The following is a 241173-nucleotide window of genomic DNA, read 5'->3' as shown; positions in this document are numbered from 1 at the left end:
TCTGCACATTCTGTGCAGGAGAGAGCTGGTTAGTCGTGACCATGTGACTTGGCATCTATGAAAATAGCATCTAAAATGTTCCTTATTTTTGTTTGAAAAGTGTGAAGTATGTCGTTTCTTAAAAATAAAGCATATTTTCAAAAGGCCCCTTCCCAAACTCTCGCTATACGTTGGGCTATAGTTATAAAAAAATCTTACATACTTCACCTTTAACTGTTTCTGTACAGAGCCTTTGCTTCGTGCGTGTTTATCAGTGTTTCAATATTATTCACTCACCTTCGGATAATGTGGAGTTATGGAATGTAATTTTGGCCTGTGTGATTTCTCTTCTACTGCGAAAAGGAAGACATCCGTTCACCATCTTATACAACAAGACTCCTAGGGCCCAGACATTTGTTGGGACGGCGTGGAAGCGAGGTTCGGTCAGGACTTCAGGTGGGCAGTAAAGCGGTGCTCCTGTAAGCAAGACATTTGCACATTTTAAAGCAACAAATAATTAGTAAGTCACTACATTCAGGTTTCCACACTCCCAAAAATGCTCACCGATGTATATTTTGCTCTCGTAGCCATCACTACTAAATAGCTGACCGCAGCCAAAGTCTATCAGCTTGAGACGAAACGTGTCTTTGTTCCACAGGAAATTCTGAGCATGGATGTCATGGTGAAAAACACCACGCTCGATGCAGTGTAGTAGCGCCATCATAGCCTGTAGCACGATGATCTGTGCGGCTGGTTCACACAGTCGAGGGTTACGGGTGATGAAGTCATGCAGGCTCTCGCAGGGTTCCGGGTACTCCATAACGAGAGTGAACGTTTGAGGATGTTCAAACCACTCGTATAGATGTATGACGTAGGGGCATATGGGTTCTCGCCTCATCAGCAGCAGCAGCGCCACTTCGGTAACGAGAGGTTTGGGGTGCCCAGGCTAGAGAAAAGCAGTAGACAGAAGGTTAGCTGGGTAAAAATCGGAAGAAAACATGTCATTTTTAAATGTACTTTTCTTTGATCTTTTTAGATACGTTCAAAAGAGGCTTTTCAGCTCAAAGTTATTTGGTGCCTCTAGGCTTATTTGTCAATCACATTCACACCTGATGCTTCCTACGGGTGTATCAACTACAGTAATCTGCACTTAAACAACTAAATACATATTCAGGCTTTGGCCAACTTACAATATGAAGATAACGATCGTTGTCAATCTTGAGCATCTGCTTGATGGCAACCTGCAAAAAACAAACAAACAGCAACAACAAAAAATCAAAACAGTAACAGTATTCAAGCACTTGATCTTGCACTAAGTATTAAACCATCGGTGTAAATTGTTTTAAATATGTTTTGATGCATGCAAGAGCAAAATTACGATTTACCTTTTTGCCATCAAATTTGCGCGTTCTCCCTCGTACACCCTGCCAAATGCTCCGGATCCAAGCATCTCTCCCACGTTATACAGAGACTCAAAGGACTCTGAAAAACAATATAAGGTATCAGGCTCTGGTGACGGTGGCTCGGGATCAGACTCTGGCTCCAGATCTGGAGCAGGTGACGGTGGCTCGGGATCAGGCTCTGGCTCCAGATCTGGAGCAGGTGACGGTGGCTCGGGATCAGGCTCTGGCTCCAGATCTGGAGCAGGTGACGGTGGCTCGGGATCAGGCTCTGGCTCCAGATCTGGAGCAGGTGACGGTGGCTCGGGATCAGGCTCTGGCTCCAGATCTGGTGGAGGGACAAAAGGCTCCACAACATCCACATCACTACAGGGGCAACAGCACCGGAAAGGACGCTTTCATCGCCTTCCACAGCCTGTTGAGGAAAGAACGAATTCTTTTCCTCTTCCTGCGTTCTGTAGGTTTTTCTGAAAGGAAGAAAAACAACTGTTTTATTTAAAAAATATCAGTGCTGGTTGTGTCGAAAAAATCATATTAAAATGGGGAAAATAAAACTGACAAAATAACGTTGGAGAAATAACCACTGCCGACTTACCATTAATTGGCTTGACGCCGGAGTGATCTGGAGCAGGTGACGGTGGCTCGGGATCAGACTCTGGCTCCAGATCTGGAGCAGGTGACGGTGGCTCGGGATCAGACTCTGGCTCCGGATCTGGTGGAGGTGACGGTGGCTCGGGATCAGACTCTGACTCCAGATCTGGTGGAGGTGACGGTGGCTCGGGATCAGACTCTGGCTCCAGATCTTCCACGGCCTTCCACGGCCTGTTGAGGAAAGAACGAATTTGTTTCCTCTTCCTGCGTTCTGTAGGTTTTTCTGAAATGAAGAAAACAATTGAAAACACAACTATTAGAAACATCTCTGACATCAAATTAAGCAACGATAGAATGACGTCTGAGAAGAAGATTTCTGTGTGCGTGTTTCAGGTGTGTGTCAGACAGTGCAATTACCATTGACCTGTCCACTTTACACCGCCCGGCCTTATTTCAATCTCACCTGTTGAGCTCTCGCTCACAGGAGAAGCCTCCGTGGCACCCTGGGCAGTTAGGCCACGTAACGTCTTCTTTGGCTCGACAGGAACTTGACCTGGCAGCGGAGGGCACAGCCATCCATCGAAGCTGTCGGCGGACCTGACAGCCTGACCTGCGGACATAGAAACAGCCGACTCAGAAGACAGAGGTGTTAAATATCCAGGAAGCTCCTGGCTCTGTGCCTGGGTCGGGTCTGGCAGCGGCTCCTGATCATCAGAACTGGGTCTCCAAACATCACATAGTTAGTTATGTTGTATCAATAATCAATGTCAGTGGGTCAATTACAAATTGTTACTTTAGTTACTCAGGATTGAAGCGTTTATTTCATATGCAAGGAATCAAATTCATCTGGTCACTTGGGGGATCAAATGGGTTACCTGGCACAATTTTTTTCACATTAATGTAGGCAATCATTGTACATCATACCATACCATAAACAAGTGAAAAACTAAAGCACTCGCCTCCTCTTTCACCCATCACGTGAGCCATCGACATCTTCCTGCAATCTGTAATAAAAACTATACAAAATACAATACAAAATGCAATACAGTAAAATACAAATCTCCTCAGAAATACTCCTCCACAGAAAATAAAAAAATAAAACAAAACAAAAATTAATAAAAAAAAAAAAATGAAATAAAAACAAGCTCCTTCTAAACTAAGAGAAGAACAATAAACTAAAAGTATCCTCAAAAATAATAGGAACTCTTTCAAAAATATAACTTTATATAAAAAGGATATATCCTGCGATGTCTTCTAGAATAAAAGTCTCTTCTCAGAAATCCTCCAACAGCTTCAAAGTCACAAGATTCGCACAGAAAATACTCTGCAAAAGTCTGTAAATTCGCCTCGTCTCTCAACCAACAGACAGTGATCGGTTCGAGTGTATATATTCAGTCAGAATTCATAACCATAACACGCGTCGCTATAGCAACTCATCGCATGCAAGCGCGTGCACATGAGAAGAGCGCGTGAGCGCACGTCGAATCGGAACACATTTATTGACAGTTTCAAACTTAATTTGGACGTTTTCTTTAATAAATATAATTTTTATTCTTTCTGAACAGTTATTGTTGTTGTTATTATTATTATTATTAAAATCCTGGGAAATATTCGTGTCCAGAATCTGCATTAGCCTATTCATAATTGAGCGAAAGCGTCCACTTCGCAATTAAGGCACTTACAGTCTAATGGATCGTGTAGCCATTGCTTCTGTCCAAAATGCGTGTAAAAAGGCACAAGGGAGGATACATCGGACATCTTATAAACTCTAGAGATTGATTAAATTGGCTCTTTTCCGCATATATAACCATCAAGCCAATCAGCTTTCAGTATCACTAATGCGTCATCAAAATAAAGCCCATTTATGGTTTTACTAATGAAGGAGTGGAGGATGACGTTCATCATGTATTTTACAATCATATCCATATCTTTTACGGAAGACGAAACCTGCAAAAACAATAAATATATAAATACCATAATAAATAAATCCACAAAATTGTACATAAATAAATAAATAAATGTGTAAATAATTCCACACATTCCTGCATAAATAAATACACGATGAATTAAATGTGCGAGGAAGATAAATAATTTAATAAATAAAACGAATGTTGGGGAAGTAACAAAAAATGTTCAAGGAAACAATCGCTAAACTGAAAGTTAACTTTTTTTTTCTTTTAACCGTTTATTCATTTTTTTTTTTTATGTATTTACTAGGTGAATTAAAAGGGTGATTGGGACAGTTTTTGAATTTGTCTTAAATGAAAAACATCAGCTCAACACATGATACATTTCTGTAATACTGAAGATGTTAACTATCCATTTGAGGAGGAAACGATGGTATATTATAATGAAAGGATGTGCGACATACACTTTTCTGCAAACTGAGCAAAACCATTTGTTTGGTAACGTTTGGGTGATTGGGACAGCACGTCTTTCCATTGATTTAGGGTAGTTTAAGCATATTTACTGTATTGCACAGTTCATACTTTGATATCATTTTATATGCAATATTTCCTTTTCTGTTCATCATCATTAAGAGTCCATGTTTATGTTTGTTCAACTTTATTTATTTGAAATCCATCAAAAGAAGGTTTGAAGTCCAAAAGTCAAACCTTTCATTACTGCAACAGTAAAATTATTACTGCAATCAGTAAAAAATAAAAATAAATAAAAAATAAAAATAAAAAGAGTTTAACTATAATGTTTCTATTTTCAGAATATAGAGCATATAGAGCATAAACAATGGTTCTCTATTGCAAGGCTAATAAGTTTCTTAATTAGCAAAGCATTTAAGCACTGTCCCAATCACCCAAAATTATACATTTTGTGTTTGGGTGGATGGGACAAAATAAAAACAACCTAATTCTGAAAATAGAAACATGATATTAACAATTGTTTTTACTGATTTTGTAGCAGTAGTGCATCATATTCATGTTTCTATCAAACGTTTGTAGTAGCTATGACAATTTTAAGACCTTATTATTATTAAAACTACCAAAAGCGTATGTCATTTTCCTCAGTTCATGCATTTCACGGTCAACTTCCTGTTTGATGCATATCCCGCCCACTTACATGATGTTAGACCAATGAGGGCATCCCATTTTAATTATGCGGTCTCACAGCTAGGCCTCAGCAAAAAAAGGCTTTTTTTTCACTCATCAGGTGAGAAAATAAATTCCCATCTGACCTTGTGTCCCAATCACCCTTCATTCACCCTACATTTGATGTGGTTTCTACCTCTGTAATATTTCAGTCCTGAATTGGCACATGACAGCGCAGAGTTAAACTGTTAATAACTTAAATATTGTTTGAGAAAGACAGGAGACAACTGAATTGCAATTAAATTGAGTGTTTTTGTGGAATGAAAATTAATAATAGGCCTATACATATTTGGATCAGATGGACAATGTAATGTTTCCTACTGAGAGCCCGAAAAACGAAAGGATGTTTGAATTTAGTATTTTTCATGTCATGACATTGTTCTGAGCGTGATAAACAAATGGGGATTTTTTTTTTTTAAATATATTTTATTCATATGTTATGCTACAGTAAGTCCTCTGTAGTGGACACCAGGACTCGGTTGTTTAAAAACAATAAAAAGACATGAAATGACATGTATAGGCAAAAACAATATACATGCCATTTACAAATCAATTTTTAGGGTTCAGGATTTTTTTTTAACCAAACTTTTATAAAGATGATTGTTACGTCCAAGGACGTATGTTTTTGTTTTGTTTGTTTTTTTCCCCTTTCTCCCTGTTTTCCCTCTCTCTCTCTACTTCCATAAGCAGGAAGTAAACGGCTGCCACCTGACTCCAGTGATTGGTGATCTGATGTGATTGGAGGAGGAGAGGAAGCTGTGGGGATTTAAGCAGCACCATTGCACAAAGAGAGCAGTGTGTGTGTGGAGGCTGCATTGCGAGGTTTCTTTTCCCGACTCAGGGTTTATGTTTGTTATTTTGGCCTTGCCCCCTCTTGAAGCCTTAATCCTCCCACATCTGTACAATAAATTAACATGTTTATTTTGATATTGAGTTGCCTTTGGTCTTTGTTAAAGCCCTGGTGTTGGGAATTGCACCTTGCTGCCTCCACACATCACACCATATTTATTCCGTTACCTGTTCCTTAAACCCTAGACTAGATGGGGACGTAACAATGATTCTCAACTAATCAAAGATATAACGGAATTGATTGATATGCCGTTTTACTTGATGCAATGTGTGGGTAAAATGGCCTTAAATGTGATACATTGTATCTATATACTGTATCAAATTTGCATATGAATGTGTTCTTGGGGCAACATGTAATGAAAAAGAAGTGTAATAATGGGAGCAATAATTGGCAACATTTTCATAATAATGTCTGATATTTCATGAGAATATTGATATTTAATTTCCCTATTCACTTGTTGTGTCTCCCAAAATGCCTGATGTTGGGTAAACACGATTGTACAAAATCAACGCCCTGTTTTGTTACAGAAAGTCATATTTCTATTAGAAACTCCATAACATTTTACGGAGATGTTGATTTATGACAATTTGAGGTTTAGTTATTATGATTACAACATTTTGATCATATTTAAGAGTGCTAAATTTGATCACTAAATTACTGTCAGAGTTCTTGTTGTCATGGTGAAACCTCCAAACATTTGATATCATGTAGAGTTTTATTTACATTTTTATTTAGTTTTATTTTGGGAAGCACAAAAAAGGTCTTTGCCTTTTCACTTCAAAGGTTCCTCCTAGGCCGAGACTGTTTAAAAAAAACATTTCTTTAATTCAAAAATGATATATACATATGTACAGATTGGTCATATACGAGGCGCTATATAAATAAAGATGAGGTGTCTTGACTTTTTAAAAAACAAAGCAAAAATTCATTTGAAAACAAAGCAAATGTGGCTGTGATGACTTGATGATTTGGTTCCAGTCTCGCAGTCTCTCGTGTTCTCGCTCAGACGTGGACGGGCTCCGAGTTCCCTGTCGGGTTGGGGTTGGACTTCAGGCCTCGGGTCAAGTCTTCCACCAAGGACAGCAAGTATGTCATTTCCTGTCCAATATACAAAGATCATATGAACAAGTCAACTCATGAACAATTTTATATTTTCTGTTTGCATCACTGATTCTGTTATTTTCCTGTTTATTAGCACAAAGCCGCTTTGAAACAATCTGTATTGTATAAAGCGCTATATAAATGAGCTTGACTTGACTGTAACAAGAACATTACAACGAACACCTCACTGCAAATGATCCAGAATTGAAGACACATGATAATAATCCTACTCTGTCTGTTACACTTCCTCACACCTGAAATCACAGATGGATTGAATCTCTTGAACTTCCCCAATCTAGATCACTTGTAATCCATTCATGCTGAAACATCTGCTCTAACGTCGGCCGTTTAGTGGGATCCCGGGCTAGGCACTGGCTAATCAGATCTGCACATTCTGTGCAGGAGAGAGCTGGTTAGTCGTGACCATGTGACTTGGCATCTATGAAAATAGCATCTAAAATGTTCCTTATTTTTACTTGAAAAGTGAAGTATGTCGTTTCTTAAAAATAAAGCATATTTTCAAAAGGCCCCTTCCCAAACTCTCGCTATACGTTGGGCTATAGTTATAAAAAAATCTTACATACTTCACCTTTAACTGTTTCTGTACAGAGCCTTTGCTTCGTGCGTGTTTATCAGTGTTCTCAATATTATTCACTCACCTTCGGATAATGTGGAGTTATGGAATGTAATTTTGGCCTGTGTGATTTCTCTTCTACTGCGAAAAGGAAGACATCCGTTCACCATCTTATACAACAAGACTCCTAGGGCCCAGACATTTGTTGGGACGGCGTGGAAGCGAGGTTCGGTCAGGACTTCAGGTGGGCAGTAAAGCGGTGCTCCTGTAAGCAAGACATTTGCACATTTTAAAGCAACAAATAATTAGTAAGTCACTACATTCAGGTTTCCACACTCCCAAAATACTCACCGATGTATATTTTGCTCTCGTAGCCATCACTACTAAATAGCTGACCGCAGCCAAAGTCTATCAGCTTGAGACGAAACGTGTCTTTGTTCCACAGGAAATTCTGAGCATGGATGTCATGGTGAAAAACACCACGCTCGATGCAGTGTAGTAGCGCCATCATAGCCTGTAGCACGATGATCTGTGCGGCTGGTTCACACAGTCGAGGGTTACGGGTGATGAAGTCATGCAGGCTCTCGCAGGGTTCCGGGTACTCCATAACGAGAGTGAACGTTTGAGGATGTTCAAACCACTCGTATAGATGTATGACGTAGGGGCATATGGGTTCTCGCCTCATCAGCAGCAGCAGCGCCACTTCGGTAACGAGAGGTTTGGGGTGCCCAGGCTAGAGAAAAGCAGTAGACAGAAGGTTAGCTGGGTAAAAATCGGAAGAAAACATGTCATTTTTAAATGTACTTTTCTTTGATCTTTTTAGATACGTTCAAAAGAGGCTTTTCAGCTCAAAGTTATTTGGTGCCTCTAGGCTTATTTGTCAATCACATTCACACCTGATGCTTCCTACGGGTGTATCAACTACAGTAATCTGCACTTAAACAACTAAATACATATTCAGGCTTTGGCCAACTTACAATATGAAGATAACGATCGTTGTCAATCTTGAGCATCTGCTTGATGGCAACCTGCAAAAAACAAACAAACAGCAACAACAAAAATCAAAACAGTAACAGTATTCAAGCACTTGATCTTGCACTAAGTATTAAACCATCGGTGTAAATTGTTTTAAATATGTTTTGATGCATGCAAGAGCAAAATTAAGATTTACCTTTTTGCCATCAAATTTGCGCGTTCCCTCGTACACCCTGCCAAATGCTCCGGATCCAAGCATCTCTCCCACGTTATACAGAGACTCAAAGGACTCTGAAAAACAATATAAGGTATCAGGCTCTGGTGACGGTGGCTCGGGATCAGACTCTGGCTCCAGATCTGGAGCAGGTGACGGTGGCTCGGGATCAGGCTCTGGCTCCAGATCTGGAGCAGGTGACGGTGGCTCGGGATCAGGCTCTGGCTCCAGATCTGGAGCAGGTGACGGTGGCTCGGGATCAGGCTCTGGCTCCAGATCTGGTGGAGGGACAAAAGGCTCCACAACATCCACATCACTACAGGGGCAACAGCACCGGAAAGGACTCTTCATCGCCTTCCACAGCCTGTTGAGGAAAGAACGAATTCTTTTCCTCTTCCTGCGTTCTGTAGGTTTTTCTGAAAGGAAGAAAAACAACTGTTTTATTTAAAAAATATCAGTGCTGGTTGTGTCGAAAAAATCATATTAAAATGGGGAAAATAAAACTGACAAAATAACGTTGGAGAAATAACCACTGCCGACTTACCATTAATTGGCTTGACGCCGGAGTGATCTGGAGCAGGTGACGGTGGCTCGGGATCAGACTCTGGCTCCAGATCTGGAGCAGGTGACGGTGGCTCGGGATCAGACTCTGGCTCCAGATCTTCCACGGCCTTCCACGGCCTGTTGAGGAAAGAACGAATTTGTTTCCTCTTCCTGCGTTCTGTAGGTTTTTCTGAAATGAAGAAAACAATTGAAAACACAACTATTAGAAACATCTCTGACATCAAATTAAGCAACGATAGAATGACGTCTGAGAAGAGGATTTCTGTGTGCGTGTTTCAGGTGTGTGTCAGACAGTGCAATTACCATTGACCTGTCCACTTTACACCGCCCGGCCTTATTTCAATCTCACCTGTTGAGCTCTCGCTCACAGGAGAAGCCTCCGTGGCACCCTGGGCAGTTAGGCCACGTAACGTCTTCTTTGGCTCGACAGGAACTTGACCTGGCAGCGGAGGGCACAGCCATCCATCGAAGCTGTCGGCGGACCTGACAGCCTGACCTGCGGACATAGAAACAGCCGACTCAGAAGACAGAGGTGTTAAATATCCAGGAAGCTCCTGGCTCTGTGCCTGGGTCGGGTCTGGCAGCGGCTCCTGATCATCAGAACTGGGTCTCCAAACATCACATAGTTAGTTATGTTGTATCAATAATCAATGTCAGTGGGTCAATTACAAATTGTTACTTTAGTTACTCAGATTGAAGCGTTTATTTCATATGCAAGGAATCAAATTCATCTGGTCACTTGGGGGATCAAATGGGTTACCTGGCACAATTTTTTTCACATTAATGTAGGCAATCATTGTACATCATACCATACCATAAACAAGTGAAAAACTAAAGCACTCGCCTCCTCTTTCACCCATCACGTGAGCCATCGACATCTTCCTGCAATCTGTAATAAAAACTATACAAAATACAATACAAAATGCAATACAGTAAAATACAAATCTCCTCAGAAATACTCCTCCACAGAAAATAAAAAAATAAAACAAAACAAAAATTAATAAAAAAAAAAAAATGAAATAAAAACAAGCTCCTTCTAAACTAAGAGAAGAACAATAAACTAAAAGTATCCTCAAAAATAATAGGAACTCTTTCAAAAATATAACTTTATATAAAAAGGATATATCCTGCGATGTCTTCTAGAATAAACGTCTCTTCTCAGAAATCCTCCAACAGCTTCAAAGTCACAAGATTCGCACAGAAAATACTCTGCAAAAGTCTGTAAATTCGCCTCGTCTCTCAACCAACAGACAGTGATCGGTTCGAGTGTATATATTCAGTCAGAATTCATAACCATAACACGCGTCGCTATAGCAACTCATCGCATGCAAGCGCGTGTACATGAGAAGAGCGCGTGAGCGCACGTCGAATCGGAACACATTTATTGACAGTTTCAAACTTAATTTGGACGTTTTCTTTAATAAATATAATTTTTATTCTTTCTGAACAGTTATTGTTGTTGTTATTATTATTCTTATTAAAATCCTGGGAAATATTCGTGTCCAGAATCTGCATTAGCCTATTCATAATTGAGCGAAAGCGTCCACTTCGCAATTAAGGCACTTACAGTCTAATGGATCGTGTAGCCATTGCTTCTGTCCAAAATGCGTGTAAAAAGGCACAAGGGAGGATACATCGGACATCTTATAAACTCTAGAGATTGATTAAATTGGCTCTTTTCCGCATATATAACCATCAAGCCAATCAGCTTTCAGTATCACTAATGCGTCATCAAAATAAAGCCCATTTATGGTTTTACCGGGTGTGTCTCATACGTTCTGAAAAGTGAAGCCACGGGCTCTTTGATCGCCCCCTGGAGGCTGGATGCAGTACAGGTCATAAACACCGCCCTCTCAATGCAGTCGAATGAGACTTCAGTGAAAACTTAAAAATAAATTCTGCTTCAAATAAAACTTTATGAAAAATGGTTTTGGTCATTTAAGGTAGTTGTTATCACACTGATATATATTCAATTGTTCGTTTTTGTGATGATTTAGATTTTAGCTAGCAATTTGATGCTATAAAAACGGGGCGTGTCGTCATGATTCGAACTTGATTGACAGCTCAGCTTGTCTGAGGACTGTCGGAGCTTCGAGGGGAGATTGAAGATGTATTAACTAACTGTTAATTTTCGATTTCTTTGTTATTTAACACCAACAAAATGAGTTGTTCAGCAGTAAACTGTACTAACCGACCTACAGGATCTGACGGATCACTGAACCTTTTTCTGTAACATTAAATATGGGTGTTATAAGCTAATTAATAAATGTTATTAGTTAAGATAACACACCTAATGTTAACAATGTCGGGAAAAAGCAGGTGATCGTTATCTGGCAGTTACTTATTATTTTTATGGGTATAAAATAATAATTAGCAGGACAAAACTAATGATAGCTTACTCTAATTACAGCAATCGATCTCCTGTAACATTAGTTGAACTTGATTTAAAATGGCAGGACCGTTTCTGACGATTTAGAGTTGTTTCTAGTGGCATATTATATTGATTTTATCTACTGAATTTGCTGTTTTAAAAGTATTATTGCTCTAGAAATAGAATAGCCTATTATTTTATAGGTAGAATTTTAAATTGTATATAATTTTTATAGTCTATTTAAAATACATGAATGATGACGCAGTCGTCTGGGCGGAAGTTTGATATCGCGACTCCGCCTCCGGCTCCACTGACGGTTCCTTCTGCGCATGCCCAGGCTCCAAACTTACGTATTGCGTAACATGTCAGCGCCCATTCGGTCGGCCATTTTGGCTTCAGTTCATTACAATGGAAGGAAGCGACGTCGCGTCGTCCATCTTTTTTTACAGTCTATGGGTTTTACTAATGAAGGAGTGGAGGATGACGTTCATCATGTATTTTACAATCATATCCATATCTTTTACGGAAGACGAAACCTGCAAAAACAATAAATATATAAATACCATAATAAATAAATCCACAAAATTGTACATAAATAAATAAATAAATGTGTAAATAATTCCACACATTCCTGCATAAATAAATACACGATGAATTAAATGTGCGAGGAAGATAAATAATTTAATAAATAAAACGAATGTTGGGGAAGTAACAAAAAATGTTCAAGGAAACAATCGCTAAACTGAAAGTTAACTTTTTTTTTTTCTTTTAACCGTTTATTCATTTTTTTTTTTTTTTATGTATTTACTAGGGTGAATTAAAAGGGTGATTGGGACAGTTTTTGAATTTGTCTTAAATGAAAAACATCAGCTCAACACATGATACATTTCTGTAATACTGAAGATGTTAACTATCCATTTGAGGAGGAAACGATGGTATATTATAATGAAAGGATGTGCGACATACACTTTTCTGCAAACTGAGCAAAACCATTTGTTTGGTAACGTTTGGGTGATTGGGACAGCACGTCTTTCCATTGATTTAGGGTAGTTTAAGCATATTTACTGTATTGCACAGTTCATACTTTGATATCATTTTATATGCAATATTTCCTTTTCTGTTCATCATCATTAAGAGTCCATGTTTATGTTTGTTCAACTTTATTTATTTGAAATCCATCAAAAGAAGGTTTGAAGTCCAAAAGTCAAACCTTTCATTACTGCAACAGTAAAATTATTACTGCAATCAGTAAAAAATAAAAATAAATAAAAAATAAAAATAAAAAGAGTTTAACTATAATGTTTCTATTTTCAGAATATAGAGCATATAGAGCATAAACAATGGTTCTCTATTGCAAGGCTAATAAGTTTCTTGATTAGCAAAGCATTTAAGCACTGTCCCAATCACCCAAAATTATACATTTTGTGTTTGGGTGGATGGGACAAAATAAAAACAACCTAATTCTGAAAATAGAAACATGATATTAACAATTGTTTTTACTGATTTTGTAGCAGTAGTGCATCATATTCATGTTTCTATCAAACGTTTGTAGTAGCTATGACAATTTTAAGACCTTATTATTATTAAAACTACCAAAAGCGTATGTCATTTTCCTCAGTTCATGCATTTCACGGTCAACTTCCTGTTTGATGCATATCCCGCCCACTTACATGATGTTAGACCAATGAGGGCATCCCATTTTAATTATGCGGTCTCACAGCTAGGCCTCATCAAAAAAAGGCTTTTTGTCACTCATCAGGTGAGAAAATAAATTCCCATCTGACCTTGTGTCCCAATCACCCTTCATTCACCCTACATTTGATGTGGTTTCTACCTCTGTAATATTTCAGTCCTGAATTGGCACATGACAGCGCAGAGTTAAACTGTTAATAACTTAAATATTGTTTGAGAAAGACAGGAGACAACTGAATTGCAATTAAATTGAGTGTTTTTGTGGAATGAAAATTAATAATAGGCCTATACATATTTGGATCAGATGGACAATGTAATGTTTCCTACTGAGAGCCCGAAAAAACGAAAGGTTGTTTGAATTTAGTATTTTTCATGTCATGACATTGTTCAGAGCGTGATAAACAAATGGGGATTTTTTTTTTTTAAATATATTTTATTCATATGTTATGCTACAGTAAGTCCTCTGTAGTGGACACCAGGACTCGGTTGTTTAAAAACAATAAAAAGACATGAAATGACATGTATAGGCAAAAACAATATACATGCCATTTACAAATCAATTTTTAGGGTTCAGGATTTTTTTTTTTTTAACCAAACTTTTATAAAGATGATTGTTACGTCCAAGGACGTATGTTTTTGTTTTGTTTGTTTTTTTCCCCTTTCTCCCTGTTTTCCCTCTCTCTCTACTTCCATAAGCAGGAAGTAAACGGCTGCCACCTGACTCCAGTGATTGGTGATCTGATGTGATTGGAGGAGGAGAGGAAGCTGTGGGGATTTAAGCAGCACCATTGCACAAAGAGAGCAGTGTGTGTGTGGAGGCTGCATTGCGAGGTTTCTTTTCCCGACTCAGGGTTTATGTTTGTTATTTTGGCCTTGCCCCCTCTTGAAGCCTTAATCCTCCCACATCTGTACAATAAATTAACATGTTTATTTTGATATTGAGTTGCCTTTGGTCTTTGTTAAAGCCCTGGTGTTGGGAATTGCACCTTGCTGCCTCCACACATCACACCATATTTATTCCGTTACCTGTTCCTTAAACCCTAGACTAGATGGGGACGTAACAATGATTCTCAACTAATCAAAGATATAACGGAATTGATTGATATGCCGTTTTACTTGATGCAATGTGTGGGTAAAATGGCCTTAAATGTGATACATTGTATCTATATACTGTATCAAATTTGCATATGAATGTGTTCTTGGGGCAACATGTAATGAAAAAAGAAGTGTAATAATGGGAGCAATAATTGGCAACATTTTCATAATAATGTCTGATATTTCATGAGAATATTGATATTTAATTTCCCTATTCACTTGTTGTGTCTCCCAAAATGCCTGATGTTGGGTAAACACGATTGTACAAAATCAACGCCCTGTTTTGTTACAGAAAGTCATATTTCTATTAGAAACTCCATAACATTTTACGGAGATGTTGATTTATGACAATTTGAGGTTTAGTTATTATGATTACAACATTTTGATCATATTTAAGAGTGCTAAATTTGATCACTAAATTACTGTCAGAGTTCTTGTTGTCATGGTGAAACCTCCAAACATTTGATATCATGTAGAGTTTTATTTACATTTTTATTTAGTTTTATTTTGGGAAGCACAAAAAAGGTCTTTGCCTTTTCACTTCAAAGGTTCCTCCTAGGCCGAGACTGTTTAAAAAAAACATTTCTTTAATTCAAAAATGATATATACATATGTACAGATTGGTCATATACGAGGCGCTATATAAATAAAGATGAGGTGTCTTGACTTTTTAAAAAACAAAGCAAAAATTCATTTGAAAACAAAGCAAATGTGGCTGTGATGACTTGATGATTTGGTTCCAGTCTCGCAGTCTCTCGTGTTCTCGCTCAGACGTGGACGGGCTCCGAGTTCCCTGTCGGGTTGGGGTTGGACTTCAGGCCTCGGGTCAAGTCTTCCACCAAGGACAGCAAGTATGTCATTTCCTGTCCAATATACAAAGATCATATGAACAAGTCAACTCATGAACAATTTTAGATTTTCTGTTTGCATCACTGATTCTGTTATTTTCCTGTTTATTAGCACAAAGCCGCTTTGAAACAATCTGTATTGTATAAAGCGCTATATAAATGAGCTTGACTTGACTGTAACAAGAACATTACAACGAACACCTCACTGCAAATGATCCAGAATTGAAGACACATGATAATAATCCTACTCTGTCTGTTACACTTCCTCACACCTGAAATCACAGATGGATTGAATCTCTTGAACTTCCCCAATCTAGATCACTTGTAATCCATTCATGCTGAAACATCTGCTCTAACGTCGGCCGTTTAGTGGGATCCCGGGCTAGGCACTGGCTAATCAGATCTGCACATTCTGTGCAGGAGAGAGCTGGTTAGTCGTGACCATGTGACTTGGCATCTATGAAAATAGCATCTAAAATGTTCCTTATTTTTACTTGAAAAGTGAAGTATGTCGTTTCTTAAAAATAAAGCATATTTTCAAAAGGCCCCTTCCCAAACTCTCGCTATACGTTGGGCTATAGTTATAAAAAAATCTTACATACTTCACCTTTAACTGTTTCTGTACAGAGCCTTTGCTTCGTGCGTGTTTATCAGTGTTCTCAATATTATTCACTCACCTTCGGATAATGTGGAGTTATGGAATGTAATTTTGGCCTGTGTGATTTCTCTTCTACTGCGAAAAGGAAGACATCCGTTCACCATCTTATACAACAAGACTCCTAGGGCCCAGACATTTGTTGGGACGGCGTGGAAGCGAGGTTCGGTCAGGACTTCAGGTGGGCAGTAAAGCGGTGCTCCTGTAAGCAAGACATTTGCACATTTTAAAGCAACAAATAATTAGTAAGTCACTACATTCAGGTTTCCACACTCCCAAAATACTCACCGATGTATATTTTGCTCTCGTAGCCATCACTACTAAATAGCTGACCGCAGCCAAAGTCTATCAGCTTGAGACGAAACGTGTCTTTGTTCCACAGGAAATTCTGAGCATGGATGTCATGGTGAAAAACACCACGCTCGATGCAGTGTAGTAGCGCCATCATAGCCTGTAGCACGATGATCTGTGCGGCTGGTTCACACAGTCGAGGGTTACGGGTGATGAAGTCATGCAGGCTCTCGCAGGGTTCCGGGTACTCCATAACGAGAGTGAACGTTTGAGGATGTTCAAACCACTCGTATAGATGTATGACGTAGGGGCATATGGGTTCTCGCCTCATCAGCAGCAGCAGCGCCACTTCGGTAACGAGAGGTTTGGGGTGCCCAGGCTAGAGAAAAGCAGTAGACAGAAGGTTAGCTGGGTAAAAATCGGAAGAAAACATGTCATTTTTAAATGTACTTTTCTTTGATCTTTTTAGATACGTTCAAAAGAGGCTTTTCAGCTCAAAGTTATTTGGTGCCTCTAGGCTTATTTGTCAATCACATTCACACCTGATGCTTCCTACGGGTGTATCAACTACAGTAATCTGCACTTAAACAACTAAATACATATTCAGGCTTTGGCCAACTTACAATATGAAGATAACGATCGTTGTCAATCTTGAGCATCTGCTTGATGGCAACCTGCAAAAAACAAACAAACAACAACAACAAAAATCAAAACAGTAACAGTATTCAAGCACTTGATCTTGCACTAAGTATTAAACCATCGGTGTAAATTGTTTTAAATATGTTTTGATGCATGCAAGAGCAAAATTACGATTTACCTTTTTGCCATCAAATTTGCGCGTTCCCTCGTACACCCTGCCAAATGCTCCGGATCCAAGCATCTCTCCCACGTTATACAGAGACTCAAAGGACTCTGAAAAACAATATAAGGTATCAGGCTCTGGTGACGGTGGCTCGGGATCAGACTCTGGCTCCAGATCTGGAGCAGGTGACGGTGGCTCGGGATCAGGCTCTGGCTCCAGATCTGGAGCAGGTGATGGTGGCTCGGGATCAGGCTCTGGCTCCAGATCTGGAGCAGGTGACGGTGGCTCGGGATCAGGCTCTGGCTCCAGATCTGGAGCAGGTGACGGTGGCTCGGGATCAGGCTCTGGCTCCAGATCTGGTGGAGGGACAAAAGGCTCCACAACATCCACATCACTACAGGGGCAACAGCACCGGAAAGGACGCTTCATCGCCTTCCACAGCCTGTTGAGGAAAGAACGAATTCTTTTCCTCTTCCTGCGTTCTGTAGGTTTTTCTGAAAGGAAGAAAAACAACTGTTTTATTTAAAAAATATCAGTGCTGGTTGTGTCGAAAAAATCATATTAAAATGGGGAAAATAAAACTGACAAAATAACGTTGGAGAAATAACCACTGCCGACTTACCATTAATTGGCTTGACGCCGGAGTGATCTGGAGCAGGTGACGGTGGCTCGGGATCAGACTCTGGCTCCAGATCTTCCACGGCCTTCCACGGCCTGTTGAGGAAAGAACGAATTTGTTTCCTCTTCCTGCGTTCTGTAGGTTTTTCTGAAATGAAGAAAACAATTGAAAACACAACTATTAGAAACATCTCTGACATCAAATTAAGCAACGATAGAATGACGTCTGAGAAGAGGATTTCTGTGTGCGTGTTTCAGGTGTGTGTCAGACAGTGCAATTACCATTGACCTGTCCACTTTACACCGCCCGGCCTTATTTCAATCTCACCTGTTGAGCTCTCGCTCACAGGAGAAGCCTCCGTGGCACCCTGGGCAGTTAGGCCACGTAACGTCTTCTTTGGCTCGACAGGAACTTGACCTGGCAGCGAAGGGCACAGCCATCCATCGAAGCTGTCGGCGGACCTGACAGCCTGACCTGCGGACATAGAAACAGCCGACTCAGAAGACAGAGGTGTTAAATATCCAGGAAGCTCCTGGCTCTGTGCCTGGGTCGGGTCTGGCAGCGGCTCCTGATCATCAGAACTGGGTCTCCAAACATCACATAGTTAGTTATGTTGTATCAATAATCAATGTCAGTGGGTCAATTACAAATTGTTACTTTAGTTACTCAGATTGAAGCGTTTATTTCATATGCAAGGAATCAAATTCATCTGGTCACTTGGGGGATCAAATGGGTTACCTGGCACAATTTTTTTCACATTAATGTAGGCAATCATTGTACATCATACCATACCATAAACAAGTGAAAAACTAAAGCACTCGCCTCCTCTTTCACCCATCACGTGAGCCATCGACATCTTCCTGCAATCTGTAATAAAAACTATACAAAATACAATACAAAATGCAATACAGTAAAATACAAATCTCCTCAGAAATACTCCTCCACAGAAAAAAAATAAAATAAAACAAAACAAAAATTAATAAAAAAAAAAAAAAATGAAATAAAAACAAGCTCCTTCTAAACTAAGAGAAGAACAATAAACTAAAAGTATCCTCAAAAATAATAGGAACTCTTTCAAAAATATAACTTTATATAAAAAGGATATATCCTGCGATGTCTTCTAGAATAAAAGTCTCTTCTCAGAAATCCTCCAACAGCTTCAAAGTCACAAGATTCGCACAGAAAATACTCTGCAAAAGTCTGTAAATTCGCCTCGTCTCTCAACCAACAGACAGTGATCGGTTCGAGTGTATATATTCAGTCAGAATTCATAACCATAACACGCGTCGCTATAGCAACTCATCGCATGCAAGCGCGTGCACATGAGAAGAGCGCGTGAGCGCACGTCGAATCGGAACACATTTATTGACAGTTTCAAACTTAATTTGGACGTTTTCTTTAATAAATATAATTTTTATTCTTTCTGAACAGTTATTGTTGTTGTTATTATTATTATTATTAAAATCCTGGGAAATATTCGTGTCCAGAATCTGCATTAGCCTATTCATAATTGAGCGAAAGCGTCCACTTCGCAATTAAGGCACTTACAGTCTAATGGATCGTGTAGCCATTGCTTCTGTCCAAAATGCGTGTAAAAAGGCACAAGGGAGGATACATCGGACATCTTATAAACTCTAGAGATTGATTAAATTGGCTCTTTTCCGCATATATAACCATCAAGCCAATCAGCTTTCAGTATCACTAATGCGTCATCAAAATAAAGCCCATTTATGGTTTTACTAATGAAGGAGTGGAGGATGACGTTCATCATGTATTTTACAATCATATCCATATCTTTTACGGAAGACGAAACCTGCAAAAACAATAAATATATAAATACCATAATAAATAAATCCACAAAATTGTACATAAATAAATAAATAAATGTGTAAATAATTCCACACATTCCTGCATAAATAAATACACGATGAATTAAATGTGCGAGGAAGATAAATAATTTAATAAATAAAACGAATGTTGGGGAAGTAACAAAAAATGTTCAAGGAAACAATCGCTAAACTGAAAGTTAACTTTTTTTTTCTTTTAACCGTTTATTCATTTTTTTTTTTTTTTATGTATTTACTAGGGTGAATTAAAAGGGTGATTGGGACAGTTTTTGAATTTGTCTTAAATGAAAAACATCAGCTCAACACATGATACATTTCTGTAATACTGAAGATGTTAACTATCCATTTGAGGAGGAAACGATGGTATATTATAATGAAAGGATGTGCGACATACACTTTTCTGCAAACTGAGCAAAACCATTTGTTTGGTAACGTTTGGGTGATTGGGACAGCACGTCTTTCCATTGATTTAGGGTAGTTTAAGCATATTTACTGTATTGCACAGTTCATACTTTGATATCATTTTATATGCAATATTTCCTTTTCTGTTCATCATCATTAAGAGTCCATGTTTATGTTTGTTCAACTTTATTTATTTGAAATCCATCAAAAGAAGGTTTGAAGTCCAAAAGTCAAACCTTTCATTACTGCAACAGTAAAATTATTACTGCAATCAGTAAAAAATAAAAATAAATAAAAAATAAAAATAAAAAGAGTTTAACTATAATGTTTCTATTTTCAGAATATAGAGCATATAGAGCATAAACAATGGTTCTCTATTGCAAGGCTAATAAGTTTCTTAATTAGCAAAGCATTTAAGCACTGTCCCAATCACCCAAAATTATACATTTTGTGTTTGGGTGGATGGGACAAAATAAAAACAACCTAATTCTGAAAATAGAAACATGATATTAACAATTGTTTTTACTGATTTTGTAGCAGTAGTGCATCATATTCATGTTTCTATCAAACGTTTGTAGTAGCTATGACAATTTTAAGACCTTATTATTATTAAAACTACCAAAAGCGTATGTCATTTTCCTCAGTTCATGCATTTCACGGTCAACTTCCTGTTTGATGCATATCCCGCCCACTTACATGATGTTAGACCAATGAGGGCATCCCATTTTAATTATGCGGTCTCACAGCTAGGCCTCAGCAAAAAAGGCTTTTTTTTCACTCATCAGGTGAGAAAATAAATTCCCATCTGACCTTGTGTCCCAATCACCCTTCATTCACCCTACATTTGATGTGGTTTCTACCTCTGTAATATTTCAGTCCTGAATTGGCACATGACAGCGCAGAGTTAAACTGTTAATAACTTAAATATTGTTTGAGAAAGACAGGAGACAACTGAATTGCAATTAAATTGAGTGTTTTTGTGGAATGAAAATTAATAATAGGCCTATACATATTTGGATCAGATGGACAATGTAATGTTTCCTACTGAGAGCCCGAAAAAACGAAAGGTTGTTTGAATTTAGTATTTTTCATGTCATGACATTGTTCAGAGCGTGATAAACAAATGGGGATTTTTTTTTTTTAAATATATTTTATTCATATGTTATGCTACAGTAAGTCCTCTGTAGTGGACACCAGGACTCGGTTGTTTAAAAACAATAAAAAGACATGAAATGAAATGTATAGGCAATATACATATACATATACAATATACATATACATATACAATAACAATATACATGCCATTTACAAATCAATTTTTAGGGTTCAGGATTTTTTTTTTTAACCAAACTTTTATAAAGATGATTGTTACGTCCAAGGACGTATGTTTTTGTTTTGTTTGTTTTTTTTCCCCTTTCTCCCTGTTTTCCCTCTCTCTCTACTTCCATAAGCAGGAAGTAAACGGCTGCCACCTGACTCCAGTGATTGGTGATCTGATGTGATTGGAGGAGGAGAGGAAGCTGTGGGGATTTAAGCAGCACCATTGCACAAAGAGAGCAGTGTGTGTGTGGAGGCTGCATTGCGAGGTTTCTTTTCCCGACTCAGGGTTTATGTTTGTTATTTTGGCCTTGCCCCCTCTTGAAGCCTTAATCCTCCCACATCTGTACAATAAATTAACATGTTTATTTTGATATTGAGTTGCCTTTGGTCTTTGTTAAAGCCCTGGTGTTGGGAATTGCACCTTGCTGCCTCCACACATCACACCATATTTATTCCGTTACCTGTTCCTTAAACCCTAGACTAGATGGGGACGTAACAATGATTCTCAACTAATCAAAGATATAACGGAATTGATTGATATGCCGTTTTACTTGATGCAATGTGTGGGTAAAATGGCCTTAAATGTGATACATTGTATCTATATACTGTATCAAATTTGCATATGAATGTGTTCTTGGGGCAACATGTAATGAAAAAAGAAGTGTAATAATGGGAGCAATAATTGGCAACATTTTCATAATAATGTCTGATATTTCATGAGAATATTGATATTTAATTTCCCTATTCACTTGTTGTGTCTCCCAAAATGCCTGATGTTGGGTAAACACGATTGTACAAAATCAACGCCCTGTTTTGTTACAGAAAGTCATATTTCTATTAGAAACTCCATAACATTTTACGGAGATGTTGATTTATGACAATTTGAGGTTTAGTTATTATGATTACAACATTTTGATCGTATTTAAGAGTGCTAAATTTGATCACTAAATTACTGTCAGAGTTCTTGTTGTCATGGTGAAACCTCCAATCATTTGATATCATGTAGAGTTTTATTTACATTTTTATTTAGTTTTATTTTGGGAAGCACAAAAAAGGTCTTTGCCTTTTCACTTCAAAGGTTCCTCCTAGGCCGAGACTGTTTAAAAAAAACATTTCTTTAATTCAAAAATGATATATACATATGTACAGATTGGTCATATACGAGGCGCTATATAAATAAAGATGAGGTGTCTTGACTTTTTAAAAAACAAAGCAAAAATTCATTTGAAAACAAAGCAAATGTGGCTGTGATGACTTGATGATTTGGTTCCAGTCTCGCAGTCTCTCGTGTTCTCGCTCAGACGTGGACGGGCTCCGAGTTCCCTGTCGGGTTGGGGTTGGACTTCAGGCCTCGGGTCAAGTCTTCCACCAAGGACAGCAAGTATGTCATTTCCTGTCCAATATACAAAGATCATATGAACAAGTCAACTCATGAACAATTTTAGATTTTCTGTTTGCATCACTGATTCTGTTATTTTCCTGTTTATTAGCACAAAGCCGCTTTGAAACAATCTGTATTGTATAAAGCGCTATATAAATGAGCTTGACTTGACTGTAACAAGAACATTACAACGAACACCTCACTGCAAATGATCCAGAATTGAAGACACATGATAATAATCCTACTCTGTCTGTTACACTTCCTCACACCTGAAATCACAGATGGATTGAATCTCTTGAACTTCCCCAATCTAGATCACTTGTAATCCATTCATGCTGAAACATCTGCTCTAACGTCGGCCGTTTAGTGGGATCCCGGGCTAGGCACTGGCTAATCAGATCTGCACATTCTGTGCAGGAGAGAGCTGGTTAGTCGTGACCATGTGACTTGGCATCTATGAAAATAGCATCTAAAATGTTCCTTATTTTTACTTGAAAAGTGAAGTATGTCGTTTCTTAAAAATAAAGCATATTTTCAAAAGGCCCCTTCCCAAACTCTCGCTATACGTTGGGCTATAGTTATAAAAAAATCTTACATACTTCACCTTTAACTGTTTCTGTACAGAGCCTTTGCTTCGTGCGTGTTTATCAGTGTTCTCAATATTATTCACTCACCTTCGGATAATGTGGAGTTATGGAATGTAATTTTGGCCTGTGTGATTTCTCTTCTACTGCGAAAAGGAAGACATCCGTTCACCATCTTATACAACAAGACTCCTAGGGCCCAGACATTTGTTGGGACGGCGTGGAAGCGAGGTTCGGTCAGGACTTCAGGTGGGCAGTAAAGCGGTGCTCCTGTAAGCAAGACATTTGCACATTTTAAAGCAACAAATAATTAGTAAGTCACTACATTCAGGTTTCCACACTCCCAAAATACTCACCGATGTATATTTTGCTCTCGTAGCCATCACTACTAAATAGCTGACCGCAGCCAAAGTCTATCAGCTTGAGACGAAACGTGTCTTTGTTCCACAGGAAATTCTGAGCATGGATGTCATGGTGAAAAACACCACGCTCGATGCAGTGTAGTAGCGCCATCATAGCCTGTAGCACGATGATCTGTGCGGCTGGTTCACACAGTCGAGGGTTACGGGTGATGAAGTCATGCAGGCTCTCGCAGGGTTCCGGGTACTCCATAACGAGAGTGAACGTTTGAGGATGTTCAAACCACTCGTATAGATGTATGACGTAGGGGCATATGGGTTCTCGCCTCATCAGCAGCAGCAGCGCCACTTCGGTAACGAGAGGTTTGGGGTGCCCAGGCTAGAGAAAAGCAGTAGACAGAAGGTTAGCTGGGTAAAAATCGGAAGAAAACATGTCATTTTTAAATGTACTTTTCTTTGATCTTTTTAGATACGTTCAAAAGAGGCTTTTCAGCTCAAAGTTATTTGGTGCCTCTAGGCTTATTTGTCAATCACATTCACACCTGATGCTTCCTACGGGTGTATCAACTACAGTAATCTGCACTTAAACAACTAAATACATATTCAGGCTTTGGCCAACTTACAATATGAAGATAACGATCGTTGTCAATCTTGAGCATCTGCTTGATGGCAACCTGTAAAAAAACAAACAAACAGCAACAACAAAAATCAAAACAGTAACAGTATTCAAGCACTTGATCTTGCACTAAGTATTAAACCATCGGTGTAAATTGTTTTAAATATGTTTTGATGCATGCAAGAGCAAAATTAAGATTTACCTTTTTGCCATCAAATTTGCGCGTTCCCTCGTACACCCTGCCAAATGCTCCGGATCCAAGCATCTCTCCCACGTTATACAGAGACTCAAAGGACTCTGAAAAACAATATAAGGTATCAGGCTCTGGTGACGGTGGCTCGGGATCAGACTCTGGCTCCAGATCTGGAGCAGGTGACGGTGGCTCGGGATCAGGCTCTGGCTCCAGATCTGGAGCAGGTGACGGTGGCTCGGGATCAGGCTCTGGCTCCAGATCTGGAGCAGGTGACGGTGGCTCGGGATCAGGCTCTGGCTCCAGATCTGGTGGAGGGACAAAAGGCTCCACAACATCCACATCACTACAGGGGCAACAGCACCGGAAAGGACTCTTCATCGCCTTCCACAGCCTGTTGAGGAAAGAACGAATTCTTTTCCTCTTCCTGCGTTCTGTAGGTTTTTCTGAAAGGAAGAAAAACAACTGTTTTATTTAAAAAATATCAGTGCTGGTTGTGTCGAAAAAATCATATTAAAATGGGGAAAATAAAACTGACAAAATAACGTTGGAGAAATAACCACTGCCGACTTACCATTAATTGGCTTGACGCCGGAGTGATCTGGAGCAGGTGACGGTGGCTCGGGATCAGACTCTGGCTCCGGATCTGGTGGAGGTGACGGTGGCTCGGGATCAGACTCTGGCTCCGGATCTGGTGGAGGTGACGGTGGCTCGGGATCAGACTCTGACTCCGGATCTGGTGGAGGTGACGGTGGCTCGGGATCAGACTCTGGCTCCAGATCTTCCACGGCCTTCCACGGCCTGTTGAGGAAAGAACGAATTTGTTTCCTCTTCCTGCGTTCTGTAGGTTTTTCTGAAATGAAGAAAACAATTGAAAACACAACTATTAGAAACATCTCTGACATCAAATTAAGCAACGATAGAATGACGTCTGAGAAGAGGATTTCTGTGTGCGTGTTTCAGGTGTGTGTCAGACAGTGCAATTACCATTGATCTGTCCACTTTACACCGCCCGGCCTTATTTCAATCTCACCTGTTGAGCTCTCGCTCACAGGAGAAGCCTCCGTGGCACCCTGGGCAGTTAGGCCACGTAACGTCTTCTTTGGCTCGACAGGAACTTGACCTGGCAGCGGAGGGCACAGCCATCCATCGAAGCTGTCGGCGGACCTGACAGCCTGACCTGCGGACATAGAAACAGCTGACTCAGAAGACAGAGGTGTTAAATATCCAGGAAGCTCCTGGCTCTGTGCCTGGGTCGGGTCTGGCAGCGGCTCCTGATCATCAGAACTGGGTCTCCAAACATCACATAGTTAGTTATGTTGTATCAATAATCAATGTCAGTGGGTCAATTACAAATTGTTACTTTAGTTACTCAGATTGAAGCGTTTATTTCATATGCAAGGAATCAAATTCATCTGGTCACTTGGGGGATCAAATGGGTTACCTGGCACAATTTTTTTCACATTAATGTAGGCAATCATTGTACATCATACCATACCATAAACAAGTGAAAAACTAAAGCACTCGCCTCCTCTTTCACCCATCACGTGAGCCATCGACATCTTCCTGCAATCTGTAATAAAAACTATACAAAATACAATACAAAATGCAATACAGTAAAATACAAATCTCCTCAGAAATACTCCTCCACAGAAAATAAAAAAATAAAACAAAACAAAAATTAATAAAAAAAAAAAAAAAAATGAAATAAAAACAAGCTCCTTCTAAACTAAGAGAAGAACAATAAACTAAAAGTATCCTCAAAAATAATAGGAACTCTTTCAAAAATATAACTTTATATAAAAAGGATATATCCTGCGATGTCTTCTAGAATAAAAGTCTCTTCTCAGAAATCCTCCAACAGCTTCAAAGTCACAAGATTCGCACAGAAAATACTCTGCAAAAGTCTGTAAATTCGCCTCGTCTCTCAACCAACAGACAGTGATCGGTTCGAGTGTATATATTCAGTCAGAATTCATAACCATAACACGCGTCGCTATAGCAACTCATCGCATGCAAGCGCGTGCACATGAGAAGAGCGCGTGAGCGCACGTCGAATCGGAACACATTTATTGACAGTTTCAAACTTAATTTGGACGTTTTCTTTAATAAATATAATTTTTATTCTTTCTGAACAGTTATTGTTGTTGTTATTATTATTATTATTAAAATCCTGGGAAATATTCGTGTCCAGAATCTGCATTAGCCTATTCATAATTGAGCGAAAGCGTCCACTTCGCAATTAAGGCACTTACAGTCTAATGGATCGTGTAGCCATTGCTTCTGTCCAAAATGCGTGTAAAAAGGCACAAGGGAGGATACATCGGACATCTTATAAACTCTAGAGATTGATTAAATTGGCTCTTTTCCGCATATATAACCATCAAGCCAATCAGCTTTCAGTATCACTAATGCGTCATCAAAATAAAGCCCATTTATGGTTTTACTAATGAAGGAGTGGAGGATGACGTTCATCATGTATTTTACAATCATATCCATATCTTTTACGGAAGACGAAACCTGCAAAAACAATAAATATATAAATACCATAATAAATAAATCCACAAAATTGTACATAAATAAATAAATAAATGTGTAAATAATTCCACACATTCCTGCATAAATAAATACACGATGAATTAAATGTGCGAGGAAGATAAATAATTTAATAAATAAAACGAATGTTGGGGAAGTAACAAAAAATGTTCAAGGAAACAATCGCTAAACTGAAAGTTAACTTTTTTTTTTTCTTTTAACCGTTTATTCATTTTTTTTTTTTTTATGTATTTACTAGGGTGAATTAAAAGGGTGATTGGGACAGTTTTTGAATTTGTCTTAAATGAAAAACATCAGCTCAACACATGATACATTTCTGTAATACTGAAGATGTTAACTATCCATTTGAGGAGGAAACGATGGTATATTATAATGAAAGGATGTGCGACATACACTTTTCTGCAAACTGAGCAAAACCATTTGTTTGGTAACGTTTGGGTGATTGGGACAGCACGTCTTTCCATTGATTTAGGGTAGTTTAAGCATATTTACTGTATTGCACAGTTCATACTTTGATATCATTTTATATGCAATATTTCCTTTTCTGTTCATCATCATTAAGAGTCCATGTTTATGTTTGTTCAACTTTATTTATTTGAAATCCATCAAAAGAAGGTTTGAAGTCCAAAAGTCAAACCTTTCATTACTGCAACAGTAAAATTATTACTGCAATCAGTAAAAAATAAAAATAAATAAAAAATAAAAATAAAAAGAGTTTAACTATAATGTTTCTATTTTCAGAATATAGAGCATATAGAGCATAAACAATGGTTCTCTATTGCAAGGCTAATAAGTTTCTTAATTAGCAAAGCATTTAAGCACTGTCCCAATCACCCAAAATTATACATTTTGTGTTTGGGTGGATGGGACAAAATAAAAACAACCTAATTCTGAAAATAGAAACATGATATTAACAATTGTTTTTACTGATTTTGTAGCAGTAGTGCATCATATTCATGTTTCTATCAAACGTTTGTAGTAGCTATGACAATTTTAAGACCTTATTATTATTAAAACTACCAAAAGCGTATGTCATTTTCCTCAGTTCATGCATTTCACGGTCAACTTCCTGTTTGATGCATATCCCGCCCACTTACATGATGTTAGACCAATGAGGGCATCCCATTTTAATTATGCGGTCTCACAGCTAGGCCTCAGCAAAAAAAGGCTTTTTTTTCACTCATCAGGTGAGAAAATAAATTCCCATCTGACCTTGTGTCCCAATCACCCTTCATTCACCCTACATTTGATGTGGTTTCTACCTCTGTAATATTTCAGTCCTGAATTGGCACATGACAGCGCAGAGTTAAACTGTTAATAACTTAAATATTGTTTGAGAAAGACAGGAGACAACTGAATTGCAATTAAATTGAGTGTTTTTGTGGAATGAAAATTAATAATAGGCCTATACATATTTGGATCAGATGGACAATGTAATGTTTCCTACTGAGAGCCCGAAAAAACGAAAGGATGTTTGAATTTAGTATTTTTCATGTCATGACATTGTTCAGAGCGTGATAAACAAATGGGGATTTTTTTTGTTTGTTTTTTTTTTTTAATATATTTTATTCATATGTTATGCTACAGTATGTACTCTGTAGTGGACACCAGGACTCGGTTGTTTAAAAACAATAAAAAGACATGAAATGACATGTATAGGCAAAAACAATATACATGCCATTTACAAATCAATTTTTAGGGTTCAGGATTTTTTTTTTAACCAAACTTTTATAAAGATGATTGTTACGTCCAAGGACGTATGTTTTTGTTTTGTTTGTTTTTTTCCCCTTTCTCCCTGTTTTCCCTCTCTCTCTACTTCCATAAGCAGGAAGTAAACGGCTGCCACCTGACTCCAGTGATTGGTGATCTGATGTGATTGGAGGAGGAGAGGAAGCTGTGGGGATTTAAGCAGCACCATTGCACAAAGAGAGCAGTGTGTGTGTGGAGGCTGCATTGCGAGGTTTCTTTTCCCGACTCAGGGTTTATGTTTGTTATTTTGGCCTTGCCCCCTCTTGAAGCCTTAATCCTCCCACATCTGTACAATAAATTAACATGTTTATTTTGATATTGAGTTGCCTTTGGTCTTTGTTAAAGCCCTGGTGTTGGGAATTGCACCTTGCTGCCTCCACACATCACACCATATTTATTCCGTTACCTGTTCCTTAAACCCTAGACTAGATGGGGACGTAACAATGATTCTCAACTAATCAAAGATATAACGGAATTGATTGATATGCCGTTTTACTTGATGCAATGTGTGGGTAAAATGGCCTTAAATGTGATACATTGTATCTATATACTGTATCAAATTTGCATATGAATGTGTTCTTGGGGCAACATGTAATGAAAAAAGAAGTGTAATAATGGGAGCAATAATTGGCAACATTTTCATAATAATGTCTGATATTTCATGAGAATATTGATATTTAATTTCCCTATTCACTTGTTGTGTCTCCCAAAATGCCTGATGTTGGGTAAACACGATTGTACAAAATCAACGCCCTGTTTTGTTACAGAAAGTCATATTTCTATTAGAAACTCCATAACATTTTACGGAGATGTTGATTTATGACAATTTGAGGTTTAGTTATTATGATTACAACATTTTGATCATATTTAAGAGTGCTAAATTTGATCACTAAATTACTGTCAGAGTTCTTGTTGTCATGGTGAAACCTCCAAACATTTGATATCATGTAGAGTTTTATTTACATTTTTATTTAGTTTTATTTTGGGAAGCACAAAAAAGGTCTTTGCCTTTTCACTTCAAAGGTTCCTCCTAGGCCGAGACTGTTTAAAAAAAACATTTCTTTAATTCAAAAATGATATATACATATGTACAGATTGGTCATATACGAGGCGCTATATAAATAAAGATGAGGTGTCTTGACTTTTTAAAAAACAAAGCAAAAATTCATTTGAAAACAAAGCAAATGTGGCTGTGATGACTTGATGATTTGGTTCCAGTCTCGCAGTCTCTCGTGTTCTCGCTCAGACGTGGACGGGCTCCGAGTTCCCTGTCGGGTTGGGGTTGGACTTCAGGCCTCGGGTCAAGTCTTCCACCAAGGACAGCAAGTATGTCATTTCCTGTCCAATATACAAAGATCATATGAACAAGTCAACTCATGAACAATTTTATATTTTCTGTTTGCATCACTGATTCTGTTATTTTCCTGTTTATTAGCACAAAGCCGCTTTGAAACAATCTGTATTGTATAAAGCGCTATATAAATGAGCTTGACTTGACTGTAACAAGAACATTACAACGAACACCTCACTGCAAATGATCCAGAATTGAAGACACATGATAATAATCCTACTCTGTCTGTTACACTTCCTCACACCTGAAATCACAGATGGATTGAATCTCTTGAACTTCCCCAATCTAGATCACTTGTAATCCATTCATGCTGAAACATCTGCTCTAACGTCGGCCGTTTAGTGGGATCCCGGGCTAGGCACTGGCTAATCAGATCTGCACATTCTGTGCAGGAGAGAGCTGGTTAGTCGTGACCATGTGACTTGGCATCTATGAAAATAGCATCTAAAATGTTCCTTATTTTTACTTGAAAAGTGAAGTATGTCGTTTCTTAAAAATAAAGCATATTTTCAAAAGGCCCCTTCCCAAACTCTCGCTATACGTTGGGCTATAGTTATAAAAAAATCTTACATACTTCACCTTTAACTGTTTCTGTACAGAGCCTTTGCTTCGTGCGTGTTTATCAGTGTTCTCAATATTATTCACTCACCTTCGGATAATGTGGAGTTATGGAATGTAATTTTGGCCTGTGTGATTTCTCTTCTACTGCGAAAAGGAAGACATCCGTTCACCATCTTATACAACAAGACTCCTAGGGCCCAGACATTTGTTGGGACGGCGTGGAAGCGAGGTTCGGTCAGGACTTCAGGTGGGCAGTAAAGCGGTGCTCCTGTAAGCAAGACATTTGCACATTTTAAAGCAACAAATAATTAGTAAGTCACTACATTCAGGTTTCCACACTCCCAAAATACTCACCGATGTATATTTTGCTCTCGTAGCCATCACTACTAAATAGCTGACCGCAGCCAAAGTCTATCAGCTTGAGACGAAACGTGTCTTTGTTCCACAGGAAATTCTGAGCATGGATGTCATGGTGAAAAACACCACGCTCGATGCAGTGTAGTAGCGCCATCATAGCCTGTAGCACGATGATCTGTGCGGCTGGTTCACACAGTCGAGGGTTACGGGTGATGAAGTCATGCAGGCTCTCGCAGGGTTCCGGGTACTCCATAACGAGAGTGAACGTTTGAGGATGTTCAAACCACTCGTATAGATGTATGACGTAGGGGCATATGGGTTCTCGCCTCATCAGCAGCAGCAGCGCCACTTCGGTAACGAGAGGTTTGGGGTGCCCAGGCTAGAGAAAAGCAGTAGACAGAAGGTTAGCTGGGTAAAAATCGGAAGAAAACATGTCATTTTTAAATGTACTTTTCTTTGATCTTTTTAGATACGTTCAAAAGAGGCTTTTCAGCTCAAAGTTATTTGGTGCCTCTAGGCTTATTTGTCAATCACATTCACACCTGATGCTTCCTACGGGTGTATCAACTACAGTAATCTGCACTTAAACAACTAAATACATATTCAGGCTTTGGCCAACTTACAATATGAAGATAACGATCGTTGTCAATCTTGAGCATCTGCTTGATGGCAACCTGCAAAAAACAAACAAACAACAACAACAAAAATCAAAACAGTAACAGTATTCAAGCACTTGATCTTGCACTAAGTATTAAACCATCGGTGTAAATTGTTTTAAATATGTTTTGATGCATGCAAGAGCAAAATTAAGATTTACCTTTTTGCCATCAAATTTGCGCGTTCCCTCGTACACCCTGCCAAATGCTCCGGATCCAAGCATCTCTCCCACGTTATACAGAGACTCAAAGGACTCTGAAAAACAATATAAGGTATCAGGCTCTGGTGACGGTGGCTCGGGATCAGACTCTGGCTCCAGATCTGGAGCAGGTGACGGTGGCTCGGGATCAGGCTCTGGCTCCAGATCTGGAGCAGGTGACGGTGGCTCGGGATCAGGCTCTGGCTCCAGATCTGGAGCAGGTGACGGTGGCTCGGGATCAGGCTCTGGCTCCAGATCTGGTGGAGGGACAAAAGGCTCCACAACATCCACATCACTACAGGGGCAACAGCACCGGAAAGGACTCTTCATCGCCTTCCACAGCCTGTTGAGGAAAGAACGAATTCTTTTCCTCTTCCTGCGTTCTGTAGGTTTTTCTGAAAGGAAGAAAAACAACTGTTTTATTTAAAAAATATCAGTGCTGGTTGTGTCGAAAAAATCATATTAAAATGGGGAAAATAAAACTGACAAAATAACGTTGGAGAAATAACCACTGCCGACTTACCATTAATTGGCTTGACGCCGGAGTGATCTGGAGCAGGTGACGGTGGCTCGGGATCAGACTCTGGCTCCGGATCTGGTGGAGGTGACGGTGGCTCGGGATCAGACTCTGGCTCCGGATCTGGTGGAGGTGACGGTGGCTCGGGATCAGACTCTGACTCCGGATCTGGTGGAGGTGACGGTGGCTCGGGATCAGACTCTGGCTCCAGATCTTCCACGGCCTTCCACGGCCTGTTGAGGAAAGAACGAATTTGTTTCCTCTTCCTGCGTTCTGTAGGTTTTTCTGAAATGAAGAAAACAATTGAAAACACAACTATTAGAAACATCTCTGACATCAAATTAAGCAACGATAGAATGACGTCTGAGAAGAGGATTTCTGTGTGCGTGTTTCAGGTGTGTGTCAGACAGTGCAATTACCATTGATCTGTCCACTTTACACCGCCCGGCCTTATTTCAATCTCACCTGTTGAGCTCTCGCTCACAGGAGAAGCCTCCGTGGCACCCTGGGCAGTTAGGCCACGTAACGTCTTCTTTGGCTCGACAGGAACTTGACCTGGCAGCGGAGGGCACAGCCATCCATCGAAGCTGTCGGCGGACCTGACAGCCTGACCTGCGGACATAGAAACAGCTGACTCAGAAGACAGAGGTGTTAAATATCCAGGAAGCTCCTGGCTCTGTGCCTGGGTCGGGTCTGGCAGCGGCTCCTGATCATCAGAACTGGGTCTCCAAACATCACATAGTTAGTTATGTTGTATCAATAATCAATGTCAGTGGGTCAATTACAAATTGTTACTTTAGTTACTCAGATTGAAGCGTTTATTTCATATGCAAGGAATCAAATTCATCTGGTCACTTGGGGGATCAAATGGGTTACCTGGCACAATTTTTTTCACATTAATGTAGGCAATCATTGTACATCATACCATACCATAAACAAGTGAAAAACTAAAGCACTCGCCTCCTCTTTCACCCATCACGTGAGCCATCGACATCTTCCTGCAATCTGTAATAAAAACTATACAAAATACAATACAAAATGCAATACAGTAAAATACAAATCTCCTCAGAAATACTCCTCCACAGAAAATAAAAAAATAAAACAAAACAAAAATTAATAAAAAAAAAAAAAAAAAATGAAATAAAAACAAGCTCCTTCTAAACTAAGAGAAGAACAATAAACTAAAAGTATCCTCAAAAATAATAGGAACTCTTTCAAAAATATAACTATATAAAAAGGATATATCCTGCGATGTCTTCTAGAATAAAAGTCTCTTCTCAGAAATCCTCCAACAGCTTCAAAGTCACAAGATTCGCACAGAAAATACTCTGCAAAAGTCTGTAAATTCGCCTCGTCTCTCAACCAACAGACAGTGATCGGTTCGAGTGTATATATTCAGTCAGAATTCATAACCATAACACGCGTCGCTATAGCAACTCATCGCATGCAAGCGCGTGCACATGAGAAGAGCGCGTGAGCGCACGTCGAATCGGAACACATTTATTGACAGTTTCAAACTTAATTTGGACGTTTTCTTTAATAAATATAATTTTTATTCTTTCTGAACAGTTATTGTTGTTGTTATTATTATTATTATTAAAATCCTGGGAAATATTCGTGTCCAGAATCTGCATTAGCCTATTCATAATTGAGCGAAAGCGTCCACTTCGCAATTAAGGCACTTACAGTCTAATGGATCGTGTAGCCATTGCTTCTGTCCAAAATGCGTGTAAAAAGGCACAAGGGAGGATACATCGGACATCTTATAAACTCTAGAGATTGATTAAATTGGCTCTTTTCCGCATATATAACCATCAAGCCAATCAGCTTTCAGTATCACTAATGCGTCATCAAAATAAAGCCCATTTATGGTTTTACTAATGAAGGAGTGGAGGATGACGTTCATCATGTATTTTACAATCATATCCATATCTTTTACGGAAGACGAAACCTGCAAAAACAATAAATATATAAATACCATAATAAATAAATCCACAAAATTGTACATAAATAAATAAATAAATGTGTAAATAATTCCACACATTCCTGCATAAATAAATACACGATGAATTAAATGTGCGAGGAAGATAAATAATTTAATAAATAAAACGAATGTTGGGGAAGTAACAAAAAATGTTCAAGGAAACAATCGCTAAACTGAAAGTTAACTTTTTTTTTTTTCTTTTAACCGTTTATTCATTTTTTTTTTTTATGTATTTACTAGGGTGAATTAAAAGGGTGATTGGGACAGTTTTTGAATTTGTCTTAAATGAAAAACATCAGCTCAACACATGATACATTTCTGTAATACTGAAGATGTTAACTATCCATTTGAGGAGGAAACGATGGTATATTATAATGAAAGGATGTGCGACATACACTTTTCTGCAAACTGAGCAAAACCATTTGTTTGGTAACGTTTGGGTGATTGGGACAGCACGTCTTTCCATTGATTTAGGGTAGTTTAAGCATATTTACTGTATTGCACAGTTCATACTTTGATATCATTTTATATGCAATATTTCCTTTTCTGTTCATCATCATTAAGAGTCCATGTTTATGTTTGTTCAACTTTATTTATTTGAAATCCATCAAAAGAAGGTTTGAAGTCCAAAAGTCAAACCTTTCATTACTGCAACAGTAAAATTATTACTGCAATCAGTAAAAAATAAAAATAAATAAAAAATAAAAATAAAAAGAGTTTAACTATAATGTTTCTATTTTCAGAATATAGAGCATATAGAGCATAAACAATGGTTCTCTATTGCAAGGCTAATAAGTTTCTTAATTAGCAAAGCATTTAAGCACTGTCCCAATCACCCAAAATTATACATTTTGTGTTTGGGTGGATGGGACAAAATAAAAACAACCTAATTCTGAAAATAGAAACATGATATTAACAATTGTTTTTACTGATTTTGTAGCAGTAGTGCATCATATTCATGTTTCTATCAAACGTTTGTAGTAGCTATGACAATTTTAAGACCTTATTATTATTAAAACTACCAAAAGCGTATGTCATTTTCCTCAGTTCATGCATTTCACGGTCAACTTCCTGTTTGATGCATATCCCGCCCACTTACATGATGTTAGACCAATGAGGGCATCCCATTTTAATTATGCGGTCTCACAGCTAGGCCTCAGCAAAAAAAGGCTTTTTTTCACTCATCAGGTGAGAAAATAAATTCCCATCTGACCTTGTGTCCCAATCACCCTTCATTCACCCTACATTTGATGTGGTTTCTACCTCTGTAATATTTCAGTCCTGAATTGGCACATGACAGCGCAGAGTTAAACTGTTAATAACTTAAATATTGTTTGAGAAAGACAGGAGACAACTGAATTGCAATTAAATTGAGTGTTTTTGTGGAATGAAAATTAATAATAGGCCTATACATATTTGGATCAGATGGACAATGTAATGTTTCCTACTGAGAGCCCGAAAAAACGAAAGGTTGTTTGAATTTAGTATTTTTCATGTCATGACATTGTTCAGAGCGTGATAAACAAATGGGGATTTTTTTTTCTTTTTTTTTTTTTAAATATATTTTATTCATATGTTATGCTACAGTATGTCCTCTGTAGTGGACACCAGGACTCGGTTGTTTAAAAACAATAAAAAGACATGAAATGACATGTATAGGCAAAAACAATATACATGCCATTTACAAATCAATTTTTAGGGTTCAGGATTTGTTTTTTTTAACCAAACTTTTATAAAGATGATTGTTACGTCCAAGGACGTATGTTTTTGTTTTGTTTGTTTTTTTCCCCTTTCTCCCTGTTTTCCCTCTCTCTCTACTTCCATAAGCAGGAAGTAAACGGCTGCCACCTGACTCCAGTGATTGGTGATCTGATGTGATTGGAGGAGGAGAGGAAGCTGTGGGGATTTAAGCAGCACCATTGCACAAAGAGAGCAGTGTGTGTGTGGAGGCTGCATTGCGAGGTTTCTTTTCCCGACTCAGGGTTTATGTTTGTTATTTTGGCCTTGCCCCCTCTTGAAGCCTTAATCCTCCCACATCTGTACAATAAATTAACATGTTTATTTTGATATTGAGTTGCCTTTGGTCTTTGTTAAAGCCCTGGTGTTGGGAATTGCACCTTGCTGCCTCCACACATCACACCATATTTATTCCGTTACCTGTTCCTTAAACCCTAGACTAGATGGGGACGTAACAATGATTCTCAACTAATCAAAGATATAACGGAATTGATTGATATGCCGTTTTACTTGATGCAATGTGTGGGTAAAATGGCCTTAAATGTGATACATTGTATCTATATACTGTATCAAATTTGCATATGAATGTGTTCTTGGGGCAACATGTAATGAAAAAAGAAGTGTAATAATGGGAGCAATAATTGGCAACATTTTCATAATAATGTCTGATATTTCATAAGAATATTGATATTTAATTTCCCTATTCACTTGTTGTGTCTCCCAAAATGCCTGATGTTGGGTAAACACGATTGTACAAAATCAACGCCCTGTTTTGTTACAGAAAGTCATATTTCTATTAGAAACTCCATAACATTTTACGGAGATGTTGATTTATGACAATTTGAGGTTTAGTTATTATGATTACAACATTTTGATCGTATTTAAGAGTGCTAAATTTGATCACTAAATTACTGTCAGAGTTCTTGTTGTCATGGTGAAACCTCCAAACATTTGATATCATGTAGAGTTTTATTTACATTTTTATTTAGTTTTATTTTGGGAAGCACAAAAAAGGTCTTTGCCTTTTCACTTCAAAGGTTCCTCCTAGGCCGAGACTGTTTAAAAAAAACATTTCTTTAATTCAAAAATGATATATACATATGTACAGATTGGTCATATACGAGGCGCTATATAAATAAAGATGAGGTGTCTTGACTTTTTAAAAAACAAAGCAAAAATTCATTTGAAAACAAAGCAAATGTGGCTGTGATGACTTGATGATTTGGTTCCAGTCTCGCAGTCTCTCGTGTTCTCGCTCAGACGTGGACGGGCTCCGAGTTCCCTGTCGGGTTGGGGTTGGACTTCAGGCCTCGGGTCAAGTCTTCCACCAAGGACAGCAAGTATGTCATTTCCTGTCCAATATACAAAGATCATATGAACAAGTCAACTCATGAACAATTTTATATTTTCTGTTTGCATCACTGATTCTGTTATTTTCCTGTTTATTAGCACAAAGCCGCTTTGAAACAATCTGTATTGTATAAAGCGCTATATAAATGAGCTTGACTTGACTGTAACAAGAACATTACAACGAACACCTCACTGCAAATGATCCAGAATTGAAGACACATGATAATAATCCTACTCTGTCTGTTACACTTCCTCACACCTGAAATCACAGATGGATTGAATCTCTTGAACTTCCCCAATCTAGATCACTTGTAATCCATTCATGCTGAAACATCTGCTCTAACGTCGGCCGTTTAGTGGGATCCCGGGCTAGGCACTGGCTAATCAGATCTGCACATTCTGTGCAGGAGAGAGCTGGTTAGTCGTGACCATGTGACTTGGCATCTATGAAAATAGCATCTAAAATGTTCCTTATTTTTACTTGAAAAGTGAAGTATGTCGTTTCTTAAAAATAAAGCATATTTTCAAAAGGCCCCTTCCCAAACTCTCGCTATACGTTGGGCTATAGTTATAAAAAAATCTTACATACTTCACCTTTAACTGTTTCTGTACAGAGCCTTTGCTTCGTGCGTGTTTATCAGTGTTCTCAATATTATTCACTCACCTTCGGATAATGTGGAGTTATGGAATGTAATTTTGGCCTGTGTGATTTCTCTTCTACTGCGAAAAGGAAGACATCCGTTCACCATCTTATACAACAAGACTCCTAGGGCCCAGACATTTGTTGGGACGGCGTGGAAGCGAGGTTCGGTCAGGACTTCAGGTGGGCAGTAAAGCGGTGCTCCTGTAAGCAAGACATTTGCACATTTTAAAGCAACAAATAATTAGTAAGTCACTACATTCAGGTTTCCACACTCCCAAAATACTCACCGATGTATATTTTGCTCTCGTAGCCATCACTACTAAATAGCTGACCGCAGCCAAAGTCTATCAGCTTGAGACGAAACGTGTCTTTGTTCCACAGGAAATTCTGAGCATGGATGTCATGGTGAAAAACACCACGCTCGATGCAGTGTAGTAGCGCCATCATAGCCTGTAGCACGATGATCTGTGCGGCTGGTTCACACAGTCGAGGGTTACGGGTGATGAAGTCATGCAGGCTCTCGCAGGGTTCCGGGTACTCCATAACGAGAGTGAACGTTTGAGGATGTTCAAACCACTCGTATAGATGTATGACGTAGGGGCATATGGGTTCTCGCCTCATCAGCAGCAGCAGCGCCACTTCGGTAACGAGAGGTTTGGGGTGCCCAGGCTAGAGAAAAGCAGTAGACAGAAGGTTAGCTGGGTAAAAATCGGAAGAAAACATGTCGATTTTAAATGTACTTTTCTTTGATCTTTTTAGATACGTTCAAAAGAGGCTTTTCAGCTCAAAGTTATTTGGTGCCTCTAGGCTTATTTGTCAATCACATTCACACCTGATGCTTCCTATTGGTGTATCAACTACAGTAATCTGCACTTAAACAACTAAATACATATTCAGGCTTTGGCCAACTTACAATATGAAGATAACGATCGTTGTCAATCTTGAGCATCTGCTTGATGGCAACCTGCAAAAAACAAACAAACAACAACAACAAAAATCAAAACAGTAACAGTATTCAAGCACTTGATCTTGCACTAAGTATTAAACCATCGGTGTAAATTGTTTTAAATATGTTTTGATGCATGCAAGAGCAAAATTAAGATTTACCTTTTTGCCATCAAATTTGCGCGTTCCCTCGTACACCCTGCCAAATGCTCCGGATCCAAGCATCTCTCCCACGTTATACAGAGACTCAAAGGACTCTGAAAAACAATATAAGGTATCAGGCTCTGGTGACGGTGGCTCGGGATCAGGCTCTGGCTCCAGATCTGGAGCAGGTGACGGTGGCTCGGGATCAGGCTCTGGCTCCAGATCTGGAGCAGGTGACGGTGGCTCGGGATCAGGCTCTGGCTCCAGATCTGGTGGAGGGACAAAAGGCTCCACAACATCCACATCACTACAGGGGCAACAGCACCGGAAAGGACGCTTCATCGCCTTCCACAGCCTGTTGAGGAAAGAACGAATTCTTTTCCTCTTCCTGCGTTCTGTAGGTTTTTCTGAAAGGAAGAAAAACAACTGTTTTATTTAAAAAATATCAGTGCTGGTTGTGTCGAAAAAATCCTATTAAAATGGGGAAAATAAAACTGACAAAATAACGTTGGAGAAATAACCACTGCCGACTTACCATTAATTGGCTTGACGCCGGAGTGATCTGGAGCAGGTGACGGTGGCTCGGGATCAGACTCTGGCTCCAGATCTGGAGCAGGTGACGGTGGCTCGGGATCAGACTCTGACTCCAGATCTGGTGGAGGTGACGGTGGCTCGGGATCAGGCTCTGGCTCCAGATCTTCCACGGCCTTCCACGGCCTGTTGAGGAAAGAACGAATTTGTTTCCTCTTCCTGCGTTCTGTAGGTTTTTCTGAAATGAAGAAAACAATTGAAAACACAACTATTAGAAACATCTCTGACATCAAATTAAGCAACGATAGAATGACGTCTGAGAAGAGGATTTCTGTGTGCGTGTTTCAGGTGTGTGTCAGACAGTGCAATTACCATTGATCTGTCCACTTTACACCGCCCGGCCTTATTTCAATCTCACCTGTTGAGCTCTCGCTCACAGGAGAAGCCTCCGTGGCACCCTGGGCAGTTAGGCCACGTAACGTCTTCTTTGGCTCGACAGGAACTTGACCTGGCAGCGGAGGGCACAGCCATCCATCGAAGCTGTCGGCGGACCTGACAGCCTGACCTGCGGACATAGAAACAGCCGACTCAGAAGACAGAGGTGTTAAATATCCAGGAAGCTCCTGGCTCTGTGCCTGGGTCGGGTCTGGCAGCGGCTCCTGATCATCAGAACTGGGTCTCCAAACATCACATAGTTAGTTATGTTGTATCAATAATCAATGTCAGTGGGTCAATTACAAATTGTTACTTTAGTTACTCAGATTGAAGCGTTTATTTCATATGCAAGGAATCAAATTCATCTGGTCACTTGGGGGATCAAATGGGTTACCTGGCACAATTTTTTTCACATTAATGTAGGCAATCATTGTACATCATACCATACCATAAACAAGTGAAAAACTAAAGCACTCGCCTCCTCTTTCACCCATCACGTGAGCCATCGACATCTTCCTGCAATCTGTAATAAAAACTATACAAAATACAATACAAAATGCAATACAGTAAAATACAACTCTCCTCAGAAATACTCCTCCACAGAAAATAAAAAAATAAAACAAAACAAAAATTAATAAAAAAAAAAAAATGAAATAAAAACAAGCTCCTTCTAAACTAAGAGAAGAACAATAAACTAAAAGTATCCTCAAAAATAATAGGAACTCTTTCAAAAATATAACTTTATATAAAAAGGATATATCCTGCGATGTCTTCTAGAATAAAAGTCTCTTCTCAGAAATCCTCCAACAGCTTCAAAGTCACAAGATTCGCACAGAAAATACTCTGCAAAAGTCTGTAAATTCGCCTCGTCTCTCAACCAACAGACAGTGATCGGTTCGAGTGTATATATTCAGTCAGAATTCATAACCATAACACGCGTCGCTATAGCAACTCATCGCATGCAAGCGCGTGCACGTGAGAAGAGCGCGTGAGTGCACGTCGAATCGGAACACATTTATTGACAGTTTCAAACTTAATTTGGACGTTTTCTTTAATAAATATAATTTTTATTCTTTCTGAACAGTTATTGTTGTTGTTATTATTATTATTATTATTAAAATCCTGGGAAATATTCGTGTCCAGAATCTGCATTAGCCTATTTATAATTGAGCAAAGCGTCCACTTCTCAATTAAGGCACTTACAGTCTAATGGATCGTGTATCCATTGCTTCTGTCCAAAATGCGTGTAAAAAGGCACAAGGGAGGATAAATCGGACATCTTATAAACTCTAGAGATTGATTAAATTGGCTCTTTTCCGCATAAATAACCATCAAGCCAATCAGCTTTCAGTATCACTAATGCGTCATCAAAATAAAGCCCATTTATGGTTTTACTAATGAAGGAGTGGAGGATGACGTTCATCATGTATTTTACAATCATATCCATATCTTTTACGGAGGACGAAACCTGCAAAAACAATAAATATATAGATACCAGAATAAATAAATCCACAAAATTGTACATAAATAAATAAATAAATGTGTAAATAATTCCACACATTCCTGCATAAATAAATACACGATGAATTAAATGTGCGAGGAAGATAAATAATTTAATAAATAAAACGAATGTTGGGGAAGTAACAAAAAATGTTCAAGGAAACAATCGCTAAACTGAAAGTTAACTTTTTTTTTTTCTTTTAACCGTTTATTCATTTTTTTTTTATGTATTTACTAGGGTGAATTAAAAGGGTGATTGGGACAGTTTTTGAATTTGTCTTAAATGAAAAACATCAGCTCAACACATGATACATTTCTGTAATACTGAAGATGTTAACTATCCATTTGAGGAGGAAACGATGGTATATTATAATGAAAGGATGTGCGACATACACTTTTCTGCAAACTGAGCAAAACCATTTGTTTGGTAACGTTTGGGTGATTGGGACAGCACGTCTTTCCATTGATTTAGGGTAGTTTAAATGGACAAAGTCCATACCCAAATGCACTGCTTGCACCGTGGCCCTGGAAAGACAATCTGCCACGACATTACTTATCCCTTCAATGTGCTGGATATCCGTTGTGAACTCGGATATGAAAACCAGGTTGCGTTGTTGTTGGGATGACCAAGGTTTAGAAACCTTAGACATGGTGTGAACCAAATGTTTATGATCTACAAATGCATTAACATCTAAAGACAGCACCTCAGCCGAAGGAGTGATGACAGATCCAGACTCAGAACAAGAAAAAGAGCAGGCAAATCGGCATATTAGAATGATTTCTGAAGGATCCTGTTTTTTTTTTTTTTTTGGTGACCCTCACCAACCCCACTGCTTTCTGGTGACCCTTACCAGCCCCAATATCTTTCGGTGACTCTCACCAGCCCTAGTGCTTTCTAGTGACCCTCACCAGCCCCAATGTTTTCCAGTGACCTTCCAGTTTTTATTCACATGAACCTGAGCCTTCGCCGCCTTCTTCCATGCCATCGTCTATTCTGGTTTGTCTGCAGGTATCACCTCAGAAAGTCCATAGACCTGAGCCTTCTACACAGGTCTGATCAACTCTCTATGCTGTTCCTAAGTGCTGAAACCTGACTAAGCCTGGTTTCTCCCAAGGTTTTTTCCTCCATTTAACACCTATCTGCCACTTGTTTGCCACCTGATGTCACCTGTTGGAGTTTGGGTTCCTTGCCGCTGTCGCCTTTGGCTTGCTTAGTTGGGGACACTTGTCATTTGACTTGACATTTGATAATCAACAGTGCTTTGATCTGCCTGCATTGACACTATTCTTTAAGAGCTGCTATGCAGCCAAAATTATATACCAATTATCAATGTAAAGCTGCTTTGACACAATCTGCATTGTAAAAAGCGCTATATAAATAAAGGTGACTTGACTTGAAGGGACATTTTTTTTTCTCTTAAAGTGTGTTCACCCAAAAATTAAAATTATCCCATAATTTACTCACCCTTAAGCCATCCTATAGGTGTATATGACTAACTCCTTTCAGCCAAGCACAATCAGAGTTATATTAAAAAAATATTCTGGCTCTTCCCAGGTTTTTAATGGGAGTGAATGGTATATTTTGAAGCCCAAATAAATGTATTCATCCATAATAAAAGTAATCCATACAGCTCCAGGAGGTTAATAAATACCTTCTGAAGTTATATGTTTTTATATATATTTACAATTTAATGACGTAGGATTAGCGTAAGCTTAGGTGAGAGTAGTCTTGCGGGTTCAAACTAATAGGGCTGAGCAACAACCTCAAGCTCCTCCTCTCTTATATAAAAATCCTTTGACATTTAAAATTCTAATTTTAGACTTCTAATTTGTGACCGGTGTTATATTTTGCTCTATCCTCCAAGCTTCCACTTTCATCAGTACATCATGCGTCGGGTCAGAGGTCACTCTTCATTTTCCTTCAAAAGTCTGAGAGGGTTTTTCACTCGTCCAAGTAGGCCAATTTGACACAGCTTCAAATACTTTGAGCTGAAAATTAATACACAGAAGAAGCATGAATATTAACTGTTGGATTGACAAGCAAGCTACAATATATTAATTAGAAAACTCAATACTCAACATCCTATGTGAGCATGTTTGTGAGTGGATGTGATCTGTGCATGCATTAGATTAATAACTGTTTGCAAACAGCACGGGTCTGTGTGTGATTGTGTGTTTGTGTGTGTGTGTGAGAGTGAGAGAGATTTCAGAGTATGTACCTGATTTATTTGAGTGGCAGCTGTTCAACAGTCTTCATTAGTCCCGTCCTAAATATGGGTTATCATTGAAATGACTCTCGGCAGCCACATGGGACAAGAAGCACAGGATGTTAATGCTCCTCAGGAAGACTGCTTAGGATATTCCATGTTGCCAGATATACTTCTCCCTCTTTTGAATGTGAGAGATAAAGAGATAAAATAAAGAATTAGTTATTACCACTCCAGCATTACCCCCGAACACCTTCATCAGCTGTGTCCTGTGTGGATCCTGAACCAGTCCATTGGGTAATTCCCTGAGGAAAAGTTTTAATAAGGAGGCCAGAGTAGAAATATTCCCACTGCCAAACCTCAGAAAGCCTCGATTGCAACTTTTCCTCAGATCCTGACAGCGTTTAACTGACCCGCTGACCAGGCCACTCTTAAACATAAACACATTTTAGAAATACAGTCTCTGCATAGAAGTGACAAACACTTACAGTATAAATGCAGTCAAACACACTTGCATTGCACTCACCATGCTTCTCCACAAAGTCCACTATGTGCATTAGCATACAGCCCATGCCTCATCTGTCGGCTTTCTGTGTTTCCACCTGCACAAGGTGAAATTCAGGGCAAAAAAACAAAAAACAACAACAACAACAAAAAAAAACACAGTCTATTACTTTTAAATTGTTTTATTTATTTATTTGACATAAAAATATTGCTAACATTATTAGTATAGAACATTATAAAATACAAAAAGCAGTTCATGACCCATTTAAAAAAAATGGTAGTTCTAAAGTATATTAAAATAAATCAGTTAGGTCTTGTTTTCTGGCAATGAATTTTGACTATTTTAATAAAAAAATATTTAGTGAACTTTTTTTAATATTAAACATTAATTCAGAAACAGCATTTAGATAACAATCCTTTATCCTTAGATATTACAAAAGTTCAAAGCAAGCACTGGCTCTGCATAATGTGACTTTATAAACACTGTATACAGTTATAAAAAATGTTAAATGAAGGATGTGTTGAAATGTTGTTTAAAAGAAATGTTTACATGTGAGTTTGGAGAACCTTTGCCATTGCTTTAATATTGTACATGGTTAATGCTGCATGTTTATGCCATGAAGTTAATGGTGACATCAACAATTCCTGTTCTTTTTCTTTCTTTACTTAAGACAACAGTCTGAAAAACACGGACTATAAAACCTAAATTTCTAATAGCGCAGCCCTATAATTAACTCACAGAAACAGATGCATGTCAGTACTGTCAGCAAAGCAGTGCTTTGTTTTTTCCTTCAAGTGTTGCATAACTGGAGTTTGAATAGCCAAATATTTTTAAATAAGATTAAATCAGTATATATTAAGGTGAGACACCCCAGGTGAATAATAAAAAAAAACTAATAGATATCACCATACTTCCCCAGCTGGTTGATTACATTAAAAACTGCAAACATTTTTTGTATTACAAGTTTTATAAAATGTTATGTTTGTAGGCATTATCTACTTAAATATGCGCTAATTTGCATACATTTCTAGAACAAAAATCTGAATATTGGATGAAGTCAGGTTCAAAATTCTTGTTGAATTTTTTGGACATATTAAATTAAAAGATTTTTACAGATGGAATTTTGGATATCTCATTTTATCACTCCATAAATCAGAAAATACTATCAGCAGCCAGAGAAAAAATAAATAAAAATAAAATAAAAAAATGTTATATAAAATACAGCAAATTATATATCAACAAATCCCTCTGTAAAAACCTTCATAATATAGATAGGAATAAAACTGGGAAATTTGGTGTATGTAAGTTCTGCTTAAGTGGAGATATCTGACTCAGAACAAGAAAAAAAATACTCATTTTGAGAAAACGGCCTTTAAAAGATATTTACTGTAACTGAAATCTATAGACACAAATAGATAAAGTGGTATAAAACATACACTTAAAAGTGTATTTTGGATGTTTTCTTTCCACCAGTCTGTAAAAAACACTTTATGAAAATCTCAAAATTGACAGGTGCCTGAAAAAAACAGTGTTTTTGCCTGTAGTGTTCCTCCTTACAAAGCTGCTGTCCGCGATTTTTGTCCCTCTAGCGGTTAATAGACAGAACTGCACGCGTCTTGCGGAGGAACATTCTAGCCGGAGCTACTTTTCTCCGTGTATGTCTATGGCGAGTCACGCAGTTACTGTGATACTCTGCGGCGGGTCCTACCAGTCGGGTCTGAAATAGTCCGAATATAAACACTTATTATAAGTGTACCATAATGATTCAGGATAAGACAAAAACACGGTTTGGAAAATGGATATTCTCATTATATAATTTTTGTACATTTTTAACACCAAAAAAGTTGCGGACTGCAGCTTTAATCATTTGTAATGAGAGAGAGGTAAATACAGAGAAATATTCTCAGTCAGATTCTCCAGCAATTCTTGCAGTTTAGCAGACAATGGGAGCAGGTGTTATTGAGGAACTTGACTAGTTGTTCTGTCAACCATAAGAGCCAATAATAAAACAACTGGTAACATTTTCCTCCTCTAACTTTCAAAAAGCTGAAACTTTGTAAGGAGTGTTGAAATTACAATTTAATATTACTTGAGTGACAGACAAAAGAAAATGTTGTTACTTTTCGCTTAGCTTCATACACTCACCGGCCACTTTATTAGGTACACTGTGGTAGTACCGGGTTGGACCCCCTTTTGCCTTGAGAACTGCCGTAATTCTTGTGGCACAGGGTTAACAAGGTTCTGGAAACAGTCATCCAAGATTTTGGTCCACACTGACATGATAGCATCACACAGATGCTGCAGATTTGCAAATCTCCCATTCCAGCACATCCCAAATTGTAATGAGATCTGGTGACTGTGGTGATGATGCTCAATTGGTACTAAAGGGCCCAAAGTGTGCAAATAAAATATCCCCCGCACCTTTCCACCAACAGCAGCAGCCTGAACCACTGATACAAGGCAGGATGATTCCATGCTTTCATGCTGTTTATGCCAAATCAAGAAATCAAAACTCATCAGACCAGGCAATGTTTTTCCAATCTTCTATTGAACTGTTTTGGTGAGCCTGTGTGAATTGTAGCCTCAGTTTTCTGTTCTTAGCTGATAGGAGTGGGACCGGATTGTCTTCTGCTGCTGTAGCCCATCTGCTTCAAGGTTTGACGTGTTGTGCATTAAGAGATGCTCTTCTCGTTATAACGATTGCTTAATAGAGTTACTGTTGCCTTTTTAGCAGCTGGAACAAGTCTGGCTATTCTCCTCTGACCTCTGGCAACAATAAGGCATTTTCACCCACAGAACTGCTGCTCACTGGATATTTTCTGTTTTTTTGGGCCATTCTCTGTAAACCCTAGAGATGATTGTGCATAAAAATCCCAGCAGATCAGCAGTTTCTGAAATACTCAGACCAGCCCGTCTGGCACCAACAACCATGCCACGTTCAAAGTTCTTCTCCATTTTTATGCTCAGTTTGAACTTCAGCAGATCGTCTTCACCATGTCTACATGCCTAAATGCACTGAGTTTCTGCCATGTGATATTTGCGTTAACGAGCCGCTGAACATGTGTACCTAATAAATGGCCCATGAATGTATAGATATACAATCCATCCACCTAATTATAAACTATAGTTATTCAATGGGATATATAAGAAAACAAACATAAATGAAAGACTATCTGCATATAAGACTATAGTGCTTGCAAAACTCTAACAAAAAAGTTTTATTTAAGTCACTTAAACATAACAGCACATTTTAATATATTATTTTTCACAAATGTGTGGCTTGGGTCATGTTGTCCAAAACATAAGTGTTATGTTTAACAATCATTTGCTTAAGCATTTAACCTTTTCTGGTAGCAAGGTAGCAAATTATCTGTGACTTTAGGGCAAAATGAATAAAAATGGCCCCAAAGTTAAATTATATATATATATCTATATAGTTTTTGTTTTTTGTTCATAGGTTTTTTCTAATTTCTTGTATTGCTACTAGATGGTGCTGTTCACCCACTTTACAACAAGACTGTTGCACCTGTAGCAAAGAAATGCTGCTCAAACAAAACTTGACTGAAGCTTGTTAAATCTGTTAAATCTTTTCATGTAAACACTGTAATGCATTAATATCTATTAATATGAGCACTACAGAAATTTGTTTACTGAATTACAATAATACAATAAGAAATTTCTTGGGCTCAACCAGAATAGACCTTCCATTATTACAGTGAAATTAGCTTTTTTTTTTTTTTCCAGAGACAATCCACTAATTATATTTATATAATTATGAGTTGGAGTAATTAATAAATATTTTAGGGCATAATAACTGAATATACATTTGAATATTCTATTTTTCAACACTGTAAGAAACAAAGAGTTCATAAGTGATTAAACTAATAACATAAATTAACTGAAGGCAATTAGGTGGAGAGTTTTGGTTATAATGTTGTTGAAAATATCAAAAACTGCATTAGTTCTACTGTACATCTTTTAGACAGTGATGTCCTATTACCTTTTCTAGTTGTTCATGCTCATGGTTATAAAAAATATATAATAATAGCATATAAAATACTTAAGAACTGAGCATAACTAAAAAATGATGCTATAATATATTAAAATACAGTTTAAATGTAATTCAATAACCTAACTTACTAGCGTAGTTAGGTTCATGAAAGGTCAAGGGCAAATTTCATATGGCATTTTGAAAGGCACTGCAGAAATTGGATGCCTTGTAGGGTCATTCTAAACAAATGTGAGGCACTAGACAAACAATATTGGATGCAGATTTTTTTTCCCTCAACATTATTAACAACTATAAAATTTTGCTGCTAGGCTGTCAAGTTTTTTTTTTGTTTTGTTCTATTTTAGAGGTTTGCAGGTCTCCTACAACATGTTTACAGGTATGTTTAATATACATTGCAGATTACCTCATTTCTCAAAGAGTCTGAAGATGGATAGTTCAAAGATTCAGTCTCTCTAAACCCCCTCTTTCCGCAAGCCTACTGCTCTGATGGCCCAGTCTGTTGTAATTGCAAAAGGGATTAGTAGTGCTGAAAACAGCGTCTTCTTAACATGTCAACAACACAAACCAAAGTCTTCCAGTCTCAGCTAAAACTAGTGTTTGAGGGCAGCTCTGAGTCAAAGTTGTTCACGGTGAGCCAATGAAGACCATATTTTGGCATTATTGTTGTGTAAGTATGTAAAAGAAAGTGAGACTGGAATTGCTGACTACTCGTTTCAGCAGCACAGAATCGATTCTTTCTTTTGAGAGATAATAACTCCATTTATTTGCACTTTGATCTTTAAAATTTTGCTGACATTTTACATTCACAAACAGATATATTACACACTGCATGAAAGGTAATATTCGAAAAAGTATAATGGGGCGCTTTGTTTTTCGCAGGTCATTCTAATCACAATTCACACTCTGCCATAATGATTGTATTTACATAAAATCATGCTTAAATGTTGGACTGCATCAGTCTGCAGTACTGAAACATTTCCCTCATATATTTCTTATGTGCTTGTTGTGTTCATAAGTGAATTGTATTGTGGACTACTATTTTGAAAAGGAAGTCTGAACTGTTGAAGTGTTGTGTAATGACATAACATATGAGAACAGAAGTGAAAGACTCCTGTCTTGTGTGGTTCATTGTTTAATATCTCCTGACAAATACCGCAAATTGGCAACGAGAATTAGGCATTTTTTCCACTATCGTTAGTCACAAAGATGGCTGTTGCTAACGTGCCTTTCCCAACTGTTGTCCTGCCTTTCCCCGGTGAGCCTGCTATGCCAAACAGCACATGGCTGCAGATATTTGAAATATACCTACGAGTTATTGATGCTACAGGGGATGCCTGGCTGGACAAAAGACGGAGAGCTGTTCTGCTTCACTGCCTCTGTACAAAGGGACAATATAGTAGCTGAATGCCATGCCTTCTGTGAACTAATATAGTATAAACGCAGCTAATATAGGAGCTGAATGCCATGCCTTCTGTAAACACTGTCAGGTACCTCAAGAGACAGTTATACAGTACCTTGTGCTTTAAGAGAGCTTGTTGTTTCATGCGAGTTCGGTGCCAGTACTGATGAAAGTCATGCTTTTGCTGTGGATCGGAGGCACACTTAGCTAACGCTGTGAACTGAATACAGAACCAGAATACAATGAAAACTAAATCAAAACAGAACGTACATTTTACAATAGCTCCTCCTCCTGAAAGGCGCATCCTCATGCCGCAAAGAGTCCATCTGAGGAGGGAGGGAGGGAGAGAGGGGGCTCTGGTGTAGGACAAGGAGCTGGAGAGGGGTGTAAACAAACAGAGACAGGCAAACTAGTCCATGGGGGAGTGGCAGGGACCCTGGACACAGCCAGAATGATGATCCAAGGCAGAGTTGATGGAGGAAGGAGCCATGGTGGAGTCCTTGGAGGAGGGACCAGGGATGGTATCTCCTGTGATGGACCCGGTCGTGTTGGAGACCAAGAAAGAGCCAAGGTGACACTGCAGTTCTGGACGGCTCTGGGAGCCGGAGCAACCAAAGACAACAGTGGAACACAGTGGAGCACGGTGGAGCCGAAGGGATGGAGGGCAGTGGTGCAGCCGGAAGTCAGGAATCCTGTGGTGGAAAAAGGGTGATGCCTGACCAAAGCGGAGATGGAGGGATGAAGGAGCCTGGTGGAGCTGGTGGAATGACGGGCCACGGTGGAGACAAAGGAGGCAGAGATGGTGGCAGGAGGCAGAGAAGGGGGATCCTCACAACGATTTAGACCTGGGGACTGGAAGGCCAGAGGTGAATCTGCTCCACTCTATGGAATCAACTTAGGATGTGCCAAGGGACTGACAGGAACCAGCGGTGACAGGGCTGGGGAACTGGCTGGCCTAGGCAGAGGAGATGGGAAAGGGAGGTTGGGAGGGAACTCTGGGGACACAGGAAATTCTAAGCTGTGCTGGACCAGCGGGGTCAGGAGAAAAGGGGGTATTACCTCCTCAAATACCTCCAATTCATAGAGGCCAGTGGCAGCTCACCATCATTGGTGGAAGTGTGGGTGGGGCTCCATTCCATGCCCTCATACTTCATGAGTACTGCCACTGGGACTGGCAAAGGTGTAGCTCATCTTGGTGTACTGGCTCGTTGTCCATGGCAGGCTCTGGCTTAGTGTCTGTGGTGGGCAGAGGCAGCCATTCTGTCCAGCGGAGGGCTGACTGGGCTCTGGGCCTGAAGTGGGTCTGGTGTCTACTGCCTGGCCAATGGTGAATGCTGAATTGTTGTTCACCAGCACCCATTCTACGAATGCAGTGAATTTCTCTCGAGGACCGTTCTCTGGTTCAGGGAACATGCAGGAGAAACAGAATCACAACTACACTTAAGCCTCAAGTTTTACAAACAATACCAGAAAGGGAACTAACTCAAACTGAGGGCTTATGCACAGAGAGAACAATGACATAATAAGAACCAATGACATAATTAGACAACAGGTGAACTTGATCATTAATTAAACACTCTAGGAAAGTAGGCCAAACAGGCAAACAGAACCAGAACACAATGAAAATTAAATCAAAACAGAACATACAACATTACATTTCTGTACTGTACATGGAATATTTAGCTCGTACTCCCAGCATTAAAAGCACAGTCTATATCTACTTCTCACTCAAAGGCTTGTGTGGAGGATTTGGTGGTTGACACTTGTTCTTCCATATCTGTCCTGCCTTACAGCACTTATGCATACCATTTCAGTGACGTCATGCTGTTGCAACCCACAACCAGGATGGTGACATAGGTGGTAGGATGTTTGTCAGCGAAAGTTTCTCTACATGACCACTTAGTGCCTGCTTAGTTGGGAGGGAAGCTGCTCATGGGGAGGGAACTAATGCCCTTCCTGTACCTGCTTCTCTTGTGCCAGTCTTTTGGTGCACTGTTGCTGTGTCAACTGAGTTTGGATGTGCTAAAAACTTTATACACCGCGTAAGCTGGATGAAACAGTCACATCTGTGTGCTAAAAACTTCAACATCTGGCTCTCTGTTCACAGTACTGTTTCAGAGGAATTATTTAATTGGGTTGCAAGCAGCTGGGGTGATAGAATGCATTGATGCCTCTGCATGACCAATTGTTGTTCCGCAGAAAATAGTCAGGAAAAATTAGGATGTGCATTGACCTCAGAGAGCCAAATAAAGCAGTGATTGTGGACTCTTTTCCATTGCCAACTATTCTGTCCAAAAGGTTCTTGACTACTTTAACTACCATCAAACTGATTAATGCTTACTAAGAAGTTCTGCTGAATTAGGACAGCCGTGACCTCACAGCCATTATTACTCACGACAGACTGTTCCATTTTTTGTCGTGTTCCTTGCAGATTGGCTTCAGTGCCTGAGGCATTTCCTGGCTGGTTTGTCAGGGGTTGAAAATTACCTGGACCACATTTTCATCGGACGTGACATGTCTATGCATGACAAAGCACTTCAAGCGGTCTTACAATGAATAGAAGGTGCTGGCTTGCAACTCAATAAAGACAAGTGTCGCTTCCAGAAAATCAACCTGCTGTTCTTAGTTCTTACTGTTCCTGCAGAGGGTCTACTTCATGATGAATCACGTGTACAGGCAATTCAAAATGTCCCTGCTGATTGTGTCATGTTTGCCCTTATCTGCTTCTCCTGCAGATAATGCTGCTGCTCCAGCTCCTGTTGACAATGTTGATGAGGAGTTTGTTGCTTTTCTATCTGCAGCCTGTAATTCTCTGTCTGCTGTTAATGATGATGCTGCATGTGCTTCTTGCCCTGCCTTAACCAAACTTCGTACACAGATTTCTAATGGATGGCCTTCACCTAAGGGACTGGACGTTAAGATGTTGCGATACTATAAACTGCGACTGGAACTGTCTGTTAAGGACAACTTAGTCTTCCGAGGCTTGCGGCTGATTGCACCTACTGCTCTTTGATCTGTTTTGGTCTCCATAGCGCACAAAGGACATCAAGGAGAGGTGAGAACCAAACAACACCTTCATGATCTCTATTAGTGGCCAGGGATGGATACTCATGTTCTTGCCATGTGTGTCAGCTCAATGACAAAACTGTCAAGTCACATCCTGCTCCTCTCCAGCCAGTGCTGTTGCCTGATGGACCATTGTAGAAAGTGGCTGTGGATATAGTCACGGCTGCATCTGCCTGCAGGTTTGCTATAACAATAACTGATTATTACAGCAAATGGCCTGAGGCCTCCTTTACTCACACTGTCACTACGGATTATGTGGTTTTGTTTCTGTTATCAGTCTTCAGCCGCCATGGAAATCCATTGAGTATAGTTACTTATAAGCTGTTTAGTTATATCTGTGGCTTTTCTGGAAGGATAAAATATTCGTCACCATTGTTCCTTTCTACTATCCTTCAGCTAATGGTGCTGCAGAGATTTTCAATCGTGTGCTCAAACACACTGTCCAAATGGTCATCCAGTAACATCAGCCATGGAAACCTGTGGTAACTGACTTCTTGCAGGTGTACAATGCCACTCCACATGCTGCAACTGGTATTTCACCCTTTCAGCTATTCTATGGCAGACAAATGCGCACAAGGCTGTCTATTTTGGCATCTGCTCCTATGCACCCACCAACTGACATGAATGTTTCACCAAAGGGTAACACGGCTGCAGCACAAAATGTTGATTCTAAGTAGGGTCACACTCCTTGTTTCCAGGAGGGGGTAAAGTGAGTGTACCCCTTGCATGTTTCTAAGGGATAGAAATTTTACTGATCCTCTCACAGTTGCCAAAAGCCTTAGGGTGGGTTCATGCATTCTTAATGATGGAAAGACATGGAATGCTTCCCTCCTCACTGCATTTTCATGCACACCAACTCCAGCTGAGATCACTGCTCACTACACACACAGTCATACCACTAGACCTAAATGTTACTTAAATCTGATGTTCTATTCTGTTCTTTAAAAAGGGGGAAATATTGTGTTCATAAGCAAATTGTATTGTGGACTATTTTGAAAAGGAAGTCTGAACTGTTGAAGTGTTGTGTAATGACATAACACGTGTGCGTAAGTGAATGGGTAAACAAGATGGATGAAGTTCGCTTCTCCTGTCTCGTGTGCTTTATTGTTTAATAACTCCTGACAGATACCACAGTGCTCCTGAGTTACTTTTACTTTTGGATGCAGGCCCAACAGAAGCTTTACATATATTCACCAGAGAAACTCACAGACACACACACAATCGCACCACAGAGAACACACGCATCCGGCCACATGCACACACTCGCTAGCCTTTCGATCAAGGGCCCTCGCACACACACAAACACATCTTTGTAGCAGTAATTTTGTAAGTGATGGGTTGATTATTGGATTTGAGAGGAAAGGTGCAAGTGTGCAAGGACCGGCTGCGGTTTTGAAGCATTATGACTAGCGGTATAGCACCCTGGATTCATTTATGTGTTTCTGTGGTTGGTTACAGCAGGAAAGAAGCTTTTTGTAATGAGAAAAGCGACCAACATAGAGATGGATCAGATAGGTAACACTAAGGCACAATAATGGCCATGTGATTCAGCCGGAATTGCTTGTTCTTGAGTAATTTTCTGGTAACTGATGGACAAAATTCATAAACCTTCAAGTCTAAGAAACAGAGTAGCTGATCTAAACTCCATTTAAAACAATTTCAAACTGCATTTTTCTAATTACTTGATTATTATTATAGAATAGAATTAAATACAATGCAGTACTTTTCCTAACCATATAAAGTGAGAATGGAGTAATTTTACTTTGATTAAATGAAAATGATTTTTTAAATTAATTTAAAAAGGATTTGTGAAGCTAAGAAGTGTTTAAAATGCAGAACAACATGACCAGTCTCAGCATCTAAAATATAGACATATCAATTTTAATCTAAAACCTAAAATGTGGACATATTATGAGTCACCATCTCAAAAAACAAGAAAAAACAAAAAAACAAGCAAAAAACAAAACAAAACAAAACAGAGAAACTAGTCCTCTATCATTAAACCCAGCCTGATCTGCCGGCGATTTGATTTCGCCCGGCAACTCAGTCTGGAAACCCGTACATTCATTTCTGCTGCATCTGTTACACTTTTGCGGGAACCAATCACAGACTGGCTTATCCACCTTGCTTCGCTATTGCAGGGTACAGAGCTCTTTCTATGGCTCTGGGCGGATATAACACGGTGACGTCTCTCGCACGACCGTCAATCCAATTCCTTTTAACCTCTCAACGATGCTAAATGGCTTCTTTAGTTTAGCAAACAAATCACTCGAGTGGGTGTAAATACCACTCACTTTCATGTTTTTTTGCACAAACTGCAAAAACTGCTCGATGCCATTGCTGCTTCTGCAAAACGCTGATCAATGCTACAAACCAATACAAACCAAGCCTGTCTGGAGTTTTCGCATCGCTCTGCCAAAAGTATGTCACCTGGATTGTTAATCTGATTGATTGAAGGACTATCCAATTGCGTGAATAATGCTCGTTGATCACGCCTCTTGTGCAGTAGGAAATACATAGCAAACTCCCCAGACCAATGTTCAGTTTTAAATTGAGCTGGTGATAGCCAGACAATTCTATCATTACACCTCTTGTGGAAAACTACTACAACACACACAGCTGGAGAATTGCAGCAATTAGTTGAGTCTTGAGTCTCAGAAAGCCTAAAAAGAATAATCAAACAGCACCTACATCCCCACAAGATGTTAGGGAGGGTTTCAAGAAAAATCCTCTGCTCTCATCCAGAAACAATCTCCAGCATATTCAGTTGTCAGACAAGACTGGAACTTCAAACAGGACCGGCTTCTATGGTTCTATGGTCAACTAAAAAAAGAGCTTTTTGGCAGCAAACCCACCAGATGGGTTTGGTGCACACAGGGGTAAAAACTACCCCATGCCCACGGTTACATATACTGCTGGATCTTTAATGTTGTGGGCCTATTTTTCTGCTGGAGGTCCTGGACATCTTGTTCAGATCCATGGTATCATGGATTCTATCAAATACCAACAGATAAAAAATCTAAACCTGACCGCTTCTGCTAGAAATAATGGGCTGTGGTTGGATCTTCCATCAGGACAATCATCCAAAACAAACATCAAATCCTAAACAAAAATGGGTCACTGAGCACAAAACAAAGCTTCTGCCATGGCCATCTCAGTCCTCTGATCTGAACCCTAAAGAAAATGAGTGGAGTGAACTGAAGAGAAGAAGCACCAGCACCAGATCTGGGAATCTGAAGGATCTGGAGAGATTCTGCATGAAGAAATGATCTCTGATCTCTTGTCAGGTGTTCTCCAAACTCATCAGGCATTATAGAAGAAGACTCAGAGCTGTTATCTTGGCAAAAGGAGGTTGCAAAAAGTTTTGAATAAAAGGGTGCCAATAATTGTGGCCAATGTGTTTTGGAGAAAAACATTTATTTCATAATGTGATTTTCCCCCCAATTTCAATTATTGAAAGGTTATAATTTTGTGAATTTTTTGAATGAAAGATCAAATGGATAAACAATGCAGATTTATTTTACAGCTGCTTTTGCTCATAATTACTAAGGGTGCCAATAATTGTGGAGGGCACTGTATAGAAGGTGCACAGAGTCATTCACGCAAATGCGAAACACCATCATGGTAGCCCACAACACTTACATAATGCTATAAACTTTCATTAAACAACAGAAAATGTAACATAAATCCCTAATGTACATAACTGATAACAAAAACTATTAAGAAACATGATTATTTAAACAAAATACTTTCAAATGTGGTGTGTCACATATGGAATTGTGTGAATATCAGTTTACAGTTTTTGAATGTAAATTATACATTGATTTGTTCATTTTACTTCTAAAAATTGTAAATTTTACAGCATTTTACTGTGAAAATTACATAAAATGTCTGGTAAGAGCTTTTCCCTGTATATAGAACGGGAACTTACTGTTAACTTATTTACAATTTTTTTTCCGTACTGTTTTTACTATATTTTACTGTTAAAATCACATTCACTTTTTACAGTGTAGGAGTGAAGACCACGTGATTTGCCTGTCCTACGTTGTCTTTCTCGATTTTTTGTGTTCAAACATAGGTAAGTTAAATGTTTGTTTTGTCCAGTTTAATTCCTTTTTTTTTGTTGTTGTTGTGTTTATGCTATCCCACGAGTCTGCACAGGGTGTTTATTTTGAAATTGACAGGATTTTGGACCTTTATTTTGTATACTGCGCGACTTCGACGCGGCATCCATTAAAAAAAGGTGAGGCGCCTAACTTTAGCGAAGCGATGGGGCAAACCGCTTCTGGGACACTTCTCAAATACTTCTGGTGTAAACACGAGCATTGACTAGAGTAGCCGCGGATCAGCTCCGGTAGCCGCTTCGTAGCCGTAATGTGCGTTACGGCTCCGGCAATGTTTTGTTCCGTCCTTTATGCTGTGTCAACTCACACCAGAAGCATTCAGAAGCAAAAAAGCTGGATTCACGAGACCACAACATTTGTCTGTCTGACATTGTTTTAATTGATTTTTTGCGTTTTAATGGCTAAATTGTTATATTTTGTCTGGTTTAATTATGTTTATTGTTATACCATACTTTATTTTGCTGTAGCCTACAGATGAAGTTAATACACTTAAAAAAGTCCAGTTATGGGCGACAAGGACAAACAATTTAAAACAAGTTTTTCAACGGCGAATCTCTTGTCGTCAATTTCTGGCCTCCTAGTGATGTGAAATGTGAGCAGGAGTCTTCACAGGGTGGTTATTTTTTGACTTTATTTTGTTTATGAGCTGCGTGGCTTGACGTCTATCTTTAGCGAAGTGGCACGATGAGCCACTTCTGGGCCGCTTCTGAAACGTGCGCCGTGGCGCAGATGGTGTAACCTTTAGCCAAAAAAGCGTAACGGCTAATGCTAACGCCCCGCCCCAGGTGGTACGCAGGGAAGGAGACCAGAGGCTGTTTTTTGAATGGATGTCAATGGATGAGAGGCTTCACTATGCTGATTAAACAGCTTTTGTGGGGAAATAGCTAATCATTTAATTAATCGACAGCCTGTTTGCCAATCTTCAGCATGTTTTACACTAAACAATACTTTCGTTGGGAACTAAATGTAGATTTTAGCTTGATAAAAATGTATTTTTTTAAGAGAAGGCAGACTAGGGAATTTTGCGACTAATGTCACTGCCATTACACGATAGGCTGAGAGGTGCAGCACGTGATTAAGTTAGCCGTTACGCTTTCTCCAATGGAAAGAGAAACAGACCCTCTTATATATCTCTGCACAAGCATCGATTAGAGTGGCCACAGATCAGCTCCGGTAGCCGTGTTGCAAAATAAACATTCATCATTCAGTACTTTTTACTTTTAATTAAAAATCAAGTCCTTTTTTTTTATTTTTACTGAAGTTTTATTTTAATAGTGTATCTGTACTTTTACTCAAGTACTTGATTTATGTACTTTGTCCACCACTGATTATAAACCTTAACAGAGAATATGATATTAATGAATTATTAGGCCACATAAGTGTATTTAAAAAGAGCACAGTTTTTTAATGACTAGGTTTCATAACACACTTCAGTACACTTTTAAAAAGTGTGCTTGTTATAATGCCAAATTAAATGTTTTACTTTAAAGTACATTTTAAATAATTAAGTTTTAGTAATCTTTAAAAATGTTGCCTAACATACTAAAGCATGTGTAAAGTGTTTATATTATAATTTTGTGCAATTTTTGTGCAATCAACTGTAGTGTTATTCGATAATACATTTAAAGTTAATGCTTTTACTAAAATGCAACTTCATTACAAATGCGTAATTACAAATATATTTAAATGCATGAGATACAAGTTTCAACAGAAATGACATTAAAATGTATTTTAGTTTATGTCAGTACATTCTACATAGAATTATGAAATTACATGTATAGATGTACTTAAGTACTATGGAATTAGGTCAAAAACACTCTAAACTGCAGTCAATTTAATATATATTTAAACTATAATACATTTTCATTCAGTTAACAAACAATTAAGTCTGAAAACATTACATTCAGTTTGCACTCAAGTATATACTTTACAAGTACATTCTTTCTGTAATAAGTTTGCTAAAGTGTACTTCTTTTTCTCGAGGGACATGTAACAGAGATTTGACTCTTGGCTAGTAAAAAATATATAATTTGTTCATGGATATTTTAGAAAAATACAGGAAAAAAGCAGCAACAATAAAAAAGTACCTAAAGTACTATATTTGACATGGTGGTTTGTTGCTATTGTGACTATACCAATCATTTGACCACCACATTTCACATATTTCAGCACAGAACGTCTTTCCATTACCAGAACAACAAAGGATACTGAACAATGAATATCCAAGGTCAGATTTTTTTTAAGGTGAAATAACCATAAAATCTGCAATACTAACATTCCCATTCAGTTTCATTCACCATTTTCAGGCAAACTGTTTAGTGATTATGTTGCATATCACTGGTTGCATCTAAAAAAGCTTGATAAATTCGCCATGGTTCAACAAGCTGCTATATTTGAGCCCCACATACGGAGATCTAAAGTGAAGGAATCCGCAACATACAACAAAAACCCACTACGGTTGCTGGTAAGAGCTGAGAGAGAAATGCAGGTCTCATCTGCAGTTGTTGGCACTCTGGCCAAACGGAAGCATCGGCCCTATACCTCAGAGCAAGAGGAGAACCATCTTTACGCAACCCCCACACCCTTCACCCCTTCCTCCTCATGTTTCTGTGGTGGAATCGTCCTCGGCCCTGCAACTGGGACATCTGCCGGAAGCAGGTCACCCACAGTGGGATGTGCGTTGCCTGACACAGGCCCCTGCAGCTCTGGGACTGAAGCCACAGCTCAGGCCTGCAGCAGGGTTCCTGGTCAAAGCAGATCGCCTGCAGGCGTCTGATAGCAGCCATCGGATCCTGTGCTGCAGACAGACAGAGTCTATCACCGCAGAGACGGTAAACCAGAGCCTATTTCTGTTGTGGCAGATGTGAGGATACTCCACCTGTGTTTCTGCAGAACGACAACCATTTGAATTCAGGTTCTTTCCACATCAGGTGCTTCAACAGTCACTCTCAAATCCTCAAAACATGGTTTATGGGAAATCAATGACCCGAACAACTGAAGCTTCGGTTAGCAGGTTCAAATCTTTCGGCTTTGGTGAAGGCCCTTTCCCCAGATGGATTAATACTTCAGAAGCAAACTTTAAAATGTAAACTTTAAACTATGAGATTCTTCTTTTTTCGCCAATTACGTCACAGTGCAGTGTATGCAATTATAGACAAAACTGACCTTTCGTGGAAACACATATCATTTAGAAATTTCTTGAGATCCAGGCTATTCAAATTCAATATCTGTACAGATTTAAATGTGCACACAGTAATTATTATTATTAAAACGACGTGCTCTGAACCAGGATTAAAATCAGGCTGTTGCCAGCAGCAGGCGGGGAGCTGTGAGGTGTGTGGTTCGATGTTTAATTTATTATGCAGTGGATGCCAATTCAGCTGCCAGTTCAAACCACTGGATATCCGCTGGAAGTCTATTCAATCTTCCCTAAGCCCTATGTGGTCGCCCTGCGGTCAAAACACAAAGGCCACCACTCAGTCTAGGACAGCCTATGCTTCATTTGTTGTGGGCAAAAAATGCTGTGGGCTTCAGTGTAGAACAGACAAGCACACCTAGGTTACTACTATGAGCAAATGAAATTTAGTAAATAAAAGTTCATCATATTCAGCAGGTGCCACTGAGCCTATATTCTCTCATGACGAACAGCTTGGTTTTTAGTAGGTCCTTGAACATGAGCAGAGGTTTGAGACCAAGAGAGAGAGGATTTAAGACTTAAAGCCAAGATCATACATGGTAGTAAGCAGAAACTCGCATGTTTTCTATTTAAAGCTCTTTACACTGTTGCTTATCAAGGGTTGACATAGATGAAATGGGTCACGAAACACCTTCACTGATAGATTGTTGCACTAATGATTTTTTTTTTTTTTTTTTTTTTTTTTTTTTACACAGCTATTTTTTCATACCATTGATTGAACTTTAGATACATTAAATCGTTTTTGTGGTTTTGCATTATCATATCCCCTTCGTTAGGTGCAGCTGAAATTTAACAGCTATGCATTTTTAAAATAATACCTTCAACAAGCTTGAGTATACAGTATACATGATTAAGCCACTAAAACTATGTAATAGCTCTGAAGAATGGGAATTATAATATATAGTCCAAACTATTTTTTATTTTATATTTCTTTCATTTCTTTAAAGGAGCCACCTTTTGCCATGATTCTTTGATACTTTTAACTGATCGCTTAATGGCCGGTTTTGGTCAAAAAATCATTTCAAGCATTTAAGCATGAACCCTTTAGAAACATACATTCAATGTGTCAAACTTTTCACCGCTTATATTGCAGTTTATTTTTTGTCTCATTGACCTTTAACCATTAACTTCTAAATTTGACGAAGAATTGGCAACTGTCATGGAATCTCTTATACATTCATATTAAAAGATATTTTATATTAGTATTCACACTTTCAGAACCAAGCACACAAGTGTGTACTCATTAGAACAAATTATAAACGCAGTTTGTGTCATAACCAGAAGTCTTTTGTTTCTAAATCATCAGTACCACTCTGTAGCACATGGGGGCGCACGTACACAACTTGGTCGTTCTACTCAAGTTCCTCTCTTAAGCAGTGACCTTCTTCTGAGAGCCCCACATTCTGATAGTTGTTGATTGTTTGTTTGTTTGTTTCACAATACAGTGTTTCAAAGCGTTTTGACTTAGAGCTTTATTAATTCAAGATTACTGATGATTTATACTAGAATATCATAAGACGTTTGAAAAAACAAACAAACAAAAAAAAACAGTTGATATGGTCATACCTCATGGCGTGATTCACAGGCTTGCTATGCAATTGCACTGGAACCCTTCCATATCACATTTTGCTTGATTACTGTAACACTTATGAAATATCCTCTTCAAACACTTAAAAAAGAAGACATGTTCAGACAGCTCTGTCAGCTTTACCTCAGTCGACCTTTATGATAAGAAATCAGACTTGATCAGAATCTGTAGATCACTCAGTGCTTTGCTGTTTGTTTTTTCACAATATTTATTTATATATTTTTAACAATTGGGAAAGAGAAAAATATGCTTTCTTCTTGGCTATTATTACCAATAAACAGGTCGGAGTAATGAAAATTTAGCCTACTTGTTTTATGACAACTCAGAGGTCCACTGTCTTCATCAAAGTTTATCTTCATCGATGTGTCAAGGTGGTTTGACATGCTATGGAAAGGCTACTACACAAGTATATGGCGACAAAGTGTATCAAACGCAATCAAATATGATTGTGAATGTAATACCCCAATGTTTACTGGTAACGGGGCAAGGCCAGAAATGTTCAAGTGTGTTGGCGTTCATAAAACAGGGTGGGCAAAGCTAGAGTGTGAAAACAGCACGCCAGATTACCAAAAAATAAATAAATAAATAAATAAAATGCAGCAGTTTCAAAACAACAAATAACAAATCCTTTAAAGGGGTGGTTCAGTGTTTTTTTCTAGGCTTGATTGTGTTTTGGGGGCACAGTTTAACATGTCTTAATGCTTCGTTTTTTGAAAACACTGTATTTCTTCCTGCTTCTATTAAGCCACTCCCAACGAAATACGCAATGTGCTCAGATTGGTTGGCAGGTTGGTAGATGGTCCAGCGTATCATGATTCGCTGAAGCGTCCGGAAACGCCACGCCCTTTACCATTCCTAGTTACACGCTAAACTAGAAATGTAAATAATGGCGTCTATATTGCTGTATCAAATTGAGCCGAATCAGACCCAGATGAAGAGGGTCAGTCGCAATCGCGGCTTTTAAAGGACGTTTATGAATTGTCTTTCATTTAGTATTTGTGTCAAAGTGTTTAGATATGCTGTCACTGCTGTTTGTTAACTTTCAATATACAGTTTTATCCTGATTAAAGCTTTACTGTAGCCGATTACATAACTGAGTAGTCGCATTTTTGTAAAGGTATCTTTTAATTTATAGCATGAACAACTGTTTGTCTATGAACAGAGAAGTTTGTTAGTGTTTGTTGCACTAGAACTTAGCTAACTGGCTAGCAGAAACAAGTTACTCTTTGTATATGTCCTTGATGCATTAAAAATAGCAAAAGAACTATAACATTACGTTTAAAAGACATGTACAACAATAAAACGTACTTAAAAGTTTGAAGCCAATAAACAGCAGCATCTGTTTTTAAAGTGGGAACTGCTTCAACTTTCAGTAATAGCCTTTGTGTAAATCCAGCATTGAACTCGTGTAGATTCTGGACGCTGTCTTCAGCGCCACATCCAGTGTAGAAAATATCACAGATTATAATGGGTTCTGTTATATTTTGATGCGTCGTGTCCGGTGTACACAACTCCACTTCCATTTTGCTGCACCACATGGCCTCGCCCACTTTGTTGCGTGTTCCCGGTGTTTATGTTAATAGTAAGGGTTTATGATGTCACCAACCCAGGAAGAAGCTTGTTGTAGTCCAAACCGGCCGTTTTTGTAGGCAATAAACTGCCATAACTTTAAAAGACAATATCTCAGTTTGCATTAAAAGTTCAGCGCTGTAACTTTGCAGATACTGTTTATGCTCAAGCAGCAACATTACACACTAACTAAAGTTAAAAAAGTGAAATTGCATGTAACCACCCCTTTAAACTACTAGGCCTATGACAACACACAAAAATGGCTATTACCCTGCTGAAAAATCCAGCTAAAACCAGCCTAAGCTGGTTGGCTGGTCTTAGCTGGTTTAAGCTGGAAGTAGCTGGTTTTAGCTGGTCTCCCACCCTCCCAGTCTCCTAGCTAACCAAAATTCCTCTAAACCAGCTATGACCAGGCTGGGAGACTTGATGATAAGACATACAGGGACAAAACCAGCCTAAGCTGGTAAGGTTGGTTTTAGCTGGATTTTCAGCATGGCTATTATTTTCTATCAAGTATACTGACAGCATAAATTGGCCCATGAATAAATAAACATTGCGAAATTGTTTGTACTTACTTTACATATCCTACAATTATGAGGCAGTTCTGGTTAAACACGGAGATCACCTCATTATCAAGTGTCTCTGTAAGTTCGCCATAAAGGAATTGCCTGGATTCATTGCTAGACAGCAGTATCATTTTGATATCCAGTTAAGGCTTTTTGAAGTATAGACTGGTTGATATTTGTTTAGCCATTTTCAAATTCATCTTTAAAAAAATCGTACTAATCCACTTAAGTCGTGGCGTAAGGAATAACATTACCGTTTCCGGGTCCACTTGTTTCAAGCGAAAATAATAGCCGTTTATTAGCACTTGTTTATTCACGTTGCAGGTTTAATTTGGGCTTTCGGCATTCCGGACACCAATATTTTAGCGATTCATAATTGCCATCTGGGATTTCGGTATAATGGAGGTTTTACAGCACACCGTGAGTATATGTAGCCTACCGTTTGTTTTGGCATCTGATAGAGTTTGGACCCCGGAACATGATGTCAGACTTAACGAACACGATGTTATGTGGTAAAGATAACATTGTGAGCGGGACTAACAGCAACTGACGAATCATACTAAGCTTTTCATTTTGACAAGCCTATGACATGCACATAGGAAGAGCGAAAGCTAGAAACTGCTTGTAAGTGTAATTGACCATGTCATTTAATCTTTCTTTAAACTAAATAGCCTATATAAAGTTATAGTGTGACAAGATGTTTATTATAATTTTGTTGTTTAGGTTGTTGTGTTGACTGAGTGGGCCACAATTCAAAGTGGGTGGGACCAGGTGGGCCTCACCACTGATTGGTAGTCTAATAACTGTTAATGCTCAAGAATACCAATATTTTTCATTTTGCCGACAAAATAAACATTTGCTGTAAAAACAAATACAAAGCAACAAGTAAAATAGTTCAAGTGTTCAACTTTTAGTTATAGTTAGTTATAGGCTACACATCCTATAAAAATAAAGACTCGCAATAAAAAACAAAACAAACAAAAAAACAGATTCCGGACTGAAGGCGTCACCTGAATTCACAAAATGTGATGAATGCAATTTGCTAAATGGTTAAGCGTTTTATTTATAATGTTTTTTTATTGAAAAAACGCTTAACGAGAAACCACATTTCATTTATATTCTGGCGTCATCTGCCCGCCTGTATGTTGTTTGCATCATCAATAAGGTTTATACTGAATTTGGCCCTTTAATATCACTGTCTTACTACATTACTTAGCACAAACCTGGTAAAAATGACTGGCGGTCAAAGGAGGAAGGCCTTGTTTTGCCCTCCAGGTGGGCGTTCCTATAAAGGTGTGATATCACATGAAAACTATGAATTCAATTACACGTGCATTTTATCAATTCCTAAATCTTCAGCACGTCCGTCGCTGTGTTGAGCCACCACCAAAGATCATTGGATTCAACTCAGGAGGGTTGGGCTCATTCTGTAGGATAAGGATTTCATCCCTGTACTGATTTCAAAGTGTTTAAACTGACGTTGTTACAACCATCCGCAGGCCTGCTCTGAATGTTTGTGATGATATTCTGCCCAATCCCATTTTTTTAGCACTCATTATACTATATAACCTTTTACAATCAAAGTTAAGTCTTATAAAGATGTTAAATCTTTTAAAAATCTTAAAACCATCTAATTGTACAATAGCCTTACTAAAAGGCCTAGTCCATATATCAGAACAAAACGTAACTAGGATCTGAACTGCGCAGCAGCTGCCGCAAGAAATGTGAGTGTGAGAATCAGTCAGTGGCACAGAAGCTAAGGATATGGGTGCATGAATGAACCTCATGGCCTCTCGTGGCAGTATAAACAGAACTTCAATAGGGCTCCACGTGAACGAGCAGATAAATGCAGGCAGAGGGCCGACTGGATTAGGTGTCGGCTCTTGGAAGGCGGCCAGAGGATCATCATTCGATTCCAGCTGCATTCAGCACAATAGCCAGCTAATGTGACGGCTCAATCTTACATCAGAGCGGCCAGCGCTCAGCCATCGACCCATGGCTAAAATTAGGCCAGCAGCTGCAGGCACAAAAACAACTGAAACTTTGAACCTGGGTGTGTGTAACGAATTAAAATGGCTACTTAATGTCTAGATGAATGATACTTTTACACAACGCAATCTGCAACACTGCATTCAATGTATACAGCACATATTTATCAGCATGCGTGTTTGCTGGGAATCGAACACATGACCTTGACATTGCTGGTGCTGTATTAAACTAACTGATCTATCATTAATCCACATTTCGACAAAATTATTCAAGGAAATTTGCAGCAAAATGTAACATCGAGAGCTAAATTCTCAAAGATGAACACTAAGTAAATTAAGATGCCAGATTTTACTTTACTCAGAGTTTCCAACAAGCTTGGATTTCCATGATTCATAAAGCAGAGTTTCTGGAAGAAATTAACCGCTCTATTAATTACCTTGTTTTTCAATGATTAAAGTTTTACCTTGGCAAATAGGAGGCAATTATCAGAGATGTGATTAAGTTTCAAAAGGTTGCTATGGCAACACTCATGTGTTACTTTATTCATGAATAGATGTATTTTTTTGTGCAGAACGAAACGTTTCGTTTTTTTTTCTTTGAACACTGTTACCGTGAAGAGGATAGAAGAAATATTGAACGTGCACTTGTATTGCCCCCTTCTTGTTTAGATCTGTGGCGTGATGATAAATGCTGTTTTGCGTCATTCAGCCCAGTCATGCCCACTCCCACTCCTCGCTTCTGCATACGGTTGCCGGGCAACACATCTTCACTGAGATCTGTTGCATATGAACATAAAGTAACTTAAGTTGAAAAAGATATCTCTTCAGATGACATCACTCTTCACAGCCAATGACAAAAAAACAAAAAAAACAACAAAGCATCCTCAAGAAGATTGCGAAGGCTAAAAGTTTTGAGTAAACAGATTAAGCATTGTAGATCAATATATATTGCAGCAGGGCCCTAACAAAAATATTGAAATATAAATAAGATACTTATAAAATCAATTAAAAAATGAATACAAATATAACATGTATAAAATCTGCCAGTTTTCCCTGCTCTCTTAAAATTTTTTTTAAATCTAAATAATTTTTTTAACCAACTGGTGATAAAGGATTAGTTCACTTTTAAATAAACTTTTCCTGATAATTTACTCACCCCCATGTCATCCAAGATTTTTTTTTTGATGAAAACATTCCAGGATTTTTCTCCATATAATGGACTTCAATGGCCTCCAGACGGTTGAAGGTCAAAATGACAGTTTCAGTGCAGCTTCAAAGGGCTTTAAACGATACTAGATGATGAATAAGGGTCTTATCTAGTGAAACGATCGGTCATTAAAAAAAAAAAAAAAAAACTGTTTATGCTTTATAAACACAAAATATCGCCTTGAAGGTACTTCCGGTTTCCGCATTCTTCAAAACGCTTACGCTGCATGTCCTACGCCTTTCCTATTCTACTTACGGAAACAAACGAAACTGGTGCCGCGTTCGTTCCGTAAGTATTTTGTGTTTATAAAGCATAAACAGTTGTATTTTTTTTCGAAAATGAACCAATCGTTTCACTAGATAAGACCCTTATTCATCATCTGGTATCGTTTAAAGCCCTTTGAAGCTGCACTGAAACTGTCATTTTGACCTTCAACCGTCTGGAGGCCATTGAAGTCCTTTAACATGATTAGGACAGTTTCTCTGTCTTAACAGTCACCACAGGCGTACTATTGACATTGTTCCACTAATGTTTGACAAAAGTGTCCAAATAATTTTGTCTTCTTTATGAACACTATATCTATTGTTTTGTTGTGGTAAACCCAACAACCCTGTGTTTCTGCTATCTTTCCTTCAATATATGCCCTCTTGGTGGATGTACAGTATTGTTTTTTAAATGCTACACCATTCAGATATGTTTAAATGTGACTCAGGGCTGCAAATTCTTGGGCCCCTGTATATCTAATAAAACGTGTTTCACCTTTGTCGCAGCTTTTGATTGTGATAAGTCATGATGGAAGCTTATCTAGCTATTCAAATGCAAGAAAATTCCTTAACAGAGCACTGTTCTGAGGGAATGTCACTTTTGTTCACTCACACAAACACAAATATGACCATAAATCCCATCTAAAAAACCAAAAGAATCACATGGTTCCAGTTACTCAACAGTTCCTTCCACTGATTGGTTCCTGGCTGACAGCACGTGTTCCAGCGAGTCTGCAAAGAAAGGCACCTATTTATAGCTCCTGGGTGCGGCTAGGAATAGCAACACGTGAGTCTAGAGCAGCTGTACTGGAGAGACAGGAAGAGAGAGAGAGAGAGAGAGAGTTGGATTGGGGTGGCGCAGATTCCCCATTCATTGTTATCCAGAACGACCTTTCTTAGAGTCGGCAGTCTAAACACTCAGGCTCTGTTTCAAAACCTAGTGAGCTGCCTTATCTGCTGAAGCTTTGGTGAAGAAGAATCCTAAATGAAATGGAACCTCATAATTGACTCATTTGGAATTTTTTGAATTGGTAGCAACACCATAAATAACACACATGACATCTTTATTAAAACATTTCTGTCACTACGGCCCCCATCTTAAATGAGTTTCTTCACCAAAATGCATGGGATTGCCTTCACCACAAAAGTTACAAGCAATTCTTCCTTAAAATGTGTCCAAAAGAAAGTATCTTACAAGGGAGCATAATTATGTGTCTGTATCAAATCAATTATGTCATAACATGTCATGCTCACCAGCTCACCAGATTTTGGAACAGATCCTGACAGCTATTGCACACTGTCTAAATGCACACAGACTATCGTTTAAAAGTTTTTGGTTAGTACAAATTGTAAATGTTTTCGAGGCATCGAAGCAGCATCTTTAAAAAAAAACAAAACAAAAAAAAAAAAAACAGTAATATAGCTGCAAACAGCAGTTATCGGGGCCAAACACAACAATGAACACAAACACAAACAAACAATGAAGCTAGCAGCAGACCAACTGCAAAAACGAGTAAATACTGTAATTGCTTATAAAATAATTTCATTACAATTTTTGACCACAAGGGGACGCTGCCCTGAAACTTTTTGACTATCTGTCCACCCACCATGTCCTGAACATACTTAGCTTCGTAACAATGCGCCAATGCGTTCGTAAAATATAGCAATATATGCAAAGCCATTGCAGTTACAGCTTTGGATATTTTTTGTCATATTGTAATTAAAATGACGGCCATGTTTTTCAAGGTGCACCAATCTCATAAAGGACTATGACTGCAAGTGAGACAAAGACACTGCATGTCAATTTTGAAGTCAACCAGACCAACGGTACTGTAGTTAGAGCCAATTTCATGTTTTGTTCAATTATAGCACCACCAACTGGCGCAGTCCCACCGTTTTTTTTTTGTGTGTCCTCAGAGTGCCCCATACATAAGCGTGTCAAATTTGGTGAAAATATCTCATTTCCTTCAGGAGTTATAGACATTTTTATTTATGAAATTATCCACACCTGACTTTAATTTAATTTTTTTTGCCACTTACCATCAAAATTTTGACATTCGCGAAAGATGTTTAAACGCTAAATCACATCATACACAAACCATACGAAGAAACCTAGCATGTTTGGTATTGTTGGGCTTGGCAAGGGTTCAGGAATCGAAGGAGATGACTCCTATGAAAATAAGCCAACCAAATCTAAAGTTATAAGCATTAGAATATTAGATTTTTACCACTAGGTGGCACTTGGATCGAAAACCCATACCGAGTTTAGTAACGATATGCTAATGCATTCATAAAATACAGCATTTTACTGCATATGGGAAAATTGGATAACATTCAACTCAGCATGCCTCCCTGAATCTAACAAGACCACTTTTATGATTTGGAAGATCTGTTCAGAAGTTATCAGCAAAAATAGCCACTTATCGTATCTCTGGACCAGTAGGTGGCGCAATGCCAATGCAATATAATAAGAAGAACGCCAACGATTAAAAGAGGTGCCTTCGGTGCTTGGCACCTAAATATTTTACAATGTAAAATAACGGTTTTCGATTTAATACACAATTTATTCTTTTGAGCAAAGCTGTATTTTCCAGTATTCAGCATCACATGATCCAATTCATTCTAATATGCTGATTTGCTGCTCAAGAAACATTCCTGATTAATATCAATGTTGAACACAGTTGTGCTGAATATATTTGTGTAAACCGTAAATACCGTAAAGGCTTTACATTAAGTCAATTTAATGAATCCATTAAAGTGTTTTCTTTTTTCAGAAACTTTTGAATGATATTGTATTTATTTAAACAACAAATTTACAATAACACTTAAGATGTACATTGTGTGATCAAAGTAGCAGAAGACATCATTTTTTGATATGTGTGAAATGTACATTAAAGCACATTTTGAGTAAAGGAAGGAAAAAGAATTAGGTACAATAAATAGTTTATTTGGGATATGGAAATATAAGTGGCATTCTCTCACAGAGATTAATTTTCTTTCTGGAATATTTACAAAAAGCTAAGATGAATCATGGAACAAGCTGAAATGCATATTATATATATATATATATATATATATATATATATATATATACACACACATACATACATATGTATGGCAAGGGTTATGTATGTATGTATGTATGTATGCATGTATATATATATTTATATTTATATATGTATATATATATATATATACACACACACACACATCTGCTTCTTTCCACTCCATTAATGCACACTGAGTTTGATTAGATGATTTTTAGTATGTGACCAACATTTACCACTAGGAAACGTCATCAAGTTCGGTCACTCCACAAGTTCTGGAAAATGAACGCAGGCTCGATTCCACATGTGCGATCTGGTTCGGTGACAGTCTGCATGACCATGGAATGAACTGCCAGCCACATGGTTAAATGATGGGGAAAGAAAGCAAACACATGACGCAAGGCTCCAAGCATCTCTCCCTGCAACAGCTGGGGGTTCAGACTCTATGAGCTCAAGAGATATACCATCTCCTAAACGTGTACATGGAAACAAAGCATGTAGACAAAGATGCACGAGCCACACAAAGATTATCACATCTTCAATCAAATTTTGGGTATGTTTGTGTGACTTACAGCACCTAGTGGTCAGACAGGGTGAGGTCATCAAATGTACAACTTATCCAAAAAGTAATTTTAATAGTTCCTTTCAGTTGGTGTATTTCTGAAAATGAGTACTGCAGTTTGCCACACTTTTCTCATCAGTGTGTACAAACGAATGCTCACACATGCAGCTGATGTGTGTAAATGAGCAAATGTTTATAGCCCTGTTTATATCCAGGAAGGAATATTAGCTGTGTTGTCGGCGTCAAGGGGGAGGTGTGCGGTCCAGCACGTAGGCTTGGACTCAGGCCCTTAAACCGGCACCTTCCCCCTTCTCCACAAGCCACCCATGTGTGAGGCAACTCTTAGCTTCCCCACGCAACTTCCAACGATTGTTCAACCATACAAAGATGAAGCCAAGAGTTCCCATTGCACTTTAGTAAATGGATGGGCAGCACATAAAAGCTCTGAAAAATTACTGTAGATAAGCAAGCCTGTATAGGGAAAAAACTGTCTGTGCATACACATAAACAAAACATACACAAATCTTAATCAGTCCCAGAATCAGTAATTTCAATGGTTATATCATAGTAGTCAAAAGATGATGAAAAAATAGGATAAGAGGAAAAAAATTATATTTCAATTCTTTTGCATTTAGTCACAAATCTTCAGTGTTCTCACAATTTTTTTCCATTCCTCCAAGAAACTTTACTGACAATCGAATTTCATCAAAAATATGTTAATCTGTGTTCCGAAGATGAATGAAGGTCTTATGGGTGTAGAACGACACGAGGGTGAGTAATTAATGACATTATTTTCATTTTTGGGTGAACTAACCCTTTTACGGAAGAGGATTAGGGCCAAGCAATAATAAAAAAATAAAGCCATCTCGAGATTAAAGTTGTTAAATTTCGATAAAAAATTCGTTAAATTTCGAGAAAAAAGTTGAGAATAAACTCGTTAAATTACAAGAAAAAACTCATTAAATTTCGAGAAAAAAGTCGAGATAAAATGTTGAGAATAAAGTCATTAAATTACGAGAAAAAAGTCGTTAAATTACGAGAACAAATTCGTTAAATTATGAGAAAAATGTTAAATTTAGAGAAAAAAGTTGAGATAAAATGTTGAGAATAAACTTATTAAATTATGAGAATAAACATAATTTAATGAATTTGTTCTCGTAATTTAACAACCTTTTTCTCATAATTGAGTTTATTCTCAACATTTTATTTAGACTTTTTTCTCGAAATTTAACACGTTTTTTCCTGAAATTTAACAACTTTAATCTCGAGATGGTTTTATTTTTTTTATTATTGCTTGGCCCTAATCCTCTTTTGTACCCTTTTTCAAGAAATTTTGTGTTCACTTGCAAAAGTTGTTCCTCTGAGAAATTTTGCAGCCGCTCAAAATATTATGTTCCTCCAAATAACGCTGTGTTCCTTTGCAAAACTTTTGTTTTGTGTTCCTCGATGAAACTGTTTGCTTGCAAAACTATTGCGTTTATCCAAGAAACTGTGCTCAATCACAAACTTCGCATGCAAAATTTTTGCGCTCCTCCAAGAAACGTAGTGTTTAGTTTCTCTGAGAAACTTTGTGCTCACTCACAAGTTTTGCGTTCCTCTGAGAAATTTTGCGTTTGCTCACAAAAGTATCGCGTTCCTCCGAAAAACGTTAAGTTTGCTTGCAAAATGTTTGCCTTCTCCAAGAAACTGCACACTTGCAAACGTATTACATTTCTCACATATCTTTACACTCATTCACAAAAGTTTTTCATTCCACTGAGAAACTTTGTTTATGAGCTAAAGTTTTGCTCCGCCAAAACTGTTTATGCTTGCAAAAGTATTGCTTTCCTCTGAGAAAAACTGCATTTGCATGCAAATTTTTTTGTTTCCCCAAAAGTTTTGGAAGTGAATGCAAAAGCATAGAAATGTAATTTTTCCTCCCAATTTTTCCTTTCCTCCCCATTGTGTCCCTTAATTGGCTCCATAACATAGTCAACTACTACAGTATAAGAGCCATTCTCATATAGATTAAAAATTTAATTATGAAAAAGTTTTTTTAAAGGATTAGTACTGAAATCATTTTTGCTCCTTAGGCCAAAATTACCAAAGCCATATGAGTCAACAAAGACAGACGCATCTGTCTGTAAACTATTATCCGATACTAAATATTAAATGTTATAAAACTGTAATCACTGTAATTTTAAAATGTTCTTATAATTTGTGCCTGAAGAAAAAATGCCAGGTCTGTTGCATAAAACAGTGCAAAGAAGACAGACAGCACTGAGCAAATGTCACTACATCACACTACATTATTTATAGTATACTTGTGCTTTGAGCCAAGAATATATAAAAAGTTATGGGACTACTGAGCTTGAACAAGCACATATGAGTTAATGAAATACTGTAAGACTAATATTTATGCTGTCATACAGATACACAAGTATAGCACACAAATGACACTGTCCTCTCATGCCGAGTCTGCTCTTATGCAAGACATATTACATATGTCTACATGCTGTAATACATAAAACTAATTGCCACAATAGCAGATGTTTAATTTTACAAATTTACAGTCTGGAATGAGATATAGATGTATTAAAATAACAATTATAATTTTCTTCTCAATCATATTTACATAACGTTTTTCACAGTACACATTGTGTCAAAACAGCTTTACAGGATACAAGCTGAGACAACAAGTACATCGCAAATGCTGCAAAGTATGTCTGAGATTATGTTTCCATATACAGACTATGTGTGCTCAAAATAAAATGTGTCAATGAGTTTTCAATTGACAGTTGAGATTAATAAATACAACTTTCACAGTACACTTACCAAACACCAAGTGGTTACAGAAAAAAATGGGTCACTGCATTTAGTAGTCTTAGATTCGAGAGCAAATCTGGGACACTAAAACAGACCAAACACTGCAGTCTGCAGCAGGACACCTTTAGCATGAAACAAACAAAGCAAAAAAAAAAAAAAAAAAACCTTCTGAAAGTGACTCCAACAATATAGTTTCACTGTGCCATTATTGCTATAGTTGTGGTGTGGTATCTGCTGTACTTTTATATTTACAACTATATCATTATAGTTATCGGTATACAGTTGTTATCGTCCTTGGAGTGAACGGGCCTTAATTGATTCAAGTGGTGGTATTTTTGCGAAAAATGCTTGATTTTGTAGTGGCTTTATTCAAGTTTTGGTATATTCATTTTTATTACTTTTCTGACATCAGGAACCATTGGTCTCTAATTTATAAAAAGATAATGCTGAAAATAATTTATTACAATAAAATGTCAACATTTCATTTCAAATTTAACAAAAAATAAAAGTCATTAAAAATTCATTAACCTTTAACTTACCTAGTTGTATGTTAATCTGTCTTTAGCAGTTATTTAATCAATTTTACAGCATGCAAACAACCTATTAAGAGAACGCCAACAATTTATCATATTAACAGGATTCTAACAATGCTTCTTTATGACTAAATGCACCCAAAATGCACCCAATCCATCAACTTATGCAAACACTTCATGTAAAAAATGAAACATTGTTTTGTACAGTTTTTTGCCGTGATGTTTCTTGGTAAATGAGACCTTTTAGCTGTACTTATATTCGACACACTTATTTTAAAGTGGGCTTTGGCTGACTGTGTGATGTGACGTCACACGACGCGTCTGTGGAAAATCTGCGGCAATTTCAAAAAATTGCTAGCTTCTGCAAATATTGTAGAAATTTTGCTTGATTTGTGTTATATTTTATGATCACAAAATCTTGGAGGGACTGAAATGGCATGAGCAAAACATTTAAAGGTGGGGTATGTAGTTTTTCAAAAACACTCTTTGTTATTCGGGCCAACACCAGCAACAAACTTATATAACCAATAAGCATTAGGGGGCGTATGACGGTCGTGGAGAGAGAACGAGCAATAGGGAGATTATAGACACAATACAAAAGAACAAAAAAGAATATCACTGGAATGAAGGTTTATGACTGGGCAAGCGCTTTAGGACCAGCGTTAATATTAGAAAAGCTTTCCAGCGCTGGAGAGAGCTAAGCAGGAAGGCCTGAAAACAGATGTGGAGGCTGCTTTGATTCCGCTTCACATGTGAGTAACACTGGGTTTGAGTGTCATTGATTGTCTGGAGCTGCTGTGCTGTTGAAGACTAATAACGAACACTTGTTTGTATTTACTTATTTGTGTAGTGTATGTTCACTTTTTGTGCTTCCTTGTCGTTCGTTCATCAACTGCGCTTTATTTTTCATGAAGCATTTTGTTGTGCGTCAGCTGTGATTAACAGACATCCACTCTCGCATTGCATGTGTAACCGTGGCCAGATAGTGAGAGTTGTGCAGGTAAACCACTGCGCATTGATGACCGCTAGGAATGAGGTGTTTAGCGCCATTGTTAGTACATTCGCCTCGCCTGCCAGCAGCGAATGGGCCGAGGTTATAATATATTATAATTTCAACCCTTGAGTAATATAATTGAATGTTTCTGGAAATACCCCATTTTGTGTGTGTATATGATACCATGTTTATGGGTAATTCATATTGAATTTTTTTTTTTTTTAATTTTAATTGTTCTTTCTTATATTTAAATTTGAATCTCTGTGCTAGCAGGAACTAAGCTGGTGTTTAAAAAGCATTTCACTGTTGTTGTGCCCAGCCTCTGCTGAAAGACACTTGAGAAAGTCTGTTGTGGGCCAAGTTAAGTTAAGTATGATCTGAGATCTATCATCAGCAGTGAGTCCACTGCACATTCTTGTGGCTGACACAGGTGTGGTGCTGCAGACCATTTCATGGGGGGTGAATATAATGATGAACTGATCGCTGGAGCGCATGTGAAGACATGCTACGTGTTAAACCATTGGAATAAAGGCTTCATTGAGCACACAGGAATGCAGCTGAAGATGTGGATGTGGTTCAAATTCCTGAGCCGCCACCACATGCTGCAATGCTGTCATCAAAGAGAAAACATGCTTGAAGAAGTAACACTAGAAAAGGAGACTTTGAGAAAAAAAATCCCAAAAGGTTTTTGAATACCCAAGTATGCATGTCATTTCCTGCTCAACATATCTGCTCTACCAATAAAATTAAAGAGGAAATAATTACAGGACTAATAATTTCCTACTTGGGCCTGTTCTTTCAGGATCCTATTCTGGTGTTTAAGTTTTTGATACATCAAGTTATTCTTGTTTGCTCAACCTAGGAGTGTAAAGGGAAAAAGGTAACACTTTAGTTTAAGTATATTAGTTAACATGAACTAACAATAAAAAGTACTTCTAAAGCACTTATTATTCTTGAAGTTCATTTCAGCATTTACTAATACATGACTAAAATCAAAAATTGCATTTGTTAATATTATTTAATGGACCTGCGCTAATGAACTAATAATTTATTAATTAGTTAAAGATGACAAATGCTGTAACAAATGCATTACTCCTTGTTAGTTAAGGCATTAACTAATGTTAACTAATGGAACTTTATTGTAAAGTGTTACTGGAAAATAATTTTAAGTGAAATATCTCAGAAATCAGTTTTTTTTTTTTAAATGACTGACACTTGTTGTCCAAAAAGTGATATGCAGTTCAAATCAATTTATTTCTACTTTGTAAAACGATTAAACAATCATTACACTGCAAAAATAAAAACACATGGATTATGAAAATGACTTGCGCATAGTTTTTTTTAAAGAGTTGCACATTTATTTGTATCTTTGTTTTGTGCTACATCTAACTGTTAAACCTAAAATTCTACATTTCTCAATTAAAAAACAAATTGTAATTCATGCAAACTACCTATATTAAAAAATGTTCAGTAGTTCAGGACAAATTAGTTTCCTGTGCCAGTCTTTAAAGACCCAACAAACAGTGCAACTTTTCGGTTGACCAGATATTGTTAAAGGGTTAGTTCACCCAAAAATGAAAATTCTGTCATTAATTACTCACCCACATGTCGTTCCACACCCGTAAGACCTTCATTCATCTTCGGAACACAATTAAGATATTTTTGATAAAATCCGATGGCTCAGTGTGACCTGCATTGACAGCAAGAAAATTAACACTTTCAAATGCCCAGAAAGTTACTAAAGACATATTTAAATTAGTTCATGTGACCACAGTGGTTCAACCTTAATGTTATGAAGTGAAGAGAATACTTTTTGTGCGCCAATAAAAAAAAAAAAACTTTATTCAACAATATGGGCAATTTCAAAACACTGCTACATGAAGCTTTGAAGCTTTAAGAATCTTTTAAATTCGAATAATCGAAGCTTCACAAAGCAGTGTTTTGAAATCCCTTTCTGGGCATCTGAAAGTGTTGCTGTCAATGCAGGCCTCACTGAGCCATCGGATTTTATCAAAAATATCTTAATTTGTGTTCTGAAGATGAATGAAGGTCTTACGGGTGTGGAACGAAATGACAGAATTATCATTTTTGGGTGAACTAACGCTTTTATATAAAACAGCAGCTCCAGCATGTAAAAAATGAATCAAAAGTACCTCTCTCAAAAATGATCAACTATAATATTGTGGTCAACAAAACAAAATGCATTTGAATTATAATTAATATGACAACTTGTACAAAACAGTACAAAATTGCTCAAAAGTCAAAATATTCCTGTTCATATTTAAAAAATAAATATGAATGCATTATAAATATTCATATTTACCAGTTGTAATGTGGCAAAACAAGTTCAAATTTCATTGGACAATGTGAAGCAGAGAGATAATTTCCTGGTCTTATTCATCAATTGGTTGAAAACTACACAGCCTCTGTCTGTTTTCAGTTTTTTAACAAAGGTGAAATAGCTAAAAGAAAAAAAAATATCATTCTTGACAGTCTGACTGGACAGAAAAATCTGCGGTTTGTCTCATTTTAAAAATCGGATGTGAACTGACTACAAAGCATGCCGCAAAAACAAGCAGCACCAGAAGAATATGTATTACAGCGATAGATGCCCCTTTGACATTTGAGCCTGCAGCAACTATACATCAAATAAAGTGAGAATAAAAGCTGACATGAGCAAACACATCCAAGGCTCATATGTATACCGGCAGTCATTTGCTTTCCTGAGGTGTGTATATTAGATAACCATTACATCACTGGGTTAATAATTCTCAGAATGCAGCAGTGGTGCTGCATGAAACAATCACCCATGAGCCCCTGGGGCAGCGTTCCTGTTGGCTGACACAGCAGCTCTTGCAACAGTCTGGGTTTTTTCCTCTTTTGCCACTGAAGCTCAAATAACAAAGACTGTAAAGGAAAAAACCCTCCTTTCACCCACAACTGTAATATTATGATAGCAATTAACATTTTTTGAGCAGTAAATGAAGCCCTGAAGCTAAGTAAGACTCGTTTCTGTTAAACGTGAATTTTGAAGTTTTTTTAACTGCTTTAGCACTTCCTGTGAAATGACTGCAGAGCTTCTGGGAATGGAGCTCTTCTTAAGCATGACTCACTTTCACCGTCTCAATGTGACAGAACAATTGTGGAATTTAAGTTGTAAATAATATTTATATTGTTTAATTATGTCTATCCAAAGTGACATGTATCACATGCTAATTCTTCAGTGTTTCTTTGTCCTTTTGGAGCATGATAGTCATGGTCACTGTTTTTTGGAAATCACATCCCTTTATTGTTACTACCACCAAAGACTATAGAATAACACAAGACGTGTCACTCATATTGTTTTGAATAGGAGAATGTGCAACGCGCAATATGGCGGAATAAGTCCCGCCTTTTAAATAAGAGACAATCCGGACTGGTAAAGTCATCGCATCACTGCAGCAGCCAACAGGAGCTCCGGTTCCTATAGAAACAGTCAGACCCGCACCTCCAAAATGGGACAAAATAGATGCGCGCTTTAGGACTGCGTATGCGCATTAGCTTGATACAGCCTGAAAAATATATTTTTTTTGTCATGAGCGTTTAGAAACAAAATTTATGAGAGAGTTGTTTGTCAGATTTCATTGGTGATTTCACATATGAAATTTAATCAAAATCTTGGCGAACAGCTTTGGAGAATTTGATGTTTCCCCATTCAAAGAGATAGGAGCTGCACATGTCCGAGAGGTATTTCAGTGAAATGACTTGTCTTAAAGGGACTTTGCTACCGTTTAAATTACAATTTTTGTCTTCAGTTACTTCTGCTCACCATTTATTTGATGAAAAATACATTAAAAACAGTAATATTGTGAAATATTATTATTACAATTTAAAATAACTTTTCTATTGTAATTTATTGTTCAATTTATTCCTGAGATCAAAGCTAGACTTTCAGCATCATTACTCCAGTCTTCAGTGTCACAAGATCCTTCAGAAATCATATAATCATATAGAAATCAGTGTTGAAAACAGTTGTGCTGATTCATATCTTTGTGGAAACTATGATACATTTTGTTCAGGTTTTTTTAATGAACAGAAGGTTCGAAAGAACAGCATGTATTTGAAATAGAAATCTTTTGTAAGATTATAAATGTCTCTACTGTCACTTTTGATCAATTTAATGCCTCCTTGATGAATAAAAGTATTCATTTCTTTAAAAAAAATCTCACTGGCCCCTTTTTGAACAGAAGTGCATAGATACTCTTTATAATTTTCTTGTTAGACAGTTCCTTGTTTGCTAAATTAGCATGAATAAAGCTGTTGTTGGCCAGTAATGGCACATTTATTGTTTACTGCCAGATTTCTAACCAATAAAGAGCAGGATGTAGCTGTAAGATAACATGAGTAAACACTAAGGGCATTAGGGCAATACTCACTGGAGGAAGTAAGATGATGTTTATAGAAGTACTTGTCAGCATTATCTTGTTTTTTAATCTTAAATAGTTGTGTTGTTGAATTAACCTGAGTATGGATGAGTTTTAAGGCTTTAATGCATATAGTAAATTACAAATTTCAGTACTTTTTCCTAATAGCTTTGCTTACAGTGGCCATTTCACTACAACATATACCTTGAAACTGAGAAAGTCTCAATATGCTTAGGGCAAAATCTGGGTAGTTGTTGACTGGACTAATTATATGCACATGTTTGAAGTGAAAGCAGGTTTAATGCTTAATATCAGTGCTGATTCCTGGAATCAACCTACCAAACCAGATTTTGTTTGGGTAGTACTGCAAGCTCCTTGAACTCTCTTGTTGCATATACAGTATATAATGGAATAGAATAGCTCATTTTCCATTTTGTGTTCATTTGAAGTGCATTGAAGTGTATTATTTTAACTGATGAGAATGAACAATGTCTCTTTTACATTAGGTAACAAACATACAACATAAAAAGGAAAACAGTTCAAAATAACAAAGGACATACCATGCAAAAAGAAGCTGTTCCACAGACAGAGCAATAGTTTTCATCTTTCAAACTTGCTCTTCAAACATTTCAGCTGAAATCCCTACAGGTTTGACCATCGGGCCCCTGGCAGAGCTCCAAATATTTCAGGTATGCAACATTCTTTACAACAACACTGAAAGGCAATTTGGAAGGCATCTGCTTGTAATTGGGTTTGTTAGGCCGGTGTTACTCGCCCTTATAGCAAGGAGGACGTTTTTCTTTGAACGCCAGCAAACCTTCCAGTCTGTCTTTGGTTGGGATCACCTAGGAGACAACAGAGTCGTATCAGTGGAACACTGAAGCTGTGCCGTCTTAAGAGCTAAATATAGTGGCTTTCTGAGTGATCTAGGCCAGCGTTCCCTCTCCGCATGAAGTGCATTATGTTAACACTTGAAATGTATGATACACAGACTGATTATATGAAATTACAGGCATTCTATATATTTATATAGCTACTTTTTTTATGTTTTGCCTTTATTTGACACTATGAGGATGTACGTGGGAGAGGAGAGAGAGGAACGGGATTGGGAAAGAACCTGGAGCTGGGATTCAAACTTGAGTTAATATGTCAGAGCCCCGTCCACAAGGACACGGCTCTTGAAAGGTTTATTTATCATCGTTAAAATATATTTCTCCATGCTGAAAACAAATAGGGACTTTGGAAAAAAACTGTTGTGCTTTATTGTAGAACAATATTTTGGCTCAACAAAAACAGAATAGTATTTTTGATTCTCAGAGAAATTTTGTGTAAACATACCTGAGCATAACATGCCTCTTCAATGGCTAATCCTGTCTTTAAATCCACCTGGAAAAAAAATAAAAAAATAATTAACAACATCACACTAGTTTTGCATCATCCCTTTTCATTTGCAGTCATGAACCACAGCTACTGTATTAGTTGTGAGAACACTTAAGTCTGAATAGATGTTGAGTGCCCACACAACACACTTTCTTTTCTCCTTGTAGCCGTAGGAACAAACCATCCAATAAACGTGCAAGAGCTCCTCATGACAACACAGAAGAACAGAGACCTAATTTTGTAGGTGACCTTGGCATTTTACAAAAACAGAAATATCTGAACTCCTTACTAGAAAAACAACCAAATTTTAAGTAAATGTCCTTTGGCATTAGAGGCTCAATAGAGCTCTTTCTCCGTTTCAACAACGACAGCTCTTCTAAAGAAGGTCAGATGAAAATGAGCTATTTCGCTTCCTAGTGAAGCATCTTCAAATGTAAGGAATTGCTTTTTTCATCACAGGCACATTGGAAAAAACGTGTCAGTGGCAACATTTCTGCAAAATGATATTGTGTTGCTTCTTGCATGTTTCGCAACACTTTCAAAGTGAAATGTCTGGTGAGTGACACCAGCACTTTTTTAAGAGCACTTTCAGTTTTCTCTGAAACATGAATTTGAATATGACAATGTTGTATTATGTGTACACTGAAAAAAAAAAAAAAAATCCCTGTAAAATTTACGGTTAAAGGTGCCCTAGATTCAAAAATTGAATTTAAGACCTCCGAAGAACAGGCGAATCTCAACATAACACCGACTGTTACGTAACAGTTGGGGTGTACGCCCCCGATATTTGCATATGCCAGCCCATGTTCAAGGAAATACACAAGGGCAGCCAGTATTAACGTCTGGATCTGTGCACAGCTGAATCATCAGACTAGGTAAACAAGCAAGAATAATAGCGAAAAATGGCAGATTATAATAACTGGCATGATCAATGATAACATATTTTTAGTGATGTTTGTGAATTGTCTTTCTAAATGTTTCGTTAGCATGTTGCTAATGTACTGTTAAATGTGGTTAAAGTTACCATTGTTTCTTACTGTATTCAAAGACAAGAGCCGTCGCTATTTTCATTTTTAAACACTTGCAGTCTGTATAATACATAAACCCAACTTCATTCTTTATAAATCACTCCAACAGTGTGTAATGCTAGCTTTAGCCACGGAGCACTATCAAACTCGTTCAGAATCAAATGTAAACATCCAAATAAACACTGTACTTACGCGATTAGACGTTGCATGATGAACAATTTGTAAAGATCCATTTTGAGGGTTGTAATAGGGTTATATTTATGGGGTTTAAGGCAAGCGCAAACTCTTGGGGTGTGGAGCACGAGATTTAAAGGGGGCGCGTACCCTGAATCGGCGCATTTATAATGATAGGCAGTTAAAAAAATTTATAAAAAAAAAAAAAATCTATGGGGTATTTTGAGCTGAAACTTCACAGACACATTCAGGGGACACTTAAGACTTATATTACATCTTTTGAAAACATGTTCTTTGGCACCTTAAAAAAAAATGGCAGCTGTGGTTTTCATAACTTTGCCTTAAAAAAAATACATTAGCAACGTTTTAGGTTTTACGGGACAGCACTTAGTTTACTGTCTATTTTACAGTTCAAAATAATTTAAAGGTTTATATTGTAATAATTACGGTTCATAACTGTTTATTTTACACACTGTAAAAAAAAAATTATATATATATATATATATATATATATATATATATATATATATACACATTTCATTAACTGATATAATGTTAATTTACCAACCTACTGAAGTACTAATATCTGTTTTGTACCTTTACACTGACAACGACCAAACACAGCAGTGATGAGATGTCACATGATGAATCAAAGCTCATCACAAGCAGTCATTCACACAAACACTAAACACCATCATGGTAACACACATGAAATTTTAAAAATGCAATAAACATTAATTTAAAAACATTAGATGTAACATAAATCCCTAATGTACATAACTGATTAGAAAAAAAAACTAAGAACAACTAAGAAGAAACCATTTATTTCAACGAAAATACATCAAATGTGAAGTGTCAAGCAGGGAATTGAGGGAATGTCAATTTATGTTTTTCCACTGTAAATTATACAATGACTTTCACTTCAAAAACTGTAAATTTAATGGTATTTTACCATAAAATTACATTAAATGTACTGTTAGATCACCGTATATAGTACGGAAACCTTTCTGTTAACCGTTTTTCACTGCAGCATTTTTTTTACAGTCTTTTACAGTTAAAAATCACGGGAATTTTTTTTACAGTGTATGAATTATTATGTAAATGAAATGTCTGGTGACTGGCACTAAAATGTTAATCCTCTATCACGTTTGAAAATAACGTACCACCTACTCTAAACCTGACTGATAGTGTTAAAAGCAAACGTGAGATAAAAACTTCAAGTCTTTGAGCTTTGTTGTCATGACTGGTGCTTCATGGGACTCGACATGAGCACATTGCAAGTGCAGTGCTATACCAGGTGAGCCACCAAGCAAGTTTAATATGTCAGAAAAGCCACACATATGGAGCTATGTGATACAAACATCAAAATATATTCGTTTACAAATGATGCACTATGATAAAAGGTCATATCATATTTCTGTGTGATTCCATGCACAATACTATGTCCTTATTAATTAATAATTTGCCCCTTTAATCATAATTTGTGTGAAAAGAATAGTTGTTGGTATTTTACTGCCTCTAGTGTTCATTTCAGCTGCACTGAATTGTATTGGTACATTTTAGGAGTTTTGTTAACATGTAGATAGAGGCACGTTTTTCCAATGAGCTTATGTTTGAGGAGGTCACTTCCTAAAGAACGCGTGGTGTTGACAGGCTGGCCTCTAGGGTCAAGGTAATGTCATAAAGCAGACTCTCTCTTTGGTATCTCAGATGACAGCTGCACGTACAACACACTTTTACTAGTAAGCACATACATGCTGAAAGATTGACGTAGGTAGTATAAAGCCCTAATCGAAAGGTAACTTTCTCACGTCTGTAAAATTAAATTTGCATGGCACCTCAGTGATAAAACTCATGCATTCAGATGGCGATTTATTCACGGTGGAGGAGTGAGTTTAGTGATCCTACGAACCCAGGAATGCGCTCACATGGTCGCATGATTGTCTTCTGTAAATAAAAGGTAATATGCTATGCTTGGAATAATACAAATAAATTCATACTTAACTTAATAATAGGAAAATAATATCACATTTATCAATAATATACCATTTTAAAATCGTATTGCTGTAATAGCCCATTTCAAATGTTTACATGCTTTTTTTCCTCTTTCTCCTTTCGCTGAGGTGGAGCAGTGATGAAATATTGTTCTTGTAAATACTTCACAGCATTTTAGTAATAAAAGTGTACATATTTAAAATGCATGCTAATAACAGTGAAGCGCCACTACATATGGTGTTCCACAGAGGTAAAAAAGGATAAAAGTGATACTGATAAAGGATTTAAACTGTGAAATTTAGAATTGATCTCCTCTTGTAAACTCAGAGATGTGCATTCGAATAGGGCTTAAAGGGTTAGTTCACCCAAAAATGAAAATTCTGTCATTTATTACTCACCCTCATGCCGTTACACACCCGTAAGACCTTCATTCATCTTCGGAACACAAATTAAGATATTTTTGTTAAAATCCGATGGCTCAGTGAGAACTCCATAGCCAGCAATGACATTTCCTCTCTCAAGATCCATTAAGGTACTAAAAACATATTTAAATTGGTTCTTGTGAGTACAGTGGTTCAATATTAATATTATAAAGCGACGAGAATACTTTTGGTGTGCCAAAATACGAAATAATTACTTATTTAGTGATGGCCGATTTCAGAACACTGCTTCAGGAAGCTTCGGAGTGTTATGATTCTTCTGTGTTGAATCATGATTCGGATCGCCTGTCAAACTGCTGAAATCATGTGACTTTGGCGCTCCGAACAGCTGATTCGACACACTGATTCCTGATGAAGCAGTGTTTTGAAATCGGCCATCACTATAAAAGTCATTTTGTTTTTTTTGGCGCACCAAAAATATTCTCGTCGCTTTATAATATTAATATTAAACCACTGTACTCACATGAACTGATTTAAATATGTTTTTAGTACCTTTATGGATCTTGAGAGAGGAAATGTCATTGCTCTCTATGGAGGCATCACTGAGCCATCGGATTTCAACTAAAATATCTTAATTTGAGTTCTGAAGATTAACAAAGGTCTTAAGGGTGTGGAATGGCATGAGGGTGAGTAATAGATGACAGAATTTTTGGGTGAACTAATCCTTTAACATTGGTATATCTGCTCAATCATTATGTTTGTTCTTTTATGTTCGCTCACGGACAGCAGAAAAACAACTAGATTATCTATTATACAACTATAATAATTATACTAACTTGTATCAAAATAAATATCAACTTTTTAAATGGAGGAGAAAATTTTTCCAGCCTTTTTTGGTTGATGTCAAAAGCAGTTTGTTCAATCAAACTCTACAGTATTTTGGCAAACATTCTAGTCACTTGGTAAAAGATGCAAACACAGATAGGTTGCCTCACTCTCAAGAAAACAACTCTTTATTTTTGATCAGAAAAGTCAGTACAATGTGCAATCTTACCTCCATTCCCTGGTTGATTGCTAACTTCGCCATTCTAATTGCAATTGGCCCCTGAGAGAGAACAATCATCAAACCTTCATTAGAACACTGGACATTAAGAAACTGTAGAAGCTAAATGAGCGAGCATCATACCTGAGGGATGAATTCACGGGCCAGATCCAGAGCTCGCAAATACGCAGCATCTCCACTCTGATTTTGCTCCACGGCATGATTGACTAGGCCAAGACTCTTGGCCTCATCACCACTCAGCACCCGTGCCGCGAATATCAGCTCTTTAGCTATGGACACTCCTACAGTTCGGGGCAGACGCTGAGTTCCCCCTACAGCCAGAATATGATGACAAATAATGTTATAGAAATATGTGACTTGGAATTACATTCAAAGCATGTATGATTACAGTTTAAAAGTCTGGGGCTAATAAATATTTTAGTTTTTGACAAAAGACATGTCTTCTGCTCACCAAGGCTTTGATTTTTTTTAATCAAAAATACAGAAAAAAAAAAGTAATATAGAGAAATATTACTATACCATTTAAAATAACTGTTTTCTATTGTTTTTAAATTTTAATTTATTCCTGTGATGCAAAGCTGAATTTTCAGCATCATTACACCAGGCTTCAGTGTCACATTATTATTATTATTATCAAAGCTGAAATCTTCATATTTTCGGCTTCTCTTCGAACCTTCGAATCTTCCAAAGACATACCGGCAAAACTCAATGCTCAAGTTATCTGATCGGCTAAACTATAGTGCCAGATGCTTCGTTTTATGTTTACGGTGTCTAAAGGCCTTTGCACACTAAATCCAAAATTCGCATGCAAAACTTTCACACCTTAAAAAATAAATTCGACCTCACGTTATCAATCACGTTTACACACTGCCTCCAAAACCTTCGTCCGTCATAAAAATATTCAGATTAGGTTTGATTTTCTGCATTTTTTTGCATCTGCTGCATGCATTTTGAGAGACATTTTGACAATTCAGAGCCACTGTTTCGCAAACGCAAAAATCCAGAATGCCATCTGACAAGTTGATCCACATTGTCTACAGCACAAAGCAGTAGCACTGTATGACACACACAGTACGGAATACAAAGAGACTATAAAGACAGATTGTGCCAGTAGCAAAGCATCAAACTGAGCCACTGACATCCTGAAGTAAACTTTGAAATGCCTGGGACAATCGCGCAGCTCCTTGATGAGGTGAACTCTCCTTTCTCTCTAATGCAATCTCAGGATTGGATGGACCCAATATTTCCTCTTTCTTTTCTCTTCTTATGAAGATAGAGGACAACTAAATCGTGCTCACTGCTTGAAGACGTCATTTTGTATTGTTTTGGGGTTTTTTTCGCAACGCATTCATTAAATACGCCATTAATATGAATTTTTAGGATTAAGGATGAATACGAAAAAAAGCATGCGAACATTTCTGACTCAGAGTGTGCAAAGGCCTTAAGGCTGTCAAAGAGAGAGATGTGACTTCTTAGGACACCTTTTGTCAATTCTCTTTAAAGTGTTAGAAAACTCTCCATTTGACCACAGGTTAGTTCTGAGTAGAATTTTGAAAATTGAGCAAAAAGTTGGTGTGGAGTAAGTTGTATTGTGCTTCAGTGGTCTTAACACTATCAAAAATACACACTGTAATTTGCAACTGCAACAAAAGGCTGCATCTTAGCAGTGACTCAGGCCACCTCTCCATACTCAGAAACACTCATGAGATAAATGTTTGTTGCACACAATCATTTGAAAGGTACTTGGGTCATTCATTGAAAGTGTTGTGGTGGAAGACAAAAATTCATGATCTGTGTTTCAGCATGGTATCGACTGTGCAGCCTGAGCTTTAGAAAATTGTACAAAAAGCAGTGTTTTACAATGAGTTTTGAAAATGACTGGCCCACTTGTTGCACCCATGTTCCTGGAAGCCTTATAATTTATTTCAATTTACATTTTCACTGCTTAAACTAATCTACACTTGCGCATTGCAATGGGCAGTTAAGGTCACAATCCACATGTACAAAAATGGAGGTAATTATGGTCACTACAACACAAAGTAGAAACAAGGAAAATTGTACAAACCATTTTGTATTCAATTCAAAACAGCAGAATAAACAGAAATTGCCAGCAAACAAATTAAGGTACAATAAGAGAGAGAGAGAGAGAGAGAGAGAGAGAGAGAGAGAGTGTTTGTGCATTTTTGTGACATATCAGGACACAAATTTGCATAATGACATGGGTATGACAAGGAGAGGGACTTGAGGACATCACCCCATGTCCCCATTTTTCAAAAGGCTTATAAGTCATACAGAATGAGTTTTCTAGAGAAAGTAAAAAAAGTACAAGTTTCCTGTGATAGGTAGGTTTAGGGGTAGGGGTAGTGTAGGCGGATAGAAAGTAAGGTTTCTACAGTATAAAAACCATTATGCCTATGGAATTTCCCCACAATTCACAAAAACAAACCTGTGTGTGTGTGTGTCTGTGCGCACCCATGTTTGAGAATCTGAAGCTGTGCATGCTTATGACAGGCTGTAATGTTTTTAAACAATAGCTAGAATTTTATCTATTTAACTGCAGGAAATGAACGTTTATCATTGATATCTAGGTAACGTATGTTGAAAACATTTTACTGGTTTTGCTAGACATGCCAAGTGATAAGGAAAATAGATATGTACTAGCATTCTAGTTAAGGGCAAACTGTATATTTTTCAATTCTATTCCAAACTTTTTACTGGTAGAGCTTGAATAATAACTACAGTAGAGTTCAAAATGACCAGGGTTATCAAGTTCTAGTACACAAAACAAATAAACAGCAACATAAAATCATATTAAAAGTAGGGCTGTCAAATGATTAATCGCATACTAAATAAAAGTTTGAGTTTGCCTAATATATGTGGGTGAACTGTGTGTAATTAATATGTATATACAAATACACACAAATTAATGTATATATTTAAGAGAAATATGGGATTTGTGTACAAAATATTTTTATTAATATATAAATTATATAAAAATATAAATACATATACTTGTAAATATTTCTCAAATATATACATGAATGTGTTTGTATTTATATATACATAATAATTACATACAGTTCACCCACATATATTATTAGACAAACTCAACCTTTTATTTTGTATGCGATTAATCGCGATTAATCGTTTAACAGCCCTAATTAAAAGTAAATCAATTGTCAGATAATTAGGATATTTTATGTGCGCTACATTTAAAGTCTTGTGATAAATTTCAGTTTGTTCTTCACACAAACATGCATCCGCATTCAGATTAAAAAATGCCATTGGTTCAAAATGCCAATGGTTTCGATGTACTAACTGAATGCAGTTGCACAAGTTTGATATACAGTGTGCAGCCGAAAGTTTCAGTGGATGGGAATGTCTCACTGTTCCCTGCATAAAGCTATCGGCTTCAGAAGACTTATAGAATATAATATATAGAGGAATATAGAGTACAAGTCGAATGGTCTAATGGTTCTTTCTGTGGTGTTTTTTGGAGTTAAGAGTCTGATTTATTGTTGTATGGAAAAGAGCCTTATAAATATTCCTAAATACTTGCGTTGCACAGAAAACAACAAAATACAGGTTTGGAAAAACATGAGGGGGAATACATTTTCATTTTTGGGAATTTTATTATGTGCAGATACTGTTGTAACCAAGCCATTTTTAGGTTGATTTCCCGAAGAGTGTAAACACTGTAGGGCTTTGGAAAACTTTCTTTATATTATTGAAATCAGTATTTATCATTTCTAAGACAACCTGAATTCATAATATTTGAAGCATGAATCTTTTCTTTAGAAATTTACTGTTGTGGCATGTAACCGCAACTTACAAGGACAGGTTCCTTTCACAGTTGTAATCAGGCCATCTTTTGACTCTGTTGCACAACTCTTACTCAAGATCTTGTGTGAAATATGTTTACACATGAAAGCACAAAGACGTGTTGCATAAGTGCTCACTAATAAAGCAGTTCACAACCCTCCATGGGCAACTGCCACTTCTCTCTGGCAAAAAGAGAAAAAGAAAACATGAATAAATCATAGTGTTTATAAATCTAGGACAAGGCCACACTGACTGACTGTCTTTCCTTCCAGTTTGACTATTTCTGATTAACGCTCTTGGACAGCAGTGCAAGTATTCGACCGTAGGACTTTTATACAGTACATGCAGACAACCACAATATATAATGAGCAATGACAAGATCTAATTTTTCATTAGCCTTCATTCAAATCTATATTTTTGGCTACCAAAGACCTTAAAATAGTTTATGATAATCACTGTTTTTAGAGAACTAGATGAAAAATAGTATATCAAATGTGTCATGTATTGGTGGATTTTTTTTTTAGACTAAACTCTACGACTTGAGCAGCATTTAGTAATAAACAACATTGTTACGCAGCTGAGATTTCGCAAGAAATTCAGGGAAATCCTTGCATCACATCAGTCCTGGCCAGTGAGAAAGTGGCCTTTGCCTTCATACAGTGCATTTAAAAACCCCCCCCCCCCCCCCCCCCCCAAACACACAAAAAAATAAAAAATAAAAAAAAGAACCATTACCATAAACGGTGTCAACATGTTGAAGAAAGACTAAGGGCAAAGACTGTGACGGAGGTTAGCTCAGGGTTGTTTTGAAATCGGCAGCAGAGGCTGGTAAATGTTACACATTGCATTCCAAGAAACCGGAGAGGCCGTCAAGAAAAAGCGTCATAGTCAAACATGTGCTTGAGTTCCTGGAAAGGCTACACAATCCCTGCAACATTTAATCTAATCTTGTCCAGTTTGACAGGGGTTAGAGATTGCAAATGCACGGACTAGGCATATATAGTGAAGTGATCACACATCTATACTTTCAAATAACATGTACATTTTAAAGGTCCCGTTTTTCGTGTTTTTTTGAAGCTTTGATTGTGTTTATAGTGTGCAATATAACATGTGTTCATGTTTCGCGTGTAAAAAAAACCACAGTATTTTTCACATAATTTACTTATCTGTATACCGCTGTTTCCACTGTCATAATAACGGGCTGATGACTTCCTTGTTCTATGAAGTCCCTCCTTCAGAAATACGTAACGAGAATGCCAGCGGTTCCTGTGTTGTGATTCAACAGCTCTGAGCCAAGTCACGCCTCTTACCATAACGTGGAGATGCACGCGCTCAGTGTTATTGTAAACATGTCTTTAATTTTACCCTATCAATTTGAGCCGGAATCAGACCCGGTGATTGGACTGCGGGATGAAAATAACAGCGTTTCAACGACATGGCGACAAACACACTCTACAAACGCAACTCTTGTGTATTCCTGTGGGCGGAGGTTAGTAAAAAAACTGTTTTAGTGACGTCATTAAAGAAGGAAGAAGAGGGATGTAGTCCAAACTGGCCGTTCGATGTAGACGACTTCTGTTAAATAAAATATCTCGCTTGGCACTGAACTTTGAGCTTTAAAATTTTACAGATTTTATTTATACTCTAACAACAACATTACACACTAACTAAAGTTTGAAACATGGGATCACGAAGAACGGGACCTTTAAGACTGATGATGGAAACGTACAACTTTTTGTTTTACTTTGGGTTTTTAAGAAACCACCCATAATTCTCGGAAAGAAACTAATTGTTTTTGTACATACAAATTATGGTTCCGTTTCATAAAACTCATGCAGAATGCACTTGTGCAATTGATTTGATTTAAATTGCTGCATTTAGTTCAATGTTACAATTTAAGAAACAAATTACTATTTAGATTACTATTCAAAAATTCATTCTGCTTTCCGATAAAAGAATGAGGCCCGACGTTGGCAAGAAAACCTGCAAATACCTATATTCTGAAAATGTGGTTAAAAGCACATTTTGACTGACAGATGTGCACACATTCTTATTTAACTACTTTAACTGAGTAATGCCACACAAACACTCTTTTAACGGTAAAGTCATGATGCAAGCTTGTCTTTCAACACCATTAGAAAATAAAACGTGAACAAGCACACACAAAACATTTACTGCAACACTCCACCCAATTTAGCTGGTATCACTGCTTTTCGCTGTATTTAAAAGGTGTGTCAGTGATGTCATATGTCTCGCACACAAAAACACACGTCTCACATGGCACTTCTATTAAGAAGGCCTATAGCCTATTCCACTGGCCATGGACTGACCTTCTGTTCCTCCTCATTACACACAAAACACCAATCATTCCCAGCACAGGACAGGAAGTATGAAGAACTATGAAAATATGTGATCTGCCCACATACAGTATTATAATTTAAAGGAACAGTTCATTGGAAAAGAAAAACTGTCATCAAAACATTTTACAATAAGGTTCTATTCATTAACAGGGTTTTGTGCATAATTGTACACATTCCCACAGGTATCGCGATTATAATGCTTTTATATTCCTGCAAACATTTATGCACTATATCAAGTAGGTTAGATGAGCAAATGAATCCAAACAGATTATCAGAGCAAATCAGTCATTTGAATATGGTTTGTGAAATTATGTCTCACAGAAAGTATTCAAATTACTGATTGCTCTGATAATTTGTTTGGATTCAGGTAGGTTAGATGAGCAAATGAATCCAAACCAAATATCAGAGCACTATGAATACTTTCTGTGAGACGTAATTTCAGAAACAGTGTGAGTGATTCAACTGTACCGCGTCTTCTCGCTCTCTCTCAAAATGCGCAAATGGCTTTACATCACTCTGCAAACAAGCTGCACACAGCGATACAAGACATTAGCTCCTGTTTCAGCAGGGACGTGCACAGACATTTTGGGGGGCAGGGGCTCAAGTGGAAAAAAGGGCACTTCTCATAATTATTTATTAAAAAAAATAAAAATAAACCCTTAAATATATTAAGACAACTCTGACTTCCTTACCAATTTATTTTAATTGCCTTACACTCATGCAATTGTTTTATACTCCACAGATTTCTACAAAATAATCAGTTCACACAGAGACCATGTTCTTCTTTAGCATTCACTAGGTTTATCACAAGAGAAGGCAACAGCAACTATTTTCAAGCGGCTATATTTAGAATAAATGACTACACCAAGGAGAGGGACTTTCACTGATAATTTGATTATTTTGCATAAAAATCAATAAATTGTTTTAATTCTTTTGGTGTTATTAGAATACTTCTTTCATGCAAGGGGCAATTTTAAGATTTTGGTTAATTTTTGCTGCCATGTCTTTTATTCTAATGGAAAGAAAACTTAACCCTAACTTTACACATTTAGATGGTGTTTGTTTTAAGCCTACTACCATCCATCTGTTTGCATCTGTAGATTTCTTCTAAATTAACCAAAACAAGCTAATCTGCATATTTAAACACATCAAGAGTTCTTTCCCCTGAAATGTTATAATTACATTATATATTAGAACAAATGCCTGCAGAGGGCGCCAAAAGCCTGCTGATTTTTGTTGTTACACAGCATGATCAAATCCACGATTAAAGCCAACCACCATAATTAAAAAATATATTAATAGTTAAATAATAATATTAGGTAACTTTTTTTTTTTTTGATAGAAATGAAAACTTCTATTAATGTATTATCCTGTGAACGCATGGATTTAAGAATAGCATTATGTAATGCTGTATTAAGATTTTTAAATAGTTTTAATAAATTGTGCATCCTTAGAAAACGAATAATTCGGTTCATGGATGCTCCTCTTCTGGTATTGACAGCCCTACAGATATCTTTAACATGCTTCAAAACGCAATGCATAGCACATTAAAATAAATGAAATTATAATATGACATAAATTACATTAGTATCAAATCAGGCAGATGCGTTGCTGGTGGTCAAACTATTAACGCAGCGTTAAACGTATAAATAATCTCACCCTTAAATAGTTTCACAAATTTCATATGTTTGTGAACATGCATAAGCTTCCTAAAAGAGATGCACGGGATGGACCCATCTAAGGCTTTTTTTCTTTTTTGCTTCTCATCGCCAGATAGCAATTGTCTTTTCCCAGTAATAGTTGTCACAAGTTTTCAGCCAACAGCAAACATGAGGAAGGGCGGGGCGCGCACGCGCGGGAATAAATGGCGTTTCGCAGAGAGAGGGCAGCTGAACTTGACAAAGCCGACCTGATATATAGTATTTAGTATTATTATTTTCATTATTATATTCAGTAAATATATTTTTGACATGGAAGCTGTGTGCAAATAGAAATATTTATTCATTTATTAAAACAAAAAAAAAAAGCACCCCAGAAAAAAGGGCACTTTCTCTCGAGGAAGAAAAAGGGCAGGTGCTCAAGCCCCCTTTTATGTCTATGTGTGCATGTGCCTGTGTTTCAGGACAGTTGACAGAATGTCACTTGCCAATTCAGGCCAGCGTTGCATCATCACAAAAGTTTTTCATTTGCACGTAATATTAAGTCTTAATAATTTAAACATTTAGATGATTTTAAACACACACATTCTCTGAGAGACAGTTTTCTGTGCGCTCTCAGCCAAAGTGTGCATATATAAAGTTGCCTATCAAACAGCTTGCGAGTATCAATTTAAGTATTCACGCAAACACAGCCAGTTATATCTTAAAGGTCCTCTAAGCGATGTCACGTGATTTTAGGCCTAAACATTTTTTGTCACATACAGCAAACATCTCCTCACTATCCGCTAGCTGCCTGTCCCCTGAACACACTGTAAAAAAATGTGGTCTCTGTAGTCGCCACAAGCTCCAAAAATGGCAACAAAAACAAACTGGTGCAGCCTGGACCACGAAACATAATAAACATGCTCCAGCCAATAACCGACAAGAATGATTTTAAATGCGCGTTCATGACTGTTTCAGGAAACACGGATGGAAGGGGAGGAGGAGGAGGAGGGAGGGTCTAGCTAGCCTGTTTTGTTTGACAACACTTTGAACGTCAACAGGAAGTCACTCCAAGGATCGCTTAGAGCACCTTTAAGTGAATGTAAGCAGTTGAGAAAGACAATGCATGTGCAACAGTATTTTGGATCCTTTCTTTTGATCTAAATGTGACAACAGCCTAGCATAACTGCTGCTCTCTGTCATCATGTTAATCAATCAATCAAAAAAAAAGAGAGAAATTTACTCACGGATCTTCACTGAATAACTTTTGTGGCATTAATCCAAAAAAAAAAAAAAAAAGGAATATTTGATTTATACAGTTAAGACTACGCAGTTATTTTATATTTGATTATTGAACTTCTGTGATATTTCTTACCTGAATACTACTGTTACCCCCCCTCCCAACTACAATTGTTTACATAAGCTAACAATTTTAAAAATAAATCAATGAATAAAGTATCTTAATGTTAATACAAATCAAAAGTTGTGTCTGTTAATATAATATGAACTTGAACTAAAATGTACTATCAATGAACAACTAACCAATATTCAGAAAGATTGTTAAATACTTTAACAAATGTATTGCTGATTGTTATTTAATGTTAAAGTAATTGTAACTAATTGTACCTCATTATAAAGTGCTACCTAAAACTTTGTGGAAAAAACAAAAAGGTGAATAAACTTAAGACAATTTTTTTCTTCTCTCTTAAAACAAAATTACAACTAATCTCAGTCTCATTAACCACCATATGTTTTAATATTTGTTATGATCATATGTGTAGACCAGCAATGAAAAGAGACAGATCAATCTGAAACCTGTGCAACAGTCCTTCTAAAGAATCTGGGCCAGGTTTACCAAGACATATTGAAGTACTGAAAAGTGCGTCAAGTTGATCTGTCATTAACTCACTCATACACGTTTATTATAAGGAATGACTTTGCTTACTGTAGAGTTAATCAATAAGGAGCTCACAATATTTCACTACTAGCTTAGCAGTGCCTGGAACTACTTAATATCAAATAAACATTGCTTGTAAGGATGTTAAAAACTGCACATTTCCAAAATAGACTAGTTGTTCAGGCAATACACCAAAAAATACACCATAACTGGCTTAAGGAAGCCCAGTATAATTAGGGTGGTTTCAGTCTTAAAAAGCAACCTTTGTTGAAATGAGGTCTACACAGAAACAAACAAATTAAAGCATTGCAGCTAAAAATATTAAAAAATAAAAATAATAGATTACGCCCTCTGGCCCCTCTCGAGTTATGTAGACACCTGGTCTTCTATTTCTGACCATCTAAATCATGTGATGGACAGTCTATTTTTGTATAATTTGACAGCAGTTCCAAAAGCTTTGATGACTCAAATGTGTTGTTCCACTAAATCTGGTTACAAAAATAAATATGCTTTTCAGAAAGCCATGGTCTAGAAAAGCCTTTGTATGGTTTATACAAATGGATATTGAAGATTTTGGTTTTATTCTTAATTTGGAAGTGGCAGAGGTGCCGATTCATTCTGCAATCACACAAATGGGATAGATTATGATTGAGATACTGTATATTCCATCTGTAGATGGACAAAAGTAACCTTGTCAGCAGTACTAAATGCAAATTGCACATGCAAAGAGTGTGTGGGGATGGGCAAAATAGTAGAAATTACAAATTTAGCACAGGCTCATTGGAAATATTTGCCACCACTCACTGGAAATTTCACTTTGAAAGTGTAGCAAAACGTGCAAGAAGCAATGTAATATTTTGCCACATGCACGCATTTCCAATGAACACAGGTTTTACAAATAACACACTTGTTCCCTTATAAGTCTTATATTCTATAAGATTTATAATATCAACACAATTCATGATTTTGTAGCTGTGGAAAACTGTTTGATGAACGATATACATTAATGTGTCCAACCCTATTCTTAAAAGACCATTATTGTAGAGTTACTTTCAACCTACTCCAACAGAACATGGATGTTTCTAGTAATACGAAACACCTTTAAACTCCGCAAGAAGATGGCTGTAGAGTTGATTGAAAATGCAGCAACTTTTGCCAAAACACATAAATGTCCTCAGCCATAAACAGGGGACACATGGAACATTTATGGACAAATCTTCATTAATTTTCATTGCATTCTTTATTCAAGATATTTAGAGGCTTAATATTTAGGGATTAATAACCATGAAGAGACAAAAGTTTTGTCTCTTATTTATTAACACTTTGTCTCATCACCTGGTTCTTGTGACCTGGTGTCTGTGAACTAAATTTGTGGGAAGAGCCTGTGGGATTAATTTTCTAAGGCCATTCTGTGATGTTTAACAGCCTTTTCTTCCAGTTTACATCTTTACTGTCAGCCCAGGAATTTGTACAGTTTTAGGGCTGACTTGGCTCCTACAATGTCCTACAACTTCTTTGTTCCCTTACATAATTCTTTTATAGGTCAACATAAATTCTTTCGCTGACTGGTCCCAACAGCATCTGTGTGTATAGCCCCTGATGCAACAACAGTAGACAATTTCCCAGACTTTGAGGTTTAATACCTTTAATACTTCATATTTCACTTTGTAAGGGCCAAACAGGTTGTGAACTTAAGCGGTGAAGCTGACTCTGTCCTCTCTAGTCTCGAGTGGAAGGTCACACCTGATCTTCCTCATTCTTAGAAGAGTTCCTTCATGACTGGCTTTGTGTGCTTCTTGGGCCAATAATGTTGACACTCATGCCTCATATGCTAAAATTCAAAATGCAGCATCCTCCTCATAAATGATTTTAATTCTTCTTCAAACTAAGAATTCAGAGTTCTTGTCCTTGAATTGTAATTGCAAACTTAGCGCTGAACAGGCATGGACTGAGTTGTTTTTGCAGCTGATCTTATTGCATATGTATTTGTAGGAGTTTCCCTTTCAGATGCAAAATTTATGGTAGTAGAGTATTTAAATGAATCATGCAACGCAATAAACTAATGCTTACGCTAGTCAATTTACTGGTATTTGTGCCATTATTTAACACCCCAAAAAAGCATTTCTTAAAAGCATGTCTTATATGTAACCCAACGCTAATTTGCACTGCTCTTGGAAGATTGCGTTAGTCATTATGTAAATGATTTGACTGTGTCTGCGATCTTTAAGCAGTAGATCACGCCCAAAACTTGCCACTCCCATCGGCGCATTTGCAGAATTGCGCTCTCATGCTAATTTGCCCTGTTTAGTAAATCTGGCCCTTATTGTCATACAGGGGAAGATCATGTCCTCTTGGTCTGTTAGAAAGAGACCTCTGAGAGCATCTAAGTGTTTTTTGTACAAATGGAAGTTAATGGTCACCAAAATTCTTCAACACTCTTCAAATTTATTTATGTTCTGCAGAAGAATTTATGTCATACAGGATGGGTGAGTAAATGATGACAGAATTTTCATTTTTTGGTGAAAAGTCCATGTATCTTAGTAGTTCTCATGTGTAAAGAAACAGTTGTGGCCACTGATAGCTGCATGGATATATGTACCGTGGTACAAACAGTATAAATGCTAGAAGCATTTGACTTCCTAAAGACTGAGGCTCTGTGCAGCTTTCGAAGCATTGAAAGTTTGTTATGACCTAGAAAATTTATAAAGAAAGACCCAAATCATGCTCAGCCCTCCCCGCTCCACTGGCATATTCATTTGTGCCGAAGGCATGTGGCCAAATGACTGGTCATCCAGGGTGTGAATATTCCTTAGCATAACAGTTGCTATTCTGACTCCACTATGTGCTGAGTCACTGGAAACCAGATTCATGCATGGAAAAGGCTTGCATGATTAAGCCAGACACAGGCTACGGTCCCAAATACTCTTAAGTCAATAGCCACCAACTGAAAATGTTCTGGGTTTAAAAGGTTTTTCAAACTCAGAGGCCTCCAGACTTTATGTGGAAGATTGCAATATCCTTTGCAATCTTGCAATTTTCCAAAAGCTACCAATCAAGCCCTATTTGGCAATCAGAGAGTCAAATAATTAACCTTGGAGAAGCAAGCCGTATACATTATTAACAGAGGCCTAAAAGGAACTTGCCCCAAGTCATTTAATTCTAAGTAATTAATCCAGAAATCAGAGTTCTGTTATCATTTATTAACTAGCTCTTTTCCATACAATGGTTGGTAGTAGTGACCACTGTTCCAAAACCTACACACATGCACATGAAATTTATCCATATGACTCACAAGCAATATTCAGAGTTTTTTTTTTAAAGGACCTATTATTATTATTATTTTTACATGTTCAACTTGCTTTAGTGTGTAATGGTGCTGTTTGAGCATGAAAAAGGTCTGCAAAGTTCCACAGCACAAAGTCACTCCAAAGGTAGTTAATCTGTATATCAGTGCACTTGTTTCTAAACTCCCTGAAATGCCTTGATTGTAGTCTTGAGTTTTCTCCTGGAAACTAACACTTTACAACATTCTTCATTTAAATCATTCCCACCCAAGGCATATGCAAAATAAAGGGACAGCCCCGGTTGAGTTAATTAGTAATGTGTTGAAACTCGCATTCATGGGGGGTGACATATCCCAAACACGCAATCACAACACAGTGGTCCAGGTGACCAATCAGAGCACATCGCACATTTTGGAAAGAGGGGCTTCATAGAGACAGGAACTAAACAGATTATTACTGACAGATTGGGAAGAGAGGAGCAACAACAATGTCAAATATGTTAAAAACAAAGTTTTTTGAACATTCAAGCATTAAAAAAAACTTAGTAGAGCCCCCAAAAAATCAATATGGCCTCTTTCAAGCCAGATTGAAATTTAAGTTATTAACTGAATGTCATCTCCTCCATTAAATAACTTCTCCTTCTGTGTTCCATCTTATGTAGATAACATTGTTTTTTTGTTTTTGTTTTTGGTGTACCATTCCTTATTTGGATGTAGTTGAGTTAAGTACAGAAATGGATGTCCACACAAATACAAAAATGAGAGGTTTAACTTTTCAGATAACAGGTCAAAGAGGAAATTGGATCAAGGGCACAAAACAGCATGACACCAAATGCCTTGTGCTGATGTCTTAGCCACTCTTTTTCCAGGGACTCTGACTGCTGAATAAAACTCTGACTGGTTGGGTGGGTGCCAAGGCTCTGGTGACCTATTTCCATCCTGAAGAGAGAAAACCTCTGGCTGCAAGTCAAGCTTTGAGTGATAACCATACTGGCTGTCTGGACTGAGATTATACTGAAACAAAAAGCTACTTTCCAACTCAACCACATGTACAGAGACCTAAGAAATCTGAAAAAACACTGCCACTGGTTCTCACCCAACAAACAATTTTTCCATATCAAATCTGTTTGCTGCAGATTAGTCCCACAAATTCATGAGCTACAGTGGCCCCAGAAGTTTTTGGAAACTTACTGTAAGGCACACTTGAACATGTCTAAATGTCATTGCATTAGATAAAATATCAAACCAGGTGGCATCAGCAAACAATGATAACACTTTACTTAAAAAGGCTTTAAGTAAAGTGTTAGCATTGTTTGCTGATGCCACCTGGTTTGATATTTTATACAAGTATTTTTAAATACATTAATTATGCCTTGTAATGCACTTTATTATGCGTTGTATGATCTCACTAATAAGCGAAACCGCAGTTATAATACATTATAATATTTATCTACTTTTGTTACACCTTTAGAAAGTATTATGCATTAAAACACATGACAAACAACCAATTTTAAATGCAACAAGGCATCAGCAAATACAATAATGCATTTTAACTTTGGTTACAATTATTTATTAAAAGATATAATGCATTATAACATACATTTTAAATACCTTATAATGCATTACACTATATAATACATAAAGGCTTCAAGTAAAGTATAACCCAACTAGCTTATGTCAAGATGATTTTAGTAAATAAATAAAGTCAGTTCAAGCTCAAGTTCAAGTTCACACAGGTGTAACCATAATGAGGTGTGGTTTGTCACATTAACTCTGTATATGCTCTACTAAAACAACCACAAAACGTTCACATTCTTTGTCTAAAATTGGTAATAGTATAATGCATTGTTGAATTGAAACCTAAAACTTATTGGGTTACTCTTTATTTTAAGGTTTCCTTGTTACAGTGTAACTATACATTTAAGTACTGTGTAAAATCAAGGAACAACATTACTATATTACTACATTACTATAACTAAGGTTAGTGTTTGGTTTAGGGTTAGTTGCATGTATTTATTAACAATTTATTTTATGTAACAAGGACACTAAAAGTGTTTACACTTATTTTTGTGAAATGTTTTGTTTGAAATTATATAAATTATGGAGCCATGAAGTCTCCAAATACTTTATGAGGCACTGCTCCAGCTCTATGTTGTATTCCAAGAGTTTGGAAATCTGTGACAATTGCTTAAAGGCACGTTGGAAAACTCATAACTTTAGATAAAAAGCAATTTTTTTAAACAAAACAGCAAGTCTAGGAAATCATGTACAGACGTTTTGAAGACAACATGTACCTTTGAATAATAATTTTTATTGCGTTCTGTTTTCCTCTTCCTGGCAGTTGGAAATATTTGGCCTAGTTTGTTATAACAAGATACAAGCTGTGATCCAAGCCTTATAGGTGTGTAAAATACACCAGTTCCTTGATATGATACATAATTTTTAAACACTTCCCAAATACTTTTAATTTATGTATACATGTACCAAATTATAGATGTAGTATGGAACAATATGATATTACTGCCTTGCTATCATGGAAAACTGCCTATAAAGCAGCATGCTAACTGAGATGCAAGCACACCAACTAAGATGTCACTTATGAATTCCCTCAATGAAATAACATAAAAGTGCCTCTATTATGCTTTTTTGAATATTACCTTTCTTTCATGTAGTGTTTAATACAGCGGTTTGTGAATTTGATGTTGTTTTGTGAAATGTCTCCTCATTTATCAATCTAACATAGAAACGAGAGCAGAATTCATCTTACAACAAAGTTCACATGTGATTCAAGAAACATTTGTATGCTGCCAATCCCATGACCAATCCCTCTGAATGGGATTAACCGAATAACTGACGGCAAGAATTCATTTAAAAGGTTGAAGTAATTTTAAAAAACACGCTACACATATCAATCCAAATTGTGTTTTTAAGAGAGAGAGAGAGAGAGAGAGAGAGAGAGAAAACAGATTAGATTCAGAAATAATGTGATTACACTATAAACATAGCTATAGGCTATTTTAGTTCTCTTCACTCCACAACAAATCCTTTCAATTTAACAGTATTTAGAACAGAACAAGAATGAAAAATAGGCCTATAGCTATAAAATGATAGTATAAAATTATATATTGAAATTATAAAATAAGACACAAGTTATAGTGGCAATCATTTTAAACAACATATAGCCAAAACATCAAGCCAAAATGAATTTATTAAAAGCAAAACTGAAATGGAATTGGGCTCACGTACCTCTCTCATTCGGCACAAATCCAAATGTTTCCATATTTGCGGTGTAACATTTGGTTGCTAAACCATTAGTTGCTAAGTAATCTAGGCTTTGTACTTCACTCGTGTTCCAATATCCATGTAAAACTTCATCCTTCACATGCACAAAAATGTGCTTGGCATAACATCACAGTGGGGTGGTGCTCAAGCTAAATGGCACAGACTGAACAGCTACAGCGGATCATTTACAATGAGCAGTGTAACTTTTTCTTTGCTTGGTTGACTGCATTTTAGTTTAATGATGAATAGGCTGCGATGTCAAGTTAGCAATGCTTGAACTGATATGCTGTGTGTGTGCACACATGAGGCACGGTTGGAGGCACCTGCGCAATCACTTGGATTTTTACTTACGACAGTTTTGTGTGCAACCACTGTACAGCCAGTTTTCTGTTGTACATTTTTTCGTAAACTAGACTCATTGTCTCCTAAAAGAAAGTATTGATTCTGAATTGAGACACCAGTAATTCTAGTCTTACTTCCATACCTATGTAGGTTTGTAACAAATTTGCATAATGCCAGCCTATACTCTTCATTGGCTGCCCACGAACAATGTCTATTTGACCCTCAAACACTGTAGTTGTAGCCGAGACTGGAACAGTTGGTTTGTGTTGTCCACATGATGCATTTCCAAAGGATAAGGACTCACACTGGAATATATACAGTAAAACCGACGCCATCGTTACTGTTCATATCACTGTGTATCAAGTGCTGATAAGATGGGGCCATCTGACCAATCAGCGCAGAGTAGACCAATCACAAAAGACTGGGCCATCTGACCAATCAGAGCAGAGTAGACCAATCATAACAGAATGGGCAAACTGACCAGTCAAAGCAAAGGAAGCTCTAAGAAAGGAGGGGTTTAGAGAGACTGAATACATTATCAAACTGTTTCAAACACTATGAGAAAATAAGTGATGCTGAAATGTATTTATGAGAAAATTAAAGTGTTTTTGACCTTGGATCTATGTAAATCTATTGGAGGAGACCTCCAAAACAAAATTTAAAATAGCATATTAGGGGCATGTTAAGGAAAATTGTAAATATACTCCTCAAAATGTATTATTTACATTTTTCAGCATTCATTTAGTTAGTCTCATGTATTTCATAGACATCCACATGCAATGGTCATGTCAGGCACTCAAGTACATAATAAATGAATCATTTGCAGCAAGGCCATAGTCATAGTTCTTGTTCATTGGATACTTAGTTTTGTGTCTTTTTTTGCAAAAGAAATATCCCCTTTATTTTAATCCTGTACCTAACAATCCAGAAGACAATTTATCACTCATTTGTTCAATTTCAGAAGTCAGAAGCAATTACAAAAACATTACAAATAAAAATACAGACAGAGGCACTTACCAGCACCTGGAATGATGGCTAATTTAGTTTCAACTAGTCCCATCTTAGCAGAGGTGGCTGTAAAATAGGTCAAAGTGTGGAGAATCAGTTAGCCTATGTTTTTTTCAAATGAGATAAAAATCTAGTGTAGCATCTCAAAAGACAGAAATATGAATGCCTTCAGAAAGCACACATTTGAAACCAAGCAAAGGGATAACTTTTAAAAAGTAAAGTTTATGTATTACATACAATATATCATAAAATAAGACAAATACTTACAGTACCAATTGAAAACATGACATTTTAATTTTGCTTTCTTCTTGGATAAAAAAATGCATTTTTATAGATAATACTGTAATAATAATTAGATGTTTTCTGTTTTGTAATATTGAATGCAATGGTTAAAAAAAAAAGTAAAAAAGGTTATTTGGCAAATAGCTTTAAATTTCCCAAAATGTTATGTTCCTGTAGATCCAACTGATAGAATGGTCATGGGAACACACATACTGTACTGAGAAATAAACTGATAAGTAAAAGTGAAAGCATAAATGCATTTTTTGTGTGCTTTAAATATTGTTATATTTAGTTCTTACACCAGTCAACATGCTCAAAGGCTGCAGGTTTATTTCAGTTTGAAACCATGACAACACAATGCTAGGGGCATATAAAAACAAAATGATAAAATGATATTCCAAATTCAGAGAATCTCAAAAGAAAATACAAAACACTTAAATGCATTCTATAATTTATTACATTTTTCTTTTACATGGCAACTTTGAGTCACATTACACCAATTACAGACCCAAAAATAGCTACAAATGAAAAAAAGGTGTCTTGTGTGAAAACATATGGTGTGAATTCTGAACATTGCAGGAGACCATCATGTGCAGATTTCTATCTAAATCTGGGTGTGTGAAGAGAACATATGAAAGAAGACATCTGCTAACTGACAGCGTAATGGAGAAATGTTAATACACTTACGAGATGCTCAGATAAAAGAAATTCCGATGAGCAAACCAAGATCAATTTATTCTTTCCAGTGGAGCTCTAAATATAACCAACGCAGTTTAGTCCAGTGGCTAATTGCATAAACTGTTTAGACTAGTCTTAAAAGTTAGTCATCTAATTTTTTTTCTTCAAGACTGTTACTAACTTTTACAGTCAGTCACATAAAAAGAAAAAAAGTCTAATTGGAACTGAAAAAGTAAGACTTGATTAACTGCTAGTTGGTCAAACTAGTTCTTAAAACACAGTCTTAGAGGTTTTTTTTTAAATTGCTTACATAAAGTTTCTGAAACTATGGCTCCATTTCTCTAAACTCTACACACGAAACCACAAAATAAACTGTGATGTTTTTGGTGTTTTTGCATAGTAACTCTGCACACAAGCTATCAAATGATCAGCCATAAACGTCAAACTACACGTGAATGTGAATAATGTAAAACACTACTATCTTATGTCTTGAAAAACCCATGAAAAAGAAATCAATTCACCACTTTTAAGCCCAATCCCACGGCAAAATTTAGATAACTTCAAGACAATGAACTTGACATTGGCCGGCAACAGCCTGTGACATCCCTATTGGTGCAACCGTGAGTATAAAAGGGCACCTGTGGAATATGCCATCCTCTTTCATGTCTTTAGGAGATCGTTTGTTTGAATGTGTGTTTAAATAAGGCGATTATGCCAAGCACTAGTACTAAGAACTTTAGGAGGTGTGTTCATCTGTTTCAGCAATATCTGACACCCGATGACACACAGTATGTGCGTTATTTGCCTGGACGAGGAGCATGCATGCTCAGTCCTTGAGGAGGCTGTATGCGTGCATTGTTAGCACTTCTTAATGAAGAAACTTTGCTCTCGTTTGTCTCTTTTCTCGAGGGAATTGGGACAACCATCTGTGGCTCATGGTTCAAGACCTGCTGCGGCTGGTAGGAGAGTAGGAGACTGAAAATGTCTGGAGCTTGCCGAAGATTTTGAAAAAGTTATGAATATCGTGCATTCATTGTGGCTGACAAGAGCGAGCTGCTGTATGATGATGTGTCATCTTTCACATCAGCGAGCTCCTGGCTTCAAGCAAAGATGAGCAGGACGAGGCTGTTGAGACCTAAGATGTTTCTGAGTGCTCTCAGCCCGCCTGCCCTGGAAGTGTGAGTTCACTCGCAGTCGCTTGGATGAACGCTTTTTGTCAAGACATAACCACCCAGCTCGTACAAGCCTTCCCTTTCTCGCAGATCTTCATGCTGAGGTGGAGAGATCTTGGGGAAAGCCATATTCAGGAATATGGTTATGCATTGATGCCTTCGATCGAAGTGACGCTGGCTAGCGGGGAGAAAGAGATGCACCTCTTTTGCCTTCCAAACTTTTTGGCACATCAGTTGAGATGGAAGTTTAGGGTCTGCGCCTTAAGCAGCAAAGGGGTCAGGCTCGTCCCAGTCTGAGGACCAGAGACAAGACCAAAAGGCAAGCACCGCCTCTCGTGCTCTCCCTCCTTCGAGGGGTAGAGCGTGGAGGAGTCGAGAAACCAAAGGGAGAAGAACCTTAAAAGTGAGTGATCCAGAATAAATGCACTCAGTGTTCTGGGGTCCTAAATAACACCTGCCTCCTTCCCCCTCTCTCCACCTTCCATCCCCTGACTAAGGTCAGGTGGGGCTCTCACACATGTTTACATCTGGCCCTGAAGCTGGACCTATGATGTTTTTGGCTGTATGCTCTAATACCAACATCTGCCTTATTGATTGTTCGGCACAGGAGGCTGGTTGTGAATACGATGTCTGATGGCTGACAGTTAGTTAACTGGTTGGGCTCTCCGTGAGCCTCCTTAGTTATGGCTTTTTTTTAAAGGAGCATGGTTAGGCCTCCTTTCACTATAGATAGTCATTCTACTAAGGCCTCCACTCCCCAGAGCTCTGCTTGGATAGCATCATCAAGTAGTTAGACTCTCTGTGAGCCTCCTTGATTGGTCTTTACAATGGGGCAATTGATGGGCCTTCTCTATAGAGAGTCTTTCTGCTGAGGCCCCTGCTTGGATAACGTCATCAAGTAGTTTGGCTCTCTGTGAGCCTTCTTGATTGCTGTCTTTGCAATGGAGCATTGGTGGGCCTCCTCTTGATATAGAGTTGTTCTGCTGAGGCCTCCGCTCCCTGGAGCTCCGCTCCAATAGCAACATCAGGTAGTTAGGCTCACTGTGAGCCTCTTGGTAAGCTGTTCTGAGTACAGGACACAGTTAGGGCTCCTTTTCCTTTAGAGAGTCATCATGCTGATGACCCCGTCCTCAAGAGCTCCACCAGGCAGTGGTGCTGAGTTGTTAGGCTCTTTGCGAGCCTCCTTGGTCATTGCTTTAGAAAGGAAGTGTAGGGGGCGCTCGCGGACGCTGGAGAAGATGGCCGCCTAATTTGTAGCTCCGCTCCTGATTGTTTAATAATTTGCTACCCTCTTTGATATAAGTTTAAGAATCTCCTAATTTAAAAGCTCAATACACTGCTAACATGTCCGAGACTCAAGATCCAAAGGACTTTCCACTTTTTGCAACTTCACGGTCACAGAAAAAGAAGAAACAAACTGCGTCAGCAGAAACATCCTCATCTTCAACGGAAACTGACCCAGTTTTGAACGAAATACGAGCCCTTAGCACCCGGTTGGGAAACATTGATGGTCGTTTCGATACTATCGAAAATCGTCTTGATGCAATATCGACCTCGATTTCTGCAATTCACGAGACTTTATCCAACTTATCACAAAGAGTGTCTTCGAGTGAAACCCGCTTAATGGAAGCTGAAAACAGAATCTCCACCACAGAAGACGCTCTGCGGGCCCGCGAGGGTGAACTCTCTGCTATGACGAAAACGGTGAATCAACTTCAAGCTAAAGTGGATGACCTAGAAAACCGAGGAAGACGTAAGAATCTGCGCATCGTCGGTTTACCCGAAAAAGCTGAGGGCTCAACTCCCCTTCCTCAATTCCTAAGGGAAATGATACCGAAATGGCTCGACCTCTCTTTTGATTTCAGGCTTGAAATTGAGAGAGCCCACCGATCGCTTGCACCTGCTCCAGGAGTTAATGATCCGCCACGAAGCGTACTCGTCAGATTTCTGCGCTACGCGGACAGAGAACGCATTCTACAGGCACCACTGAAAAAACGGCAAATTATTCACGAGAGCAAGCAGATACGCTTCTTTCAAGATCTCTCAGTGGATGTCATGAGGAAACGCAGGGAATTCGACGCTGTGAAGAAGATCTTAGTCGATCGCAAAATGTTCAGAGGATTCGCGTACCCGGCCAAGCTGCGTTGTCTTCATGATTCGGAGCTTCGCACGTTCAGTACTCCGGCCGCGGTGGAGGAGTTTATAGAGACTTTGCAAGATAAGTGATAAAGAGATTCTTATAATACTCTCATCTTTATCATATTCGGAGGGGTAGTGACTTTAATTTTCCCGGGTTCTCATATGCTATTTATTTGATTCTATTCTGTTTGGAATGACGGACTGTGCTAGTTCACTTGTTGGACTTTACGGACATATTTTTCCGTCATTTTTTTTCTTTCTCTTGTATGAGACCTCCGAGATGATGATGTTTAAACTGTTGATTTACTGGAGCGGTTTAACTTTGCGCTTCTCAATGGGTATGATTCTGAACCTTATGTTGGTAGCAGGTATAATTTTTTTTTACTTGAGTCCAACGGGGTACAGAGACCTGGGTTTAGGGGTACTTAGTTGGCCCTGTCAGTTGGGGACAGAGCCGAGGGTTGGAGAGAGGGAGGTGTTTTATTGTTATTTGTTCTTTGAGCTTAAAAATTTGCCCATCAGATACATTTGTTTCATCTTTTTGTTAAAAACTACATTAACAGTTTCTTACTTGGTCACACATTGTTATAATGCAGAGTTCAACTAGATTCATAACATGGAATGTTAAAGGATTAGGGCATGTGGTAAAAAGGAAAAAAATTCTGACTTCTCTAAAAAAGGAAAAAGTAACAGTTGCCATGCTTCAAGAAACTCATCTATCAGATAGCGAACATCTGAAATTAAACCGAGATTGGGTGGGTCAAGTGTATTATTCTTCATGCACAGTTAACCCTAGGAAAAGAGGAACAGTTATTTTAATCAGTAAACATTTGCCATTTATTTTTGAAAATGAAATCAGAGATCCAGAAGGTAGATTTATTTTGGTTACAGGCCACTTATTTGGTCAGCATATTACAATATTGAATGTTTACGCACCCAATGAAGATTCTCCCAAATTCATATCCAAAATAATTTTGTTATTCAATGAGCACTGCAAAGGTCTAGGAATCTGTGCTGGTGACTTTAACTGTGTGATGGATGAGAGATTGGACAAATCTTCATCTGGCACTATAGTCAATCCCAGATCCTCTTTGGTTCTTAAAAAACTATGCAAAGAGACTGGTTTAATTGATAGCTGGAGAGAAATGAACCCTCTTACAAGAGACTATACATTTTATTCCAATCCTCATGGTTCATATTCAAGAATTGATTATATCTTTATTCCAAATACCTTTTTTAATTTGATATCTTTTAGCAAAATTGGTTCAATTGCCATTTCAGATCATGCTCCGGTTCAGATAGATATTACATTAGGGACCCCACCAACAAGGAGTAAGATATGGAAACTAAATTCATCTTTCTTATCGGACCCAAAATTTTGCAATGTTGTAAAGGATTCAATACAAAATTATTGGTCAGATAATAAAAACTCGCCCGTCTCCCCTGCTGTAATGTGGGACGCAGCCAAAGCTACTATTCGGGGATACATTATCTCTTATGCTGCTGCACACAAGAAAGCCCTGATAGCTAAGCGGCAAGAATTAGAAAAGGCGGTTAAAAGACTAGAACGTCTGCATAATACAACTCCCACTCAAACTAATTGGTCTGCTTTATGCCATGCTAGGGCTAAACTCAATCTCGATCACACCAATCATATTAAAAAACTACTGTTTCTTTCTAAACAAAATTATTACGAGCATGCAAACAAATCTGGTAGACTGTTGGCATATCAGATTAAAAAAAAACAATCCGAGAAAACAATTAAGTCTCTAAAGATGCTAGATGATATCACAACATATGATCCTACAGTGATAAGCAATACATTTCGATCCTATTATGAATCACTATATTGTTCACAAAATAGTGCTTCACAATTAGAATTTCAAACTTTTTTTAATAATATTTCTCTCCCAATTATTTCGGATGAAGACAGAGATTACCTTAACTCGCCTATAACTTCAGAAGAGGTCCTGGCAGCAATACAGTTAATGCCATCTAATAAGTCGCCAGGACCTGACGGTTTTCCTCCGGAGTTTTACAAATCATTTTGGCCCGAGCTTTCTGATATTTTTATGCCTGCTTTACAAGCTATTTTAGACCGAGGTATAATTCCTGAAACATGGAAATCAGCAAATATCTGTGTAATACTTAAGAAAGATAAAAATCCAGAAGATTGCGCATCATACAGACCAATAAGTCTACTTAATACAGATTCTAAAATACTAGCAAAAGTTCTCGCACGTAGGTTAGAGAGCATATTACCTAAGTTAGTTAAACTAGACCAAACAGGGTTTGTAAAATTACGTTACGGTACCGATAACATACGCCGGCTTCTGAACGTTATAAATTCTGTTCAGAATGAGGGACGCCCTGCACTTGTTCTCTCCCTTGATGCAGAGAAAGCGTTCGACAGGGTCGAATGGGACTTTTTGTTTACTACTCTCAGAAAATTCAACCTAGGAGATAATTTCATCAGGTGGATCCAGCTGCTTTACTCTGATCCTAAGGCCACAGTGGTTACAAACGGTCTCATTTCGACTCCATTCTGCATAGGGAGGGGCACAAGGCAGGGTTGCCCTCTCTCACCTTTACTTTTCGCTTTAGTCATTGAACCTTTAGCAGAGCTCATTAGACAGAGCAAAAATTTCCATGGAATTACAGTGGGAGGAGAAGACCATCGAGCATCACTTTACGCCGATGATGTATTAATATTTATGTCTAAACCAGAACAATCTATTCCAGTATTACTGGAATGTATTTCTTATTACAGTAGTTTATCTGGCTATAAAATAAATCTTTCTAAGTCCACTGCATTACCTTTAAATATCCCTTCTTTAGAACATCTGAAGTTAATCTCCCCTTTCCAGATATCAGAGAAAGGCTTTAGATATCTTGGCATTTTTGTCACAGCTTCACTTAATGAACTTATAAACAACAACTACACTCCTCTTATAGAGAAAATTAAGGCTAATTTGAAAACATGGTCTTTACTCCCAATTTCATTTCTGGGGAGAATAAATGTAATAAAAATGAATGTCCTTCCCAAACTTTTGTATTTATTTCAGTCTATACCTAGTTATTTATCAAGTTCTTTTTTCAAAGACCTCAATAAACACCTTTCAAAGTTTATTTGGAATAATAAAATGCCACGAATTAAACTTTCCAAACTAATGAAACCAAAAGATAAGGGTGGGATAGACTTGCCAAATCTTCAGTTATATTATTGGGCAGCTCAGATAAAAAATATGACTAGTTGGTGCAGTGAGAGGACCAATTCTATCTGGTATAATATGGAAGCTTCAGTTTGCGCCCCACTATCAATCAGGCTTTTACCATTTGTTAAGAACTACACCAAGCTAAAAAACATTTCAGAACATTTTACCATATCAAACACTCTTCGAGCTTGGAGAGACATTAAGACATACTTAAAAAATTTTCCCTCTCTTTCCCTGTCCTCCCCACTTTGTTTTAACCCTGATTTTCCTTTAACATTCCAGAATATTGGTCTGTCGACATGGCTGAAACTCGGAATCTCTCAAATATCTTGTTTATTTTCGGAGGGTACTTTAAAATCTTTCCAGCAGATTATGGAGGAATATAAAGTTCCAAAGTCCAATTTTTACAAATATCTTCAATTAAGGCATTTCTTAAAAGCAAAAATAGATAAAGAAGAATTGAGAATGGAAACAACAGAGATTGAAGACCTTTTATTGAATTCAGTCAGTTTAAAGGGATTGATATCAAGGACATATAACATCTTGTCTAGTAATTGCACCTCTGCCTTATTGGGACTGAAGGGTGTCTGGGAAAAGGATATTGGTCAAACTATCGAAGAGAATGAATGGGTTGTTATATGCAATAATGTATACCCAAAATGTACTTCTCTGGGGATCCATGAGCTCAACTTTAAATTTTTTAATAGGATATATCTCACCCCGATGCGTATTAAGAGGATGTTTAGCAATGCTACAGGCCTATGTTTCAAATGTAAAAAAGATAAAGGTACATTCATTCATTGTTTTTGGTTCTGCGACAAAATTTTGCCATACTGGAAGAAAATACACAGCGTAATTAAAGATCTTCTCGGACTGAACTTTGATATGACCCCAGCTTTGTATTTATTGAATTTTAATGTGAATAATCTGTTTAAAAAAGATGCAATACAATTATTCATTGTCTTGGTATATTTAGCTAAAAAATGCATTTTGTTACTTTGGTCTGCATCACAAGCTCCTTCCTTTAAAATGTGGATATCACAGATTGCAACTTGGTTGCCACTTGAAAAACTCACCCACGATAAACACCAAAAATCAGAAAAATTCTGGCAGATATGGTCTCCCCTTTGGGAATACATAAAATAGCTCTCTTGATGAACATACAGAACTGTTTTTAACTTTCTTTAATTTTCTTTTTATTTCCTATGTAAAGACTGCTCTAAAATACTGTGACCTTTTTGTTTTGTTTTTTTGTGTTGTGTTTACATTTGAATACATCCTTTTTTCTTCTTTTTCTCCTTTTTTAACTTGTGACTCTTGATTTCGTACAATCTGTAACATGTTTATATATGTTGTGATACTGTTAATGTTATGTTGATAATATGGGCAAACAATAAAAAAAAGAAAAAAAAAAAAAAAAAAAAGAAAGGAAGTGTAGTGTAGGATGTGGTAAGTTTCTTCTCAATCTGGAGAAATATCATGTTGAGGGCTCTGACCTTAGAGCTTGATGGGGTAGTAGTGCTGAGTTGTTATGCTCCTTGGCTGCTGCTTTGATCTAGAGTGTTGCTAGGCCTTCTCTTTCCTAAGAGAATTGTACATTTAGACCTCTTCTCCCCAGAGCTCCACCTAAATAGCAGTTCTGACTTGTTAGGCTCTCTTTGAGCCACCTTGGAGGCTGCCTTGAACATAGAACTTAGTTAGGCCTCCTCTCGCTTTAGAGAGACGTCATACTGAGGCCTCTGTTCTCTGAGCCAAACTATGCAGTAGCACAGAGTTGTAGGCTCTCTGTCCGAGCCTCCTCTGGTGTCCCTGCGTTCAGAGTGTTTTTTAACCATCTGTGTCCGCTCCCCTGAGCTCCCATGTTATTAAAGGGGTGATGAACTGAGAAATCACATTTTCCTTGAGCTTTTAACTTATAAGAGGTCATCATAGTATAAGAATATCCTGTAAGTTTCAGAACTGAAAACTTCCTTGTTAGTCCAATAAAAGCTTTTATTGACACCAGGCCCAGCAAACTACAGGCTTTTCAAAGTGGGGATCTATGATGTCAAAGGGCAGCAAGCACCGCCTCCGTAGAAGATGATCAACGCCTACTTCATCACTGCCCGTTTAGCCCCACCCACTGATTCGCGCATAGGTAAATAACATATGCCTACGTGGTGCTAAACCAGATCGAGCTACCAAGCAATAAACATGCCATTTAGGATTACAAAATATTGTGATGTGCCTGGAATCGATAGTAATGCAACATGTAAGTAATAATTCTAATGCCTGATCTGATATGTAATGATTCATGTACAGTCAGATGTTCTTTGTCTATGTGTCAGTAAATCAAACCCATGACTAAACGTCAACTTGCGTTGTTTATCTTAGTAGGATGAAAATAATCTGTTATTTAAACAGTGATTAAATTATAGAAAGAAAGCAATCAAAGAAAGCTCCCTTTGTAATAGTTGGAGCAGCGCGCACTGAAGCTGTCAATCAAACAGCGCAAGTTTATCAGTGACTGAGTTCTGGACGTGCAAAAACTCCCATTTAAGGAATCTCTTTATTATGTTTGTACTATTAGTGATGATGAAAGCATTTGTTAGTGTACAGAAATTGAGTTTGACGAGAACACTGCTTTCAAGTGCTCAACATGTCTGATCAGCTGTTCATCACTGCAACCTTTCATGCCATGATGTAAATATAATGCCATAGATCTAAATGTAATGCAACACTTTTCACGATTAGTTAACCTTGAGAGCTGCAATAGTAAAAACACGCTAAAAGAGAGAGTAATACTTGGCTATTTCATATGCAAAGATGTTAGCCAATCACAGCAGTGGGAGTTTACACTGAAGTCTCACAGCAGACATGCCCCTTAAAACAGAGCATTCAAATCAGAGGCTAAAATCAGTGTAGCAAAAAAAGCTTTTATTTGTAAATTATGACAATTTTGGATGTAAAAAGCATACTAACATTATAAGTGAACCCCTGGAAACTATATAAAACAATAAAATAACGCAGTTCATGACCCCTTTAAAGATTATTACATTATATAGCCTTCATTAAAAAGGGTGTAGGACTTACTACTAGGAAATCAGTAGGCTAGGAAGCAAGTTGTTAGGCTCTCTATGATCCTCCTTGGGTACTGCTTGTAAAAAAAGTTAGCATTATTAGGCCTCCTCTCACTATAGAGAGTCAGCTCAGGCCTCTGTTCCCCTAAGCAAGGACCTTCATCCTTATAGCTTGGGCAGGTAATATGCCAGGTGGTCTAGGCTCTCTGTGAGCCTCCTTGGCACTGAGCCCATTTAGTGTGGAGTGTTTCTAGGCCTCCTCTCCTTATGAGAGTTGTTGTACTGAGGCCTCTGCTCTAAAAGTCTTCGCAGGTCCAAAAATTAAAATCTGAAAAGACCCTCAAATGTGATACACGGAACCGACCTGGACCCGTCTAATATTTGAAAGTTGGACCTGAACCCGGCCGGGAAGACACAGACCTGACTGGACCTGATCGGCACATATTCCACAAAAAATTACTATTAACAAGTCAGTAAACAAGTTGCAAAAATAAAACTTTGTGTCCTCCCTAATGTTAGTAGCCTTTTCTTTTGTACCTGACTGTGATGCATACAATCCTTCTTGACAAGAAAGTTCCATCCATGTTATTCCTCTCTTGCCGATTGAAAAAGCCTACTTAATCCACTCATTATTCCAGCTTCAAAAGTCCACTTGCTGTCACGATGAGCGATGACAAATGCGACTTTGAAGTTTTCCATTTTTTTGTATCTCAAGTCAACTCACATAATAAGAAAACTTCGACTTTTTCCCCATAGTGTCCTCTAGAGCAGTGGTTTTCAAACTTTTTCAAGAGCGACTTTTTTTTTTTTTTTTTTTACGCGACCCATGGGCTTATTCTTAAGCCAAGCATAAGAATAACAATAACAACCGCTTTTGATGATGCACGTGCACTGGATGATCATTGATGCGATTGCAATGCAAAGTTGATTCTGCACTAATTTGATCTAGCTATGGGATGCTCATTAACCTGTTAACCATTAACCATCATAAGAATTTTAACCAATTAAAAGCCTACTATCGTTTGCTGCATGCTTAAAAAATACACAAAACATATTCCACAACAAATCTTTTAAATGTGATATTCAGAACAGAACAAGTAACAAACAACTGTCATCCAACCAAAAATCACACACACTCACACAAACTGTTTAAAAGCAAAAAATAAGGAAACAGAAGGAAAACAATTATCCTATTGATCTGAAATAAGTGTGTGTGTGTGTGTGTGTGTGTGTGTGTGTGTGTGTGTGTGACAGAAGACAAGGCTCATTTTCACTGAACTCTTTAATGTGTGTGTTTGTTGCTGCCGATGAAGCGAATGAGCGAACGAGTGTGTGTGAGTGTTGCTGCCGATGGAGTGAACGAGTGTGTGTGGGTTGCTGCCGATGGAGCGAACGAGTAGGCCTAATATATTAATGAGAAGGGTGGGCCTGCTTATTCTGCATAATTTGGTCCCAAGCTGGTTCGCAGGATGACAGGGCAACACGCATGTCCGGAGAAGCATTCAGTTTGTTTTGTTGTTTCGTCTTCATTTTGGTTAAAACTGAGAATCCAGTTTCACACATATAGGTAGTGGTGAAGGGTAGTAGCAATGAAATGCTTGCTTTGCTCAGCATGGGATACTCGGTGAAGAGGCCAATCCAGAACGAAGACAATTTTTCTGTTTTGTGACGAGTTTTCAAAGTGTTGTCACTGGTTAGTTGGATCATTTCTGATTCTTCAGAAGGAGTTAAATACAGTTCAGCAACTGAATCTGGAGTTTCAAAGTCAAAGGGATTTTTCACCCACCGCTTATCTTCTAATTCATTGAACTTCGCCTGGGGAAAGTAGCAAGAAAATGTCCCCATCAGTGCATCCAGATGTGACTGAATGAGACGCGTCAGGCCAGCGACCAATTCGTTGGGCACATCATTTTCTTCAATGCGTTTCATCATTGTCGGGAACATATAGTAGCTCGCAGTTTTGAGTCGCAGCTGCCAGAGTTCGAGTGATTTCTGGAAAGCCTGAATTTGTTCGCAATGTCTGAAAATGTTGTCTTCCCATCCTTGTAGTTTTAGATTCAGTTCGTTTAGAACAGAAAATATGTCAGCCAGATAAGAAAGGGTTAAAAGCCATTTCTCATCACTGAATTGGCTTGCGAGAGGTGACAGTTTATCAGTAAGAAAAGCACGTGTTTCATCCCTCAATTCTTACACTCGGCTGAGCACCCTACCCTTCGACAGCCATCTCACGTCTGTATGAAAGAGTAAATGTTTGTGCTCGGCTCCCATTTCAACACACAGGGCCTCGAAAAGTCGGCTATTAAGAGCACTGCCTTTAATGTAGTTCAAAACTTTGGATGCCAACTCTTCACGATGAATAAAACAATGGTACCAAACAATGTTTTGTCCTGCTGCATCCTTAATCCTTCTGACAACTCCACTATTTTTGCCAGTGAGGTTGGCCGCCCCCGTTTTGGTGATGCCTTTGCAATTGGCCCAATCCAGACCACTTTTTGTTATAAATGCATTTAATTGTTCAAAAATGTGCTTCTGTCGTGCTAGAAGGCAAAGTTAGGCAGCACAGAAGACCTTCAAGAAATTCACCTTGCCAAATGTACCGAACATAAACAAGTAACGTAGCACTTGATGCAACGTCAGTGCTCTCATCCAGCTGAATAGCAAAATCCCTCGCTGACTTCAGTCTCGCTATGAGCTGTTCTTCTAAATTCTGGGCAATATCCACAATTCGACGTGACACCGTATTGTTTCTAAGAGGAATTAGTTTTAGCTTTTCAGATGCATTTTCATCCAGAACTGTATTAACTCTGTCCAGTGCAGCAGGCAATATTAATCGCTCTGCAATTGTGTGTGGCGCTTTTTCTTTGGCAACACGATATGAAACTTTATAAGATGCCAAGTGCAATTTGTCATTGTATGTCACACTTCTGCTGAGTAACTGAGCTGATGACTTAATTTCTTGAGACTTCCTCTGAAAAAAAGATAATGGTTTGTCCGCAAGATCTGCATGGCGTGTACATAAATGTCTTTCCAACTTCGCTGGTTTCAAACTTTCATTTGCCAACTTTTCACCGCATATTATGCACATTGGTATTGCAGCACGGACTGCGTCCGAACAGTTGACAAACCCAAACTTCAAAAAATCATCTTTATATGGCCTTACTCCGGATTTCTGCTTTTTCTTTGCTGGGCAAGTACTGCTAATCTGTTCACATGCATCGCCTTCGTTATCTTCCCTGCTGATCTCTGCTGTTTGCGGCAGGGTTTGACGACTGGCTGCGTTTTCTGCTGCTTCATTTAAAGGGTTCTCTGTCTCTGGCCCTCTTTTTCTTGTGAAAAAATCATAAATGCTTTTTGACTTTGGCTTGCCCATGTTCAGCATAAAATAAATTAAATACGGGCTACTAATGTCACGCTACCTAAGATGTTGCATCATCTCAGTGAGAAAAAGAAAATGGCTGTATCAACAACACTGCGTGCAAGATTTTTTTATTTATTTATTTTATTTATTTATTTTGAATGTATTTGAATGATTTTTCAGTGTACTTCTATTCAAAGTTATTATTATGATGAGAAAACGGAATTAATTATTTTAGTAGAAAAAAAAATCACTTTTTTAATTCTCGCGACCCTCAAGATTTGAAAACCACTGCTCTAGAGGACACAGTGTCTTGTTCCCCTTCTCAGGGAACCACGGTTACATGGTTACAACCTGAGACTTTATTAAACTGAACTGACTTGAGCTGAATAATGACATGTTTTGCTTGTTAGAGCTGCTTTTCAGGAGAATTTGTTTGAATTTGTTCCTATTGTGAAGCTTCTTTGAAACAATCTGTATTGTTTAAAGCGCTATACAAACAGAAGTGACTTGTATGCATATTCAGTAGCATGGGTGACATTGCATGCACACTATCAAGTGGACTTTTGAAGTGCAAAAGTCACTCGCACATGCGCTGCTGTACATGCACTGTCCGTATATTTTGGGCTTGAGTCAGGCCTCCACAGACAGTGTTTTTTTTTTTATTGCTTTCGCCAATTGAAAACACACGAGAAACACCATGAGACAGGTGGAAACTCTCAGACAATGCAGCAGGCTACTGAACATTGAATGGTCAATGCATGTGGATTAACAGTTAATCATTTGAAGCCGTGCCTGGTGGAAGCCATTTAGCTCTTCACAGTGGTGTATAGTGGACTTCTTCCTCAAAACAATGAGTTTTGATTTCTATGTGAACAAATTATGTATAAGTGTTTTCACACGATTGCTGGGTGTGGGTACGGTACATGAGTGTGCCATTTAAATGGCAGAGTTTTCAAAATGAAACACAAGACCTGTTAAGGTGATGATACACGGGGCAACTTTTTGAGCAATGTTGCTGAGCAATGTTGCTGGGCAATGTTGCCGTCAACGGGTAACCTGATGAGACACAGGGCAACTAATTAGGGCAACAGACAGTTGGCAGCAACTAAACAGAGAGGAGCAAATCTATTGCCAACTCAATAAATACTTTATTATAAACACTTGTTAGGCACTTTATTTCAACTTTTCAAATATTTTCGTCATTTTTATTAAAAATAAATGCCTTTCTGATCTGATTTGTGACAGGAAAAGGGAGAAGAGCAAGTTCAGCAAAAGGCGGATTCGAACCCGTGTCGATCGCATCAAAAGCTCATGTGTCAATTCATGTGTCAAACGCCCTACAACCTACGCAACTACAGCCATTAAACAGATCCTGTCTTTTTAGTATTTAACTTAAATCATTCAATGGCTTCATTACAGCATACACACATTACTTCGGACAGTTGTTGGTATTTTAAGCAATATATGAGGTAAATTCCACTCTTTTTCTCCTCTCCACTGGCGGTGAGAGGCCGCCATCTTGTTTGAATTTTTTCTGAAATCTCCGAACCGGTCACGTGATTGGCTGCCAACATTCTGATTGGAGGATCTCAAAAAATTACCCACAACCAATCTAACATATCCAGATATAAATTTGTTGCTCATTCTCAATGGGAAAGTGCCCAAGCAACGTTGCTTGGCTACACTGCCTGGCAACATTGCTCAAAAAGCTGCCCCGTGTATCATCACCTTTAGTTTTGAGTGATGTGTCTAACTTAGAGAACTGTGTTTAGCATTTTGCAAAAAGTTTGTTTTAAAATTGCAAACTGAGTGTAAATCAGATAATGTGCTTGCAGTTTTGCAGACTTGGTCTCAAGTTTAGGTACATGAGTGAATGGTTTCACTGAGTGGGCCTCAAGTACCACTTTTAGTGTGTAAGCAATTTTAAAAAAACAGTAACATAGCTACATTTTTCCAACTGGAGCAAGGACTAAGTTTAAGGAATCTCTACATCCCTAACATGGATTTAAATTGGAAGCATGTGGCATTTATTCATAATATTCTGCATTTATTCTGCAATCATTCATATTACACTGTGTGATCAGCTTCAGTGTTCATATAAACCCACGAGGCAAACCATAAATGACAACATGTTATACCTGCCACTCTGATGTCACAGGCAAGAGCCATTTCAAGACCCCCTCCAAGAGCTGCCCCATCTATAGCTGCAATCGTTGGCATGGGAAGAGTACCTATAAAACATTTAATTAAAAGTGCTACATCTGTATAACACATTAAATAGTGCACTTCTCATACAGTACAGTCCAAAGGTTTGGAACCACTAAGATTTTTAATGTTTTTAAAAGAAGTTTTGTCTGCTCACCAAGGCTACATTTATTTAATTAAAAATACAGTAAAAACAGTAATATTGTGAAATATTATTACAATTTAAAAAAACTGTTTTCTATTTGAATATATTTCACAAAGTAATTTATTCCTGTGATCAAAGCTGAATTTTCAGCATCATTACTCCAGTCTTCAGTGTCACATGATCCTTCAGAAATCATTCTAATATGCTGATCTGCTGCTCAAGAAACATTTAATGTGTACAATTGTACAACATTTTTTTTTCAGGATTCTTTGATGAATAGAAAGTTCAAAAGAACAGTGTTTATCTGAAATCTAATCTTTTGTAACATTATAAATGTCTTTACTGCCAGTTTTGATTGATTTAATGCATCCTTGCTGAATAAAAGTATTCATTTCTTTAATTTCTTTTCAAAAAAATAAAAATAAAAACTCTTACTGACCCCAAACTTTTGAACGGTAGTGTATAATGCTACAGAAGCTTTGTATTTCAGATAAATGCTGTTCTTTTGAACTTTCTATTCATCAAGGAATCCTGAAAAAAAAAAAGTACACAACTGTTTTTCAACATTGAAAATAATCATAAATGTTTATTGAGCAGCAGATCAGCATATTAGAATGATTTCTGAAGGATCATGTGACACTGAAGACTGGAGTAACGATGCTGAAAATTCAGCTTTGATCACTGGAATAAATTGCTTTGTCAAATATATTTAAATAGTACACAGTTATTTTAAATTGTAATAATATTTCACAATATTACTGTTTTTTACTGTATTTTTAATTAAATAAATGTAGCCTTGGTGAGCAGACAAAACTTCTTTTAAAAACATAAAAAATCTTAGTGGTTCCGAACTTTTGGACTGTACTGTACATCCATTTTTTTTTATTTGTGGTCAACTGATATGTTTGTTTTTAAATGATTGAACAGATATCTGGAGAACAGGGTGGGGTTTTCACGGGGATGCCATAGAAGAACCATTTTTGGTTCCCTAAAGAAGCTTTCAGTGATCAGTTCTTGAACTTTCTTACTGTGAGAAACCTTTTTCCAGTATAAAGAACCTTTATGAAATGGATTTCGCTACACAGCACACATTCTCAAGTTTGATATTAATGTTTTCAGCAATTTAACTTACCAAGTTCTGTTATAAGTGTCCTTGCTTTAGAAACAAAAGGTCCTACTTCACTCTGGTGCATCTTTGCTCTTTCTTTTAAGTCTGCACCTGTTCAGACAATCATGTGTTAATGTAAATGTGTTACTGTGAAAGACAATGTAAATCCATTTTTTTCTAGTGCAAAAAGTAATGAAACTGTAAACCAAACTCTAAATTTATTTACTATACCTAATTTACTTTTTAAATAAATAAACATGTTCCAAAGCTGCTGTCACATTTCTTTTAAGGTTTGCTCTTTTTTTGTGTTCAAATGTCTTTTTGATATGCAAATTGGATTAATCAAACTTTTGTATGCAGCAGAAGACTTTGCATGTACTTGTTTTGTTGCTGTCCCACTTTCACATCTGTATGACCACATCTTTATTGTGTATGATTCACTATTTCACATTATTCTGAAGACAATTTCTCCACCAATGTGTCTATTTTCTGTTGACTTTACTTAACCAATGTAACGAATATTAATATCATACCAACAACAAATCCTGAAAAGTTGTATACAACTTGCATTAAACACTTCAATGGCTACATACCTGCACAGAATATTCCAGGCACCATACTGCATAAAATTACAGTACGCACTTTGTTGTTCTTCTTTAATGACTCTACGGCTTCAGACATCTGGCAAAAATGAAATCATAAAAAATAAATAAATAGGAGGAACATTATGTAGGTCATAGGCTCTTGTTATCCAATCAAATATAAATCTAATATATTTTCATAGAATAATAACAAATATTTTTAATCACTTTTTATCTTATTATTTATTATATAATTTTAGAACCGTTTTGTTAGTGATGTAGTCATGTTGTAGCCAATAGACCATAGCTGTAAAGACTGTATTTCTATTCCTCACAGCCTCATTTTCATGTATTAAATTCAATATGGCATCTAACCTGACTAAAGTCTTTAATGATTACATTTTGACAAGTAACATTATACAAATACTCACCACCATAACAAGATTTTTGCTGATGGCATTTTTAGATTTAGGGCGATTAATCCCCAAAACAACAATCCCTAGAAACACAAGAACAGTCACACTACAAAAGATAGTCAACAAATTGATGAACAGCATTATGGAAAAATATAAAAAAAAGAATAACAAGTGACATGACAACAGAAACAGTCTCTGAAAGTGACAAGAAACTCTTTATAAAAAACAAAACACTTCATTGAAAATATGTTGGGGTAAGGTAAGATATTAAATCCTAAATTCAGGAATTTGTAAAGGACAAATGATTGACACTGTCTTGCAGTAATAGGCACTGAAACCGTTGAATTATGGGGCAGTGCAGAGAGGCTTTTGAGTGACAGACGTTAGACGCAACACGTAGCCTACAAGAATCCGATAGCCTACACAACTCTGATCAATCACTATATCTTGTTGTCTACCTGAGTCATCACCGTCCAGGTATCTAACGATAAGGTCATCTCCAGACTTAACCTCGGAGCTGTACAGTCGGACACCTCCGTTGAAAGCGGGACGCACACAATGCGACCTCTTGTTTAGAAATGTATGCAAAACATTGTCCGATCTGCACACTCCATTGATAATGCTTGTTTGACATCGGAAAGACTGAAACAGCACTCTGCATCTCACTAAAGCCGCCATGCTGCTGCTTTCCTTGACTTTCAACTCTGAACTGCGAGTGACGTATTTTTGAGGTCACGTGACTGCTGTCTCTGCGGCGGGATTTCTCCTCCGAAAAAAGCTGGATTTGCCTACTGTACAGACGTCATGAACTTCATCAGCACACAGTTCCTTAGGTAAAATATGTAGCCTTTATATAATTTAAATAATACATTTATAAAGACGTGCACCATTTGTTATTGCCTTTTACGTTTGTTCATTTAGCAGACGCTCTATCCAAAGCGACTTACAAATTAGGAACATCACAAACAATTTGGCTTATTATTACTCATAACATAAGCAGGGGTTTTCTATATTTTAGATGCCCCGGACCCCCTCACTTATGACCTATTCAACCTTCGTTAATCATTTGTGCAGTAAATGGAAATGAACGAATTTCAATTTGTTATTTTAAATACATTTTTGTTTACATTGTAGAAGAACCAATCAATGTGTTGTTTTGGTATTTGATGTCCAAAGTAAATTCGGTTTCCTGACGCAAAACCAGTTAAAAACCACCACCACGTATATAAACATTACTGATGACTTAACAACAGCCTACCTCAGTATTGCAAAATTGGTCAGCCCATTAAGCTGATTAGCAATGAAATGGGAAATAGCTTTTCCATTTTGTAATATCAAAATTATATCATACGCTAAATATATGAAGCCTGTATTGATAAAGCATTATTTATAAGGGCATCAATGAATGCATAATGCCTTAAAAACCCTTAGAATGTTATACGAGTCATTCCACAAAACCGGTACGAGTTGAACACATTTTTAGATTTTTTTACCAAAATGTATTACTTTCCTGAACACCCCACAACATTAATGACATATTTAACTTCCAGAAAAACATATTTTCCCATCTCAGGCATCAAATCCCTATTATTATTGGTCATTATTTTAAGTTATGGACACTTTGGGAGCTCTCTGAATATTATTTTAAAATGTATTTGTGATAAAAATCAACATTTTTCTATTAATCAGATGTCCCTCACATTAATTCAGTAATTGCAAATATAAAAGTTACATAAAATCTCACACATTTGATAGGCTACTGAAGCCTGCCTGAAATGGGCAACCTCATCATTTTTGATCAAAGGCTGAACTTCAGAATTTGAACTAAAATCAGTATTCTTATGATTTCTCTGAACATTTCAGACAGACTTCAATAAATTTTAAATTACTTTTTCATATACTTAAAAAAAAAAAAAAAAAAAAAAGAATAAAAATGTAGGTGTGACGGGGTTGTAATTTTTTGCCCAAATTGGCCACTGCTCTAAATCTAGTGAAGAAATGGAGAGCACATGGCATGCACGATATTAAGAAATGATGAATAATGTTGAAATAAAGATAATTTTCTATCTTTAATTTATGTAACGGGGTTGAACCGTTAAGCTTGACAAACACAATTTCACAAAATAATTTAGTTATAATTATTAAAAAAGGGGGTAACTTGCCTGTGTCTGCTCACAGTGTTGTTCAGAAGACTTCTATAATGTCACTTCCTATTAATGGTGTCACATAAGTATCGGTTCATTATATTTATAGTGGGAGAATGGTTTGTGTAATGGGGTTGAGGGGTTACTAAGGTACGGAACTAAATAATGTGATTTTTAATGAATAATCATGAATTTACTTTACCAGCAATGTTGAATGTTGAAACCGATGGATTTTTATGGGAATGGCAAAATGTATGTACTTTTTTCCTCATTTTATTATTCATATCCCAAGTACACTTTCATAGAAGGCCTTGAGGAACATGACAAAATGGTGGGGTCAACTGAAAAAAACGAAATAATTTCTAATATAAAGATAAAATGTCTGTCATGTTTTTAAACATTATTAAAGGAGACATTTCAATTAATACAAAAAGCTTTTAAAAATATATTTTGGTGACCCAATAGATAAAATACACTGAAAAAGGTCAGAGGGACTCAAATCGTACCGGTTTCCTGAAATGACTCATATCATCTCATGAGTATTCATTCGTAACAACCTTTGTAAAACATTATAAATTAATACTTATTGTTACTTTAAAGAGTAGGATGATTTATAACACAATGTTATATCCACCTAAGTTATGACGGATTATAGTTATATTGACATTTTTTAAGATCTGCATATTATTTGACTACATTTTAATTAAGTGGTTCATTTTTGATTGTTTCCTGTGAGGCTAATGTTAATTTCAGTGTGAGCTAGTTTAAGTTCACTAGTAGCTTAAACAATGCATTATGGTTGTGTTAATATTACAATGAATACTGTAAATGTGTCATATAAACCATTCATGATATATTATGGATGTTTAAAGAACTTATGTTACCTTACTTGAAGTCAAAGACTTTGGTATAAATATTATGACCAAATTATAAAGCCTTTTGGATGTTTATGAGGAGACTTTGTATTTGTAACTTAACAGTAATCAAAAAGATGCAAGATATTGTGTAGATCTTAGTGTCGAGAGCCTTATAATACATTATAATTAAAAGAACTATAATCCATTATAACTTATGTAGACATAACAGACATGTTATAAATCATGATACTTATAGTTATGACCACAAACTAAATATTCAAAAGTAAATGTTCTTTTAAAACCTGCAATGACAAAGTAGATATACTTTCCAAGGTGAACGAGAAAGGGGAAAAAACAGTATTTCAGTGCTTGCATTTATTGTAAACAAAAGAGAACATACAATGTACAATACATTTTGAGAAGTTAACATTAACAGTAGCCCAATTTTTGGCTTTTGGGCTACAAATGGAGTCATCAAGAAGACACGCCAAACTACAACAGTAAGTGCACAAAACACCATTCTTCTCAATGAAGTGCAGCTTTTTGACACCATAACAACCGCACAGTGCAGTAGCGAACACAGTGGAAAACAGGCGTTGTGCAAATAGAGAGAACTCAGATTCAGAAACATCCATTTCATAACGAGTCAATTTCAGTAGTGCTTTTCGTGGACTCAATTACAGACCCCTGCTGCTTTGTAATCAGTCTTTTCAAGGAGGCCACCTCTGCCGACAGGTCGGCAATTCCCTGTTTCAAATACAAGTTCTCAGATTCGGAGTTGGTATATGAGTCATTTTTAAGGTCGACGATGAGTTTGTTAGGCATAGGACTTGGTGAGTCTGGACAGTGCCGGTGTTTGCAGCCACTTGGTGCCTCCTGGTGATCATTGTGCCACTCCTTCGGCTGGTGACTCCAGTCCTGAACATTGGCCACCTGGAAGGACATCGGGCTAAGAGATGATTGAATGTACTCGGGTGTAGCGTACTGACTCATTTGGTAGCATCTACTTGCAGACATGTCAATGGGAAAGGAGGACTTGCCAGATGATTCATAGTCGGGATCAATAGCCTCCACTTTGATCTGGATGGCCCGGGCTTTGATCCTCAACTTGTGGGGCAAAGCTGAGGCACTGGCATCTGGCACTTTGAGGGTCGACACAATCACACTCTGCGAATCAGCCCGGGGTGGAACTGGACCCTTCGGGACCTGCTGTTCGTCCTCTCCATCTGAGGACTTGCTTACAGCCCCGTCATCTCCATCAGAGGTGCGTGGCGAATTGCTAGACGATCTGGTGATTTGCAAGAATGGAGATGGCTGGGAGAATCTCCCGGGGAAAGGGCTACCAAGGTAGTTCCTGTACAGTTCGTATGGACTGGCCCTGTCTTTGGCATATCTGCCGCTTTCCAGGGGTTCTTGTTTGATGCTATCAGGGGTTCTGGAAATACTTATAAGTGGGCTTCCTTGGGTCACCGTGCTTGAGTCGGATCTATCGGACAAGGCGCTGTGAGGTGAGTGCTTGATGACCGATATGCAGCTGCTGGTCAAACGCGCTGGTTCCAGTTCACTTGGGTAGGAACCCTTGCTGGCACTGGGTGGGATAAAGTCCTGGTAGAGTGCAGCAGTGGAGCTGGAAATTTTCTGCACCTCCTGAGCATAAGCTGCTGAGCTTACTAGGCCAAACCTGAGTTTAAGGGACAGAAGCTCGGCTTTCAGCGATGCGTTCTCTTCCCCGAGGGCCATGAGCTTGTTCTCCAGAACCATATCGTTGAGTCTACGCTTTTCCCGCGAGCGCTTGGCTGCTTCGTTGTTCTTGCGCCTTCTTTCCCAATACAGGTTGTCTTTCTTCTCATCTGGTATGAACTCGCGTTTTCTGCGACAGGTGGTGGACTTGGTCTTGAAAGGCAGTGTGGACAACTTGTGATTAATCAGGTCCTGGTCTGTCCCTTGCAAAGCCACTGCCAGCACCAAGGCATCCTCTCCACCGTAGGGCCCACTGCATGAGGGCTCCTTCTTAATGGCTTGCATATTACACAATGTTGTCATCAAGAATGCATAAGCTCATTAGTTGACTCTGGTTTTAAGTAAACAGCTCATCGTAGACCACGTGCTATAGAAGTCATGGGTGTCCTCTTCATGAAGTCAGTTCCAGAGAATTTCCAGAGAGAAGGATCTGGGGAGATAAGAACAGAGACACATCATCATCTGATATGGTCTGGAGTGTTTCTAGCCTTTTATTAGGAAACCCACCTCCACCACCCAAAGTGTCTCAATACTTTTTTCTCTTTTTTTTTTTTGATACTGCTATGGATATAAACAGTCTTTACCTGCAATACAGAGTGATTCACTAGCTGCACACGCAATAAAGAGCTGCTTATCAATTGAAGACATTTCCCAGTTTTGTTCCCTATAATGGATTGTAGGTAAAAATCCACCTCATCCAGAACTCTTATGTTTTATAAAGAATCCCTTTATGGTGTGAGAAATTGCTGCAAATGTGAGTGAAATGTCTGAATCTCAAACAATTTCAAGTGATTTGCAAACCCGTTTGACTGATTATATCAAAAGATTGATTCATTGGCTGTCCGGCATCACTAGTTCTGATCATAAAAGGAAAAATTATTTTTAGCAACACCCCTGCAAATAATAATAAGAGTTATTTTAGTACCACTGAGATACTATTTTATTTTTATCAATTATTTAGAGTGTTTTTATTCTTATGTTTACTGTTGTCATTTTAATTTTAGTTCAAGTTTTTAGTAATTTTACTGCATAGTTTTTAGATGAATTCAAATGACAAAACTGTCTATAGTAGGCTACAACTTAAATGAGAAATGTTGCCTTGAAAATATTGGCAAAAGAGGTTTAATTCATTTTAGTGTTAAATTTATTTAAAATGTAATTTCATTTCAAGTGACAAAGGTTTTTATGGTTTTAGTTTAAGTTAACCATGGACCAAAGTTGACTTGAGAAAAGTTTAAAAAGGACAGGGAAAAAAAACAAAACAAAACCTTTTACATGTTGATATTATACGCAGGTCGAAACGTGTTTATTAAAATACAATTTCCAAACTATGCTTTGCCCCATTATGTCACCATTTTTGAGGCGGGTCGTGCTTAAAGTAATGCAACGCAAGCTTTCAAACGTAAAGAGCTTTTATAATGTGGCCGTGATTAAATTAAAATATGGAAACTCTTTCGAAGAAGTACGGTCATATAGAGGACGGTATATTATTCACAGCATTGCAGGAGACAAATTTGAAGAGCCGATCTGACAATGACCCTTCACGTACAGATCAAACAGCTGGAATTACATCATCTAAAGCGGGCTGTGGTCATAAACGGTAAAGTTTTACGTAGCAACTTAATAGTGCGGTCGATCATAACACTATTAAGAGAGTGTAAACACAGCCAGGCTTAACTTGGGCTCCAGTATAGGCGCAGACTAGAGCGCAGGGAACAAAGGAATGCGAGCAGCAGCATCACACGTGGCTGAACAGAGACAAATTAATTAATACAAGAGCGATAGAAAAATGTGATCGAAACATCTCTCAACTCCACAAAACAAGCAAAAGGCGTGTATTCTTATACTATAATGGTTTATGGCAACAAATTATTTCTCAAAGTCAAACCGAAAATACATTTTGGGTGAGTGTTATGGTTTTGGGATTCAACCATGGCTGTATCTCCAAGGAATAATAAAGACATGGGCTATAACAAAGTTAGCTGGCGTGGAGTGACTCTGAAACCGGGTTTAAAATGGTAGGCTACCTCCAACCAACGCAAAGGCGTACACACACCATTCCCTTGTTGTGTTGTTATTTGACAGGCCTTTAATGCATTCACCCCATCCCGACAGAGACACTCAGGACAGTCGAATGTGTGCGCGTGAAACATTAACCTTAGCGATACATTTAAGATATAATTTTTTTTTTTTTTTACAGACTGACTGAAGAAATAGCAGTTGTCGCTGAGCATTAAACAGCTCGAATGTCGTGTCGTGCTGTTGCAGTGTTTTTTTTTTTTTTTGTCAGAAGTGTCCCAGCTTCCGTTATTGTGCAAGGACTGTAAGATGATCATTCACTATTACACAATAAATGCAAACAACCGTTTATGGATTATTTATTATTAACATTTACTATTAAAGCGATTTTATTTTCAGCATGACTGCATAGTATTAAATCCACCAATCATCTATGTAACCCATTTTAATTTTTAAACTGTATTAAATTAACTTGCACTATATGTAGATTTCTTATGTACTGATCTGAAAGCTTGATGCACCCACATGAATACTGGGTCAATGTGCCACCCTGTCGCCCAATCCCTCAAAAATATTATACTAGTAATGTACAAGTACATGGGTAATAATACTTGAACACTAAAATATGTCTGCATTGATATGATGTTGAGCGAAAAGTAGTATGGCGCAAATATCACAAATAGACCACGTTGAAAGTTGTTTTACTGTATTCATCTGTTACAGCCCATGTACACCGGCTACCGGTTGAAACACCCCATACCAGCCCTGTCCGTTCATATAAGCCTCCCAGTAAAAGAAGAAAGCAGTTACCTCTAATAAGCAAAGGCCCAATTAGACGGAGGTCCAGGATAAATAATGTAGGTCTATACGAAAACATTCAAAGCGTTCAGAAGTGTTTCAGTAGCAGTAATAAAATCCCATCTGGAAATAATACTTGTGTTTCTCCTATGCGTTTTCCTGCCGGAGTGACTGCTGCCTCATGGATCTGTGTTAGTAGGTCACTACAGAAGTGTATTGGCAGCGTCCGTTGACTGGCACATCTCGCGACCAATCGAAATACAGCATCTTCCGATTTGAGCCAATGAATCGCTCCTCATTAATAGTACTCGAGCGCATATGCAATAATGACTCCATGAGAATATATACTTAACATAGTCGAAAATACAGTTGAGGAACACCTTTAAGAAGTATTTTCTTAATGAAATGCTTACAGTGAAACTTTCTAAACTCGTTTTCTCTAACAGGCAATCAGATTTAATTAGAATATCTAGAAACGAATCTCTGGGTGCCAAACATTAATAAATGAGTTTAGCCTATTATTATTAGCTATTATTATTATTATTGCTTTATATAGTAGTAGAACTAGCATTATTAGCCTGTAATTGTTAATCTTGATACAGAAATAAATAAACAATAACTACTTATAGCGATTATTCTCATTATCATCAGTCTAATTTTAATTACTTCGAATTTGGATGACGTGTATTTGTTACCGAAATATCAGCACCTCGTTTGAAAGAAAGTAAGCCACCTAGTGGTATACAAAGAAAAAAGGAAAAGCTTACAATCGAATGGATAGCCTACCGTTGAAACAGACTTGCATATGTGTTATGCATTACTACGTCGTTTAAAGGACACGGGCACACTAGAGTTCATCCAGTTCTCATTTCTAATCACAAAACTCAGTGACCATCGTATGCACTTTCCCAACAAATAAAACTGGTTTGATATAGGGTATTTATTATGCCATTGTCAATCTATATAATTGATGGTTATCTAATGGTCGATATGATATAACAGGTGTGGATGTGTGATGTAACCTAAAACTAAAGGAGTTGCACAACGTGGCGCCCGAGATGACCTACATTAAATAAGATGTGTGCGAGTGCGCCATCCAGTGGAAAAGGAAACTTGTTTAGACTGCACTGGCATTTGATGAAGTGCACATTCAGAAAGAATTTCCTATTAAAAATAGCCTATACCAAGAAGCAAATGCACTTTTCGCTCATGATATTTATGGACAATACCAGCAACACTCGTGGCGTCGAGGGGTCAAAATAAACAAAACATGTATTTTTATTTTGACCCCTCGACGCCACAGATGTTGCTGGTATTGTCCATAAATAGCTTTGTTTTTATTCCAAGCACCTTGTTGAGCGTGTGAAGTTGCACCAGATTAATTATACTATACTTTTCGCTCATGATATTCATTAGAACATTTTTAAATATTTAAAATATATATATTTTTAAAATACTCGTTCCCATATTTCACACTCTGTTAGGACTTCATATTAATGAACATGAATATTTTAAATATTCAAAGGTTTTGATGTTAACAGAATGAAAAATTATTTTAGCAATGTTCAAAGCATAACACACACCAAAGCACTCACTTGTGCAGAAACAATACCTTTTATTTAAGAGGTATTATAACCAAAGATTCACAGTGCAAAGTGAGTGATTTTCTCTTGATTTAAATGTGACCAATTAAACAAATGCAATATAAAAAAAAAAAATACATTTTTTTAGTAACAGCCAGAAACACATTTGTAATAAGGAAAATGTAGCATGAACTCAAGGTCTGTTTTCATTAAGGTGAAAAGTACGTGGACGCAAACCCTGTGCTACCAACTTTGTAGCGCAGTTTGTGTGGAAGCAAAACTGACACTTTGGTCGCTTGTTTTTGACAAGATCGTTCTACTGCATGTGTTTGCGTTGCACCTTCATACGTGGCTCCGATCGGTCCAGGCGCGCAATTCTGTGCCATTTCAGATGACACTGTTTTAGGATTATAACAGCGGGGCATGCGCGACAGGTTGACCAATGCACTTCTGTAGTCTGGCAGCCCAATCGTTTGAGCAGAGTCATTTCCATTCGCAAAACTTCTATTCCTCATGTAAGCTCCGTTGATGCATGCGTTCGCCCCGGTACTGTACCTGCTCATTGGATAATAACCATCCAATAAACTGTTGCGCGGCGATTTCGTAGTATTATAGGCAGCGCTCAAATCGAATGCTGAACTAAAATGATCCGTTTGAGGACACATTGATCCGCAACAAGCAGAAAATTGGCAATGCGGCAGATTACGTAATGGCAACACAGTTGTAGGAACGGGTAAACTGCGCGGATAACCGTCATTGGGCGATCCAATTGGGAACCCAAAAGCAGCATCCACTGGGTTATTTTGACCAGTGCTGTGATGATGAACGGCAGAGAGCGCAGCCTTTAATTTGTCATTTTCCCGTTGAAGCTCGACGGCACGAGTCTCCAAAAGATGTTCCTCCATCCTCTTGCGCTGGCGAGACCTCTTCGCAGCTTCGTTATTCCGATTCCGTTTGAGCCAGTAATTTGTGTCTTTCTGCTCGTCAGGCGTAAATTCTCTTTTCCGTCGCGTTCCGCTGTTTGCACGGAGGCTTGGCACCGCGTGAAGTTGGTAGGCATCTCGTACATTGCTGATGCAAGTCAGTTCATCATGCGTGGAGCAACAAGTACCTGTTGACATCTCAGCAGGTATAATCAGGTTCGTTATGCAAGTGCAAATTATTTGCAGTTTGTGTGCCAAAAAGTGGAGAATATATCAGTTATTATTTTGGTCCCGCCTTATTGGGAAGTGGCATGAGATAAGAACACCTACTTTACAGTCATTGGTTAACATGAACTTGCACACAATTCTCACTTAGTAACTTAAAGGTGCAATATGTAAGATTTTTGCAGTAAAATAATCAAAAACCACTAGGCTAGTGTTACATATTTTGTTCACTTGAGTACTTACAATATTCCAAATGTTTCGAACTATTTGTAAATCGTGAGAAAATTGCAATTTTAACCAAGGCTCCGGGACGTGTGAGGAGTCGCCTGTCAATTGCGTCATACCCGCGTTAACCCTCGGTCTGCCTAGGTTTTCGGTTTTATTTTGTAGAAACCATGGAAACACCAAAGACGCTTTAATATATTACATTTTAATAGACAAGGGAACAACTGTTTTGATATATTTATAGACAGAAAACTAATTGTTGTTATATTAGCTCAACACTTTATTTATTGTTTAAATCTAATTTTCTTGATTTTTGCGAGTACCATGCTTTACCATGCCTCAGAGAGAAACACTGTTTTGTGAAGTTGCTAACATAGCATAATCAGATGCAGCTTTATTTTTAGCAACAGTAATACAGAATTTTCATCATACAATACATTTTAAAATGAATTGCATGCCATTTATCAACACAAGCCATCCAGCATTTATTAATATGATAAAACCGATCCGCTTACTGCAGTGTGTCTCAAACAAGTGTCTCACAGCAGCCGCCGAGCGAACGCACAGTAACGTTATAACTCCCACAACACTCGGTCCTGCTCTGCTTCATACTACAATAACGTTAATAATCGCATCCATGAACATGATTCCTTCCCGAGTCCTATCCCTATTCTTTTATTCTATTCGCTCAAACTTGGCATCATCAAGCTACGCCTTTGTTTTGAATAGGCCTCTAGCGACCTCTAGCGGACATAAATCCTACATACTGCACCTTTAACCTTTTACAAAGTACATATTAAATATGAGCCATATAAAATAAATGATTGTGCTATTTTAATTACAATATCCAAGCAAAATGCTTTTCCAATGTCTAGCTTGTCTTTCTAGAAGTTGAGAAAACCCCACAAGTAATATCATATGTATTACTTTATTGGATTCTCCACGTGCCTGGATGAACAAAATATATGGTTAATGTTTGTTAATAACATCTGTGTAGAAAGAAAGTTTCGGGTTGGTATGACTTTAAAGTAATACTACTGGTTAAACAAAACCTGTTTAAAAACAAGACAATGAATATTACAAACCAGTTACAAATCTTCAAGAGAATCAATGGCATAAATTACAAATCTTTACAACAGGAATTCAATGTTTTATAAAAGCAACTTCTAAAAATGGACAAATGGCTTGGGCTCAGCATCCATGTCTTTGCACATCCACCTCTTTTATAGTCCAATATCGTGATCCATGAGGTTTGATCATGCACATCAATGCCCTCAAGCAAATCCTTTTTATCCTGTGGAGCTTTAAGGTTCAATTACTGAAGTAAAATAATTGAAGTCTTGCTCTCGATGACACTGCCAACTACATTAATGAATGGTACCCACAAAAAAGCCTGAAATGGTGTATCATGTTGCACAGCAACAGTAAGAACATGCATTCTTCTGAATAGCTTTGCAACAATTTGATTAAAACACCCAAACCAACAAGATCCATTGTTGTGTCATGTCTGCTACCGAACCCAAAGCAGAAGGGCTGAAAGCTCGATCCTTCTTCATAGACTACGAAAATTGCAGCTCATTGGTGAAGCTGAAATCTCTTATAAAAATATCTCCAACAGCATGATGTTTCCATCCATCAGTGACTGCTGATACAACTAAAAACCTATAAATAACACCACGTCCATGTGTCATTTACTGGTTTCCCTTCACTTTTTAAACCTGTACAACTGATAAAGTAGAAAAGTTACATTGCAGAGGATTACTCTTCTCATCTAATAAAAAAAGATTGTCTATGCTTCTGAATTGATGCCATTGTCCTCTGTCTGCGGGCTGTCATTGTCCCCCAGGAGCTCTGTCTCTGGAACAGATAGGTCTTCATTGTGCAGACCATTTTGAGAGGCCCCATCGGCGAAATCCTCCTCCGTTGCCTTCAGGTCTTCATTCATGAGGGCAGCCTTCTCCGTGCCAGATCCATTGGAGGGTGCTGTGGTCACATAGCCGGTGCTGGTGGAGCCGCTGCCGCTGTGGTGCGATCCAGCCTTGGCGACCATCTGCGGGTGCAGCTGCTGTGGAGGCATCTGCATGGGGATCTGCATGGGGTAGAAGTTCTGCAGGTACGGATAGGCCGGCATTGGCTGGTAGCCATTGACTGGAATGTAGAGTTGGGGTGGCACCATTGGGCGCATCTGGCCCTTCATGGGCACAAATTGAGGCTGAGGAAAGGGGGAAGACTTTTTGGGACTAACATAGCGGGCGTTGCTGATGTTACTGACAGGACTTGTGCTGAGGGAGCTGGTTTGAGTGGTATTGCTCGCCCCTGAGGTCTGAGCCGAGCTGTTGTAATTGGACAAGCTCTCCCAGGTGCGCAAACGTGCATGAATGTCTTTGAAACGTGGCCTTCGTGCGGGGAACTCATTCCAACACTCCAACATCAGAGTGTAAATCCAGGCAGGACAGTCATCTGGGCAGGAAAGTACTTGTCTATTGCGTACCATCTCAATCACGTCCTGGTTCGAATAGCCGCAGTAAGGCTGAAGGCCGTAGCTGAATATCTCCCATAGCACCACGCCGTAGGCCCAGATGTCTGAATCGGTGGAGAACTTGCCATACAATATGGCTTCTGGGGACATCCAGCGGACTGGGAAGGGACTGGTGCCCATTAGCTTGTAGTAGTCAGCAGAGTAGACCTCTCTGAACAGCCCAAGGTCCAGGATCTTAACATTGAGCTTATCGCAAACCAGGATGTTACGAGCAGCCAGATCCTTGTGTACCACGTGGTGGCTGGAAAGATACTCCATTCCGGCGGCTATTTGTGTGACGATATGTAGGAAGTCTGCCTGCTCCAAGGTTGATTTGACTGTCTTGTCGTCATCAGAGCTGCCAACATCGGAGTGAGGGGATCGCATGACCAGGAACTCGTGTAGGTCACCGTGGCCCGAATAGCTGAAGATCATGCTCATGGGCTGTTCTTTAGTTATCACACCCAACAGGCAGACGATATTGGGGTGCTGTAGGCGGGACCGGAGCATCGCCTCGTGGCGGAACTCTTCCCGTAGAGGTCCCTCGTCCTTGTCCTTGACCGTCTTTATAGCCACCACCTGCGTCTGTTCACCTGGAGCTGTACCATAGAGGTGACCTTTGTAGACTTTTCCAAAACGGTCTTCTCCAAGCTCTTCCATGAATCGAACCGCTGAGAGGTTGAGTTCTCTGAGCTTTGCCTAGAAATAAAAGAAAATAAGCCATTTCAAGTCTGCTTTTGCTCAACAGAAGAGGCTAAATGTCGAGTAATACATCTGATGTAATGTCAAAATTGAATGGCAAATACAATTCTGGCACATGAATCCTCAAAGCATTCAAGTTCGTTTTGACCCAGAAGAGATACATAATTTTTGTTTAAGTTTAAGTTCCTTTGAATGCAAACATGGTTCTGAAATAATTATAAGGGTTCAAACTTTTAAAAGCTAAAATGATGGAAGATTACCTGATGCTTGTGCTGATTAAGTAGGGGCAGCTCCAATTCTTGACTCGGTGATGCAGTGAGTTGTCGGCGAGTAGGAGTGTCAACAGACTCCTTTTGTTTGTTGCGGCACATGCAGATCAAGAAGAATAAGCAGGCAATAACAAGAGGGGTGGCTATACTTGGGATCAAGATGTACAGTATCTCCTTTTTCATTTTCTCTGGAGGTTCTGGGAAAAATGCAAAACAAATATTGCTTAAATACATTGAAATCAGTTGTTTTTTTGCTCACCATGAGAGTCATGAGATTGAGATGTTCTACTCACTGCAGGGCTGAACATCACAGACATCCACTCTAACATTAGGGTCCAAAGTGAAACACCAAGGGCTCTCCATTTGCCCTCCAGGGTTCCTGCAGAAGTTGTGCCCTCCTCTGAGTTCAGGGTACTCGACAGGGGTTAGATGATGACTGTGTGGATATTGTGCACTCCAGGGCTGGCACTGGTAGCCTGATTTTGTGACACTGACCGTGCCTTTGTAGTTGGCGCCACTTCCATTGTAACAGCTGTGATTTGGGGGTGAATCTTTAACAAGGATTGAAAATTAGTATTTTCTCTCAAAACATTGAGTAAATGTAAATCAGAGTCATTGAAATATTCATTTGTGAGTCAGAGTTATAGACAATCATGTATAAACTAATACAACCTCAACAAATTTTAGATGCACCACAAGAGGGCCCTCTCGCTTTAATTGCTGTTGCTCTTTCAGAGTGCTTGGGAGCCAATTACCTCAGATCTCATGCTATTATTTACCCTCACTTGAGTTTTCCTTGGCTCTGAATTAAAACCCATTTTTGTGTTTTAGAGTTAAGTCATGTCAACCTACATTGCGGAGGCAGGCCAATACGAATGCAGCTGGCAGCTTCAGGTGAGCCGGGATGGGGAAGCAGGTTGCACACAGGCAGTTCGAGCTGCATGAGGATGAGAGGGTTGGAGCGTGCGATGGTGTACTCCGCATTGCACAAGTCATTCTCCAAAGCTTCGCACTCATCACGGCAGAGCTGGCGCCGTCGTGGACCTCTGGTGCCGTCCTCGCATAATGGGAAGACGTAATAGCAGAAAGACGGGATGGCAAATTCAGAGCACTGGTCTGATAGCTGGGTAGAGGTGCCAATCATCGTGAAGGCCGCTGGAGAACAACACAGGTATGATAAATAATCATAAAAGCAGAAAGTATGGTAGGGCTGCATGATATATCAGAATAAAATCAATATTGTGATGTGAGTTTCAGAGTGAAGCATGTCACTTACACACATGTTCATGATGCATCGTTTCAGATTCTCAGAATGGCTTTGTTCATTTACAGTGAATCAAATCATTCTGAGAGCTGTGAGCTGCATGTGTAAATGAACACGCTTCACTCTGAAACCAGCAGCACATTTATAAATCTGCTCATAAGTTTACATACCCCTTGTAGAATATGCATGATGCTAATATAAAAAAATAAAAAATTAGAGGGATCACAAAAATTGCATGTTATTTTTTAGTACTGTCCTTAGTAAGCGGTTTTACATAACAGTTGTTTACATATAATCCACAAGACAAAATAACTGAATTTACACAGATGAACCAGTTCAAAAGAATCATTCTAGAATGATTCATTCTTTCCAAATAGATCCTGTATTCTTTCACTTTACAATATATATTGCAGAAAAACATTGCAATATCATTTTTTTTCAATATTGTGCAGCATTATCATGATACATGTGCTAATAACTGTGATCAGTGTTCACAGCGCTGGTTTCAAGAAAGCAAAGCTCACCAGTGATGCGGTTTTCACTTTCGCCCTGCATCTGCAGAGACTCCACGTAGATACTCCTGTTTCCTATGAAGCGAGCACATGCAATGCCTCGGTACGGCTGGCAGAAGCCCTTCTCGTGCCTTCTAGAAGAAAATGATAGACAGTGTTGATGACCAAGATGATAACATGCCTGAATGGCATACAGCTGATATTTAGTAAGACAACTCGACTAAAGCGGTACTTTGCAGAATAAGGCCCACAGAGGACAAGTTTGAGTTTCTAACTTCAGACACCACATTACTTATCACAATATCATGTGATTATGGCAGTTTAACACTAGTTACAAGGTCTGGGCAATGAAACTAAATGCTGGCCAATATAGTTTTGGAGGTTTCACGGCTATATATGCGTGGCCTGGTGGCCAGTCTTCACTGATTTTACATTCCCTCAGTAAGAGCAGAGTGTGGTTGAATTAGCAGAGCAATAATACAGTTGTACATAAAATATTGCAATCCACACAACATAATGGGAGACATAGAGTTCAAAAGAGGACAAATTCTTGGTGCATGTCTCGCTGACTCATCGGAGACTAGGACAGCAAGTCTTTGTGGTGTTTTGATGGTATCCAGGGTAATGTCGACATACCACCACGTAGGATGAACCACAACCAACAGGAGTAACTGGACGCAAGAGGAAACTGTCTGAAAGGGATGGCCAGGTACTAACCCAGATTGTATCCAAAAAACATAAAAGCACACAACTGCCAAACTCACTGCGGAATTAGATGCGTGCCTCGACTCTCCTGTGTCTACGAAAGCTGCCTGTCAGGAGCTCCAGAGGGTCAATATTCATGGTCGGGCTGCTATAGCTAAACCTTTGGCCAGTCATGCCAATGCCAAATGTCAGTTTAATTGGTGCCAGCAGTGACAATATTGGGCTGTGGACTATGTTAAACATGTATTGTTCTCTGATGAGTCCACCTTCACTGTCTTTACGATGTGGAGAAGCCCCATAGAGGCTTAACACCCTTTTGCTGAGCAGTATGAAGCACATTGGTGATGGTTTGGGCTGCAATATCATGGCGTACCCTACTGTGATTGATGGGTGTATCATTGCCAAGGAGAAGATTCTGGAGGACCATGTCCACCTAATGGTTCAAAAATTGTACCCTGAAGGGGGTGCCGTGTATCAGCATGATAATGCATCAATACACACAACAAGACTTGTGATGGAATGGTTTGATGAACATGAAAGTGAAGTTGAACATCTCCCATGGCCTGCAGTGTCACCAGATTTAAATATTTTGAGCCACTTTGGGGTATTTTGGAGGAGCAAGTCTGAAATTGTTTTCCTCCACCAGCATCACACAGTGACCTGGCCACTGTTCTGGAAGAGAAATGGCTCAAAATCCCTCTGGCCACTGTGAAGGAATTATATCTGTCATTCCCAAGATGAATTGATGCTGTATTGGCTGCAAAAATAGGCCCTACACCATACTAATAAATTATTGTGGTCTTAAACCAGGTGTTTCATTGTCCCTGTATATTTGGTGCATGTCATAATTTTAACTCGTTAATCATTTTTCAGGGATGCAAGTACGTAGAGAAATGATATTTCCATCCAGTCTGACCAATCTGCAACCCTTCTAATACTGATGTTAAACGAATATCCTGCTGACCTCAGCAAAAAGACCACAGTAATGAGCATTCAGGGTCTCTGTAGTGAGTCTGTGCATCTCATGACCTCTTATTCAATGATCCTGAAATCTAGGTGCTCACGTTGAGCCAAAGCGATACAAAAGTCACTGTGGACTGCGGTTTGAGTGTTATGATTGGAGCACTTCTGAAGAAGTTTCAATGGTTGTTTATTACGCTACTTTTGGGCTTTGCTGTTTCTCTCATCATAATCTGAATTTAAAGTGACCAAAATCACTAAGATTTGCTGCTCAGGATATCCATCTCTGCTGTTTATGCAGTTACCAACTGGATAAAAGTGGCCTATTCTGGCAAAACAGAAATGTCTTTATGTGATGACTCAGGAACTGCTTGGAACTGGATTGTGAAGGCTTCTGAACTTGATGCCTAAAGGTTTTTTTTTTTTTTTTTTTGGTCTTCACAACAGACATTTGTTTTAGTCTCACAATGAACTGACAACACACAACAGCAATGATTTCCAGAGTTAAAATACGATACAGTGTAAGGCTCGGGTCCAAAAACGTGTCTCCTGTCTACCTTCTAAGGCAGCATCCTAGCTGAAATGGAACCTTGTACCTGATGGACTTGAAACATATGCAACACAAGCAGAAACTTTACTGTGTTGTTAAAACAGGGGTAGTAAAACTAAAGGTGAACCCCAAATAGTGTTGTGTACTATGCGGTTTTATAGTATAAATAGTCTGATCAGTGTTCACACTGAAAATTCCAAAAATAAAGAGTGCACTAAATACCTGGATACAAATACGGATTACGGAAGAGGATTAGGGCCAAGCTATAATAAAAAAAATTAAACCATCTCGAGATTAAAGTTTGAGAATAAACTCGTTAAATTACGAGAAAAAAGTTGTTAAATTACAAGAACAAATTAGTTAAATCACGATTTTAATTAACAATATTTTTCTCAATTTAACAAATTTGTTCTCGTAATTTAACAACTTTTTTCTCGTAATTTAATGACTGTATTCTCAACATTTTATCTCAACTTTTTTCTTGTAATTTAACACGTTTATTCTCAACATTTTCTCGACTTTCTTCTCGTAATTTAATGACTTTTTTCTCGTAATTTAATGAGTTTATTCTCAATATTTTATCTAGACTTTTTTCTCGAAATTTAACAACTTTAATATGGAGATGGTTTTATTTTTTTTATTATTGCTTGGCCCTAATCCTCTTCCGTATTGAAAAGTTTGGGGTCTGTAAGATTTTATAATGTTTCTGAAAGTAGTCTCTTCTACTCACCGAGGCTGCATTTATCTAGGCAAAAATACAGTATAAACAGTAATATTATACATATTATAATTCAATTCAATATATCTGTTTTCTATGAGAATAAATTGTAAAATGTAATTTATTTCTGTGATCAGTCTTCAGTGTCACATGATCCTTCAGAAATCATTCCAATTAAAATCATCAATTTTGATTTGATGCTCAAGAAAAAATTCTGATTATTTCAGTGTTGTGCTGCTTTATATGTTTTTGTGAAAACCATGATGCATTTTTCAGGATTCTTTGATGAATAGGAAGTTTAAAAGAATTACATTAATTTAATATGTAATTTTGTAACAATTTTCGCCTGCTCTATTCACCATCTTAGATTTTTTTCCACAGAGCTCGATGAAATGTGCGAAGGATACATACAATGTTACCTTATAATTTGGCCAAAAGAATGTATTTTAGAAGGCAGCACAATCCTTCTGGAACACCTTTCACATTGAGAGGGCGTCTACAATGCCTCCATGTTGCCTTTGAAGGTACGCGCTACTAGGTTTTTGATTAGTGCGCTATAGAGTGCATCATTTTGCTTGTTTGTGAGACTCCTGCACTGCAAACAGAACTGATCTGTTACCAATCCAGAACAACAGGAAAATACATTTTCTCCAATATCTCAATAATTTACTGGAGTTTAGTGATATGCCAAACAGTTTTCTGAAAATGTCCTAACCTGGCCCATATGCAACATGATCAGAAACAAACAAACTTATCAGCCTGTTTGACATTTTAGAGGATCCCTAATCATTCAAAGTTCTCTTAATTTTGTTTAAAACTGTTATACAGTAAATCACACACTGCTGCCTGAAAATTCCTATGGTGAAACCTCAATGGATGTAGTGTGAAGTTTTGCTCTCTGAAGGAATTTTGCACTATTCACTTTTCATTTTGCTCCAACTGTGGCACATTGCCAGCGTACCCATCAATGCCGCAAACTTCTGCTACGTCCAGGCTCAATATCACATATGGTTACAATTTCACCGCAATTTGGACTGAGCAAGGAATTTTCTCTCAAGCTAATGTTCAGGGACTCGAGCCTAACAAGATTCAGATTTACTTCCTACGTTTTTGTTGTTGAAAATATTGCAAAGAAAAAAAAAAAATGAATGAATGCAAAACATTATTTCCCTAATGGCTGTTCCTTGTAATCTGTAATCTTTGTAAACTGGAAATTAGTTTTGCATAGATGTTTGACTTTAAGAAAATAAAGGACCACATTTTTTAATATCCTGACCCACATCACATATACTCAACATTTATCAATGTGAAAAACAATGAGCCTGTCAAGTTGTAAACACAACTGGAGATTTGTGCCTCTCATGCTCATCTGTAACCACTTATGTAGACAAAAACAATACTCTGCCTTTATCGAATATGTCTACATGTGGTCTTAATGCTCTTCTACTTGGATAATATTCTTCTTTAATGACTCTAATCACCGATTATCCTCACTGTCCCACAGAACAAATTCAGCCTTGGACCTTCATTTGTGCAAAGAAGTCTAAAGGCCTTCTTTATTAAGCAAAATCGAAGAATGAACTGGTGTGACACCATTTCGAACTAAATTTCTGGGAAAGTTTGCTCTGGCAGGTAAACACCTTCGAACTACCATTGGTCCATCTAAATAGGTAATAGGTAGGTGTGGCTTTTTCTTTCTAGGCATGTTCATTTCTTTTGTTCAGTCCGTCAAGGTGAGACCAAATCAAAATATGAACACACTGGAGAGCCGCTTTATAGTACAAATTTAAGTTGTAATTTTAACTGAAAAATACACCGACTGTTTTTTCATGTTTAATTCAGTAAAGCTGCTAGAGGGCAACTAGTTCAGCTTTAAAACATTGTACAAAATGACTAAATATTAATATTGCATTGACAAACTATCAGAGCAAGCAATTGATGCTAAGCCTTTACAAAAGAATAATTTCCCTTAGGCAACTTGGTGGATATATTATGAAGTCAGTTCCCTTGAAACATTTTCTTTTGTTTTGCTTAAAAATGGTTTCAAATAAATGTCACTTGATTTGAAAAAAAAAAAAAAAAAAAAAATTATATATTATATTATATTATATTATATTATATTATATTATATTATATTATATATATATATATAGCAAGCTGCAGTGCAAGTAAATTATTTGCATGTCAGTCTTCTTTTCCTTGAGAGATTACGTATGAGGAAGAGGCCTTATCTCAAGGATGTTTAGATTAGATTAATCCTCATCTGACCAATTTAGTCATAATTAAAACACTTGAAAACCAAAAAGTCAGCCAAATCACAGCATTATCTGGAGAACAAACCCTGAGCATGCTTTACTAAGTACTTACTTATCAAGCTTTTATTTTGTTATTGAGAGGAAAACGCGCAGCACATATTTACACAATCTAAATGTGGACTGCGTTGGGATGTTCCTTAACACTATACCACTGCTCAGGTATTTTAAACGTTTTACCTATAAGCGAAAAACTGTAAAGAACTTAGCTGTGAGTTTATTAGGACCTTGAGACATGGTAAGTTCAATGAAACAGAAGTTTTTTTTTTCTGGCAGTACAAGCAGGAATCATTTTTAGCTTAACAGTTGGACAAACATTGTATTCCTGATAAAAAAACATTTGTTTTGAATCAGTCGGTGCAGCAAGAAAACTTTTGAGGATTAGGCTAATGCCAAGGCATCTGCTGAAACTCACTTCACTGGAGTGTGGATCTAACTGCTGGACAGGAACAGAGGATGTGTTGTCTACTCGGAAGAGAGAGCTACATATGCAGTACTGGGAACTGAAAGAAGACAAACACTGCAAATTTCACCACTAAACTACTTCTAACTGCCAAGGGCCCACACATCATACTAAAGCTCTCATCTCATCTTAGGACCCTTGTGTTTTTTGTGATCATAACACAAGTGGTCAGTGCTAAATACAGATGAAGATGGGGCCTTAAACGTTTTGTGATCAGATCACTGAAAAGACCTGGCACATATGACCATGTTGAAACACTCGTCCACCCTAAATGTGAGAAAGCGCACCAAAACAAGCAATTCAAACTTTTCTGTGTTGTACACTAAAACACACTGATTATGTTACTAATCAAAACACACTGATTACGTTAGAGTAAGCGGTGTAACATGGGTTGTTCATTTAATATAATTGTACACCACATTTGGCGCGTTCACAAAAGTGCGATGAAATACGAGGGGAGTGTCTATAGTAAAAATTTAGACATCAGTGACTTTTTTTTTTAAATACATGTTAATACCAGATGGATACGGTAATGCATCAAAACTACATGGGACATTTTTCCGAAATATCTCCTTCTGTGTTCCACGGACAAAACAAAGACATTCAGGTTTGGAACATCAGTGCAAGAAGACTTCCAATGACAAAATTGTGCTTAACTTGTGTAGTCACATTAGCGAGACTTTTAAAGGTCATTATCTATAGTATAGCGATGTATAAAGCACTGCTCATACAAAAGTCACTTTCAAACCAGCCATCTGTTGGTCAAAGCGAGAAATATTTTACCTTCACACAAAATTCCAGATTGCATGGATTCCTACTGAAATGACTGGGTTTTGCCTGCGAAAATATGCTTAACAACAATAAATGTGGCTGCACCTTTACAGCATTGATCCACAATTGTAACAATTTAAAAATTATTCGTATCTATATTCTAAAAAAAAAAAAAAAAAAAAGGAAGTGGACAGGGCTTTACCCGGAAGTTCATACAATTACTTGAGAAGACTTATGTATATGTCTGTTTTCTTCGTAATTATTACTGAACAAATTTGCCTTGTATAACTGATAAAAATAATATATTTTTATTATTATTACTATAATATTCTTTAAATATCTTCTAACTGTTCAAGCCGATAGCCAAAGCCAATAGCTTTGAGGGGTAATTCGGTTGTGTTTCAGGCGAGTCCTAAAAATTAAAAAGTTCTAATTAAAACAGCAATAATAAATGTTAATAAGAGTGTGTATGTATTGCCCCCCCCCCACCCCCTAAATAGTAGAAGGTATATGATTAAAGTTGATTCTAGTTTATTTGCTCTGATTTCTGAGAGGCAACATTAATGCGGTTATTTGATTTGCGCTCATTTCATTCATAGTGTTTACACTTATTCAATTCACACACTCATTATTGCATAGTGATTTTAGAGGTTTATGTATCGTGCTTTCCCCTGGCTCACCTGATATCCAGCAAACACAAGGAGTGACTGTGTCAGCCTCAGCCGAATATTATTCTGCAGAATTACTCATTATTTTTTTATTCATTTTGAAAACCATTATCCATGCATTTCCGAATAAGGTATTCGGCTTCGGGGCACACCCCTAATCCACAGTATGTCAGTTTGTGGGAATGAAGGCTGAATCCTATTAACATGAGCACTGCCCTGGAAACATCCCCACAGACATTGTACCATTTATTTAACCTGGAAAAGGAAACATTAGGACCTGCCACAAAATTTCCCCAACCGAAGGAGGCTGCCAGCACTCTCTTCGGCTCTTAGGGAAGTTAAGTCAGATACTAGTTCATGCCAGGATACAATTCTGTATTTTTGTTCTTTTTTGGAAAAGCAGGTCCTGCTTTTTTTTTCCACTAATCAGCTTAAGCTTTTTGTCATGTCAAGATAAATAGAAAGAGAGTGAGAGAAAGAGTAAAAACAAGACGCAGATCTACCATATTTATATTATAAGACAGCCAGCAAAGAGCTTTAAACTAAACACAAAACTGTTTTTCTATCAGATAATCTTCTCAAGCTTCAGTTCACACAACTGCGAAGAGATCTGATATCAATTTTAAACAGAAATGTGGTGAATCAGCTTTTTAAACAATGTGATCCAACTCAAAGTCCTACCAATACTTATTGTTTTAGAAGAATTTTTAAAATTCATTAAAGGTGCTCTAAGCGATCCTGGGTGGAGTAACTTCCTGTTGATGTTCGAAGTATTGTCAAACAAAACAGAGGCTAGCTAGACCCTCCCTCCTCCTCCTCCTCCTCCTCCTCCTCGAAACCCCGTCATGAACGCACATTTAAAATCATTCTCGTCGGTTATTGACTGGAGCATGTTTATTATGATTCGTGGTCCAGGCTGCACCAGGTTGTTTTTGTTGCCGTTTTCGGAGCTTGTGGCGACTACAGAGACCGTGTTTTTTTACAGTGTGTTCAGGGGACAGGCAGCTAGCGGATAGTGAGGAGATGTTTGCTGTATGTGACAAAAAATGTTTTGGCCTAAAAACGCGGGACATCACTTAGAGCACCTTTAAATGCAAGGCCATTTGAGAGTGTGCATTTTTGAAGATGAGGCCAATGGGTTGGAATAAACAATTTACCATGTGGAAATGATGAAACATTTATTTACAAAAACAAACAAAAAGCAGGGAAATGTGAAAGCACACAGAGACAAATGGACAAAAGTAGTACTTACGAATCATCTGGTCCAGGGCCAGGGGACTGTCCTGTAAAACACAGATAGGAGGAATTACAGACAAGAGTCTTAACATGATCTTCCCTTTGGGAGCAGCTGTTTTCACAAAGCCTAATTTGCCGTTTCAGCTCAAGAGAAGCTGCAGTGTTATTACGCCAAAATTACTTTTCAGAGAGGAAGGAGGCACGGCTCAAGCAAGCTCCTAAAACTGTCAAAAGCATAATGTGAAATATTGGACATGCTCCTTGTGGAGAATTTACCGTATGCACATAAAAGGGAATTTTTCCCCCCCAGAATGAAACAGTGGGAAGTTGTTTCTTAAGAAGAGTCCTAATGCAGGAACACTGAGATTTATGCTGCTGCTTTCCTATAAATATACAGCGATGCCAGGGTGAGATTTGGCGCATATGGCTGTAAAACAGTGCTGCTTTAGTTTGCTCTGTAAATCAATGGACTCCCCAAATAAGTGAAAATAGGCAAACAGTAAAGAAAACACTAGAGCTACGATACAGAGGAGAACGTACTGATTGCAGCCCTGACTGTGAGGAACTAAAAAAAGTTATAAAAGTCTGACAGGAGTTTAGATTAGAATGCCACACAGGTGTATTTAATTGAGCTAGGTTCATGTGACACCATCATTCATAATCATTTCCAAATAAAAAGCACAAACTTGGCCAACAGATCTCTGCAATGAATGGAAATTTGTGCCTTCTTCCTATAGAGTGCAACAGCAGGGTTCTCAGAAAAAAATCCCATTAATTTACTCTGTAGAGAAATTGATTTTTAAAGGCTCAGAACACATTTTTTGAGCTGTGGACAGATATATATAGGCTGCACATCATTGAAAACACTCATTAATTTTATTTATAATTTGAAATTAGTTATTTTTGCATTTTTCAGAGCGATTTCTGTATTCCGGTTTGAAAAACAAAGTCGGAGCAACGTCACAAAATCTGAAATCATTGTGTACTACCGGTAAGATCCAGAGTGCTGGTTGGCTCCAAGTATGGGCTGGTTGAACATGCTGACGTCAACAGTTTCTACATTTATTCATGACTTAAAGCTCCTTTAATCCAATCAGTGCGCTGTAGTATGCATAAGATTATAATTGCGGTATTATGCATGAGGAAGTATCACTTCTCTCGCCTCGGTCTCTTGTCACTCAGAGACATATCGTTGGTGTTCGTTTCCTCAGTGCTCAAAAATGCATTCTCTTGCGACGCGACAAGAGCAGAGGTTTGTGTGTATGTGGATTGTGTTGCTGTAATCTACCAGCACAAATGGAAATATGTTGGCATGAGATCGCATTACAGCGGAGAATTCAAATGTCACAAAAGTGCGGCTCATTCATCTCTGCCTGCTCTAGCTGCGTTCAAAAACGCGAGCCGTATGTATGTTTCCCTCAGCACAGCAGCACATGAGTGTTGTTTGTATTTTGCCGCGATGCGGTCAGAACTGGAGTTTGAATGCGAACACGTGAAAAATAAGATTGTTATGATATAAACGCGGAGTGCGCATATGATCGGTTTCAGTGCAGAGCTCTGCTTTTTGTTTAACAACACTAGCCACGTGGATCATAGGCCTATATCATATACAGAATAAAGTATCTGTGTTTCAAGTTTTTATAGACATTTCACATATTCTCCTGCACCAAATATGAACCAGCATGGTGTATGAACACATATTTCATCAAGTCTTCTTCAAATGAATTATGTGTGCAAACTGGACACTGACACAGTGGTGTATGTTAACGTGATGACACGATTACTGATGAACAAAAGACTTAGAGAATGGACAAAATTAAACTATGTCTTTATTTTTTCTCTGTTAAACTATGAGTCATTTATCATGAGACTGCAGTGCTCGTAAACGTAATGAAAGTATTATTAGCCCTTTTAAATATTCTTTCGCATTTTTCCCTTGTGCTTGGGAGTTTGTTGTCATTTTTCTCCGTGCTCATATTCATTATTCTGTGTTGTATGTCATTTCATTGGTTGTTCTCTCCCCTCTTCTCCCCCTCTGCACTCCCACTTTTCCAGAGCTTTACACACCCATTTTTACAGAGATTTTCCAGCTCAGAGGTGTGAATGACCAGGCTATGAATGACCCTTTCATGATAGCGTATAAACCTTCCAAGAGAGACCTACAAAATTTAAAGCCTATGGAAGCCAGTGTGATTTCAATTTAATTTTTCATCAGTTAATAGCCAGACTCCTGGTGAAAAACTATACTACCCATAATCCTGAAGAGAGCTCCACCAATCAGAAAAGCCACTGTTACCATAGACAAAGAAAGCAAAAGAGCTCAGCAGCCTTCGCCCACTCCCATGAAGCATTGTGAATGATGTCACTAAGTCTCAAAGAACAAATATACACTAGCTTTCAAAGGTTTGTATTTGGTATGTTTTTTTAATGTTTTTAAAGTCTCTTATGCTCACCAAGGTATTCTTTTCAGAAATGTCTTAGATTGGATCACAGATTAAAGTTCGTCAATTAAGAAAAAGAATTGGATTGGGAAGAAAAAAAAAAAAAAAAAAAAAAAGCAATCATTTACCTCCATTACCCAGTCGCACATAGAGCACTCCAGTTGCCGAAATAACCTTGATGGAATTCCAAGCCACACACTGATAGTATCCAGTGTCTGTGGTGTCCAGATCTTGAATGCGAAGCTTGGATCCAGCCTCGGTCTTGCGAATGGAGACTCTGCCCTGTTCCTGCACCACTGGGGCATCATTCTTCAGCCAGCGGATGTTGGGCCGCGGGTGGCCCGCTACTTTGCAGTGTAAAGTGGCTGTCTGGCCCTGCACTATAGTTATATTGTTCGGCGGCTCCACAAACTCCAGGAAATAACCTGAGGGAAAAGGGCAAGGAAGGCTGTTAGAGGGGTCAAAGGTGGGGACCCTGAGCATCAATGCAGGCTTAAGAAAAAAAATCAACCCCCCAATCCTCGTTGTGAGGCCTGTGACAGACACTACCTTTAGACAGTGAAACCATTTTAAAGTTTCACTGATGTATTGCTTTCTGCCTAAAAAAAGAGCAGGTCTCAAATTTTAAAGGAAAAAAATGGGAAAAAATGAATGGGAAAAAAAATAAGGCCCAGATTTACTAACAGCTTGCGCCAGCGCAAATCCTTTTTTGGCATTAAAAACTACTGTCAGTGAAAAATTAGCAATGAAAAAAGGCATGGATACAGTTATTTTTGTGGTGAACTTTATTACATAAGCATTTGTAGGAGTTTACCTTTCAGATGCAAAATTTATGTTTCATAAGGTTTGGGGCAGTCAATTTACTAGTATTTGCTGCATTATTTAACACAAAAAAAAAAAACAGTTTAGTAAATCTGGCCCTAAACATAAATTTTACATCACACATTAAAACATTAAAATAAAAAATAAAAATAGAAAATTGGAATAAATCCACGGCTGAACAATTATTCAGATCATGATACATCTTAGAGATAAATAAAAAAAATAAAAACATTCGCAATGTGTTTCAGTGTGAAGCGCGGCACTGCTCATACACACACAAGTAGCTCATGAAAACTGTTTTCTGTGTTCTTATGAGCTGCTTGTGAGAGTTCACAGATAATACTGCTCTCAGTTTGCAGTAAAACTGCTCTGTAAATAAGTAACTATCGTTATAAATAAGTCACTGAATAATACACTCAACCAATCTGTTCAAAGCCACTGAATCATTTAAAAGCAAAATGCCACTGCTCTGTGTTGCAGTGATTCTGCTGTGGCTAAAGTGGCTTAATTTGAAACTTTTTTTGCAATATGGACCCTTTTCACATTTCCAGTGTTCTTAGATGTTGAATTTAAAATAGGGAAACTGCAGCAAGATTGATTGTTGCATTCCAATTTGCTCCAACAGCTAAAGAAAAAAAAATGCATTATAGCATTTCCACAACTACAAATGAGGAAAAACAATGTTAAGAGACTGATTAAACAGAAGAGAGAAAAATTTAACATTTACAATCATTCCCTATATTATATATATATATATATATATATATATATATATATATATATATATATATATATATATATATATATATATATATATATATATATATATATATATATATATATATATTTTATAGGTAGCTCAGAAGACGAGACACAAGATTGAGTTCACGAGAACGAGACGAGACTTTTACACACCATTTTTAAGAAATCCTCAAAGATGAAATACATGATTAGAAAAATAATCTGCAGGTGTATTTGAAATGTTTTAACTAATCTTGTAATTAATGTAATTTCAGTTCTACTTTCTGAGCGTGAATTATCATATGCAGTAAAAGACAACAATACTCAAGCACTGTAAAACGTTTTGCTGCAAACTGGCTTCTCTCCTGTATTTCATACGAGTCTCTTCAGACCTTACTGTACATGATTTATGAGCTTCTACAACTTTTGACCTCCTAACTGAACTCCTTTCCACAAACTGATCATAGAAATAAATGAGAATAAGGTCTCATTTATTAAAATTAATGTATTAACCAACATCAACAATGAGCAATATCTTTGCTACTGTATTTAGTGCAAATACAGACCAAATTTTTCTTTAAGCATGATGCAGAGCTGAGAGATGCTTACAACTACACAGCCCAGCCTAAGATAGCTTTCATATTGGAAGATATTTGCATGCATCAGGGAGCCGCTTTCAAATGTGGGGTATTGACATCGCATTTGAACACACGCTCGCGTTTACTTTCACTTTCGCGACCGTGCATACTCTGAATAGGAAGCGGCAGCGACCGTTATCCAACTGAATTAAATGTTTTTTTTATTTCTATAAAAAGCAAAACGACAGTGGAGGCGTAATGTAAATGTAGCGGTGGCATCTTCTTTCTGAATTTCACCCTCACACTTTTACAAGACTTTTTGCCTCGAGAAATCTTGTCACAATTTAATCTTGCGAGATCTCATGACATGTAATATATATATCACAGACTATTCATGTCTTACATCACAGTCTGTAAAAAGAGTATTGTTTTTAAAATGTGAGTTACTCAATATTAACATATGTATTGAAATGTTGTGTAAATGCAAATCACACACAATTGTGCCATCTTCTTTTTAGTCCAATTCCTCAGAAACCACTATTTTAAAATAGGTCTTTTAAAATAGGTTGGCAGATTCTGAATCTGTGGAAAGAGGTTCCACATAAAAGAGGTTCTTTTTAACACTCCTCATCTTTTTCTTATTTAAATACTTCTTCCATTTAATTACATGTTCTATGAACTGTCCTAAAACACTGGCTCATGTGATATTACTTTATTAACAGATTCAAAATTTTGTTTGCATAAGCCACATTGAAGCTGGTCCAAGATTTTTGGTTCCAAGAATTTCAATTGTTACATCACTAGTTTGTAAGCATTTTTGAGTTTGTTTTAGTTGAAGTTTCTGTCTCATTTTTAAATGGAAAAGATAAACGAGTGGACTGGCTAAGGTCAGACTGTCGCAGCGCTGACCCCTACATTAGATGGCAGAATTTTAAATGAACTACTCAACTCTGGGAAAGCACATCTGGATTAAGCAACTTCAGCTTCAACTCAAAACAAACATCTTCCATGGAGTGGTCCCATCCTGACAAATGCGGATGAAAGAAGCGTCTCAGGAGATGTTTTGTTTGTTTTGGCGAACCTATGATTTGTAGACCTTAGCAATGTAGCAAACAAACCCTGAAAAGGTTACTCATTTTGGGTTCCAAATGTGCATGGAAGCTGTGTTTTGGTCAGAAGTTAATAAAACACCTGAACTTTATTTCAAAGTTTGATTTTACAATTTCATATTTTGAATACCTTGGCTAAAACAGTTCACAATTATGATATTAATCGAAATATTAAGTTTGGAAAAAAACATAGTCAAATTAATTTCTCTCGTTTATTTTGTGTTTTCACAACAAAGAAAGTAAATCGCTCAAATTATGAGTGCAGGGAAGGGGAGCGAGAGTTTGTAACCATTACTTTACAAAAAGCAGAACTTCCTGTTGATCAGCACTTCCTGGTGCTTTGGACTGGGTAATCTAACACTCCCACACTTATGCTTTCGCCTTTCTCCTCCGACATGATTTTGTACGACAGCAGCAGCTACACACTGTCTTTTTTGTTTTATGACGGGTGGCAACCATCGTTCATTATCGAAGGCGATTCATCTGCGATAATGAGCGCGATATTGCGTAGCTTGTCAGTGATCTACGGCTCTGTCTATTAAATGCCGCTCCATTTGAAAGCAGGAGATGGCGATTTAGCGGTAATCAGGGAACCGGCTTTACTGACGAAATGCGCGTGACAATCGCATGCGATATATCGCCCAGCCCTAGCGCCACCTACTATGTTGGAGTGTCAACCAATATTTACAATATTATTGTATAATTTTAACATGACATCAATATGTAATCTTTTTAATATTATGGTTATCGTCAACGGTATATTGCAAATTGTCAATAACAATTATTTTGACATTGTGTGCATAGAGGGATGTAGGTAGCTTTAAATAGTTTTAACAGCGCTGGCCCCAGTGTGCCATTGAGTCAGAGGCCTCCACTCTTCACAAAGACATGAGAGATGACTCGATGGTGTAGAAGTGAGAAATGCAACAGGACTGCATGATGGGAAAACAGAGAAAGTGTCAGCAAGAGTGCAAAGAGAAGAGGCAACAGGCCTGGGTAACCTCAGCCTGAAAAGTGTGAGCTCATAGCATGTACAGAGCCAGACGGATCTCAAATAAACAGCCGTGTGCGCAAGAGCCAGACCTCAGCCTTATCAAGCAGACATGAAATGTGCTGCGCTCTTGAACCTGATCTGAGATCATATCTCTACAACCCACAGCCATCATAAGGGTGGTATGTAGCCTTAAATGGGTTGACACGCAGTTGCCAAGTTGTCCAGCCTATGCATGAATGATTACAAGAGCAAGTATATGGTTTTTAGGCAAACACTTAGTGAATGCGTACATCCAAACATGTAGCCTTTTAGTGTATACTCCGTTTTATAGTGTGCAGACACATTCGCAGACACATACAAAACTTCATCTTCGTCTAGTGTCTGTGCCATTTCTCTCCTTAAGTTATGGCCGATAAAAAAAAAGAAAAAAGTGTACTCTTTTAAACTAGACTTGTGCGTATTTCTTCATCCCCACAGAAGCGCTCACCGCTCGTGAATGCAGGCACCTATTGTTGCTGCCTTCTCCAGTAATTATATTCTATTGAATAGATTTTTTTTTGTTTTGTTTTTTTGTATAAACCAAAGTATACTTTGGGCTTAAAGCAACCCTGAAAACACACCATTCAGTTAGGAACAACATGAAACCATAATGATCCTGAGAAGCAGATAATTCAACAGTCAAAAAAGACGACAGGGATAAGCCAAAAAAGCACAAAAACAACAACAAAAAAACCCCCGTCAAAACAAGGCAGCGTTGACAAGATCTGCATCACATCACAGAAAATTTGTAAAGAAACTGAGGCATGAAAGGCCCATTTGTGTTGCACACCCAAACTGAGAAAGCGAGCAGAAGCTGTGAAAACACAAGCAGTCTGAGAATGAGTGAGACACCCTCACTGTGGTAAAGGCAAGTTGTTACAGGCACTCTGCTATCTATAATCGGTGTGGAAACATGAGCGAGGGTGTTGTTATCATGCTCGGATGACGTTCTGAAGACATGACAATGAGAGTGTCTACTACTGTACATGAGTGTGTTCCGTATCAGTGAAGCACAGCACTCTTCAAAGAACCGCTGCTGCAAGACCGTCTGTGGCTTTACAGTGTAGATTTACATTCAGGTAAGGTCAGCATGTTACAACATGCAGAATATGGAAATAATATTACACAAGTCCATTATTTCTCATGCATGTGTGCCAGTGCAAATGAATCACAAAAAGCACACCAAAACAAAGTACAAAGTCTGCACCTACTGTGAAGACGTCAAATCGTACATACAATCAAGCAGGGTTACAACATGCTGTGAATAGTACAAAATAAAGCATTCACTTTAGGGAAAGGGTAAGTTGAAGTAAAACAATAAGGCCAAATTAGAGAAGCCAACATTACTGCCTTAATAATATTTACAATAAAAATAAAAATAATAATAATAATAATAATATAACTATAAAATATATTTGGAACGGACCGTCATGCAGTTGCTTATGCAAAAAGAAAAAAAAGTCTCCAGATATCTCTCTCTGTAGCCCAGGTTTGGCAAGTGCAGCTAGCAGGCGAGTTTAAGTGGGTTTGACTATTTGTGGCCGGCCATGATTGGAACGATAAACAACACAAGCAGTGCTGACAAGCCACTATAACCCTCCATGTAACCAACCTCTGCCCTTCAAACGCAACACAAAATGCTAAATTTTCAATATTTTAAAACTGCAATAAATTATTGAGTAAGTGCATAACCAGCCAGTGTTCAAAACCATCTCCTTACCTTACCTTAATTCACAACAGTAAGCTTGTAATAATGTTTTTTTATCTATTTTTTTTTTTTATTTTATTTGAGTGGTACTGGTAGGTTTCCGCGGGAAATGCGAGTTTGCTTTTGCATCATTACGTCACATCTGTATACATAAAGAAAGAGCCCTGGATGCTGCAGCTGGTGGTCATTTGTAGGTTCTTTAAACAGTAGCTGGAATAATTAAACGTCATTTTGATGGCGGATTGTACGGCCATCTTTGACAACTGGTGAATCAACCAGTAGTAAAAAGCAAAAGACTTCAGACTGCGGATTGGCTACAGCAAAAAAGGGAATGTGACCGTGTGAAATATTGTGAATATTGGCAGTGCTTTTGATAGATGGCATGAAGTCTGTGTTTTGAACAGGTTTAAAATGGATGCAGAGATTGATTTTTTTCTGCTGGACAGGTTAAACATTTTAATGGTTCACTGGGAGGATAATGCTAATTGGATAACGCTAATATTACACACTAACGTAGTCACGCAATGGTAATATTAACAATTTGAGAACACTTACGGACTTACGGACAGCTTTAAGATGAACAAAAAGGATTTCAAGAAAGAATTTTCAATGCATCACAATGACTATTATAAAGATATATTTTTTGTCTATAGTTGTTTTCAGTGGCTGCATAAATATAACTTCAATAAACATTATTTCTAGCAGAAGTTGCCAAGTTATTACTGATCAAACATACCAAACATGTCATTAAAACGAGATGCAGTAATATCGAGTAATACGAGTAATAGGAGTAATATGCAGTCCTGAAGTCAGCGACCCATGTGAAAAAGTAGTACACTTTAGCATACTTTCAAAAATATTACGGAAATAATATATTTTAAAAGAACACTTAAGTTTGAACAAAGTTTTGGAATGTTTTTACCGACAAGACCTAGTCCCAGACTTAAAGTGCATGTTTGAGCTGTTTTAACTGAAAGTAACCTGCACTAACATATCTTAAAATATGTCAGTGCCATTGTTTTGTTTCAAGATGCACACCAATCTTTTTTTTTCTTCATATTTACAAAAGCTACTTAAATGTCCTAATTGAACTAAGGCCTAATCCTGGCTTAATAAGCCATGTCTGTAAAACCAGGCCTCAATTGCAAAAGATTAAAACAAGCAAGGATTTAAAAATGTACTTTATGTCATTTGACTTTATTTAATTTCACATTATTACTAAGCACACTTTTACAAAGTGTGTTAAGAAAGTCATGAAAATGTGCTTTTTTAGTACTAAGTGGCCTTTATATTAATAATATCTGTAAATACAGTAAAAATGTAGCGATATCACTGTGTGTGTGTATGTATATATATATATATATATGAATCTCTCAGTTGTCCTCAGTATGAAAACACAGATCTCAAAATCCTACAGCCACTGCTGGAAAGGGTTCAAATATGCAAAAATGTTTGCAAACTGATGAATCTGCAGGAACTGGGAGGAATTTTCTGAAGAACAGAGCCCAGTTTAACTGCTCAGGACAAACAAGAGACTCATGAACAACCATCACAAAAAAACAAAAAAAAAAACAAAAAAAAAAAAAACAGTATTGAGAAACAATGGTTCACATACTTATGAATGGGGTTATTTTAATAAATTCAGTTATTGTTTTGTTTTGTGAACTAAATGCAAACATCTTTTATGTAAAATATCTTACTCAGGACCGTACTAAACAAAAAATAACATGCATTTTTTTATTATCCCACTTATTTTATTAAAATAATTCTCATTTTCACAGATTCTGCAAGAGGTTCACATACTTTTTCATGCCACTGTATATCGCTGCAAGTGCACATTCAATACAATTAAGTGTAAACAAAGTCAGTCAAAGTGATGTATGGGAACATTTCAGATGTTGCCGATTTGTTTTATTGTAATAAATATATTTAACATTTGTGACGTAACTGGTTATTTTTTATGTATGGGTTTATTAAACCCATGCCATTCAATGATGTGCCAATTAAATGAGTACAATGTGTATAAAATTGTGTATAAAGTTTTGTTTTGAGTGGTGATTATTATTGAATCATTAAACAGTTCAAGTAAGGCTGGGTATTGATACAGATTTTGAGTTTTTGGGACATTTAAAAACTACTAAAATAGAAACCAGAAAAACTAACAAAATGTCTTGTTGAAGAACACTGTTGACAGTCACAACTGGTTATAAAATATGGGGACATCTTTGTTAGATATAGGAATTTAACTTTACTAACATGCTTTGCAGCCACTGTGAATTTTGATCTTGCTTCGAGTTCATATTGGTAATGCATGGTTTAGAAACGCTGCCCTTCATACATTCATTCACTCTCCTGAAAACTATTACTGCCTCCTCTCGTCCCCAGACCCCTTGGTCCCATGGCCAACACAAATAGTCTCTGCATCACTCCTTTGCTGAGCTGCTATTAAACAGGCCTGCCAGAGCAAAGTGCTGGGTTTTCCTGAAACCCACTGATTTATGCACACTGAAAGCAGAAACGCAGACGCACTCCTGCTCGACACAGCAGGCCACATTTCATGATCCAAACTTTATCGTGAACACCCATCATGCAGTTATACAGGAATTGTTTTTCATTGATTTCAATTATTAATGTCATGTAAACCACACTGGTTCTGACATGAATCGTAACCGGACATGGCACCTCAGTTTGAATAAGTGTAACGAAGAATGAGAATCAGAGCTTCAGCAGAGAGAAAGATTTTTGGTTCAGCATTCAAGATTAAAATAACAAAATAAAGGCTAAGGCTTAATAACCATTCTAGAGTCCACACCACAGCTTTAACAATAACATCCCAGAGGAATGATGTCATTAGAATCACTCTCATGCTGTGTCCCAATTAGCCTACTTACACTACGCCCTAAAAGTATGTACTTTTTTTGTGAAGAAAAAAAGTGCATACTTTTGAGTGTGTAGCAGAAGAGTAGACAAGCTTTGGGACATACGATTACATCATAAAATTGTATCTTTAACAGACGCTCTGTCTCATAGTTACGTGCATCCTGTCACCATAAACTGACCTGTCAATCATCTTGTCACAGTTAACATCCTCCACATTACATTTCATTTCATTTCCTACCATACTGGTGAGAAAAGTAGCTGCATATTGATCTGCCAGTCATTGGTCTTTCATGTGGAGAACTCTCATATTTTTGCATAATGATGCATTTAAAAGTTAATGGCCATACGGATCTTCATAAAAGTTCACTTTGTTGTAGATGAAATATAACACTGATAACATTAAATATTTTTACAAGGTTAAATGTTGATTATTAGTCACTCAAACCCCTTTATCTAAACCTCTCTAATTAACCGTCGGTAGCGTATATCTGCCATGTTTGTAGTTTAGTACTTTTTTATTTGTGTTTGTAGTTCTGAACCAAATCCTCCTCCAAAGCGCAATGGGTCTTTATAGTGTGCACGGATCCACACTTCTACCAGAAATAGTAGATCATCCGGGGACTTTTGGCATACTCTGTTCAACATAGTATGCTTTGGGACACACTTATTCTAACATACTATGTAGTTATGGACATACTAGATAGTATGTCCATTGGGATGCAGCGACATTTGGCAGGTTTGGTTGGATTAAAAAGTGAAAGTGACATGACGTGTAGCCAAGTATGATGTCTCATACTCGGAATTTGTGCTCTGCATTTCACCCATCCAAGTGCGCACACAGACAGCAGTGAGTATTGAACACACACCCAGAGCAGTGGGCAGCCATTTTTGCTACGGCGCCCGGGGAGCGTTTGGGGGTTTGGTGCCTTGCTCAAGGGCACCTCACTTGTGGATAATGAGTGTGGAAGAGAGAGCTTGTTCATTCACTCACCCGGACCTGCATTTCCTGCCGGTACAGAGACTCGAACCCACAACCTTCAGGTTACTGGTCTAACTCTCTAACATATGCTCCGCTTTATAGGGATGACTCAGCACTCGTTAAGAGTTGGGATGGATGGATGGATGGATGGTTGGTTGGCACATTTCGGGGTTAAAGAGTTTGAGCATTTAAAGCTTCAGGCATGCATGTAATTAACCAAATGTTATATTTAGGGCTGTCAAGCGATTAATCACGATTAATCGCATACAAAATAAAAGTTTGAGTTTTATATGTGGGTATACTGTGTGTAATTATTATGTATATATAAATACAAACCCATCCATGTATATATTTGAGAAATATATACAAGTATATTTATTTATTTATATTTTTATATAATTTATATTATATATAAATCATTTTTTTGTACATAACATATTTCTCTTGAATATAATTTGTGTGTACTTATATATACATATTAATTACACACATTACTCACACATATATTATTCAAACTTTTATTTTGTATGCGATTAATCGGGATTAATCGTTTGACAGCCCTAGTTATATTCATTAATGTGGACACTAATATATATCATTCTTGCTCTGAAAGGGTCTTAAAAGCCAATCAGAACATATTAGATGTTTAATACACAGCTTTGTGAGAGGGTTTTTTGTCCAATAAGATTTCATTGTGGGTGGAGCCAACTATCATGACACTACTATAATAAAGATATAGAGCATCAGTAAATAAATGACAGAATTTGCATTTTGGGGTGAACTTTTAATTTGAATTTCCCAGATTGGGGGTTTGTGAGAACATGATAACGTCAAATGTAAATTAAACTGCATAATAATTATATAAAATGTTAATTAAAAGGTAATATAAATACACAGTCTTAATGTGACCTGGACACTGGTTGTTTTAATCTCAGGATGAGGCTTTCTGGACTGAGTTTAATGGGGCCTTGTGTTATTTTACCTTCAGCTGTTGGCAGTCCTCCGCTTTGGGCCTCAGCTAGAGCCTCAATCTCTCCAGACTCCGACAGGTTCATGTCAGCCGCTGCAAAACAGAGAGGAGACTGTTAGTGCAGTATTAGTAAAGTCCTGTGCTAAAATAACCAAGGAATAACAAGGAAAATGTGCTCTCAAATTATGAGGACAAATATTCTGCCCGTTTCTTTAGTATAATAAAATGATGAAACTTTAACTTGTAGCTCTAGAGTTTACACAATACAAATTCACAACAACAACAACAACAACAACAACAACATGCAATTCATACAGACTTGAATATACTTTTTCTACATAGTCAATAACAAAAAGTATTTTTGTGAGGCATATAAAATCAAATATCTAAATAGTGTAATACAACTTGACAAAAAAAAAAAAAAAAAAAAACATTTGTCAGTATGCCAATATAAATACAAAGACATACATATTTACAAGAAGTTGGCATGTTCATTTTTAAATTATATATTGTTGAAAGATTTCTTTTCATCTTGGATTGGATATTTTGCACAAACGAGAAAAAAAAAGAAAATATCAGACTTAGAGTCAGGGTCTCTAAGCGGAAAATTACCATTACAATTACCATTACACTGCAAGCAAAAGCAACTTTAGGCTTTAAGCCTGCATGTTTCACCTAAAACAGCATTTAGTTCATTCTTCATCTGTTCCAAAAAGAACATCATATTTATTATAAAACACTCTGAAGATCACATTACTGCTGATGGAGTGGTTTCTGAGATGTTACATAAATACCCTACATTAAGTTAATCACACAGACAACATTAGTGGAGTGGATCTTTAACTGGGCCGGTGTTTAACAAGCTCACCGTATGTGGTTAAGGGCAAATTACATCCTTGTTTAACAGTGTGGAATGACTTCCTTCTGAGACTGAAAACAATGTGAGAACCATTACATATGAGAAACATGGGGCATAATTTATGCTCGGTTAATATGATGTTGCAATGCACCCTCAATTATTTCCCCGTTTCATCTGTTCCAATAAAGTAAATTGTTTTTATTTTTTTCATAATAGGCAAATTATCCTCAAATAAAACAAAGCTGGGAATGTGCATGTTGAAAACCACATTTGACATGCTATAAACAGCTGGTCTAGTAGTGCTGTATTCGAGTAGTATTCCATAATGCACTGCCAGCTGAACCATTAGTGAGTGATTAGGACTCATCCACATAGTCCTAACAAACGCACCACATGGAAGACATTAGATGGGTCATATTTCACCCCAAACGTACTGCAATACATTAAATGAAAATGATCCCATCCTGTTTCTTTATTTACAGCACTACCACAATGCATCACTGTATATACAGATATAGATTGTATAAAGGAATCAGATTGGGGGTTTGGGCATGTGTAAAGGTCCAAAAGACACATCATCCAACTATTTATGCAAAATATATACAAAATATACTATTTAACATTAATCTTTGCTAAAACAAAGAACTGCAAAGATTAGGCGGATCCTGATGAAGTTGATGATTCTTCTGATCAAACATTGATCTTTAAGACTTTAAATTCTGTCTATTTTATGCCATCTTAAATAATTATATGCCATAACACACAGATGGTGTCTTTCAGAACTGGTAATGGCTAGGGAAGAACTGACACTAAGGTTACATTTTTTTTTTTTTTAAATTTGCCTATAAAATATTTTAAACATTCCAATGCCTGAAACTATTGCACAATCCAAAGGCATGAGTCACATAACAGAAAAGGACGCTTTTAGAATGTACACATTTTACAAGAATCCATTAGTGGATTATTAATGGAATCGGCAGCACAAAAAGCACAGCAGAACTGGAAAGGTTTCAGAAAACCAGCATTATCCTTATAGCATACTTTTCTGCTCAACATTGAAATTCAGAATGCTCCTGCACTAATCAAACGCAATTCAAATTTTTAATTTAGTGACACTTTCAAAAAGCAAAATTTAACTAGATGGTCACATTTCCATAAATGAGAAACTCTAAAGGACGATCACTATAAAGAGACAGAGGAATGAGATCTTTGGTCTCACCATTAGAATGACATTTTTCCAGCTGTTGAATGATAAAAACATTTACACCCAACCAGGATCAACTTCACATGCTTGAGCATTTAAAACAACAGACCAAAAAAATTGCACCACACACTTACAATAAACAGAATGTTAGTGTCAGTTGATGTGGACACCAATACTGAATCAATACAAATAATTAAGCAGATCTGTGCAGTAAAATTCTGAGGACAGCATATTATTCAGAAAGAAAGGCTTGTTTCCATTTCTGCTGAACCACAATTACAGTTGTTTAATTAAAAATAAGAATAAAAATACAGGTAGTTTAACACCTCAGAGCACTGAACAGGTGTTTCCACTCTCAAATAATGTGCAAAAGGATTCTTGGTCTTGGAAAAGCCTAAGGCACAACAAAGGGAATAATTAGGCTGACTTTGGCAAGGACTTGTGAGATGAATATATGAATAAGCACATGTTATTTGTCTGGAAAGCAAGGTAATTTAGATTACACTGACAAATAAAGACCAAGTTGATAATTTGGGCTTAGGCTTGTTCACAACTTCTCTATAACTGGTTTTGACTCAATCATCATAATCATTTGTTGTACACATACTACAACAACACTACAACAATCATGCTACTAAATAGAAAAGTATAATGCGTTATAGTGTTTCTCAACCCTGTACCTGGAGGCCCCAATCCTGGATCCATGTTCAATCAGATTTTTAAGTTAATACAAGCATTTATATTTCATAATAATGCTGTAGAACTTTCTTAGTTTATCTAATATAAGTATCAGTTTGTTGAGCAAACTGAAAAAGGTTATATAGAATTACTTCTATACACCAAAACAAGTTCAGAAATATGTGCTGAAATGAAAGAAATCTCACACAACAAAATCAAAAATGGCTTGACAGGAGCTGAGAAGTTTTTATTTATTATTTAAGTTTTTGTATTTTCTTTTGTAATTTCTTGTAATGTCTACGGTCACCGTATCTTATCAGTTACCAAGACACCTCTACTTGAGGACTGAACCTGCAACCTTCGTCTAGGCAGCCCAAAGCAGTAATCAGTAGGCTGCCACCACACTGGAGGGGGGCCAACAAAAGGGCCAGTGTCGAGACCTGGGAAAAGACGCTGATCTAATTATTTTGGCTCGGGTGCCTGCGAGCACTCAACCCTCTGAATCACCACCTTTCACAGCGGATTCTCCTTTTTGAGCGAGTTACTCGCCTGGCAACTGTCGGCAAGCAGGCCGCTCTGGGTGCTCATAAAGAGGTGATGGCAAACAGCACGATGGCTGCAGTACACCGAGTCGCCCCCGTGGGAGAGTCCGGCTCCAGGATGGGGGCAGCACACCCTCAGCCAGACTGAGAATGTAGAAGCTTGTTAACACTCCATCTTGTCCTCTGGAGAACCGTTTAAACAGGAACTGGTTGCCAGATTCATAAAATCAAGGAGTGGGATAAAGGGGAGAAACTTTGGAGAAGCTGAACTCATTGGGTACAACAAAACTGCTAAGAACCCACTTAGTTAAATTGTAACAAATTGAGAAGAACATTGCATTCTCTTCCACAAATTAGATGTTTTGTTTGGGGCCTGACCATGTATGAGAAACTGTGCAGCTTGTAAAAGGAGGATTCTGTACCTTTTGGGTTGTCTGACTGGGCACATTCCTGGCCTTATTGAGTTCAATCACTCAATCGTCAGTTCTGGTCTGCAAAAAGACACCAAGACAATTCACTTCCAGACCTGGTTTACCAGCACATCTGCAGATGTACTTAGCATGAGGTGCCAAGCATGAAAAACAGCTCCTGGTGGTTCCTGACAAGCAGAGGCCACATAAGCAATGACCTGGTGAAAGGATCGTTACGACATTCCTGAGCCATTTGTTTTCTTACCTACTACTCATTTAAAGAAGGAAAAAGCCCAAAACAAGTTTCCTTATATCCATTTACTTAACAGCTGGTTGATATGGTTAGTGAGGTCAGCAGTGGCTCATTAGTTCGAGATTCACTTCTTCCAATAGTGTTAAAGGACATCTGAGACTTAGATCAAAGCCAGCATTGTTCCAAATTGGCAACTAAAAGGCAACAATCACCCATCAATTCACCAAAGCTCAACATGACGTCCAATCCTACAATATCATGTGACAACATCAAACCAAGCCCTGCAGTTCCTGACTATCCATTTATTCTCCAAACCACTTGTTCCATGTAGGGTTGCAGAATCAGTATACTGTAGCTACTGTATCTAAAACCTTAAAACATTTGAAATAGACACCGATTTTAAAAGCAACTTCATTTAATTCAGTATTACCATAATGCCATGACATAATCCACAATCTTTGTACTAAGAAAAACTGTTTAATTACCGGCTGTTTGTTTGTTAGTTAAACCAAATTCTATAGATAATTTTTTCTATAATGCTGTGGTTGTGTGGTGAGGTTTTCATACTGACTTTACTACATCTTCAGTGTAGCTTTCCTATACCATGCGAGGCCACTGGAAGTTGTTCAGCTTGTAACCAAAAAGCTAATTGCCAATGGCCCTGTACCAAAAGCAGAATGTCACGCTGTAATTTTTTTCACTTAAGATTTATTTTTAAATTACACACTATGTCCCATCATGTACATGGTGGTTAACAACCTGGGAGATTTTGGTGTAGTATTTATTTAACATGAGTGGTCAGGATTGCAGGTTGCATATAAAATGTACAGACAAAATATATTTGAAAGAAAAAAGAAAGAAAGTGGCAAACAAAATTAAATTGGGGTCTCTCAAAAAGTCTTACTCGTTCCCAGAGAGTGCTAAAAAGAGATAATCCAGCAACTCAAATAATCCATCCATTCGGTAGCATCATTTAACAAATCAAACAAGAAATTCACAAAAAATTCAGGTACTGAATTAAAAAGTGCTAACAGTTTCTTACATAGAAAACAATCAATCAAATCTGTTTTAATACAAGAACTTGAGGACCACCATCACACAGTAAACAATTGCTGGCAAGACCATTGGAAACAGACTTCAAAAGAGATGGTAAGAGCAAACATTTGTTTGCAGTTCAAACCATCCAGTTTTTCCCCCTCAAGGCCAGCAACATTCTGAAAATATGAGCAGAACCTGCCAGATATACACTATCTAGCTACTCTAACAAAGGCAATATTAGATCTTTAAAATCAATTCAACGGGGGATTACAATTTGAAATCAATGTATTGAAGGAATTGATTTATTTAAAAACACCCATTATGCAGAATATAAGATGGTAAATATTTAATTGATGAGTTGACAACACAGTATATAACAATACAATATAAAAGGTATGATTTTACCTCACAATCCAATGTTTTGACACAAAATGATAACTGCAAATCCACATTTCTCTGCCTGGAGTCCAGTTGTTTCTGTGAATTGCAGTGATCCATTTGCTTTTTTTCTATAGCTTTTGGCAGTCTGTAAAATTATACCTCAGATTTTGTGTCAAAGTTATTTGTACAGTTAATCGGAAAGCTCTTTCCCGTTTTGGATGCGTTTTGTGTGTTTTTTGCGGCATTCACGCTGAAAACCAATGCTGCCACTCATTGGGTGTAACCGCAGTCATAACAGTTGACGGTGACGTCACATGCGTACCCTCTATAGTCAACTGTCTGCTGGACACCTGAGTAATAATAATTAGTAATGAATAATTAGACTCACCTGTGGTTGAATTCTTGATAAATTAGACATTTGTAGTCTAAAATGTAGCTTTACTCCAGAGACTTTCAGTGGGGTGCACTCATTTTTGCATCACCCTAATTTGAGTAAAACTGAAAATTTTGTTCTCCAAGTTATATTATTATCCTTACTTTCATGTTATAAGTTAATTAGATGTTATATAAAACTTAGTCTTGTCAACATTTTGGAAATTGATTTTTGTGTTCATTGAGATATTGTTTAAAATGTTACTTTTCAAAGGGGGTGTACTCATTTACGCTGAGAACTGTAGATATAGATATAGATACAGATTAGATATTAATTTTGTGCAGGATTTACTTTGAAACAATTTTCACTCAGAAATTGCCCTTAAATTTCACAAACAATTACAAAGAACCGGCAAGTAACACATTGAATTAAATGTGAAATTTTCAAGTAGAAAGACTGAAATAGTATTTCCATGTGAACACTCCAATAATTTCTTTAATGTCTTCTTTACAACTTTAAAAAAAAAAAAAAAACATTTTTTACAGTACTATATCTATATAACGTACTATATCTATAATATTTATTCATATGATTAATTTATCTATCATTTGTATGATTCATTTCCATCCATCCATCCATCCATCCATCCATCCATCCATCCATCCATCCATCCATCCATCCATCCATCAAATTTCTGTGTGCTATTTTTTGCCCTTAGTAGAGTATATACTGTAAGACTGCTAATTGCTCGATTAATTGGCTAAAATTAGCCATTGTAAGATAATCAATTGAGAAAATAACGGTGCCTGTTTAGCCAATTACCAGAAGTATTATCACTCACTTGTAACATTTTTTAAAAAAAGACCATGGCTGCATTTCCCAAAAGCATCTTGAGCCCAAGTTGATCGTGGAGACCATTCTCTATGAAAAACTTAGCTCATGATGCTTTTGTCAATGGATGACGTGCAGGTTTTGTTCTTCAATGCCTATTTTTTTCCAACTCCAGTCTCTGAAAAGTTTGTCAAAAATTCAGTTAACCATGTACAACATAGACAATGAGGCAATTAGAGTTTGTGCAGAGTTATAGAATGCAACAAAATGAGTGCATTAGTAGGTGTGTGAGATAGAGCTGTACATGTGTAATGTCATAACTCCTAAATGGACTAGTGTCGAGACAGGAAACAGAACATTTGTCACTAAACAAGGTCTTTCACACTAAAAACGAAGTCAGATGGGATTCCATTAGAGTAGAGTATTTTTTCAGGGCAAAATTGTAATTACATGGCAGCATATGAGCTTTGCTCAGATCTTCCACACAAATGATGGGATAATAACAGCTCTCTCCACACACATAAACTCCCTCTGGGCAGTGTGTTTATCTGCAGGAATGCTGGTAGTCATAACAAGACTAAATATATAAAGTGTAATAGGTCATCACATAAAATGAGGAGCATAGTGCAAATATGATCACCTAATGTGGAGATCACAGCACTGCCCAATGCGCTGAACTCTATGACGTACAGCGGCAGTCACAGCTTTCCAAAAAACTTCCACTTTGGTATTTACGAGACAATTTAAATAAAGACAACTCCAAAATCTTACTTTGCAATAACAGGTTTATAACAAACAGGTTTGTTATAAAGGTTTGTGATCTTTTGGACACATTGGAACACATTTTTTGAGATGTTAACAGATACAGGTTGCACATCAGTGAAAACGATAGCGCCCGTGTATTGTTTATTATTATTATTATTATTATTATTATTATTATTATTATTATTATTATTATTATTATTATTATTATTATTATTATTATTATTATTATTATTATTATTATTATTATTAAGGGGAAAGTTGTTATTTTTTCATTTTTTGGAGCCAAAACAGGGCAGGTAAAATCTGAATGTAATCTGGGCTAATAGAAAAAAAACCCTAGCGTTGAGTCCTGATATATTAAAGGCACAGCTAAATATGACATTAATTGCAATGGGTTCACGTGAAGATTGATTTAAGTTCACTTAAATTAAAAGTTTTATATATTTTTAAAGCCTACAAAATATTACAAATGATAGCTTTCAATTATATTGTAGTGTTGAATGGTTATAATTAATTAATAAAAATCATCTTTTGTCATGGTCATTGTAACAAAAAACAAGGAGATATGTTTTGGTCTGTAAGTAAAGCTGAGCTTAGGCATTACAGAAACATGGTATTGTATACACGCGCATCTGTGTCAAACTCAAACTAACTGCACCAGTGGCTCTAATATCCAGCAATGACCTTTTGAAAGCATTTAATGCTCCAGCTGGAAAGCTGACAAAACTCACACTAACAAAACGTCAGGCAGTTACAGCCCACCTCACTGGCTCGTGTCAGACGACGTGCTACAATTTACATCCGCTGACACACGGAGACCTTAAACTTTCCACCTCAGAGAGCAGTCTCCACAGTCTATAGCTCTGCCATGCTCATATGATTATGATGTTGGCAAAAATCACCATAAGTGGGGCAGTGGGCAATATTCAACAGAGAGGAAGGGGAGGAAACTTTCAGAGTGCTTCATCTGACATGTTACAGACCAGATTTGTGGATCGTCTGCCAACATAAGTTTATTTAAGAAACCACCCTGTTATTAGAACAAAGCAATAAATTCCATTTACATGAGGCAGCCATTGAGTCGCACTATTTTGTGCGCCATCCTCAAAGAAAAACACTCTTAACAATTCTAAAAGGGGTTATTCACAGCACTGCCACAGATAAACTATTCTGAGTTCCACAAAGAACTGTCCAGAGATTTGCTTAGTACACACAAAAACCTTTTCTGCAATGGAAAGATTCCAATTTAATAATCGGAAGAAACCTTTTCCTATAAATAACCTTTTGTGCAATGGAAAGATTACATTGTTGTTAAAGCTTCTTTATGGAACCACTGATGCCAATAAAGAACCTTTACTTTCAAGAGCAGTTCTGTAACCTGTCAAAGAGCGATTTATCAAAACTTCAACCTAAAGTTAAAATGTTGTACTATTTTCTCTCTCTCTCTCTCTCTCTATATATATATATAAATAGTACAACATAGTACAACATACTAGAAAATAGTACAACATTTTAACTTTAGAAAATAGTACAACATTTTAACTTTAGGTTGAAGTTTTGATAAATCACTCTTTGACAGGTTACAGAACTGCTCTTGAAAGTAAAAGGTTCTTTATTGGTTCTTTATATTCTTTTATATATTGGTTCCATCCATCCATCCATCCATCCATCCATCCATCCATCCATCCATCCATCCATCCATCCATCCATCCATCCATCCATCCATCCATCCATCCAGTAAATATCTCCCCATTTTTATCATTTTGTGTTATATTTTTATGTTTGTAGTATTATAGTGTCCATGTAGCCATTTTTTAAAGACTCAAAAAGTACATAAAGACATTGTAAAAGTAATCCATGTAATCCACGTGCTGTGTACATGTTTCTCTCTATTTGTATGTGAATAAACTGTAAAACATGACTTTTCAAAATTGTAAATAAAGATTGGAGTACAGTTTACAAGAAAATACTATTTCATTCTTTCAAAATGTCATGCTTAATTAAATGTGTGAAATGAATTGTGAAATTTACTAGCAATTTCTGAGTGAAAATTACTTCTAAATTGTAAGGTAAAGTACTTCTAAAGTAAATTGTACACCAATATTTGTTCAGTATAAAATTCTAAATGGAATCTGTTCATCATATAAAGTGATCATTTCTTTTAAGAAGACTTGGCTTTAAACTGCTTGCTCAATCCAAATTGATACATTTCAAGTCCCCAACCCCTTTTTGGGTGAACTAGCCCTTTAAGACTTGTCCCCAAAGAAATTGTTAGAATAGCAAACACTACCTCGATAATTAGAAGGGTTTGACAATATACTTCTGGTCAAATAGTTTATATATAACAGAGGAGGCACTGTAGAACATATCCAAAACATACAGTTGCCTTATTGTAGAAGATACACTTATTTAGAGTTCATAAAACTATGAATGCCACCTGTTCATTAAAAGCATAAATGGAAGAATGTTATGTTTGGTCACGCATTGCTGGACTTGCTCGAGCAGGTCTGAGAACCACTGGGTCTTTGAGACATCTTCTGGTTTTCATCACCTCCAGCCTGTCAATAGCCAACTACACGCCTCTGGGGACAGACCTCCACAGATGTACAACTCCCACAAAACCGCTCTAACAGATGCAGAAACCAGAGTTTCAAAATGATCCTTACACATGTGCATCCAACGGTGCTAATAAAACTTTTGTTGTTGGCGATTGTACACTTTACAGCACTTTATCTTGCAGAAGTTTGCAGAGAAGCCAGAATTTCCCAAATGGTATTCCAACGAGTTAGGAAACTGAAGCAATAATTTAGAGAGTCTGTTATGGTTGGGTATTGAGAATCACATTTTAACCCTGACATGTTTGATGGAGTGTATGAATACAGGCACTAGAAAGTTTCAGCGTTTCCCAGTGTTTGTACCATTTCTCTCCAAAAGTTATGAGCGCTTAAAATATCATTGCATGCATCTTTTCGTTTATTTTGTTTGGTTCCGTTATCAGGGCTGGAATGTCTTTGTTCTTCCACAGGTTTGGACGGAATCCCAAATTTGTTCTGTATGCAAAAAAGTGTGTCCAGTGTAAATCCGATTTCTAAACAACTCTATTCAGTTAATGAATTGATCAAGAAAACTCACTAGTTAAAGAACACATTCATGTATTCAAGTACTTTGCATGTACATATAACTAGTTATGGCTTCCTCACTGCAAAAACATCCTAGGAATATCCTTGGAAACAATTGTCTAAACAGAGCTTTCCGTTTTATTTCTGCAGCTTCCGATATAGTTTCTTTGCCACTTTTGAGTCAAGACCCGAATAAAACTGCAAAATTGCTAGATGCAGTGCATGTTTTTTTTTTTTATATCTTAGCTGCACACGCACGCACACACACACATTAATACTGTTTGCACTTTTTGACTAATTTTCAGCTTGGTTGGAAATTACAAAAATATTCTGTGTCATGTTTTATTATTTTTTTCACACCTTTTAACACTGCAGCAAAATTGGTTAATATAGTGGAAATTTTGTACAACTATAACAATGTTATAATTCATAGTTTTATAAAGGATTTTCATAGTTCTAGATCATGGATTCATTGTCAGTTGCGCACTGTGCAACTTCTGCACTAAAACAGACTAGTTTTGTTGATGTTTACAGTAAAAGTGTCGGTCCCACTTTATATTAAGTGGCCTTACATCAAAAAAGAAGTACAATGTACTTATTGGGTTCATATTGAATTGCAAAACACTTTTGCTGCTATTGAGGTGTGGTACGGGTAAGGTTAGGGACAGGTTTGGTGGTATGGGTAAGTTTAAGGGTGGGTTAAGGTAAGGAATGGGTCAACAGTGTAATTATAAATGTAATTACAGAAATTAATTACAGATGTAAATACATGCAGGTGTTTTTAAAATATATGTATAATATAAGTACAATGTAAAAACATGCATGTACACAATAAGTGCATTGCATCAAATGATTAATTTAAATGCAAGTACATAGTAGTTAAGGCCACTTAATATAAAGTGGGACCAAAGTGTCTATAAATGTAAATTACTGACTGGCATCAGTATCAACACACTAAACGGATTTACAAAACTCACTTTTCTTATTTAAACTGCTAACTCAAACTGAATGCCCAAACAGAGGTTTCGATTTGCACAAGATTAAGACATAAGTCTATAGGCCCCATTTACACTGCATGGTTTAAGTGACCCAATTCAGATTTTTTTCCTCTCATGTGGCACAGATCGGATATGACATGTGAACGTGTAAGCAGGAAAAACCTCATGAATTCCAATATTCTCAGATCAGTTTCAGGCCTCACTCATATGTGGACATAAATCTGATATGAATCGGATATGTGCATTTGCGTCTGCCATGCAAGCGGTCAAATCGGATATACCCCAGTAAATGAGAGTCGTACGTCATTGAAAAAGTGACGGAGGCGAATGACGTCAACTCAGGTGGACATGAACTGTGATCACATGACACTAATGGCTCTCTCCACCTTACGAGAGCAATGTTTTGCTGACCTTTAAAGATTGTATTACATTGTACATTCATTTTGTATAATCATTTTGTCTGCATCCATTGCGTCCATTGCATATCGCGCCATTTTACTTTCTTTTCCGGGTCAGAACATCTTGGGTTGTTTCGCCAGTTTATAGTGTAAATGCAAATATTGGACATGGCCCACAGGTCACTTTTAAAAGATGATATAAGAGGGTCGTCAAAAAAAAAAAAAAAAGGGATATAGTCACCAAATCAGAATTGTGCATCAGGACAAACCATCACTTATAATGAATATGTTTATATTTTACCAACATTGCTGACTGTTTACATTGGTAAAATGTAATAATTCCAGAACTCAATAAACTTCTATGTACTTCATTAGTTCATTAGACCTGTGGACTAACAGTCTGCCAGTGGCTTGGTATGCACTAATACAGTAAAACTGTTGTTTCTGTATGAAAACACATTTGTTGTTTTATGTACAACAAAATTAATTTGGTAAACAAACATTAAAAAAAGGTCCCACTTTATATTAAGTGAACTTAACTACTATGTACTTACATACACACATTTAAATTAATCATTTGATACAATGCACTTATGTACTTAAATGTTTTTACATTGTACTTATATTTTAAAAACACCTGCATGTAATTACATCTGCAATTAATTTCTGTAATTACATTTAGAAATACACTGTTGACCCATCCCTTACCCCTACCCTTAAACCTACCCATACCACCAAAGCTTTCCCTAACCTTACCCGTACCCCACCTCAGTAGCAGCAAATGTGTTTTGCAATTCAATATGAACCCAATAAGTACATTGTACTTATTTTTTGATGTAAGTACATAGTAGTTAAGGCCACTCAATATAAAGTGGGACCAAAAAAAAAAAAAAAAAAAAAAAAAACATGTGCACAATAAAATAAAACAACAACAGTTAATTTGGCAGATAATACAAACTGCTGTAAACAAAGTTCTTTCAGAAATATGATATTTTATTTCCAAAATAAAATAGCTTATCTAGTCTTGGACAGATGACTCAGTCAGGTCCAGTTATTCTTCTAAACACTCTCTACCTTTAGCATATTTGGAATGGTCATCAGGGGTTTCATGCAGTTAACGGGACTGTTGTGTCACGGACAGGAAATGGCAGAGTCATTCATCTCAGACAACGAGGACGAGCCCTCAGGGAGGCCTGGGCTTTAGAGCCATCTAATGACACCAACATCACCAGACACAAGAGCCAAAAAAAGACCATTGTTGGGCCTCAAGCGTAAACACATTAGTGTAGACTATCCCAGGGTTCAAGATTTGAAAAAGGTACATTACATTTTAAAACACTTATGATCAGACTACAGTTACATTTTAATAGATTACATGATTACATATTCACAGAATGTTTTTCTTCTTTTTAATTTTAATATATATATTTTGTCTTTCTCTTTGTTTTTTTATAGCAATATGGTGCAAGATTGTCCTATTCAAATCAATATGATAAATGATTTAGGCCAAAAGTAATCTTAAAGTAATCACAAAATCATTTGCAATCTGTAACTGCCTATAGTTTGTAAGTAATCTACCCAGGACTGCTGGAGTTTGCCTTTCTTGCCAAATAATTTTGTCATTTCAGTACCATAACCAAGTTGAATTCTTCTGCCCAATATAGCATACTCCTTTATAGAGGAGAACCTGAAGTATCCTTAGAAGCAAATATCCCCTCTATACATCAATTTTGGCCACTACTGTGTATGTGTGTGTAATGCACTTATTGTGCCTTGTTGTTCTCTTTGAGTTTGTTTTCTGTGGTTTAGTGTAAACTGCTGTGGATTTTGTAAACTTGGCCTGCAATTAGATAATCAACTTAACTTCAAGTGATAAGCAATCAGGGCAAGTAAGTTAATTACCAACTGCTGCATTGAAATGGTACTTTACTTGTCTAGTCGAAGTACAGTTGCGTTGTAAAAAAGTAGCTTAAGGCTCTTTCACACCAAACACAAATATTCAGTGGCACAAAGATTATTTCTATGGAGCGAACATGTGGCCATCAACATCATTTTTAAGTCTTTGTTCAGTGATAAAATGTGCCGGGCAATAATATTTGAGCTTTGTGAAGCATCTAGAGCTACTGCATATATAAAGTCACTGAAAACACTCATCTCACTATCACACACACAAACATTTCATATTGCTCAAAATAAAAACAAAATGCACAAGTGAATACAAACACTAAACTCTACAGAAACCTGAAAAAAATTAATAATATGGCAGAGCAGCTGAAAGGTGCATTGCACCATCTATTGTACCAGTGTGAAATTGCTTGAATTGCTAAGATTTTTTTCATTTAATTCTAAATATTTTTTCAATACTTTTGCATTTAGGAGCATTACATTTTTACAAGCTAACAAACTATCACTTATAATGAATATGTTTATATTTTACCAACACTGCTGACTGTTTACATTGGTAAATTAATTCCAGAACTCAAACTTCTATGTATTTCATTAAATTTCTTGCACGTCAGAGCTTTAGTATTCACTACACGCCATTTCTAAACCATTTATATCCTGGCTTGTGAACTGGCCAAATCAGCCCTCAAAATGCCATTTTTCTTCGAGAAAACAAATGTAGGACACATTACACAATGCATGAATATTTTAATGTGATTCAGGGACAATGAATACTAAAAATGCAATATTTACACTGCAAAACATGATCTGATATTTGGAGTTTATCTTCAAGTCATAAAGGTCCAAAATCAACAAGGGTAAAACCATTCACCGATGCACTTACACAGTTTACTTTGTTTAACAGTTCTATCTGATGTATAAGATAAAACTGTTAAAAAGAGACCATAACTAATGAAGACGGAGAATGGGAGCACTGTGTGCTCAAGCGCTGCCTTTCTCAACGGCGTCAAAATAAAGGTCCAGTTTCCAACACATCGGCCAAACAGAAAAACTTAACGGCGAAACGATGTTTAAAAAAAAGCCAAATATCAGCAGATGTAGCTGCCTTGGCGATATATCGGTCAACCACTAGCTGGCATGCTAACATGTGCTATTGCTAGCTAGTAGTTATCTGACACAAGAACTTAAATTTACTAAGTTTGTCCAACAAAACATTATTTATTTAAATGGATATGTTCTAGTTTTTTTGGTCTAGAGGTACAAACCTAAATTAACTCTGTGGAAATGTTTCTCAATATAATTAACTTTAGTGACAAATTATTTAAGTTCAATCTAGAGGAAACACAAACTCATGACATACAAAACATGACATTAATAGCAACTAAAGACAACTCAATCACTCCACAACACAAATTCAAATTATCTTTATTCTAAGAATCTATGCATCAAAGGACTCCATCTATCAATTCAACAGATCCAGTCAAATTAAATTAATATAATGTCATTCTTAGGAAAGTACTAAAAAAAAAATATGGTTGGCTTGACAAAAGATCCTATGATGCTTCTCAGAAGCCCTTCCATTTAAACCCTTTAAAACGTGCCAACAAGTGTATAATATTCTTAAATAATGTGGTGTTTGTTCATCAAGTCAGAAAAACCAGAACAAAACTACAAAAACAAATGTAAAGTACTGTTCTGTAAAGCCTCACTATAGTACTCAAAGATACATAAAAAACATGGAAAACATTCATCTAACCTTCACTCTCCATACTGCACCAGTGCCATGTGCTCAGCAGATGTGGGAAAACAAGTGCTTTCCTTTTGTACCTCAAACTTGTTCTGTATAGTGGCTTGACAATATCCGGCTTACAACCTCAATGCTCATTAATAAAACTCTGACCCTACTTCACAAAGCCAGGAAGCTCCTCTCAGAAGTCTAGAAATGTGTATTCCTTCACATCAGTTAGATTAAAATCAATTATGTTGATCTAATAGTGCTAGTCTGCAAAATAATTCATTTCATAGTAGTAGTAGGTAAACTAACCTAAACTAGGGCCATTTTTGATTTTGTGTTGACTAAACTAAATTTCTGTCAGAAATTACTTTGCTTCTTGCACTTTAAGCAACACTTTCAAAGTAAAAGTGCATTCAGTTTTATTTGAAACAGATCAACATGATTCCGACATTTGTTGTTGTACGTATCATAGCAGTTCCGAAAATTAAATGTCTGTTGAGTGGCACTAAAAGGTTAATGCTCTATTGTATTTGAAAATATCATTCCACCTACACTAAACCTTCCACTAATCCTAACCGATTACATGAACACATATTTGCTGAAGTAATCATTCCATTTTAGCTACTTCTGTAAGTCTTTGAGTCTTGAAGTCTTTGAAACTTGTGTTTCACTCCACATTACAAATGCAATGCTATAGCAGTTGAGCTACCGAGCAAGTTTACCATGTCAGATATGCCATACATATGTAGCTGATTATGTGATACAAATGTCAAAATGTATTAGTTTGCAAAACATGCACTATGATAAAAGTGTTTTTAGGTCATAAAACAGTATTTTTGCAAGGAACCATGTGAAAATAAGCAATCTGATTCTCCAATCACAATTTGTGTGAAAAGGAATAAAAGTTGGCATTTTACTGCCAGTCGTCCTCATTTCATCAGAAAACTGCAGTGAATTGTATTTATAGGTATGTTTTGAGCAAAAATGTAGGTCGAAGCATGTTTTTCCAATGTTGTTTAAATGACTTTAATCCACTTAGGAACCATGTCAAATAAAAGGTTAACAAGTTTTCTCCAAACATCTTACTGACCTTTTAGGCCAAATACCACCTTCAATCAAATTACAATATATTCCGTTGAAAGTGTAATCTCAATTTCTGGTCGATGGCTTCAGCTTTTGGCTGGTAATAAAAGCGTTTGTAGACGTATCAGTACGGACACACCACCAGGGCACTCCACATACCACAGCAGGGTTTGGAGGTGCCCAAAACAAACAGCCTCTTATGAACAGACGCAATGCAACAGACAGAGCAGCTCTTTTTCCTGACCTTTCACACACCGTGTCTAGGTGAGAGAGTCTTCTCTTTAGTGCTACAGATTAGCACCATTTACACAAAGTCAACACAAAATCAAAAATGGCCCTTTTTACATTACACTATGAAAAATACAGCCACATTTTCAGAATATTTAGCAAGCTGCATGAATGTTTTGTATATACAAAGGATCCCAACCCCCCCATCATGTTCTGTAGTTCTTTTCATATCCCCTCTCTCTTGGCCCCCCATATCCTTTTAAAGGGCCCCAGACGAAGATCAGATAAGTCCAATTTCCTTTGATTTTATCCTGACTCAATTGGACCTCCACAGACCACATTTGACCAAAAGTTACTGAATTACAAATGAAAAACAAAAATCAGGGCCAGTTCAGGGGAAGCATTTATGAAGCCACTAGAGGAAGTCTTTACTGTCTGTGAACAACCGCAATTAAACTTAAAAGAGCCCAAACCTGCAAACAACAGGTCTACAACATTCATTCCTTCACTCACACTCATTCAAACGGAGTACAGCCTCTTGATTTAATAAAAAAAATTTGCATTAAACAGTGATTTATTTTTTTTTATACGTTTTTAAACACAATGCTACCCACCCTCTAACAAAAAGTGTTTTTGGACATATACCGTGGTGATACCAAATAGGCTCAATCAACGTCATGACAGTGTATGAGCACTATTCAGTTTATAGTGGTCATGTCAAAAGTCGATATTTAAGTTATTAAAATGTTATGATATTAGCCTGCAATACCAAATGTATTATAAGTTATTATTAAAGTAATAAGAATTTGCAAAATAAAACATTTTGAAATTACAACTATATTGGGATATATTGGGATATATTGGGATATACACTTCCATTTAAGTCTCTTACGTTCATTCCCCTTTTTTCAGGATTTTTTTAATAAATAGAAAGTATAAAAGAACAGCATTTATTAAAAAAAAAAAAAAAAAAAAAAAAAAAAGAATATACTTTTTAACTTTTTATCTTTTTAATGCATCCTTGCTGAATAAAAGTGTTAATTTCTCTTTAAAAATATATCTTTACTGACCCTAAACTTTTGAACAGTAGTGTAAAATTAAATCATTGTACATCAGCAGATCTGAACAGACGCTTCGCATATTTGCTGATAGTGCTACAGTTTCCGGTGGATTTAATGCTCAAATTAAATGGGTAATTCAGATGCAAAGTGCATGCCTTCTTTGTGTTTAGATGTTTCTGGGTTAACAAGTGCACATATCATGTGGGAATCACTCTGAAATAAAGACTGAATTTTTTCTAAACTGTTGCCATGCAAATATAAGGTTTTGGTCATACCGCTTACCCCTATTCAGTAACATTCAGTATTATCATCACTGTACCATGGTACCATTCCAGTTTTTTTTTTTTTAAGTACCAAAAACTAAGCAGTGTTGCAGCTAATAAATGAAAAATGTTCTTTCTCTATATTAACTCTGAGATCTAGAGCTTTGAATGGAAAGGTAGGCATGAATTTGAAAACGCAACATTCTTCCAATGACTGTGGTCATGAAAGAGCCCTTTGAGACTGACGGCATCTGACTGGCCCATCTACTGGCATCTTTATCCTCGCTCAAGTTGTTTTCTCACTGGATCTCCCCCACTTTCTCTCTCTGTGTGTGTCTTTGTTGTTTGTCAGCCCTCACCTTTCTTCATGTCAAAGCACTGTTAACGACCCTTAACAAAGCACCATTTACTTTCAGTCACAATGAGAGCCTTTTGGCCTAAATAACACCCTGCTTAGGCAAATAAATTGTTGGTGCAGAGTATAAAACACTGCTTCTCAGAAACATGATTTACATTGAACATCAAATGGCAATGCAACACAAGTCCCAACATTGTTTATTGTAGAAAAATGTTCTTTCACTCAGTGAAATGTATCAATATAACAATGAACTGAATAGTAGGCCAGCAATAAAAATTGCAACTGATTTAAAATGTGATTGTAAAAAAAAAAGAAAAAAAAAAGAAAATGTTATGCTTAGGCCATCCTTAAAAATATTCTCGTTTGCCGTAACCCGACCAACCCTGTCAATTTAGGACCGACTCAAATTTGTATTTTTTTCTGCTTTAAGTCCGACCGACTTGCCGGTTGTAAATTTGCATTAAGACGACCAATTTTGTTTTTTTTTAACTCTTCAAACAACTAATACAAAAGCAATAAAATAATATTAATTATATTTTAGTAAGTATTGTAAATATATAAATAGCCTAGGCCTACATACAATCGAAGGCTACGTTCTTTTAAGTAAAAACCCGTGACGTCATCTATGTTTACACTATTGGTTAACGGATGTCAAACTATGGCTGGTGCGTTCGTTTCGTCTCAACCCGTTGAGAGAGGAGACGTGCTTACAGATAAAATAATTACATGATTGTGATAGCCTACGTATATTTGTCTGATTTCTTCAAGCCGACGTATTTACCATGTTTACTATGGTAATAGCGCATAGTCCTGGTGATCAGAATCAACATCAAATCACCAACAAGTTATTTAAAACACTTGCTGCTGTCTGAAAGTGAGTTTTGAGCTAAAATGATTTTAAAAGTCTTTAATGCTGGTGTTAGCTGATAACCTACATGAAATCATCGGCGCCTCCGTCTCCACACACAGATGAACTCAGCCTTTGTTCATAACCACTCCCTCCTCAAGCCCGAGCTGGCCCGCTTTGGACCAATGTATTCGGCGGGCCGAAAAACCCGGGCCGTTGGCCCCGATCAAGCCCCGGAAGTGACAGTGGAAACGCGACTGGCCCTGGCATGCACTAGCATGCCCGCTTTAGGCCCGACAGTGGAAACACGGCTGCCCCCGAAGGCACAGGTTGAAAGACCCAGTCAGTGACGTCACGATATGCTAATTTGTTTAAATTCATACCTACGTAATCACCATCACCAAAATTGTATTTTTTTATACTGTTACTGCAAACCAAAATATTTTTAAGGATGGCCTTATATATCAGTGCTTCCCACACAGTCTACATTTGGGCGGGGCAGCCCAGGTATATTAACGGCAGCCCAAGTATATTTGGAGACACATTTATGCTTTTATTATTTTTATCCTTGTATACTTTTGTATCCGCCCTGGATAATGAAACCATCCGCGATCGATTAACTAGTGGAAAATACATGTGTGCGTCAGAACTGTTTTCACAAAGAGCACTGCATGTTGCAAAGTCACAAGGCAGTGATGTTGCACGTTCTACAGTCTCGCGCAACAGCGCTTCAGACTGCTTCAAAGTCATTCTCAATCAACGAAAAGTGCGGATTTATGCCAAGCGATTGCTAATGAACTCGAGTTGATGAATTCTGACAATGTCTACTTTATGGCCTTTATATAACATGTTTTAGACGATTGTAAGAATCTGAAAGATCAGCCTGCAATTGTGTAGACATTTCAAAATAAGAGTCCCGGTGAATTTCGAGCTTGTTTATAATTAAAAGTCACAAGCTAAAGTTCTGGGCATTATTGGTATTTTGGTTACACAAATTGTATATAGTAAATTATTGTAGTCTCCCCCACAGGAAAAGACTAAGAACATTATTTGACAGTTATATTATTCATCATTTAAATTTTACTAGTAAAAACTGTTCTCCTTGCTATGTCATATAGTGTCTCTTTCAGTGAATGGGACACATAGGTAAAGGAAACCCATTTAAATGCTGTAATTTTGAATAATTTACAATACATAATATTAGTATGTAATTAAATGTAACGGTATGCTATATGTAATTAAAATTAATTTCAATAAATAAATTACCCGGCTACCACCGCAAGAATATTTAAAACCTGTGGGAAGCACTGTATATCAATAGCTATAAAATAATAATAATAATAATAATAATATAACATAATAAAATAACTATCAGTAGTAGTAGTAGTAGTAGTAGTAATAGTAGTAATAGCAGTATTAGTATTAAAATTATTTCATAAAAATAATCACTATTTTACAGTACACCTGTAAAATTTCAAAACTACTATTTATGGAAGTCTTAACTCATTTTCAAATTAAACCATCAAGATTTTACCCTGGTGGAAAACTGCAGACAGCCCGTAAAGCTTCTCTTTTGATAACAACAGCAGGTTTATAAGTTTGGGAAGATACTGCTGCATGTTATGTTCCCAAATGCACATTAAAGCGACTGCATCAAACTCAACAGATGCAGAGATGAGTTTGTGTGGAGCAGCATTTACTATGAACTGCTCTGAGACACAGAAAACATTATATCACGAGCTGCACGCATGTAAATGAACAATGTCACGCTTTACTCTGAAACAAGCATATTATTTGCAGCTAGGGGTGTGCGATATCACAATTTTTGATCGTGAATGATGAAAATGTCTCCACGATCTGCTTTTGAAGAAATCTAGTATCGTGCCACAGTGCATTCTATCAGTTGCAGTTCTGGTGCCTTCATCACAACATACTGTACAACGCAACGTACATTCACATCACGTTAACATAGAGGCAGGGTTACGCTTATGTGACACTGCGATTTAGAGGTGCCCCAGAACGCTTTTTCACAAGATGTAATATAAGTCTAAAGTGTCCCCTGAATGTGTCTGAAGTTTCAGCACAAAATACCCCATAGATTTTCTTTTATTCATTTTTTTTAACTGCCTATTTTGGGGAATCATTAAATATGCACTGATTCAGCGTGCTTCCCCTTTAAATTATCACGCTCCCCCACCCCCAAGCTCGCAACTCTATAATACATTGCATAAGCAAAGTTCACACAGCTAATATAACCCTCAAAATGGATCTTTACAAAGTGTTCGTCATGCAGCATACCCGATTATGTAAGTATGGTATTTATTTAGATGTCAACATTTGATTCTGAATGAGTTTGAGGCTGTGCTTCGTGGCTAAAGCTAACATTACACACTGTTGGAGAGAATTATAAAGAATGAAGTTGTTTATGAATTATACAGACTGCAAGTGTTTAAAAATGAAAATAACGATGGCTCGTCTCCATGAATACAGTAAGAAACAATGTTAACTTTAACCACATTTAACAGTACATTAGCAAAATGCTAACGAAACATTTAGAAAGACAATTTAGAAATATCACTAAAAATATCATGTTATCATGGATCATGCCAGTTATTATCACTCCATCTGCCATTTTTCACTATTGTTCTTGCTTGCTTACCTGCATAAAGTCTGTTGATTCGGCTGTGCACAAATCCAAACGTTAATTCTGCCTTGTCTAATGCCTTGAACATGAGCTGGCATATGCAAAATTTGGGGGCATACATATTAATGATTCCGACTGTTGCGTCACAGTCGGTGTTATGTTGAGATTCGCCTGTTCTTCGGAGGTCTTTTGCACAAATAAAATTTACCTAAGGAGGAGGAAACAATGGAGTTTGAGACTCACTGTATGTCATTTCCATGTACTGTACTCTTTTTATTCAACTATGCCAAGGTAAATTCAATTTTCAATTCTATGGCACCTTTAACACAGAGGCAGGGTTACGCTCATGTGACACTGCGATTTAGGGTTGTGCGATTAATCGTAATTGATTTTTCCATTTTGATTTTGGCTTTCAACAATTATGAAAACAATATAATCGATGAAAAATGATTACTAAGCCACTGCCGCATTCTGCTGTGCGCTTTTGTTCCTCCCTAAGCCAAACTTAACATCCAAATCACCATTGTAAAATGCAGTCTACTGTTGCTAAACTGCTTTTTATGCTCAATTATCAGAGTTATTTGTAAATTTGTACCACAGAACACAGACTTTAATGATAACTCTTCCGTCCATGAGTCTACGAGAACATTACTGGGCAGCAACCCACCAGAAGCTTTTTTTTTAAATAAGGTACCCAAATATGGACAGAAGATGTGACCTGGTACCTCTTGTTCAGAGCAGACCACACACACACTAATGTGATAAATCTATCACTGCTGATGTGTGTCATATACTGCCTCATGGGACTTTGACGATAACACCCAGAACTGGAATAAACAGTGCTGGGACCCTCGTTACTCTTTACGTATAATATCATCATAACTTCAGTTTCCATATACACAGAGCCCTGTGGTCGGCCAGGGCTTGGGTTTTCTTTTTTGCCCTGTTGTTTTCATAAAGTGTGCCTCTCCCAGCTTAGAGGGCTTCAATAGTGCATATTTCAGCACCTCACGCAAAGTTTAGTTTCTCTACATAAACACAGCTCAAACGGGTCAGTGTGATTGGGATTAAGAGTCAATCGCAAACTCTTAGACGTACCAAATGCTGCTGCCAATTTTCCTTACAATATTCCAGATTAGAAGTGGAGCCAGCGGATTTATGCCAAGAGCAGCACCTTTCAGCAAAGTTTCATAGAGATATACTGCATATACCAGGGCAGTAACTTTTTCAAAATGATATTTACTGACAGTATTGTCAATAACAGGCATCATTATGTTGTTAAAATTGATCTGGTTATTTAAAAAAATCCAGGTTTGTAAGGTTTTGCACAAAATATTTTTGCTTAAATATCAATTACTTTAAAGTAATAATGATACAACAACTATAAATTACATTATTACCACTAATTAAAATATTAAACAATAAGAAATATTACTGTTGTAACATTTCAATGTAAAATAAAAGTATTTAAGAAAAGTAATCATTTTATTTTACAGTATTTATAAAATTACAATACTATTATTTATGAGTGTCAAATAAAGAAATAGTTAAAAATATGAATAGCAACCGTACGCAGAAATCTGATATGTCCATGAGCACCAGGATTTTTTTTTTTTTTATTATTTTAAATAAAGACAAAGATCATGCTAATTTTGCATATAGTACACGACCACTAGTCTCCTTGATGCAAGTTGTCCATATGCAGCTAGAGTTTCTTCAGCATTGCGCTGGGTAGTCCCGCCTATTGTGATTTCAAATTGGTCCAGAATCCTACTTCACATAACTGTATACATTATATAGGAAATTGGTGATTTGTCTCACATTGTGCAAAAAGTCTATTCATTGTGTACAGACAAATTGCTTGTCAATACAAACTTATTGCATCACACTTTGTTAGCACATGTTGGTGTTTTCTGTAAAGTGGAAATGTGGAAAGCAACAGACTTGCTGAAATTGTGTCTTTTCTGACTTTATTTAAACAGGACAGTTTGAGGGGACAGGACATAACTGGAGAAGACAGAGAGGAAGGGGATTGGGAAAGGACCCAAAGTGCTGTACTATTGCACCATATGTCCGAACGATTCTGACAAACATGCTTTTGAGGTGAAACCACAAATCCTAGGCCTCTTTACAATCGAGCTGAAGTTAGCTTTTTTTTTTTTGTTGTTGTTAAAATTCTTTCTGATGTTTTATTTGAGTGACCCGCTCCGTCTGAATGCCACTACCTAACTTAACCAATTGTGTGATTTTGAGGTATTTTCACTTACCCATAAGTAGACTGAGAAAAACTATTGTCAAAATCACAAGGAAACTCAAATTAAAAGGTGAAATGCTAGTGAAGTGTAAGCAAAGGCAGTTGAGCACATGAAGCAAATTATGTTTGAGTCGGGCGAGTAGTACAGTTGTAGGCAAAGGTTGTTCGAAAACAATTTGTGTAATTCCAATTGGTGCTGCTGGGGATGGAGAAATCACACACTTTAGCTTTGAGTTTGCTTGGTGCAAAAACATGCATGATGAAAGTTTCAAACTGAACAATGAATCTCTGACACCTGCAATAACCCTTATCTGAAATATACAGCAATGTAGGGTTGTCAAAAGTACCGGTACTTCGGAACAAAGTCGGTATTGAAATTTTAAAAATGTGACGATACCAGCATTTCTGCACTACAGAGTATCGGGTGCTTTCAAATGCTCCCGTGTGTATCGGTGTATATGCTGTGTGAAGAACTTCAAAAGGTTTTACAATGTGTTTTTGAAGCATTGATCATTGTAGCCAATCACAGACCTAACTGTTGAGACTGCGAATGCAATGGCCAATCAGATATGTTTAAGTTAGTCAGAACAGCACTCAAAACACCAGAATTTATTCACTGCGTGCATTAGAGTTCTGCATGCTCACGAATCCTTTCATTACCAAAAAAGTGGAAACACGATGTAAATAAGAGATTGTGCAGTGTAGACAGCCTTTTTGAGTTTTCGCAGGACTGTAGATCTCAGTGAGCAGGCTCTGAACTGAAGTGGTTGACTGCAACGAATGACACTGATATAACCATAGCAACAGATGGGACAAAACAACCTGATACTGTATGTCAAAACAGATCCGTGCATTAAGTCTTTGAGTGTAAATGCAAATTCATAGACCTGACACTTGTTCTGTGTATTGTGTATGTTTGTCCTTCCTTTTTCACTTGATCTTTTAATAAACAATGTTTACTTATGAACATTTAAAAGGCTATATGCTATTTAAATGTATCAATTATTATCATCATAAATAATAAACTTATTTAATTTAAAGGTGCCCTAGAATTAAATATTGAATTTACCTTGGCATAGTTGAATAACAAGAGTTCAGTACATCGAAAAGACATACACTGAGTTTCAAACTCCATTGTTTCCTCCTCCTTATATAAATCTCATTTGTTTAAAAGACCTCCGAAGGCGAATCTCAACATAACACCGACTGTTACGTAACAGTTGGGGTGTATGCCCCCAATATTTGCATATGCCAGCTCATGTTCAAGCCATTAGACAAGGGCAGAATGTCTGGATGTGCACAGCTGAATCATCAGCAAGAACAATAATGAAAAAAGTGACATGATCCATGATATCATGATATTTTTAGTGATATTTGTAAACTGTCTTTCTAAATGTTTTGTTGCTAATGTACTGTTAAATGTGGTTAAAAGTTACCATCGTTTCTTACTGTATTCATGGAGACAAGAGCAGTCGCTATTTTCATTATTAAACACTTGCAGTCTGTATAATTCATAAAAACAACTTCATTCTTTATAAATCTCTCCAACAGTGTGTAATGCTAGCTTTAGCCACAGCGCATACCATCAAACTCATTCAGAATCGAATGTAAACATCAAAATAAACACTGTACTTACGCGATTAGACATGCTGCATGATGAACACTTTGTAAAGATCCATTTTGAGGATTATATTAGCTGTGTGAACTTTGTTTATGCTGTTTAAGGCAAGCACGAGCTCCAGGGAGCACAAGAATTAAAGGGGCCGCAACCTATATATATATATATATATAAAAAGACGTTCTAGGGCACCTTTAATTCGTAATTTTGATTTCAAATAGTCAAATAAAATAGTAAAATAGCTCAAAATATTTTACTGAAATTGGTACAGAGAACCATTAAATGTTACTAGTATTGGTACAGACCGTGACAACCCTACAGCAATGTGTCTTTTTACGGAAGCTAAGTTGCTAAAAAAAGAAAGAAAAGAAAAACAAACTTGGAAGTCGAGTTGTTTCAGGGGGTTAGAAGGCTATTACGTTTTAATTATATTCTGAAAACAGACATGTATTTACCTGGAATAACATGCACCAATTGGTCATGCCCAGCAATGTGCATTAATCAAGTAAAAATGAACCAATGTTCAATGTTGACTTGCAGATAAATGAACCGTAACTTCCTGTGCACTGAATCTTGTTCCATTGATCGTCCATGTGCACACACTCAAATGCAACACAAGCCTCTGGTTCTTCACCGTAGGACATTTACGTCATCAACAGCATTTTACATAATGTCCAACATGCCATTCTAAAGGTCATACAATTAACAAAGTGTTTGTAGAATCAACACTTATCTGCAATTAAGATTTCAGGAAAGAAAGGCTCAAATCTAACTAACGTGGCCATTACTGTGTTTAAGCAATTGGCTGTCTTCTATTAGAAAGAGAGGTTAACCGTCTTGTCCCTGTCATCTCAAAATAGGGCTAACTTACAGTTATTTTGGTTAATGATTAATCTGTTAATTTTTTCTTCAAGGAATCAAAATCAAATGGGAAAAAAAATGATTAAAAATCAATTAAAATAAATTTATTTTAACTCATTTTTTTTACAAAATTGCTATTCCACATCCTGCTCAATATTTTCCTCCAAAAAATAACAAATATAGATATTATATTTATAAAGGCTCTGTGTAATAAAACAAAAAAGGGGTTCAAATTAAAAATGGTTGCTTATGATTTGAAAGCATTAGTTAAAAAAAATAAATCACCAAATTAAAAAAAAAAAAAAAAGAAAAGAAAAGAAAGAGTATAAATGTAATATATTCAGATGAGTGAATGTGTGTTCCTCTATTACAACAGTCCCAATTACTTGTTATAATTTTTAACTGACATTTAAGAAATATTAAAAAAAAATAATTATATTTCAGTCAGAATCCTCTTTTCCGCCGGTTTCACGATTGCTGTCAGGACAAGCCTTTATGCAAAATGGAAACACTCCTGTGACATTTACATATAAGTTTTCCCCAAGGTAGCCTTCAGTCTATGATACAGATGTCTTGCCCTAATAATCTCTGACTGCCACTGGTGTGTCTGTCTAACTTCAAATGAAGAACCATGACATCTTGTAGGAAATAAGGATTCAGAATGGAGCATGGAGTCCTACAAGTGTGGTGTGGAGGCCCAACTGAATTAGTGTGGCCTTTTTAATAGGTACAAACTCAACAAGGGCTGCCAGAACTTACAGCTTCTTGACTCCACCTAGACATACTTTCTACATACCCAGGGTTTTTCCTGCATTGAAACTAATTTTTGTCCCGCCAAAGCTTTATTTGATCAGTAATGTGATTTATGAGTGACGCAGTGATAGGGCGCATGTTAACTGATGGAAAGAACGAGCAGAGAGTTCCTTTCTCGTGCGCACGCAATCCCTCCGTCTTCAAGCTAAGCACCGTCTTTGCTCTCCCTTGCACATATTCATCTAAATCAACTGGCACAATGCTAAAAGTTCGGAAGGCCGAATCCATGTTTCACGTGGCGCATTCAGAGATTTTTTTTTTTTTTCTGAATTACCGCTGGGTGTGAATAGTGCTAAAAAAAAAAAAACGTCAACTCATCTTCTCTGACAGGCGGAACAAAAAAAATAAAAAATACTATCCAGTGATGAAGTGTTATCCTTTGCGATGACCTAACAGCCTGTGTTCGCAAACAACGCGTCCGCATGCGCTAATGTCCGACCCGCAACCTAATGACTCATTTGAACCGATTCATTTTAATGAATATTTATAACAAGTTATCTGTCCAGCACTGAACTCAAGAGACGTCACTGTCTGAATCAGTGTAACAAATAATTTACTCTGAGTCTGAACACCTCTGAAATGAGAACATAAGTGCGCTTACCCCATTTAGCAGGAGTGGTTAAGATTTAACCTTAATAATCCACAGTATTTTCAGTTTGTCAAAATCAATTAGTTTAGACAGGATTGATGTAAAACCAGAACAAAGCAAGTTGTTGTTAGCTAGGTGCATTCAATTGTATATGGTAGAAAATTAGACTATTAGTTAAAATAAACTTGTTTAATGCTACTTCTTAATATTGATTAGTAATCATTATTAATATATGTACCAAAATAATTATCAGGTCTAGCAAAGAAGCATCTTCTCTTACAAAGCTATGAAATCACAGATTTTTTTTTGCAGAGAGGGCAAGAAACGATTACAGTGAGAGTGGCAGGTAATGTATTGTCAGTATTGGGCTCTCAGATCACGTGGGTAGGCTACTTTTTACTGTTTGTGTGAAAGACCATATCTGTGAGCCACCACCGAAGACCATTTTTGATCTTGGAAAAACCTTGATACCTGGAAAATGTACAGATCATGGCCCACACAACCAAGGTTTTCACGTGACGTCACACCGTTATAGGACACCGTCTCCCCGGTGGGCAAAACAAGCATTTCCTCCATCGTCCACCATTCATTTTTACCAGGTTTGTGCTAAGTACTAATGTAGTAAGACAGTGATATTAAAAGACCAAATTCAGCATTCACCTTATTAATGATGCATACTATGTACAGGCAAGTGGATGAGCAGAAGACCCTTTTTCCTTTTTTTTGCTTCATTATCGCCACCTTGTGATAAGGCAAATCATCATATTTCATAAATGTCAGACGTAGTGTTGGGAAAAGTTACTTTTAAAATTAATGCCAATCAAAATTGTTTACAATTTTAATTATTACATTATTACAAAAAATTATTACATTACTTTATTACTTATGTAGTACTGCACTACATTACTTTTGCTTTTTCTCACTTGGCTGAGGCTCGCAGGCATTTCTTAATGAGGGGGTTCTTTTTCAAAAACACATTTAGAATATTATTACAATCTGAGCACTTTGAATATTTCCTGACCCCTAGGGCATCATATTTCCTGATGTATGCCATTCAAAAGATCTCATAGTATTACAGGTAATGCGTTTTGTTACCTTTGTATTTTTTGTCTGTTTCCGCACACGCATGAGTGCACATATCTAACTGACTACATTATGGAGCAGAGAGAGAATTTTAATTCAGTTGTTTAAAAAAAATGTTTAAACAAATTCATTAAACTGAAAAGTAACATGCATTACTTAAAGGATTAGTCCACTTTCAAATTAAAATTTCCTGAGAATTTACTCACCCCCATGTCATCCAAGATGTTCATGTCTGTCTTTCGTCAGTCGAAAAGAAAGTAAGGTTTTTGATGAAAACATTCCAGGATTTTTCTCCATATAGTGAACTTAAATGGAGTCCAAACAGTTGAAGGTCAAAATTACAGTTTAATTGCAGCTTCAAAGCGTTCTATGCGATCCCAGACGAGAAATAAGGGTCTTATCTAGAGAAACCATCACTCATTTTATGAGTTTTTATACATTTTATACATTTTAACCATAAATGCTCATCTTGAACTAGCTCTCTTCTTCTTCTCTATTAGAATTTTGGCAGTGTAGTTGCTGCCAAGTGTATTACTGCCCTCCACAGGTCAAAGTTTGAACTAAATTGTCATATACAATATGCTAGTGCAAGTATATAACAATTACTTCAAACTTTGACCTGTGGAGGGCAGTAATACACTTAGCAGTGTAAACACTGCCGGAATTCTAGAGAAGAAGAGAGTTAGTTCAAGCATTTATGGTTAAAATATATAACATTTAAAAAAAATAATTCGAAAATGAGTGATGGTTTCTCTAGATAAGACCCTTATTCGCATAGCACGTATGAAGCTGCAATGAAACTAATTTTGACCTCCAACCGTTTGGAGGCCATTGAAGTCCACTATATGGAGAAACATCCTGGAATGTTTTCATCAAAAACCTTAATTTCTTTTTGACTGAAGAAAGAAAGACATGGACATCTTGGATGACACTGGGGTGAGTAAATTATCAGGAAATTTTCATTTGAAAGGTGAACTAATCTTTAACTCAAATATTAATGTGTAAATTTATAAAAAGTAATCCGTTACTTAAATATAAATACTTTAATTGTTAAATCAAAAAAGTAATCTGAAGTAAATGAATTGCACGTTACTTCATTACCTCCAACACTGGTCAGACAGTAGAACTCATTCTCACTTTTCAAAGGGTTTTAATTATGAAACTATAAAGTAAGAATACAATCACTCCAAATCAAAAATTCCATGAGTATAAGATGGTTTGTAAATCCATGTGTTTATATCTTCCACAGCACCTTCTATTCGAGTGAAACAGGATATTCAACATGCTCTCGTGTTTTCCTTTGGGGTTTCAGGCCGATTCGCTGGGTTTGCTGAGCTTCCCAGCAGCTTAACTTCTACACATTTTGACTGAGGACTCCCGGCAGTCATAGACGTCAAATTGTTTGCAGGCTGGCAAGTTGGACAAAGACCACAGCAGCTGCCTTGTGTTAGTTCACAGCAAAGGCAGCCAATCACTGGACTCTAGGAACAAAGTAGGAGGGATATAATACTGGCTTATACCTCACACCTGCATTAGATTAAACTAATTGCCACAGGTGTGGATGGGATTGGAATGGGCTAGATTTTCACATTTTATCATCTGACAATGATTAAAAAAAAAATTAATTTAGTACACTAATCAGATCGTTCCATATACAAAGCTCCATTCATTCAGGTAGGCCTATAAGATATGATGCACTGCTATGCAGTGTTTTAATGTGTTGCCAGGCAGCTGCAAGGGTAGTTTACTGGCTCAAATCAAAACCAAAATTAAAGTAATTAAGTAATTATTAATTAGTAAAGTAAAAAAAGTAATTAATAATGACAGTTTACTGCAGTTTTTCTTAAATCGCCTGTCTTAAACACCATAGTGTCTAGCTTACTAAAAATAAAACCGATTTCATGGTTCAGTAACAGAACTGAAAGATTTTTCATGAGGAGGATACATATTTTGTCAAAATGTCAGAGTGCATGTCCACAGAATAGACCCCCTCAGGACAAGTCTTCGGCCTGTGAGGAGTTCCTCAGAGATCAGACATCAACATCTGCTCTGATCTGTGTCTCATTACATGCACAGCTCCTCTAAATCCATGAGCATTTTTAATGGGAACAAGGCACCACTTGTATTGGAAGGAATGCACAAGACTCTACAATGTGTTCTGTGAAACTCTCGAGTCCCAACTCCCTTTAGAAACAGTTAGGAGCCTGACTAAACACAGAATCAAGCAGGGTTGCCTCCAAGAATTCGATGGATTCATAAGGCATTTAAACAATTACTTGAATTTTTGAAATGTGATGCAAATTTAATGCAATTATTTCTTTCCAATATGAAAATCCCAGAACATCAATGTTGTGGTATTGTTGATGTCAGGATTTTAAAATCAGAAAAAGAAAGCATTTTAACTTGATTAATTATACTCACCAATGAGATCTTTTCTGCATTATTCGCAATATACGTGCAATAAAGAATTACACCCCCTGAAAAATTATTTGTTCATTTCCAATCACTGATCAAAAAGCCAATTATTCAGTTATCCTTTTACAAAGCGAATCAGTCATAATATATTTGCATGTAGCTCATGCGCAAAACAAATGAATCCATGGATCTTACTTAAATTACTACAACAGACCATGAATAATCCCCGATTATTTCCGCAGCAATATTACAGACAAGTTAAATATCACTGTAGTATGTCTGTATTATGTAACACGTTCCCTTAATCAAAAATGTTCATAAACTGGAATATTTAGTGATTTCCAACATTTTGACAGACAATAAATATTGTATTTACCTGCTTCAGAAACATTCCAGAGAAATGGGATCATGGGATATATACTGTAAATTAAATTGGGAGAGCAGACCACAAACGTGCAGTATATGTTGTCCTTTTTCACACTGTTAAAGCGGAATACAAAAGAAAACAGAAAATAATCAGGAGGAAAAGAATGCAGCGACTTAAAAGAGCCCTTGCAATAGATGTGTTATATACCATGTCACATTAAAAGGAAATTTTACAGCTCATTTAGTCAGACTGATGGATAAGGATTATTTGTAGCGTAACCTTATGATTTGAAATTATTTGTTTCTGGCTACGAGTGAAACTTCCTCAAACCAGAAGTGCCTCCCATAATCTAAAACACAGCAGACTTATTAGGAAAAGGGTGGACATGTCAACAAATTTAAAAGCACTTGTTAAGTGATGATCATATTCAGAAAAGCATTAAAGAAAAGCTCTAAGCTTTAAAATGATCCAGTTAAGCAAGTATTTAAGTAACATGATAACTTAGTAACGCTCCTGCTTCGTTTTTTTTAAGAGGTTAAGGTTAACGATTAATTGAACGTTTATTTAAACAACGATTGATTATGGATATTTATGTTTGCATCCCTTAAAATATATATAGATCAATAGATAGATTGAAAGATCAATAGATCAACAGATAAAATTAACTAACTAAATAATGAACTAACCATAAAATTATGCGATTTAAAAGAAAGGTTCCAGGTGTGTTTTGCAATTTGGCCAAAAAAAAAATTGTTAATCCGTATCAATGACTATAAAATACTACCACTAATAATAGTAATAATAATAATAATAAATATATAATTAATATATTAATAATATAAATAATGTATTAATATAATAATTATTATTATTGTTGTTGTTCTTGTTGATGATCTTGTTTATATATATAATATAAAATATTTAACAATATTTCAGTATACATTTTTAAAAATGTATAGGTAATAGTATTTAAGAAACATTTGTGCATCATAACGACCATCTGCCTCCTTGTTTTCTAATCTAGATAATGCATCATCAATTCAAAATCTATTAATAACCATACAATAAAATTTCCATAAAACGTAGACTGGGCAATATACACCATTTATTGAATTGCCATTAAATTAATCCAGCCAGAATCCCCTTAGTGAGACATCCTGAGCTGACTGAAGTTTAGAGAACATACGTCTCTCGGGAAGCACAGTAGAAGGGTATTGAGTGTCTGCAAGGCTAAGAACAGAAAGAGAGGAGGAATTTATTTGGACATGATAATGGAGCTCTTTAGTCATTCATTCAGTCCCACTTTCAAACCAATTTCTTTGAGTCTCTTCCATCCTGAAGTATCTTTGACAGTGACAGTGTAGCTCAATCCACTACGGTTCACTACATTGTTCAGTGACCAAGCACAGAATTTACCCACAGCCACAATTATAGACTGCAGTACAATGAAGTGGTAGCTACTCAAATAATGGCACAGCAGTCTCTGTGAACAGAAAAGATTGAGGAAATTGTTGGAAAGCATTGCTTTTTGTGGTAGAAACTCCATTCATCCAAAATTAATAAACACTGCACAAACATAACTCTACTAGCAAAGTGGAATATAGTTCTGCTCATTGTTCTCATTTACTGCTTCAAACTATACACTTTATATACACTATACCTTTCAAAATTTTAGGGTCGGTAAGATTTTTTAAATGTTTTTGAAAGAAGTCTGTTTATCAAGGCTGCATTCATTTGATCAAAAATACAGTAAAAGAGTAATATTCTGAAATATTTTTTACACTGTAAAATAGCTGTTTTTTATGAGAATACAAATAAAATGTAATTTAGTTCTGTCATCAAAGATGCATTTGCAGCATCAGTTCTCCAGTCTTCAGTGTCACATGATCCTTCAGAAAGTATTGTAATATGCTGATTTGATGCTCAAGAAACATTTCTGATTATCATCAATGTGGAAAAAAGTTGCACTGCTTCATATTTTTGTTGGAACCGTGATACTTTTTCAGGATTCTTTGCTAAATAGAAAGATAAAAAAAAAAAAAACAACAGCATTTACTTTAAATAGAAATTTCAAATTACAGTCACTTTTGATCGATTTAATATGTAGGTATCAATATATAACATTTTCAGGTGCAAAACATACATTTTGGTACATGCTGAAACGTACAATATGGACATATTGACAACACTTAAACGTAAACTTTACTACACATTTACAGCTAATAACATAAAATATTTACAAATCTTTTTTATCATAAAGATATTTGTATAATTGCCATTTTATAGATAAAATGTAGATCCTTTAACCCAACCCCCAAACAACCATTTTATAGAGAATATAAAAAGAATATTTAAAACATAATGGACAGAAATGTGTAGGAAAATTACACTTTTACTAAAAATATACCATTAAAAAGATATTTTGAGCTTCTAATCCTACTTTTATGGTTCTATTGTCAGTCACAGCATAGGACTATACTGAGAAAAAAAAAAAAAAAGATAATAATTAATGGTTAAATGATTACAGAAATTCTATTCATTTTAAGGGTTTAAAGTGTAGTCTTTAACATTATGTAATCCTTCCAAATGGGTTTGCAGCAAAAGTCACACAGAACAGAGAGAAATGTTATTTCATATTAAGTAGATAAATAAACTGCGTTTAATAAATATGACTGAAAACAATGTCATTGATATGACAAATACAATAGAATCAAAATATTAAAGCCATGATTTTAATATTCATAAGGATTCATACATATTTGTACTTCTAATTCTTCATACCTAAATCATTTACATTTTAGTGCTGTCAGTACATCAATATTAGAAGAAGTGTGTATGAAAACCTAAGTAAACGAACATTGATATCTATTTTTACTTTATGTAAAAAAAAATATGAATACATATGAAATTTTTTTTTTGCAGTTCGTAGGTGACTCCGTCTTACACAGAAACCAGATAAAAATAAATAAATAAATAAATAAAACATCCTCTCTTTAGGAGCAAATAGTTCATAGATCTGCACAGTCAACTACTCCACAATCCCACCATAATAAAGGGTTTTATTTTAGGAAATGTAAAAAGTGCATGAACAGACAAAATATTGGGTAGTGGAAAATGATGTAGGAATAAAAACATTGCGTGAAGTGAAGCAAGAAACTAGAAATGTGTTATTTCAGGAAAAAGGGGCACAGAAAGTGCAAAGAGTTAAGATAGTTGTGGGCTGCTGTATAAAAACTGACTCGGAAATGAGGAACAGCGAGAGCCAGGGACTCCCTTTGGGCCTGTGCTCTCTGAAAGTGAAGCCCAATTTATCATGTGTGAAGTGCAGCTCTCTGTTAACACTCTGAACGATTAAACGAGCAGACATGAGATGTCCTGGGGAGCAGAAAACTAACAGAGTCTGGAAAAATCATTCAAGGATCCATGAATCTCTCATGCCTGTTTCATCGGAAAAGAAAAATGCACATCAGACAGTATATTCCTCTCTAAGTGTCTTGGCCAGCAAGTTGAGAGGGCCAAGACAACAATGATCAATTTGCTGTGAACATTGAGATTTCTGTTTCAATTCTAAACAGGTTTTAGTGCTGATGGATATGTCTCAGAGTGACAGAGTGTCTCGTCTGCCGTTTGACCATATACACTCACAATCCATAAGAGATGTTGGTAACACTTTAGTTTAGGGTACGATTGTCAATATTAACTGGATATTGGCTGTTTATTAGTACTTATAAAGCACATATTATTCTGCATGACCATATTCTACATCCCTTAAAGGGTTAGTTCATCCAAAAATGAAAATTCTGTCATTAATTACTTACCCTCATGTCATTCCAAACCCGTAAGACCTTAATTTTTCTTCAGAACATAAATTAAGATATTTTTGATGAAATCTGAGAGGTCCATAGACCGCAATATAATCACCACTTTCAAGATCCAGAAAGGTACTAAAGATATCGTTAAAACCATCGACGTGACTACAGTGTCGAGAATACTTTTTGTGCTCAAAAAAAAAAAAAAAAAAAACGACTTTATTCAACACTATCTTCTCTTCCGTGTCATTCTCATACATTGTTTACGTCCAGCGCTTCCAGGTTCTACATCAGAATGCCGACTCATTATTGGCCGGCTCCTGCATCAGCATTACACGTATGCGTCGTGCTGATCATGTGTGCAGCTTTGGCCAATACAGAGCCGGTATTCCGACGTAAACACGGAAGCCATCACTGCACTTACTCCAACTGCGTAACGATAATGACAGGGAAGAGAAGAGATTGTTGAATAAAGTCGTTGTTTTTGTTTTGTTTTTGTGCACAAAAAGTATTCTCGTCGCTTAATAAAATGAAGGTTGAACCACTGCAGTCACGTTGACTGTGTTTACAATGTCTTTAGTACCTTTCTGGACCTTACGGGTGTGGAACGACATGAGGGCGAGTAATTAATGACAGAATTTTCATTTTTGGGCGAACTAATGCTTTAATCCTGAACTTAACAACTATCTTACCATGGGCGGATCTAGAAAATTATTTATAGGGTGGCAAAGGGCCCATGCATAGTTTTTGAAGATTTATGGCCTGACATACACAATTGTGTTCACAAACTTTGCATTACCACAAAGTAGTCATCTATATACTGTTTAAAATTAAAAAAAAAATAAGATTTCAATATCCATCAAGGCACCAAGTAAAGACACTATATGAAAAACATCAACAGATTCTAAATGACTGACTCTGAGCTTGTTTCACTAAAGGAGATGAGCAGTTTTATTAATATTACACAGGCTACCTCAATGGCATGTTTTAGAGCAAGTTAAAGAGCAACAAAAACTTTTTTTGCAAACATTTGAGTTTCTGTTAATAACAGAGGTGGGAATGTCTGTATGTGTTCACCCAGAACACCCTATCAACTACATACTCTAGCAACACCCCAGCAATTGCATAGCAAGAGCCTAGCAACAACCCAGAATCTCCTAGCAACACTTTAGCAATCACCCAGAACATCTATATTCTGGCCTAACTGACCAAACTATTTACATTTTTTAAACAAGATTTTAAGTTGGCTTTATGACAAGCCAGCATAAATTTGTCTTTCAATCTTTCCAGTCTAGTTATTGTTTTTCTTGACTGCTAATTCACAATTCATGAAACAACTCAACATTTTATAAACACAATCTCAAAACTATACACCAACTTGTACAAACTTCAAACTTCCAGGTCAAAAATTTTCAAAAATGTGTCAAAAACCTATTCTCTTCTGACAAAATCAAACTTTGGCATCAGATAACACACAAACCGTAACAAATACACAGACTACTGCACTGCCCGGTGAACACTATTGAGATCAATTCATATAACACTGTAACAAAAACCTCTTATTGGGATTCAGGAATTATTTTGCAGCTTAATGTCTACTACGCTATACCAAAATAAATTTACAGATACAGTAAAATACAGCAATGAACTTTTGGAGGGATTTTTTTTTCTCCCATTTTACTATCGTAAATTGATCTTGAAGTAGATGTAAAGCATGAGAAAAATATGTATGAACTTGGTATGCATCACAATACAGTATACTGTCAATTACAGTAACAGTGTTAACCATCGAGAAAAGCTAAAAATACGTTTAGATACTTTCCTAACTCTGATTATTTTCTGCGATCGTGATCTTACTGATTTCATGTTACGTTTCGTAGGATGGCAAAAAGACCTTTATCCATGATGAAAGGAGCGGGAGGTCGTTGAATCAGCTCGCCAAACAATTATGGAAATGCATCTCAGACATAAGCGGATGGGATTACATTTCTCACAGGACTTCTGAGTTAGCCAAGAATAAGTAATTTTCTGATTCACGAACAAATGGAAAAACAATTCGTAAGTGAACTTGGCTGCGCTGTGTGTTTGACTCCCAAAGAACTGGTTCATAAGAGTCATTTGTTAATGAAGCTGACTACACTGGGCATGCTGTGTCCACCCCTGCGCCTTACTAACTATTAATAAGCAGTAATTAGGAGTTTATTGAGGGAAAAGTCATAGTTAATAGTGAGAATTGGACCCTAATCAAAAGTGTGACTGAAATGTTAAATCAAACAGCTGTTTAGTAGGGCAAGAGAATGATGGGATGTCATCTCATACACTGTAGGGCTGGACCAGAATATTTCGATTATTCGACCTGGCATCCCCCTCACAAAACGGTTCTCATTCACACTTGAATAGGTTTACACTACAAAATATGGTGAAATACAATACACTTTTTTACAATTATCTTATATAGCCTAGCCGTTTTTAATATGATGGACAGTTTAAGGAACCCAACCTTGTTATACTTAAATATATTTGCTTCTTAGCCTACTAATGTGTTCCTTGAAACTGGAGTATTCTCTGTCTGAAGCGCACAACTGCACAAGCTTGTATTTAAGCTGTGTTGCTTTGACATTATGGAAAATAGAATAATAGAAACAAAACGTACTAGCCTTTTTACCTATTATTATTATTATCAGTCTTAAATGAATCTACTGCAAAATATAGGAGCTTGTTAAAACTTAAACGTGAGTTTTGAGACATGCTGAATTGCCGTCGGAGCTCGTCGGTCTGTCGGGCCATCTGATCATTCTGATTGGCTGTTCAGCTACTGCCACCTGCTGGTTCGGAAAGGCATTTCATCTTACGCAGGCACAGAACGGACGTGCTACTTGGCCGTCGTCTGTCGAGCGTTGGTTTGGTGTGTCAGGCCAACTTTGGACACAGACAATGCCGATGTGAGCCAACCCCATAGTCTGCTTTCGTTGCCACTAGTTCGGTGTCGGCTTGGTGTGTTCCTGCCATAACTGTCCGCCGCAAATATGCCGTCCACAGCGTTACTTAATGAAGAAAATAACTTTAAATGAGCAAAAGAAAAACAAATAACCCACATACATGCAGCCACACCATATTTCTACTCATTACACATGCCTTTATTAGAAGAATTATCTTCAGCCCCCTCCCGTCGAAGCTTCGAATATTCAGTTCCGATTAGTACAGAGCTTCGAAGCTAAAAAAAAAAAAAAATGGTATACGGACCAGTATATAATACACTGCCTGAATTTCGATACAAGACTGCATGTATTACGTAACATTTGCTCAAAAGACATTTGCGACAAAATGTCCCCTGTCAAACAGGTCATGGGTTTGATTCCCAGGGAATGCATGAACTGATAAATGTAGCTTGAATGCAATATAAGTGGCAGTAGATTCAATTGTTTGTCAATGCTAAATGTATGTAATGCATGTACACTACTACAGAACCGAACAAGTGTGAACGCTCTAAAAGTTTAGATTTCATTCATCGGTGGTATTCTAGACAGGTGTGTATGGCACACAGAGTGCTAAAACCAGGTGAAACATGGGCACAGGAAATGAGGAGGGGGAATAATGAGGCATTTTGGTATCTGAATCACCCTGACTGTACACTAATGTTTTTACAGAGCGTTCCTAAGATGTATATCTGCACAAAGACAAGCCTGTAATTAGCGAGCCGGAGTCGCTGTCTGACTCCGACTCCACTTTTATTGCTGCCATCCTTTTCTCATGAACAGGATGATTGACTGATAACTAAATGAGTTATTCAAGTGGGAAGACACATGAAAAGGCTTGAAGCCTCTTCTTGCATTACTTGGAGAGGGGCAAGGAGCTCTGTCAGTTTGATGTGGTTTGTCATCCCCGCTAATACATCTACCCATATCACATACAAGATCAAATGAGAGCTTTCCACTTAAAATAACTTTCATATTACCAGCTGCTCCGCAGTTTTCAACAATCAGCATTTTAGAATGGTTTCTGAAGGATCATGTGATACTAAAGACCAGAGTTACATTTCAAAATATATTACAATAGTTATTCAGAGAATTTCCACAACATAAAAATATTACAGTAGTGTATAAGTAAGAAACCAATGGCATTTGGTGTCAAAGACACAAATCTGGAGTGAAGCATCTGAAGGTGTCATTTCTTAATTGAACATTGAAGCTATTGTATGGCTTTAAAAAAGAGCCACAAAACAAAAGTCAGATGGACTTTCTATGTTTTTTTGTTTTTCTTTCACTTCTTTGTGGAGCTTGACAGTATAAATTAACATCCACTTTTCCTGAATGGAAAATAACAGCTCAGACATTAAGGTTTTATTGAAAAATGATAATAATAAGTGTGATTAAAGGATGACATTTTTCATTTGGGGGTGAAATATTTCCTTTTAAACTTCTAACATGAGTCACTACAGTTGGAGTGGGATGGAACCGTCACCAAACTTAAATACAGGCCCTTTCGTGAACCAGCATCATCTGGTCTTTATTAATATGGTAAACCCTCACACTGTGCTCAAAGAACACGTGCGAGGCAGCATATGCATCTAGACAGGCAAAAAAGATCCATTTTCAACTGCTGACCACTGATCTTTAGGTTTAAACTTTTCAAGAAAGTATGGGAAAAAGTGTGCATTTGTGTGTGTTTGTCCGATTTCAATCAGGGAGAAGGGAACTGTAAACATCATGACATCAAACACACAAGAGAGAAAGTAAGAGAGAGAGAGCTCATAACATAAGCCATGAATGATTGCACAGGCTGAGAAACGAAACGCAGATGTCATTGTGTACATGTTCAATAAATAGAGGCACATCTAGTTTCACTGCCTGTGTTCCATTAAGGCACAAACTTTTGATAAAGTGACCAACAGTTTCTTTCTAATGCTTACGGAAAAGGGATTTGAACAAACTTTAACAATTTCTATTAATTTTGCTTTTAACTCATCCTGCACCATTTGTGTTACAGACATGAATGATACCTCAAATTATATGACTGGAGTGTTTTTGTAAGAACTTTCTTATACTCAATTAAATTGAAGAGAAACGATGAAAAAAACAATAATTTTACCAAAAAATTCAGTGTCACATGATCCTTCAGAAATTATTCTAATATGCTGATTTGCTGCTTAGGAAACATTTCTGATTATTAACAGTTGTGCTGCTTCATATTTACATTAAGGATTCTTTGATATAAATAAAGTTCAAAAGAACAGAATTTATTTGGAATTTTATGCAACAATGTAAGTCTTTTGGAGCAATTTAATACATCTTTGCTGAATAAAAGTAAAAATAAAATAAAAATATACTTTGGCCGTAATTACGTAATTATACGTAATTTTCGTCATCCGGAGTGCTCATGGACGTCCGCACAACCAGTCCGCGTGCAGCCAAAATTTTTAGACCATGCGGACGACGCGCGTGCAACAGTGCATGCGTATGCAGGACAGAAGAGTCCACTAGGTGGCAATAAGCACAGTATTGAGCACAGTGTGCAGTTGTCGAAGAAGAGTGTGGAAAGAGTGATTCAAAAACAAGACGGGTAAACTCAGAAGCGTGCTTTCTCCATTGTTTTTTATTCTTGGTGTATCTTCTGAACTATGTTGCAATGGTGGATGCACTATTTTTCTTCTCCGATCCTGCCCAGAGAATGTCCCGTTGATGACACGATGTCTGGTAGAGTATAGAAAAAAATTGTACTGCACATGTGTCGAACTCAGTCATATGCGTGCATCCGCGGTTTTCAAGTGAAGTATACCCGGGCCTTAAAAGATTAGTCAACTTTCAAATAAAATTTTCCTGATAATTTACTCACCCTAAAGTCAACAAAGATGTTCATGTCTTTCTTTCATCAGTCAAAAAGAAATGAAGGTTTTTGATGAAAACATTCAAGGATTTTTCTCCTTATAATGGACTTCAATGGCCTCCAGACGGTTGAAGGTCAAAATTACAGTTTCATTGCAGCTTCAAAGGGCTTTAAATGATACCAGATGAGGAATAAGGGTCTTATCTAGCGAAACGATTGGTTCATTTTCGAAAAAAAAAAAAAAAAAAAATACAACAGTATATGCTTTATAAACAAATCACCTTGTATGTGCTTCCGCCTTCCGTATTCTTCAAAACGCTTACGCTTTATGTCCTACGCCTTTCCTATTCAACTTGCGGAACGAACGCGGCGCCAGTTTCATTTTTTTTCCGTAAGTATAATAGGGAAGGCGTAGAACATACAGTATAAGCTTTTTGAAGTATACGGAAAGTGGAAACACATACAAGGCGATCATTTGTGTTTATAAAGCATAAACAGTTGTATTTTTTTTTTCAAAAATGACAGATTGTTTCACTAGATAAGACCCTTATTCCTCATCTGGTATCATTTAAAGCCCTTTGAAGCTGCACTGAAACTGTCATTTTGACCTTCAACCATCTGGAGGCCATTGAAGTCCACTATAAGGAGAATAATCCTGGAATGTTTTCATCAAAAACCTTAATTTCTTTTCGACTGAAGAAAGAAAGACATGAACATCTTGGATAACATGGGGGTGAGTAAATTATCAGGAAAATTTTATTTGAAAGTGGACTAATCCTTTAAGAAACCACCCAGAACACCACACCAACAGTACAGCAACACTGAAATTTTCATCAACAGACAGCATCAACCTTATCATCAGGGTAACTTACAGATGGTAATTCAAGTGTCACTTCCTACTTAACTTGGTTAAAAAAAAAAAAAAAAAAAAAAGCATAATGCCAGCCTATGGCTTTCATTGGCTGACCAAGAACAACATCTACTTTGACCCTCAAACACTGTAGTTGTAGCTGAGACTGGAAGAGTTTGGTTGGCGTTTTCGACATGTCAAGAAGATACTGTTTTCTGTGCTACGAAAACAAATCCACTTTGACTTTACACTTTACACTTCCAAAGGATGAGGACTCATGCTGGAATGTATACGGTAAAACCGACACCATCATTACTGTTCATATTACCGCGAATCAAGTGCTGGGTAAGATCCACAGCCCAAATTCAGATATGCTAATGATCTTCCAACAAGTGCTGTAAACAGTCAACCAATCACAACAGACTGGTCCATCCAACCAATCAGAGCAGAGGAAGCTCTTGGAAAGGAGATGTTTAGAGAGACCGAATCCTTTATCAAACAGTTTCAGACACTGTGAGAAATGTGCAATGTATATTATGAGAAAATTAAATTGTTTTTTGACCTTGGATGCATGGAATCCTATAGTAGGAGACTCCAAGACAAAATTAGGAGCCTCTAAAATTGGTGGGTGTAAAAATGTGTAAAATTTCCTTGGTGTATCAGTTTACTCTTAAAAATGAAATCACTTCCTCTTAACATGAAATCAAAACTTGCATGTTCAGGGTGTGCGAGATTCATTTTTGCAAATTATATCAAATAAAAAAAGTTTGTCTTAATCTTTCATCAAAATGTAATTGCTTGCTCCACCTCCACCCAAGAATCTTTAAACCCAAAGATGTTCTTAATATAATGGACATAATTGTTTCCAATTGTTTCTCATCTAATAAGATGGGTGATGTTGCTGACAGACTCAACACATGCACGCACGCACGCACACACGCACACAGTACCACTACACCACAAAAGCCTCGACAACTTGTTCCCTTATGGTTAGAAGTTCCTTTTTCAGAATATCAAAAACAAATATATCATACAGCCAAAAAATTAGGAAATTATGGTCTAGGGCTAGGCGGCTCACTAGGTTTTGGAACAGAGCTAACGTTCAAAGCTTTTCAAAGAAAATCTTGGTCTTCTTTTCATATGAAATACTGTTTTGGTATGTAGTCATTTAAAATGACAATTCTATTAAGACTTTGAGCACAAACGGTTAAAAGGATTATGACAGTTAAAGGGTTTATGTTTTTTACAGCTGTTTTTAAGACAGATGACATCTAAACATGTGAGACTACACAGGTTTGGAACAAAGCCCATGTGTTTTAATTATTTTAAAAAGAAAGCTAAATTAACCCTCAAGTCCAAGAAGAAAATATACATCCCAATCCAAAAGAGCAAGCCGATGCTAGACCGTTACATACTTGTGGAAGTATGCTGTATTAAACATGAGGCAATGTCCTGTGACTGTTTATGAGGCAAATTAAAAACAGATTTCAGAGCGTTTCCTAGTGTATCATTAAAGACCCCAGCATCTCAGCAGCTCAACATGAAACAGCGATTGCTAAATGCTGAAAATAGACTTCCATCTTTATCAGAGCAGGAATTAATCAAAATCAAAGGCACGATATAACTTTCAGACAACTATAGAGAAAAAACAACAATCAACACACATACAAACCGCAAACCCTTCCACAAAGTTACACAAGAAACAGATTTATAATCACTTACACGAATCTGCAAACAACACATCTTTTATCATGTGCCGGTAAGACTAGGAATCCAAATGACATGAAAGGAATGAATACTTTGATTTAAATAATTTATAGCTAAATAGTTAAATTACTGACTTCACAATGTCTACCAATTTACAGTATTGAAATCTCTAAAAGTTCTAAAATTTGGAACAAACTATCTAATCATTACATTGTGTGTGTGTGTGTGTGTGTGTGTGTGTGTGTGTGTGTGTGTGTGTGTGTGTGTGTGTGTGTGTGTGTGTGTGTGTGTGTGTGTGTGTGTGTGTGTGTGTGTGTGTGTGTGTGTGTGTGTGTGTGTGTGTGTGTGTGTGTGTTCCTTGAGAACAAAGAAAGTCACACAGATTTGGAACAACATGGGGGTGAGTAAATGATGACAATTTACTTTTCTTTTTTTCTGCTTTTAAGAGCAAGGGCATTTCATTTTCTAGCTTTTTTGTGATGACTAATCAGCGCAGCCTTCTCCACAGACCCTATGGCCAGCTACATCTCCCTCCCACCAAATGGGATCAATGGGACCAATTTGCCAATCTTCAGGCAGAAGGAACTGAATGATACCAAATTACAATCTGACTTGTGATGTGGCCTAGAAATACAACCACATCACACAGGTTTGTTTGACCAGAGGAGAACTGCCCCCCCGACTGAGCCTGTTTTCTCCCAAGGTTTTCTTTTCCATTTTTGTCAACAATGGAGTTTGGGTTCCTTGCTACTGTCGCCTCTGGTTTGGTTAGATTGGGACACTATTAAAATATTGAGCAATATTATTGATTTGACTACACTGACACTATTGGATGAGAACTGAACTGAGCTGATCATAACTCAGTTATTGAACAGAACTGAATCAACACTGAAATGATTTCAACTGAATATCTTTTTAGAGCTGCTTTACAGCAGAATTGAACTGTTCGCGTCTTTGATCATTATTTTCCAGTTTATCACTGTAAAGCTGCTTTGAGCAATCTGTATTGTATAAAGTGATATAGAAATAAAGGTGACTTGAATTGAAGTCCAATTGCAGTCAATAATTTTATCCCTTACGCTGCATTCACAGAGGCGTCGCAGTTAACGCTTGACAGAGGGCATGTCTGAAGCTTGTGCTGCATGAACGCAATTGGCTAGCGACTGCTCTAGAGTGTTTGCAAGGCGATCTGATTGGCTGACGCCTGCGTTGGTGCTTGAAAAGTTAAGAAATCTTCAACTTCTGCCGCTTGCAACGCAAGTGAAGCGACACGACGGAACCCACAATTCAGTTCGGCAACACATGACGTCACCCATTCAAAGTAAATAAGAAGTGTTAACGCCGATGCCCCGTGTGAAAGTAGCGTTAAAGGGATAGTTCACCCAAAAAGGAAAATTCTGTCATTTACTCACCCTCATGTTGTTCCAAATCTGTATAAAGTAAGATATATTGAAGGGGGTCAAGATCTGTTTGGTTACTGACATTCTTCCAAATATATTCCTTTTTGTTCAGCAGAACAAAGAAATTTATACAGATTTGGAACTACTTGAGAGTAAATAAATGACAAAATTTTCTTTTTTGGGTGAACTATCCCTTTAAAACTCATCTTTGATCACCAAAATTACATATTTAAATGTTTTTCCTGGTGGAAAAAAAATTCTTCATGCCTTTAAATAGCTTGAATGCAACTCTACACCCTTGCTTCATTTAGTATAAGCAGATATATGAATATGCTAATTGGCCCCGCCTCCGCTCACTCACACGAGCTCAGAGATCCACCCAGTCAACTTACTGAAGTAAAATGCTGTATGATGGTATTGCTTTTTACAACATCGGACACATAACGGTAATTATTATGATTAGCCTTTTGCTTGACTACGTTATCAAACAGCTAATACGTGTTGCTAAAGTAACACGACTCCCTTGCTTCAGAACGGTCATATAGTTAATGATATGCTAAAGCCCGCCCGTACGTTGATGTGATTGGTTACAAGGTAGTTTGTAAGAAACGTAGACGTAGGAAACACTAGCGATTTTTGAAACCGTCTTTAGATCACTGCAGTTTTAAGGGGAAAATTCTCAGCAATGGTGTTGAATTTGGACATGGCTTGTCTCAAAGCATTTTAAAAACCACATATACAAATAAAAAAAACATTAAAAACTTATTTCTCACCAAAAGGGAACTTTAAACTTTTTACTTATTATGCTGATAATATAATTTGTATTATATATATATTTTTAGACCACCAAACACTATATCCACTACATTGTTCTTTGCCATCTCCATCTCCTGTCAGTGCAGAATATGAACAGAACATATTTTTGAATAAATTCCTTCCTGTGTGTGTGAAGCCAACAGAACATGCCTGTGGGTTATTAGTTTTTGGCTTATCTCATCTGAAAGCCTCTCAGGATCAGTCACCTGATGGAATGCAGTGAGCCGCGCTGAACACCTGCCGCAGCAGACGTGAATGAGGCCTCGCTGTAGCTTGCTTACCGCTGATGGATGCGTGATGAACGCACATAACTGTAGGTTAGATCTACTGCTGGCTGACGGCCATCTTACATTTCATTTCTTCAGCAACTACGATGCAAGGTTCTCTACAGATCCTTGATTCATGAAGGTGTAAGGATTACAAACTTAAACCTTATCTGGACAGGCGAGCTAGACATTTGTTTCTTTTTCTGTGGGAGAGGTAGAGGGAAGGAGATTTTATACATTTTTGTTAGGATGTAAGATCTACAGGATTTAAAAATGTCATATTTAAGTGCCATTTATAAAATTTAATGTTTATGCCCTATGAAACTGTCACAATGTGCGCTGAAAACATTTCAGTTTGAAATATTGCATATGTTTGTTTCAAAGTTTATGCATTTACATAACGTGACAATTTCTACAAGTCATTGTTCTGTCCTTAGGGCTGCCCTCGACTAAAGATTTTTCTAGTCGACTAGTAATCGTTCATTTAAGCGAATAGTCAACTAATTGCACATGTATGTTAATAAGCCATATAAACCATAATAATGAGCCTTTAATTCCCTATATATAATACATAGCATAATCAGCACTCAATCGCACACATAAAGCTTGCCTCAGCGCACCAGCAAAAGTAAGGATTATGAATGTGTTGTGAAAAAACAGCAAGGAGACTAAACATTTTAACAATTTATTGATAATGTTTTCTGTTCTTTCGGCTACAGAGAGCCGGGCGCAGTATTATATATATATATATTTTTTTTTTTTTTTTTTTTTTTTTACCTTTATTTAACCCGTAAAGGCTCACTGAGATTAAAAATCTCTTTCACAGGAGTGACCTGGCCAAAATGAGCAGCAATACAATTAGTTTCAACACAGATTTGCACCATACACACAGAATTAAAAAAACAATTACATTTCACTGCATCCTCTTCCATTTGCCGGATGACTATTTTAAATTGATCCTCAGAGATAAAAGACAAACTAAAGACAACTTAAAACAAGCGTACACACAGATAAGAACACAGATACACACGTGCTGCCATCTTGGATTTTTTTTTTTTTTGTTCCGATTTATAATAGTCCTTTACGATTGTTGCTTGTCAGACTGTATGAACATGATCCTCATGTTATACTGTGGGATCTCAGCAGTCATTTATGTAAAACTATACGTTAAAAACAAATGCACTCACAAAAACTTGTTTTACATCAACCCATTCACGTTTGGCAACTGTGAGCTGTATTGCACGTGGTGTTTTAAAGGTGCCCTAGATTCAAAAATTGAATTTACCTCGGCATAGTTAAATAACAAGAGTTCAGTACATGGAAATGACATACAGTGAGTCTCAAACTCCATTGTTTCCTCCTTATATAAATCTTATTTGTTTAAAAGACCTCCGAAGAACAGGCGAATCTCAACATAACACTGACTGTTACGTAACAGTTGGGATCATTAATATGTACACCCCCAATATTTGCATATGCCAGCCCATGTTCCCAACATTATGAAAGCCATTAGACAAGGGCAGAACGTCTGGATCTGTGCACAGCTGAATCAACAGACTAGGTAAGCAAGGACAATAGCAAAAAAAATGGCAGATGGAGCAATAATAACTGACATGATCCATGATTACATGATATTTTTAGTGATATTTGTAAATTGTCTTTCTAAATGTTTCGTTAGCATGTTGCTAATGTACTGTTAAATGTGGTTAAAGTTACCATCGTTTCTTACTGTATTCACGGAAACAAGAGCCATCGCTATTTCATTTTTAAACACTTGCAGTCTGTATAATTCATAAACACAACTTCATTCTTTATAAATCTCTCCAACAGTGTAGCATTAGCCATTAGCCACAGAACATAGCCTTAAACTCATTCAGAATCAAATGTAAACATCCAAATAAACACTGTACTTACGCGATTAGACATGCTGCATGACGAACACTTTGTAAAGATCCATTTTGAGGGTTATATTAGCTGTGTGAACTTTGTTTATGCTGTTTAAGGCAAGCACAAGCTCTTGGGGCGTGGAGCACCAGATTTAAAGGGCCACACACCCTGAATCCGCTCATTTCTAATGATGCCCCAAAATAGGCAGTTAAAAAAATTAATTTAAAGGGATAGTTCACCCAAAAATGAAAATTAAATGTTTATCTGCTTACCCCCAGTGCATCCAAGATGTAGGTGACATTTTTTTCTTCAATCGATCACAAATTATGATTTTTAACTGCAACCGCTGCCCTCTGTCATTCAAATAATGGCGGTTGATGGGAACTTCATCTATAAGAGTGAATAAACCTTGCTTAGACAAATCCAAATGAAACCTTGCGGCTCGTGACGACACATTAATGTCCTAAGACACGAAACGATCGGTTTCTGAGAGAAACCGAAAAGTATTTATATCTTTTTTTACCTCTAATACACCACTATGTCCAACTCTGTTCAGGACTCCTTTAGTGATGTCTGATCGCGCTCTGTCAATGGCAGTGATGTCTGACACTCATTGAAGTATATGCGCGAGACATCACTACCGTTGTCAGAGCGCAATCAGACATCACTAAAGGAGTCTTGAACGGAGTTGGACATGGTGTATTAGAGGTAAAAAAAGATATTAATACTGTTCGGTTTCTCGCACAAACCGATCGTTTCGTGTCTTAGGACCTCAATGTGTCGTCACGAGCCGCAAGGTTTCATTTTGGATTTGTCTAAGCAAGGTTTATTCACTCTTATAGATGAAGTTCCCATCAACCACCATTATTTGACTGACAGAGGGCAGCGGTTGCAGTTAAAAATCATAATATGTGATCGACTGAAGAAACAATGTCACCTACATCTTGGATGCACTGGGGGTAAGCAGATAAACATTTAATTTTCATTTTTGGGTGAACTATCCCTTTAAAAAAAATGAATTAAAAATCTATGGGGTATTTTGAGCTGAAACTTCACAGACACATTCAGGGGACACCTTAGACTTATATTACATCTTTTAAAAAAAAGTTCTAGGGCACCTTTAAATGGTGGCTAACAAAGAAATCTCTTGCATTAATTTTGATAAAATTAATGCAAAAATATCTTAAAATATCTTAAAATATCTTAACAGTAGTGAACATGCCTATATGCATATTTCATACTTTTTCAAATTCATATAACATAACCTGAGAATATTTGTTTTCCACTTGAATTGTTTGACAAAAGATATTTCTCATGTCTGTGAAGCAAATATACACTAAGTTTTGGTTTATTATTTTGACAAACTCAAGCTCACAGAGGCCGAAATGGCAGAAAGCGCATCCTATTTGTCTTCTTCATTTTACAAAGGCAAACGTTTTTTTGTTTTTGTGAGTTTACTCAAATAAAAGTATACTTTATCTTACACACTCCACACAACCACTTGGATATGAGCCTAATAATAGCACACATTTATCTAGGTTGAAGTTAGTGCAAAAAGCCATGTTAAGTTGCTACTTACATGTTTTAAATGATAACCCATATTTGAGGTCAATGGATGATAGGCAATTTGGATTTCCTGCCCGACATACTGTAATTACCACAAGGACCCGCCGTTAACGATCTGTCCCTTACGGAGGTTTTTTTTTTTTTTTTTTTTAAATAAAATTTTTGGTTGACTGAGCTTCGATTAGTCGAATATTAGGGGCCGGCTCTAGTCCTTATACAACAAATCAAAACATATTTGCTGGTTAATATACAGCTATGTATAGGTTAGAAATTTTAAAAATAAATATTTTATGGAGCTGTACTACCAGAATCTGAGGAAGCAGTAACACCTGCTTTTTTACATTGATTTCAACATCTAGTTCAGTGGACGTTTGTTCAATGTCATATCTTGAAAGTAATTTTTATTCTACAATGCTCCTTTTATCCATTTTTGGAAGTTACACCCACAACCCTCCCTTTGAGCACACAGCTTTCAGACCCTCCTTCTTTTTGGGAAAGATTGCCAACATGGCCTGCAGGCACTGACACACACACACACACACACGCACACACGCACACACGTACACACGTACACACGCACACACGCACACACACAACAATGCTCATGCACAAACAAGCACTGTTGATTAACATCTCACAAGGAACTAGATTAAAGGCAGTTTCTTACAGTTTCTGAAAACACATCAGCTAGAGGATCAGCTATTTCCTCATCTAAACACATCAAGTGGAATTTATAGAGACGCACAGCTGGTTTTCCCTCTGCTTTGCCCAGCAGGATTCACACCTAATGAAATATGTTTGTTCCATTCAAATTTGGACTAAATAAAACACGCTAAATAAAACACTCCTCAAACTAAAATGTCCAAAACACTAATAGAAGTTACAGCCAAGACTCACACTTAAAGAGTTATTGAGTAAAGTGGCTTAGAAATTTCTTTAAAATAATAATAATAAATAATAAATAATAAATAATAAATAATAATAATAATAATAATAATAATAATAATAATAATAATAATAATAATAATCAGCTGCCCTCATTGAGGCCTTGACATACTCTGAGAAATTCTTCGAACATTACGATTTCCATGTCAAAAGAGGTGGAGCTCCAGAGCACCTCACCTATTACCCAATCATCATGGAGCATCAGCAGTTTGAAGGAGTTTAACAGCCAGGGCAATGTTTTCCAAAAGGTTTGTGCTGGCAAACTGTTTCAAACCACTGAAATCATCTTCAAAACCCCTTAAAATGACATCACACCCATTTGTTCTTCGATTTAGCTTGAAGTACATTCGGGTCCTTCAGTGGAGTGATAGTGGAATCAAGATTTTCCTGCATGGAATTTAATTCTCCAGTAGATGTTGATAAATCCAAGTATGTAATCTCATGCCTTCAGCTCCAGTCTTCTCAAAAGCATCTGGGCGAGCTACTATCTTTGATGGCAGTTCAGTATCAGTTTCTCTAATGAAAAACACAGCTCAAATGCTCCTATATGGATATGTATAAACATGAATAAGCACTTTGCTTTTTGTCTGATATTCTATTTATATCGGTCATGCAAAGTGGAAAAAAATAACTCTGAAAGCACCAGAGTGGCACCACAGAGGGAGATGCAAGCCAATTTTCCAACAGAAGGCAACCACATTAATGCTCTTCTGCTCCAAGGAGAGATTAGTGCTGAAGTACTAAGGCTCCACTCGACGTTAAAAGTTTATTCCTGATCTAACGCTGGGTGGCCTTTGGAAAAATGTCACCTTGTTGGTTTAATGTGGCGTTTCGACGAATCGGGTTCTTGAAGCTGTCAAAGAAAATCATAGGTGTGGGAGTCAGCATAAATTCCACTGACTTAAGACATCGAACGACAGGAACTTGGAAATAAAAATATTCAAGAACATGTTTGGCATGCAACATATGCCTGATGTAAAATCTGAGCAGATATATAGTACACTGACTGATTGCCACAAACATAAAAGGAATGGAACATTTAAACAACTTAAACCTTGCTTAAAAAAAAAAAATGACAATGAGGCCATTATTAGATTTGATTGGGAATTCTTTGGGAATCAGAGCAGTTACCATGTTTTTTTGTTTCGAGTGCCTATCCACCTTACCCTGTAACACGGAATGGAAGTAAGCTATTTTGAATGTGCAAGACTTTGGATTCTGTTTTTGCATGGCTAAAATGTACTAATAGCCTAACTAATACGTTACACCCAATCTTGCGATAAAAATAAGGTGGGTTTGTTGGCAAAGTTATATGCAAGAAAGAGAGGTTTTCACATTGATTGTTTTTATAACCTTAGAGACTGCTATAAATTGCAGTAATATATTATCATTGTAGCACTGACATATATTTTCACATTTTGTTCCCTACAAAATAAAATACATCAGTTATGTGATTTGTGATTTTTTTTAAAAGCCATTACTTGTTTTGATAGCAAAAACAGTTGCTATCAAGTGTCCAAATGGAACTACAGAGGTTGTTGGACATTAAACATCACACGGAACAGGTAAACTCATCTACTCAATAGTCGCTTTGGTAACACTTTATTTTAGGGTCTTTTAACTAGTTGCTCATTAGCATGAATATTACTAGAATATTGGCTATTTATTAGTAGTTATTAAACACATATTAATGCCTTATTCTGCATGACCTTATTCTACATTCTTAATCCTACCCAATACCTAAACTTAACTACCTTACTAACTATTAATAAGCATTAAATTAGGGGTTTATTGAGGGAAAAGTCTATATCTAGGGAAAAGTTAATAGTTTATATATGTTCCCTATACTAAAGTGTTACCGTCACTTTCACACCCTTGTTGTGTTTATATAATCACACTCTTGCAAACTATAACTTAAAAGTTTCAGGTAAAATGTTTTAATAAATACTGAAAGAGTCGGAAGCTTAGTGATGATGCTGAAGTCATGTGACCATGGTGTAGTTAGTTTACAGCCTACATTTAGCTTTTGTCTTGAGTCGATTGTATTTAGGCTTCCAAATTTACTAGCATTGTTCATTTGTGAAAATCACGATAAACTAAACTGGGGTTTTTTGTATAGAGAACCAGAATGATGCAAGCTTATGTGTTGGTCTACAAAAATACGTCATCCCTGCAGCGCTCTATTGGGAAAAATCTGATTCAGCAAAAGAACAACAAACTGCTTAGTCATAGTTCTATACACATTCAATTGGAATATGTGAAAGTAGCACTGGAAAATAACCTACTTTTGATTTAATGTGGTATGAATCAATGGCTCAAAAGTGATTCTTTTTCAATTTCTTTCAGGCTTATGCTTACAACCACAAGCATTAAGTAGAGCAAACGGTGATATGTGACTGAGGAAGAAGGAAGAATGGTGTAATATGTTAAAGATTACACAGGAAAAGCCATTAACTTGTTCGAATGTCACTGACCTGAATAACGATAAAAGAAAAACAGTTTTGAAAACAGTTTTGTTTTTATGCAACAAATGTGAGAGCAGACCATGTGGAGTAGACCATGTCATCACACTCTTAATTTACTAATGTAAAAAACAATATAGTATACAAGAGAAATCAGTCACAGTGTTTATCACAACACAAAGTTGTTGCCTTTATACCCATGACCAGCATAATATATTTAAAAAAATAAATTAAATAAATTAATCAATTTATTGTTATCTCATCATCATGTTTCTATACTCCATATAAAACACCTTCTTTGCAATGAGAGTCTCAACATTCATTGACAAACACTTTAATGCAAAGCCACTTAAGCTGCATTCACACTACCAGTGACAAAGTGACACAATCTAATTCATTTCAATGGAGATCTAGCGATTTTGGGTGACAGGAGCAACAGTGACTGTTAGAGACAGGATGCCTGCGTGTCTTCTGATGTGACAAAGTTGAAATATGTTTAACTTTATACAAATGAAGAGAGACTTTCAGGAAGGACAACCAAGAGAAGTGGAGTGCACGTGATCCGTCACTACAACCTATAGGGGATTGTCGAGGCAAGATGGAGAAGTTCATTTTAGTGGTCAGCAACTTTCCTATGATTTATGATATGCCTCTGTGTACATACCGTGGTACTTGCTGTGCTGACCTCAAACCTGAATGGTTTCGTAATCTTGTCATCTAAGATGTCTTTCTTCAGTCGAAAAGAAATTAAGGTTTTTGAGGAAAACATTCCAGGATTTTTCTCCATATAGTGGACTTCAGTGGGGCACAACGGATTGAGGTTCCAAATTGCAGTTTCAGTGCAGCTTCAAAGCGCTCTACATAATCCCAGATGAGGAATAAGGGTCTTATCTAGCGAAACGATCGTCATTTTCTAAAAAAGAATAATAATTTATATACTTTTTAACCACAAATGCTTGTGTTGCACTGCTCTGCGATCCGCCACACATTATGTAATCATGTTACAAAGGTCACGTGTGAAGTAGGTGAAAGTGCAAAGATTAAGCTAAACGCCTTTTACAAAAAAAAAAAAAAAAAAAGGTAAAACAATGACGTCTGACGATTTTGAAGTTGGAGGAGAAAATTAGATGGTTTGAGATGTTTTTCACCCTACCGCGGTACTTCCACCTACGTCACGCGTGACCTTTCTAACGTAATGCATGGCAGATCACAGAGCAGTACAAGATGAGCATTTGTGGTTAAAAAGTATAAAAATATTTTTTTTTAGAAAATGACTGATCATTTCACTAGATAAGACCCTTATTCCTCATCTGGGATCGTGTAGAGAGCTTTGAAGCTTCTCTGAAACTGCAATTTGGACCTTCAATCCGTTGCATCCCACTGAAGTCCACTATAATGGAGAAAAATTCTGGAATGTTTTCCTCAAAAACCTTAATTTCTTTTTTTACTGAAGAAAGACATCTTGGATGAGTAAATGGGGGTGAGTAAATCATCAGGGAATTTTAATTCTGAAGTAAACTAATCCTTTAAGCATTTTATGTACTAATTACATTCATATTGAGTCTTTTTCCTTCCAAGAGGTTCATTTGTGATGGCAAGAAAACTGATTTGTTGTCTACAATATGGAGTAACATTCACAAATGTCATTCACAAAAGTTACTTGGTAACATTTCTGATTATTATCAGTGATAAAAAGTTATGCTGCTTCATTTGATTAAAGAAAGGAACAAATGAAGAAACAAATGGAATATTTCAAAATAAATCATTTCTAAATAAAATGCATGGGAGGAATGGCTGAATATATACTTTGGTTTAGGGCTGGGCGATATATCGCATGCGATTGACTCACGCGCATTTCGTCAGTAAAGCCGATTCCCTGATTACCGAGAAATCGCTATCACCTGCTTTCAAATGGAGCGCCATTTAATAGACAGAGCTGTAGTTCACAGACGCGTTCATTATTGAAGGCGATTCATCTGCGATAATGAGCGTGATATTGCGTACTTTGTCAGTGATCTATGGTTCTGTCTATTAAATGGCGCTCCCTTTGAAAGCAGGTGATGGCGATTTAGCGGTAATCAGGGAACCAGCTTTACTGACGAAATGAGAGTGACAATCGCATGCGATATATCGCCCAGCTGCCCTAGTTAAGATTTATACCATGCACTTTGGGGGTTGATACAATTATATAAGTGGCCCCTAGGCTGACTAGTACAATTGGACAAAGCAAGTCTGGCATTACTTTATCCATTTTATGGTAATTTCAATATGGTGACAAATGTGGAAAACTTCAATGAGTGAGTTCGGTGTGCTGATTCATGCAAAGCAAATGATTCATGCAGTGGTGCTGATTCAATACTGCATCAGTCCAAGCAGATGAAAATGGTTTTGCTGCCGTCCATAGAAAGAGACATTAAAAAGAGGAAATATGTCACGGACTGCCAAACCGTAGACTTGACAGCAGTTAAGAGCGTTGTGGTCAGTGGTTGTGCTTGTGGAACGGAAATATGTTTTTGTAACATTATTGAACTCTCGCATCACTAATCCAAGCATCTCTAATCAAAACATAGCAAGAAAAGTTGAAACCAGAGGGCCGCACTTTCCTTCCTGAACAATGCGAGGTGTTTAGAAGAAAACAGCACTGTTGTAGACCATAAGCCCATGCCAGCAGAAGAGATCTCAGCAGTGCGTCATCAGGTAACCTGATCCATGCGGAGAGCTGAAAACATTTAATGCTGGAATGATGCTGGTTAAAGAGCAGTGCTGACTGATGAAGTGATGGTGAGCGAAGGCAACGCAGTCATACAACCTAAAAGAGCTGATTCAAAAGTTTAGGCTTAGTGAGATTTAATACTTTTAATCAACGCATTAAATTAATAATAGTGACAGTGTTGTGAAAGATTTCCATTTCAAATAAATGCTGTTCTTTTTTAACTTTCTATTCATCAATGAATCCTGAAAAATAAAATGTATCACAGGTTTCCAAAAAAATATGCAAAAATATTTCCAAAAACAGCACAACCGTTTTCAACGTTGATGATACAATATATTGACATGGAAAAATATTCAAATATTTATATATCTATCTCAATATTGTTTTGTTAGTCTTTAGGTATAATATATTTCTAATAATATATTGTATTCCTGAAAGTCTGGTAAACACTGCAGAACCATAGAACTATACTTCCTTAATATTATAGAACAGGCATGTGCATTTAATAAAGGTTACAGCAGTACTGCAGAACTAGAATGATCAAGGTGTACAACAGGATTCTTTTTTCACATACTAATTGACGAGGCCATTCCCATGGTTAAATTGGCTGTTTCCAAAAGCATTAAAGGATCAGCTGCCTTGCCGCTTTTTTTTTTCTTCCCATAACAGGCGCTTTGAAGATTTTTCTCTTGCCCTGGTCAACTCTGGATTAACAGACTGAACTCTGAGTAACTCTACAACTACGTCCAGTTCCTTTCCATCCACCTCATTTCACAGCTCAATAGCAGCGCTGCTGATGGGGGTTGACAGAGAGCCATAAAACAGGACAACCAAACATGTTTCTCTTTGTTTCAAATATCAAGGCAAACCGGCCGTCTCTACTGGGCAACCTGCTTTCTTTGAGTCAGGGCTTTTTGATGAACATAGTATAAGGTTGATATTCTTCAGATGTCATGAACTTTTTTTTATGACATCCATCTTGCTGTACCTTGATGAGGTACCGGTCATATTTCACCCCATAATCATAAACAAAATTTAAAAATATAGGATCATTCTGTGACAACTCAGGGGCTGTTTACACAACGCCATTTTCAACTAAAAACTTATGCGCTTTGGCTGTTAATTTCCACGACAACAGGGCCTGAAAACGCAAACTTTTGAAAACGGGTTTCAAAGTGCATGGTTTTGGAAACTATAACGGTATCGACTTTGTGTAAACTACAAAAACACGAATTTGTGTAAACGGTGCATGCATATTACGTAGGGAAAGTCACGCCAAAAATTATCGTCCGAAAATGGCATTTTTGTTTTTTGACTGAAAGAGAAAAACAGATGAAAATATGAACCAAAAATATATGGTTTTTCTCTCGCTTTAGCCGTTATCACGTCATACATTACAATACATTAACTAATATTAACAAATGAGACCTTATTGTAAAGCGTTACCGTTACTTTCAATACAATTTTAGTTATTTTATTGCCTTGCATTTTTAAATTCATGATCATTAAAACATTGAATTAATACAATAATATTAATACAATTATACAAAAAAGCTCAAAATAAGAAATAAATAATTTATAAAAAAGCATTTCCGGTTTCTATTTTCGGCCAAGTACATCCCGAATTTTCGGTTTCGGCCCAGAATTTTCATTTCGGTGCATCCCTATGTATTTAGTGTGTTTTTTTTTTTTTTTTTTTAAAAGTGACATCGCCAACTACTGGCCTAGCATGAATAATACAGCGTTTTTAGTTATTTTCGCTGATCTGTGAGAACGGAGATCATTTTGACAACACTGGTGACTGTACGCAGAGAAAAAAATAAAGAAAAACTTTTCATTTTTGTGTAAATATACCCTCAACCAGAGGCCCCCAGCTACAAATTTTTATAATTTCTTTTCTGGTGAAAGACATGCACAAATGAAGATAAAAGTCAAAATATTAAAAATGTAAAATGAGTAATCAAATATTTTGTTGAGGGTGGTAAAAATGTCAATTATATAGAGATTTGGAGCTAAATTACAGGGGGAAGAAAGTTACTTTAGAAAGATGGCAGCATCATTATTTCATTTTAAACAGATTGGTAAGTCTGTTAGTACAAAAAGTAGTGATTTTTTTTCTTTTTTTAAAATAAATAAAATTAAAATGTCTTATTTATATGTGTTCATTTCTTCTTCATTCCAATGAAATTTACTTTCAATAATAATTGTAATTTTCAATAATACATTTTCTCCTCTATTTATATTTTAGGAAAGAGATCTCGATAATGGGAGGAGTGCCTGAGGCATCAAACAGTGTGAAAAACCCTGATGCAGAGTTCAGCCTTACACCAGCCCAGCCCCTTTTGTTTTTTAATGATTAACAGATTCATTCAGCATTAACATGCAAAGACTCAAAAGTGTAAACATGCAAATGGCTATAAGGAGCAGACATTAAGCTCAAAGGAGGAGGCATTAAGATCTGAAAATATCTTGACTATTTAAAAACACATACCCCCTTCTCAGTCTACATTGTTTGAAGCTGATTCAGTTGTCTGTGGGTTCAGGGACTCTTATTAGCAACTGAATCAATTACCATGTCAATGGGCTTGTTGAACATCTCCAACACCTTTTTGATGGTTGAAAGTGTGAGCCAAAAGAGGTTGGACCTCCTGCGGACAGGCAGAAATGCAGCTGAAAGCGAGCAGCGTGAATCCAGAGGCTGGTGAGGGCCAACAGAACAGAACCCAATGCAAACTGACACATTTTCACATGGACATGGTTGCTTTGATTGTTTATGTTGTCAAAATATAAACTGTATTATTATTGCACAGCTCTATATATGAAGTTGGATATATATTATGTCTCTTATCTTCTTGTATTATAACTACAGTACATTCACGTAAAGCAATAATATATATATGTGTGTGTGTAACTATCAAATCTCAACACAGAACAACTTTTGTTATAATCGCTAAAATACCAAAGAGTCTATATTTTGAGACAAAGTTCTTGTTTATGATTTTCACTTCAGTTTTCAAGGCAGATTTCAAGACAGTTTTCAAAAACTTAAAAATGCTTAACAATATGGTATTTTTGGTATTATAAAAAGTGCCTCTAAATTCAGTAGCTTGTCAGAAAAACATTGTTTGGTTCAAATGGTCAAATACCGTATATTAAGCTGATATAATCATGGGTGCAAACGTAATATCATATGGAAAGCTTGTTTCAACACGGAATAAAATAATATATAAATAATTGCGACTATTTGAGATATAAACTCGCATTTGCAAGAAAAAGTATGAATTGTTAAATAAAAATTCGTAAATACCTTTTTTATTCTGTGGCAGAAACAGTCTTCCATAATATCGTCTTCACACGCTACACCTAAAGAAATGTTGGTCTTTTCGGCTTTCCATACGCTCAAGTATTATATTGCTTTTCTTTTTCCTCATTCAATTGCTCTCTCTCGCATTTTTAAACACAAAAACGTGTTCTGTGTGAACGAGTGTGTTCTAGTTTGAGGTGAAAATTGTGGTTGTACATTTGCAGTCTTCATTAAATAATTGGTGGCAAGGCTGATAAAGAAGAATCAGTCACGTGACGTTGACGCACGTACACCTAATCAATGAGCTGAACGCTTCCACTGTACCAGGCCTACAATCTCAAGTACCAGTGACAAAGCTTTAGCACAGGGTGATAAAGTTAGTAGGAGACACCATGCATGTCCCATCCCCCTTTAAACCTCCAGCCAAATGGCCAAAAGAGCGCAAATTCAAAACAGGAAATTTCAACATCTGTCACACTCCTCCCTGCAGGGAGGGAAATGAATTAACACCAAATCACTCTCAAAATATGCATCTGATTATCAACAGGCAATTTCAACAAACAAAACTCGATAAATTCATTACCGATTTAAAGTGGGAATAATTAAGGTACATATATGCTTATGTCAAATGAACTTAATCTGCTTATTTTGCAGTGTATTCAATAATTTAGCAGCAATATGAACAAACACTTACATTAATCTTTAGGTGACATAGGATAATAAATCAGCTCACATTTTCAGAAAGCTTGTTAAACAGCAAAAAAAAAAAAAAATTCCACACTTCTATTAATTCTGCATAAGGATAAAAAAAGAATCTGATCAAATTTTAAATTCAGCAGTGATTGCTTGCAATAAAATGTCATAATCACCAAAAAGAAAACGTTTATGGAAGCTCAGATAGGGAAGAAAAGGATATTTAAAGTAGGAAATTCTTACCTGCATATGTAAAAGTTGCGAGGAAGATGGATATCACCAGCAGCCGAGTTTGAGTTGTAATCCTTAGTATATACATCCTTACTGGGAACATTCCTCTGGTGCAGCTGGATTCTGGAATCAAACCTCTCCACAAGTGATAAGTGAGTTTGTGCGTGCGTGCGAACAAAGCGCGTTTTCCCAAGGTCTCAAGTGTGAAGTGAATGAAACTGTTTTTGGTGGTTCGTTTGCAAAACAATAACGCGTTTCATCCCGTTCAATCGAAAGGTGTTCGTCGACCGCCGCTGATCCTGTTCATGTGTCCCAAAATTCTCCTAATAGAAAAGTGAGCGAGTAACTCCAACTCCTCATGACGTAGGATGGAACCGTCCCAAGGGAGGGAAGCGAATTTACGAATCCTACTAAGACAAAGGCCCATCTCATGAATATTAATTAGCAAATGATACCTTCAATCAGCAGGCCTACTTGATTTGCTGAATAGCAAACTTTGATTGGCTCTTGAATATTAATGAAGTCACGTGCCACGACGCTCCACGAAGGTTTCCAGGCAACGTCAGCATGAATTTCTCGCCATAGTAGCGTTAGTGATTTGGGAATGAGACTAGAGGTTTGAAAACCTTGAAAAAATACGACACCTACTGGGGGGGAAAACGTGGGGTCGGTATTTTCATTCAGAAAGGATGAATTAAGTTGACCAAAAGTAATCAAGAAAGTAGACTTTCAAATAGTTACAAAAACTTTTTATTTCAAATAAACACTGTTCTTTTGAATGTTCATCAAAGAATCCTGGAAAAAACTGTCATGGTTTCCACAAAAATATGAAGCAGCACAGCTGTTTTTAACACTGATAATAAGAAATGAGCAGCAATGAGAAATAATAGTCAGAAAATATTTTAGAAATGGAACAGGAGTTCGTAAAATCTAAAGGGGTGACTGTAATTTTATTCAGAGGCCCAAACTGAGCAAAAATGGCCAAAAAGTAAGATGAAATTCTGATTTGAGACTTTTATATCAGTATAGCAGATACTTACACAAATTGCATATACAGTTGTCACTCTATGTCTGCCAATAATAAGTCTTTAAAAAGATGATATACAGATGCTTAGTTTTATGATTAAAGCTCTGTTTAATTTAATGCAGAGCAATACAGTTATGATTGCGAGATGAACAAATAAACCTTCCTCAAATGTCTCATGATCATATTTGATACCCACATTTGAACAGGAGTGTCTGGATAATCATGTAAAAGTTGCTTCAGTCCAGTAAGTGTTTATCTTGAAATATTACTAACAATATAAAAGTTGATGTTATGTTTACTTCATCAGTAAAAAGACATGTGAACCACGAGCTGAAGGTGGATGTTTTTACATTACATTAAAAAGACTTTTACTTGCAAAACAAAAGTATGAACTATCAATCAAAGGACAGAAGGACTATATAGATTGAGTAAAACAGGCTTTTTAGCAACATTTTGATAATTTAGAGGCCTTCAAAATTTGCAAATAAAATATGATACTGTAGCTTTATAGGCTTCAGGCTGATTGAATGATGAAGAGTAATGATGCTGAAAACTGAGCTTTACCATCACAGGCAGTGTTGGGGGAACCCTTTAGTAATGCAAGTTATGTAATCAGATTACTTTTTCAAGTAACTAGAAAAGTAATGCATTACTTTTAAATTTACAACAAAATATCTCAGTTACTATTTCAAATAAGTAATGCAAGTTGCTCTGTTTTCCCATTTATTGACTGACAGCTCTCCTTTCCCCATGTTGAGAGAAATAAAGTGCAGAGACGTTGTGAGCGCTGTGTGAATATGATGCTTATTGTAGCTCTAGACTAAATGTGAACATTTACTCATCTCACTTGCACAAAAACATTCAGTATTCAAAATGAACAAAAACAGTGAAATGCAAACTCAGAATATTACACAAACCTGCAATAATTAGACATGTTAAATAACACAAATACACTTATTGTATTTAATCTCACCTTATTATCCAATGTCTTTGCTGCTGACCTTCAATGATCAACCATATCAATAAGCAACATATGACATTTGTGTTATATATATATATATATATATATATATATATATATATATATATATATATATATACACACACACACACACATATATTTCTGAAGTAAGAGTGTTGAACTTTCTTCTCCTGGGTCATTTCACTTTTGGTGTGAAAGTACCTTTACATCTGCCAAAAGTAGAACTTTTTGTTGTTTTTAAAAAACAAGCAAGCCCAGTCCAGGTGAGGAAAAAGTAAATCAACAGTAACATAACATTATTTTCCATACAAAGTAATGTTAAGTAATGTTTCCATACAAAGTAAAGTTAACATTATTCATGTTTTACTATATTTTTGATCAAATAAATGCAGCCCTTGTGAGCAGAATTAAGAATTTCTTTCAAAAACATTAAAAAATAAATGTTACTGACGCAAATTTCTGAAAGGTAATGTATTTATGATGTCTTTGTAAATTTATTTTTGGAGATAAAATGATTATAAAAACCAATGCAACATGACTACTTTGTATAAAGAAATTTATTTTATTCCTGAATTTTGCTTGAAAACAAAGTCACTTTTTAACATAATTACAATCACTGAATCAAAACTTTGATCATATTTGATATCTGTGTGTGAGCTTTTGCTCTATAACACTCACACTGCACTGTTACCGAAAAATAAGAATAACTGTATTATTGAGAATGTACAATTCCTCACAGCTAGAGAACGAACACAATTCATACGCAGTGCATGAACATTTTGAAATGTGGTAAAGAAGCAACTCTTTGGTCAAAGGTAACATGTAAATACTAGTGTATAAAAAGTTACTTTATATTTTATGCTATGTTTACTGATTAGTTAAGATCTCCCATCATTATTCAAGGCATTGAACAGATCATAAACAGGTTTGATGGTGCACAACAACTGCAAACAGCATGAAGAATCAGCTCTGCATTTATTTCAATGTGAAATGGAGACTAAAATAACCCACGTTATCTGTACACCAAGTACGGAAAAACATAAATATAACAGAAACGGGTTCAATCAGTGTGTTGTTGAGGTCTTCAGGGCCAAAGGTCATAGAACCATCAGGCAGGATGACTCTCACTTTCATATCTCTCAGGTCAATGACACATTTAAAGCTTCATGGTGTGTGATGGACGTATTGATGCGTTAACGTCATTTCAGGAGGTTTACAGCTGCTTCTCGAATGCATTGCGCTGCTTTCTCGATTTCCTCCTGCGTCTGCTCGACGGTGACAACTACTCTAATGCTGAGGACACAACAGATGTTCATTCAGCATTTGAGTTAAAACATCATTTCAAAGAGGTTTAACTGATGAAATCATTAACAGCTAACCTTGGCGGTGGAAGAAATCGCTCTTCTTTGTCCAGGTATCGAGCCAAAGTCAGCGCGATCCGTCTGTCCAAACTCTACAGAAATGACCAAAAAACAGATTCTTTTACTTACACCGCATCAACTATAATTTCTGAAAGTCAACATGAATTCAAAATCTACCTTTTTAAAACTTTTTTAGTACTTGTTTGTGATCTTATTGTGTACATTATATATTATAAATATGATGTAATGAGAAACTTGTAACATTTTGATGTAATGTTAATACATCAAAATGTAACAAGCTTCTCTGCCTCTTAAAATAATGTTCCTTTTCTGGTTATATAGCCCAGGGTTAACTTACCCTCTGCTGCTCAGTCATTTTTGACCGAAAATTTTTACGTTTTGTTTTTTTACAATTTTTTACTTCATCGGAACAGATAGTATTTATTTATCCTACTATGGTAGTAAATGAAGGGCGAGAACTGTTTGGTTACTGACATTCTTCCAAATATCTTCCTTTGTGTTCAGCAGAACAAAGAAAATCATACAGGTTTGGAACTACTTGAGGGTAAGAAAATGATGAAAGAATTTTCATTTTTGGGTGAACTATCCCTTTAATTTTAGTATCTAATACTCATTTATTATGATCCAACTAATTCCCAATGGTTAAAGTCTTGTCCTACATTTTGTTCTTGAACTGCAAAATGCTTCATACTACAAAGTAGAGTGGGTTGCGAAACACATTTATATGGACATTATAAGGTTACAGCGATTTTTTTTACCATTTTTACACTGAATTGAATACTAATATCACCGATATGCTGATGATAACCACACTAAGACAAGAGACTCATTTGTCTGGGATTTGCTGGTTGAACCTACGTAATCGACGATTGATCGGAGCAGCTTCAAGTCATTTGCTCTGGATCCTGTGCTGTTTTCCAGCTGTAGATGGAGAGCCGGAGCTAAAGACTCTCCCACCACCTTCAATCCTGGAGTCCTGCAATAAATCCCAATGATATCATCATTCCGGACCACACAGTCAATAACCAGCCATCACACTTAAGACTTAACAGGTGCATTAGGTCAGTAAGAACTTCTAATTCCTGGACATCTGGCATGTCGGTATGTAGATTATTATTATTGCTCATAATAACGCCAATAACACCAATTTTATTTTCATAGCTTGATGTTTCATTTTAATGATGGAGTTCACTGGAGGCAATCTACATTTAGGTTACTAAACATCTGTGGCCAATTTGGTTTCTTTTTAATGGAAAGAAGGATGTAAGATTGACTTGCCCTTGCAGTGCTTTGTGGACGTGTTTGCACTTCTCCTGCAGAACCCTGAAAATGCCTGTGAGAGAACATGAAAAAAATACTGCACTCAATGTGATGGTTTGCCAAAACCACGCTCTACACAAGAAAGTGATCGAATGCACTTTAACAAAAAAAATTTTTATGTGTGTTTGCATTGGTAAATGTGTCAGAAAGGAAAGCAAGTACAAGGTTCTACAGTATTGGTGTTGTTGAGTCAACTACTGTCATCATTGAGCGACCTGAATAATAACACAGTTTAATGACAGACATTTTAAGAAAACTATATCGTCCCGTTGAGTACTAAAGTTTAAGACTAAGTGCTCAATCGATATATTGTCTGAGAAATTGTCAAATTAGCATTAACTGATGTTTCTCAGTTTGGCCGATAAATGGGACTTTTATTTTGACAGATATCAAAATAAAATTAAGTATTAACATAAGTTTATAAAATATAAATCAGTTTTAGTGAATATTATAGTAAATTAATATAAATTTAATTGCAGCAATTGTTATGGTTGTGTTATTTATTCTACTTAAATAAAATAGTGTGATATCACGTACCGACTTTGGTACCTATCGGTAATGAAATTTAAAAAATGTGAGGCTTTGAGCGCTGTTGAGTGGATTTGTAAACACCTCTGATTGGCCATTGAGTTGACATGCTCATCAGATATGTCCGTGATTTGCTACAATTATCAATGCACGGTAGCGTTTGAGAGCACACATAAGTGTTTGAATTTGAAAGTGCTTTGAAAGCAGGCGTCTATCAGCGGATTGGTCCACGATAGACGCCTGCTTTCAAACGCTCCCGTGTGTATCTGTGTAAGCACTCGGTGAAGAGCTTCATTGATGAAAATTTACAACACTGAAGCCAATTACAGACATATCCGATGAGCGCGTCAACACAATGGCCAATCAGAGGTCTTTACGAATCCACTCAACAAAGCTCAAAGCGTCACATTTTTTAAATTTCAGTACCAACTAGGTACTGATGTCGGTACTTTTGACAACTCTGTCTGCCATCAGCCACCCCACCTTGTGTAGAGAAAAAATGTTGAGTAAAAATAGAGTAAAAATATAGAATAGAGAACAAAAGATCCAGGCTCAACTGGTAATTAGTTTATCCTGGCATGAGTGAGGCTGGTGCTCAATCCACACACACTAATGTGACATGCTGGAATCAACTGAGCTGCACTCAATTCCCACTGAGAGAGCCATCTGAAACTCATCTCCCCTAGGGAGAAGTGGCACCTTTGTGTTGAACCAGTCTGAACCCTGTCTCTCAACATTCATTAAAGTCAAACACCACTGATGGGCTCAGAGACAAACAACTGCTAGAACCTTCACTGCTCAAGTATCGCACAGGAGATCCACACTATTTGATGTATGATTTTTTTCTAGTCACAAGCAATTACAAGATATGGTTAAGCCTGGTTAAAGGTGCCCTAGAACTTTTTTAAAAGATGTAATATAAGTCTAAGGTGTCCCCTGAATGTGTCTGTGAAGTTTCAGCTCAAAATACCACATAGATTTTTTTTAATTCATTTTTTTAACTGCCTATTTTGGGGCTTCATTAGAAATGAGCCGATTCAGGGTGTGTGGCCCTTTAAATCTGGTGCTCCACGCCCACGGAGCGGCGCTTACCTTAAACAACATAAAAAAAAGTTCTAACAGCTAATATAACCCTCAAAATGGATCTTTACAAAGTGTTCGTCATGCAGCATGTCTAATCGCGCAAGTATGGTATTTATTTGGATGTTTACATTTGATTCTGAAAGAGTTTGATTATGCTCCGTGGCTAACGCCTAATGCTACACTGTTGGAGAGATTTATAAAGTTGTGTTTGTGAATTATACGGACTGCAAGTGTTTAAAAAAGTATTTAGCGACGGCTCTTGTCTCCGTGAATACAGCAAGAAACGCTGGTAACTTTAACCACATTTAACAGTACATTAGCAACATGGTAACGAAACATTTAGAAAGACAGTTTACAAATATCACTAAAAATATGTTATCATGAATCATGTTAGTTATTATTGCTCCATCTGCCATTTTTTTGCTATTGTCCTTGCTTGCTTACCTATACCTATGTATATACAAGAATTGGAGTAATTGGAGTATTTACATTACCAGCACATAATTCAAAACTGTTTTGTGTGAGACTGTATGCATGTGTACATAATTTGTATTCATCAGTGTTGAAACTGATTCAAGTAAAAACGGCGAAGAAGCATCGCGTGTGTAAGTTTATTCATTTAATATAATCATTTACAGTAGTATTACAATGTTGAACTCCATCATATTGCCAGGATAATAATCCCCCGGTCTATAATATACGTGTTTATCGAAGCAGATGCAGAAGTGAAGTCCCGTCTCTTCACCTGCACAAAACCCACCCCGGCACGGAAGATAGCAGCGTAGTTTTTCTTGTTAGTAAACCTCTGGACTCGATGTCCTGACAGGCTGAAGTTTGTGCAACCTCCACAAACACAATAATTTACCATGACAATGATAAATAGAATACAAAAACTACTGAAAACACACTGATTCACGACTGCTGTCACTGAATACCAACCTACTTTGCACTGAGTCAACACAAGAGCTCGGCAATTGACTCCCTTGAGTGACGTAAAATGACGTGACGCTGAAAATGAAAAAAAAAAAAAAGTTTTTTTTACAGAGACCGTCACTTTATCTACTAAATTCATGCCCTCATGTCCTGCAAAACATTTTTAAATCGTGCAGTACCTTTTTGTATGGTATTTTTGTACAAGGTTATATATTCATCTCAAAAAAAAGTTTAACCAGCAATATGCACTTTAACTATGCCGAGGTAAATTCAATTTTTGAATCTAGGGCACCTTTAAATATTTCACAGCTATGCTTAACTAGAAAAATAAATATTCACTATAAAATGTTTCATTATTTAAGACTAAATTATTCAATTCCTTACAATTTCTAGTTCCTCTACAAATTCTAGTTGCTATTTAAACTCCAGAAACTAACTTCAAACGAACTTTATTTTGGCCTGATTTACTTCAAAATGACGTCACACCAGTTCATTCCTCGATTTCGCTTGAAGTATATCAGGACTTTAAGAGTGTTTCTATATGGTTATTCTGGACCAAGTCAAGAGTTGGGGATATTCTGGTCTTTTGATATGGCATGGTTCCCTCGTCAATGTAAGTCTATGGGATTGTCCGCCCTTTTAACATCCGCCAAGCAAAAGTCTGATTCTACTTAAGAGTTTTATTCAAGTGCCTTAACTAAATGTGAGTAATTGTGTTGGCCTAGCAAATACAGCTAAAAATGATGTCCGTTTTTATGTCTGTCTGAGCGTTGCTGCATATGGTTTGGATCAGCTGATTTTCAGAGGCTTTCTTTAAAGTCCAGCCAACTCAGTTAACTAAATCACTCAGTAAAAAAAAAAAAAAAGAAACAACCATACCAAAAAGAAACAAACCATAATTCAGGTATATATATATGTACGAAACTTCTTTTAAAAATCTTAGTGGTTCCAAACTTTTGGACTGTACTGTATATATATGTGTGTGTGTATATATATTATATATATATTTAGCATATATATATATATATATATATATATATATATATATATATATATATATATATATATATATATATATATATATATATATATATATATATATATATATATATATATATTTAGCATATATATATATATATATATATATATATATATATATATATATATATATATATATATATATATATATATATATATATATATATATATATATATATATATATATATATATATATATATATATACATACATACATACACATATATACAGTACAGTCCAAAAGTTTGGAACCACTAAGATTTTTAAAAGAAGTTTCGTCTGCTCACCAAGGCTACATTTATTTAATTAAAAATACAGTAAAAACAGTAATATTGTGAAATATTATTACAATTTAAAATAACTGTTTTCTATTTGAATATATTTCACAAAGTAATTTATTCATGTGATGCAAAGCTGAATTTTCAGCATCATTACTCCAGTCTTCAGTGTCACATGATCCTTCAGAAATCATTCTAATATGCTGATCTGCTGCTCAAGAAACATTTAATGTGTACAATTGCACAAAATATTTTTTTCAGGATTCTTTGATGAATAGAAAGTTCAAAAGAACAGTGTTTATCTGAAATCTAATCTTTTGTAACATTATAAATGTCTTTACTGCCACTTTTGATTGATTTAATGCATCCTTGCTGAATAAAAGTATTAATTTCTTTCATTTCTTTTAAAAAAAAATAAAAATAAAAATTCTTACTGACCCCAAACTTTTGAACGGTAGTGTATAATGCTACAGAAGCTTTGTATTTCAGATAAATGCTGTTCTTTTGAACTTTCTATTCATCAAGGAATCCTGAAAAAAAAGTACACAATTGTTTTCAACATTGAAAATAATCATAAATGTTTATTGAGCAGCAAATCATCATATTAGAATGATTTCTGAAGGATCATGTGACACTGAAGACTGGAGTAACGATGCTGAAAATTCAGCTTTGATCACTGGAATAAATTACTTTGTCAAATATATTTAAATAGTACACAGTTATTTTAAATTGTAATAATATTTAAAATAACTGTATTTTTAATTAAATAAATGTAGCCTTGGTGAGCAGATGAAACTTCTTTTAAAAACATTAAAAATCTTAGTGGTTCCAAACTTTTGGACTGTACTGTGTGTGTATATATATATATATATATATATATATATATATATATATATATATATATATATATATATATATATATATATATATATATATATATATATATATATATATATATATATATGAGAGAGAGAGAGTGAGGTACATCTCAAAACATGCTCCCAACTAGCAAGAAGTTATATACTAAATGGCTAGAGAAGATAAATGCATGCATGTTTTTATTTACGTAATGTTGTTACCTGGATCTTCCTCCATGATGTTCAGGGCTTCAATAGCAGCCGCGGCCAGCATGGGTGGAAGAGATGCTGAGAAACAGTAACCCTGACCTGACAAACGCTGACAAAAAAATAAAAAAATAAAAATTATATTCAATCAATTCATAACAGAAAATATTCATATTCAATTCAGGGTATAATAACGGTGTGAAAATCTTTATTAGAAGCCGAGCAATGAAGGGTCAATCTGGATTTGTGTTTTTTGCAACCACTGCAAAAGTTAGGCTATGTAACATTTCATCATAAAACAAACTTTAAACAAAACTTTGATTTGGACAGTGGAGACAGTGGCACCTGGTGGTTATTATTAATCATTAATATGCTTTTAACTTTACAATCATAAATAAGCTATTAATCAAGGTCGCCAATATCATTGGTCCATTTGAACACTTTGAAACTTATCAAGCATCTTTAGAACCAAAACTTGATAAATACGCTTTTTTTTTCCCCCTTGAGGAAACAAAATTAATATTGCCCCATCTGTCAAGAGATACCTGGCCATGTTTACTTGTCTGCCATTTTTAACATTATAAATGTTTGTATATTTGGTACAAATTGTCAAATCTTCACCAAACTGGACTATAAATTGGATGCTTGATCTTCACACTGAGCCACAAGTTATCACTGAGCATTTTTCAAAGTAACTGGGCAGTAAAATTATAAGTAGGAAAATCTGCAAATGATGCACAAGCAGCTCAGACTGTTGATGCTCCATTTGCATTTAAGTAGAGCGTGTGGATTCACTTCCTTCACATCATTTAAGGGAAGAGTGAATCTGATATGATGCATGTGAATCACAAGTGATGTTATACGACAGTCAAACTGGCAAGAAACAGAATAAATTACTGTATAACAGTACTTGGTGTATCAAAACTCATAAATACAGAGGATGGCAAAATCCATCATATGGTAACTCAAGTGGAATGATGTCATAGCAGAACATTGATTCCTGTCAATTACCCAGCTGTAGATACTCTAAAGAAACTGTGTTATTCAACAAACAGGATTACTGATTACTGATGCAAGAACTTCTGCTTTCCAACAAGGACTATTTCAAAGTGACTAGGTTACGTGAGGATAATTCTACACGTATGTCCATATTTTAAAAAAAAAAAAAGCATATGTATATAATTACAGTTTTACTTTCAGAATATAAAAACCATATGTACAGAAATATACATCAAAAGAAGCTTCTTTTGATCATTCAAACAATCATTCAAACCAGACAGCCAAATCTTTTCGATTCACAGCACAAAACAGCTGAGAGTATTTAAAACATACAAAAATCCTTTGCTTACTGAATACAAAGACAAAACCAATGTTGAAAATTGAAAATACAGATTAAAAAATATTCTGGGTTATTTTTGGCTGCCAGTATTTGCTGTAAAAACATTTCCCATGCGCTAATAAACACACTGAGTCAAAATGATTGTCTGTGGAAAAATTGGACAGCAAGCCACAGATGATGTAAACGGACATTAGACTGAGGCTAGGTATTATGGCTTCAGCCTATCGTTCAAAGTCGGATGTGGGATATTACTACGTATGTAATATTGTTGACTGTAAAATTGTTCCACTGCCCTACGTGCCCTACCATTAACTATGCAGGAGTTTTACTATCAACAAAGAAGTATCCAAGTAAACAAAATGTTGTGGAACTTAAATACTTAAAGGGATAGTTCACCCAAAAATGAAAATTATTACTCACCCTCAAGCCATCCTTGGTGTATATGACTATCTTCTTTCAGACGAACACAATCTGAGTTATATTATAAAGTATCCTGGCTCTTCCAAGCTTTATAATGGCCCTTCTGATTTTGAAGTCCAAAAAAGTACATCCGTCCATTATAAAAGATATCCACACGGCTCCAGGGGTTAATAACAAAATAACTAGCTTCCTGCAGACAGCCTACGCAAATCGACTCGTGCCAATAGAGTAGTCTCCGAACCGACGCATGGATAGAACAAATTAAAACACCGGTCTCGAATTAAAAGTCTAAAACAAGAATTTTTAAAGAGAAATATTGGTGAATTTCGGTATAAGAGAAGAGGAGCTTGAGTTTGTTGCCCAGCCTTATTTGTTCGAACTGTGAGAGGCGTCTAAGCTAACCCTACTCCTATGTCCTAATTTTGTTCGTCTGGAAGAAGAAAGTCATATACACCAAGGATGGCTTGAGGGTGAGTAATTCATGGGATAATTTTCATTTTTGGCTTAACTATCCCTTTAAAGACTTAATAGGCTATTTATTTTCAAACTTAAACATTTTTACTTTTTAATCTGGACTACAACATGCCCTAGATACTCAATGAAAATGTTTTGATCCTTTATTGTTCGGTCACACTTTACATTAAGGCTCCATTAGTTAAAATTAGTTAATTCATTAGTTAACATAAACTGACAATGAAAAATACTTCTAAAATTTATTTATCAATCTTAGTTCATTTTAACATTTAATAACACATTATTAAAATCAAATGTTGCAACTGTATTATTTAATGGACCTGCACTAACATGAACTAACAATGATCAGTTCTATTTTCTTAAACTAACGTTAACAAAGAATAATAACTTCTGAAACAAATGTAGCTATTGCTCATCATTAATATTAATTAATACATTAACTAATGTTAGCTAATGAGACCTTATTGTAAAGTGTTACCTATTGTTCTTTATAATTCTTTAGCACTTTAATCTGTTTGAAACATTTGTTTACTGTATACATTTTTTGTGTATTACTTATTTGTGTATTGTTCTTTTTGTTATAAGAATATTTTATTGTATGTTATAGAATGACATATCTTTTTGCAACTTATTTTAATATCGTGATAATACTGTATACCGTGATAAAAAAATTCAGCAAGTATCGCAACATGAAAATTTGATACCGTGATTACTGTCAGATGCCATGCCTACTTTCTGAGTTGAATGCAGCAAAAATCATTACACTGAATATTCCTGTAATAAAGAGCCGTTTTTATTTTTTGATCAGTTGTTTGATCAATTGTTCTTTTGCAGTCATACCTGATGATCAATAACGAATGATCGTCCACAGCAGAAACCTCCGATGGATGCCACCGCATTCTCCATGTTGGCACTTATGAGGTCAATATCATCAATCTGAAATTAAAACACACATGAAAATTTTGTGGCATGATTATTTAACAACTAAGCTCATAGCTCATATATTCTATCCATTACGTACATTGACCCCAAAATGCTCTGTGACCCCTCTTCCATGTTCTCCAAGCACTCCAAAAGACATGCTCTCCTCCAGAAAGATTCGTACTTTATATTTGTACTTCAGTTTTATCTGGAAAAGAAGATGCATCCATTAAAAACATCAGCTTATATGAAAAAATGCAGCCAGTGCAATGCAGAAGTAGCAGTGATATGCAGAAGTGTAATATTTATGTATTGTTTGTTCAAATCCCATAAAAGTTATAAACAACAGTTATGTGATGCAAACACAACAAATTTAGAAGAGGTATTCAGAGCACTCAATTTTTCAGTCACACTTTACAATAAGGTTCATTAGTTAAACATTAGTTAATGTATTAACTAGCATGAACTAACCATGACCAATACATTTGTTACTGTATTTACTAATCTACGTTAACGTTAATTAATAAAAATACAGCAGTTCATTGTTTGTTCATGTTAGTTCACAGTGCATTATCTATTGTTAACAAAATTTTAATAATGCACAAGTAAATGTTGAAATGAACAAAGATTAATCAATGTTGTAGAAGTGCAGTTCATTATTAGTAGTTTGTTAACTAATGTAGTTAACTAATGAACCTTATTGTAAAGTGTTGTCAGTTGTTCTTAGGTTGCAGCTTTATGATGAAACGCTTTTTTAAAAAAAAAAATGTTTTAAATGATCTGCACCCCATTTGATATATCTCAGTTTTTTCTTTCTATCACAAATCTGTTTATTTGCCATTATGTGGTAAGGAGTGTAGATTGACGTGAAAAAGTTAATTAATGCATTTTGAAATGTAATGAAATTTAATGAAACAAAATGTGGAAAATAAGCTGAATTCTTTCTGAATGCACTGCAATCTAAATGTTCTTACCAGTTCAGGTAGTGGGCAGATATCTGCAGTGTTGATATAGAGTCCCTCGACTACAATGAACCGTCTGATTACTCTCGCCTTACGTGGATTCTGAAGTAAAACACATAAAAACAATAACTATGAATGAACAAGCATGTATACGTGCATAGCAAAACAACAAACAAACAGCTGCTGCATTCAAAAAAATATGTAATCTTTCATAATGTGCAATAGACAGATGCTAAGGTCTTTTGAGTGTTTGTGGATAGATGAATATATGTACTACTAATATATCTTATTAAATCTTATTGCACTTGATACATCAGTGCATGTTCTACAGAACAAAGAAAAATAGAAAAAGTGGGCAAAGAAAAATAATATAATAACCGATAATGTAATTTTCACTATCCAATCAAATCCCAATTGTTAAAATCGGTTACACATTATTTCAATGTTTCCTTGTTACAGTTTAATTATATTTTATTTAAATACTGAGTAATATTAATGAACAACTTGCTACAGGTTTAGGGTTGTGTACCATTAATGTACCATTATTACTACAGTAAGTGTAAATGTAACATGTAACAAGGACACTGTAAAATAAATTGTTAACTTAAAAGGTGCAGAAAGCGATTTCTGAGATGCTGTTGAACATTTAAATCAACACCTAAACAAACAATTTTCTGAATATTTGCTAGATGTCTGTTCTGTGTGTGTGTTGAATTGTGTATTTGTTATTTTGGGGGCGGAGCAATAAAGGAAGTGTGTTTATTTGAGTGTCCATTCAAATATCAACAGTGTTTTGCAGAAATCGCTTACTGCACCTTTAAAATCAAGTCTACATTATTTGATACTGTTTTACCAGGAAATAGGTTACAAACAGCATTTTATGCTGTATTTACTGAATTTCTCTTCATGTCACCAGTGACAGCTGGTCAAATCCCTCCTCACCTTCTGATCTTCAATCTCTTGCTCCTTCAGAAGGCGCTCTAGATCCTCCATATCATTGTGTTTGAAGTATTTGATGAAGCTGCGTGAAGCCTGGAGGCCTTTCTGAATGGAGAAACATGCTGCCTCGTCGCTGAGAAAACCAGAGACACAGACAGATCAAACTGTTTTATCATCTCTAAAAATGTTCCCGTTTCATTCACTGCTACAGATGATCAGATGTGGATGTTCCTAAGAAGCTCAATGGAGGTGGAAGGCGGTTGGAGTTACACAGGGACTTACACAAAGATGATGTCTCCTCTCTTGGAGTAAGCAGGAATGGCACTGGCGATGGTGGCAAAGCCATATGAGTAGATGATAGCCTCCTCTGTTCTCATGAACTTTGCCAAGCGCTCTTCTAACTCCAGATGAACATCTGCAGAACATTTAAATGCTTTAAAACGGACACAGCGACATCAGACAGACAGATACCTGAGGTGATAAATCTACCTACCAAAGGTCCCATAGAATCCTCTTGGTCCACAAGTTCCCACACCGTATTTTTTTAGTGACGCCAAAGCCTTCAACTGAAAACAGATTATTGATACTGTAAGACACAGTGGTTTAATGCTTTTATTGATGTACGATAAGATTTTCAGATTTACTCTACTACAAGCTTTCATGTTTGAGGTTGCCAGATGTTAAGAGTTTAAATCCCCAATCAGAGCTTTTCTGTTAAAAAGGAAACATTTTTTCCAGTGTTTTACTATGTAAAATGTTACCTTGCGCACACGCCCTCCCTACACTGTGGAAGAAGCGACACGATTATCTGAAAACACCAACAAACATGTAAGCTGGAGTTTAGAGATCTCCATTAAGAGGTTCTGCTGAAATGAAAGTGCGATTCAGCCATTTTGTGTTCCTTGACAAGCCGCTTGTGCTGTTTGCTGCAACTAAACCTGCGATCAAACCTTCTCAGTGATGAACTGTAATAAATCCAAACATGAATATTCTCGACTATATTACTTTGTGACTGTGGTTGCTGAATAATTGCAAACTCTGTGTGACAATTAAAAATTTTTTTTTTTGCTGTCGTTTTTAATAGAAAGTGTTCCATTAGTGTAATTTGGAATTATTAGTAATTTAATGGTTTTAAGTTTCTTGTTTAACCAGTTTTCATAACGTAGACAAAGACTGTTAATTTATATGATAAGTAGCCTATAATAAATTAGTAGAATAGTGCCTGGTTTTACAGACAAGGCTTAAGCCTAGTCCCAGACTAAAATGGATGTTTGAATTGTTTTAACTTAAAGCTACTTGCACTGACATATCTTAAATTATCTTAAAATATGTCAGTGTCATTGTTTTGTCTCAAGATTCACACCAGTAATGGTTTTTTTTTCTAAGGCATGTTTATAAAAGCTACTTAAATGCCCTAATTGAACTAAGGTCTAATCCTGGCTAAGGCTAAGCCCTGTCTGTGAAAGCAGGCCTAGATGAAGAAAACTCTTGCAATAATTATGCAATGTAACAATAGATTTCTCAAATGACAAATAATCATGATTATTCATTAAACCTTTTTCTAGCATGATGAAAATGTGACTACGTTTTCATTGACTAAAACTAGACTAAAATACCAAGAAATTTAATCGACTAAAACTTGACAAAGCAAAAAACAGATATGATAAATATGATAAAAACTAAAATGTACATTTGACAGAGGACTAAAAAATAATAGCTGATGAAATTAACAACACTATTTACTTTGCTTAAAGCTACAATATGTCGATTTTTCGCCGCTAGAGGTTGTCTATTCAAAACAAAGGCGTAGCTTGATGACACCGAGTTTGAGCGCGGAATCTTGGGAAATGTAGTCTTCACCTCACAGCCAATGGAAAAGAATTGGGACAGGACTTGAGCAGACATCATGTTCATGGATGAGATTATTAACGTTACTGTACAGTATGAAGCAGCTTCTCTGAGGCATGGTAAAGCATGGTACTCTCAGAAAATCAAGAGAATTAGATTTAAACAATAAGACTAAATGTGTTGAGCTATATAACAATAATTCGCTTTCTGTCTAAAAATGTAACCAAACAGTTGTTCCCTTGTCCAATAAAACATATAATATATATAAAGCGTCTTTGGTGTTTCCATGTTTTCTACAAAATAAAACCGGAAACTTAGGGTAACGCGGACATGACGTCATTGACAGGCGGTGACTCACACATCCGTATCCTTGGTTAAAATCACAACATGGAAACATTTGGGATATTGTAAGTAGTCAACTGAACAAAATATATAACACTGGCCTAGTGGTTTTTGGATATTTTACTGCAAAAATCTTACATATTGTGCCTAATACATGTTCCAGGTCATATGGTACATGCCTCTAATGTTATTCCAGTTAAAACAAAAGTTTTTAATGCTTTATGATGTCACATTACCAAAGTAAAATAAGGAAAAATACTGGTCATGTTGACTTTAAGTCGTGTGGTGGTTCTTCACTCATATAGAGCAGTTTATATTCAAGTCTTTGGCAAAAACGTTTATCCAAAGAAAGTTACATTGCATTCAAGTTTATACTTGCATTTTACCAGTTTATACATTCCTTGGGAATTGAACCCACTACACTGGCGTTGCTTGCAACATACTCAATGTTTGACTACACGAGGAAAGTGGAAAGTGAGTTTGAAAGAAGAGCAAGTTATTACATTTTGTTGAAAGATTATGACAACATAAGTGTATTAAAATTAGGTTCAAACAGCAAAGATTAAACTCTAATTGGTTCTGTGTGCCATTATATCAGCTGGACATACTGAAACTAAATAATTGGTTCATTTATTGATCCACACTTCATTTGACTACTATATATTTGAACAGAAAAATAAAATAAAATATGATTTTATTTTTTATATATATTTTATGAGTTTATAAATTTTTTTTTTTTTTTCTTTTATACAGCACGGATGCATTAAATTTATGAAAAATTACAGTAAAGACATTTATATTACTACAAAAGATTTCTAGTGCAAAAAAAAAATGCTGTTCTTTTCAACTATGTAGCCACACAACTGTTTTCAACATTGATAATAATTAGAAATGTTTCTTGAGCAGCAAATCAGCATTTTAGGATGATTTCTGAAGGATCATGTGACACTGAGGACTGGAGTAATGGTGCTGAAAATTCTGCTTTGATCACAGGAATAAATTACATTTTACTATATATTCACATAGAAAACAGCTATTTTAAATTGTAATAATTTTTCACATTATTACTGTTTCTACTGTAGTTTTGTTCAAATTAATGCAGCCTTGGTGAGCAGAAGAGACTTCTATCAAAAGCATAAAAAATCTTAACGAAAGTAAGAGTAAGTGCCATGCAAACTACACCTTCCAAATCAAGATGTATTTAGCATTAATGAGCAAACTGCACATTACAATCAGGATCAGCTATGATGGATGTTACTGTGAAGAACGGAAAAGCACTTAGACTAGCATCTGTGCTGCTACAAACCTTCACACGCTCATTGTCGAGCAGACCCAAGAAGTTAAATGAGGCAAAGTTAATGCACTCTTTCCCATTTACAATGATTTTGTGGCTTGGAGGGCTGTAAAAGAAAAACATTGCCTTCAGTCAGTATAATTTACACAGCACACAGCAATTATTATTCCATATGGGGTCAGACAAAGCTGTGATGTTGATTTGAACATTGTTTCAAATAAAAAATTGCACACACAAGACGTACCCTGTGACCACATCGTAATTAAGGGAAGGATGGTCTTTCGATACGGGAGTAACCAGCGGTTCAGGCTGCCACTCCTCAATTAACTCCTCTTTCTCCTGAAATACACAGGAATAAAGGAAGAAAGAAAACACTTATAAAATCAAGCAAAATTTCCTGTCTTGATGTAACCGAATCAAATTATGAGGACCCACTTTATATTAAGTGGCCTTAACTACTATGTACTTACATTTAAATTAATCATTTGATACAATGCACTTATTGTGTATATACATGTTTTTACATTGTAGTTATATTTTAAAAACACCTGCATGTAATTACATCTGTAATTAATTTCTGTAATTACACTGTTGACCCATCCCTTACACCTTGACCCACCCTTAAACTTACCCATACCACCAAACCTGTCCCTAACCTTACCCATACCCCACCTCAGTAGCTGCAAATGTGTTTTGCAATTCAATATGAACCCAATAAGTACATTGTACTTATTTTTTGATGTAAGTACATAGTAGTTAAGGCCACTCAATATAAAGTGGGACCAATTAGGATTACCAGTATAACAATCATTCTGTGGTTCTGAAATCATATTGTCAATTTTACACATTTCTAAATTTTTCTTAGATGTAAGCCCTATTTGGACAGGACTAGTTTTCTAAACGATGTTTCAGTTACAACTCTTAACTCTCAATGTTAAAATGAACAAAGTCCCATCTTCCAAATATCCCTAAAACTGATTTAAATATAGATTCTTATAAATACACTTTTGAGAGCAAGTTAATGCGCTCAATTTAACCGTTTTAAGTTGTTTTATGCAATTCCTTTGATAGCAGGAAACAAGATACATTTCTAGTTTAAACATTAATTATGTTTCAGGCAGCTGTATGCAAAGTGAACCACATTTGGTTTTTGACCACTGAAAATGTGTACCAATTTACTCATGGAGCGATTTATATGTCCATATCTTTGGGATTGAACCATCGAAGGCCTTTTAAATGAAGGCCTTCATAATTACCAAAGGAAATTACCAAAAGGAAAGTTTGTCAAGAACCAGAATCTAAAAGGATATTAAGATATGTTTAATACTTCTTAAATTACAGGCATGCAAACTGGAGGCAAAAAACACAAGAAGTGCTTTTTGGCATTTTTGAACTGTCATTGTTGGCATGTAATGAAACAAAGATTGCTAAAGTTGACAGATTTTACTAATAGACCTACTAATCCCTGTGTAAAAATAAAATATTTATGCTGAAGTCATTTTTACACCCCTCTAATTTGGCTCCAAATCTCAAGTAAAAATTGTCATTTTGACCCACTCTACAAAACAGACATTTATTACATGTGACATTTAATATTTTGGCTTTCATCACTATTTATGTTTGTCTTTGTACAGAAAAAATTATTAACAAATTAAAAAATTTGGGGAAATTTCCGAAATTTGGTTGATTTGACACGGAATGCCCCAGTAGGTAATTTGCTCTGGAGGTTGTGTGAGAAAAACACAGACTACGCAGATTCTGACGCGATTAAGATTGGAAAGTACGTCTGTGAATTTCTTTAACGTCCCCCTGGAAAAATAGTCCCGTCCAAATAGAGCTATAATATTAAGTTTTGATCCTTAAATTTTAGTTTGATTAATGGCAACTAACTAAATAATAAGCAGTTATGGTTAACAAACATCAAATTTATTATTCACATTAATACTTAAACATAAAAACATCAACTTAAACATCAAATTGATCAAAAGTGAGAATAAAGGTATTACTAACTTTCTATCTAACTTTCATCAAAGAATCCTCAAGAGTTTCCACAAAATAATGAAGCGGCACAACTGTTTCCACCATTGATAATAATCAGATATGTTTCTAAAGCATATCAGCATACTCAAATGATTCTGAAGGATCAAGTGACACTTAAGATTGGAGAAATGATGCTGAAAATTCATCTTTGAAAATAGCTTTTTTTTTTTAAATTGCAATCATATTTCACAATATTATTCCAAATAGCCACAGAAATATAGAAAATATCCTTCAATTAACATTGAACCAGTGTCTAAAGGAAATTGTATAATGGATCTCTTACCTTTTCTGTGAGATCTGATCTCTCCTGAAGTTTATATGTTTTGGAAAACAGCAGTCTGATAATCCATAAAATGAGAATACCTTCTAAAATCAAATGGTATGCTGGTGCCTAGAAGAGAAATCAACAACACACTATTATAAAATGAACTGCATCACTTAAAACACATTAATAAGACATTGTATAATGGTGATAAATGAACACTTGTGATGTACATCCTATATTAAGGCTTTCATCTTTTCATCAGGTGACTTCACACCATAATTAAAATGCAATGCTTTCCAGATGAAGCACTCCTTATCAGACATTTTAAAGATGAATGTGTGCTTGCTTGCCAAGAGAAATGTGACTGAATGTAGTTTTTTTTTTTTTTTTTTGTGGATTACTTCTTTATTTCTCATATAAAACTCACAAACAATCAATATAAGACTTTCCACAGAAAGAAAGAAAAATTACATCATACATGATGACATCATACAGGTTTGGTCAATGTTAATCACTTCCTTTGACAACAGAGAAAAATGAAGTTCCAGATTTATATATATATATTATGAGAACCATTATTAATGTCATGATTTTAGTGCATTAAAAACAAGGGTAATAACATTTTAACGGGGTACTATGTTTACCGTAGTAAATTCAGATGTATATGAATGAGTTTCACCTGTCTGACACTCATGTTTAACACACTTCCTGGAGTTGCATTATGACAATACTAAAGATTATGTGTGAAATATAGCCAAATACAATCATATGTGCCGGTGCTGTTTAACTGAACACACACAAAAAAGTCTATCGATATCTACATATAATTAAAAAAAGAAATAATAAAAGAAAAAAGTTTGTAGTTACCTCGTAGAAAGCTTGTACCATCTCTACCAACACCCACTGTTGCCCCGACGCCATTTTGACTGAGTCACATGACTGAGTGCGTCTTCCTGATTAATATGAGGCGCCATCGCGTGGAAGACACGCGCCATTGCGGTTTCGTTTTTATTATTATTATTATTATTATTATTATTATAAGTATATATATATACTATATATATACTATATACTATATATATAAAGTATATATTATATAATATAATATATATATATATATATACATATATATATATATAT

The 241173-nt window shown here is 36.8% G+C and overlaps 4 protein-coding genes across 9 annotated transcripts; all 4 read right to left on the bottom strand.

Moving 5' to 3' along the window:
• Positions 1–72267: 72267 nt before the first annotated feature.
• auh (AU RNA binding protein/enoyl-CoA hydratase) lies at positions 72268–122376 on the bottom strand. Of its 4 annotated transcripts, XR_010896226.1 has the most exons (11): positions 122145–122376; positions 121702–121769; positions 121283–121370; positions 120714–120800; positions 119370–119462; positions 103338–103394; positions 85818–86005; positions 85686–85736; positions 81013–81060; positions 77595–80519; positions 72269–76961 (listed from the first exon to the last, which is right to left on the bottom strand). XR_010896226.1 is itself a non-coding variant. In XM_067398377.1 (10 exons), exons 1-10 carry the CDS (start codon positions 122362–122364, stop codon positions 80442–80444), a joined length of 972 nt encoding a protein of 323 aa, XP_067254478.1. In that variant the 5' UTR covers positions 122365–122376; the 3' UTR covers positions 72268–80441. The 4 variants fall into 4 exon arrangements, 3 of the variants coding, with proteins under 3 accessions (XP_067254478.1, XP_067254479.1, XP_067254477.1); XM_067398377.1 differs by having other exon boundaries at positions 72268–80519; positions 103344–103394; XM_067398376.1 differs by having other exon boundaries at positions 72269–80519.
• Positions 122377–125055: 2679 nt separating this feature from the next.
• On the bottom strand, positions 125056–129440 carry nfil3 (nuclear factor, interleukin 3 regulated). Its single transcript, XM_067395723.1, has 2 exons — positions 129257–129440; positions 125056–126857 (listed from the first exon to the last, which is right to left on the bottom strand). The coding sequence occupies exon 2, from the start codon at positions 126728–126730 to the stop codon at positions 125324–125326; it is 1407 nt and encodes a 468-aa protein (XP_067251824.1). The 5' UTR covers positions 126731–126857; positions 129257–129440; the 3' UTR covers positions 125056–125323.
• Positions 129441–130994: 1554 nt separating this feature from the next.
• Positions 130995–219906, bottom strand: ror2 (receptor tyrosine kinase-like orphan receptor 2). Of its 2 annotated transcripts, none has more exons than XM_067398375.1 (9): positions 219567–219906; positions 159122–159202; positions 148418–148714; positions 145865–145895; positions 137478–137596; positions 136542–136844; positions 135983–136240; positions 135681–135886; positions 130995–135417 (listed from the first exon to the last, which is right to left on the bottom strand). In XM_067398375.1, exons 1-9 carry the CDS (start codon positions 219655–219657, stop codon positions 133990–133992), a joined length of 2814 nt encoding a protein of 937 aa, XP_067254476.1. In that variant the 5' UTR covers positions 219658–219906; the 3' UTR covers positions 130995–133989. The 2 variants fall into 2 exon arrangements, with proteins under 2 accessions (XP_067254476.1, XP_067254475.1); XM_067398374.1 differs by having other exon boundaries at positions 130996–135417; positions 137478–137599.
• Positions 219907–222058: 2152 nt separating this feature from the next.
• sptlc1 (serine palmitoyltransferase, long chain base subunit 1) lies at positions 222059–240958 on the bottom strand. Of its 2 annotated transcripts, none has more exons than XM_067395721.1 (15): positions 240901–240958; positions 240052–240159; positions 237973–238067; positions 237741–237834; positions 234738–234810; positions 234527–234659; positions 234248–234377; positions 233318–233407; positions 232444–232551; positions 232263–232358; positions 229205–229301; positions 224224–224278; positions 223804–223921; positions 222943–223016; positions 222059–222856 (listed from the first exon to the last, which is right to left on the bottom strand). In XM_067395721.1, the coding sequence occupies exons 1-15, from the start codon at positions 240952–240954 to the stop codon at positions 222763–222765; spliced, it is 1419 nt and encodes a 472-aa protein (XP_067251822.1). In that variant the 5' UTR covers positions 240955–240958; the 3' UTR covers positions 222059–222762. The 2 variants fall into 2 exon arrangements, 1 of the variants encoding a protein (XP_067251822.1); XR_010896050.1 differs by having other exon boundaries at positions 222789–222856; positions 229192–229301.
• Positions 240959–241173: the final 215 nt, after the last annotated feature.

The sequence above is a fragment of the Chanodichthys erythropterus genome, chromosome 10 (genome assembly GCF_024489055.1).
Source record: "Chanodichthys erythropterus isolate Z2021 chromosome 10, ASM2448905v1, whole genome shotgun sequence".
In the NCBI taxonomy this organism is placed as follows: domain Eukaryota; kingdom Metazoa; phylum Chordata; class Actinopteri; order Cypriniformes; family Xenocyprididae; genus Chanodichthys; species Chanodichthys erythropterus.
Note: the sequence above shows the minus strand (reverse complement) of the source record. Positions and strands in the feature narration are given on the sequence as shown.

Coding starts and splice junctions, on each gene's coding strand:
- ror2 (XM_067398374.1), bottom strand. CDS start 219,657: ATGTTCCCAGTAAGGATGTATATACTAAGGATTACAACTCAAACTCGG. Junction 148,715..159,121: donor AGGACTGCCAACAGCTGAAG/GTAAAATAACAC, acceptor CTTTTCCCTCAG/GTTATTTCCTGGAGTTTGTG. Junction 137,600..145,864: donor GGCCCTGGACCAGATGATTC/GTAAGTACTACT, acceptor ATTTTCTTCTAG/AAGGCACGAGAAGGGCTTCT.
- auh (XM_067398376.1), bottom strand. CDS start 122,364: ATGGCGGCTTTAGTGAGATGCAGAGTGCTGTTTCAGTCTTTCCGATGT. Junction 121,770..122,144: donor CCTGGACGGTGATGACTCAG/GTAGACAACAAG, acceptor TTGTGTTTCTAG/GGATTGTTGTTTTGGGGATT. Junction 85,737..85,817: donor CCCGTGAATTCATCCCTCAG/GTATGATGCTCG, acceptor GTTCTCTCTCAG/GGGCCAATTGCAATTAGAAT.
- nfil3 (XM_067395723.1), bottom strand. CDS start 126,730: ATGACAACATTGTGTAATATGCAAGCCATTAAGAAGGAGCCCTCATGC.
- sptlc1 (XM_067395721.1), bottom strand. CDS start 240,954: ATGGCGTCGGGGCAACAGTGGGTGTTGGTAGAGATGGTACAAGCTTTC. Junction 237,835..237,972: donor AATTACGATGTGGTCACAGG/GTACGTCTTGTG, acceptor TTTCTTTTACAG/CCCTCCAAGCCACAAAATCA. Junction 223,017..223,803: donor TCCGATCAATCGTCGATTAC/GTAGGTTCAACC, acceptor TCATTTCTGTAG/AGTTTGGACAGACGGATCGC.